This window comes from Simochromis diagramma, unplaced genomic scaffold (assembly GCF_900408965.1).
Source record: "Simochromis diagramma unplaced genomic scaffold, fSimDia1.1 OVJJ01000421.1, whole genome shotgun sequence".
In the NCBI taxonomy this organism is placed as follows: Eukaryota; Metazoa; Chordata; class Actinopteri; order Cichliformes; family Cichlidae; genus Simochromis; species Simochromis diagramma.
In genome coordinates this window covers 7,592,130-7,872,356 of record NW_024387250.1, presented here as the reverse complement: position 1 = coordinate 7,872,356, position 280,227 = coordinate 7,592,130, and the positions used below count along the sequence as shown (strand labels likewise).

At 39.3% G+C, this 280,227-nt stretch overlaps 12 protein-coding genes across 24 annotated transcripts; 7 read left to right on the top strand and 5 right to left on the bottom strand.

Annotated features, from left to right (window-relative positions):
- The first annotated feature begins 68,477 nt into the window (after positions 1 to 68,477).
- On the top strand, positions 68,478 to 103,208 carry neurl1ab (neuralized E3 ubiquitin protein ligase 1Ab). The gene is made up of 6 exons (XM_040001458.1): positions 68,478 to 68,805; positions 74,595 to 74,836; positions 77,126 to 77,447; positions 92,774 to 93,493; positions 99,212 to 99,391; positions 99,901 to 103,208. The coding sequence occupies exons 1-6, from the start codon at positions 68,772 to 68,774 to the stop codon at positions 100,143 to 100,145; spliced, it is 1,743 nt and encodes a 580-aa protein (XP_039857392.1). The 5' UTR covers positions 68,478 to 68,771; the 3' UTR covers positions 100,146 to 103,208.
- Positions 103,209 to 106,870: 3,662 nt separating this feature from the next.
- Positions 106,871 to 166,189, bottom strand: sh3pxd2ab (SH3 and PX domains 2Ab). Of its 2 annotated transcripts, XM_040001425.1 has the most exons (14): positions 165,811 to 166,189; positions 155,309 to 155,389; positions 147,247 to 147,322; positions 146,496 to 146,572; positions 145,643 to 145,734; positions 138,522 to 138,553; positions 130,145 to 130,273; positions 116,385 to 116,498; positions 113,913 to 113,996; positions 111,171 to 111,288; positions 110,751 to 111,079; positions 110,552 to 110,601; positions 109,968 to 110,087; positions 106,871 to 109,811 (listed from the first exon to the last, which is right to left on the bottom strand). In XM_040001425.1, the coding sequence occupies exons 1-14, from the start codon at positions 165,880 to 165,882 to the stop codon at positions 107,883 to 107,885; spliced, it is 3,303 nt and encodes a 1,100-aa protein (XP_039857359.1). In that variant the 5' UTR covers positions 165,883 to 166,189; the 3' UTR covers positions 106,871 to 107,882. The 2 variants fall into 2 exon arrangements, with proteins under 2 accessions (XP_039857359.1, XP_039857360.1); XM_040001426.1 differs by lacking the exon at positions 113,913 to 113,996.
- On the top strand, positions 160,534 to 164,311 carry LOC120714868 (N-acetyllactosaminide beta-1,3-N-acetylglucosaminyltransferase 3-like). Its single transcript, XM_040001430.1, has 2 exons — positions 160,534 to 160,624; positions 162,819 to 164,311. The coding sequence occupies exons 1-2, from the start codon at positions 160,617 to 160,619 to the stop codon at positions 163,933 to 163,935; spliced, it is 1,125 nt and encodes a 374-aa protein (XP_039857364.1). The 5' UTR covers positions 160,534 to 160,616; the 3' UTR covers positions 163,936 to 164,311.
- Positions 166,190 to 168,764: 2,575 nt separating the features above from the next.
- On the top strand, positions 168,765 to 190,490 carry slka (STE20-like kinase a). Of its 5 annotated transcripts, XM_040001421.1 has the most exons (21): positions 168,765 to 168,901; positions 169,006 to 169,393; positions 172,322 to 172,486; positions 174,976 to 175,024; positions 175,516 to 175,665; positions 176,652 to 176,724; positions 177,054 to 177,248; positions 177,465 to 177,546; positions 177,683 to 177,814; positions 177,975 to 179,189; positions 179,286 to 179,416; positions 179,905 to 180,028; positions 180,343 to 180,522; positions 181,948 to 182,040; positions 183,628 to 183,699; positions 184,699 to 184,828; positions 185,477 to 185,601; positions 185,691 to 185,885; positions 186,419 to 186,544; positions 187,797 to 187,910; positions 188,063 to 190,490. In XM_040001421.1, the coding sequence occupies exons 2-21, from the start codon at positions 169,244 to 169,246 to the stop codon at positions 188,207 to 188,209; spliced, it is 3,648 nt and encodes a 1,215-aa protein (XP_039857355.1). In that variant the 5' UTR covers positions 168,765 to 168,901; positions 169,006 to 169,243; the 3' UTR covers positions 188,210 to 190,490. The 5 variants fall into 5 exon arrangements, with proteins under 5 accessions (XP_039857355.1, XP_039857354.1, XP_039857357.1 ...); XM_040001420.1 differs by having other exon boundaries at positions 168,766 to 169,393; XM_040001423.1 differs by lacking the exon at positions 181,948 to 182,040 and having other exon boundaries at positions 168,767 to 169,393.
- Positions 189,942 to 213,481, bottom strand: col17a1b (collagen, type XVII, alpha 1b). 4 transcript variants are annotated; one of them, XM_040001414.1, is made up of 55 exons: positions 213,075 to 213,481; positions 211,817 to 211,870; positions 209,709 to 209,759; positions 209,453 to 209,563; positions 208,042 to 208,341; positions 207,881 to 207,937; positions 207,761 to 207,796; positions 207,579 to 207,629; positions 206,383 to 206,529; positions 205,244 to 205,855; positions 204,667 to 204,750; positions 204,516 to 204,578; positions 204,269 to 204,424; positions 203,933 to 204,025; positions 203,791 to 203,835; positions 203,559 to 203,702; positions 201,610 to 202,116; positions 201,419 to 201,469; positions 201,146 to 201,172; positions 200,607 to 200,669; positions 200,407 to 200,511; positions 200,251 to 200,313; positions 199,626 to 199,661; positions 199,438 to 199,491; positions 199,307 to 199,342; positions 199,190 to 199,225; positions 199,021 to 199,083; positions 198,719 to 198,754; positions 198,471 to 198,542; positions 198,359 to 198,385; positions 198,215 to 198,250; positions 198,089 to 198,124; positions 197,922 to 198,005; positions 197,780 to 197,815; positions 197,640 to 197,696; positions 197,258 to 197,338; positions 196,953 to 197,003; positions 196,806 to 196,868; positions 196,643 to 196,702; positions 196,536 to 196,562; positions 196,342 to 196,401; positions 196,082 to 196,159; positions 195,946 to 195,978; positions 195,674 to 195,790; positions 195,486 to 195,605; positions 195,279 to 195,389; positions 194,990 to 195,124; positions 194,788 to 194,907; positions 194,456 to 194,635; positions 193,374 to 193,514; positions 193,057 to 193,281; positions 192,296 to 192,460; positions 192,108 to 192,188; positions 191,939 to 192,022; positions 189,942 to 190,913 (listed from the first exon to the last, which is right to left on the bottom strand). In XM_040001414.1, exons 2-55 carry the CDS (start codon positions 211,857 to 211,859, stop codon positions 190,858 to 190,860), a joined length of 5,406 nt encoding a protein of 1,801 aa, XP_039857348.1. In that variant the 5' UTR covers positions 211,860 to 211,870; positions 213,075 to 213,481; the 3' UTR covers positions 189,942 to 190,857. The 4 variants fall into 4 exon arrangements, with proteins under 4 accessions (XP_039857348.1, XP_039857347.1, XP_039857346.1 ...); XM_040001413.1 differs by having other exon boundaries at positions 197,604 to 197,696; positions 197,922 to 198,002; XM_040001412.1 differs by having other exon boundaries at positions 197,604 to 197,696; positions 213,075 to 213,480.
- A 3,785-nt stretch (positions 213,482 to 217,266) lies between these two features.
- On the top strand, positions 217,267 to 218,567 carry sfr1 (SWI5-dependent homologous recombination repair protein 1). The gene is made up of 3 exons (XM_040001434.1): positions 217,267 to 217,640; positions 217,785 to 218,129; positions 218,232 to 218,567. The coding sequence occupies exons 1-3, from the start codon at positions 217,548 to 217,550 to the stop codon at positions 218,418 to 218,420; spliced, it is 627 nt and encodes a 208-aa protein (XP_039857368.1). The 5' UTR covers positions 217,267 to 217,547; the 3' UTR covers positions 218,421 to 218,567.
- On the bottom strand, positions 218,442 to 235,874 carry cfap43 (cilia and flagella associated protein 43). 3 transcript variants are annotated; one of them, XM_040001416.1, is made up of 38 exons: positions 235,743 to 235,873; positions 234,801 to 235,054; positions 234,609 to 234,705; positions 234,338 to 234,505; positions 234,121 to 234,199; positions 233,867 to 234,017; positions 233,686 to 233,768; positions 233,474 to 233,602; positions 233,249 to 233,365; positions 233,076 to 233,153; positions 232,827 to 232,975; positions 232,542 to 232,645; positions 232,232 to 232,381; positions 230,155 to 230,315; positions 229,830 to 229,994; positions 229,607 to 229,737; positions 227,824 to 227,980; positions 226,946 to 227,053; positions 225,492 to 225,569; positions 225,037 to 225,141; positions 224,768 to 224,872; positions 224,557 to 224,673; positions 223,877 to 224,062; positions 223,485 to 223,691; positions 223,228 to 223,314; positions 223,000 to 223,080; positions 222,026 to 222,154; positions 221,816 to 221,935; positions 221,628 to 221,735; positions 221,305 to 221,391; positions 221,127 to 221,215; positions 220,816 to 221,032; positions 220,533 to 220,645; positions 220,228 to 220,393; positions 219,943 to 220,113; positions 219,107 to 219,187; positions 218,841 to 218,994; positions 218,442 to 218,750 (listed from the first exon to the last, which is right to left on the bottom strand). In XM_040001416.1, exons 1-38 carry the CDS (start codon positions 235,784 to 235,786, stop codon positions 218,578 to 218,580), a joined length of 4,899 nt encoding a protein of 1,632 aa, XP_039857350.1. In that variant the 5' UTR covers positions 235,787 to 235,873; the 3' UTR covers positions 218,442 to 218,577. The 3 variants fall into 3 exon arrangements, with proteins under 3 accessions (XP_039857350.1, XP_039857351.1, XP_039857353.1); XM_040001417.1 differs by lacking the exon at positions 235,743 to 235,873 and adding an exon at positions 235,122 to 235,264; XM_040001419.1 differs by having other exon boundaries at positions 218,632 to 218,773; positions 235,743 to 235,874.
- On the top strand, positions 235,298 to 239,639 carry LOC120714870 (glutathione S-transferase omega-1-like). The gene is made up of 6 exons (XM_040001432.1): positions 235,298 to 235,427; positions 237,438 to 237,546; positions 237,628 to 237,850; positions 237,945 to 238,046; positions 238,138 to 238,244; positions 239,330 to 239,639. Exons 1-6 carry the CDS (start codon positions 235,400 to 235,402, stop codon positions 239,478 to 239,480), a joined length of 720 nt encoding a protein of 239 aa, XP_039857366.1. The 5' UTR covers positions 235,298 to 235,399; the 3' UTR covers positions 239,481 to 239,639.
- Positions 239,640 to 242,499: 2,860 nt separating this feature from the next.
- Positions 242,500 to 245,336, top strand: LOC120714869 (glutathione S-transferase omega-1-like). The gene is made up of 6 exons (XM_040001431.1): positions 242,500 to 242,628; positions 243,384 to 243,492; positions 243,627 to 243,849; positions 244,036 to 244,137; positions 244,249 to 244,355; positions 245,063 to 245,336. Exons 1-6 carry the CDS (start codon positions 242,601 to 242,603, stop codon positions 245,211 to 245,213), a joined length of 720 nt encoding a protein of 239 aa, XP_039857365.1. The 5' UTR covers positions 242,500 to 242,600; the 3' UTR covers positions 245,214 to 245,336.
- An 8,267-nt stretch (positions 245,337 to 253,603) lies between these two features.
- LOC120714872 (glutathione S-transferase omega-1-like) lies at positions 253,604 to 257,681 on the top strand. The gene is given in 6 exon segments (XM_040001433.1): positions 253,604 to 253,737; positions 254,402 to 254,510; positions 254,614 to 254,836; positions 254,931 to 255,032; positions 255,237 to 255,343; positions 257,416 to 257,681. Coding segments are annotated over 6 exon segments (720 nt in total). The 5' UTR covers positions 253,604 to 253,709; the 3' UTR covers positions 257,567 to 257,681.
- Positions 257,682 to 258,048: 367 nt separating this feature from the next.
- On the bottom strand, positions 258,049 to 263,694 carry LOC120714867 (inositol 1,4,5-trisphosphate receptor interacting protein). Of its 2 annotated transcripts, none has more exons than XM_040001427.1 (2): positions 263,341 to 263,694; positions 258,049 to 260,256 (listed from the first exon to the last, which is right to left on the bottom strand). In XM_040001427.1, the coding sequence occupies exons 1-2, from the start codon at positions 263,358 to 263,360 to the stop codon at positions 258,606 to 258,608; spliced, it is 1,671 nt and encodes a 556-aa protein (XP_039857361.1). In that variant the 5' UTR covers positions 263,361 to 263,694; the 3' UTR covers positions 258,049 to 258,605. The 2 variants fall into 2 exon arrangements, with proteins under 2 accessions (XP_039857361.1, XP_039857363.1); XM_040001429.1 differs by having other exon boundaries at positions 263,527 to 263,694.
- A 1,740-nt stretch (positions 263,695 to 265,434) lies between these two features.
- fas (Fas cell surface death receptor) lies at positions 265,435 to 271,574 on the bottom strand. Of its 2 annotated transcripts, none has more exons than XM_040001679.1 (9): positions 271,441 to 271,574; positions 270,721 to 270,848; positions 269,247 to 269,384; positions 268,676 to 268,787; positions 268,190 to 268,260; positions 268,028 to 268,096; positions 267,839 to 267,876; positions 267,573 to 267,594; positions 265,435 to 267,258 (listed from the first exon to the last, which is right to left on the bottom strand). In XM_040001679.1, the coding sequence occupies exons 1-9, from the start codon at positions 271,494 to 271,496 to the stop codon at positions 266,951 to 266,953; spliced, it is 942 nt and encodes a 313-aa protein (XP_039857613.1). In that variant the 5' UTR covers positions 271,497 to 271,574; the 3' UTR covers positions 265,435 to 266,950. The 2 variants fall into 2 exon arrangements, with proteins under 2 accessions (XP_039857613.1, XP_039857614.1); XM_040001680.1 differs by having other exon boundaries at positions 271,447 to 271,572.
- Between the last annotated feature and the right edge of the window lie 8,653 nt (positions 271,575 to 280,227).

Sequence of the window (280,227 nt, the reverse complement as noted above, 5' to 3'; positions counted from 1 at the left end):
CACACCCCCCCCCAACAGCCCTTTTCAATGTCTCCCTAATTCTGAGGTCTCAAGGTTGGCAAGTATGGTTGGCTCCATGTTGGTTTTAAAAAGCATTAGCTACTCTTAAATAGCATTAGCTAACTTCATGGCTAATGCTAACTGAACTGCTAACTGAACTGGTTAATCCTGGACCATCATTGTTATAGTGATGCAAGAGTCACACCAACAAAGGGATATCACATTGTAAAAATGCTGGATTTAAAATCTGAAGTACCGTGTTTATGTATGTCCAAACTATTTTGTGTGTTTTTTTAACAGACTTTTATATATGCCTTTTATTTCTGTAAATTTGGCCACTTTAACATGGAAGTCTATGGGGAGCGAGCTTCAAACAAGCACCCAGAGAAATGCAGTTTTCAGCACTTGACTAGATTTTCCAGCTCCAGGGGTTGTCCCTTGGCCTACACATGCAGCACATCAGTTCTGATAACAGTCATGCTGAACATGGAACTGATCTCTTCTTCCTTTCAGTGGTTGCAATTTTGGAAATTGTAGGGTCTTGACCTTTCAGCATAACGCATTGTTCAGGTGAATGTTGTTGGCACTTTATAAGTAGACCTGGATTGAATTGAATTGAAACAAAACAGAAAGAAAGGGCTGACCAACCAAATGTCAGCCAGTAGCAAAGGAGATCGTCAGTGCTATCTAGGCAATTAATGGTGGCATTTCTCATCAGCTATTAATGTTACATGTCTTAATAGCTGTCTTTGGTGTAGAAGAATTTAGTACTACATTTTTGATGAGAGGATCAAAAATATGACAGCTGTGGTGATAATCACAGTCTGATTCTCCTGTCTTCATTTTTGATAAGTGAACAGTTTGCATCATTCAATTTGAAATAACACCATCTTGTTGGAATTTGCGCACTATGTTAATAAATATGCATATACACAGTGCACTACATGGAAGCGTAGTCCACAGATGTATTCAAATGGAGACACAGTGATAGGCCTATGTTTACATCTGCTGCCAGACAGCTGCCCAAAGGACAACAATAAAGAGAAGTATTTTCATCTTTTCCAAGGACGACAAGCACAGCACAAAAGCAGTAACCAGATATGTTTTTGTATGTTACTTACATTTTGAGATAAAGTGAGAGCAATAATACCCGTCAAGGTTAAAAAAAATCCATGAGATGCTTAAAAATGGATCCCACGGTTGCATGAACATGAAAAATAGAGAAAAAAAGCCAACTGTCCCATCTTATTCTTCATTTGATAGTGAACAAAGTACTTCAGAACAAGTAAAACCAAATCATAACGATTTTCAGATTTCATATTCAGGAATGCAGCCTTTTACTCTACTGTTACAACTCTCAGCAGCAAAATCATGCATCTGCTCAGCTGTAAAACATAGTGGAATTGGGGGTTGAGAAAATTTACAGCCCTTGAAAACTGTGCAGCAAGAACAACCGCAAAACAATTCGCTAGAAGGACTGACGTTGACATAAGTTCAGTGCTGAGAACAGCACCTTCGGATCATGCACACATTCACAGACAGTGCAGTGAAAACAGCAATCAGAAGGTAAGCCGGCAGTCCCATCCGCCTCAGAGGGCTCAATTCTTGGTCATCAGTTTTTGGCACGGCTGTACAAACAAATTGAGATTCATACAAGTGAGTACTCAGGGCAGCAGGTGCTACTGTTGCATCTCCACAGCACGCCAGACAGCTAACTCTCTCTACAGGCCATTCCCGCCAGAACGCCCCTGCAATGAGGGGGTAATTGGACTGATCACACTCTGTTTACCCATTATGCTGCTAAAATGAAGTGGGTTGTTCCCAAACACACTGTGACAGGCCAGGGAGGGAGGAGGAGCCTCTTCTATCAATGACACATCTTTTAATCTATACTAACCTTGGGCAGGGAGCATTGTGCGAATTCGCTGTTTGCCTCATTGTGCACGTTCATGTGTGCGTCTGTGTAAGACAGAGAGGAAGAAAGAGGAAGAGGCGAGCATTTGTACTTTTATGAAGAAGTATCAGGGGGAGAGTTTTTAATGTGTCTGTGCCCTACATCCTGTGTGTGCTTTCACTATGACAAGGAATATTGCATATCTTCCTGGGTGGAGAACATCTCAAATTCTGCATAAAACTTAGCTACAGTGAAAGAGAATAGGCAAAAAGAGAGATGAGAGGACAAGACTGAAAACTGTGTACATCGGTAGAGCTCATTTAATTTTATATGCTCCCCTCCCCAGTGTAGATCATTAGCAAGATTATCAGATGTAATCATCTCATTTCTCTTGGCACATAACTCTGACAATCCTTGCAAACGGTACCATCCTCTCTCCTGTTTCAACCGAAGACAGGGAGCAAACTCTAAAGCTTTCAGGACAAAATCCCATTTGTGCATCCGCTGTCTGCATCCCAAGCTTGTTAGTTCCAACACTTCAGTGATCCCGGCGGAGCAGACGCACAAGCAGTAGCAGGAACCATAATGGCCATCACCCAGACAGCTCACACTCGCATGCAAGAGATGAACAGCAAGGTGCACTCCCCACACTGCTATACCCATGCCATTAAAAAGGGAAACTTTCTTTTATTGCAGATGGCAAAACACTTATTTTGTACCTCCTTCATCGTCTAGATGAAATAAAAGGGATTTTAAAATCACAGTGGGAGGAGTAGTTTAGGACAGTTTGCCACTGCTATAAACTGGCCCTGTCACTGAAAACGGGCCTCAATGGTGAATCACTGTATTACTATTATCGCTTTGACATATTTGTTCTTGGGCCTCTTTCCTGTACATGATGAACACAGGGAGCAGCTTGGCAGGATATCAATACAATTTACTTGATCTCTTAAAGCTGTAGTTCATCTGTCACGCACAGCGGTGATGTTTTACTTTCAGCAGAAATGTGTTGGGTCAGTTATTGGCGTTACTCCTTTAGCTAGATACATTTACATAATGCATCATCATTGCAGTTCATTTCCAATTAATCACAACTTAGATTGACATCAGTTTGGCTATTGTGCCTCCCTGTCTTGATCAAATTGTATCTCGGAACACTGGGATAAAAAGATGTCTGATTATTTATCAGTCAGGTTTTAAACCAGTAGCTCTTATGATCCGCACAATACTGCCCAAAAGTCCTGAGCTACCCCTTCATTTCTTTATAGTTTGTTAGGAAAATGGGACATAGGTGCAACAATTTTTGAAACATTTTTGAACTCATGTGGAAATACAGTATTTAAGGCAAGAAGAGTTATATATTTATAAGAAAGTTGAAAACCAATATTTGGTATGACCATCTTTGCTCTTCAACACAATGTGACAAACATGTTTGCAACAGGCTGCTTGTATAAAAATGATAAAGGTTTTGCTGCACAATGTTTTTAAAAAGCAAAATCAATTGCACTACACAGTAGTCCTGAAATATAGGAAACGTGTTTAAATTCATACTTTTGGAAAACTTTTTTCTTTCATTTTTTCTTGTATTAGCAAATTACCATGATAAATATAAGACGATTCAATTAGGAAAGACTGCATTCTCAATTATACATTTTAAAAAACTAAAGATTATTTAAAATCTGAGCACCTGACTTCTTTTTAGATCGTTGTAAAAATGTTGAAAAAAAATACCACGCCTTTGTTTCTTAAAAGAACTAAGTTTGAATGTTGCATCAATATTGGTAAATTCATGCTAGAAATTAACATATTTAACTGGGAAGGCATGTGACTTTCTGCCAACCATGTGTCAGATTAACAACTTTCAAGATGTAAGAGAAAATACATGAATAAATTATTGAATCAGCTTAATCACTTTGGGGAGAATCTGTGTATGAACAGAGGCTCTCAGTAATGTTTCTGGATACTTCTTTTTGCCTAATTATGTCACCACACTCTTCAAGGCCTTTATAAAATATGACCAAAAATATAATTAGATAATTATAAAGTTGGTCTGTTCATTCTTATTAAACAGAAGTGTCTCCACTGGAGAGTGAACACCATCTGTTATCAAAGAGAAATTCTTTGACCCACACTGTAAATACCTGATCCTTCTCCTACAGAAAAGCCAGCTATTTTCTGCAGATACTGTTCTACTTGATCAAATTAACGTGAATTCTTTTAAATCGTAGCACACTTGTTACCAGTTTAGTTTGAAGTTGATAACAACTGGCATAGGGAGTGACCTCATATTACGTAGTCACTTTATTGGGTACACCTGCTCAATCACATGGCAGCAAGTCAATGCTTTCAAGCATGTGAACAATGTGGACGAAAACAGCTGCTCAAATAACCTCTGGTTGCAACCAAGGTATGCAAAAGGGTCTCTCGAAGCCACAACCCATCAAACCTTAAGCTACAGCTGCAGAAGACCACACCAGGTGTGAACCCTGTCAGCTAAGAACAGGAAACATGGGCTCAGCAAAAAATTGGAAAATAGAAAAAAAACATTGCCTGGTCTGGTAAAATCATGGATCCATCCTGCCTGTAACAACGTCAGTATCAACAGTGGTGGTGTAACTGCACGGGGGGAATTTTTTGGCAGACTTTGGAGCATATAGTTAAAAAAACAAGAACAAAAGGGGAAAAAAAAGCTCTAAAAAGCAGCCAGGAGATTTACATCAGCCTGCAACTATGTGATGCTATCATGTCAATATGTACCAAAATCTTAGGAACGCTTCCAGCGCGTTGTGAAATTGATGCCATGAAGGATTAAGGCAGTTCTGAAGGCAAAAGGGTGTGAAATCCAGTATTAGTGAAGTGGCCTTAACACAGTGACTGTATTAGGCATAATTGCAGTACAGTATGCTGAATAAATCAGATGAATCTGTGATCATTATGCTCATCCACTACTATTAGTTTTTGTGTACTTGGCACATTACAGTCAATGTGCAGCTCATTTCATTTTCATATGTAATTTTCATCTGGACTCAAATTTAATTCTATGCTCTTGAGCTTTAGGTCATCTTTATGTAGGTAAATAAACTGCTTATGAAATCAGACCATATTTATATGCATATATATATTTAGATGTATAAATACCGAAATCATTTCGTATTCTTATTTAGGTGAGTTCAAATATGATTAAATACCAACAGGATAACATAAGATTAGATTAGACTATAGAAGCGAGAAAACCTACTTGACACTGAGTTCATCCAAATCCATTCCCCACCTTGCTAGTATCATGATGATGTTAAGACAGATTTATCACAGTAGTACACCATAGCAAATTAAAATGAACCAGTACGTGTTGTGACTGACAACTGATTAAAATAAATAAATATCTAAGTAGCTATCCCATCTCCCCTGCTCCAGCATCATAAACAAGTAATGGTTGTATCAGTTTACTGTCGTGTCATATTTTACGCTGACAAGAAAGAGGCCAAGGGGAAGAAATGTCTTCCCCATTATGGATTTCGTCCTACATTTACACATCAGCTATGTGGGCTAACTTGGACTTTTAGTGGGTTTCCTTTAGGCTTTCCTCACAGGCTGAAAGGAAAGTCAATACTGCTTAAACCCCTCTGCAACTTTTGTGAGATTTTTTTTTTAAATGAGCACTTTAGAACTCGGTCAAAGGTGATGCGTTCTCTGCTCCCGTACTTTTTTTGGGGGGTCTATTGGCAGGCAATTGCTTACCACCAACCACACTTTTTCTCCCACCACACATACACAAGCGCACACACATTTCTCCTTTTTGTCTCCCTGTGTTTCTTGGTCTCTCTGTCTTCCTTTCAAGTACATTCCCACCCCCCTACCCCAACCCATCCGCTCTCGGTCTATGTGTCTCCACTTGCACTTCCTCACTTCTTTCCCATCTCACTCCTTTTGAAGTCTGAGACAGCTCGAAATCCTACGCGGTTCTTTTTTGGACAGCCAAGGGGAAATGGCTCAGAAAGAGGGGCTCAAGTTCGATTACAGCTGTTAATCAAAAATCTACACTGCCCAGCATGGCGTGATGTGAGAAATGATTTTGGTTTTCATCTGTAGAGGCCATTGTATGTTACATGCACAGAGCCATATGAAAATATCTTGTGCATCACTGCACATACAAAAATGTGCAAAAAAAATGTACTAGGATAACACAAAATATAAACACTTTTGAAGATATGCAAGGGAGGACACAGGAAAAAAGAAATCTATGATCAAGCAGCTGAGGATCAGTACAGCTCATTCTGCTCACATGCAAAATACAGTTCAGCAGGTCTGAGAGTATGTGCTGTTTGTTTTATTGAAATGAAGGACTCTCTGTATGTGCGTATCTTCATCCTGTCCACTTCACCCTGGAAGTTATTATTATATTCTGGGTCTTTATATTTTGGCTAAAATCTATTTTTTTATGTTTTCCGACAGATGCACCTTGTGAGCATTCTAGATAGACATATGCATTATACCCCATGGCATCAGGGATGATAAACGTTATGACAGAATCTAAATTTTGTCACTCTGAATCTAGCAGGAGACTGCCAAAAGTTGACCATCAGCATGCTCCATCAGAGAGACTTCAGGACAGACTTTCCTTTGCCTTATGTGGAGAAATAACCGTCATAGAATCAATATTTGAACTGGCCAGTATAGACTCTGGAACAGGGATGATGGTAGCATGAAAACAGAGACAGCTTAACTATGAATGGACAAGGTATCAGATGACCAAAGACCAGGAGCAGATTCAGCAACAGGGAATACAGAATTGATTAAATAGTGGTTGATCTTTGGCTGGCTGAACTGAACAGATTTAAAAAAGGACACATCGTGACCTCTACAGTACTAACCAGCAGAATCTCTAGAGAGGCTGGGGGGCTGATGAGCTGGGCAGTTGTAAGAGGGAGGAGCTGAGTGATAATAAAGGCAAGGAGCTTTGTGGCTACAAGGTACAGCTGTGATGTGACCTACAATTTCATCTCCAGGTATTGCCAGCAGATGGTTACCGGAGAACCTAAGGGCAGGATTAGGCTGGAAACAGACAGGTTTAGTGCCAGACTGGACAGTTACTGATAATTCAGCCAAGACCCAAGGCTTGTAAAATGTGAAAAACAGCTTCTTTTGTTAAAAAATCATTTAAAAAAAAGTCCATCTTACACGTTATGCAACCTACAAGAAATGTGCAGTATTGTGTGATTCATAAAATAGTACTCAAAAGAGAAGTTTCAGTTGACGTGGACCATGTGTTCATTGTACCAGTTAAATTTAACTTAAATCCAAAAGGTGATAAAACAACAAAAGGAAAAAAAATTTATTTTCTGTAATGCTTTACAAAGTAATCACATTACATTTTTCGGTAATGTTGTAATGTAACACATTACTGTACTAAATTCAATAATTACATTACAGTTACAATTATGTTGTTACTTGGTAGTGGTGTGTCGGCTGTAGCCATGAAGTTTATACAGTTAACTGGTTATTATGAGACGGTGTGTTTCAGGTGATTTTATCGAGTAACAACAAAACAATGTAACAAGTAGTGTAACAAATTACTTTTCCCAGCGAGTAATTAAGTAATGTACTGCATTACATTTACGAAAAAAAAATGAGTAATGTGTAATACATTACTTTTCTTTGGTAACACTACCACTGCACAGAATGCAGGGGAAAACTATGGGATACAAAAATAGTGTGAGGCGGACTGACACGTGAGACACGGGAAAATCTGTTTGTTAAGTCTGAAGTCACTGGGAGTTTCTGGGTGCAAACACTCTTCCAAACTCAGAGGCACTACTGAGTGTTAAAAATCATCCAAATTCTTTCAGCTTCACAACAATGATCAGTGTTGCTGTTGCAGAATCCATGAAAGTCTAGTTTCCACTAAAAGATATTATACCATATATATATACCATAAAACTGGAAACCATAGCTGTAGTTTGAAAGTGAAAAGTTGGGCTAGCTGATGATGCTGTGATTCCTGGTGGCTAGCTATGAAGCTATGGTTAAGTTCATAGAAACACATTAGCATGATGCAGAATCAGGGTTATGGAAACGAGGGTTCAGGCATTGTAGATAATATTTTGTAAGACACACTTCATAGGTGATGTTGAAAACTGGATTGTAGTTCATGCTAACAATTAGCCGATTCCTCATTCGGTAATGACATGCCTGCATGTTTAAATCCACATTTATATATTACTAATTCACACTCAACAAATGGTAAAGCCACAGTGTTAACTTAAAATATATATAATTAGCTTATTTTTGAGTAAATATATAAATCACTCATATGTTTTTGTTTTTTGATGAATGACAAAATCTTTCTACATCCAATCTTTCACATCCACACCTACAGCCAATTTAACATCAGTGATTAGCTTTATATGGATGTGACGTGGGCGGAAACCAATAAAGACATTCCCCAGACGATCAGCAGGTTCCAGCCACTTCGCTACTGTGCCACCCGTGAACTTTTCAATGTTCTTATTTTGCAGCTGTGTCTATCAATGCAATCACTAGTGATTCTAAGGGTTATTTGAAAAATTTCTCATTTGGAAAAGTAATTACGTGGCATTACTTAACATCAAAAGTATTTAGTTTTATCACTTTCTTTCTTCCCTCAGTACAACTCAGTCAAAGAATCTTCAAACAGCATTTTAAAACTGCTGAAATAGGAAAAAAGTGCAACAAAAAGCAACAAATCTACAATAGGCATTGTAGGAGGTATTTACTGATTCCAGGCAGCCTTTATAGTCCCACAGACACACCCACCAACTCTGAACAAAATTTACTTTTATCTTTCAAATAGAGGAGACCGGGGATAGTTGTAACATTTTTTACATTTCTGTCTGTAAATTGGAGCTCTTTTAAGGTAGTGGATTAAAAATGTAATGCAAAGTATTTACATGTCTCTGCTATTAAATAGTGCAGCTATTTTCTCTGCAGCACAATTACTCATTGCATGGTATGGTCTCAAACACAAAGAGTAAAATGTTACAACTAACCCCATAGCCTGGGTTAGTTGTAACATATCCTGGGGTGAAATGTAACACAATGAAATAAGGGTACTGACAAAATATTAACATGTAATCTTTTTTTATTCAGCATATGAATGAATGAATGCCATTTATGTAGCTATGTGTGTGTGTGACAGAATGCAGAAATCTAGCTTTTGAACATATTCCAACCCCCCAAAAAAGACAAATTATGGAATTTTCTGCAACTGAATATTTCATTAATTTTGGTTGGTCTTCCTTGAGTTTGGCCTCAGTGGTTCAGTGGGCATTGTAACCTACAACTCTTGCACCAACTTTTGAACATAACAATGAAGCACCAGCATTGCAATTCCATTACTTTTTTTCATGGCTTACCTTGGTGTGGTTTGCAAAGTGCTTCAGAAAGATGAGGAAATCTGTTTCTTGCACCCATCCTGATTTATTTCCACTACCAGTACTTCCTACTGGTCCATCTCTGACAAAGTGGTCTGCATAATGTATGTGTGAGAACACAAACAGTAGAGGAATTGTGTTGCCAATGGCATTAACCGCATATACAAAGGTGACCAGTGAACCTCTCTCTGCTGATGTTGTTGCCCCAACTTGTTTAATATAAGTTAAAGTAATAGTGTGGCAAGTTGTAACATTTGCAATATTGTTACAACTAACCCAGACTGTTGCTGTTACAACTGACCCAGACTCCTATAGCCATGAACTAGCTAAGATTGCAGCCAACGGCTAAAACATTAGCACTAAAGACCTACACAGTATATATCCCCACAGACATACAAATAACATAATTTAAGTTTGATGAGTTTAACTGCAAAGCAGATAATGCTATTACAAATTGAAATAAAGTAAAAAACTTACTTTTTGGCATACAAATTACTTTTTTTCTTATTAAATTGTCTGTGTTTGACAAAATGTGCTGATTTTTCACATGTGATAGAAGAACTGAATTGGGCATGTACAGGATGAATCACATCATTTGAAACTTAGCCCCAGGGCTGGACTGGCTATCGGGCATACCGGGCATTTGCCCGGTGGGCCGCCTGTGATTTTTCGTTTTTATTTCTTTCTTTTTTTTAACGATATAAATGAATGGTGGTGGATTGGCCAGTTGGTCATGATCGACTCTGGGCTTGACCAGTTACAGCAGAGGAGGTCGAATTTTAAAGTTGAGGTGAAAAGGAACGCGATTTCATAACTATTTCAGCTAGAAAGTTGCTAATTCAATCATGAAACTGATTAATGATCAGCTGATCGGCTTTTCTCTCTGCGCCAGAAAGAGGGAACCAGCAGATGTCGCGCTAAACAACAGCAGCACGTTTAAGCTTGATCAGCTGTCGGTAGAATTTATTTAATGTTAATCTCTAGTATCAGCTGATGTTTGTTGGAGCCACAGCTGTAAAGCTGTAAAGGTCATGATATTGGTTTGGATATGTGGTAAGGGGGAAACATGAAGATGAAACCAGGAGATGTCCTTACTGAATCATCAGAGCTGAACAGGTGATGGAGAAACAGGTTTACATTTTAGGTGACATGAATGAGTTGAAGGGAAGTTGAAGGGAAGAAATGAACTGTTTCTGAGAGCCAAATAACACCAGGATCTATACTTTTGTTTCTTATTCTCATTTAAAATGTCTAGCTTTTAATAAATATTTATCTGAATCTTACAACCAAAGTTTTCATCTGATGTAAAATGTATAGAAATACATTATTGTATTCAGTAAATATTAAGTCTAGTAAATATTCCAAACATTTTACATTTGACCTGCAGAATTTGGTACAGCGTCTACACTGCAGAAAGTTTACAAAACGTCCAATTAAAAATAAAGACATCATTTGAAGTCATCACTAGAAGGAGTATTGAAACTCTAAAAGCAGCATCAGACAGCAAATTCAACTAGAACGTGCATTTCCTGGAGTAAACACACTGGGATTATTACAAGCTGCTGTTTGCTAGAAGCAGTAGTGGGTTTCCAGCCTTTAACCATACTGAAGTAGGAGAACATGAAAGTTTTGCAGAATGAAAACAAATGCAACTGTTTATCAAGAACAGAAAAATTGACAAAATTTTAAATTCACGTTTTCTCCTAAAACATTATGAAATATTGTTGGGTCACTGAAGGTCTCAAATGCACTGGACACCTGACCTTGGTTTAAAATAGATAATGCATTCAAGAGTTATTGCAATTCGGATGAAATTGGCTCACCTGCAAAACTGTGTTATTCAGTTATATAAAAACAGTAACTTATATTGTTTATAAATGTAAGAATCGAGATAATCACACTTATCTAAATATGGTATATGCCAAGAATACATTGTATACACTGTAGAATAGGAAATAAAGTTTTGTGAATATTTTCATATTTAAAAGTGGACATGGACTATCATTGTCTGCAGAATTGAACAAATCCTTTGACCAAACAGATGGCTAATGTTAGCTGACTAACTCCAGGAAGACAGGGTGTCGTTGTGTTTTTTGGTTTGTCCATTTGTTTGTGTCTTTTTTCTCTTTAAATCAATGTGTTCCCACAATGTGTAATTTATGTCGTCACATCATAGTTAATGCAAAATATACCAATAAACCAGTTCTTAAATAAAAACTAAAATAAGACTAGTGCTTTTTTGACAGGTGAGTGGGTTCTGCACCATGATATATTTATTTTTGTTTGTTTATTTGTTCTTTCTTTTTTCTGTAGGTGAATCTGGCAACACTGAATATACAATAAATAATATGGTAAACATTTAATTTAGCAAATATATGAAAGATCTGTAATAATCAGTGTATCAAGAAAAAAAATAAAGTACTAGTATTTGACGAGTATATAATAAAAGGCCTAACTATCACTGTCAGTGAAAACTACCTGGAACTCCAGTAGTGGTTGCTACTAGCAACAGGATTTTTCACTTATACTGATTTTCTGAATGAATGATTACTAGTAACATTACAGGTGCACCAACTTTAATTTTCCTTTGAGCCTTGAAAATGTGTCTTAGCCATTCTCAGTATATGTCACTGTGCGACCTGTTTTCGACCCTATTGCAGCAGCAGTGTTGTCATGTTGATGAACTATTTCAGCACATAGCAAACATGCTCAAGATGAATAATTTATCAGGATGTGAACATGATTACTGCCAATACTAAAGCACAGTTACAAATACGTACATTCAAAGAAAAACAAAGCAAAACAAAAAAACAGTTTTTGAGCATCCCATCTTATTGGACTGTCATGGGAAACAATGGAACAATACAGATATTAAAAGACGTCTGTGTTCATTGACTAGCATCTGCTTTTACTTCTTGTGTCATTATACCAACTGACATTCTTAATAGTGACTTTTTACTTTTTCTTTACTCTTCTTGCAATTGGAATACTGAGCTGTCATATTTATAGGCTCTGCTGCAAGTCCCATAATAAAAACATGCAGATAAAGAGAGTGAGAATAAACTGTCTCACTTCTCACAGTACAAATGCAAACTGTACCTAGAGAGCTAGTCTAGAGTAGAGCAGACAACCAATTATAAAGCTAGCCTCAATAAAGGCTGAAATGTTGAAACAAATGAAATAGACATTAGATATGCTCAGAAAAAAAGTTATTTTGTTTTATTGCAAAGTATAATATTAAACAACATGCATTAAAACATGTCCTTGCTAAAATGTTAGAAATGCTGTTTAAACGATCTGAAAAGTACTGGACCAACATTATATGACTAATAGTAGCCTGTGAATTTCCTTAAATATATAGTTTGTGTGTGTATTTCTGTTTTGTGGGGCTGTTTAAATGTTTTGCAGGCTCCTGAGTTCACAACGAGGGAAATCTCAGTGCTACAGTGTGAAGCTGAAAAACACATTTAGGTCCATAAGCTTATAGATAGCATTAAATAGCATTGCCTGTTTAGTGGTTCTATAGAGTTGTTGTCTGCACATTTGACCAACAAGCAAAAGCTCCCTCGTTTGATGCTAGGAGATGACACAAATCCCTTTGGACTTGTGTGAGGAAGGCTATGTGTATAAGAAAAATAGAAACCTGTCATATCAATCGTGCAGAGCTGAGATGAAGCATTTTAGGAATTATACATCTAATTTAATCGATCTAATTTTTATACATAGTCCGGCATTCTATGTTAGTTTGTCCAAAAGTAATTCGACAAATGAAAATAATTGAAAAAATATCAATTATTATTTTTAATTTTGGGGTGAAAATCCTTTGCAGTCAATGACTGTCTGAAGTCTATAATCCATGGATATCACCAAATGCTACACTTATTCCCTTGAGAAGCTCTATACGGCCTTTTCTGCAGCCATCTTCACTTGCTGCTTGTTTGTGGGTCTTTCTGCCTTCGGGTTTATATTTAATAACAAAAAAAGCATGCTCTATCAGGCTGCAATCAGGTGACTGACTTGGTGACTGAACAATATCCCATTTCTGCCTTTAGAAACTCTGTGTTTTTGCAGCATGCTTTCCATCATTATCCATTTGCTAATGTGAAGCCCCGACCGATCAGTTTTTTGCTGCATTTGCCTGAATCTGAGAAGAGTATAGCCCTGTACACTTAAGCATTCATCCTGCTACTTCTATCAGCAGTCACATCATCAATAAGCATTAGGGGTCTGACTTCACTGGCAGCCTTACATGCCCATGCAATAATATTACTTCCACCATATTTGACAAATGATGTGGTATGTTTTGGATCATGAGCTTTTTCTTTCCATCTCCATACTTTTCTCTTCCTATCATTTTGATAAAAGTTTCTCTTGGTTTCATCTGTGCAAAGATTTATTTCAGAACTGTACATGCTCTTTAAGATTTTGTTCTTGAATGTAACCAATGATTTCCACCTTGTTAATACACCTCTCCTCTTCTGCAGGTTCTTGATTTGGACAGATATTTTCACAGCCAAGGAATGAATTCTGTGATTGTCCACTTTGTTGTCTTCAATGATCTTCCTGGCCTTTTGGTGTATCTGACTGGCTGGTGCAATACTTCTTTTTAACAATGTGCCAGATTGTTGATTTTGCTGCTTCTAAAGGTTTTTTCTCTTCAATAGGTTTGTTATGTTCTTTCAGTCTAATGATGGCCCCTGCCACTTCATCACCAGCAGCATCAACTGCTGCAAGTTCAGCAGTTGGAATCAACTCCAGATCTTTTATCTGCTTAATATGTCAAAGAATAATGAGGGAACTAGACTCACCAGGCCGGTTTAACTGCTTGTCCAATTACTTTTGAGTCTCTAAAAATTGGTGCCTGTGCATAAGAATGTCTATAATTCCCAAAATTGTTAATGTTGTTTATTGAACCCCTTAAATTAAAGCTGAAAGTCTGCACTTCAATGACATATTGATCGTTTTAATTAAAATCTACTATGGTAGTGTACAGAGGCAAAAATTGTGTCATTTTTTAAAATTATTTAAGGACCTAATTGCACTTTATTTCTCATGTATTTTGGAGCTGAAATAACAATAATAACAGCCACATAGGATCATTTTAGACAAAAGCATGCTTGGCAGCATTTTAAGACAAATACCTTTTTCTTTTTCTTTTTTCTTTTTAGAATGAAACTGCTTCCATGCACAACGCAAGTTCTTAAAGGAATTAGTGGAAGTCCTTGACAGGCTGATATTGCACCTTGATTTTTAAACATCCACCACCTTTGGGATGAGATGGACTGTAGACTGGTACCAAATATCACCAACCTCACTCATGCTCTTATGGATTAAATATGAACAAATCCTCACAGCCTGAGTTTAAAATCTTGTGGAAAGCCTTCTCAGAGAGAATGTGAGGCTGTTTTGAGAGCATGTTAATTGTTTCTAGAATGAAAAGCAGTCACATACATATATACAGCATATACAAACACAGGTGTGTGTGGGGGTGCGTATGCGTTTGTCCGTGTGCGTGATGTTCTTGGGTTAATTTGTTTTTCCATTTGTGTCTCAGGAAATGTAATTGCTGCCTGGATTATGCTCAAAGCAATGTTTTACCACTGAAAGAATTGCTATGCTGTCGCACAAAGCACAGGACTTTCACAGCATATACAAGGTCTGAGTTATAAAAATAACTTCTTTTTTCTGTCCACTGTTTTTTTTCCCAATGTTTAGTCAAGACTGAAACCACAGCATAAGAAAATAAATAAATAATTTAACTTCATAACTTCATTTAGCAGATTCACTCAGTGTAAGTATTTTGTACCTTGGCAGATGCATTCGTTGATTGCAGTGGTATTATATTCATATATATATAATTATATACACATGTAAAAAAAAAAATACACTGACTAGCGTGGTGTTTTTTTAAATTGTACAATATTTTGTAATTTATTTTAAAATAACATCACTATTAGAATTTTAAAAATACTTTGCGTTTGTAAATGTAGTTTAAGGTAAAGGCCATGTCTTGTTCTAGGTTATTCCATTGTAAGAGAGCTTGTACACTCTTGAGATTCCTTCCCAGGGGTTTCAGCCCTGCCCCCCACCCCCACCCCTCATGCCTTGCCTTAGGTGACCTCAACAGTTGACATGATGGTAAGGTGGGGCAATGTCATCACCAGGGACAAGGTGTGAGCAGTATATACTGCTCAACAGGACGCATGTACTGTAGCTTATTAGTCTCAGTCTTTTCTAAGATAAGATAAGATAAGATAAGATAAGATAAGATAAGATAAGATAAAACTTTATTAATCCCTCGGGTGGGTTCCTCTGGGAAATTCAGTTTCCAAAAAAAGCACAGCACCGACAGAAGTTACAGAGTTACAGAATATTATATATATATATATATATATATACACATATATAAATACAAAGACATATATAGATAAAATATACAAAGGGGATAAATAGAATAAATATGAATAAAATAAAAATAAAAATACAAGTGAATTGCACATTTCAAGTATGAAGTCTATTGCACCGTTGACTATGATATATGATTCTATGATATATTTCCAGCATAATGACTTAAGTAATCTATTTGACTTAAGTTGATTTACCTATAATTTATAAAGCTGACAAGTGGTTCTAATGGATGAAATCTTTCAGAGTCCATTTAATTAATATTTGATTCCAGTGCATTTTATTCATTTAAGTGACAAATGTAATGATGTATCGCTATTTGAAGTCGATGCAAAAAATATATATTTGGATAGTATATATTTTATTTATTTAGTATTTTTTTATTCATCAAAATGCCATAGTTACTTGAATATTTATGAAACTGAACGACTCTTAATATCTTAGAATGAAAAGCTGGATAACCATGTATCACCCTCCACCTCTACTGGCTAATATGAGTAAAAGGTGGTCCTACAATTACATTTATAATCCTGTCTGTGTGTAATGATACTGCTTATAATGAAACAGAAAATTTTCAGCAGACTCATTTCAAATAACTTGACTTATTTCAGCTTAACGTGTCAGTTTTGCCACTATTTCTTTTGGCTCTGTCTCAGTGCCTCGTAACATATGATGTTGTATGATATGATGGATGACTTTAGCTTTGTAGCCCTTGCCATTTTTTAAATGGCTAACCAGCTAGTTTGGTTATCAAGGTGAATTCATAGACAGTGAGCAGCATTTCTCTGGCTGAAAATAATTTGTTGATGTCAGACGACCAGTTCTCAAGGTAAAAGAGAGTTCAGCCTGGCACTAGCAAAGAAAACCTAAGATTATAATGAAATAACACTGAAGGATATCACTCACTAAAACCTGTCTTCTCAAACAAATCTTAGTACATCCATCCATTCGCTTCCGCTTATCCTTTTCAGGGTCGCGGGGGGCGCTGGAGCCTATCCTAGCTGTCATAGGGCGAGAGGCGGGGTACACCCTGGACAGGTTGCCAGTCTGTCGCAGGGCTAACACACAGGGACAGACAACCATTCGCACTCACATTCACACCTAGTGACAATTTAGATTATCCAATTAACCTATCCCCACTAGCTGCATGTCTTTGGACGGTGGGAGGAAGCCAGAGTACCCGGAGGGAACCCACACAAACACGGGGAGAACATGCAAACTCCACACAGAAAGACCCCGGCCTGATGTTGGAATTGAACTCAGGACCTTCTTGCTCTGCGGCAACAGTGCTAACCACCGTGCCACCGTGCTGCCATCTTAGTACATTAACAAATTAAATATTCCAGGAAGGAACCAACATTATAGTTCAAACATTATGCCCTAACAATTTTAAACTGGTGAATTAAAAACAAAGAAAAGTTTCTGTGCAGTTGCTAAAAAGGAGAAAATAAGCAAAAGCCTTTTTTTTAACCAAGATTTTATCACATTTAATTAATTAAACAGGTCAAACATCTTGGATTTTAGAATAGAAGTCTATCAAAAAGGAATGGTGATGGGCAAAGCAGACCTGAGAAGAAGACCTACAGATGTACACAAATATGATGTCAAGTGAGTAACACTGTTATTCCAACGCAAGAACATTTTTCTCATTTATTTAGTTGCATTCTATTACTGTGTTTCAAGTTTCCCTGTTCGGATCAGCTTTTTTGTAATCAACTTTTTACATCTTCACTGTGTACTGTATGAATCTAAAACACTTTATACTGTAACACGCTTTGCCTGCAGTTTGCTTGCCTGAAGCATTAAAGACAACTCCATTAGAGACCTATTTGGATGCAAGTCTTTGCATTGCTTGTGTTGAATTTAGAACTCAACTATAGTACTCGTATGAAAAAAACTCATGAATAAATGGAGGATCACATTTAATTTGGTGTTTTACAAAAGTGCCAACACTGTCATTGCAAATTACTGGAGCAAAAAGAATTGGTTGTGCAGAGTTGTTCGGGCTGAGAGTGCAAACATGGTATAAGAGTCTGGTGGGCATTCATAATTTCCAAAGTTTAAACTGTCTCCTGTAGGGCCAGAGGCTGAGTCTTATCGGGGATGACACGACTTTTACTCTCTGGATCCCCCGACTGCTCACTGTTATTAACTCTAATGCTTAACATTTTTTTTACTCGCTGTTGAGAGGAAAACCCACCAGTTATGCCACATAGTGGTTACAAAGCATGGATATTGGCAACAAGGGTATATGTTCATACCCATTACACGATCACTCGTCATCACAGCAGATCTGATGGAAGTGCTGTGATAGAAGTGAGCATTGTGAGGGGGCAACTTATGGCTGCAGTGTTTCACGCTGCTTTCTCCCTCCCTTGTGGGACAGAAGCTTAAAGCTTGAATTAAAGGATCTTCCCTCTGCGTCCCGGCTCTTCTGTGCTGCTCTCCCTCTCTGTTGGGTGGCTTTCACCACAATGAGATGGAAATGTGACACAGTTAGGTGGGACTCCTGCCTGGGCCTGTACTGAGGAGTAGAGGTGTGTGTGACATATTTCCAGCGACTCCTAGCTGCTCCCAGAACAGCTGCTGAGGACTGTTATGACAGCTTTCCACTGAGAGCACAGGAATCCATCTTCTCTCCACGACACTTCTATTCCAGTTCAGTCACTCTCATTTTTCCTTTTTCCACAGTTTTTGCAATGCTGTCATTCAAGCAACCTAGATTGGGTTTGGGGTGAGCTGAAAAAGTGGTGGAAAACATTACTTTTCTTTTCTTTCCTGTTTTTTTCTTTTTTTTTTGAATAACACTTGGCAGGTGTAATTACTCAGTTCTGCAAAACGCATTTCCTGAATGCTCACGCTACCTAATGACAGATATTAGAAAAGCATCCTTTGATCTTGCATTGTCTCTAACCATCCTTTCATGAGACTTTTGACAGCGTTATCAAATCAGAGATAATGCCTTTGGACAAATCAGGGATCAGATGGAGACATAAAAGGCAAAACAAAACTCTGTTTCCTTGTTTCTTTTTAGTTCATGCCATCGTACAGTATTTAATTTAATATACTGGGTTAAAAATACATATTTTGTACTTTCTATGAACTCTAGAAAGGTAGAGAGGCATGCAGATGAGTTCCAAATGGTTCACCTACGCTGAATAATTTCAAAAAAGGCACCTGTTTATCCTGGCTTTGCTCTGCAATACCAGCAGGAAACCAGAAGGAGACATGTTTTCTGAACAGCAGCTTATGCATAAAGCTCTGCTGCAAGACACAAAATGTAAAAGTAAAAATTAAAATCCTCAAAAAGAAGTCTAGAAAACAAAGAGAATAGGATTTTGCCTGTGTTGCCTGTGAGTCATTCAGAGGCGGCAAAGCAAATTTTTAGTTCTTTTAATAATCTCTCTGAAACAGATGCCATTCATGTTCCGCTGATATTGTCTAGCTGTGGGTTAAAGGCTGTAATATTCATGGGATGTTGCTTATATATGAGTGCAGATGAGTGAAGAAGTAGGCAGCAAAGCAGTGAACCGCAGGGCAGTGAGGCAGGCTCACAGCCAGAGAGTGAACAGAGTGAAGATTTGTTTTCAATCAGGGAAAGAAACTTGACTCAAAAGTTTGACATGGCAACCAGTGGCATACACACACAAACCATATTAATGTACTGCAGTTTTATATGAGTCCATTTTAGAACCATAGCAATGAGGAGCAACGTCGGAGGGGTAATGAAAAAAAAAGTTGTGACCATTATAAGTAAGTCAAAAGCAATTACACTAATCACGCAAAAGGTTTCCACTTGCCTAATATTGTGTTGGCTCCCCTTTTGCTGCCAAAGCAGCCCTGACCACTCGAGACATGGACTCCACCAGACCTCTGATGGTGTGCTGTGGTATCTGGCACCAAAATGTTGGTAAAAGAGCCTTTAAGTGTTATAAGTTGCGAGGTGTGGCCTCCAAGGATCAGACTAGTTTGTCCAGCACATCCCACAGATGTGCCACTGGATTGAAATCTGGAGAAATTTCAGGATGGAGAACACCGGAAACTTGCTGTACCCCTCAAACCATTCCTGAATCTTTTTTGCTTTGTGCAGGACACAGTTATCCCATTGAAAAAGGGCATGGGGATATCTTTCCATGAACATGGTCTGGTTCACCATCACACCTTCCTTGGACCATGTTTGATAGATACTAACCACTGCAAACTGGGAATACCCCACAAGAACAGAGATGCTCTAGCCTCTAGCCATCATAATTTTCCCTCGACTCCCTTAAATCCTTGCCCTTGCCCATTTTTCCTGCTTATATCTCGACAACTTTGAGAACTACATGTTCACTTGCTCCCTAATAAATCCCACCCACTGATAAATGCCTCGATGAAAAGATAATTAGTATTATTTACAGTGCATTTTGGTCCCATCCTGCAACAGATTGGACAAAAAAAAAGCAATATTGTGTTTTAAAAGTCAACTTAAAACTATCAACAGTAAATAAGAGCAAGGTTGAGCAATAAAACAACTGCACAGCTTCCTAGGAGCGTGTTATTGTTTAATACTGGAATGTTAATATATTTAGCCTGCTAATATCTTGATATTTATCTTGCTAACAAATTTTATGGCACTCCTCAGAACCTCTTCCCAACCTTTTCTTGTTCCTTATATAAATTAGACAGCACCCAATTCAATTTCATTGCTTGGCGGAAACTAATTCCCCATAACTCTGCAAATAAAACAGAACAAGTCTTGTTCAGTCGTCTTGTATTATTAAATATACAGTAATATAAAAAAACGTTTTTACTGTTAGAGCTGGAGTGAGAAGACTTTTGTTTTATCCTCAGGGGATAGTGAACAACAATAAAATAGAAATAATGTTAATGTGTTATAATGCTCTAAAACCTTCTTGTAAAAGCTTTACATAAATGCATTATAAGCTAAAGTTTCATTTGTCGACTTGTCGATTTGGTTACTTGTTGTCACCGTAATGGATTGTATAAGGGGGGAGAAACTTCAGTGAAGGCACATATGTGTCCCAGATTTACGTGCTACACTGCTAGTTACGTTTATTGAATGTAATCTATAAATCCTGCTTAAATACAGATGGCAAGAGCTGTGACTGCTGATTGTAGCACATATTTTCATGTGACACATAGTAGCATGCATATAAATGATTGTAGCTTGTGCAGTGGAAAGAATCCGGTGAGTATGCATGGAAATGTTGCTTGTGGTGAATTCTGCTGGACAGAAAGCACTCTCTCGCTGCTGGATAAAGAAAGATAAAGGTTACACTGGAGAGCAATTTGTGCTGTGCAGAGAACCAAATTAAAATGTGGTTTTGGGTGACCTTGCGGTCAGGTGAGCATGAGGCAATACTTAGGCAGCTGATTCTAAATACTGCTCGAGCAGGCGCAGATCAGACTCTGTCTAAAGCCTTTCTAAGCTCCAAACTCTCAAATCACCACTTCTCAACCAGCAGACCACAGTGCGTGGCCTCTCTGGCTCTTTTTGGCTTATGTGTATGTATTTCTGCCACTTTGTTCTGAGCTTTTATGCCTCACACCATTAGCAAGCCACCTCATTCTCCCCCTTTCTTTCTCACCCTCTCCCACTGTTTCCTGCACACGCCAGCAGGATTTAGATACCCTATGTATTATGGATGGGAAAAATAAACAGAATGCGCCAGCCATTTATATGACACACTTGTGAGATCACAGGACAGGAGCGATTAGAGTGGTCAAATAAAGCTTCAGTGGGGGATGGAAGAAAGAGGGAAAAAATACTGAGATAGAGCCTGTCTTATAAATCTTCTTCATTTTTTCTGACGCTTCCCTCCGCATGTCGTCTAGTAACCAATTACATTAAGCCACCACTCCCATTCGTACTGGAGGTCTATTAAAGTGGGCCTTAATGTAATAGAGGACTTATGTATGTGTTGTTGAGATAATTATTCCTCTCATTGAGGGCGATTGCACCTTCATCAAGCACAGCCAGGCTCAAAGGACCTCCCTATGCACAAGTATATTAAAACAGCAGCACATATGACGCTGTCATGCTCTACACCTATTATGCTTAAGAGAATAATCCTATCCAGAATTAGAAGGGGTAACTTTACTATTGAGTGGTCTCCAATCTAATGAGTCTACTAGTCTGTAATATTTAAAAATCATTTAGGCTGTCGATCATGTTGGCTTGGCTTCTCTCCTTGAGGCAGTGTAAGACAGGTGTAAAAATAATGTAGACGCTCATACTCCATCAGCAGAAATGACTCTAATTAGAGCTGCAAGCAGAGATGATAAAGCTCTTGCACATGGCATAGCACAATGTGATATAAAAGGGTTTAAATCAGGACATTTAAATATTACACCAGAACTTGTTTAAGACTTGTATACACTTAAAAACAACTTAAATTGGGCCCTTTTTTAATTTTTTTTTTTTTTTTTACATTTTGTTGGTTATACCACTTGCAGAGAACAAAACGCAAACTTTTTGTTGTCCATAGTACATTCACATTACAACAATGTTTACAATGCTAAACAATAACATTTTGCTTAGGTGCAATTCAGGATTTTAGCATCGATCTGCATGCTGCCGTTTGGGGGTGTTATGCAAATCTTTTTTTTTTTCTGTGCTCAAAGTTTCCGGTTTGGTTATGTTGTATAAATCACATTTGTAGATTCTAGAGGCCTCACTCTCTCTTTTTCTGTTGGGCAATGAGAGACATTTGGAAACAAGCTGTTACATATTCTGTGCATAGATTATGATTTCAATTTTTTTTTTCACATTTTTCATTTTATTAAAATGAAGCTACAAAAAATAATAGACACTCTTAATTTCTTTGTAAGTGAGAAAACACACACACACACACACACACACACACATATATATATATATATATATATATATATATATATAAATAATCTATGATATATCAAAAAAAAAAACCCAGCAAAATAATATGTTTGTGTGGGAAAACACAACAATCACAAATGCCTCACTTCAGCTAAAGTCTGTTTTTAACATTACTTACACTAACCAGCCACTTTATTAGGTTCAGGTTCTTGTTAATGCAAATAATTAACCAATCAAATGGCAGCAACTCAATGGATTTAGGCATGTAGACCTGCTGAAGTTCAAACCGAGTATCAGAATGTAGAAGAAAGGTGACTTGGAACATGAAAGGATTGTTGATTCCAGTTTAGCATCATGTATTTCGGTAGTTTGTTGAACATGGCAGTCACTTCACTTTACTCAAATAGCCTCCACAGTCACCAGATCTCAATCTAACACAACACTTTTGGGATTTGATGGAACAGGAGATTCACATCATGGATGTGCAGTGGACAAATCTCTAACAACTTACTGAAGCTATCATGGGAATACAGACCAAAAGCTCTGAACACTGTTTCCAATAACATGTTAAATTTATGCCATGAAGAATTAAGGCAGTTTTAAAAGCAAAAGGGCATCCAACCGGGTGAGGTGTAACAAAAAAAAGTTGCTGGCGAGTAAATATTGAAATATTGTTCGCAATCTCACTACATATTGAATATTTAGTGAGATTCTGGATTACACACTGGTCATAAATACTGTGAAAGCAGAGCATTTATGACCAGTGTCATTATTACAATTTGTTTAGCTTCCAATTCTCTGTATTTTTTATCAGTATTGTTTTTAGCAAACAAAACACTTGTTGTATTGTATCATGTTCTATGAAGAAATGTAGCTTATGCTGGACTTTCTCTTTCCTTATGTTTATGGATTATGAGAGCTCGGGTTGTCTCATTACATGAATGCACGTAAACATGAAGCTGAACAAGGCTGTAGTTGCAGGAAAATCTGTCATAGCTTTATATCCAGCATATAGTTGGCTTGTAGTAAAAAAAACACAGATCATGGAAATTTGGGAAGAAAAAAAAATAAAAAAAGTTTGTCAGATTTGTACTTTTTCACCCTGTTGCTAAAGCGTAGTTGGAAAGTTTGCCAGGTCAGCCTACTGCTGCCTAAGGTAATCTATTATGAGCAGCAGATGTGATATAATTATAGAAGTCTCAGCACTTCATTTGTTAGCCTTGATACTGTACACAGTTCAGCCAGCAATATTTTTTTTTTAATAATTTGTAGTGACACACCATCAAAAACAGCAAAGAGCCTGACAAATTAAACAGAGCACCTCTACAAGAGGCACACAAAAACACCTTTCATATCATGTTCAAAAGTTCATAATATCAAAGGGCATTGGCTGATGATAAGATACCCAGGAAATGTGAAGGCCTGCAGAGAAAATTACACCTATCCCAACAGCAATATCTTGGCCAAAATGAAAGTGATAAGTGTGTAACCTAGGTGGAAATAAAGCTATGAATATATCAGTGTGTTGGGGTGCAATTTTTCTGATTGTCCAAGTGAATCTAAAGCTTGTGCTTTCACCATTATTGATATATATAGAAAAAGACACGTATGACCTCGATTTGCTAGATATGGGTACAGTGTGATGGATCAGACAAGACAAAACAACAATCAGTAAGATGCCACTGCTGCTGCTGCAAAGTCTATACTCTTTGTGAAAGTCTGCAGCTCCTCTGTATCTCAGTAGACACTTCATCTGGTATCACAGACTCTGTTGTCACTTTACTGGTTTGCCGAAAAGGAAATTCGACTGCTGTTCCATCCTAGAGTATCAGACAGGAATCACACTGTGTTTAAAAAAATACAAAATGTTCTAGTTTGTGCGTTTGAGTGTGTGTGCCCTTCATACAGTAAATATGAACAAAACCTGGAAATAGCCAGGTAATTTGCCATCATCATGTTGAAAATTTAAAACACTTGTTCCACAACCCCACTGCTTTCACCAGTTTAATTTCACATCACTCTCGTAAAGGGACCAAAGGAAGTACAAGTGGATAAATTTTCTTCTGTATCTCACCTACTTATGCCCTCCAATTATACGAAGGATCAAGATTATCCTGCACACAAATGTTCATTTTGACTGAGACACGGAACCATTTTTATAAGTACCAAGTGCAGTGTTTCCTGTCAGCGGTATGACAAATAGCACTCAGGGGTCTTCAGATGCACCAACTTTCCAAAGTTGGATAAAGATGAATTCAAGTTCTCATTTATGCATAATTCATTATCATTATTCTTTCTATCCTGTCAGTCGGCAATGTGTTTGAGTTCAAGGGCAAAGATGAAATGATAGTACAAAGGGGTTGGATAACTCACAGTGGTAAAATGGCATTATATCTCTTCCTTAATGTTTAATCAACGCTGTCACTGAGCCCACACAAGGCTCAGTCAGACTACTCAATTTCAATGACTCTGCCGTGTGTGTGTGTGTGTTTGTGTCAGCGCACAGAATTGTGTATGTGACCAGCTTAGAAGCTAACATTCTTTCTGAAATGTCCTAGAAACTTTTCCTGCCGTCACTGTGTTTCCAGTGCAGAATGAGAGCTGAAAATCACCAATTAAAATGTCAATGCTAAAACCAGCAGTCAGGACAATGACAGACTTTCATCACACTGATGCAGTGTGCTCCACATACATATTTTATAATTGCTTTACCAGTTAAATTAATGAATTTCCTCCTTTCATCTAAAGCAAATTCGACCAAACCTGGTCATCACATTAATGTGACTGTGAAACTGGACCAGTGAAAATTTTCATTATTACAATTGGCTGAAAACACTGCATCCTTCTATTAAGAACTGCTTGCCACTTTCAGAGGCTTTTAATTGTGTGCAGCAGAGGCTAACAAAATCTTGTGAAATAAGAAGATGAACAAGATCTCAGAGCTTTTCAAGCAAAACCTTTTAAAAATGTTGTTTACACCCATTTATCATAGTAAACACCACAGCTCACTGACAGCTTTGTTTTTATCCTTCTTCTAGTTTTGGCTTAAACTTCAATAATTTTCAAAAATAACAAGCCTGCAACAGGAAATTCACTCTTTATTTTGAAACTGGAACAGGAATGGTTAACTATGCTCTGGAAAAAAGTCAGGACTTTGATTTTTTTTTTTCACAGATGTAGATGGAACAATAATAACGATGACGTGATTAGATTTAGATTTTAGATTATTGCGGTACAATACTCCATACACCAGGAGTTGACAGCAAATTTGATGCCATCGCATTTGATTTTGCGCTATTTTGCATTAGTAGTTAAGTTGCAACTGTTGGCAACAGTGCAAAGTATAAAGCTGCATAGTGGTAGAGATTGGGTTGGAAGGGATTTTTTTCCCACTGCTTCTTAGTCGCATTGCATGGATGCTTCCATCCAGAATCCCTGGGATCAAGACTGAATGAGAGTTGCAATGGTTGGCTGGTTGGTTTGCAGAGCACTGAACAAAAGGCGTTCATAAGGTGGTTGAGAAAACTGACACCGCGCCTCATCTGGAAGACTTCAGTCTTGTTCATGTCATCCTTCAGCATGATCGAGAACTCAGAACAATGCAAAAACATAGTAATAAAAAAGATGTACTCACATTTGTGTTTGTGGTGGGATGTTACGACTGAGGAGGAACATGAAGGGAGTGACGTAAGCTAACTACGCTCTGAGATGAAGACAGATGTGAGAAGACAGTCGGGACAGACGAGGGGAGGAAGGAGAGAGGTTAGATTTAAAGGGAAGGACTGCTCAGTGATGCTTGATAAACTTCAAATTTAAAGCTTACATGTGATGTTAGAATTTTAATTATATATTGGACAGATTATGTGTTTTGATAAATTCTGTATTCTGTAATTCCTGATCACAGTCTGAACACAAAGGAAATCTACTGAAGCTCACATTAGAAATTACTGCTTGAGTTGTTAGTATTTTTCCAATACTGAGCCACAACAGCAGATCTTATATTCTTTCACTGCTTGTATCCTATATAACATATTCAAACTAAGTACATTCCTTGGAGTTAGAATTTAGATTCGAATAATATTTGTATTCTTATGTACTAAAATGCTATTATTATGATAATATAGCAGAAGATTCAGTTATTTTTGCACAAAAAGTATTAGTAGAATTGGCCTCCAAGGAGCTACTTTTACTTTCTTACTCTGAGTACATTTCAGAGCCTGTACTTTTTCACTTTTACTTGAGTGAAAAAGCTGCTTCAGCACTTCAGCTTTTAGCGGAGTATTTTTTTTTTTTAAACCCAGGTATCTGTACTTCTACTCAATACAGAAAGTCTGTACTGGTACTTTTGCCACCTCTGATCACCCACATAGTGTAAATCTTCTATATGCATAGTTTCTTTACTCAGAAAGGACTTGTTCAGGGGATTCCACCTCTGAAACTGGCTGCCCCTCCACATAGGCCAACCCAGGCAATAGTCATTGGTAATGACTGCACCAGTCAAGACTGCTGGTCCCTTGGACCTGGAACTTTAGGCAAGACACAAAAAAATGATGTATGAATCAAACCCGGTTACCAAAGGCCACAATTTATTCAATTTATTTGTTGTGTACTGCTGGAGAAGCTTTTTTATTGGTTTAAAACTACATTTGGGGTGGTGACCTAGCATTGAAATCACAATGGAACCACAGAAAATGCTAAACTTGTCACATGACAATGCATCCACCATTATCAAAGTGTTTCATCCTTTATGTTTGAACTTATTGTCTTATACACGATAGTTTTTACCAACCAAAGATGTTCTGGATTTTGGCTCTTGAATTTTGTTTACTCTTGTATATGAAGACAATCAAGATGTAGTATGCTGTGAGCTCAATTCTTTCAATATAGAGGTTGTTGCTGTCTCCAAAATCAGACTGTGCCAGTGGTGATTTGGCCATCTCCTTACCCAATTTAGCTTTAATACTCAGATCAATAATAATAATAAAAATAATAAGAAGAAGACTGGTAAACTGCAAATATCAGGAAATTTTACATTAGAATCTAGTAGTGTGCAATATTGCAAATTTTAGTATCGATCCTGGAATGTAAATGTGCCTGTTTATAAAGCACTATAAAACACAATTAAAGTTCAGGATGGGCCACCTGCGGAACTTAGAGGATAGAAACAAAGTATCCATCCTGTCACAATAGTATCAGTCCAATAACAATACCAGCATTGGTATCGATACTATCAATTACTGGATCAATCTGCCAGCCTCTAGAATCCATCCCCACATCTTTCATTTAGTTTGGAAGCTTGTTAAGAAGTTTTGTAAGGCTAGTTGGTGAACTCATTGCTGGCAAATCCCATTCAGATACAATACCACTCTCTTCTCTCTGTGTTTACTTCAACTTGGAGAACTATTTTATTTTTTTATAAAAAGTTGTTGAAATGGTAAAAGCTTGCTAGCGGAACATATCACATATGCAAATGCACCATCAGCTTCTTTCTTATAAATGATGAATGATCTTCACTTATTTAGTACTTTTTAAGTTCTTCACAGCTCTTTACAGTGTAACTCTCATTACACACTAACAGCAGCAGAGTGGCCATGCCTGTAGTTAGAAGTAACTTGAGGTTAAGTGCCTTGTCCTCACAACAAACCCACTCTACCACCTGAACCACATTACATAATAACTGTCTGCAAACCACTGTCTATCGAATAGTTTTTATTCCAGCAGACGAAGGTCAAACAAAAGTGAATGGTTAGATTGGCAATAATTTTAAAAGCTTCCTCCATTTTCACCCACCGTCCCCTTAAAGGTCAACATTTTTTTAAATGAGTGCCACAGCAGAAACTTACCTTGCTTATCCAAATTTACCAATGTAGAACCTGATGCAAAATAATTTGCATTAGTTTAAATCTTCCCCATTGAGCATATCCAATGTCTGAGTGGACTTCATTAGAATTAACTGAAATTCTAGTTCCCTGTTTGATCACGCCCCAAGCCAATCACCTTAAAGCTAAAAAAAAGACCTAACATCAGGAACATCAAGAACACATTGTCTCTCCCAAATTATTACAAATTGTTACATAATGATGCTTGGACTCCTTCCTGTCACATTTAAACTCACCTTTAGCTCATTTCTGACACGCAGGATAACAGATGAGAAAGAATAAAAACTGATACAAATCTGCATTTAGAGAGAGGTGTAACTCCTATTTGGGACCAATATTCTTACACTATATACATACATATGATATACCTGTGTACCACTGACAGAAGTGTAAACTTTCATCATATTCGACAAAATATTATTCCAATTCAAGAAAAACACCATTACGCCTGTCTTCAATCATATACACAGTCCAGAAACTGATAAACACTTTGAAATAAAAAGGGCTGGGCCAGCCTTGAAAAACATGAGTTATTTATTCTGCTTCCTTTGTGCTTTGGAGTCTGTTGCAGTGCTGTAGCAGCAAGGAAGACAGTCTAGCTTTGGTCAGAATAAAAGCTGTTATGGTAAACTGGTGAAATGTCAGCAATGCCAGCTCTTCTTGAAAGACAGAACTTCACAGCCACAACAAAAGGCTCCGCGGCGTTTGCTGACTGACTGTGTGCTATATACTGACTCTGCAGGTACTCTAGACCCATGTGACACCACACAAGCAACACCACTATACAACACCCTATAAATTTTACATTGAATTTACATTTCAGGAGACACTGAAATTCATCTATCTGCATTATGCACAATAGCAATCTCTCCCAGTGTGCTACAAAATAAACAATAAAGTGTCTTTACATTGTTTGTTAAATTTACCTGTATTTGTGTTAACTCAGTAATAACATGATTTATGTTAGTTTGTGATTTCCATTTACTGTTTGATGTACACAGTAATATATCTAATATATAATTTTGGCTATGTACAGTGCATGATTAATAAGAGCACCAAATAATAATCTCATTTACTCAGCTAAAAATAATATTTAGATCTCTGGAGATCTGCCAGGGATGCAAAACTGCTGCTTCTGCTGTTTGATTATGTTGTGTTTTTACATTTTATTAGCTGTCCTAATCAATATTTTTATATTAACAAATTGTTCATTAAAAAATGAAATATCTAGCTTGAACTCTGTCTTTGGAGGTTGAGTAACAGTCTTTCGGTTCATCACCACGCTCTCTCTCATCAAACCCATTCCTAGCTCAGCAGCTGCAGGTAGCTCTTTTCAGAAAGAAACCCAGTGTGCGCTACTTGTACATCCCTGAACAGCAGAGAATGTTTGCTTCTCATTGGGGGAGCTTTTAGCAGCTAAAGAGGTGGATATTTCCCTGAGGAGTTGTTGGTGAGCAAACCAGAAGTATAAGCAGAATAAATATTGGGCTTAGAGCCATCAGGTGTCAACTGATCTGAACAAACTCAAATGTGCTGCTCAGCAATGGGGTCAGTTCAGCTATGAAATGGGTCCCATTCCAAAAAGAATTGTAATGTCACGTTTGTCGAAGAGAAAATGATATTTTCACTGTTTGTGACATGCATATTTGATTACTTATAACAGTTAAATACTTGATTTCTCAAAACTGAACCCTTGTTGAATTTGTGGTATCACTAGAAACATTTTAAAACGTCTGCAAACACAAGTGTAAACGAGTAAGACAAGCTAAAAATAAAAAAAAATCACATTCTCTCTTTTCACAGTTGACTAATTCTTTTCATTTTCAACCTGAGAAAACAAAGTTTATTGAAAATATAATATTTTCAGTCAGCCAGTATCATTACGTTGTTGGGGCAGATTCAATTTTCTTTATCTTTGATGTTGAAGTCGATTTATACTTCGCATCGTCTTGTAATCATGAGCACTTCAGTGTATCTCTCAAGTGAATAAAGCCAGTACTGGCCCAAAGCTTATTTGAATGCGCGGTGTCCCTCTGTTGCAGACTTTTAAGATTTCCAAATAGGAAGTCATTACCTTTGACGAGAAAATATCACTATCATTTTCTTTTCAAAGCAGTCCCCTGAATGCAAAACAAACAAGCCACAGCGTCACGATACACACGGCGTCATGGGAAGAGAAGATTATGTTCTCTTGACAAGTCTTATTTAGACGTGTGCACTAGAACACATTAGGCTCTTTATTTACTCCCTCTCAAGACATTACAAACACTTTGTGGCCCAGAGTGCCTGCTGGATCTATGCAGTGTTGATGCACGGTTTGAAATTCTGTGCTGGAAGTGTGTCCAATTTTCATTTCAAATTACATAATTGCCGATTTGAGGATACACGTGTAAACAACATTATCTTTGTTTTTTTTTTAAGTGCATGTGACCATTAATTCCACATCACAGCCTCTTAAAATGATCAAAAAAAATATCACTGATTATAAGATGTTAGATTTGCCAGATTAATCGTGCATGAAAATCTCCCACGCTCTTCAAAAGGGTGGGAGGAAGGAGAGACGGGAGGGGTTTAAACCAGGCAGATCCCATATTGCTTCTGTTTAATGTCATGTAAAGTACATCCATCTGAGTGGAAGCAAATAATCTACTACTACAAGAAGCGCCTCTGGCAGCAGACCACTCTCCTGGTAACAGATAGCACTGGAGTGTTCAATCAGCAGTCAGGAGTGTAGCAGGAGTAAAATCCTTTCCTGTGGTGTCTAATAGCATAAGTCCTACCAACACCAACATGGGAGGGAGTCGGGGGCAAAGGTGATTCCGCCTCCCGTGTTATCAGAACCGCAGTGACAGATCTCCAGCAGATGCGTGCCCGGAATATAAAAATAGACTGGATTTAATGATTGTGGCACACTTCCAAAATTGTGTCCCTCTCTGTGTCTATGAACTGTGAAAGTTATCAGACTGAGCGAGAGGTGTTCTCTCCTGCACCCCAAGTCAATTTATGTCTCAAGTCAGGGCCTTTACAGATCAAGCTGTTTGATCCGGCTCGGCTGGCTCTGGCGTCTGCTCCTGAGCAGCTCTGGCCTATTGACCAAGGCAGCTGTATCGCCCCCACCGGCCCGCTTTAACCTCCTAAGACCCGAACTCTTCCACGGCATGCATTTTTAATTTCTCTTTGATATTTGGTCACATTGGGGCCCGATGAATGTAAAAACAAAGGATTGCCAGATTTTTCTTTAACCTTATTTTTGTTTTTAAGAAAAATATGAGGATATTGCTTTAAAATCTTGATAGAACAGTTGCAGTATAATGTCCTCGTAAATGGATATCAGGCCCTTGTAGAGCAAAATTGAGTATTTTGGTCTAAATAACCCAAAATGTGATGTCCACATATGTGGACGCCAGGTCCTAGGAGGTTAAAATTTCCAGTTTGGGAAAAAGCTTCATCTCTGGAAATAAGAACATGTCAACAGTGATTCATGTCAAAAAAGCCATTGTCCCCGTGTACCTGATGAGCTTGTGTGTTTGTGAGACTGCAAGTTGAAACTGAAAGTTTTTTCTGTGTGTGTGACTTAAATTCTGCCTCATGTTGTTACCGAAACACTGATATATACTAAGTTTTGTATTGTTTTTGTATTGTTGTGTTTACCAAAGCTTTAGCTCACTTAAATATCCAAGAAACTATATTGTCTCTAATGATTAAAAAAATATAATCACATGCTACCTCAGGTTAACTTAACTTACCAGCAAGAAAAAAAAAAAGTCAACTCAATTAGTTTCAGTTTGTATTTATGCAGCACCAAATCACAACAACAGTCTCCTCAAGACGCTTTATGTTGTAAGGTAAAGACGATATGATGATAAAGGAGTAAAATCCCAACAATGATACAACCCCTATGAGTAAGCACTTGGCAACAGTGGGAAGGAAAAACTCCCTTTTAACAGGAAGGAATCTCCAGCAAAACCATGCTCAGTTCAGGACAGACATCTACTACACCTGATTTGGGGTGAGGGGAGGGAGACAGGACAATAGACAGCCTGTGGAAGATATAAAGTGCAATGCAATGATTTTTGAGGATGTACGTCAAGCTGTTGTTAATCTGTACAAATACTTATTAGAGTCATTTTAAACTTGATTATGCTGATGGAATAACAAAAAAATATAGTGTACTAGTTGCAAAGTGAAATTATAATTATCAAAATTGCAGGGAATGTAACAAAAACAGAGGACAGTTTAGATGCTTATATGGGAATGACATGAGTTTTAGATGCTAAAGAAACAGAATTTTTAGAAATTGTGCTTTTTTCAAATTGATGTATTGTAGCAGAAAGCCAATAATATGCTGACAGCAGACTAGAAGTCTTTGAAAGTTTGAGAATGGATAACAAGAGATTTCAGCGTAATTTGTTTGGATCGATATGAATGACACAATTCAAACAGTCAAACAAGGAATCTGAGATGAGAAACATGCCTTTATCCATTTGATATAATTGCCTTCCAAGATTAAAAGTAGTGTACTTTGTCTTGTATTTTCATCTATTTGTTCATTCCCTTGCCTTCCCCAGCTGCACTTAGGCCTACAAACTGTACTCCCTCATTTTTTGTACAGAAGCCAAGATTGCTGATCCCACTGCAGTTTTTTTAGGCAGACCTTTTGGCTTTGTGACAGAAGGGAAAGCACTGGTGGAATTAACAACGGCTCAGATAAATTAGGCTATGACGGTAAACCAGCCTCCACAATAGCAGGACCTCCCCTAAGCCATCATTAATACACATGTCAAAATCTGGCGTGAAACAAGTCTGAAGTAGCAGCTCAGGAGCAGCCTTTGAAGAAGCAAAGCATTCTGGTTATTGTAGGATTTCTCTCCCTCTGCTGATAGTGACCACCCCAATTCTTTTTGGCCCTATTCTTGCCTTTTTTTCCCCAGTTACTTTTTTTAAAACTTTCTATACTCATAGTCTAGTTTTATGACATGCACAAACAGTGACATTACTCTGTAAGGAAGAAACACCTTCCACAGAAACCTTCAGTGCGGCTCAGATTAGATGGGAATTTGGATTGAAGATAATGAGTTACGCCAATCATGATTCTCTGTGATGGACAAAACAACAACAACAAAATAACAGTTATAATATGATTGCTGTAGTTGTTATTATAGCATAATTATGGCAATTACATGTCATCTGCCTTGCATTACTTCAATTTAGCACTACGATGAATCTGCGTTGTTTTTAGCTTGCTAATTGCTTTTGTAACAATATATTGTTCCCGTGCGTGGGTACAGCAGTCACAATGTCAAGACAACAAGTGGTAACAAATCCAAGTAACTTGGTCTTTCAAAAGTGAAAGTAGTACTTCGAACACGGACATCAAGTGAAATTAGTTTCAGAAGGTTGAATCTGTTTTGCTGCTGTAGACAGAAGATGAGAGAAAATTTGTTTTTGTATGCATTTTCGTGCTTTAGTGATGCATCGCAGGAGGCCTTGGCATAGATTGAACTTAACATGAATTCCTGATGATCAAAGGGATGAAAGCTAAAGTGAAAGCTCCTGTGCTTTAATACACCGTTTGAACATTCACAACATTTCCAGTAAATTAGCATATTGTTTGGTCATTTGAATAATCAGACAATGACCTGGTAAATAGATCTTTTATTATGCTGTTACTTCAGTGCTTGGAACTAATGTGGAAACTTTTAGTGTCACTACTGTTTTGGGTGAGGACACTACACGGTTATCTTATGGATACTTTTGAAAGTCACTTTCTTGAATACCTAGTCCACATTTACACCAAATAGAGAGAAAAAAAATCTTAATGAGTCTCTAAATGTAACTAATGATGAAGGTCTCCTAACATCTGTTTATTAATGTACTGACCCGGATTACTCAACAAAATAGATTTTGTATCAAATCTTAACTTACAGGTGTAAGTTTGTCATTTTTGAGCACAGCATAAATACGGCATTGGCATTTTTTTCTTTAAATGGTCACATCTATAATAATAATATTAACAATAATATGCAGTTTCTCTGCTCTTCTCTTTGTATGATGCCAGTGGAGGGTTTGGCACACAGCACCTACCTGCTCTTCAAACCTCTTAGCTACAAGGGGGAGCCAGTGAGAATATTGATGAAGAAGAAGTTGGCTTTAACCTCCTAATACCCGAACTCTTCCACGGCATGCATTTTCATTTCTCTTTGATATTTGGTCACATTGGGCCCAATGAATGTAAAAACAAAGAATTACCAGATTTTTTTTAACCTTATTTTTGTTTTTGTTTGAACTGTGAAAGTTATCAGACTGAGCGAGAGGTGTTCTCTCCTGCACCCCAAGTCAATTTATGTCTCAAGTCAGGGCCTTTACAGATCAAGCTGTTTGATCCGGCTTGGCTGGCTCTGGCGTCTGCTCCTGAGCAGCTCTGGCCTATTGACCAAGGCAGCTGTATCGCCCCCACCGGCCCGCTTTAACCTCCTAAGACCCGAACACTTCCACGGCATGCATTTTTAATTTCTCTTTGATATTTGGTCACATTGGGGCCCGATGAATGTAAAAACAAAGGATTGCCAGATTTTTCTTTAACCTTATTTTTGTTTTTAAGAAAAATATGAGGATATTGCTTTAAAATCTTGATAGAACAGTAGCAGTATAATGTCCTCGTAAATGGATATCAGGCCCTTGTAGAGCAAAATTGAGTATTTTGGTCTAAATAACCCAAAATGTGATGTCCACATATGTGGACGCCAGGTCCTAGGAGGTTAAGGGAGAATAGGCTTAGTATAATTTTGAAATAATCATGCAAACCTACTCTAATTAATTATAAGAATGAATAAATCGTGAAGCTGGAAATAAGCAGAATAGGTAACCTCTAAAGCTGCAGTAAACTGGTAGCTGGCTAATGGTTCAATCACTCTGGAGTAAAAACAGGATGGCAAACTCCTTCATGGAAGAATGGAAAAATGGTGCTTGCCCAGTTATTACATTGTACTTTATTTATTTATTTATCTTAACTTTCAGTGGTTGCGCCGACCCCTTTTCATAGCGATTGCACAGATTTCTTTGAGGGAGGCAACCTGTCTCAAAACAACTGTGGTCCACCTTGGATCACTCTTAGACAAACTGGCAAAGGTTTTCAAAAAACATTTTTATATAAATGCGGAGAGATTGCCAACAAATTGCAATCCCTATTCTCTCTTTACAATAGGGAACTTGACTCAACAGACTGTTGCTATATATAAGTTTCTGGAGTGACTTTATACAGTTAAAATGATGTCCTGCAGCAATTACATCTCTACTTTTGGAGAAATTTGAAATTTCTGTTTCAAATTTATGGGATTCTGAATGTTATTGGGTAACATGGTTCTCTGTGTATGTAGATGGAAGCCGATTTGTGATTTTGACTGATTTGTCATAGTTAATCACCATAATATCACATATTATCAGGTTACTTTTTGCCCAATCCATGGTCATTGTCGCACTTTTCTATTGCACTGTTGCGTCTGCACTGTCTTGTGTCTGTATTGTTCTGTTCTGTCTGGTGTTGCACTGCCTTTGTTTTGGTATTTTTTTGCAATTTTTGCACCCTTTTTAAGTAGTGCTGTGTTGATTGTCTGTTATATGTATGTATATATGTAGCACCATGGTCACACACTGTGTACTGTACCACTGCATGTGCTTGAAATGACAATAAAGCCACTTGACTTGATAATTTTAACATAAAATGGCCTCATTCGATCATAAAGTGATTGTTGCTATTATATTCCCATTTTAAGCACCAAAGTTGCTTTGAAGACAGTAATGCGGGTGGTTGCAGACCTGATCACTGTTTTCAAAGCAACAATTTCAAAGGCAATGAGAGTTCATAGTAACCAGTCACAATATTTTTTGGCTGTGTCACAGTCTCGAGCCACTGTTTTCCCTAGTGTGACTGCAGATTGATAGGATTCACTGCTTCTGAAGTGAGTCACTGAACTGAACCATTTTAACTGGAACATTTTTGATAGAGTAACCTGACAAATTATATGGGTCTCTGTGCTGTTAAACTTACTATTACATCATCTAAAAAGTGCTCCCGTGTCGGCAAATGAAATTCTAGTATATTATTTGTATCTTACTTATCACTAATTAGCAGGTATCTGTGTCCATGGAAGCAGCTCGATACCCACGGTTGCTGGCATTAGCTGATAACTTAACACTTCACCCTCACGTCTAAATAATGTTCGCTGTGGTTGTAGAAAAAAGACAACACAAGCCTTCAAATGAGAGGCTGCACAAACACCAGAAGAGGTGAAGTGGAAAAGTAAGATTTTAGTTGAACAGCACAAATATAAATTAACCATGCATCCCAGGTAATGAAGCCGTCATTATTCATAATATCTCCAGGTATATAGAGGTAGGAGACTATGTTAAATAATTCTTTAGGGAAAAAAAACTTTTCCAAGTATCTCACCTCTCCATATTTAACACAGTTAGATCATGCTGGAGGAAAGCCTACAGTAGGCTACGTTTGGAGTATATATGAGGAGAATGAAATTGTATAAGAAATAGAGGCAATACTCATCTGCCTAGTGATTGCAGGGCAGACTGACATTTTGATTTCTTTCCTGCAAGTTTGATGTTAATGATTTTGCTTTGGATGGGGGACCTTCATAGTGTCTGAGCCATATGAGTGCAATTTCCGTCCTGGGGATGAAAGCACATCGATTGCCCTCTGATGGTTTTTATGGGGGGCTGCTTTCATCCAGACTGAGACATTATTGAACTGCGCTCACCATTAATGCAGGGCTGATTCTGTGTAACTATATCAACAGGAGTCCGGCAAACATTCATTATGCTATACTTGTATGATGTAGCTACTATACTTTTGCACAAGTGTTTTTGAGCCCCTATGCAAATATCAAAGTGAAGTGGGATAATTTCATTTTCCCACAATGGAACACAGACCTCATATGATCCAGTGAATAAAGACTACAGGAAGTCGGGCAGCCACCCACCCATGATAGGCATAAAAATGAGCTTTTTATTCTCTGTAATTGATTAATATTGCAATTAGACTTTGCAGCCAGCAAACCCTTCTGCATTCACATTAGGGAATTTTATCCCTGCTGGTGTGCAATAGGGAGGATGCTGCTGGAAGCCTTTCTGCCTTTATGAATCCCTCTCTCAGTGTCTGCTTGGATTAAGGAATCATCCACAGCTGCTTCTACTGCACTGATGGGGTTTATGCTCGGGTTAAACGCTGAAATGTGCTCAAGTGATTCACTTATAGTCCAAACCTTACTGAACTGACCCACAAAGACACAGAGGAATGCAGCTGTCTAAATGAATACGTCTAGACAAAAGCTACTTGTGAATATATCACACACATGCCATAAATCTGCCTCTGTTTGGTTAGTATTGCTACAGCGGCTCCCAAATAGATTCAGGGGTTATTTTCATTTAAGATTATGTTTAGATGAAGCACAAAGGCACATTTTTCCCTTATTTTAGATCTACTATCTATATCAGTTATAGTTCAAGGTACCTCATTAAAAGCATCAAATCACTATTCTAAAACAGTAAAATACAACTAGCTAGCTAACTAGAATTATGGATTCAGTGTACTAGTTACTGTTTGACCATCGCCTTCATTAAGTTGTGTTTATCTGAGATAACATGAGGTGGTATAAAATATATAAATTTTTTAATTTAACTCTTAAGTGTGTAATGTGTGTTTGTTGCTTTGAAATCACAATCTAGCCATTTTTTAACCACCTTGCTACTATTATAAACAGTTTTACTAAATTTTGCACCTTCAAGATGAGAAATCCCAATGTTCCTACTATCTAAACCAGTGAAAGGTGATATTAAGTACCCAACACCAGACTGCACTGTCTGCATATTTACCTGCAGGGAAGGTATTGACCTCTGCTCTTTTTACTTAATTTACTGACAAATTATGGAGCATAGAGGCCTCACCTTTGCACTCTAAATTAGCACAGCAGGAGGTGAGCTAAAGGGCATAACTGTGCTATAAACATAAACCCATATGCATGTCAAAGAGGTCCAATTAGGTCCTTCCTCAGTGTGTGGCTGTATGCAAAATGGGCCCAGCTGTTGCAGAAAGTATACAACCCTTTCCTAAATAATGACCAGGAATCAGATGTCAACACTGCCACAAAAACAATGCAGCACATTATCCCCAGTGCTGTTTCCTCTTGTTGATCTGAGACCTGCTTATCCCCTCGCTCCTTCACCTAATGGTCTTGAGTTAAGGAAGCAAAACTCATTGTTGGTCCAACCTGCACAAGTAACACAAAAGCCATGTTACACACACCCACCCACAGGACACTTGCATCTCATCCAATTTGCAGTTTTGTTATTTAGCCTGCTCACTCCTCTCTTTTTCTTTCTCTTTTTCTTCCTCAACTAAGACTCACAATCCCTTCAGATCTCAAGAGGCTTAATCAGTGTCTGTGTCAGACTACTTCACGGCAGCCTTTGGCCGCAACGGATATTATCCATCTTTCCCTTCTAACAAATCTGTCAGTCCACTCAACGGGAAATGAAACTTCTCCTTTCTACAGGCATGCAAACTGTTTGTCTGAGGCAACGCCCAAAAAAAAAAAAAAAAGATTTAAAAGGAGCAAAACATGAATTCAACATGAAATACTCAACGGTGAGAGCTCAGAGGTGATGTGACAGTGCCAAAGCTTTCACAAGAAGGAATATCAGGAATAAAATATTGGTTTCAAATTCACAATATATGCAAAGGGGTAACCAACCAGGGGAAAGCTTGCTTTGATTTGACTCAATTTGCATAAACCCTCCCAACTATGCTTTTAATAAGTGATCTTCACCCAGGGAGTTGCCGGTGCATAACAGATTAGCATATTCCAGACAACATAACCACCGGTTGGTTTAGGGGAAAAAAGAAGAAGAAAGAAAACAAAAAAGAGAAAGAGAGAAGGAAAAAGAAAAGGAAAAGGAAAAAACTGGTACGAGGGCAAATCGGAGGAATAGCAAGAGGGAATGAGGGGGGGGCAATGTACCAAACAGACTTGTTTGCTTTGGATTTCATTTTTCAGTAATACAGCAATAAACAGCTACTGCTAGAGAAATAACCACCTCTTATGACTCCCCTGCTAATTTGCTAATGGCTGGGTTGATTCATAGTGCCCCCTAGTGGTTCAAAAGAAGTTGGCTTCTGTTATGCTGAGGGAGATGGTTGATTAGGAAACTAAATGTATGCAACAGTAGAGATTAATAGTTGCTGAGGGGAGAAATTGACTGGGGAGGAGGAGGAATATTAGAAAACATACAGCCAAGATTCAACCTGATATTAAAATAAGACTTTATTCCTTTTAGGAGCAATTATCTATAGATTTTAAAATATGTTTTAAATGCTGCAATATGTGAATAATACACTGAAATGGTCTGTTGCATATATGATGAATGAGGGACGTTTCTGAAGAGGACCTCTGAGGGAACAGACTGGTACGTGATCATTTCTTTACACACTAGAGGGGGCTAGATCATTGGGAGCAAGTCGCATTAAATATGAGCTGATTGTGATTACAGAAAGTGTTCTGGTTATGTTTTTCAGCCACATTTTTACACAGCCTCTCGCTCTGTGACCTGCAGAGAGACAAATTTGCAATTATTCCTGGTCATACAGAATAGATCAACAGCTACATCAGTGTGAACTGAATCTGATAAAACTGGGGTCAGGTTAATCCTCCTCCCATCATATTACCCTTGAGAATGAGCTGACATTGACTGTTGGCTGAAATAATGACAAAATAAAAGATGTAGCGCAGTGGGTCCACACTTCAGTGGCTGGGATAAGCTGGAAAGCCAGTTAATTTGCTGCAACTTTAATTTGCATGTATTTGAAAAGACAGAAACTAATTGGTATTAGATAGTTGTGTGTTGATAGAGGAGGACTGTCAGAATATTGGCAGGAATGGGAACACAGGGTCCATTGTTTAATTGCCTTCCAGAGGGAACAAAATCTCATTAAGTGACACAACAAAAATTGAGTTAATGATAAATTCCAGTCTAAAAAGACAACAGCGGGACATCATTTTCAGATTTTGAATACATATTTTGTAAGAGATCCAAAGGAAAAACAGTTCCAGCATGAGATGCTGATATCATTCCTGTTGTGATGAGTTTACTAAGCTCGCATGATTGTGTTGCAGTTTCTTTCACAGATGTGTTTCGTTCAAGACGCTTGTCATGCACACACCAATCATGAATTACTTCGTATCAAAACAGAATATTTAATGCATGCAGAATACCCACCATAGTTCTTGTATAAAGACACGGGAACCAATGCATTTATGTTGAAGCCATAGCTGGACGGTGAAATGCATCTCTGCAGTGTGAAATGCACTTTGTGCTGCTTCCCAATTTTCCAGTGACAGAATTGACAAAGCTAAGCAACAGAGAGTAAGATGGGTGAGAATTTGTTTTGCAATATTTTACAATTACCAATTTGCTGAACTTGATATATCCCAAAACTAACCCTTTTAAGCAAGCTTTGAGAAAGAGAGATACAGATAGGTATACCTGATCAAATGTTCGTTGGTGCAAATATCATGCATGTCATATCAGCAATACAGTGCATTTAGCCATGTAGACAAGGTCAAAAGAATCTACTGAAGTTCAAACTGACCATCAGATTGGGAAAGAAAGGTAATTTAAGTGACTCTTAGCATGGTATGTTTGTTGGGATAAGACAGGCTGAGCTGAGTACTTAAGAAACTACAACTGATCTACAGGGATTTTCTATGGTTTACAGACAAATCCAAAATAGAGAAAATATCCATGGAGTGGTAGTTTTCTGGGTGCTGAATATTGTTGCTGCCCATCTTTCGATGGGCAAACTGCTTCTATCAGGGGAACACACCATGTCTCAGAGTTCAAATCATATCACTGTACTCAAATGGCCTCCAGAGTCACTGGATCTCAATTCAATAGAGAATATAATAGAACGAGAGATTCACATCATTAATGAGCAGCCAACAAATCTGCAGCAACTGTGTGATGCTATCATGTCAGTATGCACTGAAATCTCTGAGGAATGTTTCCAAAACCTGGTTGAATCTATACCACAAAGATTTAAAGCAGTTTTGAAGGCAAAGCAGTTCAACTTGATACTAAGAAGGCGTACGTAATGAAGTGACCAGTGTATGAGCACTGATACGCCAAAGCTAGCTCGAGTTATTTGGTAGTCGTCAGTGGAGAAGAATTGAATCAATTTTGACAAGCACAACAGGCTTGCACAACGTTCATGCAACAAGTATTTGTGAAGTCTTTGCAATCTGCAACATGTAAAACAACTGCTATCTTTATATATTTACTTGTTTTGCAATGTTTTGAAATATACGAGCCTAAAAGAAATAGATAAATGAAATAAAACTGCAGTGGAAGATTTTGCCACTCGAGGTTTCCATGTACTGCATGTATGTGATGGTCAGCAGTTTATTCAGATCTTTCAAGGATACTGACCAGTTTCCTTGACAACAGAGTGCAACATCTCAGCCATTTTCTTGTCTGTGTCCTTGGTGATCAAGCCTAACACTAATTAGGGTGATTTATGGGTTAAAAAAACATTGGATCCATTTTCCTGAAAGACAGAGGCAATACCTCGCTTCCTTTTTTTCCACTGACCTTCACCGTGCCTGCTTTGGGGCTGTATTCTGGATACTGTCAGTTGTTTTAAACAGATGCCTGTTGTTGATTTTGATTTATTTACCCCTCCCCATCCTCATACTCTTGAAGAGTCTACAGGCCCTGTGCTGGGGGGAGGCTGGATGTGTATGCAAGGCTTTGCATGTGTGGAGATGATGTCAGCTTTATACAGTATGAGTAAAGACAGATGTGTTGAAGACAGACTGTGTCATGAGTACAGGCACAGTCAAGGGAAACGTGCTGTGCTGCACAAAAGACTGCTTGCTTTACATCTACACACTAAGCATTGTGCAAATGATGGTTTTGGCTCAAAATCTGAAGGATTTTATACATTTCATGTCATAGCGGCATCATTAAATTAAAATAAAATTGCAGTGTCCTGATTTCACTCTCAGAAAATGATACTTGTTTGCAGCTTTAGTTCATAAGTTAAGAAGAACTAAAAGGAAATATACCATACTCTTGCTCAATTCAATAAACTCACCTCATTTTGCCTCTCTACGTCCATTTTTGCTCTGCTATGTTTGCCAGTGTCAGCAAAATGTCAGATATTGCTATGAGAGTGTCTTTCTTTAAATTTCTCCATAACATAAAATCAAAACAAAGTAAATATGGCAGCAGAAACAATTCTTTTCAACTTCAGGGAGTGTTCATTTTCAGCGCTTTACACTCCCTTGGTGTGGGTGATGAGATTTGACAACAGAAACAGCCCCACATGTGCCCACAAGAGTGTAAAGACCATGATATCAAGTTTTTCCAGTTACATCCCGCCCCCTCAAGGCTAGTGAGAAGAGCCTGGGAAAATGTTATTTCGTCATCTTAAGTGAATGTACACTCACCAACCATTTCATCAGTTATATGTTGCTAGCACTGGGTTTGACCTACTTTTGCTTTCAGAAGTGCCTTAATTGTTTTTGATAATGATTCAACAAGGTGCTGGAAACATTGCTCAGAGATTTTGGTCCATATTGCCATGAAGCGCAACACAGTTGCATTGCACAACCATAATGGAAATCTCCTGGTCCATTACATCCCAAAATGTTCTACTGGATTTAGATCTGGAGTGCCAAATGAGTAAAATGAATCTATTGCCATGTCCTGATGCATGCTCAGTCATCCAGATGAACAAAAACAAGTTTTGGGGAATCCATTGTCATGTCCAGGAAACCAGTTTAAACTGATTTGATTTTTAAAATGTGGTCATAATAATGAACATGGTCTGCAACAATACTCAGGAAGGCTGGAAGGAAGGCATTTACACAATCCTCAGTTGATAATAAGGGGACCAAAAACACCAAGAAAATATCCCCCACACCCACTGCACCAGTACCAGCCTAAATCGTTGATGAAAGGTAGGATGGATCCGTGCGTTCATGTTCGTGTGCTAAATTCTGACCCCACCATCCAAATGTTGGAGCAGAAATCAAGACTCAGCAGACCAGGCAACATTATTCCAATCTTCAGTTGCCCAGTTTTGGTGATCCCATGCAAACACTAGCCTCAGTTTTCTGTTTTTAGCTGACACTTAGTCTCAAGTTACTGTAGCCCACCTGCTTTTAGATTTAACGTGTTGTGCGTTCATGGATACTGCTCCTGTTGAGACCCACAACAGTAAAAATTGAATACATTTTTAAAATTTCTAATGCAGATTCCCAAGTTCTCAAAGTCACTAAATCAGATTGAAAGTCTGTGAAATGTATTTAAAATGTTGCACCAGATGCATTTCCATATGAGTCCATGCTCAGCGAAAGCGTGCAAAGCAGACACCATGTGGGATCCTGATGGAGAAAGCAGGGCTCAGGTGCAAAACTATAAGTCATTTATGAAAGGAGCAAAGGGTAGCCGTCCACAAGAAGCTTGTGTTTGAATATATCTCTCAGTGTAATTATATATTTACTGAAAGGCTGGAACAAGCTGATGCTGTCAGCCAAGAAAGTAAAAAAAAGATGATTTTAATAAACTCCAGAAAAAAAAATGTTAAGGGTCAATCCCCTTCAGCAAAAAATTACATAATATCTCTGTGATCCACATAAGCATTATAAATATGTGTTGCTTCCTACTACATGTAATATATATATAGCATGTTATTTATTATGAGTCAAGTGGAAGTTTGCCTCTCTGAGAGATCTAAGATACAGCAATACTGTGTGGGGTTAAAAATATGCAGCTACTCTTAAAACTACAAGAAGTCTTATTGTAAACAGGCTCGGGCTCTGATCTGCCTTTGGTATCTGCTGGAGATTCCTTTGATATTTTTATGATTCCTCTGAGTACAGATAATGTTATTGTGGTTTCTCATGACAGTCAGATGCTCCATAATATAGAAGAGTCTTATTAGTTGAAGCCTAACAACCCACATCAACCCAATCTCCTAAAGAGATGGGCACTGATAAGCAAAGTCCGCCCTGATAGCAAGATCCTAAAGGCTGGCTGAAAGACAACTCAATGAGAGGAAGTTTTGACAAATATAGGCGCGGTCACAAGAGACTTCATATGAGGTTAATGTTTTGAAGTACTGTCATTTTTGGATAAAGACCAGATGGGAATAAACACACACGCATACTGGCAGGCTGAATTTGCAACAAACTTTCAAATAACTGCAAGTACATATGCTTTAAAAAAAGAAAGAAAGAAAAAAGAGCTGGCATATGTTCATGAACAGGCAGGCACATACACGTTGCACATACTCGTGAAAGCCATCACGGTGAATGACAGCTTATACATTGGGTGCCGTTGAATGGAGGCCACAAAGTGACAGTGCGTAACTCCCATTGCTCAGCCAAGTATAAAGAGATTTGATGGAGCATCTGTTTGGAGAGTGCTGAAACAACAGGCGGAACAAGAGTGGAAAGCTGGACCAGACAGTCTGCACATTGTCACGCGGCTTCAAATTATAACCCATAATAGACACAACAATGGAAAATCACGTTTACATAAACAGAAGACTTACAAAATTTAAATCAACACATCATGCAATATGAATGGGTTTCCTTAATACATCTTATATTATTAACTAACGTTGAAAAGATCTGCAACAGCTGTTACAGATGTGAAGGTCGGGTTGTGTGTGTGTGCGAGAGTGTGTGGGGAAGGGAGGGGAAGAAGGTAAAGAAATGAAAGGTAATTTGTATCTGGAGGAGCAGAACTGTCATTCAGTTGTAACGTGGCCTTCACCTTGTTGTCAGCTTAATATGATTGTGTGTCACCGCAAATGACAGAGCATCTGTTTGTGGCACACAAGAATCAATACTCGGGAGCGAAGTGTCATTTATCTTGTTACGCACTGACTTTGAAAATAAAAAGCCCCATTTCATCCTGAATGTGAAGAAAAGGGTAATTACACAAAGGAGCACTCATAATTATTAGCTCAATCTTAAATTATTCTTAAAGATATTCACCTCCATGAAGAAACACCATTTTATTAAAGTTGGAGGAAAAGCATTAATTATCTAGAATGTGTTTTAATTCTAAGCATATGTTTTTATATGGTAGTTTTCAAAAAGCTGTTATTGATCTCTAATGTGTTTTTAATTAAGCTGCTAAATAGAAAATAAACACAGTAAAACAGCAAAAAGTGAAATCATTTATTTTAAAATATCGAGAAGTAGAAGCATAACCACTGCTTGAGCCAAGAAGCTTGTGAGGTGCACAGAAACATCATCAAAAACTCAAACTTCACATGTCAAGAAAGACAAAAGGAGCTCCACAAAAAGTGAAGAATTTTGAGTTGAGAAATAAATTGCTTTTGACACATTCTTCTTTTTCTTACACCCAAAATTTTTATTTGCAATGATTCAGGACACTTAACATTTCTACAAAGCACTTTCTATTACAGCTCAATGTAGTAACAGTGGGCCATCAAGGTAGTAACGTGGAAATGGCACTATTACTATTACTTAATTACACAAGTAAATGTCAGGTAATATTGATTTAGTTATCTTGAATCACCAGTGCCTAATGTGTAATATTGCACTGAAATGTATGTATTTCAGTAGCAACTGAGGGTAAATAATGTGGAAATAAACATATCCCCTTCAAGGCAAAATCAACTAATGAAGTAATATATTGTCAACAATATGATAATCAGCAATATAATGATGGTAGCTCTGCATGTAGGTAAAAATGTCAATATTACAGTTAATTCAGTGGCTTTTTACCCAGAACACTATGATAGTCAGTGGCTGCAAAATGCAAACCTGTGTATTTCTAATTCTTTCTTACCTGGAAATATTTGATATTTTCTGTGTAATAACCAGCAATGAAGGCTACAAAATGTAAAACTCCCTTTTCCTATTAATTTTATGTTAATATTAAATTAACTTATTACCCTAATATCACCACATTATTATTATTGAGCTGTAAAAGAAAATGTTACAGATTCCTAAACGTATAACAAAAGTGAAAGACTGATGTTAAAGAAGAAAATCAACCTTGTGACATTTTCCAAAGCTCTGTGGGTATGTGAAAATCTTACTTCTCTAATGAGAGGAAAGAGGGTAGCTTCTGGACATCTGCCAATACATTTTCATTGTATAACGTATGCTAATCCTAGTTGTCTTGGTATGTATGCCAATAAGTTCCAGAAAGTGGGTGGAAAGAAGTTTAAACTTTGTATACTAGTTGCTTTATAAACCTGTCTGAAAGATGACATGGTTGTGCTCCTTGCTCCATTAGCCTCTCCGTCATTGCTCTCCCTCCTCACTCTGTCTTGCAGTGATTTATGTAGGAGTGGAAAGACTGCAGTGTTGCAATTTGTGTCCTCTCTGTATGTCACCCGAGCGGTCCAACTATTTAAACGGTCTGTAAAATAAGACATCAGTGCGGCAATGAAACCTGCGCAGCATATTTTAAGATTGCTGCACCTACTCACATATGAATATTGATTTTATTCATATGAGGAATAAAACGTTCAAATCTTGATGATCCCCAAAAATTCCTGCCAAACAGAAAAGACGTTCAATTTTAGTTTAAGTTGTTGCACAATGTGTTGCACAACATTCAAGTGCTGCACATTGCAGAGTACTTGAAGATGATGGCATACAAATTCCTAAAGTTTTGTTTCTGCAATACTTATCTAACCCTCGATTAGATTTTTATTTTATTTGATCAATTTTTTTGCTAGGAGATTATTTTACGATGTCATATCCAATATTCAGGACAAAAGAAAATCACGCTCAGCATCTCGGTGTGAAACGCTCCTCTGCTCCACACTGAACATTAAAACAAGGGAGAAGCAAACCAGCATAGACTCTCAGGCTGGAGCTGAAATGGAACAGGTGCACATAAATTAGTTAAATAACAATTTACCTTATTAGTTTTTGGAGAAAATTGGAAAGAACTTTGCAATCTGCCATTTAGCCTTTAATTGTAGTTTCACTCTCTTCATCTATTTATAAATGTGGGGATGGAAGTAACATGCACATCACAAAAACATTACATTTTTATTACGGATATTTTACATACAGTCTTCACTTACTGCGCCTGCAGTCATAACTTCCAGTTAATTGTAACTCTACAGCTGTACATGATTTGAAAAGTGTACCAAATTCACTGGTTGCGTCTGCATAAAATGAAAATTATGCTGATTGTGTCTTTATTCCGTCTACATCATGCTGTTGAAATACAGATACAAGTGCTTTCCACTTCGTGTGTGTGTATACTTGGGAAGACTAATAATTCAAATCATCTCTAATAATTTTTTATATGCTGATGATTTGTTGGTATTTATTAAAGTATAAACTGCTGACGCAAGTCTAGTGAGTCTGCGATGAGAAGTCTGAGGCTATGGTTTATTTCTCCACTGCAATTTAAGGCCCTTAAATAAAAGTCAAATTTTTATATAACACCAACGTCAGTTCAACTGCTTTTTATAAAGGTGTACTTGCTGCCACAAACCAGACACACTTTGAAGTTGTTTTCCTTTAAGGTATCACAACTGCTTTACTGTTTCAAAAAACAGTGAATAAATCTCTACATCAAGTTTGAGTGTTTGTCTGGCTAACTCAGCAAGCATTCATTTAAACTTGGTGGGTATAACACTGAGCAGTGTAAACCTTCATTTCTGGCTGATCTGATTTTAAAAAAGATCCAGTCTGGTCATTACTTGCCTCCGTCTGCAAGGCACGTACATATGACAGGATCACTAAACATTATGAGATCCCGGGCCTGATGAAACAGGCTTTTCAGGTCTCCACAAGACGTTCAGGTTGTCACACCCTTCATTTCTCTCTCTGTTCCCATCTTGCTTGCAGCTTCTCTCGCTGTGTCTCTGTAACACACTCTGTGCCTTTCTCTCATTCATACACATATTTTTTGTGTCTTGGAGAAAGTTCGATTGCAGGAGTGGAGACAGGTGCCTCGAAACCTGAGCAGAGCTTCACCAGCTGTAACCACTTCTCCAATCAAACCTCCATCATGTTCTCAGCTGTGTTCTCGCCAGAGCGTAGACTTTTCTCATGCACAGCTTTAGTATAAGCAGATTCTCGCAACTCTTCCCTCAGTATACTGCTCAGTTTAATTCATGTTTTCTGTGTCCTCACTTCTCACAGATGAGTCAGCTCATTTGCAGACCTCCTGCCCCATCCGCCCCCTTTTGACTTCCTGGATTTCTTTCTCCCTGGCTCCCCTCGGTATTTCCCCCTGCCAGGTTCATCCCAGCATCGGGTCCACAGCAACCACCAGCTTTTTTCCACCCCAGCCTGAGTTTTTCTGTTAGTTGTTTTATTTTTTTTTAAACTGTATGTAAAACTGTTCCTGCCTCTGCTTCTGTGCCAGCCTTTAGTTTTTACTTCCCTAGCTTTGGACACATTTGGCACTCCATAGTCGCCTTCTATGATGGTTTCAAGTATAAAGCAAATCAGATATTCTAACGACCAGCTTCCCAGAAGGAATTTGCGTAAATGTAGTGAGCTACATCATTATGAATTTATGGTGTAGTCTAACACCACCCTTGGGATTGTTTTGCACTCAGTAAATCAGTGTACAATGGCTAATTTACTGAGAGTATTCATCATCTCCAGAGGATTGATCCTAATATTATAACAGTGTTTCTTCTGAACCCATCACAAAATCCATCACACACAACAAGTAATAAAATCTAATGGGACAATTTCCATGAAATTTACAGAGTAAATTAGTGCCAAACTCGAATGATGAAACTTATTCTATTTGTTGACTCCATGTCTCTGAAAGGCTGTCTTTTCATGAGTGGAATGAACAAACCTGAGTTCTGTTTTAGTTTATTATTCTACAGAAAATTCCACAGTGAATTTCAGCTGTAAGTTGTCCAAGACTTGCACATATGCTTGTGCTTCAATAAAACAAGCCCAGAGCAGCAGTATAAAATCAATATCTTACACCTCATAAGCAAAGAGAGACAGACAGTATTTGTGTTGGGCCTTGTTTTGTCATTACATCATTATGAATTCATGTAAAGTGCTTTAATTATGCACAAGGCCAAAGCTTGAAGGACCACCTTAAATATTTATCGATTATAAATGCCGTAATTCATTATAAACCTTCTTTGTTCATGACTGGTTTACACTTTTGCTTCAGTTAACATTCCAACATGTTTGCAGTCACCCTCTGCTCCAGTAATACTTTACAGGCTCTATATTAGTAAAGTTTAAACAGTTTATAATACAGTGCTAACAACTGTAAAACAACTGTAAACATCTGCACTGCACTACAGGGGTTTCAAGTGAAAAATGTGCTCTTTACAATATAGGTTTTGCCGTCATGTGAATTTGGCTTTCCCACAGGTTATATGACACTTTATTGTTATTACATAACCAAGCAATAATAGCAAGTAACTGAAAAAATGGTCCGTGAGAGTTTGCGCTACACTGAATTCCTCTGACTTGCTTCGTTACATTAAATGAAGCACAAAGTGAGCATATAGGAACATCTGAAGACTGGATGGTTCTTATTCTAACCACAGCTACAGCAGTGATCCCAGGATGTGGAAAAAAAATAGGTCTAATTAATTAATGATCTGACGCTGAGCTCCTCTATTATCTGTTACTGCAGAATTAGTTTCCATTTTAAAATGCATATTTTCTAGGTCAGTATATATTGTTTTGAGCAAAACCATTTTTTCTTGCATTCTTTCTGATTTGTATGAAAAACTGTACTGAGCTGCATAATGGAAATATGATGAAAATCAGACCAGCCATAGTTTGAGCCATAGTGATCCTGGTTCTGTAATTATGAGGATTTTTTTTTCTCTCCCTGCGGCTTGGATTTTATCCTCACTGGAGGAAGATCAATTGTAATCATCTGAACTCTCCATAGCAATGAAAGTGATGGAAAGCCTGCTTTCAGATGCTGTTTTCACAAGCTCCAATAAATGCTCCATGACGATCATATCTGGTTATTGATAATCACATGATAGCAAACATTCACGATCAGCAAAAAAAAAAAAAAAAAGCGTAAAAATAACTCTGCAGCTCATCTATCTATATATATGTGTATCTGTGTATCTGTGTGTGTGTATACATATATATATATAACATCCACAATGACAGCGAAACAACTAGTAGCTCAGTGTTCCAACATTCGAAAGAAGGGACTGCTCTCACAGCTAGAGATTGACGAGGTACAACACAAATGCTACGGCAAGGAGGAGTCAGGACGCCAGGTCAGGGGGGAGATATCATCACCCCCACCCGAGATTGGGTACATAGCCCCAAGTGCGATAGGAGAAGGATCATTGAGTGCGAGAGGAACTGACCTGAAAAATAGGATCATGGCCAAGCTTGAAACCTGGATCCCCCGTAGCCGGTTACCAAGATTACGTGAAGTACCCTCAGAAGGTCTGCTAGATGATGTTAATGCAACACTACGGACAATACCTACAACCACGATTACCGACACTAACAAGCTGATCTACAATACGGCAGCAGTGATCAGTGAGATGCTTGGCTACAAGTTGAACAGCCACAAGGGGCAGTACCCTCTACCCTCCATGGAGAAGGAGGCTAGAGGGCAAGATCAAAGTAGCACGGAGGGAGGTTAGCCAACTAACGGAGTTGCAGAAAGGTGCGACAAAGAAGGTGCATAAGAAATACAGCAAGCTGTCCATACCTGAGGCCTTGGAAACTGCCAAGCAAAGACTCACAGCCTTGGCCAGCCGCTTGAGGAGGTACACCAGAGAGATAGAAGGCAGGAGAATGAACCAGCTGTTCTCCACAGAACCAGCAAAGGTGTACTCTCAGTGGCAAGGGAACAATAAGAGAACAGCACCAAGGCTGGAGACGGAGCAATACTGGAAGAGCATATGGGAGAAGGACGCAACCCATAACGGCAATGCTCAGTGGCTAGTGGATCTGAGGGCAGACCACAGCGACCTCCCTGAACAGGGTCCAGTAACCATCACAGTGGCAGATATCCAAGAAAGGGTCTCCAGTATGAAGAGTTGGACAGCACCAGGGCCCAACATGGTTCACGCCTACTGGCTAAAGAAGCTGACTGCACTCCACGAGCGTCTGGCAGCACAAATGAACCAGCTGCTAGTTAACGAGAGACACCCGGAATGGCTAACCGAAGGTCAGACGGTCCTGATCCCCAAGGACCTCAAGAAGGGACCGGTCCCCTCCAACTACCGACCAATAACCTGCCTCAGTACTACATGGAAGCTCCTGTCAGGCATCATATCGGCTAAGATGAACAGGCACATGGGTCAATACATGAGCGGGACACAGAAAGGAATTGGCAAGAATACCAGAGGCGCAAAACACCAGCTACTGGTAGACAGAACAGTCAGCCGAGACTGCAAGACCAGACTGACCAACCTGTGCACTGCCTGGATTGATTACAAGAAGGCCTATGACTCAATGCCCCACAGCTGGATACTGGAATGCCTAGAATTGTACAAGATCAATGGGACCCTAAGAGACTTCATCAGGAACTCAATTGGGGATGTGGCGTACAACACTAGAGGCCAACTCCAAGCCCATAGCACAAGTCACCATCAAGTGCGGGATCTACCAAGGAGATGCTCTGTCCCCACTGCTGTTCTGCATAGGCCTGAACCCCCTCAGTGAGATCATTAACAAGACTGGCTACGGATACCGACTACAGAACGGAGCAGTTGTCAGCCACCTCCTGTACATGGATGACATCAAGCTGTATGCCAAGAGTGAACGAGACATCGATTCACTGATCCACACTACCAGGCTATACAGCAATGACATTGGAATGTCGTTCGGACTGGAGAAGTGTAGTCGGATGGTAACAAAGAGAGGGAAGGTAGTCAGAACTGAGGGGATTGAACTACCAGAAGGCAACATTGCAGACATAGAGGACAGTTACAAGTACCTGGGGATCCCGCAGGAGAATGGGAACAATGAAGAGGCCGCTAGAAAAGCTGCAACCACCAAGTACCTGCAGAGGGTCAGGCAAGTCCTGAGGAGTCAGCTGAATGGTAAGAACAAGATCCGGGCCATCAATACGTACGCCCTGCCCGTGATCAGGTACCCTGCTGGGGTAATAGGCTGGCCAAAGGAGGAGATAGAAGCCACTGACATAAAGACAAGAAAGCTCCTTACCATGCATGGAGGGTTTCACCCCAAGTCCAGCATCCTGAGGCTGTACGCTAAGCGGAAGGAAGGGGGCCGGGGACTGGTGAGTGTCAGCACCACAGTCCAGGATGAGACAACGAACATCCAAGAATACATTGGGAAGATGGCCCCAACTGACCGAGTGCTCAGTGAATACCTCAGGCAGCAGAAACCCAAGAAAGAGGAGGGAGATGAGGAACCATCATGGAAGGACAGGCCCCTGCACGGTATGTACCACCGGCAGATAGAGGAGGTGGCTGATATCCAGAAATCCTACCAGTGGCTGGACAAAGCTGGACTGAAAGACAGCACAGAGGCACTAATCATGGCAGCACAAGAACAAGCTCTGAGTACAAGATCCATAGAGGCTGGGGTCTATCACACCAGGCAAGACCCCAGGTGCAGGCTGTGTAAAGATGCCCCAGAGACAATCCAGCACATAACAGCAGGGTGCAAGATGCTAGCAGGCAAGGCATACATGGAACGCCATAACCAAGTGGCCGGCATAGTGTACAGGAACATCTGTGCCGAGTATAACCTGGAAGTCCCGAGGTCAAAATGGGAGATGCCCCCAAGGGTGGTGGAGAATGACCGAGCTAAGATCCTGTGGGACTTCCAGATACAGACGGACAAAATGGTGGTGGCTAACCAACTGGACATAGTGGTGGTAGACAAACAGAAGAAGACGGTCGTAGTGATCGATGTAGCGGTTCCGAATGACAGCAATATCAGGAAGAAGGAACACGAGAAGCTGGAGAAATACCAAGGTCTCAGAGAAGAGCTCGAGAGGATGTGGAGGGTGACGGTAACGGTGGTCCCCGTGGTAATCGGAGCACTAGGTGCGGTGACTCCCAAGCTAGGCGAGTGGCTCCAGCAGATCCCGGGAATAACATCGGAGATCTCTGTCCAGAAGAGCGCAGTCCTGGGAACAGCTAAGATACTGCGCAGGACCCTCAAGCTCCCAGGCCTCTGGTAGAGGACTTGAAGGCTTGAAGGATAAACCGCCCGCAGGGGCGTGCTGGGTGTTTTTTTTTTTTTATAGGTCATGGGTCATGAACAGAAGGAGGCCTCTGCCAAAACAGAATCCTTTTTTGTTTTTTTTTATCACCTTCTTACGACCATTGCATATAAACATGATTTTGATCTGATTAAATTATCCAGATGCTTTCTGTTGCCTTACTTCTGTTCCGGCTGCAAACGTCCCCAGCTATAAAATATATTACAAAAACCAATCCCAAAAAGGAGGAGGTAGAGACTCCTCCTTGTGGCTCAACTTCGCCTTCTTCCAAGTTGCATGAAGAATAACAGGGGTGTAACGAGGTCGCTTGAGCAAAACATGTAGTATAAATTTCAGCTTTATTATTTGACTGGCACATTTCAGGCTATGTCCTTTGATGACCCTGATGAAGGCCGCAGGCCAAAACACATTGGTCAAAGTAATAAAGCTGTTCATCATACTACAAGTGTTGCTGGAGCGCCAACCTTGTTTTTGACTCAGGCCAAGAATTCCCTCATAAGTGTTTAGAAAAAATGTTGAACTACTGATTAATTTAGAATGTGTAAATAGCCTATCTGACATTTATAAATGGATGATTAATTATTAAGTGGTGTTTCAGAGAGCAGGAGCATGTATTTTGGAGAAACAGAAAAATAAATTTTTGGAGAAAAACATGTACTCTCACGCAATAACATGTCCTGTTATACTTAAGACATTAAAGCATAAAAAGCAGACTGATTTAATTATATTTCATTAAATGTGAAGATGGCAGGAAAATTGTGGGACTGTTAGGATTTATTATATAACCATTCATCCATTAAACAACCATTAAACACTTCCTCACTTCTCTAGAATAAAAACCTCATAAGTACCATTTTTAATTATCAGTATGATTTTAATATTAATCAACACAAAACCTGCTCATTGCAGACTCATCTGTGCATTCACATGTGGTATTTGCATTTGTTTCCACATTCAGTGAAATGGCAGCTCAGGTGCCTTTATAATGTTACCTGTATGATCTCCCCAGCCCGTGTTTTCATCTCTGTTTTAATCTCACTTAGAATCAGGGGATTCTAATTTGTTTGTGGTATTATTAGATTATTTTCTTACATTGTCGGTACTTCCCTCAGTATATTGGTGCTTGCAAATCACAGGCACCAGCATATACGCTTGTAATGTGCTATATTGCCCTTTTCTTGTCTTATTTTTAACTAGAACTCACACTTTGATCACACATTCTTACAGCACTTTACCAGCCACGCATACATGGCCAAGTTAGACTCACCCATTAAAATGACATGCATATTTTTGGACTGTGGAAGGAAGTAGTTGGAGAAACCTCACTCCAGGTACTCCACACAGAAAGATCCCAGGAACCTTCTTGCTGTGAGTAAACAGTGCTAACCACTTGATCACCATGTCGCCCTATTTCAGATCAAAAGCAGACAAAAGCAGTATACTTTCTTATATATTTTGTGTGTTTGCAATCACTTCAGAAAAAGTGTCAAATTTCAGGTTAAAAGAATTACATTTGTGGTATTTTTCTGTGGTGGTCAAATGTCAAAATGGATCAAATTCGACCTGGTACAGTGGGGCAAAAAAGTATTTAGTCAGCCACCGATTGTGCAAGTTCCCCCACCTAAAATGATGACAGAGGTCAGTAATTTGCACCAGAGGTACACTTCAACTGTGAGAGACAGAATGTGAAAAAGAAATCCATGAATCCATATGGTAGGATTTGTAAAGAATTTATTCGTAAATCAGGGTGGAAAATAAGTATTTGGTCAATAACAAAAATACAACTCAATACTTTGTAACATAACCTTTGTTGGCAATAACAGAGGTCAAACGTTTACTATAGGTCTTTACCAGGTTTGCACACACAGTAGCTGGTATTTTGGCCCATTCCTCCATGCAGATCTTCTCGAGAGCAGTGATGTTTTGGGGCTGTCGCCGAGCAACACGGACTTTCAACTCCCGCCACAGATTTTCTATGGGGTTGAGGTCTGGAGACTGGCTAGGCCACTCCAGGACTTTCAAATGCTTCTTACGGAGCCACTCCTTTGTTGCCCGGGCGGTGTGTTTTGGATCATTGTCATGTTGGAAGACCCAGCCTCGTTTCATCTTCAAAGTTCTCACTGATGGAAGGAGGTTTTGGCTCAAAATCTCACGATACATGGCCCCATTCATTCTGTCCTTAACACGGATCAGTCGTCCTGTCCCCTTGGCAGAAAAACAGCCCCATAGCATGATGTTTCCACCCCCATGCTTCACAGTAGGTATGGTGTTCTTGGGATGCAACTCAGTATTCTTCTTCCTCCAAACACGACGAGTTGAGTTTATACCAAAAAGTTCTACTTTGGTTTCATCTGACCACATGACATTCTCCCAATCCTCTGCTGTATCATCCATGTGCTCTCTGGCAAACTTCAGACGGGCCTGGACATGCACTGGCTTCAGCAGCGGAACACGTCTAGCACTGCGGGATTTGATTCCCTGCTGTTGTAGTGTGTTACTGATGGTGACCTTTGTTACTTTGGTCCCAGCTCTCTGCAGGTCATTCACCAGGTCCCCCCGTGTGGTTCTGGGATCTTTGCTCACCGTTCTCATGATCATTTTGACCCCACGGGATGAGATCTTGCGTGGAGCCCCAGATCGAGGGAGATTATCAGTGGTCTTGTATGTCTTCCATTTTCTGATGATTGCTCCCACAGTTGATTTTTTCACACCAAGCTGCTTGCCTATTGTAGATTCACTCTTCCCAGTCTGGTGCAGGTCTACAATACTTTTCCTGGTGTCCTTCGAAAGCTCTTTGGTCTTGGCCATGGCGGAGTTTGGAGTCTGACTATTTGAGGCTGTGGACAGGTGTCTTTTATACAGATGATGAGTTCAAACAGGTGCCATTCATACAGGTAACGAGTGGGGGACAGAAAAGCTTCTTACAGAAGACATTGCAGGTCTGTGAGAGCCAGAGATTTTCCTTGTTTGAGGTGACCAAATACTTATTTTCCATCCTAATTTACGAATAAATTCTTTACAAATCCTACCATGTGAATTCATGGATTTTTTTTTCACATTCTGTCTCTCACAGTTGAAGTGTACCTCTGGTGCAAATTACTGACCTCTGTCATCATTTTAAGTGGGGGAACTTGCACAATCGGTGGCTGACTAAATACTTTTTTGCCCCACTGTATATCAAGTATCAGTTTGTGAGAGCTAAAACTGTGGAAAGCGATGTTGTTTTCTTAGTGTATTAATGCAATAATTACAGTGAAAAACACCAAAAAACAAAATGCAGTAACTTTACATTTATGCTTATTTTCTTCTATATAAGCGAAACAATGCACAACAGTTGAGTTGCAGCTTGTAATTATGCCAGATTTGTATTTGTAGTCACTAGCAGGTTGATGCTGTTTATAGACAGTAAAAGAAAACCAAGAAAAAGTTGTAATGCCATCTAAGCAAACGAGAAACGCATATGAAAGGTTAAATAAAAACATACATTTTAACAGATTAAACGCCAAACATTAAAACTAGCAATCAAAAAGTCCTGAGCAAAGATAATACCAACTGCTAAGACACAGACAATTGCTGGAGTATGAAAAGATGTTTGATTATCCAGTGTTTCACAGACTTGACAAAAAAGGTAAGTTATGTTCTGTAGTTCTACAGGTATAGTATACCAGGTGTGTGCTGCTTTTCGAGAAAAGAGTGAAAAAAAACCACTGTTTTTAGGAGAGGCTCTGAATGCGCTTTGATGAATTTAACGCACAAAGAAAGTCTGTTTAAAACTGAATGAAGATCATTGTCGCAAACTGGCTCAAAGGACTACAAAAGAGATTTACTTAAATAAAAGAGTATTTATTAACATTAATCATCCGAGACATGAACACCAAAGTGGGTTCGTGGAAGAGAGACAGTGAGCAGTTCATCTGAGTTTTTATAGCCTGGGAGCCCAGGTGGCTGTTATAGACCCTCCCATCTTAGCTTATTATTAGTAAGAGTAGGCCAATATTTCCATGAGATAGGTTGAGTCATGGCACAAGATTTTAAACAATAGCAGACCAGTCTATAATTTTTGGTAACTGAGGTCTAAAGGAAACCAAATATATACAAACATGTTTTGAGTTATTTCACACTTTTTTGTTTACTACATAATTCCATGTGTGTTCATTCATAGTTCTGATGCCTTCAGTGAGAATCTACAATGTAAATGGTCATGATAATACAGAAAAACCATTAAATGAGAAAGTGCCACGAAACTGTTGACTACATTCACTATATAACCCACTTTTATATGGAAAATTGCTGTTTTTTGTTGTCAATAATGTCTACTTTTTTAAGACAGATGGGTTTCTGGAACAATCCAGGACATGCATCTGCAATTACTGTTTTTCTTTTTTTGTCAACACGGTCTTGTCAGAATATGTCAGCAGGTGTTTAGCATTATGTGCTTTTAAAAATATGGTAATGTGGTCAGAATAAAAGGACAGTTCCTCAGCTCTGCCTTAAAAGTAGCCATCCGTCAAGTATTATAAATCAACTTATTTTTAAAGCTAGAATGAGCATAAATTTGTTCAGCATTGGAGAAAAATTTCATAGAACCTTTCAGCATGTTGTAATTCAATTGGTTTGAAATTAAACTAGATTTCTGCACTTCATCTGGGCTTTGTTTTCAGGCTTTAGAAAATCTAGTCCGTGACGGGGGACTTTGGCTGATCACAAAGAGATTCTTTTCAAAGAAACAGTTCCTATTAACTTGTCTCCAAAATTCATATGCATATGCACATCTCTTTGGATGATGGAAAGACTGATTCAGTGGTGAAATATTCTTCAGAAAGAGTTCCTATTCCAGCATTGCCAACTGCAAAGTTATCAGAAAGAAAATCTAAATGAGAGGCTGACAACAAATGTAATAAATTATGTGCTGTAGAGCGTTTCAGAGATTGTGCAATCATCATTGCTCTGCTGTTCCAGTATGTACCTGTGGCCCTCTTTACTTCTGTGCTGTGGCTGCTCAGCTTGGTAAGTGAGGATCTGCTGTTAGTGACGTTAAGGTTGTGGAGACTATTTTGCAGAGCTGTGTTTTGCAATATTGCTCCACCTTGCAGTGTCTGTGAAGAACATTCAACTTACAGCCAGATAAAAGTTTAATTTTGCAGCTATAAGTGAATGTCTTGACATTTAAACAGCCATGATTTAATGTCTGAATTTTGTTGTGCATTTCCTTATATATCTAAATTTGTTGTTGTTGCTCTTCGTTAGGTAGTATGCATATGTGGTCAGAAGTAAATACACTCATGGGCATGAATGCCATAGTAATTTGGGGCTTTTAATAATTTCTTTAACATCTTCTTTCTTCATAGTGGAATGATTGTACAGCATACATCTTTTTGGTATGTGAACAAATCTGAATATGTTATGGATTTTCTCAGATCCACACAGGGTCAAAATTATACACACAGGCTAAAATATATACATATACACTAACTTAAATCTTTTAGGAAGTGGTGCTGAAGGTTCTACAGTGTCTTTTTACTGGGCAAGACCAAGGCATAAAAAATGATTTGTTTGACAGGACTCTTTGGACAGACTACCACTCAGAACAACGGGAAAGTCCAAGGGACTCAGTGAAGAGCCAAGAAGAATTGTAGTTAGTGTTTATACAAATTTTGACAATCTCTTTGAACTATTTCTAAACCTGCAGATTCCAAGTTCAACAGTTCAAACAGTTTGCCATGTCACTACTTTGCTAAGGTCCAGAAGAAGACCCAAACTGTCACCTTCAAATGAGAGGAAATTAATAAAGATGTTCTGGAGCAACCCAGAAACCGCTAAGGCTCCAGCCTGCCTTGTAGTGGAAACTGTTAGCACACCAGCATCAATTTCCACAGCGAACCAAGTTCATATGATAAAGACCCTGTTCCAAAACTGACACCTTCAAGCTCAGCTGTCCACATAGACAAGTCAAATACTTTTTTGGAGGAACTTTTTATGGTCAGCCAAAAAAAAGATTGAAGAAATTGGTTAGGATCTTCAGGAACTACACAGAAAGCAGTATGACAAGAGTTATGTGTGAAGGAGTGAAACTGAAGCTTTCAAACCTAAGAACACTGTACCAACTGTCAAGCATGGTGGTGGTAGCATCGTGCTCCAGGACAGTTTTGCTGCCAGGTACATGGCATACTGGACAGTGGATTGAATAATCAAGAACAAGTACTGTGCATAAAGCTGAATCTGAACTGGGAAACCAATTTAAATTTAAATCAACCAGTTCTGCCCAAAAAATTGTCATTAGCTCGTTGATGGCTACCAAAAGCATCTGATCAAGGTGCAACTTGTTAAAGAACATTCAAGTAAATATTAGTGGGGTATGTGTTTGAGCTTGTATTTATGGTTTTGACTCTGTATGGAAAATCCTGCCAAAAATTTAAACTTCACCCAATTCTTGTTTTCTTAAAGTCATTAAAAGTGTGCTGTATAATCATTCTACTCTGGAAAAAGAACAGTTCAAAGAAATCATTAAAAGCCCCAAATTGCTCTAACAGTTGTGTCCATGATAAGTACATGTACACCTCTAACTGCAACTGTAGGTTAGATGAGATCTGCTGCAGTTGTCTTGGTGTATAACACCACAGGGAAAATCCAGAGGTTTTGCAAAGAAGTCCATCCCTCGGCTTGTCAGGGCTATTTTGGCAGCACAGTGTTAGGCAGGTGGTTCTAATGTTGTGGCTGACTGATGGAGAATAAAACTTTTTTGACGCAGCTCCCTTCTAAACCTTGTCAAATACTTACATAGCTGACTTGCATCCATTTATTCTGTCTGACATTGTTTGTAGTTTTATTTATTGAGCTTAGAGGAATTAAGGCTTTTTGGATTTGGGTTTGTTTGTTACTTCAGGGTTAGCTTAGGTGAAGTCTGTACACAGTTGGGACACACAGTTGTGCAGGTGTTGTGAAAATAACATATTTCTTCCACAATGAAGAGGCTCATTTGGTTAGTTTTACTGTTACACGCACAGAGCAGCTTTCATTTGGTATCAGCTTATCGATGCGTATCAAGTGAATCCATATTGTCTTTTCACGGGGCAACCGTGGCTCAAGAGTTGGCAGTTCGTCTTGTAATCGGAAGGTTGCCGGTTCGAGCCCCGGCTCTGACAGTCTCGGTTGTTGTGTCCTTGGGCAAGACACTTCACCCGTTGCCTACTGGTGGTGGTCAGAGGGCCCGGTGGCGCTAGTGTCTGGCAGCCTCGCCTCTGTCAGTGTGCTCCAGGGCAGCTGTGGCTACAATGTAGCTTGCCATCACCAGTGTGTGAATGGGTGGATGACTGAATGTAGTGTAAAGCACTTTGGGGTCCTTAGGGACTAAGTAAAGCGCTATACAAATAAAGGCCATTTGCCAAAAAACGGTATGTACACAGTAAAAGTGACAAGATCTTACTTACTTCATCTATGATTTCGGTAAAAGCTTTCCTTACGAGTCCATGGTCTTAGCTGCTTGTGGCTTATTTTGAAAATTTTCCCAGTGGAGACATCAGGAAGGATAAAGCAGGGTATGCTTTAGGATGGGCCAACTTACCTACTGTGTACAGCGTCCCTTGGTTTCTGAGTCAGATCCATCCTTCGCTTTTCACATCGGGTTTCAAAATACCAACACCAACACCATAGCAACTGCTGAAATGCTCTGCTTAAGACTTCAAAATGGGACTTCACTGAGAAAATATCCCTCTTGGTGCATGAGGTCAGCAGCAGGGCCTTTCTCTCATTAGAAATGGGATATTCACACATGCAGTACTTGTTCAGTGTTCAGTGTAGATTTTACGAAGAGTATAGTTCAAAGTCAACCACAGAAAACAGCATTAACTGTCATTATCCAATCACCTGTCAGAATCCAAGTGAAGCTATGACTAATACTGTGCAGTTTACTCCCTGCCAATTCTCAAACTGCAAGGAGAGAGAAAAAATCTGATTTAAATTATTCCCCGAATACCTAATTATTTTCTGCAGCACCCTGGTGACATTGTCTGGTGTGACTGGGGGTCCCTTTAACGACAAAGCACATTCACTGAGAACAGCTGAAGGGATAATGACTGGACCTGCAGCGCAATTGTTTGACTACAAATACATATTATGGTGCACGAGCTGGTTTGAGAAATGCGTTGGCCATTTTGTTCTGCTTTGTGGCTGTAAATGACAGCTCCATTAGTAACCTCAGCAGTCTCAGATAAAAATGACATGTAACTAAATCACTATTTGATGGTTATTCAAATGTCACCGGAGTTTTGCGTCAGATGTGTGTGAATGCAGGAATACAATGAGGAGTGTGGAGGAGAATGAGGAGGGTGAGGAGTGTTTAGTCAAGTCAAAATAAAAGCAGTTCTCAGGTCAGAGCTCAGGTCATGGTCTAGTTAATATTTTCCATAATCAATATAACAATGGATAGTATTATTGTGAAATGTGCAAGGTTGAGCCACTGATTTTTTTGGAGCAGACAGAGAAACTGACAATATTTAGAACAGCTAAGAAGCTCTAGCTGTTTTTTTTTCTTTTTCTTTTTGTTAGTTTGTTTTTTGTGGTGAAATTTAGAACAAACAAGAGCTTTAAAGTGATTTTAAAAAAAAAACAACCCAAAACAACCCAGTATTTTCCACTTTCCATGTATGATATGTTTTCTTCCCATTTTTTTTACATTTTGCATGGAAAATGGTACATAAGTGCAACAAATTATGGAAGCATGTGCAAATATATCTGCAAATACAGTACAGAAACACAGAGTTTGTACAACTCTAAAAACCCTCGAAGGTCAATCTTTATTCTTCAACACAGCCTGAATTCTCTTAGGCAAGCTTTCTTGTATTTTCTTCAAGGAACTTTCAAAAGGACATTCCAAGCTCTTCTTTAGATGTTGGATCCCTTTTGTTCTGTTCTCTGTCAAGATGATCCCACACTGCTTGAATAATGTTGAGGTACAGGCAATCCATGACTGATAGTGTTCCATTGTGTGTTTGTTAGCTCCAGGTATGTTTTTACATTGGCAGCATGTTTGGGATCATTGTCAATCTGAAAAATGAAGACATTGCCAATCAGATGATTTCCAGATGGAATTGCATGGTGGATTAAAATCTGACAGTAATTTACCATGTTCATAATTTTTCTCCATTTTGACTACTGGCTGAAATGCAGCCATGACAGCGCCTCTATCATGTTTTACAGATGGTAGACACTCACAGTCATACCTCTCTCCTGGCCTCCTCTGTGCATACTGAAGATGATTTGAACCAAAAAAAATTCCAATTTGGATTCATCACCTCCTCAAGACTGGCTGCCACTGATTTTCAGTCCAGTTCTCGTGTGATACTTCAGCCTTTTCTTATTTCCTTAAGAATGGTATTTCACAGCCACCCTTCTACTGAGCCCATTGTCTTTTTGTGAACAGTAGACAGAGCAACTGAAGGTCTAGATGCATCTCTCAGGTCACGTGTGAGAGCTTTCCTGGATTTTTTCTCCTGATACTGCTCATTCACTATTATGTATATAGACACAACACAGGCTCATCCTTTGAATTTGGTGAAATTAGGTGAAAATGGTCATGAAAAAAGGAAAAAGAAAGTCTCGCTCCCTGGAAGCAAAATATGAAGAAATGAGGGTTGGCTCAAGACTTTTGCACTGTACTGTATAGCGTTTGAATGATGTGCTTTTACGTCGCTTTAACTTGCAGTTTATGCAACATCCTAAATTTTTGTACAGGTTTGTACATATGGTAATCCGACTGAGTGCTTCTACTCTCCAAACTTGCTGTTGCTGCTCATTTCCACATTCGTAATGTGAAGAGCTGTCACTGTGGACTGCTGTATTTGCTCACTCGAGGCAGCCCAATTTTACCGGTGTGTCTAGAGGAACCCTTACGCAGTCATGTCAAGATTATTGCTTGAGATCATGTTCGTGACCAGGCACCTTCCTGACTCAATAACACACTCATGAAGCTTAAAACACCTCATTTGACAACCTAGCAGGTGTTTTATGTCAAGTTTGTTCCCGGTGACTGCAGCTGCTCCTTTCTTTAAAAGAAATAATAACTTGTGCAGACAGCAAGCAAATGACTCCTGCTAAATGTTTTATGACACCACAGATGATCTCTAGAGTTGAGTACAATTAAAAATTTCATCCAACTACTGACTTTTTTCAGCTGTTTTTTTCCAAATGACCTATTGTTACTTCTGTTGCATTGGCTGAACTCAAGCCACTGAGTTAAAAATTGTCTTCCTGAAAAAGAGAAAAAAAAAAACTGAGAGAAGAAACAATAACACCCTGTCCGTTTGATTTAAGTGTATAATGCAGGCTTACATGAGCAAATATTGATGTGGAAATTCTGTATTTATATGTTGCCATGCAGAGCACCACACGTGAGAGCAGTTCCCTTATAATCAGTAGGAGTAATACAGCCACATGGTATTTATTTCCAAATATAATATATTTAATAATCTCATCTGACCAGTTATGCAAAGCATTAAGATATTATTTAACATCTGAACCAGTAAATCCAGCAAAATTCACTCTAATTGATTTGAGGCAACTCCTTGCATCTATCCTCATCCTGCCTATTAGTGACATGGAAAGAATTTAACCCAGGACTTGCGTTCTTTTCAAGCTCTTAAGACTACCATGACCTGCAGGACCGAGAACCTACACAGACATTTGACCCAGAAGTTTGATTAAAGATGTGCTATTGGACACTTATATTATTATCCATAGACTGGTCACATGTAAACAGCAATTACACTTTGAAAGCCTATGATTCTGTGTAAAACGGGCTAAAGATGCTCTTGAGCTGCTGTTTAGAGTAGCTTTTAGATGATTAGTGTGGATTGTTATCCACACTTCTCAGTGATCTCATATATTGAGACACTTGCTTCTCAGTGAGTTGATCCGTAGTCTCACAGGTCATAATCTCATAGATGATCCTTCAGTTCCTCCGTCTTTGGATGACTTAACACCACTGAATGCCAGGCTAAAAAAAAAAACATTTAAAATAAAGAACACATAATGCTGTGATATAATGATAACAAAAAAAAAAGTGTGTTGGAAAAGTAAAAAAGGACCACATGATATGATAAATATCACTGAAACACAGTTGAGTAATGCCGTAAAGTGAGGCAATGAACTATGGAAGAGAAACTAGGATCTTTTGTGTACGTATTTTCTTTGCAGAACAGCTGAATCTCTGTTTATCTGCACATTTTGGCAGTGCCTGTAGGTACACTGACAACTTCTTACAAACTGTGATTGTAATTCTAATAAATCTTTCTGCAGAACTTCTTTGCCAACAGAGAAAGGGATTCTGGTGCGATTAAATGAATGCTGTGATTGCCTTCTAGCTACACTTTAGTTTTAAAAAAGTCAGCTGGTATCTTTCCTATGTCAGTGTCACTTTGCAATGTTATGTGACAACCTATATTTCACCTCTGATACGTGCCTGCCGGGTGGGGTTCCTTTTCTGCCGACACCCCCCTGTTGAGGATCATATGATGCTCTTGTGTTGCTTTGTAATGTTTTGCATATGGCTCCCGGGCGAGGATCCAAACTCTGAGTTGAATGGTGTTTTTGTTCAACATGGATCATCCCAGAAGAGAGCAAGAGTGCACACGGCTCCCTCAAACAAGCCTGTCAAGATGTCCGTGGAGGCCCAACGCCAGCACACCCCACCAGGCAGCTGCTGCCTGCCAGGCGCCCATCTACAAATAATCTACTGTGGGAGGAGGTGTCAGTCTGTTCTGTCAGGGTATACAGTGTGTATCCAATTCTGAGTGAATGGTTCAAAGCTATTGCACAAAGAACTAGGTAATAATAAAAATCTCAATAGTGTTTGTATTTAAGCAAACTGAGCCAGTTCTGAAATGTAAGCCACGTTCTGTGACTTCCATGTAAGGATTACTGAACCTTGCAGGGACTTGCTCCGGGGTCCAAGAAAGAGAAGCAAAACAGTGTTCTTTTTTTTTCTTTTGAAAATGACTACAAAGAGACATAGAGCAAACCACAGCAGTTACACAACTACAAATGTAACAAACAGCTATAAATAAACACACAACTACCAGAATGGGTGCAAAGTAATTGCAAAAAAGAGACATGAAACCACAAAGAGACACAAGATAACTAAGAAAATGGATGCAATGTGCATTTCTACAGATGTGAAATGTTGTAACACAACCACAAAGAGATACAAAAGGGCTACAAGAGTTGAGGTACAAAGAACCATATTATGGAGATATACAAAATTACACTTAAAACATCTAGAATAACTAATAAAAGACGCGAAACAACTACAAAAATATGCAAAATGTCTGCAAAAATAATGAACACTGATGCAAAAAAACAACAACCCTGCACATTGTGACTGCAAAGAAATATAAAACAACTACACCATGATCCAAAACAACTACAAAGAGTTGCAAGAAGAAATGACTGCAAGGGATGCAAGCGTCTACAAAATAGTTAGAAAAATGAATACAAAGAGCCAAAAAAAAAAAACTATTGCAGAATGACTTTAAAATCATGCATGATGGCTTATTAAAGATGCAAAACAACTACCAAATTATAAAAGTGGACAACAGAATTACAAAGACTTGGAGAAGAAAAGAATACAATAGAAGAGAAAGGCAACTTTACTGACATTTGGGAATGGAGCGTAAAGTGCTTTGGCGTCCATAGGGACTAAGTAAAGCGCTATACAAATATAGGCCATACAACAGTTAGTGCACATCAAAATAAAATTTCAGAGCATCTAAATCTAAAGGTGTGAATATATATGTATTTTTAAAACTAGAATATAGACACATAAGAATATAAGGGCAATATGTCTCTATACACTATTATTAGAAAGGAAAAGTGTACTAGTGGCATAAACAGGTGCAAAACTATTACAAAGAGATGCAAAGACTACAAATAGAAATACCCAACAACAACAAATATAGGTATGTAAAACAAAGGTGTATTCTAGCTGCAACAAAGACATCTGCAAAAATATCATAGCTATATGTCAGTCTGTTTATTTATATAAGGTTGTGCCATTACATTTATATGAGATGACTCACACATCACGGCACCGTAACAGGTTAGGTATGGGGTGCTACTTAGAGCTTACACAAATAACACACATTTCGGGGGGTTTTGTATTTTCTAAGTGATCTTTTGCAATTGCTAGGTATTTTGGCAACTTTCCATGGTGCATGATTAGCAGCATGCAGTTTTGAACTATTACCGTAGGACACAAACTATCACGTTTTATCATTTCACAGTGAACTGCACTTCTTCTTGTATTACAGAACAGCCAGTCAGTTTTTTGACAGCCCAGTGATCAGGTGGCATGTCATACACCATTAAGCATGACTGCGATCGCTACGGGGTCCATGCTATAAATTCCTAAGTGTTCTGTTCACACATTTTGTTTTGATACTTTTAGTTTATCTCTGCTTTCTTTGACAAATAAAATTGTTTTGACCACTTTTCATAGAAAATAACGATGTAAAATGCTGCATGAAAAACCCCAAGTCATATGGCTTTACCCCCGTTGGAAATTGCTTACAGACAGTCAAGTAAACCGCAATCAGTTTGTATAAACAACACAAGAATATAGCCCATGCTACTGAGCCAATACAGTGTCTCACAGGCCTGGCTGCTGATACAAGTTATATAAATGCTAAAGCGACAATAAGGCAGATCCTGAGAGGTGCCCGCTGGGAAACATGGCCAGCATGCCAACTCTGAATGTCTAGAGCCAGACACTTTGGAGATGTGTGTGCAACAAGCTCTTCCTTTACTTTAATTTGACAAAGGTCAGTTATATTAACATTTTCAATGTGAGATCACCCCCTTTGATTTAACTGGTGGAAAGTCCAGTCATGATCTGGAAATTTGAAAATGTTGCACTGAATGAAAGTTGTTCTGAGATCTGCTTGCATGCATAAAAAAACTTTTCCAGCTCAAAGATCAATCAAAGCTCTCAAATAAGCCTAATATACTACATGGCCTCCCTGTTTCACAGCACCAGTATCTCATTGAGCCTCAAGCCAGGAGTGTCTTGCTCTGGTCATCATGGCAACTCCTCTGCCAAGACCCATCAGAAAGTGTCTGTATTTATCCTCATACACACTGCCAAGTAAATCTTGAAACGCTGCTCTGAGTACAGATGTTGGCATTAGAGGAACTTAAACTCCTTAACCTGTTGTTGGAAGGAACTTCTTCCAGCTGTGTGACATATCTTTATAGCTGATCAAGTGGATTAATCCTTCAGAGGGATGCTTGAGGTCACAACTGGATTTTTATGCCAAAACAACTACAAAAATCAGACACTGTCAGAAAATATTCTTCCTTGCATTTTTTATTTTACCATCTATTGAATTCAGTGAGTTTCTCCATGGGAATGTAAATTGCCTACTTGGGGGGGGGGGGGGAGATGAAAGGATAGTAGGGACAGCACACATGGTGGGCAACAAGTGGGGTGGAAAACCGAGCGCCACGTGCTTGATATACTGTGGTGCACCAGCAACAGCCACTACACGAACTGTGGAACACGAGGACACAGCATGGTTATGAAAATGATAAGAAATTTTACAGTTTAATAAAAAGTATTAAAAAACAAAAACAAAACAAGCTCTTTGTTGGATGAGTGATTCCTCGCAGTGGTACAATGTGAACAGAACACTGTACTGGAGATAACTGTGCTTTAAGTGTCTATATAATCTGGGAATATAATAACTATTTCTTGCTAGTTAACGCTCTTGAAGTCTGCTCTGGTGACTACAGCGTCAATAGTCCTGTGAAGCTCCACCTCCACTACCACCTTTTATGTTAATTTCCGCGCGGACTGAAGTGAGCCACTGCGTGCTGGATCTGTTAGTTGCTGTGAGCTGCTGCTTGATGTCGATGAATCTTTGGATAGACACAACCTGACGCTGAATCACTGTCGGGACTCTTTTTTTTCCCCCCCCCTGTGCGTGTGTGAACAGTGTCGTGTCCATATAATGTCGCTGCTGAGGACGCGAGGCTGAATGTGAATACTGTGGATCCAGGTCGCAGTTAGAGGGAGAGGTGAACGCACCTTGCATCCAGCCATGGGAGGTCAGATCACCAGGAATACCTTTTACGGTAAGGGCATCTGGCGTCACCGGACAGGAGAGCGTGTGCCGATTGTTTATTATGCGCCACAACTGTAATATTATAAGAGGAGACGATATAAACGAGTTGTAGGCTTGGCTTGTGCAGCTTCAAGCCAGTGTGCATGAAAACTGTAGGCGTCCTGGGAGCCTAAAATAAAGGAGAAGTGAAATTACAGCCGCTTTGGCCAAGTTTAAGCACCATTTGTAAGTCACGACTGGTTTAGGATTAAAGACACTGGTGTTTTTTAAGTGTGAAAATCCTCTGCGACATATTAACCGACTTCCAGCAAAAGAAACCAAACAGGACAAACTGAACTGAGCTGGTTAGAGGATTAAATAGCCTTCAACTTTTTTCTTTTTTTTTTTTACTCACCTGCTTGTTATTTTTATTTATTTATTTATCTCTGCCTTTAGTTGATGCCTAACACTTTTAGAGTCTCCTGCCTCTTTTTAATGAACCTGCGTGTCTGAAATTATAATAGTGAGCAGGTACAGGGTATCTTGTTTCCTCTGCTTTTTGCTTGTATTCTGTTTCACTTTTTAGGTGTACGTTCAGTGGTAAAAGTCATATAGAACCCCGTTTAGTTTTGAATGATTATTGGGAGTCTGACACTGATATAAGTACACACAACATGCATTTAATAAAATTTCTTAAACCTGTTATTAAACTATGCTGAGCACTAAATGAATTTAAGATGACTGTGGTCTTTTTGTTTTTTTAAGCGTTTAACTCGTTAGTGCTGTTTTATTAAGATTAAGCATTTAAATTTAAAGTTGGCACAGTAAAAGTTCATGTATCAGGCATTAGGGTAGAGCTGAAGCAATACTTTGAATCGATTATTCAGTCTCCAGAAACATAATGCTTTTGGATATGTGATTGTTTCAGTTAATTCCCAAGTAAACCAAGTAGAAAGTTCTCTGGCTCTGGCCTCTCACATGTGATGGTTTGCAGATTTTCTGTGGCTTACTCATTTTAAATTTAATAACCTTGAGTATGAACTGATGGTTGACGGGCAGGGAATTTTGATGAGTTTATGCTCTTTTCTGTCATTTTATGGAAGAACATGAAGTGACTAATAAAGAAATATAACCATCAGGTAAATTGAATTATAAGAATCCCATTAATAGCGTCTTGTTGGGGGCCTAACTGATGCAGTTCTAGTGTTACACTATGTCTTTTGTGGGATGTAGTGTTTTGATTAGCTTTCAGTTGCTTTACATCAGCAAAGATTTGCCAGATGATTGAATGCTCTGTGGTTTTTGGTTCCTAGTTATGGTAAACAGTCCACATACAGTAAATGCCACAAGTCTGTGTGGCCTTATTTGATAGAAACCTGGCATTCTCTTGTATTTCTGATAATTTGTGACCATTATATTTCAGTGAACTCAAGTCAGATTAACTAAATTGGATAGAAATAATTTTATACCAGCACAAATGATTTTCCACTGTCTCTGGCTATAAATGTTTTAGGACAGCAACAGTTTTTGGGTTCATTTTTCTGTTCAGGTGGTACAATGAAGGTGATAACTTATATAGAGTTTACAGTCTTCCTTTTCACTTTTTATTCAGGTCTCCAACGCTGTCTATCAGCACCAACCTGCCCATCCTATTTTTCTAACTTTTACGTTCCATATCCATATTATAATTTTTTTTGGTTTAATCTCTCTTCCATATTGGTATTATCTTGCTTTAGTTTACAATTGCAGTTTGGTACTTTTTGATATACCAAGTGCTTTCTAGCACACCCAGATGAACCAGTTCATGTGATCCCTTTTCCAGTTTCAGTTGTAGGGTCCACTGGTGTGACACAATACAGGTGCAGACAGGGGCACAGCTACAAGTTCTTGGCTGTCAGCCATGTGTTCAGTCGGGGCCCTAAAAATGTAAACCTTAATAATCCCTGTCGCGTTGCAGGGCCCACCTCCAGCTTAAGGGCTCATGAATCATTCAACCTTCACTCCTCCCCGTTTAGTAAACCTTCATGACGACTCTGGCATGCATTGTTCTTACTTAAAAATTCTTTAGTTCGATGTTTTCAAATATGAACACTGCATTTTTGGACGGTTTTGGACTGTTGCTGAGAAAATAAAAACAAGACATTTCAAGGTATCACCTTGAGCTGTGAAATTGTTTGACATGTTTTCATAATTTTCTAGAGCAAACAACTAATCCAGCCCAAAGTTTACATCATGTTACAGTCCAGTATACATCTTTAACACTGTGCATGTATACCTGTTAGCTCATGACAAATAAAATAGGCTTTCCTTTAGGTTTTTTAAATAAAGCAGTTTAAAAACAATGAATTGATCTAACATTGGAAACAAAACCCACTTAAACAGATTCAAGTGATGGTCCTGTCAAACCTGAACTAGGCGCAGCCCTTTTACAGAGGCCTCATACAAAGCATCTTCTCTGGTAAGACGTTTAAAAACTTTTAAATCACAAATGTTTATCTCTTATTGAAACAACGCCAGCTATGACATGTGTGGAAAAAGCTAAATGTGCCCTGGAGCTCTTTAGAATGCATTTGAGGGGCCACCATGCCTTGATACTAACGTCACACCACATTAGGGCCTCTGCTGAGGCGTCTTAGTAAGACCAAGCCTCAGGATAAAACACAGAGGAGCGTAGGAGGCCAGGTGACACTGGCCAGGGCCACTCATTGTCTCTGCACTGTTTGTCTTTTCCAATTAATGACAGCAGAGGCAGTCACATTGTGTGCGGTGGTGCATTAAGTAACATTATCCTTAAGTTGCTCATCTGACGTTTGTCATGGCACCTCTCTTTTATCGTGGCAGGGCTCTGGTCGGTGGTTACCCTGACGTCACCGTCGGGTTGCATGACTTTTTAAACACACTTCAGCAACCATTGTATCATCAGCACTTTTGGCTCTAATCAGTTGTCATCTACAGTAAATCAAATGTGGTATTTTTATTTATCCTTTTATTTACTTTTTTGACTTTCATAGTTTATATAGTCCTTTGAAAGCTGTAAACCCCTGACAGGATGTCTGGGTTGTGGAAATAAACCTTCAGCTGATTAAAAAAAAAAAAAAAGAAAGTCTGTAGAATTCAATTTCACAGCAGCAGAAATGGTAGTAATATAGCAAAAATGAAAGAATATATTGGATTCTCTGGTTAGATGGTGGAGGATAAGAGACGCCACGGTCTGCAGGGCCAGTGAGGTGAGGTGTTGCTTCTGTTTTCAACCCTAACAGGAAATATTCTATTCTATTCTCAAGCCTGGTCTTTGATGGAGTACAATGCAGTGCTGTTTTGTTTTCCCCAAGACATCACGTCTGACACGACGTCATGGATGCAATATGGTTGAAGGGTTTGTTATGACTTCATTTAAGACCACTGTTGTGCACACAGCACAATTAAGCATTGTTCAGCATTGACAAGAGCATGCAAAAAGCTTACTAAATACACTGTGCTGAGTACAGAACACTTGGCAGAGGCTCTCTGATTGTGATTTCAAGGGCAGGACTGGACAGAAATATGTGACAACGATTCCCATTTGACAGCATTTGTAATTATTTTTCAGGGTTGACTATGACAAGTTTTTTAGATTTTTTTTTTTTTAATATAAATCATGTCTTCATCTACTGCTCAAATCTCTGTCTCTGCCCTAAAATTAGAACGCTGTGATGTTCTATTAAACCTGGCCTCAGAAGTCACATGACGACTCGTTTCCAATCCTGGCAGTCCTAACTGATTTGTCTCTGTGGTGCATTATATACCTCTTGACCTTCCAAGGTCAATTAAAGGAGAGCAAAAATAGCTGTCTTTCAGCAGTGGCTCACATTCTCCTCTTGCAGACAAACACAAGCTGCTCATACACAGTCTTCCAAGTTTAGGTGCGAAAATGCAACCAGTTCCCGAGGATGAAGAAGCGTTAATGAGGCTTAAATTATTTATTTTGTTCACACTTCGTGCTCGATGGTATTTTAAAACCCTGAAATGCTGCTGTAGACGAGGTCAGCGTTTTATGGAATAAAATCTGTATCAAACCGCGTCGTGAGATAAAAGTTATTTGTGTTATCAGTAGAATAAAAAGTTGGGTTTTGAGTGAGCCAAAGTTTGTGAGAAAACACCTCCTCCATTAAAACCGCAATGACCTTGGTGTGGTCCTTTTGAAGAGGAATGTAGGAAATGAGAATGGGGAGAGTGGATCCAAATGAGAGGGAGTCCGTGTGAATCATGATTATGAAGGCTTTGAGATTGGACGTTTGGGGGAAAAAAAAAAAAAGCTGGTTCTCTTTTATGAGTTACTGTAAGTGGGACAAGTTGTTCACATTTTCACATGGGAAAAAATCTAGAAACCCGGGTGCATGGTGTGACTCACTGTGTACCTGTGGAGTTTTTTTTGTTTGTTTTTTTGTTTTTTTTACCACTTCCTCTGACTTACAAATCACAATAAATGCCTCACATTTTGCACCACTGATTTTGTAGCGTCGCATGTACGTGACTTTCAGACATAAAGACTTATGATAAGATTGATATATGCTCATTAAAACACGAGCCGTAACTGGAAATAACATGTTAACAGCCATTCCTCACTATTATTGGTGTAGCTTTGAATATACTGTATTCGCCAGCTGAACATACACGCATCAAGAACTCCCGTAAGATCCCAAAGGTCATTTTCTGCTTGGCTAATTGTGGTCTTATTTGTGTGTAAGTTGATCTTTTTTTTTTTTCTTTGTCCTCCGCCTCCTTCTGCTTCCTTTACCGCTTTCTGCTGATTATCAAACAAAAAGTTTTCCACAGAAAGGAAAAAAAAAAAACCAAATGCAACACAAAGCAGATGATTATCTTGAAAGATGTAGAATAACAAAAGTGAGATTTCGGTGTTAGCGGAAATGACCATTTACTGAAATGAGAGTGTTTTGCACAGACTTCTCGCAGCTGCATTGTTCTCCTAAATTACGGTGCCAGGAGAGCAGGTCTGTCTTTGTGCTGTTGGGTTTGTGTTTTTTTTTTTGTTGTTTTTTTTTGTTTGTTTGTTTGTTTGTTTGTTTTTAAATCCAAGGACATTTAGCTTGTAATTTACAATACAGGTGTTATTACTGTGCTACCGTGAGAAGATGGAAACAGACTTATGCTTTAAATTGCTTAAATAAATGCAATTGCTTCTGTTTGTCTATCTGTCTGTCTCTTTGTTAGCAGTCTAGCATCCAAAGTTTTTAAGATTTCATTTTCAAATTTTTCGTGACGGTAGTTACCAACAAGAGCTCAAGCTGATTTAGTTTTTGCGAAAATCGGGTCAAGGTCACACCAAATGTGAAAATCAGTCCAAACGTTATGTTACCCATGATTTTTTTTTTTTTTATGGATCCATCATCTTTATGGATCATCTACAACAATATACTAGGCCTTGGAGTACCAAAATTGGATAAGCATTTGACTTGAACGTCATTGTTGCAAGGTGACCTTGCAAAATATCATATATCATATATATGGGCATGGAAAAAGGGCATGGAGAGAGTTATACAACACGCTTTTTATTTTCTCAATACAACACTATACAACTATAGCCCTTGCCCTTTGGGGAAAGTTGGGTTCTCTGAGTGCTTTTGTTACCAAATTGGATAATTCAGGAGAATGAACCAGCCAGTGTGGTCCTGCAGTGGTACAGACAGCCTGATTCAATACTGCAGTCAAATGTAATCTAATATTTGGGTATTTTACTGTAAATTGCACCCCAAGAAAATTAACTCCCCCTCAACCCTTGACCAAAATAACCAACTCTTACGCTTCTCATTCTTCACATAGATTCCCTAAATGGACCGTTTCCAGCAGGACCTCACCGATATCACCACAAGCCCAAGCGCTGCCTTCCCATCCAGCCATGTGGAAATTTGTCCTCCTTCCCTCTGCTCTTCCACCCAAGCACCAAGGGCTCGCAGATCGTCATGGACATGTCTCAGAGAACTGTCAAGAGACAGGCCAGCTTCTGCAATGCCATCACCTTCAGCAACAGACCTATCGCTGTATATGAGCAGGTTCGACTGAAGGTAAACGATGCACTATTCGAATGCCATTTGTATTCACAGGGATAATTACTATTGGAGCCCCGATATGCTACACACAGAAAATGACTGGGTTAAAAATTGACCTATTGCACAATGAGTCCAAAGTCCGACACCAGAACTAGAGCACAACTGGTTGCCATTTTCATAATTTCCTGTAACAAAAAAGTTACTTTACAAAACCATAGATTAGCACATCTTGTACTTTCTGATATTATTACACACAGTCAATTACTGAGAAGATCCAAATTGTGAGTGTGATGAAAAGTAGTCCTCTTTTATCTCTGTCCCTCTAATTCTGTTAGCATGTTTTCATTTTCTTCTCCCTGCCTGTCTGCCTCCCTTTCTTCATCCCGGCTCTTCACTCTCCTGTTTTCATTTTCTCTCTTTCTTCTCTGTGCTCTTGTGTGGGCCAAAGCGGCAGCAGCTTAGAACGAGTTTCCACTTCACCTATCAGGCCATCTATGTCTCGAATGTGAGAGAGTAGGGCAAGCACTGCCATGTGAGGAACACTGTTATCTGGCACAGTAAATGCAAAGTAAATAGTGCTTCGAAATAAGACAAAAATCGTTTGCAGGTGATAAACATACCGAGGTAACCAATCTTGAAAGTGATAAGTTGTTTTTTTAGCCCTGCTAGTGGTTTGGCACTATGATGGGAATGTTGTGCTGTCTGTTTGTTCAGACTGAAATATCTCAACTATTGGATAAATTGGCATGAAACTTACAGACATAGAAGCCCATCCGTCCATCTATTTTCTTAAGCACTCATCCAGCTAAACCAAATTAAATTCCTCAAGATAAGTAAAAATAACTTCAGTAACTCTATGTAAATGATTGATGTAGCCACATTTCAAAGCCTCGATGTTAGCTTTGCTTAGACAGGCTTCGCCATGCAGCGGGGCCATATTATTTCGCAGATAGTTTCTTTCAAAATGCTCCAAGAGGCACAAACAGCACAAACATGGTTGAGAGGTCCACTTCAGTGAATTGAATTAGTGCAGGAGATTTCAAGCAGACAACCATCGGCTACAGCTCCCTCTATGTCAGCATTGTGGACCACATGTGAGCGATAACGTTAATAAGGTTTATTTGCCCGCACAGGGAAATTCTTTTGCGATCACATTTCCATACACCAACATGGAGCAAACACATCTTTTTCAATACGTAGGGACACTTTCATTGCACCTTGAGGTTGTTTTGGATAAACCACCTGGGCAGGCCATGTGTTGCCCATGTTTAGAAATTTGATGGCTTGAGGAATAGACAAGACATGGATGTTGCTTCTTGTTGTTCTGAAAAGTGAAGCCAAGGTGGAAGTGCCTCTGGTAGTACAAATTATTCCTGTAGTAAACAGCCTCCACTTTCCGGATGATTGTATTGGAACAAGTGCTAGTTTCAGAACAAACAGAATAAAACCTGAAGTAAATTTTGTAAATTATGAGTACACTCATGGGCCAATGACTTGCCAGTCACATGTGAGTATTGAGTAGCATGGTATCACTCACTTTCTCTGTAATGTCTTCCACGTGCTGCTGAGGCTTCACCATGAGACTTCACTAAACAATGGGTGATGTCACCGTTGTTATATCCATCTTTCAAACACATTAACAGCCATAGTGGTTAATTTAAGCCTTACCAGTTTTCATTGGTATACTGGCTTGCAATTGGTACAGTGGTGTAATCATCAGCTGTTGGCATGCTAGAAGATAAGCTGTTGGACATGATTATCATCAGTTAGACATTTTTACCATGGTGACATTCTTAAACTCAAAGCGACACTGCACAACAAGTGCATATGTGTCTGTAGACTCTAGATATTTTTGGACAATATTTTAATCTTAATGCTCTTATAGTATATGCCTTTAATGCCCAGTACATGTTTCTGCCATTCTAATGGTTCCCATAGGCCATTTGTCATGGTGCTAACATGCTCCGATCTATCAGGCAAAACCTTTTGGATTGTATCCATTTTCATAAAGAAGTCACATTTCACAATAATCTAGGACTTGCTGCTCTTGGCACTGACAAAACACAGTCATATCACTTTAAAGGTAATTGCAGCTATAATTATGACTGGGTGGAGGTAAAAAATTACCCAAATGCAAGCTTTGGATGGGATGAATTAATCACAGTGCAGTGCAGGTAGTATCAGTGCAACTCAGCAGAAACTATGCCGGCCCAAATTTGGCTTTATTCTTTTTAGCTCATATTGTATCTTGCATATTTATCTTAATTAAATTATCTTCATTGATTTAAAATATGTTCTCTCCAGATCACTAAAAAGCAGTGCTGCTGGAGTGGTGCTCTACGTCTTGGTTTTACATCCAAAGACCCATCAAGGATCAATCCAGAAACCCTGCCCAAGTATGCCTGCCCTGACCTGGTCTCCCAAAGTGGCTTCTGGGCAAAAGCACTTCCGGAGGAGCTCTCCAGTGAGGGAAACGTCATCTCGTTTTGGGTGGATAAGAAGGGCCGGGTGTTCTATAGAATCAACGACTCCAGCCCCGTACTGTTCTTCAGTGGGGTACATGTCTCAGAACCCCTCTGGGCTCTCATAGACGTCTATGGCCTCACTAGGGGGGTCCAACTGCTAGGTGAGTCATGCATTCAGAGGCAGGTCTACGTTTTATTATCTCCAATATTTTATTTATTCCCAAAAACTACTCATATTCCTGCCAGTTCTAAGTTTGATTTGTGCTCTATTTACAGCTGTTGTAATGATATTGCATTAGCTCATGAGACCCATTAAGGAGGCTAAGCTGAAATGGTAAACATTATACTGTTAAACATCAGCTAGAAGTTATCTCACAGCACCTCTCTGCCTGGGTAGAGCCTTACAGAGTTGATAGCATTGCTGCAGACTCTGTGTTCTTGGTGTAATGCTTTGCCACTGGAAAAACACTCTGCATCTGCTGCTTTTTCATCAAGTGATTAAAAGGTGATGTTACATACAGCTGCACTGCTTTTCCCACACCGGCCAAATGTCTCAGTGGAAAAAGATGGTGGGAGATTAGGCAGATTGTATAGTTAGCATGGCTGTTAGTATCAAAGAAATTTCCCTAAAGGGAGAATTTCAAAATGTCTGAAATCTTTTCTTACAATTCCGCCGTGCTGTTTAAAGGGTCATTACATCAAAGAAATGTGAAGCAAACCGGTCCGTCCCAATTATTAACAGCAGTGTTTCATCAATCTAAACCATCTCAAGTGTGTTTGGATTGTTGATTGTGTTGTATTTATGAAACACATCATAACCAAGCCAGCTTTTGAAAACAATGCAAACGGACAAATAGGAATCCTTGTGGTTGCCTCAGTACTTATTTATAACCATTTCCAAGAACTGCACTGCCTCTCCCTCTAAACAAAAGAGGCTGTCAGCACCAGTAATAAAAATAGAAGAGGCTCCCATATTGTGTAGATAGTGCCATTTAACCTTATTTCTTGTGGTGTGGTTGACAGCGAGAAGCGTGCTATCTCGTGATGGGCTGTTTGGTATCCAGCGCCAGAGTGTAGCTATCTGGGGTTCACTGGCCTCATGGTGCTGACCAGCACATTGCTCTTGTTCTTTCACAAGAGCAATGTGGTGTGGTGTTCATCCCAACAGGATAGACGACAGTAAGGATGATGTCAGGTAATGAGATGTTTGGGGTGTTTTTCCAAGACAATCAAATCAGTGGAATGTCTCACTCTGTGGATCCAAGTCTGAGTTTGACTTCGTTTGACATGCAGTCAACTTGCCTTCAACCCAAACTCGGATTCATATGTTTAAATGAAAGTCCCATTGGTATAATAAGAGAATTTTTCCGTTTTACAATTACAATTAAATCTGGGGTTTTCTGGAATGTGAGATCATACTTTACGCAATCTATGCCTGTGTATAATGTGAATGAGGCCAGCAGCCATAAATCCCACAGTTTCTACTCTAGTTTTTCCATATTGATCACTTTTATCCTCACATTGATGGCTTAAACCGAAAAGCCTCAGCCCTCAGTCAGCTAAAGGATCACTTGGCTATCAGCTTTCCTCTATAGCCTGAGAACGTCACTGCTCAAGAGCATGGTATATCTCAAAAGGCCAGTATTGTCTCAGGGGTTGGCTGCAGTTCAGCAAACACTTAGCCTGAAATATGGGCAGACACATCAAAGTCTGGTGTTGCAAACTGGCATGCAATTTCCTTTAACAGAAGGCTGCTTTTTGATTCTTAATGATGCTTAAAAGCTGAGCCAAATTTCACCTGTTGTGGGCTTACACAATCTGCCCAGGTGGGAATTATAGATCGCCAGCAGTTTTTTGTTGTTTTTTTTTTGTTTTTTAAACAGAAGACAAATTGTACGAGGAGCTGTGAATAGACTCCACGGAGTGTGGAGAATGGCTTGGTTGGGTGACCTTGATTTGGCTTTTGAGATAAAGGTGCAGGACAGTTAAAAAAAAGAAAAAAAAGGCAGAATAAGGTGTGATCAATTGTTTACTCATGATGATGATGATGATAATAATAATAATAATAATAATAATAATAATAATAATAATAATAATAATAATGTGCATCACTGATTAGATAATGTGCTTCAGGAGTGTTAAAGGGCTTCACCACTAAGTTTACATAGGACTACTTTAGTACAGAGGGAGTACTCCACTCAAATTTAGGACCGTTGCAAAATTATTTCTACTCAGCCAAACAACTCACTCCAAGACATTTCAGTCAGAGGTTTCGCTGCAGGTGCCTGATGTGGCCTCAAGATGCTAATCTCCAGCACTGATGACGGCTGTTATGTTCACTTCTTCCCGAACATGAGATTTAATTTACATTATAAGCTGAGAGTCTCCATATCCAACCAATTCCTGATTCAAGTGACATCTTTGGAAGCAATTTATCAGATTTCATGCACCTCCCTCAGAGCCGCAGATGATTTCATCACGATTTTCTCCCAAATGCATTTCCTAAGCACTGTAAACAGACTTTTATGTTTAAAAACCGAAGGCCGCATCAGAGACCGGAGCTTGATTCGTTTGGAAAAATGTCAGCTTTTGGTATTCAGTTGGTATTTATTTACATTAATAGATATATGAGATTCAGCATATCAGAAGTCTGTTTTAGTCCATTTTTAAACATGTCTTCTTTGTTTCACTTTCAGCTTAAGAAAATCTATGGTATGATAACAGATTTCACTTCTCGTAACATTTTATTTCTATTCCTGTAAGCCGAACCAGTCTTGTCTTATTACCTCATTCCTCAGCTGACACAGTAGACACTGCCCTGCATTCACTTTGAGACACACATAGTGAGCTCGCTGTGATCTGATTTCATCCTTTATGTAAAAAGAATCCATGTCTTTAATATTTAATGGATTAATCATAATAATGTTCCTGCACACATCAGCATCACAACTGTTACTTCTGCAAAGTGCCACCTGAGTATTACTACCCTGTTAAAAGGTGATGGTTTGATTTGTCTTTTCCTGCACAAATACTTTCTGTGATCCCTCCCAGGGTGAATATTTCTTAAAAATCTGAATTTATTCTGAACGCATGATGAAGTTTTATAATTATCCGAGTCATTTTTCAGTAGATGTTTTTCATTCAGTGGCTGCAACCTCCCCTGAGGAGACGCAGTCAAAACTTTGTTGTTTTCTTTAGCCAGTGGCTTATCCGCATCAAACGCATGCTCTGCATCGTTCTCATACCTTTGTGTCCATTTGATCTTTTACAACCAAAACATGCTATATTAAGGGATTCAACCAAGCTGCTATCCATCATCACCATTTCACTTGCGCTGCCTCTTAATGCGGTCTGCTGTCAAACAGCTTAACTGCTCTCAGGTCTTATTCTGATGTTCAAGGATCTTTTCCAGTGCAGTGTTGTTTCCACTCTTATCATGGGAGTGCAGTTCAGTAGCTAGCCACCCATGCAAGAAGCCAAAGGTGATCCTGAGATCAGTGAGACTGCTTGAAAGCTGAGATGGCGTTACGTAAGAGAGGAACCTAAATTAATCTGCTGAAATCAAACTGAGCCTCAGGGGTTGTCCAGACCAACAATGCTGCCCATGCAATTTAAGAAAAATCTGTTACATCACCACACTTGTCCTACTCACACAGCTATCAATAAAGACTAAAGTGCATTGCTTGGGCTTTGTACAGAACGGACTGTGCTGTTGAGGATGCACGACACTACCACTTTAGCCCTTAGTAGGACTGACAAAAGATTTCCTCAAGTGTGTAATATGTCCCAAGCAGTATAACTGGTTTTAAAGCTTAGTTTTCTCAGCTGTGTTTTCATAAAAATGTCTCTGTTTACTATGTTTCCCCTAGCAGTATAACCAAAAGCCTGGCTTTACGTAAACCTTTAATACCCCACCTCGCCGCCTAATATGAAATCAAAAAGTGTTAGTTTTCTTTTCTTACTTGCTAACTTATAGGCAACTTGTCAAGCTACAGAAACCAGGTCATAAATATCTGAAAAGAAACACACAGGGAAATGGTATGCCGTTTTGTGGTAAAAAATGTAATGGGGGATCCGAATGCTCCCTTTACACCTCTATAGCTGCAGTCTTAGCAGAATCTGTTTGTTTATGGGACGTATCCCAAGAGACCACACAGCATCCTCGGTTTTGTACAGGTATGATGGATTTTTTCCAAGTTAGATAAGCCGACAGAGTCAAAGGCATCTTTTGATAGATGCAAGATGCTTTACTGGGGGTTTGTTTACTAGAGGTAGATGAGTCACTTAATCACTGACAGAATGGTAGTGATCCGTGAGGCCGGCATCAGCTAACATCATCTGCAACCTGTCCTCTAGTCATTAGAGAAGAATCCAAAATGACTGCCAGACTGTCAAGAGGCTGCGTACATCTCAGGTGATTAAGAGGGAACTGTTGACATCAATCATTTCCATACATGGCATTGCGACGCATTAGACTGTAGACCTTCATGGTGGGGAAAACTCCTGCTATTTGCTTTTCATGCTTACTAGCGTCTTCAGGGACATCCCTAACATTTACACCTGATGAAACACAGGAAAGGTTCCTTTTTTTTAAAATGCGTGCTGCATGGAATATCCGTAGTAGTTGCAAGTATCCATGCATGGCTTTGGCAGCTTCACTTAACAGTGGAGAGAATGTTTTTTAAGATTGTCCACGATAAGGATAAATCTGTATTGCTTTAGTCATTTCTTGTGTTTTCACCTGGTAGATCATTAGACTGTGCATTATACAGAGATCTGAACTATTTTATTGTGGACTGGGAATTGTGATCACTTAAAATTAGCACAAGTCACTCTCCTACTCCATAATTAAAAGATACCCAGTTTGCACTCTCTTTTTCCTGCCAGTCCAGATTAGTTTGCAGTTGTTGTCAGATTTGCACTCCAATCTTCATTTACCTTATGGCTGCTGCTACTGCTTGAGTCGAAATGTTGGTTATCTTTATTATGATTCGTCCTTCAACTATTTTAATTCCTAATTGTTTCAGTCTATAAAATGAGAAATTAGACATCACTATCCTTTAAATCAGCGCCATCAAACCAGCTATTTGCCAAAAGAGCTAATATTAATAAACATAAGGAACACAAAAAAGTTAGCATTGGCTGTATGTTTAAACAATTTTTAAGCTAGTTATTTTATTATAAAGTGACTCGGAGCTGACAAGCATGCACCTCCCTGTAATCATATAATTTATCCCTACTCGAGAAATATTGAAGATTAACACTGACGGGCCTCAAGTCCAAAGCAATAAACTCCACAGCTCTCATCATCATATTTTTCCATTTTAATGATGGAAGAGGTTTCACATCCAGCTTGTCTGGGTGCAGCTGCTGCTGTTGGCTGCCGCTGGAGCTGGTGAAGCTGTGGCTGAATTGGACCACACATACTGAAATATGCCAAGTCAAATATGGAAACATCAAGCACTAAACAGTTGTCAGAACAGTCTAACTTAGACAAGTTAGCTTACAGGGTTTAGATGATAGATGACTGCTAAATTCTTAGTCACACACACCTAATTAATGGAGGGTGACCCTACCATGGTCCATGAAAAAATGTGTATTCCTCAAATCATTGGCAAGTGGTTGCCTCTAGTCACGCAGGCCTAGAGACCAGTTAGCAACCCCCTAGCACACTGGTCACTAAGGAACAATGTGTATTCTCCAACTGGTTAACAAGTGGTTGCTGGATGTTGCTGACAGTTGCTGACAGTTGCTGACAGTTGCTAGCTGAAAGTGGTTCCAAAAAGTGTGGCATTAAAAACCCTGTTGCAATTGTTTTTGTTTCCTAGCAGAATGCCACAGTTGCCTTTAGTTTGCATGGAAGATGCCAGCTTATCTGCACCTTAGTAGAAAATGTATCATGTTGCTGAATCCTACACTTTTCCAAATAAGCAACTTTTACTGTAGTTACTTTAGTTGGCAAGTGTTTGCAGACAAGTTTCATGCAAACTGCAAGCGACCAGTTCGCTAGTGACAAAAGCGATCACCAAGATGTCTTAGTGCAGCACCATCTTTGCCACCAAATTTAAATAGTGACAGCCAGCAGGCTGGAACAACGACTCTTCAGTCTGAGAATACACATTTTTGTTGCAAGGGAGTCACAGACTAGTCTCTACATCTGTGTAATTGAGGCCTAAGCTTAAAGTTTACAACAGCGTCACTGTGTCAGTTAGTTTGGAGAAGATAAACATTCAGTAAATGTAAACATTAAGGACACTAAACATAGTAGTGTCTGTTATTTTTGGCAGTGCTGTGAAAACATGGAGTGTTATCAAAACATCTCCATGTTTTCCACGGATCAACCCTGGAAGGCTATCGAGGTAGCTCTCTTCTTCTTATTAAAACGGTGGACAGATTACTGAGAATTTGATTATATGAAACAATATCGACAAAATAATTGAGCAATTGCCTGTGAGACTGCAACCCAGATTCTTTAAATGATCACTTTATCAAATTTTCCCCAAGGGCTGCAGAGACTCTTAGTCACATTTCAAATTTGTCGCTGAACAGATTTACAGTATTTCATCATGTGTCCATAGCAATTCTTTACTCTTGTTATTGTGTTACTTTCATGTTACTCAAATAAAAGCGAAACAGTTTGCAGTTGCCTTTTGACTCATACCTGTTTTATCAAGAGAGATAAACTGCACACGATGAAAAGCTCAGTGCTGCACAAACATGTTTGACGAAACCTGATTGTGCTGTACTTTCCTTTCTTTGTGTCTATTTTTGTCTGTGCTCGCTCCGTATGCCACATGCTTATGTTCACTTGCTACAGATCTCACCTATTGTTTCTCTTGTCAACACAGATTATGTGGCCTTTCACAAGGTTTGATTTGTGGATTAATATGTTATAAATATAGAGGCAGATCTGATAAGTGCAGTCGGAAACAAGTGCACGCAGGATTGGGTCAGTGGGGCTGATTAAAAAAAGATTCAGTATCATAAAATAATGCCCAAAGTGGTTGCTGTAATAGCATACAAGTAAAACTTTTAATTAAGTTTTTATACTGTATCCAGTCATGATGTGGTCCTACCTTTTTCAAAGGGGCTTCATAAGGGAGCAGAACTAAACTCTTTGTTAATTTTGATTGATGAAGACACGCGATAGGCCTGAGGGTTCTTATTACCCTGAAGTACTGCAAATGGATGTTGTGCTAATACATTGGGTTTCTGGTCTGCTGCTTACAGCCAAATCCTCCAAAAACAATAAACTTGAAATTCAGCATGATAATAACAATATGCAAAGTCATCTGTCAAAAGTCAGTTTGCAGCCAAAGGCAAAAGGCAGACAGTGAGAGAGGAAAGCAAAAAGAAATGCTAAATGTCTCCATATTATAAACATTCGGTAAGTTCCTTGAGGTGAATTCTTTTGGCAGAATTAGACTGAAATCATGAATCATACTTCAGCTTGTCGCGCTTTTCTTTCTGTTTTCTTCAGCAGTTGCTGTCTGTGTGATGAAAACCTGAACAAATCGCACGAAAAGTGATCCTTTTTTCAAGGGACTGGACATTTAAACCTGATTACAGTCGCATTATGATTTCGCAAGGTTGTGGACGCCGTCCCAAGTTTTCCTGTTATGGAAATTGCTGAAGCTTGAAACTTACGTTCCGGTCAAGAGGACATTTAGGCCCATGTTAATACCTTTTTGGGTAAAACGATGCAAGGCTAGAGAGGCCTGTGCAAGATCTGAGGTAACCTTACTCATTCCTAACTAGGTACATTGTCTTTGCTTCTATGTCATAACCAGTTTGATACTGAGGCTGCTAGCTCTCGGGCAAGTGATAAATCTATCCATAACCCATCCGTCCTTTAAGTTTAAAAAGGGAAAAAAAGAAAAAAAAAAGAATAAATAAATCAAATTTGTGGTCATAAAGGTCATAAAAATAGCAGAAATTGCTATATTTAAATTATTTATCTGTACTGCTGTATTTGAAATACAAATTATTAAACTGCTAAACATAACAGTCTCAGAGTATAGCTGTAGTGTAACTTGATAGTACAGATCTTTGTACTTGAGTCACCCTTTTATTTCATAGCTGCCAAACAATTCCCATTTGCATGCATGTTTGCAGCCAACCTTGCAAAACTATTTATTAACTTAAAAAGCATTTTTGAGATACAGTGTGGAGATATAACGTCAGTTTGGAGAAAACAAGACTCTTGGACACAGTCGTGTCAAAAGGACAACCTTTACTCCTTCTATCTAAATTAAGAGGTCAAGTAGCAGCCAGTTCAAATACACTTGATTCACTGAATGCAAGTGTGACAAACTCCGTAAAAGCAAACGTTTTGACAGGTTGCCAGTCTGGAGCATTCAAGTGTGTGTTCGCTCTTTAGAGGATTGTTGCAGTGTGTTAAAGTCAAAGCAAATTCACCAAAGGTCAGCATGTGAGGAATTGCAAAACATCTAAAACCTTCAGCCCAGACTCTACAGGCCTCAGTTAGCATGTTAAATATTAAAGTTCATGCAAGTACAACCAGAAAAAGACTAATATATGAATAAGTATGGCTGAGACAGGAGGAAGCCTCTTCTCTTTAAAAAAACAACAACATAGAAACATGACCTCCTCTAGATGCTGTAGTTAGATGAAATGCTGTAGTGGGACCTTAAGAGCGCTGTGTATAAAGTAATGGCCACAAATCCAGTAAACTGAAGCAACGTTGCGAAGAAGAGTTGGCCATAATTCCTCTATAATGATGTGACAGAATGATAGTCCTTAAGGAAACCGTTACTTCAGTTTATTGCAGCTAAATGTTGTTCTATGGCTTATTGAGTCATGAGGTGTATGTACTTGTGAAAACTTTCTCTTTCATATGACTGCATGTTTTGGATGCTATGTAAATAAAGAGTTTATAGTACAGTGGCTTCAATCAGCACAAGGAAAGACCTGATAAATGACTAGCAAACAGAATCTGCAAATTCAAAGGAAGAATTGCCTTACTGTTCGTTTATTTTAGCATGCTGACTGAAAAAAAAAAAAAAAATCTAAAGCTACCACTGAAAGCGTTTGAACAGTTGCTGGTATTTGGTATAATTATAGTGAAGTGATTGGGTGCTTGCCGAGGGGCCTTGAAGAGCCTTTCAGCTTCTATAGCTGCATTCAGGAGTCAGAACAGAGACACAAGCTGGTTTCACCGTCCCCAAGACACACAGTGCATGCGTGTTACGCAACATTATGGCCCATTAGCGCTTCCCATTTCTCATGACAGTTTTTGGTCGCTTATATTTCCACTCTTTTAAAGCCACTGTTAAGTGATTGCATAAATGTGTCCATTCATCTCCAAGTAGTTATTTTGTTAATGCTGCACATACACCCAGGAATGGCATGTTCAGCTTTTTGTTTTGTATTTTAATCACACATCCTCTCCTACAGGCCGGTGAGGTGTGAGTGGAGGACAGAAGTGTACAGCTCCCTATAGCACTGTATTCTCTAAGTCACTTTTGAGTGTTTTTACTTGGATTATAACTAAGTAAATTAAATCTGCCAGACAGTCAGCTACAATTAAATAAGGGGCTTGATATAAACTAAAGGGCTGTCCTTTGACCTAACATCTGCCAGAGTGTACACACTGGGATTAGAGTCCACTTATTTATGAGAGCTCTGTTTCTGGTGATCTCAGGGCTTGGAATTCATTTGATTTGTTGAACCAAAATAAATGCCGCTGGCCAGGCTATTATGCTTCAGCTGGGATTTAATCGGTGCAGATGGAATCGAACAGATTTTCAGGAAATCAAAATAGAAATCGTAATGGAGCCTGTCAGGTTTGGATCCAGGAAGCTGGACTGTACCGGGGGAAGCCTTTGGAGAGGAGGCTAATCACTTTCAGATGACCCGGTGAAGACGTGAAAGCGTGCTCTCTTTCCTGTGTGTCGATGTGTGCACAGATGTTCGCTTGATATTACTTTCACCAAAAACAATGAGATGAATCAATAATTGGAGAAATGTGTTTCAGATTGAGACACCTCATCAAGCACTGGACGGTTGTCCAATGTGGAATTACCTAAGATGAGTAAGGCTGTGTAGAAGCACTGCATTACAGGCAGTTTCAGAAGGCTGACCTAGAGGAAACTGTGCCCTTGAAGTGCTCAGCAGCGTCTTCATCTGCTTCCATTTCTCCCTTCAGTGTGTGCCCTTTACTTTTCACTATCACAATCATAAATTCTAAAAAACAATTGCTTAACTTGGTTTCTCAACATATGTTGCTTTTGTTGCACATGGGGTCCTACCATGTATCACTGTTATAGCTTTTAGACCCTCTTGCTTCACGTACACTTTCCTTAGTGAGCTCAGTCTGGGTTTTTTTTTTTTTTTTTTTTTTTTTTTTTCTTTGATAAGCGGAAGCCCATCCCTTTCCTTTTTGGGACAGGCGCATAACCCTCGCCAAACACCTCTCTTATGACGGATGACTTCACTCAGTCATTGCAGACAGAGCCCTGGATAGCTCTGCAATGCATGCATACTTACGGCAAATCCCCAAACGCACACACATACATGCACACGCACACAGTCGGTGCTGCTGACCTTGTATAGAGGTTGCAGCTTCATAAAAAGACCAAAATGCCTCTTAATCTTGTTCTACCAGCGCAAGGAAGAGGAAGAAATCTCCCTCGTCTATATAGTGCCACGCCACTGTCTGACTGAGAGGTGTCCATGACTAAAAGAGGCACAGCATTCCCCAAAAAAGAGAATGTACATAAAAAAACAGCTCTATTGCAATATGTGCATTTCTTGTGAGTTACACAAGATGCAGTTAGCTCTTAATATAAAGCATACTGTTTGTTTAGACTGTGTGTGTGTTTGTCTATCTGCAGTTTGTTGTTAACCTGGCTTGTGTTTACAGTAAAACAGGATTTCTGTTTCGGTTACATCCTTACATCCATCCTTGCACATGAAATATTGTCTCCAGAAACAGGTTTTTCCAGGCGGTGTGAAGACATTTATGCCTGTGAATGTTGGGACTTGTTTGAATGTGTAACAACGCAAGAGGCAGAGGGATGTTTATCTATCTGTCGACTACTTTTTTTTTTTTCCTACAGGTGTATATTTTGGCATGGATGTGTTCTTGCTTTCTCAAAGCCAAGAAATGTCCCCATAATGTGTAGCAGGAGTTGAGCTACACTGATTACTGATGTTTTCTCACAGCTACAATGATGGTATAAAGAGCCAGAGTCAAAGCGGTCAGCCGCTGACCCTGCAGTATCAGTCTGGTATGTGTTCCTCTTTTCAAATAGTGTTTTTTTCCTTCTCCTGGGACCAAGAAGCTGGAGCTGTTAAAAGGCCTCTTAATGCTACTGGGCCAATTGTAGCCATGCACTTAATCATTTCAGTATTGTTTTTTTGTCCCAGATCCAAGAAGAAAAAATCAGAATTCAGACTATTCAAAAGCTTTAAGGACATGAACTTCGAAGTAGAACATAATTACCATTATGTTTAGGACATGTTATTAAAGAAACCACTGGAGCACTGCCAGCTGTTACGACTCAAAAAATTGTTACTCTAAGCTGCAATGAATTTCTGTTGGTACCGTGCTTAATTTTCTCACATAATTCAGAAGACTGTGTGTGTGTATGTGTGCGACATTTTAATGAGAGTGCAGATTGTAAGGAAGAGTTGGTTCTTCATCAACCAAAGGGCTTATAGTTACAAAAAGGTGTGTGTGCGGAAACTCACTGGTTTATGAATTTGCTTTGTTAGAAGAGTTTTCATTTGTATTCAATACTTCTAGCTAACACTTTTAACATATGTTCCTTGCTAGTACTGAGTTGAAACCCTTTTGCTGCCCTAAATGTTTGTGACGTAGATTTACAAAGTGCCGGAAACAGTTTTTTCAGAGATTTTGCTCTATGCTGACATGATAGCATCACACAGTTGCTGCACATCCGTGGTCTGAATCGCCGCAGTCGCAAAGCTGCTTTATTTGGTGGCTTGGAGACTATGAAGGCCATTTGAGTTGAGTGAACTCATTGTCATGTTCAAGAAATCAGTTTGAGATCATTTAAGCTTTGTTATCCTTCGTTATCCTGCTGGAAGAAGACTTCAGAAAATGGGTACACTCAGGCCATAAAGGGATGGAGATGGTCAGCACTAATACTTGAAATGATGCTCATTTGGTATTAAGGGATCCAAAGCATGCCAAGAATCACCCACACATTCAAGGAAGGATAGTCCATGCCAAATTCTTACCCTCAGAGCAGAAACTGAGACACATCAGTCCAGGCAACATTTTCTCAATCTTCCTTCCCATCTTCCTAGCAGCTTCAAGCATTCTGGCCATTCTCTTCTGACCTCTGGCATCAACAAGGCATTTTCTCCATCAGGACTGAGCTCACTGGGTATTTTCTCTTTTTTGGAACAGTCTCTGCAAACCCTGGAGATGGTTTTATGAGAAGATCCCAGTAGATCTGCAGTTTCTGAAATACTCAGACCAGCTCGTCTGGCACCAACAACCATGCTGCATTCACAGACAGTTAAATCACCTTGCTTCCCCATTTTGATACTTGGTAAAAAGACATTGTTTTGCACATTTTATCAGACAGAAGATAAATGTGGTGTATTAGGCGTTTCAAGCTTCATCATGTATTACCCAAAGATTTTCATAGTTTGTCAAAAGTTTCATGAGTAAAATTCTTTCCCAGACTCTTTTCAGGCTAAACCCAGGAAGAGCTCATACATATTTAGTTGCCTCACGTCTTTGTCTTTCTTTGTTTGGTCTTCTTTTATCTTTTGTATATCTTTTTTATCACAATCCCTTGAAATTTCTTTGAATGTTACTATTCCCCTCACAGCTTGGCTTGAGTGCTGCGCCAATCTCAGAAACCAAAACTGTGAACCGCAGGAAGCTTTAATAGCAAGAATAGAAATTATCTCCTGTAAGTCGGCTAACTTTGCCTTGAAGATGATAAGGCGGCTAATAATAAGACTCTCGTGCCTGATCGTGCACGCTCTTGGCTGAGGTAGTAATGAATGTCAAGCACTTTATCAGAGGCTAGCCGGAGATGTGCCATCTTTGTTTGATAAAGGAGAGATGTTGAGGTCTGCCCTTTCATTCAAGTGCCTACCCTATTTTTTTTTTTTTTGTCAGGTCGTCCCCTGCTGCGCTCTCCTTCTTCATCCACTTCTCAAAGGGAAAGCCCAAAGCAGATCGAGGCTGGGAGCCGTCATGTCACTCATCTCTCAGCCTGCCCTCTGCTTGCTCTCCTCAGATGTCCAATCAGCCTAATTTTAGCTTGTTTTAGATGGCCATGTTAAATATGTCTCTGTGTCCCCAAGCGTGCCATGATGCAGATGATCTGTTTGCAGTGACTGTGTGCATGGAAAGCACACTCACGTTGTGTTTTCTTTTTTTTTTTTTTTTTTAATGATGCTCCTGTGTGGTTTCTATTTTACAGTGAGCAGATTTAGCACAGGAAGGCCTATTTGTGAGGTGGGGTGGAGAGCATGGAGAGACATGTAATGCCGTTTTTAGGAGTCCCTTTACCTTTCAACGATTGGAAAAAAGCTGATTTTAGCATCCAGACACATAGCTGAAAATGTCACCAGTAGACAGAGGTATATTAAGTTGCTGGTGCTGAGGCAGTTTGTTTTGTAAACACTTGTGGTAGCTATTTGGATGTATACATATGGTTTTACTCTCTGACAAAGACTATATATAAACTGGCTTCAGTAAATTTTTGGAAATATAATCTTTGCATTTAAAGGCTCGGAGGACTGGAGCTGTGGTAAGTCTCACTTGCACACTTGGAGTTATGGTAGAAAAAAAAAATAGTGCACCCTTTATCAGTTCTAGGCTTTAACATATCAGGACATAGTTTAAGAAAATCATCTTTCTTTAGCAGCTATTAAAATTATTTAAATCTAGCCTTAGGTGTAAAATGACACCCAGCAGTTTCCACTGTTCCATCATTTATTTAACAAAAACTAAACCTAAATGCAGAAGCAGTGTGTGAAATATTAAATACACCCCGTGATTCAGTAGCTTGTACAACTTTTAGCAGTAACAGCTTGAAGTAATTGTTTTCTGAATGACCTTATTAGTCTCTCACATCATTGCGGAGAAATTTTGGCCCGGTCTTCTTTACGTTGCTTCAGTTCATTGAGGTTTGCAGGTATTTGTTTTATGCGCAGTTCTCTTAAGGTCCACCTACAGTTTCATTCTGGTTGAATTCAAGACTTTGACTGGGAAATCGCTTTTCTTTTTCAACCATTCTGTTGCAGATTTGCTGCTGTCCTTGAGATCATTGTTCTGTTGCATGGCCTAATTTGGCAAGCTTTAGCTGTTGGACAGGTCATGAACTTCAACATGTAACTTGCTAACTAAGGCCTTTAGGGTCTAAGACGTAGCTTTTAGGTTTGTTGCACTGTACAATCTGACCTTTAGCAGAATTAGCTGGGATGTCCTAGGACGATTGATGGGCAGCAGTAATTGACTTTCTAAGATAAGTTTTCATCCTTGGCATTGTGTTAACATATACCTGAATATACTAGAGCAGCCAACTGCTAAATCTTCTGCTTTTATAGAGGTGCTCACACTTGCTGATGATCAGTTAATCAAGTGCATTTAATGAGCAGCACCTGGCTCCTACTTCCCCTCCTAATTCCTACTTGAAGCAGTAAAAATGTCCATAGTTTTTCACACGCTGTGTCTGCATGTTGGCTCAGTGTCTGTTGAATAAGTAATGGCACAAATCTCATGTCATGTGGTTCAGCAGAGGTTGCATTTACTTAATTTTAAGACGCGCGAGAGACCAGTGTATTTTCATCATGTTGTGATACATAAAACCTCAGAACTGAAAGAGGGTGTACTTTCTTTTTACCATGACTGTAAGAAACAAGCAAAAGAAACCACAGGACCCTGAGCTAGAGACAGCGAGACAGGGCCTCAAACACAGGACCTCTTTTTCCTTCAGTGTTACATAAAGCTGTTATGTCCTACTGTGATGGAGCCACTGGGCCTGCAGCTATAGCTTTCCCCCACTTAAAGTGCTGATATGTTTCGGGAACATAAACATTGAAAAATTTTGTTCATACTTTTGAAGCCTTAGTGCAGAGAGAGCTTTAGAATGAATATGTTATAAAACAGAGAAGCCGGAAGCCACCATTTGTTTAGAGTGGCAGGTGTGATGAATAAACAGTGTATAGACTGAGGATGTAAAACAAAATAGTGTTATACAAGGAAATATGCAGATTACTAAGTGGCTACATTAATTTCATTTAGTCCTCCTGACTCTGTTTTCTACTTGCAAAGACTGTAAATTGATTCATTTTTTGCAGCTGTAAAGCCACAGTGCTAATAAAAATTATTAGAGAACAAATAAAGGCAGTGTGCATGAATTTAGATTTGAATGTGCTCTGTAAAAAAAAAAAAAAAAACCACCACAAACAAGTGATTACATAACATCGCTGTGTGTGTGTGTTCTTTTTTTTCTTTTTCTTTTTTCCACAGACAGCGAGATGGTCCCACTGGATTGCCTGCGTCCTCGTTCTCTCGCTTCCGCCCACCGGACCGCCATTCAGCGAAGCAGTGGTGACCCTCGCCTCTCCGTCAGCCTGTGTGACCTGAGCCTGCAGCAGCAAGAGATGCATCTGGAGGAAGATGATGAGGATGAGGAGCAGCTACAGCCCCTGAGCTCCTCCTCCTCCTGCCATGTGCCCCAAAACTCACAGAACTCACAGCAGTGCTCGCTTCTGCCCAGCCATTTGGACAATGATCTGCACTTTCACTCGGTGCACGGCATCCACGTAACCGTGCTGGATAAGCACACGGTGGCTCGGCTGGATCACCGCGGTGATGAAAGGACATTGGTGTTCACCAGCCGACCAATGCGCTGCTCAGAGACTGTATTTGTGAAGGTGAAAGCAGGTGTCTCGCGGCCCGGGTCGCTTTCTTATGGCGTGACATCCTGCGACCCCGCCACCCTGAGGCCCATTGATCTGCCGTCTAACCCAGAGTCCCTGGTTGACCGCAAGGAATTCTGGGCTGTGCGTCGCGTAGCGATGCCACTCCACAGCGGCGATATCTTGGGCTTTGTGGTGAACGCAGAGGGGGAGGTTATGATGAGCCATAATGGCGTCAGTGCAGGGATGCAGCTGTGCGTCGATAACTCCAGGCCTCTCTGGATGTTCTTCGGTCTGCACGGCACCATCACACAACTCAGGATTTTAGGTAGATTCATTTGATCTTTTCATGTTTTTAATCTTTTCAGTGTGTGTGTGTGTGTGTGTGTGTGTGTGTGTGTGTGTGTGTGTGTGTGTGTGTGTGTGTGTGATACCTAAAAATCTATTTTTATGTTCTTAAATCAAATTTGGATTAGAACAAATTCAGGAAAAACCTAAGCTATCACAAGAATGGACTCCATCACTGTTATTACTCCCTCAGAAAACACTAAGATTTTTTTACCTAAGAGCTGCTTGCATTGAAGCCATGTTTAACTGTCGAGCCACAGCCCTTTTAGAAAATGAGTTTTTGGTAATTAGATTTCAGTCTTTTATTAGATTTCAGTTTTTCAAGATTTTTGTTCCTTTTTCCTCCTTCTGAATAATTAAATCTTCGTTCAAGGAAATCAGATGTGCTCACAGATCTTTGCAGGGTGTCAGTTGTAACTTTCCGTTCTTAACTGAGTGTGTGATCGTGGAATGACCTTTGGAAGCTGAATTCCCACTCAGTCAAGTCATGAAATAGTTTCTCCCTCCTCTGTTGTCTGGGGCTGCTCTCTGCCTTTTTATCAACTCATATATCGCTTTTGGAATTTACATCCAACCCCCACGATTTGCCCGTGAATGTTAACTTTGTACCGTCGGATGAACAGACCTCGTATCAGCTGGGTTTGATTCCAGCAGATTTCACACAGTGGTAACGTGACGTTACCTCAAGGTACTCTGAACTAAAAGTGTGGGTGTGCGTACACAGTTCAGGACTCAGAATGAAAAAAGTAGGAACACATAATTGCGCTCTCCAAAATAATTTCTTCGTTGGAAATGAAATGATATGGGTTATATGTAAATGCTGTAGTGATTATGACTGAGTAAAAACAGATTTTTTTTTTCAGGGAGCTTTGAGGAAATTGATTTGCCTTTAGGCTCTGTCCAAGAGCTACAGATCACTTGATTGTTCAACTCTTCAGAACATGTAATCATTCTACTCTGTACATATTTGAATCTCTTTGGGAGAGTTTCAAAACAGGGTTTACTGTAGGTGGAAAATTGAAGGCCCTGTCAGTAAAAGGTTATTTTTCTAGGTCATTTGACATTCAGCATCTGCCCTCATTTTGTGCAGAACGAGGTTAAGATTGAAATATTTATTTTGATTTCCTCAGTGGTAAGTCTCCTGCACTTTAAGGATTTTATAAGCTGGAGCTTGGACATAGTTTATTTGCCTGTATCGGTAAAATATCACAGCAGGCAGGAATCATAAGTGAGTGCTTGCGATCTGTTTATCTTCATCACAGATTAAGTCTTGATAGAGAACAGTTTTCTTACAGCTCAGAATTACACGATAGACATCTTTTCATAGAAAATCTAACATTTGAGATGAAAAAGAGGGTCAAAATACTCTGGTTGGTTGGTTTTGTTTTTTTTCTCTATAATAATTCATCTGTGGATTCTCTGCTCTCTCTCCTTTCATGTAGTCAGTCAGACCAGGAACTGAAGAGGTTATTTCTGTCTTGCGTGGGCTCCCAGCAGTCAGCATTATGTATCAGGAGGGTGCCTGTGATCGCTCCTCATGATGCCCTCCATATGCATTATTAAAATGTAATTGCATGGAGAATTGCAATGCTGGGTTTTCCACCCACAGCCAGTTCCTGTCACACTGGTCCTCGAGTCGTCTCTGTACTTCCTCTTTTCCTTCTGCCTTTTTCTTCCTCTTTCTCCCCCCCATCCTGATTCTTTGGGGGTATGAGCATTCTTCGAGTCATTACCCACTCCAGCTGTGGGGAGTGCATTTGTGACGTCTCTGCTCACCCACTCGCAGCATCCCGCACGCCATGAGTTGCCATGGAAACATCTAGCCAGTGAGGCAAGTGACAGTTTGTCGTGGCTGGGTGTTGTCAAGCCCGTGAAGCGGAACAGATGGGAGACTGTTGCTCTCACGTGGTCATTTTGTCCATGTTATCTCAGAAACAGCGATTTGATCTTTTCATGGGTCGTTCTAAGGGTCTACTCGTGTAATTACATGCTAATTTCAGTTGTAAATGTGATTAATACATATATGAGCTGTAATTTATTAATGTTTTCAAGAAAGATTCGGCAGAGAATTATCACCTAACTCTGACCACAGAGCTTCCAGCTTCTTTCAGTTCATTTTTGTGGTTGTGCTCCCCACAGCAAGTAACCTCTTCTTAAATTAGGGTTTAAATGAACCATTTGTTATAAAGTTGTGATCTATAGTAATAGTATTAGTATTAAAAAATGTATTCTAATGCTACTTATTTTTTAGCACTCTGTTTTAGATGCCTGGCAGTTACTCAGAATTAGCTGCTGAACTGGCATCTTTTAAAATTTGTGCCTTACATATTTATGTTAATTTTGATCAATGAAAATATCAAAAAATGTAGTTGATGCAAGAAAACTCTGCAGGTATTCTTGCAGACAGCTCCAAAATCCTTCACCAGTAGGACAGGACAGCTTGTATCATGCCACTTGGTGTTGCTTGTGGAGCTTAATGCGTTGGCTATGAATAGACTGTACAGTCACCGGCCACTTTGTTAAGTACACCTGTTCAGCTGCTTGTGTATCAGCCAATCGCACATCAGCAACCAAACGCATTCAGACATATAGACACGGTCGAGATAACCTGCTGAAATTCAAACTGAGCGTCAGAATTGAGAGAAAAGGTGATTTAAGTGACTTAATGTTATATAGATGTTTGTCCCAGATGGACTCTAGTGTTCACAAAAAAACTGTCCAGTCAGGAGCACTGTCTCTGGGCAAAACACACCAGAAGTTCACCAACACATTAACTCAGAGCTGCCGCATAAGCGCTTAATGGAGTGCCGTTTAAATGCTACTGTATGCATACGTCCTCTCACTTTAAAATCTATAATAACTTTAGGAATAAATAAATAAACAGATGACTCTGAGAAGAGTGTGTCTCAGCAAAGTGCTGCGATCATCAGTCCCAGCGCTGGCCTTAAATGCAAGCAAATTAGGGAACGTTTAAGCACGGATAACCAGAAGCAGTGTGTTCATGCAGGCTTTGCTCCATCTACTGATTTTTTTTTTCTTTCTTTCTTTCACACAAACACACTGGTGGTTGCATGATTAAAAAGCTACTATGACTTGTTTACATAGGCTGAAACTGAACTGCAAGCGGTTCAAGTGGTCAAAGGAAAAGGCATCAGAGTTCAGTGCAGCAAATCGGGTCACGTAGCTACAGTTACGCAACAAACTGTATACATTTTACAAACCCTATTAACGTTTTCTTGGTTAGAAAAAAAAAATCTCACAAAACACAGACGCTAACGTGATAGAACAGCTGCAGAAGTGAAAGAAACCAAAGCAAGTGAAGGACTGCATTGAGACACGCTTAAAGGAAGCGAACGGTTCATCAGTGTTATGATGGAGAAGTAGATGCAAGTGCATTATTCATATAATCCTGTAGATATATGTTGCTATTAGCCGTTTACTGCTAGTTCGTCACTTCTGCAGCTGTTGCTTCACGTTATTGTCACCCCAAAAGAATTCCCATTTTGTTTTGTGAGTTATGTTCCACTTCTATTGTTTGTTTGTTTTTGTTTTTTTGTGTGCTTTTGCAGCATTTTTCTATTTGCTGTCAAAACAGAATATCAAAATCTAACAATCTTTCAGATGGCCAGCAGAAGGTCGCTTCTTTGGTTCCCAAATGAAATCTGATAGTACGAGAAAATGACCCTACTACTAATTTCATGATCTCATCAAATACTTTTCCAGTGAGTCTGTGGTCTCAATCACTAGATTCAGGTCTTCTTTAATACTACATGATGTTCATTTTCTAAATTATGGTCCCATTTAGAGTAAAATAGAAGACAAAGCAGGGTATGTTTTATGATCTGGCTGCCTTTCCTCCTCCACCTCCTTATGTCTTGCTTGTTTGTTTCTTTTAAATGCTGGTATGACATCCATCATTAATATAAAACCCATGGCTGCACTGCAGTAACTAGAGCCGACTCATAATTGTTTGGATTTTGGAGTATGGTGGTAAAAAAGAATAATATTTAGTCAACCTTTAGCAAAATTTATGGGGACAAAAACACAGTTAAAAAAGGAGTTTCCCTCACACCTGACACCAGGAAAACACGTTTAGCATGACAGTGAGTTCACTGTACTAGCACATAAGCTAGTTGCTAAAATAAAATATGCAGTACTGGATGAATGGAGGAGTTAAGTGGGGGGTAAAACAGGGCTAAAAGGAGAGCGAATATCAAACTTGGGTTTGGTGGAGGAATGCTAATGTTCATCCATAATTGCTTGATGTGTAAATAAATAAGTGTTGAAAGCCACTATACACATGCTCAACCACAAATAAGTCTCCTGCACTGCCAGCACAACCAAAGACACACATACTCACGATCTCACAGCCAGCCATGAATGCATAATACAAGAGAAGACAGAAGGGTACATGAATAGACAAGAAGGTTATCCATTTGGCCTTATTGGAGTTCACCAACACATTAACTCAGAGCTGCCGCATAAGCGCTTAATGGAGTGCCGTTTAAATGCTACTGTATGCATACGTCCTCTCACTTTAAAATATATAATAACTTTAGGAATAAATAAACAGATGACTCTGAGAAGAGTGTGTCTCAGCAAAGTGCTGCGATCATCAGTCCCAGCGCTGACCTTAAATGCAAGCAAATTAGGGAACGTTTAAGCACGGATAACCAGAAGCAGTGTGTTCATGCAGGCTTTGCTCCATCTACTGATTTTTTTTTTTTTTCTTTCTTTCACACAAACACACTGGTGGTTGCATGATTAAAAAGCTACTATGACTTGTTTACATAGGCTGAAACTGAATTGCAGCGGTTCAAGTGGTCCAAGGAAAAGGCATCAGAGTTCAGTGCAGCGAATCGGGTCACGTAGCTACAGTTACGCAACAAACTGTATACATTTTACAAACCCTATTAATGTTTTCCCTTCCTTTTTTTTTGTGAATTTACAGCGTTTTGCTTTTTTCCTGCATTTTCCCACCATCTGTGGTTCTTCTTTTTTTTTTCTTGTTCTCCACTCCACATTGTATTGTAAGAAAATTTGGATAAGCAAATAGTGGAATTGAATGAAAACCACTGACATTAGATAATTTGACACATGGAAGCATGGTGGCGCCAAGTAAGTGACCGAACCAACTGTGTAGCAGTATTTCAATGTGCAAACAACAATGCTACATGACTGCCAGGCAGACTTGATCAGATTTTGTCTTTCTATGAAATCGGGGTTGGTACACTCTTCTGTGAGGAGAGCTGAAGTGCCAGTATGACGCCAGAGCCTGTAGTTATCTGGTGCGGATGGGGACACATCACACGGGACGCACAAGAGAGCGTCTGTAGAGAGGGGTTTTTTTGTACCCTACCCGGAGGTATTGTGGGCTCGTGAAGGAAGAAGGAAAAGTAGGGTGAGATTACATCAATTCATAGGCTCCTGACTCACTCACACGCCCACACACACACTGTAGACTCATAAGTCATCTGCTTGGTGATAGAGAATATTTGACGTACGTGTAAGGGAGAGAATGACAGGCTGAGATAGCGACAGAGATGTAACAAGACATCAAACCTCCTACATTAGCTAATTATCAGCCCTGACTCTCAAAGATGCGGACGATTGAAAAGTGAAATGTTTAATCTTTGCATGTGAAACTTTGGCACTTTTGAATACTTCTATAAAGGTATCGTTTCCTCTCTATCCCCAGGCTCATCTCAGCACCCAGACCTGCGAGGCCCATCGGTGCCCAGCTCTCCATCATTTACACCAAACACACCCACAATGCTTTGCAGTGGCAACTCTGAGTCCAACCTCAACACTCCTTTGAATATCAACCTCAATTCAAGTCTCAACTCCAACTACCACACGCTTTTTTCCTCCTCAACAGGTTTGTCCAAGCGTTTTGGGGTTTTTTTTTTCTTTCCTTTCTTTGCGTATCTTTTCGGAGATGTTTATGAAATTTTACATTTATTAAAATGCAGAGGTGCAACAGAGCAGTGAAACAGCCGGCAGCACGCAAACGCTGACTGAACAGCACCAAGACGTCAAGTCATGATGAGCACGTCAGTGCATGAAGCAAATATTTACCTTGGTGATGTGAAGCAGCGATCCTTGACATCACTACCGTCTCAAGCTGCCGGCAGTATGACAGCAAAACAGGAGTGATGATTGGAGTGCGCACTCAGTTATTCTTGCATAAAGTTGTCCTGAAGCTTCATTAGCAGGAAAAATAGGGGAATAGTGCTGACAGGTAAAATAAAAGATGCGTTGGATGTAGGGTACGTCGGATTGAGCAGAGCTGAATCTGTCTGGGTGAACTACCTGGAAGGTTTCTTCCGTTTTTCTGCCTCACCTTCAGACTCACATATCTCTAATGGCTTTCTTTTGTCACCCCAGGTACAACCCCAAGCTCTCCATTCTCTAACCATCCAGAGTCCCCCACCTTCCCATCCTGTTCCAGCTCATGGAGTGATGAATGCACCATCTGCTATGAGAATGCAGTGGACACGGTCCTCTACGCCTGTGGGCACATGTGTCTCTGCTACGCCTGCGGTCTCAAACTCAAGAAGATGGCCAACGCGTGCTGCCCCATTTGCAGGAGGACAATCAAAGATATCATCAAGACCTACCGGAGCACGTAGGCTCGATAGGCGATGTCAGGTTCAGCTCGGCACATTGTCAAAGCCATGTGAGACTTTGTAAAGACACGGCACAAGCCTTGATCGTTTGCGTGTGCAGTCTGGCTCAGGTACTTTAAACTCCACCATTAAAGCTTTTTAATTATATCATGTCTAATGCACATCCTTGGCAAGCTAACAGTTGGTCCACTGAGGTTCATCAGAGATCAATCCAAACGTACAGTGTGATCAACGGAGACACATTTTTGTGTAGTAACAGCACAACAACAACACACCTTGACCTACTTCCACTGAAGAGAAGAAGTAATCTGAAGAGGCATCTGTCCTACTTTGCCACAGTAGCTCATCAGTCTGCTGGTGATAGCATCACTGCTGGCTAGTTTTATGAGAATTAAAATTGTCCAGAGGAGTGGAGAAATAAATCTGTGGTTTCACCAGCTGCTCCATTGCAGTTTTTCAGGCCGCCTCGGTTAAAGTGTTTTTTTGGGGGGTTTTTAAGTAGAAGCTCATGGCAAGATCAGGTCGCGGTGAGGAATGAGTAGAAAGACAGAGAAAGAATGTGGCGAGTGTGGTGTGTTTGTGGTGAAAGTGCTTCTCTAGCAATAAAACACAAAGAAATGTCTGACCCTACAGGCTGAAGAAAAGCCTGAAAGGGAGCTCTGTTGGGTTATAAATGAAGTGTTCTGCTGAATATCTCAGCACCTGCTGTGCTTCTGTGAATGTCAAGCAAAGCAAGATTGCGCAAAGGGTAAAAAAGTGTGAATGTTGTCACTGCAGAAGGTCACGCTGGCGGTGAATGAGCATGTAAATCAGTGAGGAGGAGGAAGGAGGCGAGAGGATGTTGTACGTTTGGGATGGAGACAGGGAAGAAAGAAGCGTCTTTGCTGCATGTCAGGGTAAAGAAAATGTTCACGCAGACGTACCAGATACAACTTTAGAAAGCCTGTAAAATGAGGGACTTGCGTGGATTGCATGTCCTGCTTCTTGGCAGCCGTTCACACCATCTCTGGCTGGTTGCTAAAGCCTGCTGGATGCTATAATTGCACAAACGTCATCCAAATAAACAGTGGTGGGCAGGGAAGCATTTTAAAATGCTGAAAGAGCACATGAAGATGATGAATCAACCTCTTCATCCCTGAAAGAATCAGGGAATACGAAATCCCACATAAGTTACAGATGGCTCCTCTTACTTCAGGTTACGCCCCTCTCTTTCATGCATCGAATCTGAACGTGAATAATTGCTTTCAGTTATGACATATTTATGTATCCTTGAGCGGATTGGAAATTTAAAACAAATCGCAAGTTTGTCATCAGCGGCAAGGATGTAGCTTGTTATTGTGGGACATTTGCGTAAAAAATGTCATTTGCATATCAGTTTCTGAGTGCTGCTCTCCATCGGTAAAAGCAAACTCCAAGGACACTTTCACTTGACTAATCTCTTGCATTATGTACTGCTTTGAAATGTTAAGAAACACAAGATATGTTCAGGTGTTACTCTGGTCTCGCTGAAACATTGCTCATCTTTAAAGTAGTAAGTGCTGATTTCTTTTCGAGCTTGTCGTCTTGTGGGGAAAAATTGGCAGTTACTGTGTGGATCATTTGAAGGACAGCTAAGTTTTCTAGTGTGCCTTTTAATAAAGAGAAGCTTGGACAAAGTTAGGCTCCTCACTGTGAAAACCTAGAGGGATGCCAAGGTCCTTTTTTATCTTGGAGCCACAGGTGGAAGCACGAAAAGATTGGAAGCAAACGCATCAATGTGCTTAATATCAGCGTGTGCTTTTTATTCACTGCTACTAATGAAATGTTTGTGTCTCTACAGTGTACAATACTGGAAATTAGTTGTGAGCGTTGAGAGATGCTCACCGTGTACATTTCTACCTGGGTTTGTTTTCCTTCCTGACCAAATATTATCTAGCAGAAATCCAGCATTGCTGAACATTTGAAATGGATGAAACGGTATTGATGAGTGTAATATTAACTGTACATTATGAGGTTTATTTATTTTTCAGTGCTACAATAAGAAATTATCACTGTTTCTTTCGTATGTGTGGGTGTAGTGTCCAAAAAGTAAGAACATTGTTTATTTTATGGTTAGCAGACAAAGACAAAAGGAAACTTTTATTTCCCTGAAAGGCCCCTGTGGTTGTGTCAGCTGATTTTCACTGAAAGAAATAGTTTGACATTTTGGGAAATGCTTATTCATTTTGCGGTGAAGATTCAGATGAGATGATCCGTTCCGCTCTCCAGTGGTTGCATGGTACGTACATTAAGTCAAGCACTCTATTTAACTACATTTTTGTATTTCGCTTGAGCATTTCCAGGATTTCAGAGAGAAACATTCGACTTTTGGGGATGTCATCTCAGTCTGTTGCTCTTCATGGAGCTATAAAATCAAATATTACTTTCTCTAAAAATTAGAGAAACTGAGAACCAGATGATAATGCTACTTCACGACTGATGGATATTTAAAAAAGCAACTGTTTGCTTACAAGTTTGCCACACCACGTCAAACCGTGGCCTACCTGAACAAACACCCCGAAGGCTTCGCTGTTTGCCTGCCAACTCGTCCCTGCCAAATAATAGTGCAGCCAAATCTGTCACACATCCTCTGGAAAAGTGGTGAATGGTGTAATTTGTACACTTTGATTGCAGCCGTGTGATATTTTTGGAGGTACTTGTTGCCTTTCTACAGAGTCGGGTGAGCTGCATCTCCAGACAAATAAGAGAGTGGTATCACTCTATTCATCAGTTTCCCAAAAGGCCAAATAAGAGAAAATCAAATGTAAAGTTGGAATTGTTTAGTTTTACCTTTTGGTAATTTATATTTCTCCTAATTGAGCGTATTTAAACCGTGTTGTGGCCTGTGAGTAGTTCTGTTGATTCCGAGAGCTTCTTTTTTCCCCCCAAACGTGACCAAACTAATCCGAATGAGGCAGTACGTGAAGATGGGCATTGTGTATTTTTGGACAAGAAAATTGGCTCTTTATTTTGGTTTTCTGGGCTACTTTGTGGTTTCTGAATTCGCTAATTATGTTCTGTTTGTTAAATAAAATTTAAATCACTGGCTTTCCTCTTTGTCTGTTATTTCCGATGACTGTATAACATGACAAAAAAAAAAGAAAAGAAAAGAAAAGAAAAGAGCACACAGAGCAATTCTTTCGATACAATAGAGAGTGAAAACTGACCATTTCCATTTAACTGCCGGGGTGCTTTCTCTGTTTTATGCACAGCAGGAAAAAAGAAGTCAATCTTGCACAGACGGGGAATGAAAGTGCATTAGCGCCATTACCTTTTCCCAAAATATACATTATACAAATGTTTCATTTGTGGGAGATTTACCTCTTGTACATGAAAATTCAAATTAGGCAATAGCTCGAGAACTAAAAGGCGCCCAACACAAACATTCTCTGCAGTAGTATACTTGACTAACATCCCACCATATACTATATGAATAACAAAGGCAATGGCTTTTAGTAAACGGCTATAACTCACAGGGAAACTGTTTAGAGTTGTGGTATGTAGACCTGGACAGAGTGAACATCATCTGTTATTTACTACCCTGCAGGCCTGGCTCTAATGCAGCAAGGTTTTAAGCTGCACTCCAATAGGCACAAATACAGCCTGCGACGTTCGGACATGAAACAGGCAGCAGTGTGTTCAGAGCTGAGAGGGAAATACACAACCAGGGACTGTGAAAGTGACATAAATATAGTACATCTCGCTGGTGTCTGTGTACACACAGACTTTCCACTCAGACCTCTCAGTGAACCTGGCTGTGGGCCTTGTGAAGGCTTAAGGGCTTGCCAGACGTGTTTGAGCAGTGTTATGGTATCTCTTCTAGACAGCTGTTTGGTCAAACGCACAAACTATCAACTTGTATTAATGTATTAAATTTGTATTCCAAGAAGGCAAGGCACTATCGATTTTGAATTTTAACTACACATCAGACAGTCTGAGTTTGTGTTTGTTCTTCTGCTGTAGCCGAGGCACTAAGCAGCTTTTGGTATTCAGTGTGATGTAAAAGTCTTTTCCTCAGTCAGATTGGTGGCATCGAGGGACAGACTTTAAAAAGTGTTATTTAAAAACTGCAATTTTTTGTTTTTAAAGTCCCTGATATCAAATGAGTCCTTTCAGCCTTACAGTAATTATTGAGCTGATGAAGGCACAGGTGAAGGTCACAGTGATGCAGTGCTTTGTCTGCACCAAGATGCTGAGTGCTGCTGCCATCCAGTGGCCAGAAACATGTCCAGCATCTTATGCACTGGGCAGAAAACACAGGCGGTATGATTTAAAAAGCTTTCAGTGCATTTTGAAAAAAACAAATATTTCATTCAAAAACTCAGTCAATACATGGCAAGTCCATTTTTTTATAAATAGTAATGGCAGTAGGTTGACAGGAATCTCATTTTATAGAATCAATTTTGACCATTGGCCATAAATATAGATTCTAGTACCATTCTTTAATCATAACATATATATATATATACATATATATATATATATATATATATATAGTTAATCAAATATTTTCTTTCCAGGTGCTATAAATCACATTTTCCATATTTCATCATCATAAACTATCAGCTAGTTTTCAGATACTTGTGGTGACACAATGAGGGACACATCGCTTTTAAATTTGAAGTCCCCGATGGTGTAATGCATTCCCTTCTTCTCTCTGTCTTACCCATGTGATTCATCATTTGCATTCACAAGTAAATGGCCTGTATTTGTATATTTACTAGTCCCTAAGGACCCCAAAGCGCTTTACACATCCAGTCATCCACCCATTCACGCACACATTCACACACTGGTGATGGCAAGCTACATTGTAGCCACAGACACCCTGGGGCGCACTGACAGAGGCGAGGTTGCCGGACACTGGCGCCACCGGGCCCTCTGACCACCACCAGTAGGCAACAGGTGAAGTGTCTTGCCCAAGGACACAACGACCGAGACTGTCCAAGCCGGGGCTCGAACCGGCAACCTTCCGATTACAAGGCGACCTCCCAACTCTTGAGCCACGATTGCATGCATGTAAATAAACATGCATGCAATTGTGCACATTTAACTTGTTATAAAGATGATGAATGGACATCCACAATTAGTTCCAAGCCAATGACTGCACGAGTCTCAACAGTGGGATGGACATATTCCACATTAAATTCCTGTAGGCAGTAAATCTTATTACAATTCCGGAATCAAATCCGATATATATGAAATATGCAGTGTCTGACACTGGAAAACCACTCCAGTGTTTTGATTTGGTGTTTCTCTGATTGCAGCTGAAGGCGATCATATTATACGTCTCCAGACTGGTAACTTAAACTTTTGCTTTGCGAGTTGATGCTAAATTAAGTTGCTCAGCAACCGCAGAATGAAAGCCAATGTCAAACGTGCAGGTTCTCCTAAAGCAGTCCTGCTGTCAATTAGAAATGAATGGAATCCTAAGCAGCCCAGGATGATCTAATTTATTTGAATGAAATCATCTGGCTGGTAAAACACTTGAGCTGTATTAGAGCTATAGATATATGCAGATGTGGAATGAAACTAGATATAAACACATCCAATACTGAGATCTTTTACAAAGTTAAAGGTGGAAAGAGAACTGAGGGGTATCCTATTGCCAGTGATTATGGCTGGTAATGAATTTCATCATACTTTCTGTCAACTGTTAACAGGATTATACAAAAAAAAACTACCCACCAGAATTTCATGAAACTTGGTGGAGAGCTGTATTAAGAGAAAAAAACTTTTGTGGGTGGGTGCCGAATCAAAATGCTTTTGTGAAACAAGGTATTGGCCTTGGGAGAGGATGTCCTCTCAGTGTGCCCTTCTAGCTCTCAGTCTGCTCAGATGATAATGATCACATTCACTCACAATAAAGAAGTGCCCCTAAACACACCTGCAACGCAGACAGGAATAATCTCATTTTGGTTTATCACTTTTACAACAATATCAGTTTTTTAAATGTGTGAAAGATGACTCGTTATTTTTTTCTTCCTTGATAGGAAGAAAAAATAAAATGAGACAGAAAATATTAAAAATGAAGCATTTTAGAAGCATTTAAGGAGTATCAGAATTCTATATGTACATCCCATTTTACATAATTAATGCTGTTCAATAATGCAGTTATGTGAAAAAGACCGTTTTCAAAGAATTTTAGAACAGTTTTTAGCAGCAATAACTTGAAGGGATCCTTTTTATGTATGAGTTTAGCAATCTTTCAAAGTGCTGATGAACAAATTTGGCCCACCCCTCTTTAGTTCTTTGAAACATTTATATATGTCCTAGCATATAATTTTATTTAAATTCTGGTCTGGACTTTGACAGGTCCACTGCAACATCTTGATTCTTTTCTTTTCTTTCCATTCTACAACAGAATGGCTGAAAAAAGTAAACTGTCCTGTTTATGACTCGATTTTGGCCAAGCTTGGCATCACATTTGACTCTAGAATACTTTGGTATTCAGAGGAGTTCACAATAGACTCAGGGATCAGGTGCCCGGGTCCTATGGCAGCAAAATAAACCAACTCATTTCCCCTCCACCACCATAATTGGCAATTGGTATGAGGTGTTTGCGTTGATATGTTTAGGTTCATCCGTCCAAAGAAAATAGTTCCATGCTGCCATGTTCTTTTTATATGTATGTTGGGAACCATGGAAGTAGGAAAACAGCAAGTACAGGTAAAATTTTAAAATTAAATTAAAAAAACAGATGAAAGAACAAATGAATGTTCAAAAGTGCATTTATTAAAGTAATTCTTTTGGCACTTTAGTTATCATCACTGATAAACAGTTAACATCAAACAAAAGTGAGAAGGTGAGCGTCCCCCCAAAAAAAGAATACTGTCAAATTTACTGCCCAGCAGAAATTCAAAATGTTATTATAATTAATAGAGCAGTTCATTTTTAGAAAGGTTTAAATGACTTTTGCCTTTGTAATAATTAAACATGTATTAACATAATTATTAAGTAATGAATTTACAACATTTTCACTGAGCTTTTGCCTCTGAAATAAAAAAAAAAAAGTTAAGGGAGCTCTGCTGTAACTGTTTTGAACTTTAAGGGAGAGAAAATGCTTGCAAATTATTTCATGAGGACAAAATTACATAATTAAATGGATAAAATATTTCACATGAAGGTGACATACAGTATAAAGAGATATAAAAAAAACATGCAGCACCAAAATTTTACTAACACAAAGCAGCTTTGGCAACAACAGAGATTTTCTTTAGGAAATACTGTAAAAAATAACAATTAAAAAAAGGTTTAATTTCAACAGCTCAAGGCATCGTCAGTATAATGAATCATTTCAAACATGCAGTAAGCTTTAAGTTCTTAAAATGTGTTTAATAAAATTATGTTAAAAACTAACAGAAAGGGGTTCGAGGAGCAGACACAAAATGACGTCTTATTTCAAGTTAAAGGTAACCACTGGAGAATATCGTTAACTCACTCTTCCACTCTCTGGTGTTGTCTTTGGTTGTTGTTAAGTCCCGATATATTGTTCCTGATGCAAAGTCTTAGGCACTCTATCATGTAGATTCATATTACCAGATGCATTGTTGCATTACAAAGTTAAAATTTGATGGGGGTGCTCGCTTTGGCAAAGGTACCGGAATTCAATCCTGATTTAATGTCCGGGAGTTAGCTTTTTTTTTTTTTTTTTTTTACAAAATAAGTCTGTTAGAGTAGTCTTTACACGCATGTCCAGAGTTCTGCCAGCTCCATACACGAGCGCTAGTGCTTTTTCTCGAGGTAATTTGAGGGCACCCATCCTTTCCTTGGTCTGCCATTGTCCAGAACTTTGCAGTACCACCACCCATTGGGGTTTTTTTCAAGAACCTCCAGACTCGTCCCCTCAGGAAATCCCATCGTCTCCTCATCACCGGGGTAGTCTGCTATGGAGATGTAAACCTCTCTGAGGTTGTTATGGATGATGTGGGGCTTGGGTTTCACTGTAGATACAGGAAGGGCATTCTTCTGAGAGCTGACACCAAGGGATTCAGAGCTGCCAGTACCAGATCTGTTCCTGCTTGGCAGTGCTATGTTATTTGGTGCCAAACTGCGTGGCACAGTGCCAAAGGAGGCATTGCGCCGCACTGTGGGGCTGGCGCGTGGGTGATCTGTTGAGTTGAGAGACTCATTTCTCCTGAGAGAGCCAACAGGGCTGGGACCGTCTCTGATGGGGGCTGAGATGAAGACAGATTGCGGTCTGACAACCTGCTGCTGCTTGGTGCTGTTCTGCTTGAACGCGCCAAACAAACCCGTAGGTTTGGAGAGACCACCTGGAGGCTTGGAGGGGATGGGTGGAGTGACCTTCTTTAGGTTTTGGTTAATATTATTCAATGCACGCACCCTTTGTTCATTCTTCTCCAGACTGTTGGACTTGCTAAGGCTTCCAGGTTTAGTCGGAGTGCCATCGGATTCGGATCCTGCCGTGTCATCTTGTGGCCTGACAGGTTCCAGGTAATAAGTTGGAGCCCAACCCTCTGCATCTCCCCAACGAATATACCACCAGCCACTTTCCTGCTTCTCCAGCACCTCCACCTCCACTCCACCAGGAAAGCTAAGCTCAGACTCTTGGACTTTCTCGTAAGGGTCTGTGGTGCGGTACAGGCTACAACCTTCCAGGTCAGAGTCTCCTCGGCTGCCTTTAGAATAGATGGAGGAGAGATCTGATGTGCTCTGAGATGAGAAGGAGTCCTCAGAGGAGATAACTGAAGCGGTCTCCAAGTCCTCACCTTTAGCTTTGGTACCATTCTTCAGCTGTCCCGTTGGCCGTAATTGCCTTCTTAATGTGCTGATGTCCATCTTCTCTGCACTGGAACTCTTTGCTAGCTGTGGTTTGGGCCTCACCACTGGCCTTAGCTTAGAGGAAGATTTGGTGGATGAGGATGGCTTGCTTTCCTCCTGGTCTTTCTTAGGTCTAGATAGATCTGGAGTGGACTCAGTGGAGGCAGATTTTGGACTGGATGCCTCATCAGTTTTAGTTGAAAATGAGCTCCCATTCAAGTCAATCTTGAGCTTATTACCTGCAGGTTTCCGTCCACCAGATGTTGGGTGTGCAGTCTTGTCAGTTTGTGACAAGACATTTGTCTTGGAGGAATTGGAGTCCCTGCTGCACTGCCTCTCTGGGGTCTCCCTGAATGGTCGAAAGCCATCATTCTCATAGATACATTCTTCCTCACCTTCTGCCTCTCCCTCTGCCTCGTGGCCATCTTCAAATGACTCACCCATCTTGAAGGAGGCACTGTGGAGTGATGAGGCTGGTGAAGGCTTTGAGGACATGTGAGAGCCCTTCTCTGAGGAAGTGTCCTCATTCTTTCCATCAACCAAGGAACTTTCTCCTCTCAGAAACTCAAACTCAGACTCCAGGTCCAGATCGCCAATGGCAGGGACATCATATTCTGGCTCTTCATAGACAGGCTTACCAGGAGACACAGGAGACTCTGGGGCCTCAGACCCAGGGCTGCTGGGGGGTGCAGTCTCCACCGAGTCCTGTTTCTTGACAGGTGGAGCTGGAGGTGGAATTTTTGGGCGGCACAAAGTGCTTGTTCTACGATTCAGGTTGGGTTTTTTACGTTTGTCAATGTAGGAGCAGGGAGCCCACCCCTCCTTTTCTCCTATCTGGACATACCACCAGCCACCAGAGTTTTTCTCAATGACCTAAAACACATTTCCAAAGAAAAAAAAAGTATATTTTTGTCTTTATTTGAAGCCATTTTACACATTTTAATTTCAGAGGTGTTATTGCGCTATTGAGCAAGAGAAATGTGACTGATGTTTGTGGTAATCTTGTGCCTTAAAATAAAGAGCGCTTACCTCAGCTTTTTGTCCTCCGTTGAAACTGATGCCATCAGATATACAGGACTGGAAATCTGCAATGGTGTAATACTCTGCTTCAACTGTAGGGGGCTCTGGAGGAGAGGGCAACTGAAATCCCTACATGAATACAAAATGGGCTCTATTAGATTTATTGTCAGTGATTAAAAAATTTCATTTCTAGTTTATACCTTCAGTACTTTTATTTTAAATTTAATTTTAAAAATTGAAATATGCTGGTAGATGAACAGGACATTAAATTAAACAATGTGAATACTTCTTCAATTACACATTGTTGTATGTTGGTAAATGTCTATATGAAGGAAAAGTCACGAGTAACAAAGTCCCGTGCACACTCATTACCTTGAGATGAATGCAGTAACATTTTCCCTGTGATGTGTCTTTTTAAGTAAAGATTTACCGGTTTGTTCTTCAACAATGATCAAAATCATTCATAATTGCTTACAAGTTGTATACATTTATTATTAACACCATTTTTTCACGCTTTCTGACCTTTATCAACCAAAAATAATAATTACATGTATAGAGGGATAGATGGATGACTGAAATATCATCACTCTTACCAGGGTTGCATCTCTCCGAGGAGGAGGTTTTTGCCTGAGAATGGGAGAACCTGTGAGAAAATAACAGAAAAATCACACATGGTTTGGTTACATTTAATGAATTTGCTTTACGTCAATATATCATAGATTCAAAAGATATCTGCCCACATTTGATAATATTCAAGTCACTATGACAAAAAATGTCAGGGGCATGACTAACCAATTTCTACCCGATGTGGGGCAATTCTGGCTATAGCGGGTGAAGCAGGCTCTGCTTTGCTGTTTCCGTCCTGTGGGGCATTAACTGGGCTGGAGTCAGCGCAGGGGATTGGCAAGCTTATCTCCCTCCTGGCGACCTGTGGACTCTCTGGGACACCTTCAGTCTGCACATCCTTCTCACTTAAAGCTTTCTTGTTAAGGAGGTTGCTGATCTCCATGATGTTTCCTATGATCTCCACTGGGCCTGTCACAGTCTTCTTACGGGGAGAGAAGTCATCCTTCATCTTTTTGAGGTAAGACGCTGGAGCCCAGCCCTCCTTATCTTGGTACCTGTGAAGTAAGTTGGAGGAGAAAATGATAAAATTGTGTAGAATGAAAAAAAAAAAAATGTCAGAAGCAAGTAAGGAGAGCTGTACTATACCTGATAAACCACCAGCCTTCCAGATTCTTCTGAATCACCTCCACAGTGACACCTTTCTCAAAAGCAATTTCATCTTTCCCTTGGCTCGAGTAGGGCTGCACTGTTATGTACTTCTCTTCTGCAAAAGAGAATGAGTTCAGATTTTGACAGCAACGAGATCTCCGAAAACAAAATATTTAATGGAAACAAAAAAACAAGACAGAAAACTGTATAATCTATAAATCTTTTTATAGACTTGTATTTTTATGACCACACTTCAGTAATGAGATGACACATTAAATTATGAAGCAATATATAATGATAGATTACCCTGAGATACACCAGACCTGTGAGATGAAACAGACTGGATGTGCTTTCAGGCAGATGTGTGAGTATGGCTTAAATGGCACGTGAGATTTGTCTATAAATTTTTCTTTATCAACCTAAGAAATAACTACAGGACATAATTAATTCATGTCGTTAACGTACACAGATGTGCTGCAGTGTTAGCAACTGTTTAGCAATGTCTCACACAGCAATAAAACCCATTGTAACTTGGAATGTTTGCATCATTATCACTGGTAATGGATTATGAGTTCCAGTCTGATTCCCAGCACAAATAAGGAGCAGTGGGGCACCCTGGTGGTGCAGAATAGGTTCGCATTGCTTAAAATAGCACTAAATATACACAGTGATTATGCACACGTGATAGCAGTGCTTTCATGTAAGTGAAGGAATATATCTCTGTAAGAAGAATAATGCCCAAGTTCAGATAAAACAAATCCTAATAGCAATGCAGAGAAACAGTTTGTGGAAAGAGAAAATCAGGCACACAGAAAGGCCAACTTAAAAAAAAACAAAAAAAAAAACAACTGACCTGCTTGATTTAACCCCTCAGATTGCATGAAGCTCCTATTAGCTCCAGCTAAATCTAAGAATATTGTTTTTATTTTTTTATTGCAAAGCCCTTGAAGAAATATTCTGCTTGCAGCCAGTGTTGGCAAAATAATATTCTAAAATGCTTTATTGGCATGTGAAAGTATATTTTAGTCTTGGTTCTGTATGAAAATAAGTGAAAGCAGATACACTAAGCGGGGCCATCTCAGCACAGAAGCCTCCTCTTTCAAACCTTCTGTTTTAGAGGGACAGCCAATCAGAAGAAAGTTTTTGCCCAAAGTGAGACGAAATGTTTCAGGCAGTGAAAAAGTGCAGTATAAAACACATAAGCATAATTATGAACTGTGAATCATGCAGCGCCACTCAAATAGAGCCAAGAATAAAAACCTTGTGGTCATTTTCAGCTCCACTGACAGAACGTAATTAGTTCTATAACATGACCATGGGAAACTACAGCACATGGGTCAAACTAGTGTCTTAAAAGTGTCCTTGTCCTTTCGACAGGGAGTATCTCCTAACTCAGCACATAACAGAAAGCAGAGGCACCACGCTGATTTATGCATTCCCATGAGGCCGAGGGCCAGAGCCAAGTCATCATTTCCTGTCATTATGGCAATTCCTGTCTAAACACAGGGAACACAAGGAGAAGAGGTGTGCTCATAAAAAAAGAGAGGAGCACATAAAAAAAGTGCTGTTCTGTATGCCGTCTTCCCAGCTGGTTCACAGGAATCAACACTGTGGTAACAAATTATTCTGTTTTCCTTTTCTCCACCCATTTCCAAGGTTGTGTAGGCAGCTTAAATGGCTGTGGGATAGTAAGTCCTTTCAAACTCGTTGGGTACAGGATATTTTCTGAATGCTTTATTTTCCTTTTCCCTGGTTCTTCCGGCCACTTTGTGTTGGGGCTGCTAAATCGTTTGCCTCTTACCAACTTCTTTCAAACAATCTTCAACAATATCCAATGAAGGGAAATTCTGAATCAGATGTTATAGTAACCACAACATGCATCGGTGTTATAAAGTGTTCATGTGGAGTCAGCAAAAAAACAAAACAAAACACAAAGCTGAATTTCAGTCATGGGGTGGAAACTACTCTCTCTCCACTCTAGAGAGCAGCATGCACTGCCAAGTGCAAAGTTTGGGCTGAACTCAATAGCCTATCCTTGCTCCTCTGTCAGCCATCCAAATGCATCTCTTGTGAAGAAAACCCCTGGCTGCGGTAAGAAAAACATGTGCAAGTTTGCTCGCAAACTAAGTGGAATATTAATAAGACTCTTTGTTTATCAGTCAGTACTGGTTGCTATCTGCACCAAACCAGGAGAGAAATGTCTGTTTGTACCACACTTTGACAGAACACACACTTATTACAGATCTACATACACGCTTCATTTGCTCATAAAACGTAAAATATGGCTCTAAACTGCAGCATAAGGCATTCCTAAGTCTATTACGCAACTACTTTCAGATGAGTGGGTAGTTTTTTGCTTTTTTTTCCTCTGTGATTTGGAGACGATTGGCTTTGGCACGCGGAGTATAATTTTAATAAAAACGCTTACGCGAAGAAATTTTGTAGCATAATTTGAGCTTAGCATCAATAATTAGTGTATATAAAGTTGCTGATTTCACCTTTGCTTTCCAGGCCCGTTTCATATTAATGTCAGTTAGTGGTTAGTTGTGGATTGTGGCTCGTGATAAATGCATTCGCTGGAGGACAATGCAGAATGCAAGCCTGAACAAATATGTGCATGTGATAAAAGCTGAGTCATGTGATAAGAGACAATAAATGAGATGGGGTGAGCACAACAGTAACAAAAAGAGAAGGGAGGGAAGGAAGGAGGGAGGCGATGCAGCATGTTTCTCAGTTCACCTCGGCTCTGCTGCCTGCTGATGACACCCCCCAATGTCCATCTCCGGTCCAGCCTCTTCAGATGAGCCTTGTGTCGCTTAGTAACTGACACACACACACACACACACGGCGACCAGATGACAAGGAAGAATCAAACAAACATGGAGACATGAAGAGCAAGCACAAATGTTACACAAACACACAACACACAAATGACATGGATCCATTATTAGCTACATGGAGGACACTAAAACACGACCACAACGCAAAACATGGTGGACAGTTAGCATGAGTGGATGGAGGTTACAAAAGAAATGTTAAAAACCAAGACATCTTCTCTGTGGCTTCTAATTAGCATGTTGTTATCACAGAGGCTCCCCCCCCTGTTAGGTTTGAGCATGTGGGACGCATATTGCCTTAAAGGAGCTGGTTAGAGATGTGCACCTAGAAGGGTCCATATTTCCTTGTATTTTAAATATAAAATGGCTAAAATGGAAATGATTCCAACAGTTCAGACATTAAACAAGATCCTTTTTATATAGAAATTTTAAAGAGACAGTAATAACATTTGGTTATAAAAGATTTCAAGTCTGAATCATACACACAAAGCAGCTAAACTTTACACAAAGACTCAGCATGTAACCAGTTAATACATTTTATTTTGCTTCTTTAATGTTCACAAAAACCAAAGTATAAGTACATCAGTTTGCCATTTTACTGGTGGCTATATGCCAGTCTATTTTCCCCAACAGTTTCCTCAGAGGAAAGAAATAATTCAGCACAAAACGCCTTCGTAAAGTCACACATTATTGTTCCACACCTTACTGTTTGCACATACTAAACAAAGAAAAAATAATGTGTTTAGTGATACTGGTAGGCAGATATATTGGACTAAGGTAAATAGCTGCACTCCCAGAAATACATGACTATCATTTGTGTCAGTGCTGGCAGTATCATTATTTTCCTCCTATTTTCTACTACCAAAACAAGGAGGATGAGGGTTTGTTTACGCTTCCATCAGTGGGTAAACTCAAATCAGAAGATGTCTGAGCTTTCAACAACTATCATTATCAGAATCAGAAAACCAATTTTTGAAAAATATGTTGTTGTTTTCTTGGGGAGGGGTCAAAGTGACTATGCACAGTCGGCTGAAGACCACAGAACTGATAAAGAGTTGTTTTAAGAGGTTCATGCCATTTCCAAGACTCATGAGACACATAAACATTAATTAATTAATAATTAACTGACAGACTGTCCTTCCTAAACCCCCCTACTGGTTAACTCAGTAAAGAGATAACTCCAAAAAAGGAGATAGGAGTGCATGGTTTGCATACAGCTATGCGCCTGTGTGTTATCCATTTGTTGTATTCTGAGAGGAGAAAAGGGCATTTTAACTTATTTAACATAATGCAAAACATTAATACTGACTAGCCTTGTGTGTTCACTCTCTTCTTCCACCACTGAGTCATAAGATATACAACACCGCAGGGATTCCGAGTCCCATTGTTACACCAGTTGTGCAGCAAAAAGATGTTTGGCCAGAGTGCTGGAAAATCTTGATGTTTGTTTGGAAGTGTAATATGCAACTTAATTATTTCCGTACCTCCGGTTTTTTGGGTTTTCTCTAACACAATGTTGCATATATCTTAAAAAATATCCTGCAGTTGCTGCAATACCTGCCAAAATGATCAAAGTTTGTGCATCTGACACTAATTGAGCTCTTCTGGCCTACGATTAAAGTGCTCTCTCCACTAATGTTGAAAATGCTTGGGGAATGAGACAGCATTAGTCGCTCGTAGATGGCTTGATAACTGTATCTGAAAGGGCTATCAAGGCAGTTGGATGCTGTCTGCAGCTTCACATGTCAGTTTCGCATTTCTGGCAAACCAAACTCTTCATAGGTGTGTATGTTACGACTGTTTTGGATCCCTCTCTGGCTCCAGTAAGCTCACGAAACTTAACATCCATCATCTTCAATGGTAAGCGGACATGAAATAGCGTAAGTCATGTCAGAGCTTTCTTTCTTTAACGATAACCATGATTTAAAGAGCATGACTCCAGAAATATTCATTTTTATTCAATGAAAACACACGCCTCTTTCATGAGCCACACTACACGGCGGGCGTATCACTTAATACTGCACTGTATCTTTCTTGTACAGTGCAGCACTGCACAGCACATCCTTTGAAACATTGAGGTCTGGTCTCTCTTGGCCCTCCTCCTTGATGTTTACCCAGGTCTGAATCTACACTCTGTTCTGATGTGCTTATGATGGCAAGCAGACAGAGTAACATGCTCACCCGGCCCAGCCTCAGTTGTTAGCGTAGACCAGCAGCGGTGAGGTTTTTTTTTTTTATTTTGTCACGGATCAAAGACTGAGGATTGAGGGCAAAAGTGGTTTCTGTGTGTGGGTACAGTGGAGTGGGTGAGGTTGTGTTTACATGTGCAAACGTGTGTGGGTGGGCAAAGACTGAAGCGTTTGCAGTTACTTACCTTCCCCAACTTTAGAGGCACCCAGCTCCAAGTCATCCCGTGTGCCACTGTGAGAGTTGAGATAGGTAGCAGGGACCCAGCCCTGCTCCTCTGCAGTGCTGACAAACCACCAACCTATGGAAACATACAGAGGCTGTAAATTGCATTTCAAACAATGAATTGGATAACAAGAAATCAGCGTAGCCTAAAGTTAACTTTAAGGAATTCAACAGTTTTCAGAGGTCTGCAATTGCTCTTGAACTTTCCTCATGAAGTTGAGCCTTTGATAAGACTTGCACCAGAAAAAGTAGACAGAATAAGCCTCCAGAAAGCGAGATGAAAGAAGAAGACAGATGCCATTTGTACATTCCCGTTAATCACTTCCTCTTTGTTTTTCTCATTAAACCTCAGTTGGATAAAATATCTCCAATCACAGCTACAAATGAACACGAATATGATGCATTTTATTGTGTTGCCAACAGAAATCTATCACTAAGGGCAGGACCAAGAACATCAGAGGACACACTGCTTGGCTGTGGCTCAACCCATGACGAGGTCTTGTTTGACCTGCGTTCCATCGGGATCAGTCATGAAATCAGTGGGCAGGAAACTGCTGAAGTGATCCTACAAGCCAAGATATCCATTTGCAGGGTTGCAGCTGATTTGACTTCATTCTCCTGGGTATGACAGCATTGCTATTACATCTTTATGACAGATGCCTCAGTTGGAGAGAAGCAAGTAAAAAATAATGCTCATTTTAAAAATGGATCCTAAAACTAGCAGTGGCATGCTATAAACTCCAGGTTTGCATCATATCTCCTAGCCAAAGCTGTGCTTTGAAAGTCAGTGATTACAGTCAGGGTGGCGCAATGGGAGGTTGTTAATGATCAGCACTTCCAACTCACCTCACCGAACCTGATGATAATCTTGGTCATTTCCTTGGTCATTTTTATTTAATAGTTATTCCTGTGACAATGTGGGCTTTCTTTGTCTACTTTCAACAATGTTCCACAGTTCAAAGACATGCATGCTAGATTAGCTGTAGGTGCGAATGTGTGTGGTTGTCTGTTAGTCCTGTGATTGGCTGGTAAGGGTTTACCCTGCCACTCATCTAATGTAAGTTGGGAAAGGGTCTATCCCCTAGACAGATAAGCAGTTCAGAAAACAGATGCATTACAGTCCGAGATGCTGTAATCATAGGATTTCTATGCATGCAAGGTGTGTAGGATACATACATATATAATAGGGGTGCAACAATACTCGTATCGATATTGAACCGTTCGATACAGTGCTTTCGGTTCGGTACGCATATGTATCGAACAATACAATTTTTTTTTTTTTAATTTTATCAACTTTTCTTCTGATGATGCTGAGCTCAGTGGATCTGCATTCGACTACAGTACTAGGCTGTACTGTCGAGCGCAGATCCACTGAGCACAGCGCAAGCTAGCAAGACAGAAGCTAAGCTCATTGCAACTTGGCAACTGCTTCAACGCTACCCAAAATTGAACCTCCCCCACCCTCATTCAGATCTGGCGTTTGGAACTATTTTGGTTTTCATGTGAAGTATGACCCTGAAGGTAAGCGCGTCATGGACAAAAGTATAACAGTATGTCGGATGTGCCACGCAATGCTCAATTGGTGGGAACTAGTGCGTTAGCGCAGTTAGCTTGTTAACGTGTTGACGCCGTCCAGCCCCACGGCACGGGGCGATCCGTGGTAACTCGTTAACAGAGATTTGCCGCGTTATGACGTTAAAGTCATTTTTACGAGATTAACGCTGACAGCACTAGTGGGAACACAATGAACATGACTGCACATTTACCCCGACATCATCCTAGTGCAAAGACAAGTGGAAGCAGACAAAAGCAACAAGCACGCATGCTGCAAACTTTACCCGAGTCATTTAGACAGCCGTTAGCACATGATTCTCCTTATGGGGATCTGCTATGTTTCATATGCTGCTGAGAATATAGCCCAGAAGAAGCGTATAGTATAGCTTTTATTTTGGAAAGAGCCATTTCTCTGTAATAAACTCTCTGATCAAGAAATCGAGTGATTTCTCGATCAGATAGATTTATTTATTTATTTTTTATTATTTTGTTGTTTCAGCAACATTAAATTTAAAAACTGTACTTTTGAGTTAAAATATATATTTATGATTTTAATAAATGACAAATTAAAAAGGTATGAACATTTTGTTGTATCGAAAAAATATCGAACCATGACACCAAAGTATCGAACCGAACCGAACCGAACCGTGAATTTTGTATCCCTGTGTCATCCAAAGAGAAAACCTTGCATATCCAAAGCCAAAAGAGTTCAAAGTTGGTCCGGCTTGATTTTCTTTTCTTTCTTCTTTTTTCTCTGTGCCTGTTTCGACTTGAAATTTCTCCCTTTTAAACTGAGGTTTTTTTGCCTGCAATTGTCGCAGAGATTGCTGGACTGTTGGGTTTATCTCAAGAATGTTGCAGGATTCTTAGATGGCTGTTGTTGGGAAATGGTGTCATGTAAAATTACATTCAGACAGAGCTGACCATCCAGTCCCAATCTTTGGGGACTGCGTATTTGATGTCACTTCAAGTGTTTGAATCCATCATTGTCCTTTTTGATGCAGGGCTCTTTTAAGGTGCTGCACCAGTGTTTCTTAGGTGGGTTATTTGTTCCACCTATTATTCTGCCTTTGTAAATTATTCCACGCCAGATTGACTGAAGTTAAGTTTGGTGTTGCTGCAATCACAGAAGAGACCTGTGAAGCACTCAAGAACTCCTCAAGAATGCAAAACACATTTTATTATGCTAGAAACTAAAATGAATGCCATGGCAAGTAATTGTGTTTTTTAAGGCTCAATTTCTGTTACACTGTTCAGCTATATCAAGTTTTATGCTTTTAAGAAAAAAGTAAACGTGATTTTTATTTATCATCTCCCCTCATACACTAAAGAGATCATTTGAAGTCTTTGCTAAATCAAACGTTTCCTCTCTGCATATTAAAACATTAAAAATACATATGTATATTTATATATCAGGACTCTGTCTCGCTTCTCAATGAGAGACTTGATTGACAAGGATGGAAAAAAAAACTGTCACACACACTTTGTTGTGGTAACAAGAACCCAATATGGCTGACAGCTGTCTGGACAACCCATAAAGACAATGGCAGTGTTCCATTTCACAGCTGGTTCAAACCTCTCCTATACATTTTTTTTTATACAGATGGATCCATGCTTTCGTGTTGTTTACATCAAATTCTGACCGTACGATCCAACTGGACTCATCACTCATGGCCCAGGCAATGTTGTTTCAGTCTTCTATTATTCAATTTTGGTGAGTCCATAGTGAGGCTGAAGTGAGTGGCAGCGGTGTGGTCATCTGCTGCTGTTGTAGTCGATCTGCTTCAAGATTCAACATGCTGGGCATCAGAGAAGCTCTTCTGCATAGCTTGGTTCTACCAAGTGATTATTTGAGTCACTGTTGTCTTCCTATCAGCTCAAAGCAATTTGGCCATTCTCCTCTGACTTCTGATTTTAGGTAAGATGTTTTTGACCAGATAACTGCTGCTCACTGGATATATTCTCTGTAAATCCTAGAAATAGTTGTGTGGGAAGATCCCAGTAGATCTGTAGTTTATGAAATACTCAGAACAGCCCATCTGGCACATTCAAAACCACTTATATCACCTTTCTTCTCCATTCTGATGCACAGTTTGAACTTAATCTTAATCATGTCTACATACCAAAGTGCACTAAGCTGCTGCCATTTGACTGAACGGGGTGAACAGGTGTACATAATGAAGTAGCAGTGAGTACTAACGCTGATACTAATACTTTTGTTTGTTTTGTTGTTTGTTCTTAATTCTATGTCATGAAAACTTAAAGAAAGTGTTTCACTCTTCATCCAATGCCATTTAAACATTGATATGACACATAAATAAATAAATATGGGCCTCTGACATTGATCACCTATGTTGGTGCATCCCTAGTTGTTATGATTACATAATCAATATCTGCTTGATGCTGGCAACTGCAAACTCTGATGACTTACATAAAGTGAATCGGATTGACTCCCTAGCCATATGACTTCGTCCACTAAATTAAACTGGAATTTAGAAAAACAACAGATGTCCTGCTGACAGACTAATACTTCCACTGGCTTTCTCTGCGGAAGCAATAACCGAGAAAATCTTTCCAAGCCTCTTGGTCACTTACACGTGCAATCTCTGTGATTCATATCAAGGGTGATTTATTTAATTGCTTAACTTGCCTAGCTATACAACAAAAACATGATGGGCTATGGGCCTGTTCTGCATAAAGTAAGGGTGGGTCTAGATAGGCGGATATTGGTTGGCTCTGAACACTGAGCTGGCCTGTGCTCAGGGATGTAACAATCCATGTAATGTGCTCACCAAAGCTTTGGCTTGAGCAAAACCCCATGTCAATAAATCAGGCTGAGAAAGAAAACCACAAAAAAGCACAAAGTGGCATCTACAACATTGAGATTGACTTAATATGTTGATCCTATTTTGTGGAGTTGAAAGCTTGTTAGAAGATCACAAATTTCTACCGTATTTTAAACATAACTGCGGATTTCACTGTAATTAGTGTCAAAATAATGACAGGAAAATGTTGCAATACTTCATTAAGTCACTGAAAGCATTTAAATAAGTCTGATGTGCCGAGTTTAATGAACAGGGAAGGGCAAGATCAATTACATGAATTGCACATTAAACTAAATCAACCATTATACAGAAAGGTCAGCTTGGCAGGAGAAAAATCTCTATAATCAACTCAAAGGACGAAAAAAATCTTTACATTTGCAAACTGCCATGTTCACACTTACTTTGCAGCTGGGGGGAAATATCAGGTTCACTTTAGGGAAGTGACAACTGACAGCAACAAAAGCACCCACAAGGATAAAGTGTGTGAATGTACTTTAAATGTGACCGTTGGGCTGCAAGTCTGAATCTAAATATGGTGCAAAGACACGGCGTCAGTTTAAACGACCTGAGTGAATACACATTGTTACTGATGGCTTGGGTGGCTTTGTCTGTATTTTTCAACCATCACTTTACATGGCAGGTGCTTAGGCTGAGTTCACTGAACCTCAAAGGCAGCAATAAAAGTAACCTTAAAATGAAAACACACATTACGTAAGTGCTGATTTCCTGGCCGTGGCAGGTTTATATCAGAGAGCTTGCAATTATACGAAATGTGGGGAAAGAAAAAACTGCTCCACGTCTTTCATCGCATGCACTCATTCACTGCTCCATAGCATTTGTGTATAGGCAACACGAAATTACACAAATACAGCTGTCAGGAACCATGTGGTGAAAAAACTCTATTAGATTTAAAAATGAAACCCACCTATAATTGATACATGTGTGTCATCTTATGATAATTCCTCTGGACTATTTTTTTCTATAGGGCTGGGAGGTGAACTTGATTCTTAGATTTTGGATAATATCAACATCATATTTGACAGGGTTATCATTTGTACACTCTTCCCAGTGACATAAACCTTTTACTGAGGTCATTACAAAAGAAGCAGCTGTTTTGTGAGTCTCCCGCTGCCAAGACAGCAATCTTGCAGAATTACATGGTGACTAAGATTTCGATGAAATCATACTGGTAAGTTTACGTGGTTTTCTGAATATGTTGACCTTCATTTTACCCCTGTATGACCTAGAACCCTCAGGAATTAAATTCTCAGACTACAGTGATTTTAATTACAGACGGTGAAGTTGAACAATGAGAAAGTTAAGGATAAGACTCAGTTGTTTAAAAGTGAAATTGCAGATAACAGAAATAAGATTCATAACAGAGTAACACGCAGTGTCTTCTTCACTTCTAATTATCTGTACAGATGTGGAAAAAATACATGAAAGAAGCATACCTCTTGTGTCTGGAAACTTCTATGTGAGGGTTTGGACAGGTACACTTGCATGTGCATGTGCATGTGTCAGATTCTGATCCACCCACTGTCTAGGCTGCCACGGCACAGAGCTCAGACTTACATTACAAAGCAACACCTTTGTTTTCATCTGTGCATCTTGTGTATCATTATCTCTTGGGGTTTTTTTGATCGGTCTGCATAACAACCTGCTTTCCTCCATGCTCTATGCCTTGCTATAAAAAGCTAAAATCCCTGGAAAGCTACTGCAAAGTTTCAACCACAAATGAAAAAAACAAATATGTCCAAATGCTGACTTGCAATACACTTTGCTAAACATTATTCAATAATACGATTATAGCAATTTAGTCAATATCCAGAGTAAATCAAAAAGGTTTTAAAGCGTTTGAGCAGATTTGAGTTCTGTAACCCCCCCCCCCACCATTTTAGGGTCAGCGTTTGCATAAGACAATAGCTAAAACCACAAGACTCTAGTGGGAATCTCATATAACATCATCGCACCATAGGATCGTGACCACAGACATCAACCTCAAATGTCACAGCCTCGGAAAGATGGAAACTGAACGGTTTGTCTTAACTACAGTGTTGTATTTTACTACAAGGACCAAGAAAAACTGAATGTTACGGAGAGAACAAGTTGTAATAATGTTTTTTTCCCGCAGCAGCCTGCTGAGGTATAAATAAGACTGCTCATATCAAGTTAAATGTCTGCTTGGTGCCAATAATGGCCTTGTTTGAACAAAAACAATGATCTAATTTAGACAGTCTAAAATACCCAAATTCTGTCTTTCACATATAAAGCTAAAGACAGCAGTTGGTTTGTGCTGGTTGACAAATCCTGACAAGCTGCACCGAAACCTACCTACAGTTAGCTTAATATTTTTTTTTGGACAAAGAGAGTTTTTGTAGTTTTGCCTTTTTTCACTATCATACTAGGACCGCTGTCCCCCCAAGCAGGCAAGCCCTACTCCATTGCTATTTCATAACAAATGAGTCCCAAAGAGATGTGTGTGCAAGTGAGGGAGACCATCATTAGGCTAAAAAAAAGTCTACAAGAAAAATGGCAAAAATGTAGTGGTGGTTAAATCAACAATCTGATACATTCCTTAAAAAACTCAGCAACACTGGCCAACAAAGTGCATGATCACATTTTCATGGTTAATAAAAGCAACGTCACAACATCAAACCAAGTCAAGAATACTCAATCAAGAGACATTTCATGAATGTAACTGCAAAGTGTTTACAACAAGGTGCAAACCACAGTTACCCTCAAGAACAATTCGGCCAGATCAGACATTGCCAGAAAACATCTCTGGACTGATGGAACCATGATTAACGTAATAGGATGATTGGAAGAGAAATGTAAGCTGAAGGCTTGAAACAGCTCACGATCCAAAGCATGACGCATCCCCTATTAAACATGGTGGAGGCAAGGTTACGGCATGGGCACTTTGCAGCCCCCAGTGGAACCGCGTTACTATTATTGACTGAAGATCTGATATACTACAGTGGCTACACATGCTACTCAAATGGTTAATGACCCAAAACTATACTGCAAAAGCAACCAAAGAGTTTCACAAGGCAAAGAAACTTGATATTTTTCAATGTCCATCAGTCATCTGATCTCAACCCAGCACGGCAGTTACTGAAGACAAAACTGAAAGACCCCAAAACAACTAGCAACTAAAAGCGGTAGCAGTAAAGACCTAGCAAAAAATCTTTTTATTTCCTGGAATCTGCATTTCTATGCATTTGTTACTTTTTTATGTTTACATTTTAGTTTTGGTAAGGATTGAACACAGTAGGACTAACGTTAAATATACAGGTGCTGGTAGTTGGACTTTTTTCTTACAGCTGGACAAAACCAGCTATCTGTTTTTCCATTTCCAGTCACTGTGCTAACATAAGCTAACCTGGTACTCATTGTAGATTAATACTGAACAGACATGGAAAAATAAACAATTTTTAAAGGGGGCACATTCTTTTAACTTTAAACAATATATTAAAAAATGTAAGATAAAGATGATGTCTCATTAATTTAGGTTAGATTATTTTATATAAATACAGAAATTCAAGATGAAAATAGCTAGAGAGAGACACATTTCTATATTATTTATGTAAACAGATGCTCCTTCCAGGCTGTCTTCATAGTCTCACTTAACCTACAGTATATATTATACCCCTTCAAGAGCAGATGCACAATGTAGACATACAATAAGCACAGACAGTATTTCTAAGCTCTTTCTCTCTCATACAGTATGTACCATCTGGAAACTCTATCAGTTTTAAGAGCCATGCTTCATTTTTACTGTAATCAACAACAGATTCGCAGCTGCAACAAAGTAACTAGATTTATGGAACTCTGCTCTTTTCCTAAGGTACAGGAAAAACCCATAAAACAACGCTACAATCTATGAATGCGATCAATCAAGTTTGATTCCTTAGCATTGGCATGTTTAATACAGTGTGACTGACACACTTGTTAATGACCAGATATCCGCAAAAATGTATCATTAACTTAAGCAGGCTCGACTTGATTAAAGTTGAAATCCACACTGTTTTGTGCAGTGGAATAACTCCTCACAAAAGAGTTCGACCACATCTTCCATGAACATGTGAAACACAGACTCAGCAGCATGAGTCGTTTTTTTTTTTTTTTCATGGCCCGAAATGATGAGGAATGCAGGAGCTCAGCAGTCCTGCAGATACTCGACACCACTGTTGAGTAAAGCAGGAGAAAACCCCATTCATTTCCAGCTTCTGTATTTATTAACAGTAGATCATGTATCAAAGCACAAGGGAAAGGCATCCAGCCCAATACACACACTTCCAGTTTTCATAAAACACTGGATTTCAATTACCTTGGTGGCTCTGGTACAAGGAGGGGTGAGGGGCAAGAAATGGCACAAAACGACTTTTAAGAGCTAATGCTGACCTAGGGAACAACTTTCACTCCCTCCTAGTCTCTGAAAGGATCCCCTCATGGTCTGAACGAAGCTGTAACCCACAGCTTGTGTGCTCTCTATTCTCCACTGAGTTGGGAGACACAGCAGTCCTTGAGTGCCTGAACCCACCCCTTAAAATGCTGGTTTAACTCAATGGTCAATTCTTAAGTGAGAGGGAGACATACCTTTTTGGCTCCAGACATAGATTTCTGTACACTATTATTAGAGCCATTACTGTAACTTAAATACCATCACCATGCCTGTTTTTTTATCCCCATATGCCTCTGTGACAAGATGCAAGGAAATAATGCTATCTGAAAATATAGGCTAAGGTTAATTTCTAAAGATGGTCATTTTTACTTCCTACACTGGGCTGAAAGAATGTGAAGGATGAGGATTGCTCTGAGTGCATAATGTGTCTTCCATCTGCTGCTGCAACTTCGGCTTAAAAAAGACATTTAACAGTTGGCGAGTTTTCTGTATAATGTCTTTGGTGGTTCATTGACATGAATTATAGTGTTTTTCCTCTCTTGCACAAGGAAACATGTTCCTGCTGAAACTGCACATACCAAATTGGGAAACTTGGAGTTTGAGGATTAGCAGCAGGTCAACACTGACCTTCCAAGAAAGTTGGGATAGGGGAAATAAACGTCTGAAGATATTGTGTAATACTAAACTAAACTGGTGTTAGCTTTCACATCTAATTCAGTTAAGTGGAAAAATCATGAATTGGTGTATTACTCTATGTTAAATTACAACAAATTAACAGATTTAATCACAGGCATAAAATGTCATTTAAAGCAGGTAAGGAGATAAGGCTGAAAACTAGCTCTGAGGGTTTTAGGCGACAGCAGATTGACATAGTTGTGGAAACAAATGCTGCTCACCAGATTTCTTTTTTTTTTCTTTTGGTGTTTTTTTTATGGAAGAACTTGCTTATTTAAGCAAAAAGGAAACACAAAACACATTTGCTATTTATAGTATTAAAACTGGAAAACTCCAAAGACAGAGAGAAAGCACAGGAGATAGTTTTCAGTGAAAGAATTTACAGCATTACGAAACAAAGAAAAGTGGCCCTGAACTGTAGACTAGATGATGTCCTATATTAACTAATAATGACTTTCAGAACTGATCAGCTCAGTGACAAATGCTAAGAGAATTAGTTAAACAAAAAGTGATGAAAAGAAAAAAGTCTAAATGTGGAGATTACAGTTGTTTTTCTGAAGACAAATGGCCATGGTTGCTATACTCTGGGTTAGTAAAATCATACTTCAGAATCTGTTTTAGTAACGAGGAAGGATATGATTTCTCTTTTAGCACATAAACACAGTGTAGTGAAATTGTACAGTGACATTGTAAAGATGGTACAGAAAGCTGCATCTGGTCAGACAGAAAAACACACAAACTTGGAAAAGTGAATTTGTAGAAAATGAAATGGCTAGTAATGGACAGATGTAAGGTGAATTATTAATGTGAACCTGGAGGGTTGGCCTTGTATAATTTTGCAGATTGCTCTCTGTTTCTTGAGTCAACTCCAGATAAAGGAGATTTAGCTGATCTGAACACTGAGTCCCTGCTGAGGTTTACCCTGAGATCAGCTTACTTCCAGCCTAAAGACAGGAAGGACAGACAGTATTGTATTAATACATTTTTTCCATGTGAAGGTTGAGCAGACATCCTGCCCATCTATCATGCCACGCTGAGGGCCAGACCTGTTTAATCTGTGTGTTCAGCCTTTGTGGGCTTTCAGTGAAGCCATCAAACATCACCTGCAGGAATACCCCTGTCACCTTCCAGTCTCTCTGTGAAGCTTTGTCAAACTTTGAATCATTCTTGCCAACAAGTGACTTTCGGAAAAAAATGTCTTGTCTTGTAAGTGAAAGTTAAGGTTTTGTCTGAAATTCCTCTAACCCCGCCCTGCCTATATAAGCCCGGTGAAGCAGCAGAGACACAAGACATACTGTACATAGGTGGTGCCAAGGGGTCTTTGGGGAGATGGAGGGATGTTGTAAGTCGATCTTTTCACAGCAGATAGACATTCCTGGAGTTCATGTGGCAAACCGTAATTCACAAATGCTAATCTACCCTTAGAAGAGAGACGTTAAAAGCTGATGGTATCCACATAGACAAATTGTCAACACAGAACTGAGGGCAACACGCTTAGCACAATAATTATGATATTTCCAGAAGCGTCTGCAAATTATTTTTCCTTTCCTACGTCGCCCTTTAAAAGGCAAAGTTTAAACCGCTGAATACAGAGCAACTGAACTGACCAACAAGCCTGCTAGCTTAGCTTTGGTTAACATCTCTCCAATATAGTGTAAACTGAGGAGGCATCCTGGAGGATCCATTAAGCCATTATAATGAACCAACCTCTCTGAACCACTAACTTTGGCAGGAAATTGCTTTTTCCATTTTCTCTCCGAGTTTCTCCCTGCACTATTCTCTTCTCCTGAGCCAGCATCTCCCCCTGGCAAACTCTCATAAAAAAGACAAATAAAATAGCTGCACAAAGAGTGAGGACAAAAAATTATTAAACTTTAACAATCATTTTCTAAGAAAGCTTTTGTTTTCCTGCATCTGTGTTAGTAAATAGTATTATTCAAGAGAACTGAATCAGTGGGCCACCTTGCTGATTTACCACACACTGCACCCACTTCAAACACCCCAAAAAACAGCCGACAGTATACACTACTGTACCAACTGAAACAACGACCACAACACAAACTATATCATCAATCCAGGGCGACGGAAAATACTTGCTCGGCTTGGGATAGCAGGCTGGAAAAGTGGAGAAAGCGGAGCTCACTTATAGGGCTGACCTAGATTCAGTGCCCCGTCAGAGGCATACATTATCTAATCCAAGGTAAGGGAAAGTCGATAACTGCACTGGGCAGGAGTCACAGCCAATGTCTATGGTGCAGTAGCTTTAACAGCAGGACTTTGGTTGACGTTACTGGATGAATGGCAGAAACAATACAAAGCTGCACTTTTCCATTTCTAGATCTGGCTCTATTATAAGCTCATGCTGTTGCACCTTTAGATGCTGATATAAAATTAGATGGCAAAGTTTTCTACTCACTGCATCCAAGACTCTACAGGGGGACTCATGCGGCCTTAAATCTGCCCAGATTGAAAATCCATACAGCCCTTTTATCATAACAAATACACCAGACACTTTTAGTACCTCTAACTCAGCAAATTCACTACATAGAGCTGTAATACACAGATCAATCTGTCAGAAGCTATTAAAGGGTTTGTACTTATACTGCGAGGGAATGGATGCTAAATCAAATGAACTCTGAAATCTTCTTAGCACACACCTGGTCTTGTTAGTGCTGGCAGAGGGACACGGAGTGATGTCACCCAGCCAAATGGAGCAGAGTTAGCCAGCTTCCACTGGAAAGGTGTTGATATTTCAGCTTAAACGTTAGCAGTGCTGCTGGAAACAGTCTCCACAGCAAATTGTAAGGAACGCGGGTTATACTTACTTCTGTGATCTCTGTGGAAGTGTCAGTGTATAATAAAACTGTCAAATAGCCTTCAGATGTGTTTTCAAAAGCCTGCCGTCTACTATTTTGCTTTCTAGAAACTCATAAGAAATCCATCTAACCAGAGATGAATGAATGAGCTGAAGTGAAAGTGGCAGCAAAATATAGCCTGCTTCAGAGATGAGAGGCAAGCAAAGCAATAATAACATGAAACAAAGTTAGAGCAATAACACGGAAACCTGGAAATCATAAATCTGCAATGAGATGTGCATGAGTTTCACATGGATCAACAGTGCACAGTGGTCAGCTGAAAGACAAAAGTGAAGGGGCCCATAATAAAAACAGGACCATGCACTTGAAATTCATGGAGGAAAGCACTCGTATAAGGCCCCCAATAAAAGGACTTCAAGGTGTTGGAATATCCGCCTCACTGTGGCTCCCCATTGGGTTGAAATCCTACCGGAGCAGAGAGTGAAAACAAATACATGAACCCAAAGGCAGGACACATGACACTTCAAAGTGATCCTACTCTGTGGACCTTTTTCCTTAAGGCCACTGTGGCAATCACACCCACAGTGGAACCTAAATCCAGTTGCCTTCCCTTCACTGTTTCCTCCTCCATCTCTCTTTTGCCATCCTCCCGCTGAAGAACACATGAGTCTGATTACTGTTTTACTGTCTCAGCACACCATTAAAGCTGGACGTCAGAACCTGTTACCAGGTTTATTTCTCTCCAGTCCCTCCTCTGCTTCATGTGGCAAATTCAGACACGTGCTTAGACCTGGTGTCGTTGATATTTTAGCATATTTAGGACACATGTTTAAATTTGTGATATTATTTTTAATCCATTTCATATGTATAAATTATATACTTCATTAGGTCCTACTGTCTTCTTCCACCTACAATAAAACAGTCCTGGGAGTACTACAGAATAATCACTGACTAACGTGAGACTGTGCTTTATGTTGGCATTAAAGATTCAGTATTGTCAAACTAAATTACATATACCCTAAATTTGTAATCTTGGCCCTGTCTGCTAGCTCTTCCAAGAGGTTAAACAGCTGACTAAGGACTCTCTGCAGCTGGCATTTGTAAATCCAGCATGTCTTGCTGGCTTTCCATTAAAGTGAGGTGGAATAATTAATATGAGTCTGGAAGACATTCCTCTTGCTAGAGGCAACATTCTGGCCCTCAGCCTAAACCAACAGTGGGAAAAAACAGGGCTGACTGCAGGCCAAAGCGAGCCTCCAGATGGGGGCTGAGCAACAGCTAGCAGGCTTCGGACAAAGAAGGTGAAAGAGTTGAGATACAGAAAAGGGCAGAGTGTTCGAGGAACTATATGACTGAATACTGAATGTTTGTGTTTTACATACACATAGCATGCGTGCTGTTTTTTCTTGCTCAATACTGTTGTGCATCTGTTTTGATTACTCACCGCTCTCACTCTTTTCAATGACGTCGACCACCTCGCCTGCTTGAAGACTGATTTCTGCAGGCTCTTGTTTTTCGTAATTGGCCACCACCACATACTGTTCCAGAAGCATGGGGTCCGAAGCATCCAGACCTGGGGTTGATGGAAAAAAACATGCTGTCAGCCAGCTGCCAGCCATAGGTCCACGAGAACGACTGTTGGGCACTCGTTGTGCCATAGGCCACTTTGTTTGTAGAGCTTAGCCAATCACAATATTCACGAGGTTCAGTGCATCTTCCCCAAAGTCTAGCCATAGAGCTGCATGTCCCTCCAGCCCAACATCAGGGGCAAAGGAGACAGTCTAGAAAAAAAGAACCTCCCACCAAGAAGTAAAGGATCAGACATTCAAGTGCAGAAAATCCATTCTGTTTTACTAAAGGGACTTTATCCGTTTTCTCCAACAAAGCTGACTCCCAGTCAGTAGATACACATAGACACATGAACACAGTGGAAAGGCTCGCAGCAACGGGAAAGCAAAAGGAGGTGTAGAAGTGACAGAAAAGTGAGCTAAAGCCAGCTGAGGACAGGACAGTAGAGTGGGAGAAAGAAATGGTTTCCCTTGGAAAATAAACCATCTGCTAAAAAGCCTCCTTCTCTTCAGTTGGGGCTGGAACTGGGGGAAGAGTAGGGGGGTTGTGTACGCCAATCATAAGAGTCGGCATAAGGGGCCTTAAATAGAACCAGATGAAGGGGCTGGAGCTGTGCTCAGAGGGATGGCCCTCTGTCTCCTTGAAACACTAGAGCTCTGACTACAGCGTGCAACCCAGCCAATGGAAATCTTCCTCTGTGTACTTAACTGAGTTAACCATATAAGCGCCAGCAGTGACTTAGATTTGTTGATTTGGTTTGCACTCGTTTCCTAACTGGGTCAACATCTCACCAGATTTTGGTTCATTAACTAACACCAGCACAGCTTTCTCAAGTAGCAAACATGTGTTTTCATTTGTGAAGGTATTTAAAGAAGGCATCGTACATAACCGACAACCCGCAACATTTTTTGGTTCCCGCTTTACATAACTGAGTCCGGCTGAAGCCTTAATCGGGAAAAATCTCTGAAACAAGCATCCCTGAATGGACTAAAGCAGATCTAACAAGTGTCAGCTGGAATCTAGTCACAAGCCAGCGACACTGAGCTCAAACATTAACAAGACCTTCTGTTGATCACCGAGTTCAAAGCTGTGTGGACACAGGAGGAGCTTCTGTGTGCACACTAGATTATATCTGTTTACTCTATTACTGCAGTTGCAACAGATGTTTACTTTAATGGTGGTTTAATATCAGCAAAATACCAACAAACTTCCTGGAGATCCTCATCTCTTCGTGGGCACACTGGTCCAACTTCTAACTAACTGCCATCAGTAGGGTTAGTTTAACAGAAACAGCCAAGCACATACATATAAAAGCCTTTTTATGGGGTAATCACAGTTCCTGGAAAGAGCAACTCGGTTTGTATCCTGATGATGGAAAATAAGAAAAGTTCAGTGTGATAAATGGAAGATTTGAGCCTTAGATAAGGAATGATTGAGAAGGTTTGGATTAAGCTGCCATTTCTCTAAAGAGCTCACCTGGCTACAGTCCCGCAGACTAGAGATTAACATTTCTCTAAATCTGGATAATATTTCACATTCAATTCAGGGACTGCACTTGAAATGTCAAGGAGCTAATAACTCACATAGATGAACTCAGCACCATTAGCATCTCACATGATGAAACTGCCAAAGAGTCTGACACTGGATTACTGTGGTCGGGCTGCGGTTTATGAAGCTTCACGTTATTTATGCAAGATGTTTTGTCAGACCACAAAATTGGGTGCAGAAACAATGGAAGGAATATTATATAAATATTGCCTTTTTAGTCTTCACTGTATAATATGACAGTAGTTACTTTGGTACAGCAGGCAGAGTTATTTATTTTGACACTATTAATAGAAATGTGTTGTTAAATGGTTTGTTTTAACTCACAGGTCAATTAACTCTCAATGAGGATATGTGAGCAATTACTGCGTACTGGGTAACTGAGTAATTTCAAGTCTATAATTTCGCCTGTATTTATGGAATATCTCCAACTATATATGTTTTCTATCATGTTTCATATCTGTCAAATATCACAAATTTTGTAGACTGGAGAAAATGTTAAAACATGAGGACAATTTAAATGTTTCCAGGCATCATCCCTGTGCTCGGTCTGTCCAGATTTTAAAATGTATTAGCATGCATAACTTTTACCAAGTGTAATTTAAAATAGCTTTAATAAACAGCAATGCCATAGACTCATTCTGTTGATTTAGCTACTCAATGCTGGTTGTGAAATAAAACACTGACCTCTGTGGAACCCGCCTCCAAATATCTTCAAACTTGGACATTGTTTTATCAAAGAAAAAGAAAACAGAGGGCTCATTTGTCAACAATGCATTTTCAAGACAGATGAAAATAATACTCAGGTCATGAGCTCATAAAACTCTGTGTCAAAAGACGTAAATGTAACCTTCTTTAGCACACAATTAGCAGCTGCTGCGAGAAAACCGTAAATCTGTGACCTGAGTGACTAAAGACTCTGTCAGTAAAGTCAACAGGCCTGAAAAACAAAAGCTAATATTTCATCCTCTTTCAGGAAATGAAATGTTTTGCAACAGCAGGAAGACAGAGCAAGAAGAACATGTGTGTGGGGAAAAAAAGCAGACTTGAACAGGATAAGCCTAATTTCGAAACAGTGTACGAAATGTGAATCATACAAACTGTGTACAAAACAGTGTTTCAGACAACACAGTGAAACATAGTGATCATAACAACTAAAATATATACATAGTATATGCAAAAGAAAGGCAGCTGCAGAGTGTATGAACACTACTCACAACAAACACTGCTGAAAAAGAAAATATATTTAAATGTTTTAATCAATAGCTAAAAGTAATCCTGCCCCTGTAGTATCTGTAATATCCTGAGAGCTCACCTGATCAGGTTTATATCTTTGTGAATGTGTATGTATAAGTGGAGGAAACCAGAAAGAACAAACTTGTTCCCCTAAACAAAAAGCATAACCAACCCCAGAACCAACATACACTGCAGCATAACTAACTATTTTTCATTAGGCTGAACTATTTTGCACAATAAATAGGCTACATTTAAAAAGTATCATTTCACTGTATTTATTTTAGTCTTTTTAAAATGTGTGTCTACGTGCAGAAACATTATCTAACACGTTATGCATGTTATGCCATATTAACTTGTTAATGATTGTCACATTACTGTTAAGTTGCCCAGAATGTGCTTTATTTTCTGTTGTGTTAAATTAGAAGTGACACTGTGAGTGAACTTAATTGATTGGTTAGTGCGTCAGAAGAGCTACAAGTGTGAAAACTGTCTTGTTACCATAGACAGTACAAAACATGGACGTAGCATCCAGATCAGAAAAATGAAGCTACCATGAAGTTTGTTAAATCCACCTTCTATCTGAAAGCCACCAGATGGCGATAGTTGTAGTTGAAAAAAAGGATTTCTGGTATTATATACGTTTATGAAAAAAAACAGTTGGCTCGACCTCTGTACACGTTTTATTTTTATGGGCGAGCCATCATTTACAAAATAAGTCTATTTTGTAAACTTGGTTCATATAGTGTTTTAAAACTGAGGATTGTGTCTGGTACAGTGTGCACACTGTGCGATTTCCCTGTCAGACCTACTGCTGCTCGTCACAACCGGAAACGTCAATCTTGAGGCATCTTTTATGCTGTAAATGCTTTTTACATTAGGTCAAGTTTGACATAAAATCATTCTTTTACTGAATATTTTTAAGTTACATCAGTTCAATTCCAAGGAAAGGGAGGCAAATGAATGCCAATTTATATAAACTAAGAGGAATTAAACTGGAAATTTATTTAATTTTTATTGACATTTATTTGTTTAAATAAAGTAAGCTAACTCCCAGTCCTATAGTTTTAGTTTAGTTAACTCATTCAGGTGTTACAGTTGGGAGGTGTGTGTATATGTATTTTCTTGTGTACCCTGCATGACCAGTGACGACCAAAAGCATTTATGAGCTTTGAAAAGTATTTCTTCTCGGCTTCCATCAGATATTAACCACTCGGTGTTTATCTCTCCTCTCTCCTATTTATACACGTGCTTCCTGCTCCCACCCTTCCACTCCCAAATGTCCCAACTCCATTCAACCCCCAACTCCACCCCCATTCTTCCGTCATCAGCTCCATCCAGGAATGATGACAGTTTGGAACTTTGCAATAATTCATCACCAACAGGAGGAAGCCAGAGAGTCTAGTCTACTCATTCTTTTTTTCCCCTAAAAAACGGCTTTCAGGCTTTTCAAGCTTTTTGCTTGGTAACATGGTTGGCACAGGTCGTTATATTTTAGTGCCACATTTCTAACCCTGGGGTATCTTTGTAAGAGCAGAACCGTGTTGAGAAGATTTGGCAAAGTGCAGTGCCTTTGTTTGGCTCATCAGCAGCAGATGTGCAGCTGGATTAGAAAGGGACACAGAACTGCTGTTCAATGTAGTACAGATGTACTCATGTCATTGAATCAGTATGTGGCCCTAAGGGAAAAGAGGCAGACCACAAATAAATAGTACAGAAACATTCACCCAAATCATCTCAGTTAGACAGCCTTCACATTTCAGTTAGAAACTGCTGAATAGCTTCATCATCCTCACTTTTGTCTGCTGATTCTCGCAGTAAAGCCTAGCTCTGCAGTATAAAACTATTGGAGTTCCAAATATCTCATGATCCACTTGGTAAACACTGAAAGTCACGGTATGTTTATATTTACTACACGGGTTTCTGCTTTTTAAAAAAATTGAATGAAAACTACAGACCTGATGATCCGGAGGAATCAAACATTTTTTTTTTTTTTTTTTGGGGGGGGGGGGTTACTTCACTCTGTGTTGTTGCCTTTTTAGGCACAAAGATAGATTTCTTGAAAAACAAGTGCACAAAAACAAGTGCTGATCATTGGAAAATATGAAATCACTGCCAGGCTGTGTATCATGTGAGCCGCATCTTTGTCCACATACGCATGATAACAACAGAATAGGGACCCACTCATAAAAACACTGCTCTACAGCACTACTAGAGGCAGTGTAAAACAACCCACAGTGCACCTTTAACTTCACTGGATGTTGCTGATATGAAAAAAAAGAGACTGGAATCAGATTCAAACCGCTAATTTAATGAGCGAGACTCCTCCACTTCATCAGGTTTTCCAGTAGAAAATCTGACGCCTGCACCACCGAACAACCAGAACGTAAGGAAAAAGAAACATAATGGATCCTCGGTTTTACTTACACAAAATCCTAATAAAAAATATGCATTTTGCAATTTTTTTCCTCAACAGTATAGTCTTTGAAGAACTGTCACTAGTGATCTCTTATCAGAAACCATGCATCCTGTACTGTATCTGTTCTGTGCTGCAGGGGCCAGAGTTCAGGAGAAATGGAAAAAAAATTCTACACCAAACCTAGAAATCTGTGCATGAAATGAGCTGTTATATGACAACAACTAAGAAAAAAAAACATCTGTTTGATCGACATTTGATTTAAACCTTAACACATTTCATGTACTGCTTGACTCATAATTATGTACGACTGAACAAAAATGCCCAGTATTCAATAGCTTGTCATTGACAGGGAAGCTTGCTGAAGCAGCGTACGGCTGTTAAAGTGGTTTGGAAGTCCTCATTTGCCTTAATGATTTCCTATGCCAGTTTAAAAATCACATCCATCTGCAAACACAAACAAACACACAGCCCTCTTGACCCACCCACCATCTGACTTGTTACCAGATTCCTTCCAACACGCGCACGCGTACACCCATGCATACTAAATGTAGTATGTAAACTCCCTCACAGACACAACCTCATCCACACATATGCACCCCCGTAGGTCCTGAGAGACCTGCAGCTCAAATAAAGACAGCAAGTCTGCACACATAAACACACTCACTGGGCCTTTGCGCAGCACTGACATGGTTTCCACTTGCCACGTAAACCTCCTCTCCTCTCCAGCTGCTTTTCACATGCACTACACCCTCAAGCGCTCCATTTCTTTCTTTCCTACTCAATTTCTATCTGTCTTCTGGTCAGCCAGCTCTCTTTCTGAACGCACATAAATACTAAATCTTTTAAGCTCCTGAACTTCGGCATCCTATGAGCACAGTAAGCAGCAGTTGATCCTGTTTCCTTTAGAGGTTCGCTTCTGACAGTGTGTCTCTTCACCTAACAGTGATTCATGCTGACCAGCTGAGTATCGGCAGTCAGCCCTGACAAATCCATTATATGCTAAAAAAAAATATGGCATGGCTTTCTTTGAATCTCGTGTAGATTGTTGCAGGGCTATGATGCAGAATCAATCACTGCTTCGATCTTGCAGGGCTCCAGAAGCGTGAGTCACAAACAAGAAATGAGATGTGGGTCTGAATTTTACTGAAAACACATGACAGATGAGATCCCCAGTTTATATAACACAATATCCTTTCACTACACTTCTTTTCACTACCCTCCATCTAGTATCAGCTCTACCAAAAAACACAAAAAGAGAAGAGGAACATTTTTTAAATCCCAACACAGCAAATGATGACAGAACTGTCACGAAGCCAAAGATGATAACAAAACAAAAGTGAATGATCATCTGTGAGTGTGCTGTTCCTGTTTTCTTCTCTTCCCAGGTAAACAGCGTTCCAAATCAAACCTCTAATCGCTCAAAGTTTTGTGGTGAGGGGTTACATTCTCTGTTTTAGGCAGGGGATCAGTAAACTCTTAAGGGAAACCTGCAACATGTAATTATGGAATACATAAGCTGCAGCTACAGCAGAAATTCACCACAGACTCACTGCACTTATCTGCTGTCCTGCTTTGAAAGAGAAATATCCATCTTTAACCACTAATGTCCAGCATGGGGACTATACTGGGGGGCTTCAAGATCAAGTATGGGGAGCTTAAAACAGTATGAATAACAAACCAGCATACGTACCAGATATAAAGTGTATTATTGTGCTTTGATTAATAAGACTTGAACCAAAAAAATGTTTAAAATAAGAACAAATACATGCATATAATAAAGTCTGCAAAACAGATCAATTTTAGATCTAACTAAATTATTCAAAATAAAAAGGACAGCTACTACATGATAAAACTTTCCAGGCAACTGATATGAATATAACTGGAAGCCAATCTAATATCTTGCACAGACTGAATGCAGGCAACACGCACAGACACACACACACACAGCTGAAATAAGACAATTTTTTCCATTCCAGTATGTAGCTGGAATTCACTGTTACATAAAGCCTCAATACCGTGGAACGCATAATGAAATTAGGCTGGGGTCTTATTTCGTTTGGTGACAATTCCAGTGCAGCTTTTCCTCAGAGTGGATCACCCACAGAAAATTAACTTCCTAGGAGCTTTTATAGCCCAGCTATGCCGTACGTAACTGCGGCAGACTGCAGGAAGGGATTGCCAAAGCAACTTTACATTTGATTGCAGGACGAACGTGTAATTTGTAACGCGTGCGGGTATTCTGAGACTTCGAGCACGCAAGTGGATGCATGCACAAGAACTGGACAGCTGTTCACTAAAACTCCTCTCATGCTTTTCCTGCCACCTCCTACGCTCGTATCCCCATGCTCAGCTGAGTCACTCAGCACGCTAACACACAAAATATTAATGCAACGGCCTATTCTGGCAATGCAAATGCAGAGGCACAGACAGGTGGTCTCGCCCACATTACACTGTTTTCCTGACCATTTAATAATACCACAGGATTGTTTATGGCACCAGAGTCACACTCATGGCGGACAGTTTGGAAAAAAGAAAACAACACATAATTCACAGCAGCACAACCAGAAATGTACATGTTATTTATTTAATAGTTTTATTTCTAAACTGCCCCAAACAGTTATCTTCATAACCAGCTAATCTGCAACTTATTTTCTTGATTAATTGAGAGATTCAGATTGTTTAGTCTCCAGAGAGGCCTAAAACCAAATATAATCAATTTACTGTCACATGGGGCAATGAAAGGAAGCAAATTCTGCAATTAAAGAAGCAGAAAAAATCATTTAGCATTGCTATCGAAGCTGAAAATATTAATATCATATATTTACTGATATATTAAAATCTTTATCGTCTTACTGAGGTCATCTATCTTCTTAAGCCCCCACAAGAGATATCAATTTTTTTCCATTATCAACAAACACTGATCTCATTTTCAGTTCTGCCTAAGACTCCTTAAGTCTTTGACAGGTAGAATTGCAGGAGTTGCCTTTTCTTTTAAATTTAAAGCGGTACAACTTTTTTAAAACCCATGAAAATTAACATAAGGATATTTTCTTACCCGATTTACGTTTGCCAGAGCCTCCACAGTCTCTGCAAAAGAAACAACACCAGAGCAACATGGTCAGAATGAGTGTGTAAGCAAGAAAGGCCAGAGCATTTATATGACTGGTTACAGCTGAATCTTTGCCCGGGACCATCCAAGTACAGTTGGCACACAAGTACCAGCCAAACCCTCGCTGAGAATGCACGAAGAACTTGACCCACTACCAGTGGGAGGGAGACAGGGTGGGATACGTATGAGTGAGTCGCACAATAAGTGTGTCAAGGACAGCAACAAAGGAACCCATCGACCCTTTTAGCCAATGTGTGTATATTTCTGTTAAAAAGCCAGATATGTTGTACATGAGGGGGATGCAGCTGCCTCTATTTAACAGAACAGCGTTTATTGACTTTACAACAGTATCATATCCCCCTTTAAGTCCCATTCATCTTAAGATGTGAAAGCATCTTTCTGTTCCGAACTATGAACTGCAGATAAAAACACTGAAAGGAAGCGAGTTAGTGTCAATGAACCTGCTCTGTGCTTTGACACTCATGAAGGTCACAGAGCAGCGACTATCCCTTCACTGCACCCACGCTTACTGCGCTGCTCAAAACGCTGAGCTTAATCAGCAGAGATGGGATATTTATGTTTACTTTGTCAAAATACTATATGCACTTTTCCCACTCAGTGTACTGCAACTTGTGAAAACACATGCAAAGTCTACCAAACAGAGTACCAAGCTGCAGGTAACAGCAATAGAAAATTTATGTGTTTCATTTACTCAAGTGAAGCGTTTTTTTCTCTATTTTTTTAAATGCAGTGCATGCGCTGTTGAATTCGTTAAAATGCTTTTCTGAACTGTTTGTGGTTTCTTTATTTGTACGCGTTCTCTCAAAAAAATGAGGGTTGATTTGTGACGGCCACCTCGTATTACAACAGAACATGTCATTAGGCTAATTTCCAATTGTCACCGTTGTTCGATTCAGCCTCTTTCACATTGACGGAAATTTGTCATTTAGAGACAGGCAATAAATAAATGATGAATAGTTTTTAATTAATTCATTATAGGTTTGTTGATTCAATTGGAGCACTCACGCTTCATTAATTGCATGCAGGCACACAAGTGATGGTACTTCACATAATTACTCCATTCAGTTTGATGGGAATTTGTTTATAAAGTGGAAATGCGTAAACATTTCAGGCCAGACCATTTTAGGAAGTTTGGGCTGAGTGTTATGTCCTGGTTTAGTTAACTTGCAGAGAGAAAACACCGAGGAGAAGTTGAGTTTTGACACAGATGGGAGCAGACACCTGGCTCTATGAAGGGCCAGCAGCAGGACTGGAGCCACAGCCAGTTATGGATATGAGCACATGTTTGGATAAACCCTGTCCAACGTTTGCCAGGTTACAGTCTGTTCATCAATACTCAGTGTTTGATTTAACCAAGTTACCAAAAAAAACCTGCAATTTTCAAAGTAGATTATTTGACACTGCTGTACAAATAAGCTATTTCGCATTTGTTTTACATCTATATAATGAAATAATGTAAAATATATATATATATATTCATGATAAAATAATATCGGCACAATTTCTCTTTTTCCCCGATGAATGAGCAAAGTAAACACAGATAATTTATGAGACAATTATAATAATGAATTGCTTATAGATTGATTAAAAGATTAAATAATAGACTGACTAAACTGACACGGAAACAAAAAGGCCATGAACTGAATTTCGACGGCGTAAGAAAAATCATTAATCGTTCACGATGAGCAGCAATATAAATGTCATATCTTTCGATAAGATTGATGAACAGAACAAAAAACAAAGTTAAACTTTTGCGCCAAGCCACATAAACAAAGCTGTGGATTAATTAAAAATGCATAGTCCAACTAACAATGGAAAACTTTAAAACCCCAACTTTATAAGGAAAACACATCTAGGGTTTAACAAGGGTCAGAGGTCAGAGGAGAATGGGCAGGCTGCTTTGAGCTCATAGGAAGACAACAGTCACTCAAGTAATCACTCGTCGCCACCAGTCTATGCAGAAGAGCATCTGTAAATGCAAAACCTTGAAGAAGAACAGGAGCAGAAAACTACACAGTGTGCAACTACTGTCTGCTAAGAACTCTAGACGGAGGCTACAATTCTCACAAAAATTGTACAATAGAAATGAGAAACATGTCGCCTGGTCTGATAAGTCTCAATTTCTGCTGCAACATTCAGATAGTAGGGTCAGAATTTAATGTAAATAGCATGTAAAAAGCATGTATCAGCGATTCACACTGCTCATAGTGATGTAGGTCCGTTTTCTTTGCACACTTTGGGTGCCTTAGTTGCAGTTGAGAATCCTTTAAATGCTCTATCTCAGCATGCTGACCACGTTCATCTATACAATCTACCGATCTTCTGATGGCTGCTTCAAGCAGAATAACACAAAGCTCAAATTATCCCAAACTGACTCTTGAACCTGACAATGAGTTCACTGCACTCAAACTCCAGATCTCAATCCAGCAGAACACCTTTGGGATGTGGTGGAATAGGAGGCTCACAACTTGGATGTGTAGCCAACAAATCTGCAGCAACTGTGTGATGCTATCATTTCAAGGATGGCCCAAATCTAAGGAATATTTCCATCGCCTTGTTGATCCTGTGCCACAAAGAACTGAGGCAATTCTGAAGGCAAAAAGGGCTCCAACCCAGTACTAGGGAGATGTGGAAAGTGTGTGTTATTCCATTGGTTTCAGATTTTCCTATGTGTAAAATTGTTATAGATGTTAAATATTTCTTAATTATTTTAAAGATGTCTTCATTTGTTTTTATTTTGCCAAAATCTGCTTGGGCAGAGATGAAACTGAAGTAAGGCGGGGAAGAAAAGTGGAGATAAAGGAGACTCTTGACATGCCCTGCTTGCTTGTGACCTGTAGCACAGAGGTGGAGTAATATCTCTCCCAAGAGGAGACTGAACACACAGTCCTGGCTTTGTGTACTTTCCTCTTATCACCAGTAAAATCTAATAGGTGAGAGGAAGGCAAGGGGAGTGAAAATATGTCCAAACACTATTAAATGTTTAAGACTGTGCTTGTGTATTTAGAGGTAAATTTCAACCTCTAAATACACAAGAAGCTGAAAAATAGTTTTTTCAAGCCATAAAGCTTTAGTTTCATCATTCAGACCAGGACGCACATACAGTGCAGGACACACGCACTAGCACTGAACACATCATTAAAAATTCAAACCCGTGAGAATCCATCTGAAGCTTGAGTTGGGAGTGACCATCTGTTTGCACATAACTGCAAACTCTTTGTTGGTGGGCCTATTACAAAAAAGGAATGTGTAAGATATTAGTGCTTTTTTCTCGCATTTTTCATCCAAGCCAGAGGACTGAGGTATCTGCCTTTCTTCAGCACACAGACACTTCTGCACGACCTCAGATTAACCTCTGCAGGAGTAACCTCGAGCTCCAGAGTCAATGGGTCGACATCATTGAGCAGCAATCCATTACGATAGGGTTGTGATTTGCACATAATCTCTTACTACACCGTTTCTGTGCATATCCTGTAACAAAAAAAAAAAAAAAAAGGTGGTGAGGTTGACTCAAATCCTCACAAAGGCACACACACTGCTGCAGTCAACCTCATGCGTACTGGCCCCAATCTCCAGCAAAGCTTGGCTATGATCACACACTGATGTCAGGTTAAAAGAATGTTAGTTTGACTGTGTATCAACCACTAATAACTCTCCTTGGGGTGAAACAATGATGTCGAATTAAGACTTAAGCTGTAAAGAACAACTGCGTTTCATATCTTTTTAAAATCCTTTGCCTTTTGTTGTATTAATCATGTTCTGTATATGCAATCCCAATGTGAGGGCTCACCCTCCAGTTAAGTACAAAAAGCAAGCTGTCACGTGTGTTTTGGCTGAGATTAAGGTTAGGGTTTGGCATGTAACAACTATAATTAAGGTAAAGGAGGTTAGTCAGGACATTTTCTTCCCAAATTGCTTGTGTTTACATCCACATACATATATCAGGAAGAAAAGGGCCACCGATTTTCTACAAAAACATTATATGTTTTGAGCTGATGCTGCAAAAGTGATAAGAATTTAAACAAAATTCAACTATTTCACTGTTGAAAATGATTAACCTCCTTCATCTGTCATATGCATAGAAGTGACTAAATGAAGTTAAAGTTAAGATGGAGGACTGACCTTCAAAGTCACACCTTATGGAGGCAATTTTGTTTCTTGCATCGCTGTTAGATTTTCTTTTCCTTTGCCAACAGAGCTTTTGCTCTGAATCATTGTGGATCATTAGTGTCATGTTGATTTTAATGATTTTGTAACTTCTGATACTAATTTCTCTTGGATATGATCGAAATTTGCAAATGTTCCAAAATTCTCGTACGAGTAATACTTGGATTATCTGACTGATCTGAATCATAACATCTTAATCCGAATTTGTTTAGAGCTTATGCATAATATAAGCTAAAATATAGTGTGTGTGTGTAACATCACTACTGCAGGCTGCTATTGTATTGCATCCCATACATTAACACTGTGATTGTGTCCTCTTGGTGACTTCTTATATTAGAATAGGACCACTTGGTTCAAAAAGAGAAATTTAAAATCAAATATCACTCTCTCTTTATTTTTTATTAACATTTGTTTTGTTAATATTTTAAATGTATGTGATTCTTTTATACAAATGAAAGAACAAATACAACAGAACAGGTGGTGTATCTCGTCTCCTTTTTGTTTTTTTCCCTCTTGATTGACTCAGGATAGTTTCCAAGCTCTTTGGTTAACAAAAAGAAAAAAGAAAAGAAAAATGAGATGGTGTGGTGTAAACTTAATTTGTCTGTATGAAAGGTAAAATGTTATTTTAAATTGACATTATGGACATATGTGCCTGTTAACTAGATTTAATTATACTTCACAACACTCCCGTAGATGCTGGCCTCAGAGGTGGGAGTCCTGAAAACATTTCCCCTCGGAGGTTAATAAACTGGAACTTACTGCAGTCACACTGCAGATACAGCCCATGGATAGTTTTCACTAAACAACAATAATACAGAGGCTGGCGGAGAATGTATTATCTCCAGCAAAACACCTTAAAGCTAACTGATGTCAAAATGAGTTAAATTGCTGTGTTTCAAACAGCAGAAACATCCACTTTCAACTCTGCATCACTGTAAAACACTGAAGTGTTCAAAGACCGAGGACTAAAACTTTGAATTTGAATTTTATATTTAGCCACTGGCTTTCATTCTCAAAAAGGAACTCTAACTTCAAAAGGTCTTCCGCATGTTTCTTATCACAACCTAATTTGGACTCCAGGATGTAAGATGATTTGTAAGACTACTAAAAAAAAAAACAACATGTTTTTATTATACAAATTTATAACATCTGTCTCTCCAAATTTGTCTCAAAGCTTCTCTGAAAGTTCCCCTTTCTTGTGAAATATACAGTGGCTCTCGGCCATTAACCGTCTGGAAATATTTTAAAAGAGGATATCATAATTTGAACGAATTGGGCGAAAGCACTGTAAGAATCCCTTTTGTTTAATTGCATTTCAACCACTCACTGAAAAATCATTTTTAGTGATTTCCTAACAATAAGAAATATTCAGATGTCTAAGAAGTATCAACATATTAGTTAATCCTTTTCGATGGCATTGTTAAAAAACCCAAGGCATAAACACAGGTGAGTTTTTTTCTCATTAAATCTGCCTTTTTTCTAACTTTCCATATAGCCAAACACAGCTTTATAGATAGATCGATAGAGCGATAGATAGAGATATGTAGTGTCTTTTAGTGTCTTTACTCAAAAGATTGCAAGGCTTACTTCACCAATATACTACACATTTAATTATCAATATAAATCTAATAACCCAATCAAAAGCTGAACGCAGACTGAGGCATGCATTTATGATGGATGAGGCACCATCTTTCATTCACCCAAATTCTATAGAAACGTCTTGTAATTTTTAGCCAATCATGTGGCTCCCTCTTGTGACAAACAAAACAGTACCTGTTTTTTTTTTCCTGTGCAGTGACCACTGTTGAACGTTAGATGGCAGTAGCATCAACAGGCTTGGACATGAGCAACAGTGCATCTCTATCGAAGCTGTTTGCAGGGCATGTTTGAACCGTGTGGAAGGAAATGTCATGACAGGACCAATTTTCTAGGTTGATTGGACGCATTTTTAATTGCTTTCATGACCTCTTTCATCTATTTCATTGTGTTTCAGTGAGTGTGAGTGAAGCTCTATTAAATCTACAGGCAAGGTTTTTCGTTTCACAAATAAACACTTCCATAACCATTATTTGTAATTAAATAAATTAGCCGAACAGGACAGCAGAATGGTTCTTTTACATTTTTAACATATTAAATATTTAGAAAAACTATTTGTTTCACAGCTGGGTGTTAAATATCATAATTTTAGAGCATAAAAAGAACATATTTTCTGTGAATTGCCCAGACCACCCCAGGAGTAAAAAAACAACTTGGGCAGCAGGTATTATACTTTAAGATATCAATTTAAGCTACGCTGGACTGTCTCTGAGATTAAGGGAGCCTCTCACTTTGAAGTGAGATTAACATGCAGGGGTATTAGAGGTTAGAGGTGATGGGCCCACATTGCTGATAAAAATATAATATCCCAGACATATGACTGAACATAAATCTAACGGAAAGAACAAAATGTAGACAATGAGTGATATTGCAGCCAGGCCGGATTTACTCCCACTCTGACTTTGAACTGAGTATGATAAATGGCTCGCCCGAGAGCCTTATCTGCCCTGAGACTTGAACTCCGACGCGCTGTCGTTACACTGCTGATCCTTCCCCATTTGTTCTGGCATCAGGTGTCACCTCCAAGAAATCATTATTAATAAAAAGCAGGGCTTCTCGGAGCCAGATCAATCAATCATCCCTGACAAAGCAAAGCCTCTGGATCAGGATGGGTCAGCACGAATTAAAGGCAGCTGCTGAGCCACACACATTCAGTTTGCTTCCATATCCAATGTTCACATCCCACCAGAGGGCAATGTTTGGCGTCTAACAGTTCATGCATACAATGCCAATGCTCAATAACAGCTTGTGATTTCTAGCACATAGTTATAGTTACTCACTCTGTGGGAGGGTTGAGGTCTTCTGACTTAGTCTCAAAGAACTGAAGGACCTCCTCACTTTGGGAAATGTGGGTGGGAAGTTTCATCAGAGCCTAGGAGAGAGAAGGGTGGGAGAAAGCTACTGATTCCAATAAAAACAATAAAAGGTCACACTAATGTGTGTCAGTTTGGACTGAGTAACTGGTTTATAACACTTAGTCACTACCCAGTCAGATGAGAAAACCAGGCAGAGATGTGGAGGGTGTGCAGGGGAAGGAAGAAGGCTCTGAGCACAGAGAGAGGGTTAAAACAAAGAGAAAAACACAGACCTCAGTTTGATTGAAATTAAAAAGACACCCTCATGTAATCTGTATTTTCAAGAAATCTTTGTGCCTTTATTCATTCATTTCAGGTCCAATAAATGAGAAACTGCTGCCACACTTGGCAACACACCTGCCCCACATTCCCATCTGTGGGCTAATAAGCATAAGAGGATCAGGTAGCTATCTGCACTCATTGCTACAATTAAAGTCTGCTGATTCATTCTTAGTCTCTCTTTTGTTTTTACCCCTGCGTGCCCCCATTTCCCTCGTTTCCTTCATATGCTGCCTATTTACATTGGTGACAGGAAATGACAAGCACAGAGAGCAGTTGCTTTCCTGTTGAGGCTGGTGGAGGGGAGATAAATGTTGAGGCCTTGAAAAAAACTGTGGTAAATGTTCAGAGGGTAGAGCACTGACAGAGATAAAGCACTCTTCCAAACAACATATAAATTAAAAATGAGTAGTCTCTTCAATAAGAGATGCATTGTGCTGCGCACAAGTTGAGAAAAATCCAGCTCTGGAAACAGTGAGGCATGCAGCTTTTGTCTTACTTTGCAGTAATTATCCAGGTGCTTCAGCCTTCTGACGGCTACATCTCTTATGTGACTGCGGCGAAATAAGACTTTACCTGAGGAAAAGCAGAGCACTGTCAGGTGTATATAACAAAAAACACAAAAATATTATGATTAAATGCTTAACAATCATGCTATGATTTAGGCTTAGACATTTATAAAATCCCAGCACGATCCCTTTCCAGCTCAGCTGGTACTGACACTGAGATATAAAATTCCAACCAACATATGGAGAACTTCTCTGGAGCTGATTGCTCTCAACTAGTGGGACTAATGTGAGGCAATTGAATCCACTTTTCCGCTTTTTCCCATTTCCTAATTTCTAACTCTTATGAGACTGAGATTGCTAAGAGCATGAAGCCTACTAAATAGAAAAATAATGCAAACCATTTGGGGGTTTAAAGGAATACAGTTCACACCATGGTGGGCTTACAGAGAGATCAGAACGGCACTGGGCAGACTTGAGCAGCACAGCTTGTCTAACAAAGGATCTCTTCACTGCTCTCCTCCGCTCTGGCCCACAATGAGTTTATCAGATTAGACAAATCCCTTTCTGCTAGCCTCCTACTGAGATGGCCGACCACAAAATGATTTGGCCCGGATGGAGAATGGAAGCCAATAAAACAAAGCAATGTGGTAGGCGATGCTATGAAGTGTGTAGGAGGAACAACAAAATGTCTAATAAGACAACACTGACAGTGCCGAGTGTGTGCACACTGAGTTTAATCACCTGGCAAAAAAGGAATTATTCTCTTTTTGGGGTCTTTTTGTCCTCCATCAATTGGAAATTTGTCAAGGATTCGCATCTGCAAAAAAGAAAAAAAATTAAGAAATAAAAATGAAAATGTAACACGAACATTAATTGTGGAGCAAAACTTTTTTAAAAATCCCCCTTTCTAATACAATAAAGACATGAAAGGCAAGCAATTATAATCATGTAAATGCTTGATGGCAAAAAAAAAAAAAAAATCAAACAAACTGTCAATTATCTATCGCGAGTTTAAAGTGGAGTAATCTGTGATGAGATACAGGAAAAGGGGGTCTGAAAATTCTCCAGCAACAACTGACCATTTTGTAACAGTACATGAGTTCAACACAGAGTATAATTATATATCATCTGAAAAACCATTTAAAGTGCAAACCATTTCACTTTGATAGCTGGGGCAGCAGTCAAGGTTACATCACCCTCTTATTTGAAAAAAAAAACCCTCACAAGGAAGCCACTTAAGCAGCTTAAAAAGCCATCAGGGTGCATAACAGGCACTTTGATGTTGACACTTGATACATATGTCTATTTACAGCATCAATCTCTCGAGAGATTAAGCAGGGAGCGAAACAGAGCTAAACAATGAAAAACAACTGTTTTACAATGAAGATTTCCTTCTGAGGGTAGCTGTCCCTATCAGTTTCAACATGTTTCTCCTTGGATACGCATATTTTGTATTTGGTGAAGTTTTGATGAGTGCTAAAAAAAAAAAAACATGCATTGCATGTGTGTTACATACTACAAACAAGAGTAGGTATGTATTTTGCTGCAGAAGGACATGGTTTTTGTTATTTTGCCTGTTTACACTACCACAGTGAATTTTAAATTAACCAGTAAGTATGTGATTGAAGTGTAGGCATTTGGCTTTAATTCAAAGGGTTTCAATAAGAAGTTTACGTTAAATATTTAAAAAACTGCAACGCTTTTTAAACCCAGTCCCAAATCTCCAGAGGCACAAAAGAAGGATTGTCTTTAAAACCTGGATGAAAATCTCCTGCCTGAAGTCTACCCCAGTCTACCCCAGTGAATGTGGGTTCTTCTTTATACTCTGCCAGGCTTTTTCTCCAGCCACCTGGAGTTCCTGTTTGTGGATATTTCCCTTTGGTTTTGCATTTACTGAAAAACATGTTCATCTGGGTTGAGATCGTATTACTGGCTGAATCTGGCCACTTTTGGGCTGCTTTTGCTTTTGCACCATATGGCTGAAACTGAGCAGAGAGTATATCCCTGTACACTTCAGAATTCACCCTGCTGCTTCTATTGGCAGTCACATCATCAGTGAACGCAGTGGGAACCATATATGGCAATGTCTTATTTCTCCACCATTTTTGACAGATGATATCGTATGCTTCACATCATGAGCTGTTTCTTTCCTTCTCCATACTTTTGTCTTGCCATCATTTACTTTGGTACAAGTTAACCTTGGTTTCATGGGTCTAAAGCAGTGCAGGCTCTTTTATGTTTATTTTCTGGCAACGTCTAATCTGGCTCTCTTGTTCTTGAGCGTAACCAGTTGTTTACACCTTATTGTAAACATTCATGAAGGCGTCTCTCGATTGCAGACTTTTCAGACAATGACACACCTACCATCTTGCTTTCTTGACTTGGTTACATGTTCTAAAGTTGTTTTTCTAAACCATGGAAATAATTCTGTCAACATGCACTTTAGCTGTCCTCTATGGTCTTTCAGGCCTTTTGGTGCTGCTGAGTTGGCAGCTTTATTCATTCTTTAAATAATGCACCAGACTGTTGACTTGGCCACTCAAAGTTTTTGCCATCTTTCTGAAAGGTTTATTTTTGTTTTTCAGCCAAACGATGGGCTCCTTCACTTGCACGGACCTCATATTTTAAATTACAGTGGAAAGCCATAAATACAAAGCCCATAAATTCCTTTGCCTCCAAATAACAATGGAACAGGCCTCACTTGGCCAGGAAACTACTGGTCAGTCAACTGTCCAATTGCGTTTGAGCCTCTGGGTATAAAATGGGTGTACTAACCTTAACAGTTCTAAACAGTTAATGCAAAATGTATTTAAAAACCCTTGAATAAAAGCTGACTGTCTGAACTTTCATCACATGCTGACTGCCTGATTTAAAAAATCCATTGTGATGTGGTACTTTCAAAAGGAAAATATATCTTTGTCAAACAAATGATGGACCCAAACTGTAGTATCGTCTTTGTATTCACATGAGAGCATCTTACAGTAACAGGTTTAAGATGTAGATGTAACCACGCCTTAATTTTTCCTCCCTTGCCTTGTTCCAGATGTGCTTTACCAGCAAATTCTGTGAGTATCAAGCTGAATCACACTCAACTGGGAGGAGAAGGAAAGGTCTCAGTTTAAACTGAGCCAAAAAGAAACCAGGTGGACAAACAGAATCAGGCTTGGAGGTTAAAGTTGGATCCAGTCTGTCTGGGTCTGTGGGAGTTGTTTGTAGGACTTGTGCAGCAAGAGGTGGTTTGGTTTGATGTTGTGGTTTTTTCGTTTCCACTTTAATCTGCTGGCTTTGCTGAATCTAAAAATTTCTCCCAGGGCATAGCATGTTCCCCCCTCTCCCCCAAACTACAGACTGCTAACAAGAAATGTTTTCCTTTGAAATGGACAGTCATCATTATTGTGTTTTAAGGGCAAAGCAAAGTGCAGAGTATAAAGAATCGTCCTGGTTAACCACACCTGCACATAGCCATGGTAAAATTCCTAATCTTACGGTGATTACAGTCTAATGCCGAGAAGGCACGACATTAAATATGTATGTAAACCAGATTGTGTAGTTTAGGATGCTATGGCAATAACATAACTTTACAGGCTAGGCTGTAATTCCTCCAAATCCCAGTAGTTATAACAACCATATTGTTTATTTGATACACAAAGCTACACGCTCATCATGTTATCAGGCTTACAGCTGGATGTAGCTGTGTACTCCCTCTAATACAGGAGTGTTCACTCAACACTTGTAAGAAACTGCCTCAGCTTTTCATTTGGGAGTGAGGATGACATCACTACTGGAGATCTACGTGGCTACACTCACAGCTCCATGGGACAGTTTGGAACAAAAATCTGATTGAAAACACTCCTCATATTTTGTTTACCTTTAATTCAGAGGCTTTGGGGAGCAGAGATGGTGTAATTAATCTATATTTCTATCCCACGCTCTGCCCAGGAAACTGCAGTGTATTTAAGTTGTAGCGTTAACACTGGGGAATGTCTATCAGGCAACAGGTGCTATGATGTAATGACATGTCCTGTCTCTTTCCACACTGTTTGGTAATCAGTGTTGTGAATAAATACCAGAGGAAGGAACTGCAATAAAAAGTCAATCATCAAACATATCTTTATTTTGTCACAATGATGTGAATTATGGTGACTGGAAAAAAACAGAAATAGCTTCTGTAAACTGTAATGATAATCTCTTGAGCCATTTAAAAATAACTGAGCTCACAGGAGAAAGGAAGAAGAAACCGACACAGACACTGAGCTGTAACAGAAGACAAAGAAACTGTTCTGAGATAGGAATGTCTGAGTGGGAAAACAATCAGATTTCATTGCTGGGGTGTGTTTTGACATCTTCTTTGCAGTTGTCTACTGCAGCGAGATCGTGGTGCAACACCCTTTTGGATAGAGTAATAATAACAATTTACTACAGTCATATTAAATATTTCAAAGAAATCTAGAAATTCCTATGAAACACCCCATGATTAAGCAGCAATGACTTAAAGAAATCATTTTCTATGTGACAGTCTCTCACAAGATTCTGGAGGAATGGCCCGCACTTCTTTACAACGTTGCTTCAGTTCATGCATAGTTCTCTTAAGGTCCTGCCACAACATTTTAAGGTTGAGGTCTGGACTTTTTCTGAACCACTGCAACACCTTGATTCTTTCCTTTTCCAACCATTCTCTTGCTGCTTGGCATCATTGTGCTATTGTGGGACCCAGTTTCAATAAAGCTTTGGCTATTGGACAGATCGTCTCACATTGTGGCTTCAAAACAAGCCCAAATAATCACCCTTCCCCCACCATGCTTGACAGTCGTTTAAGGTGCTGATATGCTTTGTTTTGTTATCACGATCTCATCTGTCCCCAGGACAGTGTTCAACAAGACTTACTGTTTGTTCAGATGCACATTTCCAAGACAAAACCAAAGCGCCCACATTCTCTAAAGCAAAAGAGTCTTTCTCCTGACAGTTCTTTGGAACAAGCCAAACTTGTTCATATGCGTTCCTGTTTTAACTGCACTGTTGTAAACTTTAACATTTAAAATGCACCTGATGCCTATAGAGTCTCAGATGTAGCTCTTGGGTTTGCAGTTTCTCTGAGAATTGCACCGGCTGATCATGGGGTGAACTTGCTGCAACATCAAGTCCTGCTCCAGAAGAAGCAACATGAAATGACTACAAGCTTGCAGATGAAAAATTGGGTGGTGTGGAACAAGATTTTTATAGTTTAACCAAAACTATACTACAAAACTAAAAAAATACATGTGAAAAAACATTTCAGTTAACTCAAAATAAAAACGAGACTTTTTTTTTTAAACTTAACTGAAACAATTTTTTGTGAACTTTGGAAAATAACTAAAGTAAATAAAATTTGCCTGATGAGGTTTTGAAAGACATGCTTATTCAGACTCCGGATTTCTACAATACTATGACACACTATCAGTTAACTGCTTAAAAAAAGTTATGTGTTTTTATTGTAATACCCTTACTAATTTCCTAAAAGAAACTAAACATTCTCAAACAATAAAAAATAGGCTCATGCCAAAAGGCAGTCGGTTTCCAAGGACTCGGTAATGTACATTGCCGAAAAAGTTTTGGTTTCTTCCTGATTCCTTTAGTAATCCGCCATTCATGACAACCATTTGAACAAAGTTGTTTTTATTGTATTATGGCCTATCATTAAATACAAAACTACTAAAGGTGTGGTTGCTTTGAGTGCCAGCAATAGTAACAGTAGCCTGTAGCTGTCTGAAGGTTTTAGTTCACCAGAAGTGAAGCCTTCAGACAGCTACAGTCACTGAATAGAACCATCGGACTGTTTTATGGTGTTGGTGTCTTTTGGAGCATTTTTAAAGAAATTATCTAACAAATATCAAAGCTTGCTGTGTAGTCAATCATAACAACAGCCCATCAAAGAGCTATTCACCGAGGTAAAATAAAGTATCTTATTTGCAATTTGCTATTAATTAGAAGGTCTATATCTGTGTGACTTATAAATCCAGTTTATAAATGCATGTCATTAATCAGGCTTGCTAATATAGCTCTAAAATACCAAATGGTGCATCCTTAATAATGCTTTATACCATATTATGGTGCCTTTGCCAATTCCACATCTTAGTTTTGGTTCTCATTAACGTAGTTAATCTGGGTAATGTAGTTTGATCACATTTAGTTTATTTGTGTCTTAGGTGTCTCCTTGTCGTTTCCTACCAGGTGTTTCTCAGTTCTTGTCACTTCCTGTTTTTAGTATTACAACAAACAGGATAGGACTACATTAACAACTGCTACACTTCCAAGTCTCATTTCAAGGAGAAATCTTGGTTATGTAGGTTAAAGAGAGAGAGAGGGGGGGGGGGGGGGTTAAAACCAAGGTAAAAAAAATCTAACTCTTGTCATTATGCTACACTATTACAATGCTAAATTGTTGCTGCATCATTTTAAATAACCTTATAAAAGCCATTCTGAACGTGTGATACCAATGTTGGAGAAAAATAACCCTTCAAAGCTTTTAAAGTCCTGATTCATGTCAGGAATGTAGGACAGAGAAATTATAATGCAGACAGGGTAGAGCTCACTGCTGGCCTAGTCACTCAATCCCAAAATAATGACAACTAAGGGATTTTGGAGAGGTTTCTGTCCAAAAGGAAACCAGGCCAGCTTGCACACGCCACAATCCCCCCTGTGGAATGCTGTGACCCATGCGACCTATACGCTGTGGTTTAAGGGTGTGTGTGGAGGGGGAGACCACACTCGCTTGACACACTGACCAAATCTGCTCACGTCAAACATGTGCAGGTCAATAACATTTCCCTTTGACAACAGAAACAGTGCTTGATGAAATTCAGGCTCAGCAATCTTCTAGCATAGAAACAAATGTCTCTAAACCAAGAAATCAATGTGCTTAACTCTGCACATGCATTACAAAGAGTGCACTTCACTTTACGTCAGCAGAAAAGACAAAGGGGGGAGGAATCAGATAAAAAAGGAGACGGGATCCTGGTAATTTATGATAACTGCTTCCCAAAGGAGCAGTTATGAACTATCTTAAGTGTGCTGGAGAGGTTTGAAACTTCAGCAGTGAGTGCATTTTTGGATGTCAAATTGGCAGTAAAAGAGAATACTTCATCTTTAAAAGACAATCAGCCAAACAGCTTGTTGATGACAATGATTTGTATATAGCCAGCTTTAAATTACTAAAACGATTTTAGACACGGTATGAAAAATTGATTAAAAAGGCGTTTCTTGTTCTGTGACCTTATTTAGCTTTTCAACTTGAATTCATGGTTATCTGATGAGATCATGGTCACATTTGGCCCCCCTCTTTTCAGCTTCTTGCGAACACAAAACACGCAATTGTGCTACGAAAAGAGAGCAACTGTGAAGAGTTTGGAAAAGACTGTAGGTGTCAGTTGGCAGACACACAAACAAGCTCAAACTCATTTGAGAATTGAGTATTTGAAAATTCAGACGACAACGAAACCTTTATTGTTGCAAATTATTGCTTCTGAGGCATCCAATAGCTGTCTTATCTTATTATCTTATATCTTTAAAGTCAGGGTGACAAAATTGCTCTTTACCACAACCCCCAACCTACAAGAGCCTCCCTTTTGAATCGAATGCATTTTGGGACTGGCCTTACTGCATTACTTAAGCTGCATAGTCCTTTAGTATTCTTACTGACTTCAATTCTAAAAATGTATTAAGCAATCCATACTATATGCAACATATATACAGACAAATGCCCTAAACCTAACCATTCTGTATTGACAGCTGCAGAGTGTTGTTCTTCATGATTACCACAACCAGACAAACATACCCTGGCAGCAGAGATCCATGCACAAGACTAATGTTTACAAAGACAGGAGAGGAGGTCTGTTTCAGTCAAACAGACCAGGGCAGACTTTTCCTGGCTATTAGCAAGAGACAAGAGAACAAAGGGTTTCCTACAGCCAGCCCACCAGAGCCAAAGTGCTTTACTGCACTTTGAGAGGGCCATTGGAGAAGGTCCACAGACAGCCTTTTACAAGAAAAGGACTTAATGCACTCATTTAGGGTTTAACTCTAACTTTCTTTCTACCAAACAAACTATAGTATACAAAAAGGCAGATACAACACCCATTTCCAAAACAAAACGTTGATGCTGTGTAGAATCTAAATGAAAACAGAGTGCAATGATTTCACAAAACTCATAAACCCTTATTTTATTTACAACAGGGCATAGAAAACATATAAACATTTTAAACTAAGACATTTTACGATTTCATTAAAAGAATGTTTTGGGGGTGCATTAATGCCTAAGAAAATGGGACCTTGCATAATTGGAAAGACACACCGGTTCTCAGTCCCCAAACATTTACAGACTTTAAGAAAAATACCAGTTTATAAGATTTGTAAATCACTGGATTTTTTTTAATTTTATTTACATTTTACACAGCCTCCCAACATTTTTGGAATTGGGTTTGTATTTTACTGCTACAGGATCCTGTAGAAGAGCCTCAGAAGTTTGCCCCCATACTGCATTCTGCATTCTGAGGTCATGTTTTTTCCTGCATCTGGTGACTGGATTTCCCCTATTTTCCTATTTCCATGCAGTCGCCTTAAATAAGACCTTTCACTAAACAGGAGCTGAACAGAAAGACGTTGACTGAAAGGTCAAACTGGCCTTGCGGAGTTTAATGTTGCAATACAACAACACATAAGACATATTAGAACCATTCTTAATACAAAACATTGAGCTTTTGGGCAACTGCCTGTGCAACTATGAATTAAATCTGTAAAATTATTTTGTAGTCGTTGCAGTGTAACGTACCTGTAGGTCAAAGAATTTGCTGTACCTTCTGTAGATGACATGGGAAGTGGAGTCTGAGTAAGTAACATTGATAAGGTACACCTGCAGAGAAAAGAACAAACAAAAGAAGCCCATTAGGAACAATATCACTTTGTCAGAGACATCATGGCACCGCTTTACCCCTTTCTGACTTTACTTCAAAGGATCATCAAAGGTCAAATAAATTCATTATGTTTCTCTTTGTCAGTCACACATTGGAAAGCCATCAGGGGGTCAATGAGAGGGCCAATAGATTTGAAGCATTGTGTCTCATTAAAAACATGCATATTGAATTACTCTTGTGTATTTAAGTGCAGCCGATTGAATGCAGCTGATTCAAATATTTCACAAGTACAAATATTGAATGCGGCGGTTTAATAAACGCTGTAAGCCTGTTATTTTCTTTGCTGTACATGAATATGAGACTCTCATTAGTTTTCATTTTTGAGTTTTACATTACCAGTGTCACATGAGTCCACTGTTTGAAGGGGAAAAGTTGCTTCCGTTGTGTCAAGTTCTGCCAGTTCTACCACCACAAAAGATAACAAGGAAAGGAAGTGCTGACTCATACTAAAGCGCAAACAGGAGTATCCTTTCCTTGGCACAAATCGGTCACTTACAAAATACTCCCAAAATAAATGTTTTATTTACCTCAACAATAAAAAGCCCCAAAACAACTGCGCTCACCCTGAGGTTCGGAAACAGATGGCTACACCTAATACATTTTCATCCAAACCCATGGCGCAGAGTGTTTATAAAAGCATCATTTACACATATGGTGGCAAGCTGCAAGGACATCAGTTACTAGTTTGAAATGAAGTCTTCTGCTTATTACAAAAGAGTTTTCCAGCAGCTCGCTAATTAGACACAGACAGCCCAAACTCTCTCATATTAGGCAAAAGCACGGTTCACTTCAGAAGCGGAGGGGTTGCAGAATATTATCAGAATATTAATTTGCCATCTGGAGAAGCTGGGACGGAATTAAACCACTAACCTTGCAATTAACAGATGGGTAGCCACAGCTGCCAAGCTAATATTTGATGTCACTTTTGGTAATTTAAGGTGATCTCTACGCAGTAGTGATATAATGTGTGACACTTTAAATGTCATGTTTCAGTTGTATTTATATTTATATTTATGTTTATTGTTATGTTATTCTGATTTTTAAAAAATAATAATAATAATAACAATAATAATATTTTTCTTCTGTTTCATGTATAATTGCTTACACACATGATTTCAGGAGAAATGTATAGCACCTGTGTAGTTTAGGAAAGGGAGCTTACACAAGAAACCACACATGACACTCACTAACTGAATGCACCATGCTATTTACTGAGGTATTCACACTTTGGCACAATCAGATGGCACACAGACTTGACTCTAGCTAGTTTTGTAATTTTCCATCAGTTTTCAATTGTTTCCAGAGTGGGTTTGTTCATTTCAGCTTAGCTTTGTTTTAATCAGTTTCAGTGTTTTAGTCTTTTTAATCATTATAATAGGGTGTTCTTTGTCAGGAGCTGACAAAGTAATTTGTAATACCAAATTACAACACAATCACATTTTGTAAAGGCTGTTGACTCACAGTCATGCAGACCTCCCAAGCCTTACTAAACAGATGCATCAAAGCCTCCTCAGGCTTGGTTGACTAATTTGACCAAAGACTAAAACTAAAGACATTTCATGTTTCTTCTTTTTCAACATGGAGGTTGAGTTAACTAGAAAAAACACTGCTTAAACCAGACCACATGCATTGGATATTTGCATTCTTCTTTATGTGTTTAGCTGAGCTCAGAGCAATTGTGTAACTCTGTTGTTCACACACATTCACGAAGCTGTGAGAGTTTAAATACCTCGATTGGTAGTCACAGCTGATAAGCATGTAGTTAATGTAAATGTGTAAGTATCTAGTTACCAGGAGTGTTAATATAGTAAACAGAGGATTTGACATCTCCTCTACCATAAGCACCCTTTGGAAGTATATGTAAACAAGGCTTAGTTGCTATGTACTCTTTGGCATCACTGCTACAACTGCCTGGAAGGAAGTCACACTTGGACAGTTGAGACAAAAGACAAAGGGCTGCTTCTTTCCTCTCTCAATACCGGATAAGCATTCCAGTTGCTTAGCTCATATATAATGAGATTCCCTCTGGGGGACTTCCCAGTCAAACCTCACCTCCGGCTTTAATCCCAAGAGAAAAGGTCTGTGCCCTGTCTTTAGCTGCCTTGGGGACCCTCCCTCAGCAGGAAATGGATGATTCAATTGATCCCAACTCTCAGGTTAATTAATCCAATTGGACCTGATGGGCTAATTGATTTTTTGCTGTCCCACTGAGACATGGTTCAACTGTTATGGCTCAACAGTTTGAGTGAGATAACATTAAGGCCAGAAAGTCCACAGCTTAAAAGCAGCTCTTAGAGGCTATAGTAAAGAATCCTAACAGGCACAGAAGGAGTTTAACATCCTGACACATCCTGACACAATTACAGTAGCATGTAAGCATACTAATATTATTTAAAGGAGCACTTGTATGCAGTTAGTTTTAATGTCAAGTATTTAACTATAAATAAAAGCACAGGAAAAAATGCACATTTTGAGTTTGTGAATGAAAAATCAAGGTCTAGGATTCATCGCTTTTCACAGCCATACTGTCAATACCTAAAATTTCTGGTTATTCAATGCAATTGTATTTATATAGCACAAAATCATACCAACGGTGATGTGAGGTAAAGACCCTGCAGTAATACAAGGAAAATCTGCAAATTATCCATTTCCAAAAAACATTGTTCTTAACATTATTAAGCATTATGCACTTTTAATTACACCCATATTAATTTTTTGCCAAATATGGTCAGTGGACTGGTACTTATATAGTGGCTTTCTACTCAATTTTGGCAAGAGTCACACAATCACACACACATACATTCACACACCTGTGAAGTACTTTAACTAATATTCAAACAGACATTCACACAGTGGACATTCACGGAGTAGTATTTGGGGTTCGGTGTTATTTGTGTGAACTTGGTATTTAAAATATATATAAACAAAGATGTCCTGTAAAGATCACCTTTCAGTGACAAAACAAACATGCTGCACTTGCTGATGATAAGACTGTAATTACATTGTCATCCTAAAATGCAAACATAAAGATGAGTAAGACCTGTCCAGGGTGTACCCCGCCTCTCGCCCTATGACAGCTGGGATAGGCTCCAGAACCCCCCGCGACCCTGAAAAGGATAAGCGGAAGCGAATGGATGGATGGAAAGATGAGTAAGCACTTGGCAACTGTTAAAAAGAGACATGGCAGGCTCGGGGAGGGGCCAATTTTGGGCAAAGGTTTCTTCCTGTTAAAAGGAATTTATTCAAATAATCATAATAACTCATAATAATAATAATAATAATTTCACACAACACTTTTATGTACGCCTAACTGCTTTGCGTAACATATCCATACCACAGACTTTCACATGCAGACACTGAGTGAAAGTATCAGGAGCTACTTCGGGTTTAGTATGTTTCCCAGGGATACTTGAACATGCGTACTTGGAGGAGCCAGGGATCCTTTCCAATTGGTAGGCGACCCACGCTACTACTCAAGTCCAAACCAACAGCACCTGGTATTCTCAGGGAGTCTCCCATCGAAATCCTAACTAGGCCCAAACTTTCTTTTCTCCTGAGATCGGATGAGATCAGGTGTACTCAGAAAGGTATGGCTCTAAGCCATGTCTTAATGACTTTATCATATGAAGAGATATTTTGGACAGTTGAGACATTTCTTGCCTGATTATACTTCTATTCTCAGAGTTTCTCTCTTATCATGTTATGCTATCAAGAATATAAGCATGCGAGCATGTTCAACATGGACGGTCAACATATTATACCTGCCACGTATATCACGAGAGGCCAGGCTCCAAGCAGACTAGTATAACACGAATGACAACTCAGCTGTCACAGACGGTCTCAAACCATCCATGTTAACAATAAGATGTAATGTGGGCTTAAGATTGTGATCTTGTAATTTACGTAACCTTTTTTCTGAGAAAGTGAAACTCATAGACTATTTCTACTACTAGTGAATCAAGAATATTCATGTATTCAAGTGATGTAATTTTAAACTATGCTTCGGTTCTGCCAAAGATTTCTTCCTGTTAAAAGGGATTTTAAACAAGGGTTTTAAGGGATTTTTTTAACTGATCCACCCATAATAGCAGTTCCAGTGTTATCAAAAAGGAAAGGTTTAAGCCTGGTCTTAACAGTAGAGAAAGTATCTGTCTCCTGAATCTAAACTGGGGAGCTGGTTCCACATAAGAAAAGCCTGGAACCTAAAAGCTCTCCCTCCCAGTCTACTTTTAAATAATGTTGTCAGGAGAAGGATTTTACATTTGATTCTGCATTTAATGGGGAGCCAATAAAGAGAAGCTAATATGGGAGAAATATGGTCTCTTGTTCTAGTCCCTTTCAGTACTCACACCTCAGCACTCTGGATCAGCTGAAGGCTTTTTAGGAAGCTTTTAAAACAGCCTGTAACGAATTACAATAGTACAGCATAGAAGTAATACATGCTTTAACTACGTTTCCTTAGTCACACTGAGACGGGATGTTTTTCGAATTTAGAGATATTGCACAAGCATACTCTGGTAACAATGGCATCAAGATTTCTTACAGCAAGTACCTGGTTAAGCACCATGTTTCTAAGAGGCCCAAGTAAAATAGCCTCAGTTTTGTTTGATTTTAGAGCCAGCAAATTAGAGGACATCCCATCTAAAGCAGAATATACCTCAGCTTTTCTGCGGGTAGTAAAGGGTATGGTTAATAGTCCTTTATAACAGCAATGAATCGGAAAAATGTCAGTGAAGGTTCTAAGTCATCCAGGTCATCGTAGTCTAAGGAGCTTGGAGCTTATTCTGCATAAAATAGAACAGTTTGTTATATAACCCCCAATCAGTCATTTAAAGCCCCAGTCACATGGACCCAGGCTAGCCAGGACCCTCTAGCAAATCCCAAACTACCAGGAACTGCAGTAATAAAATGGAAATTCAAATTTTAATTTGATGGACCAACCCCACATTTTTCCCTAGTCACCACTTGTTGACAAGAGACCACAGCCAGTTTCTAAGCCTGTTTGACTGGGGTTTTGCATAGCTTAGTCGCTAGAGCGTTAAGTCTCAGCGATGACGAGCAACACAACCTGAGAAGTTAAACAAGTTTGTGTGCCACAGTGACTCGTATTTCACACAGCTAACTCAGCTATCAGAGGAGACTTGGCCCTCACTTCGGTCAGACAAAATGATCAGGTAATCATTGACTTTTCTGTCATATGCCGTTTGTATAAAGACAATAATGTGCTTTAACCTCCTAGGACCTGGCGTTCACATATGTGGACATCACATTTTGGGTTATTTAGACCAAAATACTGAATTTTGCTTTGCTTTAGGAGGTTAATTTTGTTACAACTTGTATTGGTTTAGACAAGATAAGCTGAGATGATGTTTGAATGAGAACTTTTCTGTCATTCTAAGAAGTCCTGAAAAAGATTCTTAGCTTTCAAATACACTATCACTGAGAGACTCTATTCCTTTACAAGTTAACTATAAGAGGAAATAAAGATAAGTTATAAGTCAAACAATTCTAGCATTAAAGCTAGAATGATATAATACTAACGTTATGTGTGTGTGTGTGTGTGGGGGGGGGGGGTTCTGTAGCATTATGATTTATTATTCATTGAATTTGAATTTTATCATAGTTAATAGTTCGCTAGAAAACTTACTGTTTCGCAGACATTTAGGAAATAACAGTAAAGAAAACAGGATGATCTACTTCTTCTAACGTTTCAGTGAAATGGAAGATTGTTTCTAGTGACAATATCCATTTCAGTCTTTGTCACACCTGTTCAAGGTGAAGAGTTCAGGTTATGTTCAAAATGCTGACTTTAAGTAATTTGATTATATGGACATTTTGCATGCAATTTTGTTACATAAGTATAATGTCAAAAGTAAATTTATTAGAATATGATCAAATTAAATGTACTTGATTGGTATATATTCAGTTTATTCCGAACTAATTTTAATGATATATTATTTTAGTAAACACTGAAGTCAGCAGCAGAATTAGCACGTTGTTTTTATTAACTGATTTGGTCAGCTTTTAGGACTTTTAAGCACTTTTACTTTTTAATATACTTCTGTCATTTATGGTGTAACCTAAGAATGGTTACATTTAGTTAGACACAGTTTTAAATGTTTTATTATATAATTACAGAATATCCGGAGCTTTTTGAAAAATGTCAAATAAAATAAAAAATGTTTAATCCGATATAAACCATGACTCCAAAATCTGAATTCCTCCAAAGAAGTTTCAATAAGAGATCAATCCTAAAATGTAACACAACAAAATGTACTGTTCCTATATCAGTTATATTAAGCTATTATTTTTTATTAACCTCCTTATCAAAGAGGACTGCAGGTAGTTGGGGAAATCAAAGATTGAGTCACTCTGATTGACTCCAAGCCCTCTAGGACAAATTTTTGTCATTTTTGCAAATAACAGCTGTGTAATTTAAAGGCAGAAATATTATCAACAAGCTGCAATCAATCCAAGTCAGTCTGTGCCAGTGAGTGCAACTCCTCTGCAATACATCTCTTTGTAATAGTGGACTCGAGTCAGCTGGGCAGTAGCTGGTTAATTCTGGCTATACTCCTGTATAAAAGCAAGGTTGCCTGGTAGTTTGATAGTATGTCATCACTGGTAACATCAGTGATGTGCTTTTCAGAGGCCTACCTTCAAAGCGTCAAATCACAACAAAAGTTCCCTCAAGGTGCTTTACATTGTAAGGTAAAGACCTTACAATGTTACACAGAAAACAGAAAACCTCAAAATGAATATGACTCCCTACCAGTAGAGATTAATAATAGCACATAATTAAATGCAGAGAGGTATATACACACATAGTGAGTGAAAAAGGTGACTGAAGAAGAAACATTTAATGCTTCATGGGATGTTCATCTCCCAGCAGCCTAGACCTAGTGCAGCGTAACTAAGGGAGGATTCAGGGTCACCTGATCCAATCCTAACTATATGCGTCATCAAAAAGGAAAGTTTTAAGCCTAAACTTAAAAGCAGAGAGGGTGTCTGTCTTCCAAATCCAAACGAGAAACTGGTTCCACAGAACCAGCCTGAGAGCAAAAAGCCCTAATGGGGTGATACGGTACTATAAGGTCATTAAGTTAAGATGGGCCCTGATTATTCAAGAGCTTGTATGTGAGGAGCAGGATTTTCAATTCATTTCTGGTTCAACAGGGAGCCAAGTCAGAGAGACCACACTTCATTTTTAGTTAGTCATGCATTAGACACGGCCTATAGAAACTATGCTATGTATGTATGATATGATATGTTTGTAGTACCTGAATGTCTTAAGGCGTTATTTATTGATACATGCCTAATTGAAATTTCTGTTTAGTGACTATTTATTTATTTTTTCACTGTTTCCAGGGCCGGCCACATCGAAATTGTTATGCTCTTAGGATCACTTCTCTCTATTGTTTTTTTTCTTCAATATTATAGCGACACTGAAATGTTCCGCTCACCAAAACTTGTAAAAATGTATAACAATTCCTATAAATACTCATTCCCAAAATGTGAACAAAACGTGGCTGCTGCCAGAATCTCAGGCTTCGATGGTTTCCCTGATATACTTAAAGACTTTCTTTACTATCGTCACTGTCGCTATTTTCCCATGATTCTGGACCTTCCTGACAAATGCGGAGGCATCGAAGAACCTGAAGACATCTTCCTTCTGGTTGTAATTAAAAGCTCCCCCATGCATTATGAACGACGTGAAGTGCTGCGAAAAACCTGGGCTCAAGAGAGGTCATACAAAGGTTTGCGGATTCGAAGGATTTTCATCCTTGGAACAATGGGTAATAACTTTGAGAAAGAGCGATTGAACAAACTCCTCAAAACAGAGCACCAGGAACACAATGACATCCTCCAATGGGACTTTCAAGATACATTTTTTAATCTCACTTTAAAGCAGGTTCTATTCCTCAAATGGATGAAAAGGAACTGTCAACAAGTTAATTTTTTGCTAAATGGTGATGATGACGTTTTTGCCAATACGGACAATATTGTGGACTACCTCCATGGTCGCCGTGACAATAATGGAAGCCAGCATCTGTTTACCGGTTTTCTGATAAAGAATGGATTTCCTGTAAGATGGGACAGGAGCAAGTATTTTGTTCCATCTCAAGTATATGAAAAAAATGTTTACCCCAACTATTGTGGTGGTGGGGGCTTTCTTTTGTCCAGCTTTACAGCTTTAATGATACATAGCTATTCCAATGCCATTCCACTTTTTCCTATTGATGACGTTTACATGGGAATGTGCCTGGAAAAAGCAAAACTGGCACCAGCACCTCATATCGGTATAAAGACATTCGGATGGTACATTCCCTCCAAAACAATAGATCAATATGATCCTTGCTATTTTAAAGATTACCTCTTGGTACACCAATTCTTTCCTAATAATATGTACCTTATGTGGCATCAAATAAATGACCCTAATCTGAAATGTGGTGTCACAAATTCGTCTAGGACGATCCAAACTTAAACTTACGGTTAGTGATATTGCATTTTATGACTTTAAGTCACAGCAATCATTGAATCATGTAAAAGTTTTAAACTGATATATCACGTTTGCCCATATAGACAGTCAGCCAGACAGCCACTGTTACATGAGTGACATAATCACAAACAGTACATAAAAGATTCAGTACTGATTTTATTTCTGATTTGTTTTTTTGTTTTTTTTAACATGTGCGTTGTAAATAAATGTGAATTGAGTTGAGGTAAGTCTTCAGATTGGGAGGTAATGTCCAGCTTTTGAATATAGTCTAAGGGTCGAAAGTGTTTGTCATGTTTTCATATGTTGCAGGTAATCCACAAACACAGTTATGTTCACTGCGAGTAGGCGAAATTCAAGAAAGTGGGTTGGTGCTCGGGGGCACTAGTATTTGAAGTATTCATCTGAAGTATTAATTAATTACTTTTCCTGCTTTAACTGTGACTAGGGATGCACTATTATTTAACCAGTAATGACATTTGATGTCAGAGTGAAAAAATGCATTTATTGAAGGCAACTTGTGATTTTTATCTGTTTGTAACGTTAATGCAGTGTAGAATTGAAATACTTTTTAGTTATTTGTTTGTAGTTGTTTTGTTTAAAGTAGGGGTTTGTTTGTTTCAATGGGGCAAAATGTTTGTTAATGAATAACAAACACAAAATAAAAAGGAGACTACTTGTCAACCAAAACGTGATTGTAAAGAGTGATCTGTTCATCCATTAATATGATATATTTAAGTGAATTTGGGTAGTTGTTGTGTAGATATGTATGCTAAGTTTGGTGTTGTGTTAGTTCAAATCCATATTAACCCATTCTAGCCTCAACAAGAAGTAAGGCTCAAAGCTTAAATTACAGGTTTGACATCTACAGCATACGCATTTGCTTTGTAAATGAGCTCTCCTTTGAGGAAAAAAAACATATCAGTTACCAATGGTCCCAGCTTAACAGAGTTTAAATAAAGTTAATCCCTGGGTTAGCTCGTTCTCATCTAACATTCAAACATGAACACATCACTTTTTCTGCACTTTAGATTGTTAGGTGAACAATGAAAAGCAAAAAATCACTGGGGAAACAGGGCACCACAGTTAGTCTGCATGCCATATACACAATTAAAACATTAAATATATATGTGTGTAAAAATATAGCTGCAAATCCCTGACTACCACTTTTGCTACGTCTATTTAGACGATGGTGCTGCTTAGGGTGCAGCCCAAGTCTTAGGATCCTCATCCAGCTGGCTGTCACGTATATGTGATTTCAGTTTGTTTGTGTTTTTAAGCCTCTGTGCATGCTGTCGGCTCTGTCAGACGTCAGACACGGTGACACTGTATTTTACAGGCAAAAATAAAATACTGATGTTTTTCAGACTCGACAGTACAGCACTAAGCAAAAGCTTGCAAGAAGACTATTACTTTAAACATTTTTAAAACACAATTACTTTAGTTTATTAAAATACCCAAATAAATCAAAGCATCTGATATTTTTTAAATGACCTGATAATCAATCACTGTTGTCAAGTATATAAAAAATCAAATGTAATAGGTTGTATCTACATTTCAATCAAAGCCATGTGGTGACAAAAAATACAACGCCTCAGATCACCACAGTCATAAAGAGACATCTTCTGGGTACCATGAATGTCTCTATTTAAAAAATTTAATTAAATTAAAAAAAAAAAAAAAAAAAGCACCAGGTCCGTTCAACAGCTGTTTGGTGAAAGTAATGGACCCTCAGAGCAACACTGGCGTCCACAGAGCTGCATAGCATGGGTTAAATTTCCACAGAGACAATACACAATAACTGCACTGGTGATCTACTTGAACAAGAACAGAACGAAAACAGAGAGAGAGTACACAACTTACATAGTGCTTCGAAGGATTCCTTCTTTTCTGCACGTCCACAACATTTACGTCAAGGAAGGTGCGGAACTGCATCTTGACAAGCGAACAAGATTTGCACCAAACACAATACTACAGTTTGCACCAACGATGTTCACCCATGAAAACTTGGTTGCTTGTAGTAGAAGCGCAAGAAGAAGAAGAAAGAGTTGAGAGGAATGAAAAGAAATAACTTTCCTCTTTCAGGCTTTGGGTGCATCCATGAAATTACAGTGTCAGGCGGCCTCGGAGCATCTGGACTCCTTGTGAAACATGACAACGCAATAAAACTGGCGTCTAATCAGACTTCTCCTCCTTCAGGAGGGGCTGCGCCGCTGCTGTTGCCAAAAAACGGGGGGCAGTCTGAGCAGTACAGCGATTTAATATGTAGGCTATGGGGCGGTCCTGCTTCAGCTGGCTGGACACACCACACGGGACCAGGGAGGTCACACTGTTTTCAAACAGGTTCTTGGATTTGTTGGTCATCCCTAAAGTGACTGATAGTTTGGGTGAAATGTGAATAGTGAAAAGACACATTTCCTCTCCATAAATGGGCGATGGGCTGAACTGCTGTATAAGATGAAACATCTGTAGTTTTTTTTAATGATTTTGAAACGCTTTTTTGCAACAATAAACGTCCCCGACATGTGCTGTCTCTTAACTTCAAGAAAACAGTCCGTGTGTCTGAGCAGGCACGGACATTGACCGTGTTCGCTACTTGCAAACAAACAGGCAATTTGACTAGTTGGCTGACGCGTATATACTTGTCTAATTTGGCTATCGCTTCCAAGTTATACATTAGATTTCCGACAGCACCTAAAGCAGCCAGCATACCGTTGCTCCCTCCTTGTGGAGACACGAGGTAAAGCGCGAGGAGGAGGTAAAGAGAACAATTCATTATTATTCCCACATTGTGGCGCTGCAGAACATAAGTGGTCTGTTTGCGTTGTCCTCCTGTCTAGATAAATTTCCTTCCTGTTTGTGCTTTATCCTATAATAAATCTTTCCTTATAATTTATGACAGGTATACTGTTTATAACATCTAGTAACATAGTAACATACACATATTAAAAAAAAAACACAGACATATATATTTTTGCACCACTTTTTAAAACTGAGTCATGCTGGAACATTTCTCAGTCTGCTCCACAGCTTCATTCCACATACAGTAATTCAAAACCTTTTTTGTGTCGTCCTAATATGCTGCTTTAAAAACAACAACAACAACAATAATAATAATGACCGTTTTAAAACTACGTATTTTTACTTTGCACATTTCTGAAGTGACCATATTTAGTAACGCCTTTACATTCCCTCTAGAACGAAAAGGTTTTGTGTCATATGCGAATATTGCTAATGTTGACATATCAGATGTGTGTAACGTAATTTCTATAAATAATGACATTTGTATTCTTAATAGGCTCCTAACATAGACTGAAGTATATTATTTGAATGTTTTGCTCACTGTAGGCAAGTGAAATGTTATAATTTTTTGGCTGTTATCAAATTCAGATTAGAGATGAATACTCTGCTATATATTTTAGGCTGTACCACAGCATTATTTCTAATGTAAGTATCAACCAGTTAAAATGCTTTTTTCGGGTTAACTGGTAACTCTATAAAAGTAGTCCACTTTTAATTTTACTGTAGTTTTTACTGTTTAGCTGTTAAAACCAGTGAGAAGTAAAAAAGTGAAAGACAATTTTATTTTACAGTAATTTAAAACAGTGAAATCCAAAGATGAGCTGTGATGCACTGAGTTTTGTTGCTAAATGTGAAAACTAATAACTAATAAACTAATTAAACTAATATTACCAGGTATTCACAAAATGAAAAAAAAAAAAAATATTTTTTAAAGAAAAAAAGGGGGGGGGGGAGAGAATTCTACCATTTTCTCCTCTTTATGCCAACAGGAGGACCACAACTGGCATGCGTGGTAGAGGCGAGGGGGCTGAGCCCGGCTGAGCGGAGCACGTCCTGCTGGGGAGGAAATAGCCGCTACCCAGCTGCGTCAAGCTAACTAGAAATAGACCTGCTGACAGCGGAAATCTATTTTTATCCTCCGACGTAAAAGCGTCCACTCTGTTGTTTTGCTCAAGTCGGACAATAAAACCAGTCTGTTTCTCGTACTCCAAAGTGAACCAGTGAAGCGGACCGGTTCGGTAAAATAACGTTGATACTGCGTTTACGCCACCTATCGTACATTGAAACGCCTAACCATCGAGGTTTAAATTCGGTCTTGTCACGCAGTACCGTCACACAATGTATTACTATAAAATGTGATTATAATCATATATATTCTATCGTAATATACTTACATTTGATCTAACTTGAATAATTTCTGTAAATTATAATTGGTTGTTTATTTAGATGCGGAATATATAGTGTACAAAGCCACAGCAAAAATACATCTTAGCTCAGAAAGGCAGATGTAATATATGACATCCATGACCACCTAACTCCAAACGCTATAGACCCTTGTATAGTTATGACGTAGGCAGTAGAAGGTCTATTATAGATTTTCTTTTTGTCTCATAAGTTTAATATGTGAGGGTTTTTTAAAACCCTTTATTGTATTAGTCAACTAAGCTTTTCTTTGTCACCTGGCAGCCATTTTGGTCATTCCTACCGGAAGTTATTCTGGCAATTATTTTGAAGCATCATCTAAATCAAATGGTATTTTTATTTTAGTAGTCAGTGGGACAGAAAAACTTTGAATGTGTAGTAGTTTTTTGTCATTTAAAAGCTATGCTAACTGTATCACAAAGCAAGTTTAGAAGTTTGTAGTTTTTTAACTTTTTTCTGACATCAATAATTAAAACAAAATATCGCTACCATTTTTTTTGACGAAATTGAAAAAATAAAGCGAAACAATGTAAATAAAAAGGTCTGCGTAACAGTTGCGTTTTATTTTGAAAGACTTTAGCGGAAATATCAAGAGCTGCGATAGCAGCTTGATGCTAGTCCACTAACTTGTGTGTGGTCAGTCAACCTAAGCATGAGGTCCGTTGACTGCGTTTTCGTGTTGGTAACGTTATACGATTAAAGAAAATATTCTGTCGAAAGTGATGATATGGTAAATATTTTTTTCGCTTCGTTTAATTTTGTTCGCTCAAAACGGAAACACGAGCCTCTGCGGAACAGCTAACTCTTCTCTGTATCCCTCATCTCCTCCGACAGCGTCCTGTGAAGGCTGCTAGCTATGATGTGACTGTGATATCCGCCGTCGAGGGAAGTTATAATTGACATTATCATAGCTGAATGGCTAAAGCACCGGTCTGTCTGGCTTCATTTAACGCTTGAATGCTCTCATTTCGATAGCCTTTTGAGCTCCGCGTCGGAGGGAACCGCTATAGTTTCTTGGCGGAAATAACCGAAGAGAGCGTACTCGCGGTGCTGTAGTTCACACCTAAAAAAGATGTCCTTCTTCAATTTTCGCAAGATCTTCAAACTAGGGCCGGATAAGAAAAAGAAGCAGTATGAGCATGTACACAGAGACGTCAATCCTGAGGAAATATGGGAAATTATTGGGGAACTGGGAGATGGAGCCTTTGGGAAAGTGTACAAGGTAAGTTGACGTGTTACGTTACATCCGCCTTTGGTTTTCTACATTTCTTTATAGACTAGCTTCAGTTGTTTCGCGTGTTGCTGTCTCGAGGTCATAAGCTGTAAAGCTGACAGCGATGGTTACAGCTCTTGTTTGGGTAACATATTCCAACCTTGGCCACCTAACCCTCAGCAAATAACATATTTGTTTCATATAAATCATGCAGGAATTGACTAACTGCTAATATCATCCTGTAAAGAAATGTGACCAGCAGCTGGGATCTTAAACTCAATTAGTTTTTGGATATTTTCTATTTAGCAGGTTTAGCACAGGCTTTGTGTCACTGCCGGAGTATAGACATGACTTTACCAGTGAGTTGCACTTGGGGTTGGTTAAAAACTGATAAAGGTGTGGTCCACACACAGAATCAATATGGCCTCACATGTGACATGTTGGATTATTTGGGCCTGTGACATGTCAGGACAACCACAATAAATAGTTTAAACTAATAAAATGACAGAGCAGGTGCAGCCAGACTTTTAAAAAACACACACACTTTATGCTAATTACTGTGACAGGTGCACAGCTGGGTTTAAATTAGGGCAGTGGTTTGTCACTTCTGGTTTGTTTTCACGAACCCATATATATAGGAACTGTTACAACAATTTGATGACATAGAAGAGTACCTGTTTATTATTTTGTTTAGGTTTGTTTTCCTGCTGAGAAAGTCAGGTATGCTTTCCAATGTTGTAGTTTGTTGGTGTATAGTTATGCTACATGGAAAAATATTCAATGCTGTGTCCTCCAGCTGTAATCTCTGCTACTTTACTTACCTTTCCAGGTTATCTCTCCAGGAGTTTGCTCTAGGCAGAGAACACCCTTTAGAAAAAGTTAGTGTTTGTGTACTTGTAGCACAAGTAGATTAACTTGGTTAACTTGTATTTTTTTTTAAACATAGTTTCTTTTAAATATTTTTCAATGTATATAACTGTTTTAGTAGATTAGTGAAAAATAGTTTCCACAACCTTCCATGCCTTCATGCCTCCTTTTGTTTTGGCACTAATCCCTGTTAAAGAGCTTTCTTTCTCTCTCTCTCTCTCTCATTGTGAGCTACTTAACACTGTTCCTTCCTGGTGCTCTTGTGTTCAAATAATGCAGCAAATGGCCCATAAATCTTAATTTGTCTTCACTTATTTCCTAGTCTTGTTAGCTGATTGGCTACACGAGATGAGAGCCAAGAAATACTTGAGTGCCTTCTCACACCAAAGTATACAAAATATACACCTGACTCCCAGTTATCACTTATGTGAGCTCAGGTGAAGATATCTTTAATCAGGCCACATTAGTATGAAAGCGCACTGTGCTTTCATTTGCTACTTCACAGGCTTCTGGCAGCTAGCTCCTTTGGGTGGGGTCGCAGAGTTTGCAAGCAACATGTGAATCAGCTGTTCAAGTGAGGTCAACAGGAAGAGAGAGAATTCTTAACTAGTAGATGAATGTATTACATGTTAAGTGTTTCATAGACACTTTTAGTACTGCAAACAAACTGCTTATATAATTCTTTCCATGCAATGAGTCATTTTTTAAAAATCTGATCTACCTATTCAAAGATAGACCTCTACAGGTGGTGCGATATGGGAGTTTTCATTTATCAGCTATTTATTCACATTCGAGGTTGGGTTTTTTCTGGCTCAGAATGGGCCTTTAGGGTGTTACTATACACGTAAGCATGATGGTCTGCAAATAAAAAGTATGTTACCTTATTTAACAGAGGTACATACATTTTTACTGTTATTTTTACTGTTACTGTTTTTGGCTGTTTTACAAACATAAATATATTTAAGCTTGACTCCAGAGTTCTGACAGACGGAAATGTATTTATTTAATGAAGTAAAAACTCTGCGTTCATGGATGTACATTTGAATAACCAGTGCTGAACTGTCAATGATTATTATTTACAAAGAACCACAAAGTTCGCTCCCTCCCTCTTAAACATGATTATAGCACTCCTGCGCTCTCATTTAATTCCTCAAAACAGATCAACATTAAGCATTTAGCACATTAAAATGTCATGTTCATGATGAGCAAAGGCCACAGGCTCTTCTTTAATGAGTCAAGTGACAGACAAATTATGGCGTCTCTCTTCACTGTAAAGCTAATATTGAATCTGCATGTAAGCGATGGCCTGCGCCTGACAGGCATCAGCCACTACAAAGGGGAAAAAGAGGCAGGGAGTGTGTCAGGTCAGAAGAGTGTAAATATAGGGTCTGACACACTCTGCTGCAGTTGGTCTTTACACTCCCTCCCTTTTCTTTTTCCCTAACTCCCTAAGATTGTGTCTGTATCCATAAACATTAGGCCCTAGGCTGGACTTAAAATAACTTCCCAGTGCTTTATTTCACAAGTTCAGTGATCATTTTTATTGGTCTCCTCAGTGCAGCTCTATCAGGAATGAGAATTTAGGGTTTGAGTTGTGCAATAAATGGCACAAACCTGTTAAATCATATACATATTTGGTATAATAATCACTGCAATGAGTGTGACAGAGTGAGATGAAAGAAAGGAAAGAGGGGAGGAAAAGGAGTGGAGGAAGTGAGCATGCGTTGCAAGATCGGCCTGTGTTAGAGTAGCTCAGAATGACAGGATGTGTTGTAATTTTTTTTTCTTTTTTTATCAATGTTTGACAAAGAGCTGTCTTAAGTCTCTGAAATGAGTTTCTTGAGATACAATCTTCTGTAAGCTGCGTAATTTATATTGCTCCAAATGACTTTTTTCTTAATGTTGATATTCTTCCGTAATTCCTGTTGTGTACAAGTTACAAGTTGTTGCTCTGTAAAATTATGCTGAGCAACATTTGGCTTATAATTAGCATGATCCTTTCCCATTTTATACACTGTGTGCTGTAAGGATATACTCTACAATTGATCATTTTGTCAATGTTGCTTGCAGGCACAGAACAAGCAGAATGGGACCCTGGCTGCTGCTAAGGTTATCGACACAAAGACTGAGGATGAACTGGAGGATTACATGGTTGAGATTGACATTCTGGCCTCCTGCAACCATCATCACATTGTCAAACTGCTGGACGCTTTCTACTTTGAAAGCAAACTTTGGGTAAGTTCTTCAGTTTCGTGCTGGGAGGAGTGTCTTTCTCCTCATGTAATGCTGTTTGATCTGAAGCCACCAAGACAAAGAAGCAGTGAAGCATGGAGAGACAGAAATTCATTATAAGGCACCATTTGTTATGCTGTTTCACACAGGACTTTCAGATCATTCAACTGATGGCTCATGACACTAAACTTTTCTTATTTCTTAAAGAGTTAGAATGAGTCATATGACAAGCAACAGAGGCTAATACACGACTAGGACTGCATGCTTCACTGGAGTACCTGACTGCTTAGAAGTAATAGGCCACTACTGAGAAATGCATTATCATACTTTATACATCTTCCTATTTATAATGAGGGATTTATGTATTTAGTGGAATACTCCTCAATTTGGCCTTATTCCTATCTCCCTCAAATCATAACCAGTGTGCACAGTGTATTTTACAATGAGAAAGAACGTATAAATCTCTGAACACAGCCCCTCATCCTCATCCTGGTGTTTTACTGTGAGCACAGAGGTGCAGCTTTAATACATGGTCAGTAGATCTCATTGTGTGCAGTAAGAGGCCCCAGAGCAATTAGGTCCTAGCAGGGGGTGTCATGTGACTGTCCCTTGTGGACTGGCCACAACCATGGGAAGATAATGGAGCAGTTTTGGTGGCTGGAGAAAGTGCCTGTGAATAATTCAGAGCCGCACGCAGGTTGTCCCTCTGGCCTTTGAGTTCAAATAGCATGATGAATGTGTAACTGCCTACATTTAGCTTGTGCCGGGTGTTGAGTTAATGTATAATATGTTCATTAATTTTCTACAAAGGAAATCTGTTGCTAGAAAACAGATGTTTACTTTGACTTGTGTCTACAATCAGTGTACGTTTAGTTTAATACACACCTGTAAACTACAAAAGAGATGGCATGAGAAAGTGTACTGCCAAATGGGAAGAACCACTTTGTTTCTTCCTTTTGTTTGAATCACTGAATAGAGGGTGGTGCTCTGTTTGTAGCTTCGATTGATTTTTGTATCATCTGATACCATGAGCTGCCAAGCAACGTGCAGGCTAAGCCAATAATGATGAAGTACTGGTCGGGTACATTACATCAGCTCTTACAACTGAGGTCAGAACCTGTGCAGTTTTACATCCTAGCATAGGGGAATGAATGTTCCCATGGTAATGTCATGTGCATTAGTTTTATTTCATTATCTCTCTGGAACCCAAAGAATCACTGCACTTTATGAAAATTATTGCATATTTGATGAGGTCACTGATATTTCATCTTAAAATATCAGCTTGAAACTTGTAATTAAGTAGTTAACTGGCACCATTTTATGTTAATATTTGTTGTTAAAATATCCCCTCTAAAATTACACAGTTTTATATTTAAAAGCATCTCCCCTCTTTGTTTTTTCTTCCCTTGGGGAAATTTCTTCCAAGATAGAAACATCCAATTAAAGCACACTTGCACCCAACGTTTTATTTTCATTCAAAGTGTATTCCCAAGCTTTTAACATGCGCATATGTGCATACTGTTTTGAAAATGAGTTTTATCCCTACAAAGATGGCAGTAATGGATGTCTTCCTCTTACTGTTGACAGAAGCACAATACTGTGAAGAAATGCTTTAGGCTTAAAGGGATCATCACAGAAAACGTTTTTCAATATTGTTGTTTCTATAAAGTATAAGTGTATAAATTAGTACATATTTAGACTAATGACAAACCCTCATTTACATATTAAAACCTATAAACCTTTATATATAAACATATAAGCAAATGTTAAACATTTTAGAAATATTGTATTAAAAAATAATATTCATAATGCAAGTTAAGTATTTTAAATAACATGTCTTCTTAACTGGCATAGTATGGAGAGACTCATGTTCACTTCCTTTAAGTATTGCCCCTTGTACATAAAAATGTGCAAAGGGATTTTCTTGTGTAGTTCTTCAGTATTAATGCAGCGGTTTAGTTTAAAGCGTGCGTGCTCATCCTAAACATACATGTTCAAACTCTTCTGCAGTGTTTACCAAAATGAGGAAATCGTTTTTCACTAGGATCTGTGATGAAACATACATAGTATGTGTAAAATATTTACATGCATTTTGCACTAAACATTTTTCTATACTTTTAAGAAACAATTTGTATTTTGTAGAAATTCCTATAATAGACTCATTCATCACAATCTCCTCTGTATAGTGGAAAAGGATCCCAGTCACTATCAAGTTCAAAGCTTGAACTTCTACAGATATTTCAGTTCAAGAAGGACTAAAAGACAGACGCATGTAGAATGGAAACCAAAAGACGTATAGCTCAGTATGGCTGATTGGCATCCTGATCTCTACAGTATAATCAATCTTTTCAATAAACATCATGTTGTTCCAGCTTTTGAAAGTCACAAATTCCTTATTTAATCAAGTCGTGTGCTGCAAGGGTAGGTTAAACTGGGACTTTATTGTATTATATAAGTGTATTACTTAATGTTCTTTTGTTCTACCATTACAGATTCTGATAGAGTTCTGTGCAGGCGGTGCTGTCGATGCCATCATGCTGGGTAAGTCCCTCATTCACTAAAGCAAAAAAAGAGTAACACTATGAAGTTCTGCAGCTTTTCCTTTTCTCCATCCTCTAGTGCCAACTCTTTTATTCCATCCAGAAGCCTGTACTGAAGGGTTTTTTTTCCCCCCTCTACCAAGTTGGCAAAGCAATTCCAACTGTAATTATTGTAGCTCAGGTTTCAAGAAGCAGTTAAAGTACTTCTTGTTCATGCACTTCCTCTGTCTTGTTTTGAAGCCTAAAGAAACACAAAACCACTCATTTTAAAATGCAAATTGCATTGCAAAGAAGATGATAATGAATTCACTTCACTATTCAATGTTGATTCATTATGACTCGCCTAGATTTGTCTAGTCATATGTGCTTGCTGATGTAAAGGTGGAGATGACCCATTTTGTGCTTGTATTTGTGTATATCAAAGCCTACAGCAAAATATTCACTGGGAAAAATTGGGACTTTGGAATTTTCTCTGTGCATGTTTGTCCTTAGAGTTGGAGAGACCCCTGACTGAGCCCCAGATTCGTGTGGTGTGTAAGCAGACTTTGGAGGCCTTGGCTTACCTTCATGAGAGCAAGATCATCCACAGAGACTTGAAAGCTGGGAATATTCTCCTGTCCCTGGATGGAGATGTAAAACTGGGTAATTGTGTTTTTGTTTTTTTTAACCATTTCTAACCATTTACTAACAAAAGGAGATATGAGAGGTTATTCCATTAAAAAATACTAAAATCAACTAAATGTTCTCGCAGAATCAGTTTTTTGTTTTGTATTTTTTACAATAAGCATGTTTAATAAAGTACATAGGTTTGGTTTGAATCTTTAAGTTCTGAAACCACATAATCTCTTAAGTACACGACTTACTTACTTGGGATGAATTTGTAACAAAACGGGGGGGGTTGTCTACTAAACTCACTTTAGTATTATATTCATTCTTTGATTTGTCCTTGGCTCTGTATTAAAACAGCCGTTGTAGATCTCTTTGTAGCTTGACTTTGGGGTTGGTGGTGACAGTGCAGCACTGTGGTTTGTTTACACATAAAAATGTAGTGAGTCATCATTTGGCATCAGGTTCAAAAACTTGGAGAACAAAGTGATGTGCTTGCTGTGTGTTGTTTTTTTTTTTTTTTTTTATTAAAAATTTTTTATTTTAAATATTCTACCTATGTATGTGTTTTGGTGATGCATAATGTTTCAGAAGTAAGAGTATTCATGTTCATGTTGTTGCTGCAGCATCCATAGCTCCTGGCTGCCTGATGATTCATGTTCTGTAGGCAGAGGGTCATGACGGAGCCTGGCAAACAATAATTATCAAGCCAGTCACCAGGGACTTAATGATAGATCTCTTTTTCCCTCTAATGTGTGCATACTGTAAGTGTTGCAAGAAAAGAGAGCAGGCTGAAATAACTGCACAGGTAACACAACAATGATGGACCCTAAGAGCATTATGAAAGGGAATGTGAGGCTTTTCTGCTCACTCTGGGGATAAATATTATAAGTGTAAAGCACTCTCTACTGTGTTTTGTTTTGGTAGAAAATGCTATTTTATATTCTAGTCTCACAGGGTGTCATTTTACAGTTTAGCTTAATTCATTGATGAAAAGAATCATGATTTATTTCTACTTTCAGCTGACTTTGGTGTGTCTGCTAAAAATACCAAGACATTACAGAGAAGAGATTCTTTCATCGGCACTCCATATTGGTGAGTCACACTGCCTGCTTACAAGAGGGCATTCACCTCTTAGTATTTGATAATTGTCTCAGACTCTACCACAGCTAAGATGACAGTGGGGGGTTTTTTTGTTGTTGTTGTTCTTGTTCTTGTTTTAAATCATCAAAAAATGTGGGATAACAACTCATTTGAAAAAATCTATGTATTAAACAAACTTCCTATTTTATATTCCTTTCCTCCTGGAAAATAAGAGCATTGACCCTTAAGCATTAGAAGATATGCTGAATGACCTCATTTACCTGCATTCCAAAATGTGGGTTATTGATTGGTGGCTCTTACTGACTGATTGAATTTCGCAGGATGGCTCCAGAGGTGGTAATGTGCGAAACTTCCAAAGACCGTCCATACGACTACAAGGCTGACATCTGGTCCCTTGGCGTAACGCTCATAGAACTGGCACAGATTGAACCGCCCAACCATGAGATGAATCCCATGAGAGTGCTACTGAAAATAGCCAAGTCCGAGCCGCCCACACTCATGAATCCCTCTCGCTGGTGAGATACTGTGCTGGTGATAACTGGGAAGGTGGTGCTGGATTGTTTCCAAATGGGAGATGAGGAAATGTTGAGGGTTTGCATGTGTGAAAGCATGATAAAATATTAATGTTAAAAGGATAACTACTACTGAATTACTACATTATATAAAGAAAAAACCAGGGGTACTTACTCTGTTCTGGGACCAACAAATTCGGTCTTCTTTACCATTTAAAGGTCACCAGAATTCAGCGACTTTCTGCGCAAAGCACTTGACAAGAATGTGGACAATAGGTGGAGTACAGTACAGCTTCTGCAGGTGAGCTGCAGTTGCAAACTACTATAAAACTAAGTGATGCATAAATGTCCGTCAGATGTTAATGTGTCACACTTTAAATGATTTTGCAGGATAAAATTTTTTATCTAATGTTGATATCTTTTGTCTATATATGTAGCATCCTTTTGTCACCAGTGTAACTGACAGCAGACCTCTCAGAGAACTCATAGCTGAAGCCAAAGCCGAAGTCACAGAAGAGCTTGAGGACAGCAAAGAGGAGGAGGAAGAGGACGAACCTGATACACCTCTGGTATGTAGTTTTTTGGGGGTATGTGTATAACAAGCATTATAGTATTTTAATTTTTTTTTATCATTTAGATGAACACTTGATGTTGATAGCTTCATTAAACTCATTGCTGTAAGCTTTATTATTGCTCACTGTGGACATATTGCAATTTCTGTTGGTTTAGGCTGGTCCCGGGCACAAGCGAGCACCTTCTGATGTCAGTGTGGCCAGCTCAGAAGATGACAAAGTTCCATCAACTCCCTCCACTCTTGAGGCTGTTAAAGAAAAGATGGAAGTTGAGCCTGCTGAGGACCAGACTAGTGATAAGTTATCTGATGAAGGACTTGGAACAAGTGAGGTAGACAAGACTGAGGAGGAGAAATTAAATGAGGTGTCTGATGCCAGTAATGAAGACCTGGCATCTGGACTAGTAGAGCCCAGCAAAGATGTCATCTCACATGACTCCACAGAGCCTAAACCAGAAGAGAGTCAAGGTGAAGAGACTTCTGCTGAGCAAGTAGTTTCACAGCCAGAAGAACCTGTAAATACAACAGACAACCAAGAACTTGTCACAGAAACAGAGGAGGAACAGAAGGAGACAGAAGAAAGGATAATGGGTGATGAAACTACCCAGGTAATGGAGGAAGAAAAAGAGCCAGAGCAGGGGAAGCAAGAGAAAGAAAAAGAAGCTGGTAAAGAAGAATCCAGAGAATCACAAGCAGAACCTGAAGATGCAGAAAAAACAGAATCCATTCCAAGAGATGAGCCAGAGGTAGAAAAAGAAAGCAAAGAATCCGAAGAGGAAACGACTGAACCCAAACTAACAGAGAACACAATGGAAGCCATGGCTAATGGCACAGATGAAAATGTAAACATTGAGAATATGGAATCAGATGGAAGACACACGTTTATAAATGAAGACACAAAATTAAGTGTGGATGAGTCATCTGCTGAGCCTGTAGAAACAAAACCAGAAGAGAAGCCTATGGATGAGGCCCATGAGGAGTCACAGCAGCCTGAACAAGAGAGCCAGATCACAGAGGAAGCTGAGCTAAAGGAACAAGTACCAACTGAGTCTACAAATGGCATCTGTGATGAAGTTAAAGACACCCCTGAGGATTCAGTGGTCCCACCTAAAGATTCCTGTGTGAACGAAGAAGAAGAGAAAGCAACCCACGCAGATGAGAGCACTTCCCAAGATGCTGTCTCTGTCCAAGAGAGCGAAACGGATTCAGAAGCCAAGATGGAGCAAGGAAGCCCTGCTGTGATCAGGCCAGATGTGGAGAAGGATTCTGACTCTGGGAGCAGCTCTGCTGCTGATAGCAACAGCCTCGACCTCAATCTGTCTATCTCCAGCTTCCTGTCTAAGAGCAAAGAAGGGGGCTCTGTGTCCTTGCAGGTAATACAGTCTGTGCCACAATTACACCATCAGTTATTACATTATCAACACTACCCTGATTACTCGATCCTCTAAAGCAACCCTGCTTTTTGGTAGGAGTCAAAACGACAGAAGAAGACTCTTAAAAAGACACGCAAGTTCATGGTGGATGGTGTGGAGGTTAGTGTGACAACATCTAAGATAGTGACTGATAACGACACCAGGAATGAGGAGATGAGGTTCCTGAGGTACGTCTGTATCTAATCTGCTTGACATACAGTTGTTCTAAATATGTGACATGACCCATTTAACTCGCCTGCCTTAAATAGTGCTCGCTCTTTTTACAACTCCCACAGCTTTTTACAAATGCCAGATGGGTTATCTCCCGTGATGAATGCCGCATTATATTACTGTCATTTCTCATGTTGCCTTGTAAAGACATGAGGCATGTTGCTGTTACTGTGTGTACAAGTGCTGTCTGACTACTGCACAACCCTCCTGTTAGTAATATATGACACAAATGTGTATCAAAAATTTTAAAAAGATTCATCAAAGCACGAAAAGCCATAGAGTATGAATGAGTCACTAAAGTTGAAATAAACATTTAGATATATTTTTTTAAAAAGTCACTGATGTGCAACCATAAAATTCCATCCATGTTTTTGTGAAAAAAGTATTCGATTTTTTTTTTTTAATAAGTAAATATTATGCCCTTATATTGATATGTTCACTGCAGGCGGCAGGAGTTGAGAGAGCTTCGCCTCCTCCAGAAAGAGGAGCAAAGGGCCCAGCAGCAGCTGAGCGACAAGCTGCAGCAGCAGCGAGAGCAGATCTACAGGCGTTTTGAACAGGAAACTACTGTGAGTCACTCTGGTTGTACTGCACTAGTGTGATGGGGTTTTTTTTCTTTCTTCTTTTTTTGGCATTTGGCTAGCTCCTTGAAAAACAAGCACCTTAATGTCAAATCTGGGCTAAATTTAATGCAAGTGTTTACATCAAATGTGCTGCCAGATTTTCCTTAACTGCTTAATTTTCACAATATTGGAAACTTTAATTTGCATTAAAAGCAAAATGAAAAAACGTACAAAAAAACAAAGAGATTATGTAAAATCTAATATAAATAAATATTGTTTTGGAATAGTCAGGGTGACCCTAGTGCGTATCAATTCTGCAGGCTAAAAAGCGTCAATACGACCAAGAAGTGGAGAATCTTGAGAAGAAGCAGAAACAGACCATTGAGCGACTGGAACAGGATCACACCAGCCGGCTCCGAGACGAAGCCAAACGGATCAAAGCAGATCAAGACAAGGAGCTCTCAAAGTTCCAAAACATGCTGAAGAACCGCAAGAAAGAGGTATGACCCTGCATGTGTGTTTCTCTGTGGAAGTGGGCTGAGTAGTACTTAAATTTGGGAGCTTGTGATCCAGAGCAGCTGCATGTGATGTGTACTGCATGTGTTTACAACTTAGCCGGTGGCTAACCTGGCTGTCTCATACTAATCCTATGGGAGTGGTGCGCCCTGCTGTATGTGTGCAAATGTTACCCAGACAGGCTGTGCTATCCTTCTCCTAGATGCTGCTCATTCATGTTGTTGTATCCATTATTCATCTGCCCAGAGGCTTCTGGTTGCAGCTTAAGAAATACTTTGCTCCTGGGGTGTGTTTGTTATTTTTAGAAAACTGTTTACAAAAAGTCAGGATAGTATCTTGACATGTTGATGTCCTAAGCTTTTGCTTGATGGTGCAGATATTCTCACGCTTGGTCTTTATAAGTCTTTCCTGGCTCTTTCTGTGCTCTTTAGTAGCCTTTAAATGCTTCTCTGGGTGTGCCTTTTTATGTCCTTAAGGGCAGTAGTGCTTATTGCCATCTGTTGTGTACGATGATGCCTTGGTGGTTGCCATGCTCCTCCCAGTTTGATGCTTAGGCTACTTACTTGTTATTGCCATTGTACTTAATGCTGTTTTACAGGTTGGCTTGCGTTTGCTTTCTTGGTGTTTAGATGTAAAAATCCAAGAATTAGGCTATGGATAAGATGTGTTTTTTGCATTTTGTCATGTTGTATTCTTTATTGAAATGTACTGTTACTGTGCATTTAACTAACCATGTTTCTTGTATGAGTGTGTGAGGTTGCTTTGGTCATGGGATGGCCAGATTTGAAAGGTTTTCCAAGTGGTGTTGGGCTTATTTGGGTCAAATAATAAATGCCTTTGGTCTGACTAACTGACATGGAATTGTCTTCAATAGTGCTGCAGTATTCTTTTGGAAATCTTAAGGTCAAGATGGATAAATAATCAACAGATTCATTATTAACAAAATTATAAGTCCTCTATAAATGGCAAATTGGAAGAAAACCATGTTGAACCTGCTTTATTACACTGTTAAATCTAATTTGTAATTACAAAACAATTCCAACTCAGTTATTCTATTTTTATCTTTTTCTTTGTTTTCCCCCACGAATCATCATGTTCATGGCTGCGAGACTTAATCGAATGCAAAGTAATGTAGGGCGAGCTGTTTTTGAGGCTAACATCTTCTGCCGTGCACATGTCAAATTCTTTCTTTTAACATGACTCTAACTCATGGGGGTCAAGTCGACAGTTCAAAGAAACGTTAAATGCAGGAGGTGGAAATTAAGCATGTTGACTTTAAATCAGTTGGTGGCTGGATCCAGTATCTCTCCTCTCAGACTGGGCAGTGCATGACTCTTACTGTTGTTGGCCAGCTTTGTTAGATTTTCTGACTATAGAGATCAAACCGATTCTGCACATACACACTTTAGGCCATACAGGAAGTTGGACATTCACCCAAACACAAGAAAAAAGAGCTCATGAAACGCTTAAAGGAGGACCTCACACTCCTCAACACTGCAGAGGTAAAGCATCACCTTCTGTGTCTGGAGTATTATCTGTGTATATAATTGCTCCCTATCTGCTATCTATCTACTACCTACTGAGCTGTATTGACTTTTGAATATATTCTCCTTCTTTATAAAAAATTTTCTCTAAGATTTTAATAATACCATGTACACGCTACAGTTAAATGGTTAGCTCTCACTGAATTTTGGCAAAACCAAATTTGTGCTTCAGGTAGAAGCTTTAAAAAAAATAGCAATTCCCTTTATGCTACACATATATATGAAGATTTGTTCAGGAGAAATAAATTATAACATACAGTCACCAGTGAAGTTACAAGGTTTCTGACAAATTTTTTGCTTTCATGATTTCTATCCTATGATAAAGATTTAATTTTCCTACTTTGTCACACATAGCAGTGGAAGTGTTGTATTGGACTATATTAAAAAGATTTTTACAATATTCAGCCTTTTATTAAATAAAGGTAGGAGGAACAAAAAATTAAATTGCCTCAAAGGAAGCAACATCCACCTTTTACTGTTTTCCTCAGTAATGAAAAATATAATTGAACTTTGAGATTTCCAGCTGTAACCAAAAAATGAATATTAGAATCTTTATGGAAGTAAAATTTGTGGTGCGGCCACTGAACACATGTCAGTGTTAAAAATCAAATCGGGTTCTGAATATTTTTTATTTTTCCTCAGAAAATGAATCAACAAAACAAAAGAAACACAAATTTAATGTTTTAGATTTGCTTTCAAATCTGAATACTTGTTTATCTCCATCTTCACTGATATGGAAAAATCATTTATTTTAACTGATGACTGCTCAAAACAAAAAATAATCATTATTAGATGCACTGTAAGGTTTTCTCCTTTGAAAAGTGTCCAAAATGTAATAACCATAACATGTAGTCTGCTACTCAATACTGCACATCCCACACCCGTCCATCAAGTACAAAACATCCCACAATGCAATTCTTCATCTTTGTTCCTGACACTACATATGTGGAATTTAATTATGTAATGCTACACTTGTCAGTGGTGATCATACAGTCTGTGGTGGTGATGATGATTCAGAAGTGTCAGATCTCAATTTACCAGCTACCTCAGGCACCATTCAGGCTCTCTTAACAAAGGAGCGACTGCAGACATAGCTTTTGTCTCCACAGTAAAGATCGTTACTGAAAGACCTTTTCAAACTTGGTTTTCCTGCGCTCAGTCTGAGACACACAAACAAATGTCTTCTTTTCTTTGAAAGGTAAACCTTAATTTATTTTGTTTTAAATATTCTGTAAGTCAGTAGCATGGAAAGTAACAAAACTGCTTTTTTTACCAGCTGGATTTAACAAAAATGCTAAAATTCTGAGCTGCTTTGAAGCATGGCAAGACAAAGAGTTTTGACAACTAATTGATTGACTTCCTAACATTCATCCAGACCTCGCCGCGAGCCTTAAACTCACCAACAATCCCAAAGTGGAAAACCCATTTTTAATGTAGGAAGGATCTGTGTGAGTGCTGAGTGAGTGTTGACGTGAGAGATCCTCAGGCTGCTGTGTGCTGTCTGTCCCTGATCAGGGCAAGTGCGCTGTGTGCTCTCCTCCACAGGCAGTGGCCCAGGTTATGATACAGTCTTTTCAGTTGTCCTCATGCGCACTCTTCAACGCTCAGATGCAGGATGTAAGTGCCCCCCCCATCCCGCCCCGTATCTCTTCATCTCTGGCCCATACTTAGATGTGTGTGAAGTTACATGACAGGATAGTTTGTGATGGTTCAACACATGTAAGCATGGGCAACGTTGGGATTTTTTTTTTTTTTTTTCCCTTTTTGAGTGTTGTCATCACTGTGTTTGTGCAGTGGTTCTTTCTTCCTCTCTTGCTCAGTATTTTTCCTCCACCAGTTCACAAATGTTATACATCAAGTCTGTGTATTTTATATGGTATTTATCTTGTATTACACCGTTTGCTTAAGACTAGATTAAATCTGGGTTGCACCGCTGTGTGGCAGCTCTTGATGAATTCTGTCTGGATCCATGTTTGTCTTTGTCAGCCAATATAGACAGCCTGCCTTTCAGGGCAGATGAGTCACTCATTGTGTATAAGTGGATTATGAGATCACACTTGAACCATCTTAATTTGGATTCAACTGTATAATAACAGCGTTACCTTAGTTTTCTTATAATCAAGTGAGTTATATGATCAGTTTTACCTAATAATAGTTTTATAATCGCAATACAACTTACAGTTAACACTAGCTAGATAAAGTTAAATAAAATAAATAGAAAATTTGGCTTCTTATGCAATTAGTCATGCATAATGTAGGCTGGTTTCTGGACGATGTGAATGTCACTGTAGATGTTGTCTTACATAAAACTTTGCCACAGTATCTCTACTAAACTGTTAACTTTTCTTTCTTCACTTCCATTGTGGATCGTTGCCATCCATGAACTCTGAGTGTCTCTTTTGCTGAGTCCAGTTGATGATGTGACATCTTAGTGCTCTGTGTTGTACTGAATTTTGAAGTGAATGGCTAGATTACATTATTTTGCTTCAGGCAGATTCGATCATTAAGATGCAGTCTAACTGTGACACTGCTGTGCTTCCCCTCTCTACTTTTTGCTGTCTCTGAGTGATCTCCATGTCTTCCCCAGGCAGTTTCTCACTGCTCTTCTCTCCTCAGGAGCAAGAGTTCCTACAGAAGCAGCAGCAAGACTTGGATGGAGCTCTAAAGAAAATCATCCAGCAGCATAAAGTGGAGATTGCCACGATTGAGAGAGACTGCCTTAACCACAAACAGCAGTTAATGAGAGGTAGAAGACTCGACTCTGTTACTGCTCTGTTTTGGAGTTATCTTTTTTTAAGGGTAATTGTGTAATGTATGCCATAGGAATTAGATTATTGAGCTACACAAATGATCACAGGGTATTTTAGGTTTACAGGGTCCTCGTGTTTACCAGTTGACTTGTAATTGTGTTGTAAATCTGGTGATCACTGATTCGAATTACGCTGCAGTGTTATATTCACACGAACACTGAGAACATAGTCAGAGATACCACATTTTGTGCCACTCTGTCTTAAGACTGCTGGTGCTGCTGTTTTAAACATGACAAAAAGGCAAACAACTTACCTCACGTATCCTGTGCAAGAGTCAAGTGTCTCAAACCTCATTTTCATGCCAGACACAGACATGAAAGAAACCACAGCCTGAGATGTACTTTTATTTTTGAGTCAGCGTGTAGAGGAAGTTGATGTCAGTGATGCCTCTTTTGCTTGCCAAGTGTGTAAATTCTGACTGTGACATCCAGACGACTGAGACACTGTGTTTAAGGGGATGTGCTGCTGCCTATCCAATTTTGCCTTTTTGTTTGGTTTTCAGACCCCTGTTGGTAACCAGCAAACATGCATGCACATGTTTTTTGTTCTGTTTAGCCTTGTTTGTGCTCACATGTGTTTTGTAGCTCGAGAGGCAGCCATGTGGGAGCTGGAGGAGCGCCATCTGCAGGAAAAGCACCAACTGCTGAAGCAGCAGCTGAAAGACCAGTACTTCATGCAGAGACACCAGCTGTTGAAAAGGCATGAAAAGGTACAAGCACAGAGTGGAACTGTAAATGTAACTGTAAAATTTAAATAACCCCACTAAAACAAAACTGTGGGCATACGTGTGTTTTATAGGAGATGGAGCAAATGCAGGGCTACAACCAGCGTCTGATAGAGGAGCTGAAGAACAAACAGACTCAAGAGAGGGTGCGTCTGCCCAAGATCCAACGGAGCGAGGCCAAGACCCGCATGGCTATGTTCAAGAAGAGTCTCCGCATCACCGCCACAGCATCCATCACCGCAGAGCAGGAGAGAGAGCGGATAAAACAGGTAGAGGCGCTGCGAGCTCGGGCTAGTGATGTTTGACCATTTTAAAAGAAGAGACTGGACATCAGTTTTTGTTGGGGGTTTTTTTCCTCCTCTTTCTCTCAGCAGTAATGTTTCACACTGGCTTAGACTCACACCTGGGCGCTGACCAATACAAACACAGTACCCTTTATTATTCCAGCCTGTTTGGATCTCAGACCAGAAACTTTCCAACTCACCATTTCACAATCCATACTGACGCCATCATTCTCAAGTTGCACTTTCAGTTTAGTTTTGTGGATGAAAGCTCAGTGAACGATCTTGGAGGAAATCTTAAATTTTAGTTTGTGCAAATGGTTTATTCGCTGACATTCTGAATGTTAATACGCAACATGCTTGTGTTGTTTTGTAGTCACAGTCAGTTTATTTGAAATAGACACTATGACCAAAGGCATAGAGGAAAAAAAATGCATCATTTTTAGCAGTTCCTATGCCTTGTGTGAAAACCGCAAATCATGCTCACATCTGTCTGTTGTGTTTTTGTCTCCATGGTCCAGTTTGCTTTGCAGGAAGAAAAGAGACAAAAGGGCGAGAGACTGCACCAACACCAGAAACATGAGAACCAGATGAGAGATTTGCAGCTACAGTGTGACTCAAACATCAGGGAGCTGCAGCAGCTGCAGGTGGAGCTCAACGCGCTCACATTCACACTCTATCTTATGTTTATGTTTTAAACTACATTTCTATGGAGCTCCAGAGTATTGAGCAAAACACACACAACCACGTCATCCATCCATCCATCCTTCCATCCATCTTCTTAACAACTCATCTAACTTTAGGTCACAGGAAGCTTATTCCAGCTGTGATAGGGTGAAAGACTGGGTACTTCCTGTGTAGGCTGCAGTATAACCACATCAAGAATATATACAGTTTAAAAAATAATAATTTGTGACATTCAAATTCAACAGGATTCAGTAGTTTTTCTTTCTTTTAATGCTAATGAAAAGTAAACATTAACAAGGCTACATTTGTAGCAGAGGCTATTTAAAACATGCAATCATAATTGTACTTGGTACTATTGTTTGAAATATTCTCACTAAATGCCATTAATATTTATGGCTTCCTCGTATATCTATCCTCTGTTTTTATTGCTTCGGTTAATCCATGCTCATGTTGCAAATGTTTATGTGCATCCTGTAGAAAGAGTTTCTGGAGGCCGGCGCTATCGATTTCTATTAGGTGTTGCCGGTCACTTCACACTCTTACTATTGATCTTATTCTGATCACAGAGCTGAATTAAATGCTTTCTGGCAACAGTTAAATAATTAATATACTAATTATGACAAAAATGTCATTCTGGAAAAAAAAGAAGTTGAATCTAATTCATTTTTATCCAAAAGGTTAAAGGTCAGTTTCACTTTGAAACTGCAAATGCGCTGCAAAAACACTTTGCGACCCTTAATTCAGCACCATAACTCTGGAGCAGGTAGATACTAATCTTTCTGCTATAGCAGATTGATTCTAATCTACTAAATACTTTCAGTCTTAACTACATTTGTTATGAGTCTGAACTCGAATGGAATCTGCAGCCTGTTTGCTATGAAGTAAAACTGCAGTGCAGTAATTCTAGTTTAACATGATTATTAATTTATAAGGTTTTTTATCATTTATTTAATACTGCATATTTAATGTGCATTTTAAGTTTTTAATCTTTAATCCTTTAAGTTTTTTCTCTGCTGACTGAAAGTGACTGCAACAGATTCATAAATGAACAGTGACTTATGAAGATTATCAGAAAATAAGTAGAGGACAAATTAAAGATGTCAGACAGCATCTATTTTTAAAGGAATAAAAAGCAAGATATGTCGCAGTGTAGGGACGTATACAGGATTCATTAATCATGACAGCACCGTGTTAACACACATTTTCTTTCAGAATGAGAAATGCCACCTTCTGATTGAACATGAGACCCAAAAGCTGAAGGAGCTGGATGAGGAACACAGCCAAGAGATCAAGGAGTGGAGAGAGAAGCTAAGACCAAGGAAGAAGGTATGCTCGTTATCCATGTTTGTGACTTTATTTCTTCCATTTTCTTTCTAGTGACGCCATGTTCAGGATCCACCTGTGCAGGCTGTCTCAACAGAATTTTTCATATTATCTTCAAACTGGTTGACTCTGTTTGTATGTGCTGCCCCCTGCAGGCGTTAGAGGAGGAGTTCACACGGAAGCTCCAGGAGCAGGAGGTCTTCTTCAAGATGAGTGGTGAATCTGAATGCCTTAATCCAACCACTCAGAGTCGAGTATCCAAATTTTATCCCATCCCAAACCTGAATAACTCTGGTTTGTAGCCTAATGTGCGTCCGTGCTGCAAAGCAGACTGCTGTCAAACTCTGCTCTCAAACTCGACTCCTCCAGAGTTTAAAAAGGAGTGGAGTTTGAAGGACGAGCCGAGGCGTCATTTGTCTGACCGCTAACTGAAAACGTGAACACGTTTCACTACTTAAGTTCCACCATTCGCGAGCATGACGTGCCTACACACCGTTCCATTACTTAATTGGGTTTCCTCAGCTTGCTGGGAAGACTCTAAATGAATGATATGCACTTGTTTTGAGCATGTTCAGATTTTTAAAAGTCTGCGGTTGGTAGCTGAGGTCAGTCATGCTTTTCAGATTATTATCGTTAAACTCAGCTCTGCTACAATATGAATAATCTCCAGTGCCTCGTGTTCTTCTTTTTTTTTCTTTTTTTTTTCTGCGTTTAGGCCCTTCCCTGCATTTTCTGCAGCTTGCAGTAAATAAATTCCCACCTGAATGTTTTGCACTTAAAAAACTGGTTATCAATTCTGCTCATAATCACAAGATGTCATGAGATCAGTGTAATCGATTCACACAAGCTGGTTATCAAAGACTGCTCTGAGATTTAGTTTGGCTGCATGTAGTAGTAGACCTTGCTGAAGGGCGACGGAGTCAAAAGACAACCATGTATAGATGTAAGACTTTGTTATGTCTGTGTAGTCTTCTGTGCACAGTGTCTGATGTCTAACGGGAGTTAAAATGTTGGGATCGGGAGGCTGTGAGTTCAGATGAAAAATAATGTACTGTGTTGTAGGTGTGTACCTAGATATGAGGTTTAAATAAATACTGTGCTTGCCAGAAGCATTTCAACATCTTAAGAGATGAATGAACAAAAAATATATCTGTTGATTTAGCACATAATTTGATTTCAGTGCCGGTCAGCAAAACACAGAGGTGGCCTGTTGGGGTTTTTTGGGTTGTTTTTTTTTTGTTTTGTTTGTTTTTGTTTTTTGACGTTAACTAAATCAGTTCTCCCTTTGACTGTAAGCAGCAATCTCACAAACTAATGACGTCTTGTAAAGAATAATTACCGAAGGAATGTAAAGCTTTTGATTTGCACTGTATTGCCACATGAGCTAAAGAAAAAAATATGCAGTAGAAAATTTTGTCTCACCAAAGCCTAATCAAACTCCAAGCTGAATTGTTTCAACATGTTGTTTTCCTTTTATTAAAATTACTTTTAGCTTCTTTTTTTTTTCCTTTTCCTTTTTTTCAAATATGCCCTTAGTATTTTACAGCCATGCCTAATCTTCTAAGCCTGTGTTCATGGTATGCTGTAATCGCTCTTCATGGTGAACTTTTGCACTTGTTGAGAGCAGTCCTTTAACTGTACGAGTTTCAGTGTGTGAGGAGATGCCCTCTGCTGTGTTTTACGATAAAGTATTGATGGTTCACAACAAGAAATTACTGTAGTTTCATTTGCCACCGTATAGCATCGATGCATGTTATAATTTCTGTATGCTTATATATAAACATTGATTTGATTTTTGTCATAAATGCTGGATTTTTATTGGAGTTTCTGGAGGCTGTCATGTGAATTACACCATTCGACCAATAGATTTCAAATATTTTTTTATTTTGTTATGTTACAGCATTTTAATGTTTCATTCTATCACAATGAATATTCTTTAGTATATGCATTTTTTTTATGTCAGATGAAATGTATTTAATGTGTCTTTATATATGGACATTTTTTTTTTCTTGTAAATAAAATATTGACTGTTTATTTGGCAACTCGAGTGAATTTTATTTTTAGACAAATTTAGTAGTACAAATATCAAAACTCACAAGTCCAAAAATAGGTTTATTTTTCTTTTGTTTTTCCTTCTTTTTTCTTTTTTTATATTGACAAAATGTCAATAGGTATAATCATGTAAAAACATAATCTGGGAACATTTTATAACTTAATCTCTGCAACACTTAAAGGTATAAAGAAAAATATATCAAATTCAGTGCCCTTTCACACAAAAAATATACAATCCAATCCACTTCTTAGTGATCATCCGAGTCACTCTTTCAACCACGCCAACAATGTGTCTCTAACCCACAATTATCAGTTGTGCCTGCAGCAACATTAACTGTAACCCTCCCTCTGTCTGAGACTGTCAGGTTTACATAGTAATATATATATATATGCATTTAAAGAGTAAGCTGTTGTAATTTGTATGCAACGAATGCTTATGGATACACTTATATAGCCCTCAATACAATATAATCCTCAAATGACAACAATTTAAAAAAAAAAAAAAAAAAAAAAGGTACACCAGGCACTCAGTGTGGAAAAAGATGCAAAAAATATCAGCGACTGCTACTTGTTGCTTAAAAATATATTCTCGTAAACAAAGCTGCCCCAGGAAAAAGTCTGATTGCAAGCTTCTAATTAAACAGAGTAAACATTATACACCCACATGATTAAAACAAAATGAAGTATATGCCTGAAAAACCCTTAATGTCTACTGAAGCTGTTTTAAAGACACTGATGCATTTTTCTGGCTGCTTTTATTTTCTCAAACTGACTTTTCTACAGTTGGAAACAGTGAAAAGCATTTTAGCTACTTAAATTGGTACAGTTAAAGACCTAAAAAAAAAAACTGAGTGAAAATGAAATGAAATCTGTTAGGATCCAGTAGTATGTTAGCCCTTTAACCGCTGCCAGCCTGACGGCGACGCTTCTGACGACGACCAACAAGTTTATTGCCTGCAGGGGATGAAAAAGAGTTGTAGGAATGCACTGGTTCATATGTACGGTACTGTGCAAAACCGGCACCCCTCATTTCTTTATATTTTGCTAGGAAAATTGAAAATATGTGCAAACACATGGAAATACAGTATAGAACGCAAAAAAAGCATTTGGAAAATTCTAACATGTTCGGAAGTCAATATTTAGTACAACAACCTTTACTCTTTACCACAGCCTAAACACTAGGGAAAGCTTTCTTGTTTTTTCTTTTAGTCTTCAGGAATAGTTCTCCAGGGTTCCTGAAGGACATTCAAAGACCTTTGGACACTGGCTTCCTTTTGTTCCAGTCTGTCAGGATGATTCCATAGCCTCAAAACCATTGTGTTTTCTAGATAGCTTATAGACACACTGTTGTACCTGTCCCCTAAACTCCCCTGCACATATTGATAATAAGACCAGTCGCCACTGATTTTCAGTCCCGTTCTTGTGTCGTGTGGCACAAAGTTTCCCTTCAGATTCACTTTCAGATACTGTTCATCTACTGTACATAGTTTTTAGACCTGCCACTTATCCAGTTTCCTCAAATTTTGTAAAGGTCACACTGCACACCATGCTGAGATAGTCTGTATTTTTGGCTAAGATCTATTTGGGAATCACCTTGTTGGTTTAAAAACTAACTGCTGATAACTAAGAGCCTAAAAATATAAGTTGTCTGCTATGTGTAAACATGACAGTTGATCATTTTTTATGCCTGACTGATTCATAGGTCAGTGTTAAGTGGCTTATCACATAAAATAAATATTCCTCTAAAGATGGTCAGGAACAATGAGTGAACTGAAAAGAAGTGAAAAAGCAGCCAATGCTGAAAGAAAACCTTTGAAAAACCTACAGAAATCCTAGAGAACTGTTCCTCAACAAAAATTACAAGAAAGTCTGGCTCCTTAGAAGCAAAATGTCAAGAAATGAGCGTTGATTCAAGACTTTTGCACAGTATTGCATGTAATTGGTTGTTTTTCCTGTAGTTTGACATAATAATAGCTTACCTGCTTCCCTCTTCTGCACTCTGTGTGGAATTTGGACAGTATATGTCCCTGGTATTCCAGGTAAACCTGGAGGTCCAGGATCACCTGTAACCATACAAAACACTCTTGTTGTTTCTGCACTAAAATGTTACTCTACCTGTACGCACTGAATAAAATCTGTTTTGTGTACCTTTGTCTCCTTTGGGTCCTGGGTACCCTCTTTCCCCTTTTGGCCCAGGGCTTCCTGAAGGGCCGGGAATGGTGCCATAGACTGTGAAAGGACAGAAAACAGATTTGTTAGAGGTAAAACTGCACTGTTTAGCAACACTTCAGAAGTTGAGACAGTTCAAGTGGGTGGAAAATCATAAGTATATTTACCTCTGAAGAAGTCCATGAGATCAGCTGTGATATTGCCGTAAGCTGCAAAAACACGACTGTGACCAGGTGGTCCAGGAGGGCCAGGCGGGCCTGGCGGGCCTTGAATAGCTCGAACATTTGTGGTCAAAGAAGCCCCACCTGAATACCCTTGCAGCAGGCCCTGGCCTGCAGAAAAGTTATTTGAAAAAAAGAAGGCACTGTAGTCATATAAGTTAATTTGCATGTCTTTCATCGGCCTAAGTGAGAAGTACTCAAATCCTCAAGGTCCCCGTACTGGGATCGGGCTCTGTGTATCTGTTATTAACATGCAACACGCTACCATTTTTCAGTGGTTTGCCAAGCATAGAGCATTCACAGAAGAGGCTGCTCATAATGGATGCAGCACTGTTGTGCTTAATTTGGAGACAGAGACTTAATTCAAATTCTTCTAACTGAATCTGAATTCAGAGTTGTGATAATACCCTTCCTGATGCAACCCTGTGAGGGTTTTTTGTCTCCTCTCTGACTTGAACCAGGAATCTTACACTTGTTAGATGAATGCATTAACCAATGCACTATTGCTAATATCATAATATAATTGTTATGGTGCCATTTTTTTGCCAAAAAATGCAAAAAACCGTACTGGCTAAGAAACAGGCCTTAAGAAACATTGAACGTCAGGTCTAGCATGTAGAATTCCCAGCAATATAGGAACTGTAATTCTAACAGCACATCTGCCACAAAGGTACAAAAACTGGTAGAGTAACTGGTAATCTACTTACTCTTGATGTAGTCTGTAACTTTTGTGGCGACATTAGAGTAGTCCAGTGTCTCAGCAAGCTTGCTGACATCAATCTGTCTGATCTGTGGGTTGTTGTGAGAGTCACCCTGAGCATAGGTCTGGCTCTGTGCGTAGGTCTGGTAGCCTGGCTCTCCACGCTCTCCTTTCAGACCCCTTGGACCGGGAGGCCCTGGAGGTCCCGTGATGGTACGGCGAACACTGTCACCTGGAGAGAGAAAATGTGTCATATCTGCTCTCATCTGTGCTGCTGGGAATGTTTTTTCATATTTGTATCTGTGTGGGATGTTAAAAGCTTACTGGTTAGATACTGCTGAATTTCAGTGCGGATGCTCTCCCTGGGGAAGTTCCCACTGTAAGAAACTGATCCAGTGTAAGTGCCTGGTGGACCCTGTGGACCTGGAGGACCAGGAGGGCCAGGAAGACCTCTAAACCCAGAACCTGGCAGAGAACAGAGACCAAGATGAACAAAGCTGGCACAAACTGATTTTGGATTAAATAAGAAGATCCATCCATCCATCCATCCATTCACTTCCGCTTATCCTTTCCAGGGTCGCGTGGGGCGCTGGAGCCTATCCAGCTGTCACAGGGCGAGAGGCGGGGTACACCCTGGACAGGTCGCCAGTCTGTCGCAGGGCTAACACATAGAGACACAGACAACCATTCGCACTCACGTTCACTCACAGATTGACCAATTAACCTATCCCCACTAACTGCATGTTTAAATAAGAAGATGAATAGAAAAAAGCAAAACCCGTCCAAATTAAATTTTACAAATTAAAAATTAATCTTGTATTAAACTCAAGATTAAAAGATATGATTGATATGTATTTCATAATAAGCCAGAACTTCATGACTCATCCCACAAAAGACCGCTTCTTCTTCTTCTTCATTTGCATCTCTAAACCTGTCCTAATTTTCAGTAATATATAATATGAATGTATTATAGAATTTGGATGTTCTAAATAATATGGTCAGCATACATAAAATAAACAGTGGTGAGCCAAATACTTGGTTTTAAATTATTTCTTTCTACTACTGTGCCAAGATGACATTACTCTGGCTTTATCTTGGCCTCAGATAAAGCGGTGGAGCACTGAATTCTGTTTGCGGAAGCCTGGTGAGGGGCAACCAATCGGGCGAAAATGGTCTTAAAGAGACAGGAGCTCAAACTTCTAATTTTTGTTCACAAATAAAATTTCTTTGAGTACTAATTGAAATTTAATTCGTGGATGGATAACATTTCTGATACTTTTAAAATTATTTCCACTGCTGTAAAATTATTTAGTCGACCCTTAAACAGTTAGTATCCAAGTGATTTTTCATGATTAGACGTCGCTTCGTAAACACAAGACTATTGTCACTCTCTCTGTTAGACATACCCTGCAAGTAACGCTGGATTTCTTCCAAGCTGTAGCCACGACCTCCTGCCCCATACACAGTAGCAGTGGAGACTCCTGGCGGGCCCTGAGGGCCAGTAGGGCCAGGTAGCCCTGGAACACCCGGAGGACCAGGAGGGCCTTGTTGCACAGCAGATGCGATCCATGAACGGAAATCTGAATCTAAAAAAGTTGAAGATATGAGGAAGAAGATGAGTGACTTTATAGAAACTTTGAATCCAGATCATTCTGTATGCAGGTTATTTTGGTTATCCAGATAAAACATGTTGGTGTCTGTTAATAAAAAGAGACAGACACTAATTAAATGCTCTTACTCTTTATTAGTGCAGAATAGTCAATAGTAGCGGTAGTGAAGCCAGACCCTGCTGGACCAGGAGGCCCTGGAACCCCAGGAAGACCACGTGGCCCAGGTGGACCTCTTGCAATCCCTCTCTCTATAAATAACATAAAACCCATTAGTTTAAGCCCAGTTGCTGTATCCATGTTTAGTGTTTTTAGGTAAGAATCTTTGCTAACCGTTCATGAAATTGAAGACATATGTAGCTATCTCCTCTACTCTATAACTGCCTGAAAGTCCTACTGATGTCCCTGGTGGTCCTGGTGGCCCTTGTGGCCCTGGTGGTCCTGTCAAATATCTCCTCACGTCATCTCCTGGACAGATCAGAGCAAAGACACAGTTTAGCTTGGTGCATCCAAGCTTAAAAAACAAAAAATGATGCATGATAGATGATGATGAAGAGACTGTAGAGGTGCTGTGCTGAATGCAAGCTGGGAATGATACAGCTAAAATATATATTGTACTCACTCTGAAGCATAGCTATGAGACCGCTGACTGTCAGGGATCCAGAGGCAGGTCCAGGAGGACCAGGTGGTCCTGGAGGACCCTGAACACCCAAGCTGAATCCTGAGTCTGAACCTGAAATTACACAAAACATTTAGAGGTGGTTCTAGTTTACTGACTGTGTCTCTGAAATAAGTATTCATCTCTCTCACATAATTAAAAAATGCTTACGTCGTAGGTATGCTATGACACGAAGAGAGATGTCATCTATAGAGCCTGAGTAGGTTCCAGGGGGTCCTGGTGGTCCAGGTGGACCTGGAGGTCCAGGAATGGCAGATTGCCTGGCTCTACCTGAAATGGAACAAGTCAATACCATGTTCTGCCCTCTGAAAGTGATCTCCCTTTAGAAAGACTCTTACTTAAATAGTCACTGATGTACTGCCGCATCTCAGTAGAAGAAGCAAAGGAGCCCGGCAAGCCTGGAGGGCCAGCAGGACCTGGAGGACCAGGAGGACCTGACGTGACTGAGATTGAGCCTGGGGAAGAAAAAAAACCTGACAGTTAAAATCCTGTGGAGTACAAGTGGACTTTAAAGCCACTGTGAACTATTTCTGTTTTTAAGAAGAAGACACTCGTGACTTTGTCTATAATTGTAAACAGAAATGAGGACACGGTTCATGATTTTATCTACCTCTTGAAGGAATCCCAGGAGCTCCAGTGTCCCCTGGAAGATAAACAACAAATGTATTGTTGCGTGACAAACTCACAGTTCATACAGCTAATATAACGCATCTCATCCACTGATTTAAGAGTGCTGTTAGCTTTACCTTTGAGTCCTTGAGGCCCTGGAGGCCCTGGTGGACCCGGTGGTCCTGGGAGCCCACGTCCTCCACCATATGTTGACACTGTAAGTCAGAATTGATACAAAAACATCTGAAGTAACATGATACAGCATACTGTATTTTTTAATGTGCCAGCTCTCTAATTCAGACGTTGTGTTGTGTCAGCTTGTGCAATTGCCCCCTCTGAAGTTCATGTGTAAACATGGCTTAATTTAATTGTAATGTGATTATTTAGAAGTCCTGACCTCTCTCGTTGGTTCCTGGTGTTCCCGGGGTGCCGGGCACACCTGGCTGACCGGTTTCACCTGAGACACAAATGTCAATTATTTAAGAGTTATATAAGTTATATAAGCATATAAGCAGAGAGGCTTGGTATAAATGGATGCATGATTTTAAAAAAAGCCAAAATATAGACAAAAATTAAAGATAAAAATCATACCTTGGTATCCCCTGGGCCCTTGAAGACCTAAAACAAAGATAAAAAAATTGTATGATAAAGAGCTAATAGAGAGGCAGAGATCAGACCACTTCACAAAGACTAATCACCTGTTGATCCTTTAGCCCCGGGAGGCCCAGGAGGTCCTGGTGGTCCTGGATATAAGGCTGCTGTAAGAAGAACAGTGCTGAAGTCAGTGGCATTGCTCTGTTGCTACTAATTACATGTAAAACCCAAATCTAGATATAACAGAATTATGACTGTGGATCATACCACCAGCGCTGGATACAAAGCTGGAGTCCCCTTTGTCTCCTTTAGGTCCTGGTCTTCCATAACCTAGAAAGAACAAAATAAGAGTTTTTACATGAAGAATGGATCAGATTCACACGCAGTGACAACAGCGCTGAGACAGAAACTTGCCTGGCTGGCCTGGGGGCCCAGGTGGTCCTGGAGGTCCTTGTCTGGAATCTCCTAATAAAAAACATTTTCAAATGACTCAGTAGGTATTTTTCATTGTGTCAAACAAATCCCACACAACTTTTAAAGATGTTACCTGTTATTATGTCTATAATGTTATAGAACAACTGTATTGATTGACTAGTCTAGACTACAGTAAGTGTTCCTGGGGCTTTGGGCTCTTTAGACTTTATCCTCTCCTCTGTGCGCCTTAGAACAATGTGAAGATGTGCTGGAAACTTCTACTAAATATAAAATGTGTTATCTACCTGGACGTCCTGGAGGCCCAGGTGGACCCGGTGGGCCGGGTGGGCCAGACTGTGCCAAACCTCCATTGTCACGAAACAGCCCTGAAGCACAAACAAAAACAAGTTTATTAAAGAGAAGTGGCAAATACTGAATAATGGCTACTATCAAAGTAATGCTAACTCAAGTGGGGGACAGGTTAAAGTAAAAAATGTGATTCTTCAGTGGTAGTAAAACAGTGGAACCTATTGTATGTAAAGTTAGCATTGGCCACCAAACTCTGATACTAGATAGATAGATAGATAGATAGATAGAAGTCCAGGCCCTTGAATACAGCACGCCTCAAAAAATTCATTCAAAAGTACTCACTATCTGTTCTGCTTGAAGAAACCGTCTCACTCTTACTCGAGGATAGTCCTGATTCTCCCACGTCTCCCTTTTCTCCTCTGTCACCTTTAGGACCTGAAAAGGCAAACATTTAGGGTTTTAATCTGAGTCTGAAAGGAAAATTCAAGTTGAGAACAAGAAAAACCACAATGACGTACCAGGTTGGCCAGGCAGACCAGCAGGGCCGATGGGACCTGAGGAGGTAAATTAAAGATAAAAAAACAAAACATTAATGCTGGTACTATAATTCAGCGATGAAATGGATGTCCAACTATTTTTTTGGGCTATCAAGCGTCAGACCTGATAATCCTGGAGCCCCAGGGGGACCAGGAGGACCGGCAGGCCCAGGTGCTCCTGGGATGCCAACAGCAGTGGAGCCAGCTGCTAAATGTATGTGATTATCAGATGTCAAATTCCAGTCTTTATCAGGAGTCTGTTAAAATATACATTTCATGATGTTCTGTTACCTGCATTGATGATGCGTCCTGGTGCACCAGTGTCACCTTAAACAGACATGCACATCTCAAGTTAAGGTGTTAAAGTCATAATCAACAGCACAAAAAAAACTTGCAGGCAGACATACGCAGCTGTACCTTTGGTGCCGGGTTGTCCTGGATTTCCTGGTATCCCTAAAATACAATTTAAGTACATCATCAGTGTGGTCAGCATTCAAAGTGTCACCCCCAGAGAATTAATAATATGCTACAACAGGAGAGGTATTAATGGCACAGTCGTACCTGGTGGTCCTTGAAGTCCAGGTGTTCCTACAGAAGGGAAATATTATGAATATATTTCTGAATATATGTAGCAGATTTATTATCTGCTAATGTGTTAGAGCAGCAACCTTACCTGGAAGTCCATTATCGCCAGGAGGCCCAGCAGGACCTCTGAGTCCAGGAGGCCCAGCTGGTCCTTGGTCACCTGGGCCCAAGGAATAGCAATAGGATTTATTTATTTTGATGTATTTTTATTTTAATTATTCTATTTTACACTTGTGTGAAATAAATGTATTAATTTTACCTATATCTGTTCTATATTCTTATTTAAATAATATGTAAATTAGTGCAAATGCAGTGCTTATATGATGAGTTATTCACCTCTTGATCCCTTTGCGCCATCTTGTCCAGAAAGTCCTGATGGGCAAAAATCAGAAAATATTTTATATTTAATTTATCTAAAACATAAACGCATATGCTGCTGACTTAATAACAAGTCTTAGCTATAGACAGAGGAAGCCTTATGAGCAGACTCCTCTTTGACAGAGAATGTTGTTTCATGCTCCTGCAGGTTCTAAACAACCACATGAAACACCAGGAGGCAGTCGAGCACAGTACCACAGTCCGAGTGTCTGAGAATCTATTAGAATCTACTATCCGAGGTTAGACGTCCTCTGACTCACCCACTGATCCTTTGGAGCCTTTTTCTCCAGCTGGCCCGGGCGGACCTGGTAAACCGGATTCACCTGAGAAGTCAGACAACTCGATCAGAAAATTAAGAGACTGAACGGAGTTTAAAACATGCTAATTTTGCATCTACAAATCCAGTTTCAATTACAAAGCTGTGCTGACCTTGTGCACCTCTGGGACCTTTGTCACCAGTGTCACCTGAAATAAACAATGAATTAAACTCTGATCAACAAGCCCAACACAGGGTCCTTTAAAATCCTGACAGGATGTACAACAAACCTTTAAGTCCCTGGATTCCAGCAAGCCCTCTATCACCTGCAGAGTAAGAAAAAGACGTTATAATATATCAAAAATAAATAATTTAACTATGAATTTCACACTATTTAGCAGGTGAGTAGTGTGAAACCCACCTTTAGCCCCAGGAGGCCCTGATTCGCCACGGAAACCTTGAAGACCTGGTTGACCTATCACAAAGCAGTTCATGTTAAAGGCCAGGAATGAAGTTAAAACACTAATGATGCTATTTTCAGCTGGTGCTAAATGCATTTTGTAGTAAATTCTGCTAAGCAAGTAGATGAATTCGATTTAATGCACTAACCTGGTGGCCCAGAAAGTCCAGACAGCCCCTGTGCACCTGAAAGAATAATTAGCAATTAATAATTATAACAGCATTTGGACAAAGATAAGAATTTAAAAACTGTTTTGATTCACATTGGCACTTTAGGAAAGCTTGAGCTTTCTTTCTTTCATTACACTGAGAAATCAAAATTGCTCTAAAGTGACACAGATGTAAAATAAATGAATAAGTAAATAAATAACTGTAGTGAAAAAAACAACAACTTTTTTCCAGTGTTTTCTAAACCAAAGCTTTCTAAGTGTTTTGGTAACACTATTTGGAAAAACAGGAAAGACGTATGAGTTTAATTACGCATGAAGTCTCAAATAAAACATATTTCTGGAGAGTATGAATACAAATAAAGCAATGATAGGCCATTCTTTGTTTGTTTTGTTTTTGTTTTGATAAGTAATGTCAGCTGCAAATTGCATCTTGAGGCTGTATTCATAAACTGACTCTATACTGCCACCTGCTGCTGCAAACGGTACAGACACCACGAGGGATTAAATGCTTGTCATCTCATAAATGGCTCAATAAGGAGTCATTCATAGATGTTTTTGTTTGTTTGTTTACTTGAACTTGAAAGCTCCATCTTTACTGATCTCACCTTTTGGTCCAGGGGGGCCGATAGGTCCTACAGGCCCAGGAACCCCAGGATCTCCATGAGCACCTGCACAAGCCAAACATAAAAGATCTTGTAGTGACAAACTGTTTGCGAGTCAAGCTAGACGAGGTCTTTGATTGCTCTGAGTATGAACCATACCTCTGTCGCCTTTAATTCCAAAGCCTGGAGGTCCTGGCTCACCTCTCGGGCCAACTGGGCCCTCACGACCTCTAAGACCCGGTGGCCCCTCAGCTCCATGTTCACCTGATCACACATATAGCACAGAGATGATCAGTGGCTCTAACTCAGCTGAGCAGCTACATCATGAATTCAATTTTAACTTGAAATGTTTTGTGTACCTTGAGTTCCTTTTTGTCCTTTGGGACCTTCGGGGCCTGAATGTCCCATCGCACCTGGAGGACCTGAAGTCACAGTCACAGTGAGTAAAAATGGCGTCACAATAACACACAGTAATTCTAAGAAAAATATAAAATAATGTGATGACTAGCACCCGATACCAATGCGGATACTGACACTGACATTTGGAGGTATTTTAAATCCACTTTTCCAGTGTTTCGGCTGAAATGTTTTTGTTTCAGACACACGACACACAAACAGATCTCTGTAACACTTGTCGAGCCATTTTCACCCTGCCCAAATCTACTCAGATCAGCTTGTGTTGTGTGCCAAACACGCTGACAACAGGAAAATTGTAACCTGCCCTCTGGTGGACAAACTATTGTATCTAACGTTAACGGTCCTAACATGGTTCAAGTGTGTTTTAACTGCTGTTATAAATGCTGATACTGATAGATCAGCACACAGATAATATCAGCCTGAAAATAAATTAGGTGGGCTGTAGTGATTAATAAATGAAATGTAAGTCATCGTTACTCACCTGGGATGCCAGGGAAACCGGGATCTCCTATAAAAAATAAAACACAAGAGAAATAAGAGCAGAAAAATGGAGCAGGACTTCACCCTAAATACTCCAAAAAGAAAATATTTTGGTCAGTAAGAGATACTGCTGTCAAACCTTTAGTTCCAGGGTCGCATAAAAAGAGTAGGAAAATAAACATTCTTAAAATTAAAAATGACATGCAGCTGATTTTGATTACCTCAAGAACATTATAGTTTTAGATGTAATTATATAAACTTTTTTATATTTTACCTTTAGGCCCAGGCAATCCTCTCTCTCCCTGTACTGAGGACGCCAAAGTAGCTGAAAAAGGAAAACAATTACATGAATGTAGTGCATGATATGTAAATATGTATGTGTGTGTGTGTGTGTGTGTGTGTGTGTGTGTGTGTGTGTGTGTGTGTGTGTGTGTGTGTGTGTGTGTGTGTGTGTGTGTGTAGTACCTTTGAATCCCTGCGACTGCATTTCAGCCCTTAACATGTGCTGGATGGCCAGCTGAAGAGCAGCAGAATCTATGTGTCCTCCACTCACGCTGATCCTGAGGTCAGTGCCAGTACCGGCACCACTAGCAGAACCGGTAACCCCAACTCGTTGACTGGTACCAGCAGCATCAACTCTACCACTTTGACTTGTACCAGCACCGCTGCTGCTTCCACTACTGCTGGAGCTCCCACTGGAACTGGTACCAGCTCCAACACCAGAAGTACCAGTAGACCCTCCAATGCCATTACCACCTGCGCTGACATCACTTGTGGAAATCTGAACTTGTGTCCTGGATCCTGAACTTCCACCTCCTCCACCCACGCCTATGGTGTTGTCAGTGCCCATACCTCCACCATCCACATAAGTGTTGATATCATTGGAAGACAGCCGACTGGTGTGGGCGCCAGTGACCGATGACGCAGCTTCCAGGGTCGCCACTCGACTCTTCAGCTTTCTCACATCCTCAGCTGAGAAAAAGACAGGCAGATGTTTCCACCGTAAGTAAAAAATTCTTATTTACAGCTTCTCAAATGTAAAGTGTTATCTTTCTTTTTCTCTTCTGTAGACTAAACACGTAACATCAGATGACTCCGTGATGAAAGTACTATGATGTTTTAGCTGTGGTCTAAAAATCTAAAATGTAACATATTTACTTGCTCATATTTGTAGTAAATGTGAGCACAAGTATAGAACGGGATTCTTGCAGCTTCCCTTTGTGGGAGCCTCCAAGCCCGAGGGAAAAAAAATCCAGTGGATAAGAGCCCAAAACTGCAGTTCCCCTAGAGGCCACTTGAGGCTGCCTCCAAAAGCATGTAAGTGCTCTTTGACTTCCATGTTAAGATGCTGTTGAACTATACAACATTTAAAGTATGTTTACAGCCTGATAGAAGAAGCATTTTTGGTTACTGTTGGCGGTTTCCCGTTCCATACTACCTGTACTGGGGTCTTAGACAGTGTTTGTGGTGTTGGTGCTATTTGAAGTGTTTTAGTGGAGCTGTATGATCTACAACATGGCTTTCTGGGTGGTACAGACCATCCCAGAAGTTTGTGCTTCAGTTATGATGACTTGTACAATTTAACCGATTATTTAGCCCTCCAACTTCATACCAGGATGAAGGAGGAAATGCAGATTTTTAGAAAGAAATGAATGAACTTTAATATGGCACTTAAGCCTCAGTTTCTAAACTATATATGGAATACTGGAACAATTAAAAGCAATAAAAAGGCTATTATTTATCCAGACATACAGAGTCAAATTTTTATTTTTCCTTTGTTTTCAAGGGACATAAAAATGAAGTGTATATCCTCTCAAACTCTGCTGTTGCTTCACAGTCTAAGACTGAGAGTGAAGACTCGTAAATTCATTTGTGTTCCCCTCGGAACATATTTAACTTAACATATAACTAAACTATAAGTTATAACATATGTATTGAACTGAATGATGAAAAACAGACGTTTATCAGTTCACAGACTCTGAGCAGGCTGTGGATGCTTCAGTGTAAGTTGCAAATGTATTTTCAGGTTCTTGACATCACATTTTTATCAGGGTAAATCCACAACAACAACTCTCGTGCTACAGGCAAAGCAAACTCGAGTCTCTGATGTCATCCAGCAACGATTTCCAGAGCTGGTCTGTAGACAATGAATGAATGCCAGACTTTATGGGGGTGGGACGGCACTAAGAGATCATATTTCCAGGGAACAGAATTACATTTATTGTTTCTCAGCTCAATAGTGGAGACTAGTCTATAAAGGCTGAAACACTTTTTATTGGTTAAAAAACAGTCACTCTCTGATCCTTCACAGCACAGCAGCTTTAGAAACTGGCCCTTCAGACTCCTGAGGTTTTATCTTATCTGTGGCCTTTGGGGTGGGGGGACTCTCATAAGGCTGCACAGTTCAATCTTACCCAGAGCAATGAGGCCAAACAGGAGTCCCAGCAAGAGCAGGGAGAGAAGGAGAAGGCCCAGCAGCCACTTCCACCAGGAGCAACAGGAGTCCGAACAACAGCATAGTCCTCCGCCTCCGAAGATGCCGCTGTCCCTGTGAATCTCTGCAGAAAGAGTGACGAGTTCAATCCAACATTAAATTTTCAGTACACTGTCAATTAGCTCCTCAATATTTATGTCGATGAAACTTACCTGCATAGGTGGCTTTGTCTTTCATTACAACTCCAGATGAACCATCTGTGCAAGAAATAAACCAACATCACCAATTTTTTGTTATTGTTGTTGTTTTTTTTGTAAATCAGTCACATTGGAGATGCTTTTAAGATGCTCTCACAGTAAGAGTTGCCAGTCTCTGCCTTCAGTTGGGCCGTTTCACCGTAGCTCGAAATAAGCTTCTCCTTCTTTATCGAGTCTCCTGACAGTGACCCTGTGAAAACAGAAAAAAACACCCATTTTATGTATTTATTTATTTTTTCTTAAGGAACTAAACTGAAAACATACAATGACAAACTGTAACAGACAATCAGCTTCTAAAGGAGTTTAAATTATAACCAAAAAACGAATAAAAAACAGTGCAATTAAATACATGTCAGGCCAATTCCCGATTAAAACTCTAAGGAAAGTTGAGGAACTTGTATGCCCAGTAGGTGGCGCTGAGTGTGAGGCTCACCTCCTCCTACATGAATGCCGCTGCTGGTAAACTGCTTGCCGGTGTCTTTTGCCAAAATGAGCATATCTGTCTCCCTTTTGGCTGGAACGTTTTCTTTTTCAGAAACCACGAACTTATAGTCTTTCTTATAGGCGTCATCAGTTTGGGATCTAGTGGCTGATAAAAGACAAACCACCAGGAATTAATCTTGTTCAGCCTTTGATTATTTTTATCAGATTCAGGGGGATTTAAACTGTTGCACACTTACTCGTAGAGACTCCAGTGCTGATGCCGCCGCCACCGTTGGTCACGTTCTTCTGAACACCATATCCTGTAAATACAAACGCATAGATGAATATGTAAGAAAGACACAATTTTGAAATGAGGGCAAAAAGAGGATAGAAAAAAGGTTTTCTTACCTCCCAGGTTAGCATTTACGTTGGCTCCACTGGTGGTGAGCACACTGGCCGAGGTGGGTGCCAGGTTATTCTGAAAGCCGTAAACTAGAAAATATAGATGCAGAGATTTGATTAAGTAACTACCAATTATTTCACACTGGAGGAAAGTCACAGTGGAGAAGGGAAGCATCCTTCATTTCCATTTATGGCCCCAGAGTAGTTTTACAACTTGACTATGCTAACCAGCCAGAATAGGGAAGAAAGACTTAACTGGAGTTTGTGCAATTTATTTTGTTTTTTCAGGGAAAAGAATTACACTGACTATGGAAAAGTATCAAAAACTCACAAAAACACATGCATCAAATATGGAAAATACTTCCAAGGTTTTTCTGAGAATATATAATATTCAAATTCAACACTATGGACCATCAGGATGGGCATGATGACATCTGCTGATTTCTAATATAAGACTTATCATAGTGTACCTGTTTCCTTGTTCAGATGTTTGTTTATATGTAAGCATGTGTAGATATGGAGCATAATAAATGCATGTGTAGTGACAACATATCCATGTATATCCAGGAACATTTGGTCTCACCTGACAGGGATGATGGAGAGGTGGGGATGACTGGTGCCAAGCCTGCAGCCATGTTGTTGGCGCTGACCTGCCCACTTTGGTATGTGTAGCTGCTGGTGTTGCCAGCAATGACTGTAGTGGAGGAGGATGGCAGAGTGGAGGTGGACCAGGAGAAAGTGGGGAACACCGTGGAGTCCAGAGTGTCATATTGACCTGATCTTACAGTGGTGTCATACTGCACTGATCTCACACCAGTATCATACTGTCCTGATCTCACACCAGTATCATATTGCCCCGATTTCAGACTACCATCATACTGAGTCGATTTGATACCAGTATCATACTGTCCTGATCTCACACCAGTATCATACTGTCCTGATCTCACACCAGTATCATACTGTCCTGATTTCAGACTACCATCATACTGTACTGATCTCACACCAGTATCATACTGTCCTGATTTCAGACTACCATCATACTGAATTGATTTGACACCAGTATCATACTTGTCTGTGATATCATACTGGCTTGATTTATCAAGCTTTCCATTTGTCAGGCCGGTATCATACAGTCCTGATAAATCAATGGTGTTGAACCCAGGTGATCTCACACCAGAGCCAAAAGAACTTGAAGCTGCAGGAGAGAAAAGACACAAAGACAAACATTTTAAATGTGTCTCTAGTTTTCACTTTTCTCCACTTTGTGTCTGTGATGTGCGGCTCAGGCGGCAGTGCGTTGTCCTGTAGTTTGTAGGTCGGTAGCCCCCCACTGTCTGTGTTATACCGAACCATAATTGGCCTCTGATGCATCCATCAGAGTGTGAGTGTGCGTGTGACAGTTAAAAAGAGCTTAAAGCCATAGTATGAATGTGTGTGAGAAAAGGTAAAACCAATATATAAGAGTCTATTAAACAGTTTAACCCCTTATAACCTGTTTCCACAGTCAGACTAAATCTATATATTGGACACAACTTGACAACTAACTTTATTGCACATTAATATACATTTTTATTAATGTTATTTTTCCCTCTTTATTCCATATTAAGATTTCCTGTGACACCTCTCTAATATATAATGACTTTTTAATAAACCCTGACTATTTTGACAAGATGTTCTTCTATGTGAATCTCCAACGCTAAAGGGTTTAGCACTGTAGTATACCTGACTGAGAGGCCACTGAGATGGTCTTGGTCTCCACGCTGGCCTTTTTAGGGACAGGCAGGGTGATGGAGGCACTGGAGGAGCGAGTGGGGCTGACGCTGCTAGAGCGTCCCTTCAGCAGCTTCTTCACGTCATCCAACTCTGTCCCTGCAGAACCACAAACGCACAAACAAATGCAACAATGCAGCACATCTCAGATACTGTTTCATCTTGAATTTGAACTAGAAACTCAACAGCAGAAACTGTTAGAAGTTTATGGCTAAAAGGAATCCTAAAAACAGAAGACTGTAATTTTGCAAGAGGCAAACACAAAAAACACTTTTTAAAGAAAATTAAACATTTTGTCTTAATATTTATTCTTCATTTAGTTTGGTTAGTTGGGGGTATGTGTCCTCTGAAAATATTAGTTAATCTCCGTTTGTCATAAAACAGGTATAATCAATCATATAAATATCTAACATGTACTCATGCAATAATCTCACAGTGTAAAAGTGGCCATGATTTATTGTTTTGAAAGTATTTTTATTTGTAATATTTCTGCGAGTGATAATAGCTGCAAAACCTACAAAAGAAGAGACTTACACTCCACTTCTGAGAGTTACGGTGTTGTTTTTGTTTTATTATATTTAGTAAAAGTGCTTTTTCCACCACTACACACGATGTACCGTGGCAGGCTGAGGGGGCCAAAGGTGGCACAGAGTGACTAACTCTTAAAAAATGTGGATTAAATAACAGCACTTATGGACTTCAATCAGCAGGGGGAGCGATGATCATCTGTTCAGCTCCAACTCTGCACCGTTTTGGTCTAAAATGGGACTTACTGCAAACAGTGAGTCATGTGTGCCGTTGCTACCACCAAAACTCTGCCCCATAACCTTTTCTCCACATGGCTACAGTGCAAACAAAGGCACGGTCCCCACTGTTTAAACCTCCCCTCGTCTCTTTTTGCTGATGTATATGTTCTGTTTTGGGGAACTAACTGCAACACGTGTTACAAATTAGAATTTTATAGACTCGCATGTGAGAAGTGGAACGTAATATAAATCTGATCCACATGATTCAAAAGAGACACCCCACAGTAAAAAATCTTTCACTATGCAAGTGGTTCTTTGAATGAATGTACTCAGGAACAGGACAAAATGAGAAAAAGTTCTGAGAACTTGCATAACAGCAGCAAATGGATTGAGAGGTCTTACATCTGCAGGGAGTGGGGGAGGCACTTTGCAATCTGACTCTGATCTCGCTTTCTGGAAAAAAAAATCACAACACACAATGGACAATGGAATCCTCATTTAATAAAATAAATAAATAAATAACCCGGGACAATTCAGAGTCAGATGGTGCAGAAATAATGAGGGGAGGAGCTATTATTAAATACCTCTGCTTTCGCTTCTCCCTCTTGTGGCACCAGAGCCTGAAAGAAAAACAGAGACACATGTTTAGGGTAAAACAGGAGAGATATTGTGCAATGAGAACATTGATAAGCCTTTTCACTTACAATAGTTTCCATAATCTTTGCGAGTAAATTCTGGAGAGGAATTAGCACTGGAACTCCCTAGAAGAAAGCACAATGGTTGAGCAGAAGTATAAACAGCACCCTTGAGTTGTGCCAGTTTCCTTCACTCTCTGATGCCAACTGTTTTATTAACAGGATCTCACCATCATAGCCCCCTGAGCGGCTGGATATGTGCTTCCTCTCCCGGAAAGCTGGCGACAGGCCTCCTGATGAGCCAGCAGTCTGCGTCCTCCTGGCACCGCCCGACGAGCTGGACCGGACCTTGGACGCGGAGCTCACGAGATAACTGCCTCCGCTGCCTCCACCTCCTCCTCCTCCTGTGGCAATTCCAAAGCTTTCTCCATCTATGTAGGTCCCACCTCCCTCACCCCCTCCTGAGGAGTCTCCGCCGAGGTAGATTCCCGAGGAGGAGCTGTAGCTCCCGGTGTTCACACCTACAGAAGCTGGAAGGATGATTTCCAAAATTATTTATGATTTCACAGAACTCTTCAGTCATGATTGGACTAATATGACCAGGAAGTAGTAACTAAGTCCCTTTTCTCAGCTGTAAATTTAAGATAGTGCCATTTTACATGAGTATTTCCAGCTTCTGCTCCGCCACATCTCAGAAAAACTGAACATACTGGAAATACTACATAGCACACAGAAAATATATAGTGATGATCCATTTTAAAGTCCCACTTACTGGAAAATATTCCTGAGAAACCTCCACAGAAGATGCTACATAAGATAATCGTTTTTATTTAATAAAAACTGCTGTTTCTAAAAAGAAAAGTAAATGATTTCCTGTGGCAAGTGTACATTAGCAGCTAAAACAGATCCACTGAAACTCCTGAACGTGTTTACCTGCAGAATATGATTAATGTTATACAGATTCTGCAGATAACACTCGCATTGCCACACGTTCAGCTGACCAGTTGTGCAAAACTTGAAACACTTGAAACAGGCTCAGTTATTTAATTTGGTTTTTCTGTACAGTCCACAAACTGTACAGAAACTAAATTAGAGTACTGATAGTTACTTTACAACAAGAGGAAATCCTGTTTTAGTGTGTGAAAACATCCAGATCTGTCATTTTTACATTAAACCCTGGTTTAACTTATTCATTCAATTCAATAAAAAAGTTCCCCATAAATATTGCACAAAAATAGTCATTTCTAATTAAAAACCTGCTAAATAACTAAAAGAAGTAAAGTATTTCCCTATGCCATGCTGTGGAGCAGAAGTATATAGTAGCATGAAACCATAACACCTAACTAAGTATCTTTACTGAGATTGGAGCTAAAAGTTAAATACCGTAACCGTTTCCTTATGGCACCCGTAAAATAACGTTTCAGTAAACCAGCTCCACCTCAGCCTCCTTTAATAGTAATGCTCTCCGCTGTATCTTAGTGCATCAATAATGACGTCAGAGCTACTTTCAAGAAATAAAATATTCCTGCCTGGATGCAAAAAACTAGAATCTGTCTTTTGTAATTCGGGTTAAAAATGTGACATTCAGCATCTCAAAACAAAACTGCAGCTTCCTCATTTTAAGTGGAAAGTTGCTCTCACATGAAGAAAAGTAAGTTCCACTGCTGCTGTTCTGGGTTAAGACATTCTTCTCCAAGCCCAGCCCTCCAGCACTGCTGGACATATTCCTGTGATTTGATCCGCTGGTTCCCTCTAGCAACGAAGACACACAGCAAAACACAAGAAGCAGTTACTCATCGGGAACTTCCTTTAGAACTATAATTACTCTTATTTCTTTTTTTGCTTTTAGTTTGCTGACAACAATTAAGGCAAACATGGCTAGACCAAAGAGACTCACTTGGTGGGAGAGATGTCAGTCTGGTTGTGGAGGTTATGGTTTCTGTGACAACTGATGAAAAGGAAACAATAATTACTACTGTGCGCACGGTATTTGTGTCCATATAGGTATAACACTGAGCGTTATTACAGCAAACTACACTTTTTTTATTGTTAAAAAACTGAAAATGTACTTTTTTTGCCAGTATATTATCTGTTTTTTATGTAATAGACAGGGTGACATAATGGAATAACAGAAAATAGATCACATAACAACAAAAAAATAACAGAAATGATCAGAATGAAAATAAATATGAAAAGAATGAACAAATAAACAGAAATAACATGTTATTGTGTGTAGACTCATCTTGACACTTATTGTTAAAGGAGTTTTTATACTATAACTAAAGACTAATGGGTGGGAGGGGATTACAAAACTGTTATAGCACATTAATAACAATTTTTGGAGAGCAAGGTTGGTCGATGTCCTCCTACAACTGTTTTTTAAATTTAATGAAATGAAATGAAATGAAATGAACAATTTCTAACCATAGTGAATTTTATGTGATTGCTTACGAACATTAACAGGCACACAAATGAAAACTTCACTCTGACTATTAATGATTTCGACAACCATCTAAAAATGCAAAATGCTAGTCGTAATAGTGCCTCATAGTTTTTTAATAGAGTATTAACTGATCTATTAAACACTATTAAAGTTCTAGTTGCAACCTTGAAGCCTTTAATAACAGGTGACTTGCAATTACCTGGTTCTAAAACAACCAAGTGCCAGGTTAAGGTCATCGGGTTGGGTGGTTTCCCGTAAAATCAAATCAAACTCAAGTCTTACTTTTAAATAAAGCTAAAGTATCAAATGAGGACATCTGACATGTCAAGTTTTTTTTTTCTCAGGGTGTTTTGATTCTTACTGACAAAAACGCTCCTACCAAAAATTTCACAAGCATCTTGAGGTCTTAATTTGCAGATTGCTGACCCTGTGATTGCTATCACAACGCGAAACAGGAGAATAACAACTAAATCACCTCCAGGAACGAGCCGGACCCTACGCCCTGTGACCGCGTTTTCTTTATGAATTTTCAGTCCCGACTTGGATTTACACTTTCTGACAAGTTCTGACTGTAAAAAAAAAAGACTTTGTCCTCGGGTCAGCCCGAGCCTTAATGCTCATCATATATGTAGGCATGAATTACAAGAACATTAAATAAAGATTGCATAAATTATGGGTACAGATAAATTTGATGTTAATAACACCCCTGTTCCAGCAGGAGGCAAGTTGTTCTCCTGCAGCAGCCTGTTGAGTTTTTCTGGCATCAGCTATAGATTATAAAAATTCCTTTAATTTCATGCTGGCTTCTCGTTCGTGTCTTCCTCCTTTCATCTCCTCCTCTTCACTCCTGCTTTCCTTCCCTTTTAGGGGTTTATGTCTGTTTTAGGCCTGTTATGCTCCTGCTGCCGATGCTCCTCGACTCTGGCAAAGCCTCGAACACATTCTAACCACTGGTTATGAAATGTGTTAAATAAATAAAGTTCAGCAGATTTGCTTTAAAAGTGATCAATAAAACAAGAGGACAGCGTGTCTGATTCTCTCGGCAATGGTCAAACTTATGATCCGGGCCTGCTTGACCTCTCCGCCCCGTGTCAGAAGCTGTTAGGCCGCGATGAGCTCTGCTTTAACATTTAGCTATGACTGCTGAAGGGAAACCCAGAGGATGACTTACACTGTGATGAGCAATGGAAAGTGAGACCAGTGAAGGCATGCAGTGATGTTAGTGATAATAAGACCCCCCCAGAGAGAGAGAGACAAAACCACCACCAAGGAAAGGAGGACGCTATTTAAAACCGTGTAGCAACAAAGTATTTTTGAGCCTCTACACCAATCTGTCTTTAAACCCTCAAATAAGAAATCACTTTATGAGGTCTGTGAAAATGGGACGCTGAGATTCTGAATGAAATCCAATTCAAATAGAACAAAAACTGTCTGTGGCAGTTAGTTTTTGTTTAATGTGTGTCTATTTTGGGTGAATCAAGCCTTTATTTTGGGATTTAATGGTGGCTGTGTCTATCTGTACTGCCATTCCAAAAACTTCGGAGGAAATCCAGAAATCTCACCCTTTTCTTCTGAGAAGTCCATCTGCCTTGTTAACTCGTCCATCCCATTTTAATCTGGTGAGATGATGATAAAATGTTGACCACAGTCATGTATATTCAGAGCCGTCTGCTTATTTCTTAACTGTGGTTAGATGGTATTTTAGCTAACATCTAATGAAAAAAAAGACAAAATTGTTCTCCCAGGAATGATCTGGGTTAAAGATCAGGCTGCTTGTTTACTGCATGTATTTGATACTTCATCCCAGCTGAAACACAAAATGTCATCACACCAGTCTTCCTGATTGTATTTTTTAAAACCACCATATGGTTTCCCCTTCCACTAACAGCAGACAGGCAGAACATATGCAACAAGAGCACACATTTACCTCTTATGTGAACAGAGGACACCACAGAAAAGCATCATCTATAGATTTCAGCAGACTTTCTATTTACTTTTGTTTCTTTGACGAGCAAATTCACAAAGGAACAAAGGAGTCTGGTGGATCACCGCTCAGCTCTGAAAGACCATCCTCTCACCACACCCTGCCAGCCAACTAAGGGCATTTAACTGCATGTGCTTCATCTACACTCAGGTTATTTAGAAACAGCAATGCAGAGAAACTTCATAAGATGCCCTTTTTGTTACTTTTCTCCTGTACCACGTGGTGCTGAAACCACAGCTTCTACCTGTGCCCAGTAACACATTTATGCTGTTTTTACTGCTGTGAGAAAAGTTAATAGTGAAGATATTTCTCCCAATAAATCCACTCCTTGTTATCCTTTTAGCTTGAAGCTTGTAAAAAAGAAAAAAAAAAAGACAGTTACTTATCATAGGCTGAAACTGATCTGAGCAGCAAATATAGGCTCATGTCAGTTAAAGCGTGATGCTCCAGAAAGGCCGGAGCCTCTGGTATATTTAGACGGATCTAAATAGCACAGCAAAAGGAGAATGTGTAAAACTATCCTGAGATCACTATAACCGAAAAATGATCCCCAAAAAACCCCCCCCAATGGATTGTACATACAAGCCAAGAAGTATGTGCGGAGAACTTTGAAGACTATAACAATTCCAACCTATAAACACCCAAAAAAAGATTGACAGCCCATCAGCAAACTCCCAGAGCGCAGTTAGTGCAGAGATGCAGCAGCCAGGTGGGAAGAAACATCCGCAACATCCACCTTAAACAACTTTCCCCTTCTCCCCCCACCCCCCTTTAAAGTCTCCAAGTTATTTCAGAGCACTGCATTGTAACAAAACAAAACAAAAAGAAATCCATACCTTCAGCCACTTCCAACAAGTACCGATCAAATACGGATTCCTCGCAGGATGGAGCGACTGATCCACCACCGGAGGAACAATGTGTTTATGTGAAGCTGACGCGTCGTGCGGGGATGTTCTTAAAGTCCTCGATCCTATTGTGTCTTTTCGCTCAACTTTCCCAGGCAAGTAAAAACAGAGATTTTGGCACCGGTCCCAGCCGCGCCCATCAGCTTGGCAGGCAGGTGTGGCAGACGGCACGAAAAGCTGAATTTGAAGAAGAAGAAGAAGAAGAAGAAGAAGAAGAAAAGAGCGCCCGAGGGAACCAATTAAGTTGTCAGACTCAGCCTAACAGGCACAGATACTCGACAGTGAAAAGGAAAAGTGATGAACTCCTCCTGCTGCTGCTACTGCTCAGCGCTTTAGCCTTACTTTTCGAAACTGGTAAAGTTTTGAGAGGAGGTGGGAAGGGGTTGATATGGGAGGTAGGATTTTTTTTCCCCCACCACCACCTTCTCTTTCCTGCTGTTGGATAGCAGTGCAGCCATTTCGGGGTCTGCTGATCTAGTGTGGGCTACAAATCAATCCTGCTGCATCTGGAACGCATCTGGTGCGCATTTTTTGAAAGAAGAAACAGAGCATTTAATCTATATCCTATGGCTTCAGCAACTGTTATTACATAACCAAGCAGTATTTTTACAACGTTTTAAAATTAAAAGCACAAGGCTGGAGTCGGTGTGACTTTAACTGACTGCAATGTTTGCGTAAAAGGCTCCTCAGCTTTTTTTTTTTAAATCCAGCTGTTTCAGCATTAGTTTGTGCCTTTCCTGTTTACTGCTCAGATTAGGAGTTCTGATAGTTTTCACGTGACACTGCTGATAGACTTCAGAAAAAATCAACAGCTTCCACCACGTGCAGTCACCAAATGAGAGGACACACGAGCTGTTTTTAACTGCATGATAATAATAAAAGTTCTCCATCTATTCATTTACATTTATGCAATTTTGCAGCTAAATTATAGATGTTTTATTTCTACACTGGCAGCCGCAAGCGCCAGTAGGTTCCCTCACCCACCACACCCTGTGCAGACATCCACCCACCCTGCATGACTCACAGCGAGTATGACTCTAATCTGCTCAAAGGATGGAAAAGAAATGGCCCCAAGGACAGTGTAACGGAGGAGGAGCTGCTGCTCCGCTCACATCTATGTGCAAGTTTGAATAATGCCAAATCTTAAGGGAAAGCAACAGATTCCAGGATGGTGGGGGGGAGCTGCAGCAGACTGGCCTGTGCAGCCTTTTTTGTATGAAACACACTCCTGTTTGTGTTGAGGATAACAGCTGTTCCAGATAAGCTCTCATTATTCTTTCGAAGAGAGGGGGAAACAGCTTCAAAAGATTTGACAGGGAGTTCAAAAATGCTTACACAGCAGAAAAATTAAAAGAAAAAATCTTGTTCAGGGTTTATTAGGATAACCGGGCATGTACACATAAATGATTAAATGTTCTTGACAGCAAAATAGTACAAATGAGGTTTTCTGAAGGAGTATTATTGGTTCTCTTTGTAAAGGAGTCAGCACTTACAGAGCTGAAAGATGGACTTTTTTTTCTTGCTGGCATAATTTGTATTTAACTATAGAAGATGATTTAAGGGAAACCTCAACAGACTGGCTTGGCATTTTGAGGTGTTTGAAGAGATAAAGCTGAGGTTCAACTTTGCACAGACATCAGGCTTTGCTCTAAGTTGAGCTAGTAAACCTCGCCGGTATAATAAATAAATACCAAGAGGGAACTTCTGACGATACTTGGCTCAGAGAAAGTGCATGCAAATTTAAAAGAGAGAGACAGAGCATGTAATAGTTTATTTATAAACCTCCTGATTTTTATTGGTTTTCTTCTCACTTGTAAAACTCCTGAGCCGTAAACATTTTGATTCTGCGGACTTACAGAAAAATAACCGCCATTTATTTTTATAATTAATACTTCAAGCACCAAATATTCTACAGCTACAGCTAGTGCCATCTCTGATTATAGCCTGCACCGTTCTTTGGTTTTGGGAGAGTTTGCTGAACTAAATAAGTGATTTGATATTTGCTTGTAGGAAACTTTGATTAGTTCTTTTCCAAGACCTAATAATTTAGCAGTTAAATGAGAATATAATCCGTAGATGACTTGAAAGTACTGCAGGATCCAGTCCTCCTGAACCGGATAAGTGGTTGAGAAAATGGATGGATGGGTATTTGAACATTAAATGAAGGCTATAATCATATGCACCATTAGAAAAACAGAACAATAAACTCATTGTATAAAAGAAGCAACACAAAGAGCATGACCTTAACACAGGGAGACACACTTGGGACTATTTTGTTTTCCAAAATGAAAAGACTATTATTTCTGAAAAGGAATGTGGGTTTTGATCTATGTGGTCAACATAATTGCTTCAGTCTTTGACAGTGAAAGATGACACGTTGCTATTTCAAGGGGGATCATCAGGAAGGATTCGTAACAACCACAGTCATCCAACTCGTACAGCCATCACTGAGCTACTGCAGGTTAAAGGTCAAATTGACTTTGATTTTGAAACCACATTATTTTTGCATCCTTTTTCACAAGCAGACACTTTACCGTCTCGCAGGAGAAAAGAACAAGTGTAAATCAAAGTTACTGATGGCTATGGTCCAGATAGGTCTTGGGTTTCAGGGCACTGATACTGTTCAGTTTGACAGTGAGAGTGTTGCAGACACTGTGACTCTGACTGGGACACTTAAACAGAAAGGAGCTGCCATTAATAACACCTGTCCTTTTCCTTCTTTGGATAAATATGGAAAGTGAGTGGAAAATGTGACACCAAATGTCAGGAGGCCTCAAGTTCACTGCTAGCCAGGTGATTTTTATCACCTGTGTGTCCCCATATTGTGGCCCCTGTGTCAGACTGTAGTTTACTGGTCTTTATGTGCTGTTTATGTAAACCTTGGAGGGGAGATAAGGAAGTGTTTTACAGATGAGGCTCACTGGCAACGCATTAAAGGGAAACCAGCACACAGCGGATTGTGAAATCAAAATAACCCGCTAACCCAAAATACAAAACACCCTTTCAGCCAAAGTCAAGTGACAGTCTGTGCACAGCCCAGTAGCGTCTAATCCACTGGAAAAGGGGAAGCAAAAGGCTGACCATATCTTATAATTTAAGTAAGGGGGACAATAGCATGCAAAAACATGGCTAGAGTCTATATTTAAGAGTGCCCAGCCTGCACACCTGTATTTGATGAAAGACATGGCACCTGCGTTCGCTGTCTCACATTGGCTCTGTTGCTACCCATATTGCTGGGGACTGAGCACAGAGTTTTTGTCAAGTTTTCAAAAGTTAAAAAAAAAAAAAAACACTGAAAACTGTCTCCTGACTCACACATAGTAATTAACTGAAGCTTTCAGCCCTGCAACATTCATCCATATAATATGACAAAAATCCCCAGATCCCTAGGGTGTGTAATATCAGACTGCCAAGTGCTGAAGTTCAAGTCCAGGCAGCCTCACGTTTTAATTCCCACTTTTTATCCTCAAGGCAGCAGAAAAAAAAGCAGGTGATCGCAAACATCTGAACGCCATCCCAAACAAACCATGAATGGATTGGTCTGGGGGAGTTAAAAATAAGCCCATTAAAGGAAATGAATCAACTGATGAGAAGAGCTGAATCACAATGTGACTCGACCCTAGCAACAAGGGTGACAAGCAGCACTAAACCTGTCAACAGTCCACACAAATCAGTTTTACTTTGTGTTTCCTGTAACACTTTATTTTGTAAAGCAGCATAGTTGAGTTTAATTTCACTGGAAGTCCTTACTTCTTGAATGTTACGCTTTATCCTTTAAAATCTAATGAGAAATATAATTTACTCTAATATTCTTCTTATAATTTTCTTCTTATAATTACCTGACTTTATTTAGTTTTACTGTAAGTAACCTGTATTTCCAGCAGGTTTTTTCAAGTTCAAAAAAATTATTTTTAGGAACACTTGACTAATTTTGCATGTATAATTTTCTCAAAGCAGAAGAGCGAGTCAATATAATCATACGGATTTATTGTAAGTTTGAGAAATATCATGAAAACACCGGATTTAAGGCACAAAGAACATTTTGTGCCTTACATGTTATACTAACTACAGCTCCCAAGATGCGTTTCTGTAATACGTCATTACGTTCTATCCAATCACAGACTGCGAAGGTTTCGAGCAGCAAAATACGGAAAAAGTCTCGCGTCGGTCCTAGCTTTCTGATTCAGTCTGCGTTTAGTGAAAGTTGTTGGCTGCTCAGTGGTTATTGTAGCAGCATTTAACAACCCTTCATTTACTGTAAGTGCTGAAAGTAGGTTTGTTTTTTCAGCGGCGTCTGTTAAAATGTGATAAATGGATAAGTGCCTAGCTAACGATATCCACTTGGCTAACTTAAACTACCCTTCAAAACTATGAAGTTTACATGATTCAAAGCAAGTTTCAGCGATGGAGATCACACCTAAAGCAGCTAAATTACAGAGGGACTGTTGTTCACCATGTAGTTCAGTAGAGTCAAGCCCGTGTGACTACAAAGAGAAGGTAAGGTGTTAGAAGGGCTTAAGCACCATTTGTCTTACATAATATAACCTGGCATGATGGTTGACTTTATAGGAACTTTTGTAATTAACTATCAAAACTTGCCCATGCACTTTCCCTGTGAGTCATTTTCTGTCACCCCCACAGCATCAACCGAAGCTGAGTGCCTCACTGAGGGAGAGGCTGAAGAGATCCAGGCGCTCCTTCATCTCTCCCCTCTCTGTGGCCAAACGCCTTTGTGTTGATGATGAGGAGAATGGCCAACAAGTTTCAGCAGATTCCCAGCAGCCCGTTAATAATCCTCCAGTGGTTTTAAGCAGTGTTGATGTAAACAGAAATGGGGAGAGAGAAGGGAGTAAAACGTTGTCTGGGCCTGCTCCCAAATCAACACAATATCCTTCAGGAGACTTTGCACAACGTCTCAGGAAGGAGGTGAAAGACAAAACAGAGACTCTACGTAGACTCAAGATGGTTAAAATGTACAGAAGCAAGGTATTGGCGACATTTAAATGGAACATAATGGGATATGTTTTTGGTTACTTAAACCAAAGCTGGCAATTTCTCACGACAGGTTCTCCCATCTTTCTCCCACAGAATGATTTGACTCATCTCCAAATATTGATTGATAAGTGGCGGCATTGTGCTCAAGCTGCGCTGTATGAACTGCAATCAGAAGTCCCTATTGATGGACGAAAAGCCAGCTTGTCTGAGCTGATTGACCTGTTCAATTTGGATGAGAGCATTCTGCACTTTGACCGCACAGAGGACGACTTCACTACCTAATAAAATGTTACAGGGGAACAATCACATTTCAGATGTCCTGTTTATTGTTTAATTTGTTGCTGCTACAGTTCAAGTTGTACACTTTATGTTCAATTTATCTGCTGAGAGAAGCTTAAATAAAACCGTAAAAATCTATTGAAGAAGAAAGCTTTGCTCATTAGTGTTTCAGTTGATCAAGCGAAGGAAAGTTCTTCATGGTGAGATGCTCAACTTCTGCCCCAAGGAAAGCCAGGTTCTCTGCCTGAGCTCTGGCGAGTTCCTTCAACTTGCTCCTCTTAACGATTTCCTGGTAGCGCTCTTCTCGTGCAGCAGCCTCATTTTCTGCCATAGCTAAATACCAAACAAGACACATGCTAGAAGATGAAGAAAACTCCCATTTGCATTGTGTTTAATTAGAGCTGAAATGGCTGTTTTCGTTACCTGCTGCTTCGCAGATGTGTCTCAACTCTGACACGGTGACCTGCATTTCAGGGAGCTGCTGTTCTAAATCGGCGCTCTTTTTAGTTTTTGCTGCTGCCCGCTTATTTAATTGTTCAATCTTTCTTAAGCGTTGCTGCACACTCTTCTTATGAGTCTGAAATTGAAAATAATTGCATTTGCATAATTGCATAAAATTGAAAAAAAAAAACATTTTATCTGAACAGTCAGCTGCACAAATTACACACATGTAGCTACTGTTTTATTACCATTTCCATCAAGGCAATACTTTTCTCCAAACTGGAAATCTGCTTGGATGTGTGACTTTCTTGATCTGACTTGCTGCGATGCTGAAAAGAAAAGAGTGTGCAGTGAAAGAACAGAAAATCAGCATCCAACAACAGTTGAAGTAAAACACCGTCATCATAAAACTTTGGATTTAGTTGGTTGGTTTCATGGGCTTGAACAATAGCAGGAAATGGCCACCCAAGATCTACCTGAAGTTTTTTTTTCCAACGGAAGCTGGCATTCAGGCCTGGAAACACATGCGATGTTCATTGACTTGTTAAAAATAAGATGACGGATGACTCATTTGATCTGTATTTTTTATTTCTCAACTGCAGCGCTCTAACTTGTGATATTACTCGTGTTCAATGCGAATTAGGTTGTAAACAAAGTAAAATGTATTTTAAAAAAAAAGAACGGAAGGACAGGATAATCTTCCAACCAGTCTCCGCCTATTGAGTAAGAGTTTTAAGAGCTGAAAAAGGGAAAAAAACAGGGTGGGGAGCTGGCGTGAATAGGGTGTGTGTCTTCAATAAAAGATCATCCATCTGTGCTGGAGGATGGTAACAATTTGCTGCCCGCAAAACATGTGATGCTGCCAAATACCTGCCTTCATATCACCGCCTGAGGTTTGGCCAGAAATGCAAATGGGATTAATGTTTAACCCTAAACGCAGACATTTTGTTATTATTTTAAGCAGATGTTGAACGTTTTCATAAGTTGGAATTATACAGCGTAATGCCTATTCACTGTCTCAGTTTAGTTTAGAATAAAACATTTAAAAAGAGGCAGTGTTAGCATATTTTAGAATCTACATTACTGTCATTTTCTGCTGCTCCTCTGAGAGTCGTAGCATCTTGATATTCTTCTCCTTGTCGTAGAGGTCTTCTATTTGCTTCCTCATCACCTTGTTCTCCCATTCCAGCTGGATCATGCCCTTATGCACGTCTTTGCACGCCACCATGGATGTTATTTTCTGCTCTGCAAGTGTCTGAGCATAGCGATAATAATCAGTAGCAGGCAACGACACCATAACCACCTGAATTTGACCAATTTGGTTTGAATCAAATCAAATTCTTTGTGATGAGAGTAGGAAAAGGCTGACCCTGATGACATTTCTCAGGTTGTCCACGACGCTCCTGTGGTAAAGAATGAAGTCGGTGTCTGCGTTGTCAGCAGTTGGGTCTGTGGTAGTCACCTCCACCTGTCCCTGTTTAAGTATGATCTGGACCATGGTGTCCATCAGGATATCAGTCCTCTTCCGGTGCAGACTACAGCAGAAGGGGGGGGAAAAAGCACTCACGGGTCATTCTTCCATTAAAAAATAGATTTAATGTACTTACACTAGTCATTAAGTTTAAGGCTTGTTTTACAACTGCTTGGAATCAGAGTGAAAAATCTGATTTATACCTTTCAAGTGCTTTAGAAAGATTTTTAATTTCCTCTTGAGCAGCTTTATCCTCATTTCTCTTCTTCTGCAGGAACGCCTGCATCTCAGCGAGAGTCAAAGCTTTTGTTTTTACCTGAAAAAGACGTGTCCAGCAGTGAGTGCATAACTGCAAGCACAGAATGGAAATAGTTGTTTTTTACATCTATTCATAAGTTGAGCCGGAGTAAGATATTGTGCACATTTATGCATATCTTAATGGAACAGCAACTCTCTTCCATATTTAACCTCTCCTCGTCGTCATACCTTTTGCTCGCTCTCTACTTTAGCTCTGCGAACGTGACAGAATTTCTCCCAGGCTACTGTGCTCAAGCCCTCTGGTATGTTCGCTGGAGCGTCCAGTTCGTCCATGGCTCTGAGCATTTGGCTGAATGCATCAGGGGCCTGAGAACCACACAGACGATGCTCTTTAAACGGGTCAGAATTGTTGCTGTTGTCCATCTGGGCCCTCATCTTCTGAGCCCTGTGGGGTGAAAATTTGCCCAAAAAACGATAAACAGTTTACAACTCAAATTATGTAATTTTCTTCATGCGTAGCCATCAATCAGGAAACAAACCTGGGTCTGCGTTTGAACATCTTATAGAGGCAATCGACCATATGGCTCGGGAGGTCTGAAAATGCCCTCCTGAAGTCTTTATCCAGCGACTTCAGAGACACAGACGTTAGGTTACTATATTGTGTTATGTTTGCCATCTCTCTCAGCCATGATTTTAGTATTTAATCAGCTGGCTTACTTTGTCTTCAAGGACAACATTGTCATACGTCTCCTGTAACAACTCTACTTCGTCTTCCAGCTTCTTCAACCTCTCCCCAGTTTCATCCTGTCAGAGGAACCAATTTTAGAGGAGATGAGCATGTATGGAAATTAGCGATAAGCAGTCTTGAAGCCTACAAAATGAGTGTGCCACACAGGTTAGCTCTTAAAAAACATGCCTGAACGAAGGGAAGGTTTTGTTCTACAGTTTTGGATGATGTTGCTGCCATTTCTCACAAAGAACAGAGTGTGAAGCTGGCACTCATAAATTCCTACAGCATTACTGTGCACCAGTTTTCTGACCTTGTATGCCAACATTTTTTCAAGTTGGAGCTTGAGCTCCTGCTCCTGGTTTCTCATCTCTTCTTCTCTGAGGACTGACTCAACGAGATATGTGATCTTGAGCTCTTCCTGTAAGATACACCGAAACCAATTTTAAGCAGGATGTTATAAAAGACATCGCAAGGGGCAAATGAGAAGAGAGGGCTTACCTGGTATATAGCTACTGTGCAGTTCACTTTCTTCTCTAACAGCTTTGCCAGATTTTCATCAAACCTTTCGGTCGCTTCCTTGGTGGACTGGTGAAGCTTTTTTATTTCAATTTCCAGTAGCTGCAACAACACAGGCCACAGACGGTTACCATTCACATCAGGAGTGAATTATAATTCAGATCAGTGCAAAAAGAGCGTCTTATGTAATACCTTTTTGTACTTCTCCTTCTCCTCGCTGAGCTCCTTGGCTTTCTTTTCATACTCTTTGAAAACTTTTTTCTCCTCCTCACTCCACTGAATGTCAGGTTTGGTCAAAACAAACTCAGGCAGAGGTATTTCCTGTGGAGTAAATTCAATAGAAACTATGTGCCCTTCTTGCTCATTTGTCTAATTTAACTGAGGCTGCTTAGAAAAGAATTCAAGTTAAAAAAAAAAGAAAGAAATCCTGCGACATCATTAACACACACACACACGTGGTTCATCTGGCTAGAGTGTATGTAATATGAAACAAAGACATGAGATGTGGAACAGCTTTCTAATATGTTATATTATCTAATTACAGAATACATTATTATCTATAACTACCAGTAATTAAAAAACAGTATAGTTTTAAATAGCTAAGTACATCATGCTGTATTTATTTATATTATCTTCTCACTTAAAAGACTGGTTTGGTTTGGTTTTCTGTTTTTTAAATTGAATTACATTCTACAACAGCATTCAAATGTCTTATTCAACCATATACCCCCGAACCCCCGTCTTCCCACTTGAGAGCAGATCATCTAACAATTAAAAAGTCAGTGTTTCAATTCCTGGCTCCTCTAGTCTGCATGTCAAAGCGGCAATAGTCAAGGTGCTGAAGCATGATTTTCAAAGGCACAGAATAAAGTGCTATATGAATGTGTGTGTGTTTATAACTATACTGTTCTATTTATAACTACACTGTTTTTTTTTTCTCCCCTTAAGCCCGGTTGAATCGGGCTTAAGAGGAGAAGGGCACTTCATAAGTACCAGTTCATTTAACATAAAAGTCTATTTTATATTTAATTGTATTCTGCATTTGGAGACAATCTCAAAATTAACAGATTGATCAAAGAAGTGAGTAGATAATATTTCATACTGTGTTCTGCTGTCTACTGGTCTACTTCAGCATTAATGTCTTAAAAAAATGTTTTGATGGTCACCATTTTCAAGATGTCCTCTTTTTTCACTTCAAGTACTCCATCCATCATGTCATCAAGAGCCCTTTCTCTAGAATCATCAGCCTGCAATTGAACAATAGAACAACAAACCCATTAACATGGCAGAACTGAGCTATCCTCACCATCAAAGCAATCATCCTTTATGGAAGTATTTTAACATGTAAAAACCGAAAAACAAAAACATATTTTTTTTGTTTTGTGGCAGCATACTTGGGCGGCCAAACGACGTTCCTCCTCCAGCTTTCTCCTCTCCTCCTCTTCTTTCTGCTCCGCTGTGAGGTACCGTTCAGCTCTTATCTGGAGTTGGACAAAGTTGACATCTTATAAGACAAAAACCACACACCATTTCACACTTTGGTAAAAGAACAAACAAACAAACGAGCAGTTCAACTTGTACAGATGCTTTGTCCCCTGAACTTTCTCTGAACCCTCTGTGAACTGATTAGATGTTTCAAGAGGACAGTAACCTCAGAGACTTCCACTGTGAGCAGCCTCTCTGGCCACTCGCTGTTGGTCAGGCTGGGCTCCCACAGCTCCTCGTGCATGTCCAGCTGCAGCATGATTTCTCTGATGTGCTTGTTCCTGTCTCTCACACGTTTGAGCTCCTTCATCTTCTGCTTGTGTAATGCCTCAAAGTCAGCGTTGAAAGCCGTCTTGACGCGATAAATCACATCCTGCAATGTGCAGATTAGTGAAATTGGGCAAAGAAAACCTGCTATTAATGATCAGCATGACAATATGATGAAGTTGCTCTTTATTTCCATAATTATTATTTTTAAGAAAGTGTTTTAATTACAGTTCTGGATATTCCCTGAATATAAAGACATAATTATTGCACCTTTTTGAAACAGGTTCCCACCTGTAACAAAACAATCTGGTTGATCCTCTGCTCTATGGTTTTCAGGCTGAACTGATCGTAGACATAAGGATTTGAATATCCTAACTGAGCCGAGATACTCCCCGTCACAGTGGCAGTCTCAGCGTCCTGGACTTTCTTCTCCTCCTCTTCTTCTTGTGCACTGAGATCTTTCTTTAGGTTGCCTAGCTGAGGGTTAAAGGTGGACACAAGGGCTGAGATAAACAGTGAGGACTGAATCTGTGGCCATGTGATTATAAACTTCATCCACAGGACATTGCACTAAGATAAAACTATCGAAACAACTCACTTTTAGCCACACAGCTATAAATCTAAAAAAGTTTCAACACTGGTGGACTGGCATGCGTTCAAGCATTTCAAAATGCTGCTGCAGTGAAAGGTCAGATGAAGGACTGAGATTCATGGCATCCAATCATTTTGTAGCTGTAAACTTGTTTTGACTTGAACGCTTCAGCCATAAAATGTATTTCCAGAGAGGAAAACCCAAAACACAGAGGAGGCTGCGTTGTCGCAGCTTCCACTCAGCGCTGCATTACTGCATTTCTGTGTCACATTTCAAAACAGCAACACGATTTAACTGGTTCAAATTCATCACATGTGCCTTTCTTTGCAGTGCTACTCAGAATCTAAACTGTTTGAGCTTCTGGATCTGTTTTTCTTACGCTGCAGGCAGCTTTTTCTAACTTCCTCATATTTTGAACCCTGCAAAGGTCCTCAAGTTCTTTTGCTGTTTGCTCTTTCAGAGGGTAGTTCAGCACTTCAAGGTCAGAGTGAAAGGCCTGCGGCAGACAAGAGAAAAAGAAACTGCGATGATTAAAAAATGTTAAAAGTCATCAGTGTGATGTTTCGCTGTTTTTTTCTGACCCTTCTCACCTTTATGGTTCTGCTGATGACCTTCATGGTATCCCAGCATTCTCTCTTTAGGACATCACGGAGGTAACATTTTTCTACAATGTCCCATTCAATTTCCGTCCTCACCTACAACAGGGAAACAAATTCACAATCACCTGAATTCAGAATTAAAGTGTCATCCCATTTATGTGTGTGTGTGTGTGTGTGTGTGTGTGTGTGTGTGTGTGTGTGTGTGTGTGTGTGTGTGTGTGTGTGTGTGTGTGTGTGTGTGTGTGTGTGTGCAGCAGTACCCTTGTGACCTCCTGCTCCACCATGGCCTCGAGTCTCCTCTCCTCCTCAACATCCAGGTTAAAGTGTTCAGGCTGGTTCTCACTGTCACGTATCATCTCCTGGATCTAACATCACAGGAAATACAGTGCAGGGATCACACTCTTTGTGGAGCTGTTATCATTTTTTCAAATATCATGTTATGCTTTATCTGCTGTATAGTATTTACCATAAAGTTTTTAGCTTTTAGATGTGGAGTATTTTGGCTACATGAAATCTGTTTTTAGATCAGTCTAATTACGTGTATGTAGGTTTTGTTCAGGTATTAAGTATAGTTGTAAGTACGGAGAATTCTCAGTGGATTGAAAAACGTTTATTGACACAGTAATTGTGTTAAATTCTTTCAGGTTTTATGCATGGGCATTATAATTTTCTCCTAATCTTTTTAATACCAGCATTTGTAATAAACTTCACTTACACTGTCGCGTAACTCTTTGATGGTTTCCATCAGGTTCTTCTTCATCTCAGAATATTTCTCTTGATCTTCTTTTAGAAGCTGTTGACAACATGTAGACTGTCAGATTCACAAGAATCGAGAATCTCTCGTAAAAATTCAAATTAGAAATAGTAATTACTGACAAGAAAAGAAAATGTTAGCCAACACTTCAGCCTGTAGCACAGAGTCAGTGCCAGGATCCCGATTGTGGACAAAGTAATTATAGAAGTTGATTTTAATCCTGACGCTTATATTTATTACAAGTGGGTGCATGCGCATACCCACAAGCATGTGTAAATGAAAAAAACAATACTCGATCTATCATTAATATTCTTGCTGTGGATTGTGAAGACCAATATGTTCATCCTCTTAAACACAGAGATCCAAAGTGTAATCAAAGAAACAAATAAATCCTCTTATGGATGAGAGGGTGAGCTACACTGACTTATAACAACAGTGAGAAAACAGCACTGCCCTGTATATTCATCAACCCAATAGAAACTGCCTCTACATTGAAAGAGAATATAAAACAGACAGGCCACCTATTTTTTAACAGTTCTCAGGACAAATTTTATTTTGTCCCCGCTGAGACTCGTCTAATATTTTGAAACAAAGAAGCAGTGAAGGTTCAGTATGACCAAAATCCCAGAATCAAACTGAGTAAAACCTCATGATCGTATCAGAAAAATTCAGAGAAGTTTCTTCATCCTCTGCTGAACAACCTCTGAACTGTGATGTGCTCCCTCAGATTTATCAGGTAATGGTTCATGTGAAAAGGGTTGTTGTGATTGGTCAGAATTTGCCTTTGATAACTTCATAAATATCACCTTTTACTTATATATAAAGGAAAACACATTTAGTTTTTATTTATTTAAATATTTCCTTTGTATTAACTGAAAATAAATACTAAGACACTTACTCCACTTATCACGGTGGGCCCGTTAGTGGAGTGGGTGGGTTCAGGCCCCTTAGGCCCACCCACAACGCCGTGGTAGATGTAGCATAAATCAGACTAGAAAGTGCCTCTTTCCGATGTGTGATAAGATAATCAGTGAGGTTTGCTAAACCTAAAATTTAAAAACCTGCCACACCTTCAACATCAATTTATTGTTAACAAAATTCTTTGTCAGGTGACAAAGTACCTAACATGCTCTTACACATGTTTATGTTCTTTACTGCGCTATACCTCTAGCTAATTGGTTTTCTTACTCCATAAAAAAAATAAATCAAGCTGTTGCACAGAGTGACTGCATGCCAAAAACCACACAGCTGTTTTTCCAGCTAGATACCACACACTGGTGCAAAGGGGACTTTTGTAACCTTCCAATCTGCAAGCGCGTAGAAAACCCCCCCAGCAGAATAAGTATCTAAAAATAGTAGACAACATCCAGATGTCATTCCACCACCACAAATATCACAGCATATTAGTCACTGACCCCCTCTCGCCTGCTTTCCAGCCAGGTGGGCTGTGAAGGTGGAGCACGTAGGAGGTTGTTATCGTCCCTATCTCGCTCTGTCACATTGATAGATGGTCCACCACTGACCTATGACACATAAAAATAACTCAAAGATTTAGATAAGTAAACAGTAAATGGCACACAAGCAATAAATAGCAGTTTATATCTATTACAACTGATAAGATATACTTTATTTAGCATAAGAGCTGGAAAATTCCCATGTTACAACAGCCAAAACTTTAACTACAGCCTCTAACAAACCAGCTTAAAAAGCTGAATAGTTTAGTAATAAAGTACAATATGGCCAAAAAAAGATTTAAAAAAAATTAAAGACATATATGACAATTAACAAAAGAAATGAGCTAAAAACAAAAAACCTACATGAAAAATCCAGTAACAAACATATTTTTAAAAAAAAATATAAGAAAATTAAAACAGTGTATTAAATGGAGTAACGAAAAAACATCAGGCCCTTTCTTAAGAAGAAAAAGTTAGGTTTAATTGGTGCTTAAAATAAGTTTGTCACGTGCATAACAAAACATTATAACTTAAATCTGTTTATGTTAAAGCTCTGTCGGGGAGGCGTTCCTTCAGATTTGGAGGCTGTAGTTTGGGAACTGAGTTGTGAGGCATTGAAAAACATTTACTTTTTTCCTACCACATTAAAATCATTAACAGCTGAAGTTAAGAAACAGCACTGAGCTACTAGAGGCCATGGAAGCAGGGAAGTCTGCACAAAGGAAACTTTTACAGCACTAGACTGCAGTTAGTTAATAGCTTTAGCCCATTGTCCTGAGCAAATAGAGCATGTTTTTACAGTAAAACAGAACGCAATGGATCAATTTAACCTTACTTACCTCTGGAGTTTCCGTGCCAACCGGAGACACTTGACCCCACACAGGAAAGTTAATCAGGATGGGATTTTCAGTATCAAAGATATTCTTCAAGAAATAAGCCGTAGACTTGCTGTACTGAGTAGCTTCATTCATCTTACTGACATCCCCACCTTTAACTCTGTGTGAACCCAAGCAGAAATACACAAAAATATGCAAAGGTATTTATCAGCTGTCATTTTAAGAGAAGACCGCAGTCAACGGTGAATTGATCATAATGAAGGCACAAGTAACAGCGCACACAAATCCATTTAAGAGTTTCTAGACAAAAGAATCTCCGAGAACAGACTACACAGATTGGTTGCACAGATAATATTTGATCTTTTCATGGAATTTGTTGCTATTAATAAAAATATATGTTATCATCAAGCATGTCCTTTAACCCCCTCAGGTTTAACAGTGCAATGAATCTTTGTAGAGCCTAAGCATGTAACTTTAACCCTAGGCGATCGGACTGTGCAATTAAACTGTTCTATAAAGTTTTGTCAATCAGGGAACAAAAATAATAATAATTTTACTTGAAGCACAAAAGAAAAAAGTATTTTAAAAAAAATCTGTTCTTTTCCTTCTCTAAAATACAGGGTTAGAATAGGGTTATCACCTCAGAGGTCTGTTTATGGCCCAGGCTGTATATTTATATGGATCATAATGAAAAGGTTTTCTAGTGTGGATCTGAATTTGAAACAATTAAACTTTTCATTGTTTCTCACAGAAAGTATCCTACTGAAAATATGATGGATTGTTATGTGGCATCATCTGTGATCCCAGAAACATGCATGCACACCCGTTTTTAACATTACTGGCTTTGATTTTATTGTAAATTTCCAACTTCTAAATCAGTGATGAGAAGATGGAAATTTATGAGTAGGTCTGCTTGCAGCGAACCACGGCTAACAGACTTACAGTAGTGACATTTTTCCGCTACAACACCCTGAGGCAGATTCCAAAGTGACAATGAAAACAGCTCAACGTCAGAAAACATTTAAAACACAACAGAATCGAGAGGAAAGATGTTTTCTTAGCTTTTGCTTTAAACAAAAGCATTGACATGTGTTTGCCAATAAAATGATACTGCCATGTTTTAATAAAGTCAATCCTTAATTCAGTCAGTCTTAAGTTTTAAAATACTATTTTTTTTTAGCAGTACTGAAACAAAGATAAAAGTCACACAAGGATTGCCTAAAATATGTAATTTTGTTTGTACATTTTGTGTTTTTGACAAAAAAAACGATTGAAACTATAATTAATAACATAGGAACATTTTAGAGTATCTGTCACAGATAAATTAAACATTATATATATAGCTTGGTCAATTGGGGTTACATTTACAGATTATTCGCAATATTATTATTATATAAATAATATAGGCAGTGGGTTATACACACCATGATCTCGCAAATGGTGCATGCAAAACAAAATATTTCTGAAGTACTAAAACCTTTAAGATAAAAACGACTTGAAAACAGAAGCATGCAGGAACAATCGCTGTAGTCAGATGTGGAATGTGAGTGGGATGTTATTCTGAGGAAAGATTGTGCTGTGAATTTTATTAGATCTTTGTCTTCCTGCTGATATTCCCCTGGACACTAAGTTATATTTACTTACTTTTGTCCTTCATTGCCAGTTATAATAGAGAAAAAGCCCTGCCTTACGTAACCCTCATCAGCCTATTGGTGACTGTGAGCAACGGTTCCCTCTGCTGTTCACATCTGTGCATTATGTAAGCGTGACGTGCAACTCGTTTTACCTGATGTTAGTGCACACAAGAGAGCCATCTTTTAGGCCTACAGTGAGGAGTGTGCAACCGTCTGTGGAAAAGGACACGTTCCGGACTCCACCGAGACGGCACGAGTGACACTGCAGTTCAATGTACCGCTCCTAGAGGTGTGGCAGCGCCACAGGGAATGAAAAGCAGGATTCAAAAACATTCACAGTAAAAATGAAAAACAGGAAATTAAACGAGATCTAACCATGGACGCAGTTTGTCTAATCCGTAGTAAGCCATCTCGGCCCACAGAAGCCAACCATAAGCGGTGAGGGGAGAGAGCAAGAGAGGCAGGGCCCAGTGGATGACCCCTTACTTCCTGCACTGGTTTCAGCTCGACTCCCTGTTGATCGGAGAGATCCCCTTTGTCCTGAGAGAACAGATCAGAGAGTAGAATAATAAGATTCAAAATGCACACCTGAGACCATTACGTATGTAAAACTACAAAAACAAATGAGAGTGATGCTATGCTGTGACTTAGTTATACAGATGATTTGAGAAGAAAAAAGCCAAAAAAGACAGCAGCAAACCTCAGGAAGTACAAATCGCTGAAGTGTTTTACTCCTGTGGCAGTAAGCAAAGATCTCACTTAATCCCAGAACACAGCTTGTAAGTGGACGAGGCACGGTGAATGTGAACACTTTGAGGACGTGAGAAGACAGGCAACCATGTCGGTCTATACTATCTGGACCTGCAGAACAGCAGACACGTTGTAATATGCAATGAAAAACAGATAAATTGAGAATTACAAACTGCCAAGCCTGTTTTTTTCTGGCGCTTTAATCTCAAAGATGGCCCCTTAAAGCAAACTAGCATCTCAGCGTTAGTATTAGAACTCTCAATTTGGTGTTTGCTTCTTCTTTGTGTCTTTGTGTGTGTTGTCCAACATAGTTTTCCAGTCTGCTGTATAAATAAAGGGTGTGATTTTGTAAACTGTTCACTCGCTGTATTCATTTTAACTGTGTCAGTAACAACATGTCTAAACATTTCTGTGTGATACATCACGTTAAGTACTATTAATCCATTATGGGAATGTGGTCTAGTGTCAGTTCCTTGTTTCGAACACTGCCAAGATATTTCCTTGGATAAATAAAACATAATGGATAAATAATGCATTTTTTCAGGCTTAAAACAATAAGAACAGAAGACAAGAAGAAGCCTATCATTCATCGTTTATTAAACCTGTGTAAAGTACTGTTTAAAATCTCAGGCTGTCTCCCAGTTCTTTATATTTTGCTCCTACAATGGGAGATAGGTGCAGTGAAACGTGCAAACATAAATGGAAATATAGTACATGAGGCAAGAACAGTTTCCACAGTTCTATCAAATCTTTAAAGTCAATATTTGGTATGCCCACCTTCATTCTTCAATATAGCATGAACTCTTTTAGGCAGCCTTCTTGTCATTTCATTAAGTAATCTTCAGGAGTAATTTTCCAGGTTTTTTGAAGGAAATTTAAAGCTCTTCTCTGGATGATGGCTGCTTTTTTTTGTTTTTGTCAAGAAGATTCCACATGGTTTCCATAATGTTTAGGTGTGGGTTCTGGGGAGGATGATCTATGGCTCATAGTGTCCCAGTGTGTGTTTTTTTAGTCCTCCCACTTCTTTTGTCTTCATTTTTCAAGTTTCCTCAATTTTTTTTAAGGACACACTGTACACCATGTCAAGATATCCAAAGTTTTTAGCTAAAAGGAATCACCTTTGGGAATCATCTTGTTGAAGAAAAAATAAAATTGTATGCCTTTCAAAATGCATTTTTTGGGACTTTTTAAAATCTGACTAAAGAAATGGAAGCAAAATTCATGCCTTTGCAACAAGCTGCTAATAACAAAGTCCTAAAGATACAATTTAAAACCGATTCTTTCAGATGCAGAAAGACTTTATTTATCCCCAAGGGGCAATTAAGATACAACAGAGCAGCATGATGTTGAAGATAAGGGCAGGGCATAAACAAGCAATAAGAGTGAGAAGTTCCAAAGTTTTTTGTTATATGTCAACATAATACTCAAAAGACCTTCAGAAAGCCAGGAGAACTACTGCTAAAGACCACTTTAAGAAAAGACAAGAAAGCCTTGCTCCCTGGAAACAAATGATAAAGAATGGATAGGTGACTCAAGACTTTTCACAGTACTGTAAGTGGAATATAAAGGAAACCACGGGAACCAGGACATGATCCTTAAGTTTCGCTTGTACTTTATTTCCATTAATCACCTTCCAAACCTCTCCTCGCCCACAGGAGATGATTCAACTTTTGGTTTCAAAATGAATTTTTACTTTTTGCAGATTCTCAAACCTCACTCCTCTCATGTATGCAGTGCCCCTCCTTGGCTAAATGTTTACTTTTTTTTTTAACTGCCTTAGTTTACTACCCCATGATTTAATGATTCATTTATTAGACTTGAGATTCTCACATTGCCTCTGAGACACTGCCAAAAAATCCTACTATTTTTCAAGAGGGATTCATGCTCTTAAAAAGGTACCACAGTAATTTATGTTCTACAGATTCTTTTTTTTAAAGAACAACTCTGTCCTATCATAAAACTGTTTTAAAATGATTTAAACATCTAGAGACTAAGTAGAGAATTCATCAACACTTTTAGTTTTGTACCTCCAAGGTTCTGGGTAGGCAGAGAGAGCAATGTAAGCAAGCTACCGTCCTTTTTTCTGTCCTCTTCACCAGCACACAGTGCAAGAACTTTCACCTCGTTCATGTCCCTGTTGCACTGAGTGGAAAGAGACAAAATGCATCCAGAAAGAACTGGAAAAGAAACCCACACATTGCATTGGTTACAGTAGTAGGACTACACATTTCTGCAACGCTACAGTGTGTGACAGTTCTTATCTAGTTACACTGATGTGTGCTGTAATTTAATGTTGATTTATAATATTTTGAAAGGAGTAAGAATAAAAGCATTTACCTGTGTACCCTATGACTGAAAACATCTTGGACGGCCTAGCTTCTAAGACATAGATATGTGAATCTGAGCCACCGGTGAAAAGATAGTGCCCGTCATGATCAAAACTGTAAAAGTAAACACATTTTTATTTGCTTTTCTGAGCAGAAGGGGAGAAGAAGTCACCCTCTAATTCATGCTTCCATGTCACAAATATAATAATATATAATAATATAATATAATATAATTTTGTGTGCAGTTTTTAACTGAAATGCCCGTGAAAGCATCACAAAAATGGAAGATACTTGCACTAAATGATCAACAGCACTGTGGTAAAGGAGAACCTCGTGCACCAGGCGAGGCCTCTGCTCCTGGTTTAGGTCAATAAAAAGCACTTTTCCTGTAGTTGTTCCTACAGCTGCATAGTGTGCAACAGGACAGCAGGCCAGACATGTCACCTAAAGACAAAGAGACTTGTGTTTTTTCTTAAAAATGTCAATTTTACACATTTTATATTAAAGTGCTCTGTCCTGTAAGTTCTCCTGGTGGCAATCTGACCTCCACTTGGAGTGAGAGAGAACTGATGCAGATGCCATCTGAGGACCACAGTTGCAATTCTCCAGACTCCTTCAAGGACTGCAACCAATGTAAACACAAACATCACTGCTCATTAAGAGACACAGGCCCAAATTACAAGACGCTGCAGTTCTTGAGCAACACAGATGCTTTACCACACAAATGTTCTTGTCATTGTGCAAGAGAGTTGCTGTCACAAAGTTGCCACTGAGAACATCGAAGATCTTCACAATCCTGTCTGACTGGGCTGGGTTCAACACATATATCTGCCCCTGAAAAGCAGGAGGTGTCAGAGTTTGTTCTTTTCTGTCATGTAACATATTATTATTTGGATATTTTAGGCTATATCATGTTATGCTCCTGCGCACTTAAGTACTTACGGTATTAGAGGAAAAAAGTAATGTTTTATAGTCAGGAGAGTACATCACAGTTGTGACAGGTCTTTCTAACTTCCACGTTTGTGCAATGTTTATCTGACTCCCTTTGATTTGCAGGTGTACCACGCTCTCCTGCAACACAGAACAATATTAAATTGCCTGATGTTTGATGTGCTTGTATACATTAATACAGTAACCATTGAGTGGGCTTGTACCTTTCCTACAGCAATCAAACCATTGTTGTTAGGAGTTAAACGCTGAAAGCTGTTTCTTCTGAGTTCAGGGATAGATTCAGCACCTGAACAAAAATGAAGAACAAATAATATGTCCAATGTGTTTTCTAGTCTCTGAATTGGGTAAAAAATATGTTCCACATCCAAGTGTGGGTTTGTTTACTTGTAGGATTGAAAAGGACAGAGACAGAGTGGCTCTCTGGGTCAACAAGAATCAGGAATCCTTCAGCACAGCCCACATAGAGCTTTGAAGTGGCTGTCCAGCAGATGGCAGAAGGAGTCAGCCTGGCTCTGGTGCTCTGGTGGAGTTTGGCCTGTGCAAACACATGTAGAGCTGGGTCATGGAAAACATAATTGTTTTATGGATAAATTAAAGATCTAAAAACTGCAGTTACATCACACAAACTAGAAAGTTACCATAATGTTGCTGACATTTTGAGAGGATGGTGCCTGGCTCTCACTAAAGGTCCCACCAGGTGCTGGAAGCTTAATTGTACTGCAATATGACAAATATGACATGCACATATATGTTCTTATTTGACTCTTTAGTTGCCCCACTTTCTTTCAACCTTCCATGCATTTGCAGCAAGGCTGAAAGAAACTTAAACACATGCATTTGCTGTATTGCGTTTACCTCGGTTGCAGGACATGAAGGCTGTCACTCTTTGCAATATTCCAGACAGTGAGTGAAGCAGTGCCCAAGGAACAAAGCTGAAGCCAATTCATGGGGTTGAATGCCAAGGAAACGACATCCTGTCCAGCTTGTGGTTGAGAACAAAGTGGCTCAGCATTTTCCCAGTTCCTGCATCAGAAGGTTATGATTACTATTACGCTGCCGCTCAGCCCGAGTAACTGAAAACACATGGTACACAGTATAGGGCAGTGTTCTGTTTTGAGTGGCTTACCACACAGTAATGATGTGGTCAGGAAGAGAGGAGCAGGAGCCCAAATATGGACCACTGTGGCTTAATGCCAGAGATGTGTAGTCCAGTTGTGCTCCTCCTAAAGAAAGAGATGAATGAGCAAAAGTCCACATCTTTGGCAGGATTACAGTAAAAAATGTGGCAGTTTAACAAATTAAAGTACGTCTGCCTTACCCTTAAGTTCATTCTTCAACTGAAGCTCAGGGAAACTGTACACATATATCGACGGGGATAGCTTTTCCTCGGAAAAAGCAAAAATCCCACTGTTTCCGTTGGCTGTCAATGCACCAATGCCTCTGCCAGGACTCGGAAACGCGTTTTGCGTCCTTGTCTCCAAATTCAGGAAACATATATGATTCCCACATGTGTAGCATACTGTTTTATTTTCAACAAACTCGGTATTTTTGTTTGCGAAACCTTGTATCCACCTGTAACAATCCAATATCAGTTAATTGTTAACAAATAACCAGTGTCGTAATTGCAGCGACAACATACCTGAGCTCTAAACTTCCAAACTCGTTCATTTTACGATTAAAAAGGGGGGGGAAAGCCAAAATACGCAATGTTTATAAGTACTTTCAACCGGGAGAGCGTTGTGTAACCATAGTAACCCGCCTTTCACACTATTGGCTGAGGTGCTGTTTGACACGCCCACCACGGAAATAGTGTATAAAATTAATAATCAGCCATACTGCTTGCTCTCTGACTTTCTTCCTCGGTCAGGTGTAGTCGGTCACCGTTTCGGCTCTTCGTCTACCACTTCAAGTGCCAACATGTCCACTGAAAAATGTTTCGCTAATGGTAAGACCTACGCTGTTACTCGGCTAAAACTGGAGGCTTTCTATTGATGAATTTTCCTCTGCCCTGAACTGATTAGTGGGGAGAATTTAGGAAGTAACGAGATACAACACTAAAGCTAAACGCAGATACACTGTAGTTGCAAATAGCCCATTTAATGGACTCATTTTTAGTATGTGTCATCAAACGCAGTAGCAGTTTTTGATATGGGCGACACGGGCGGTTGCCCGGGGCGGCATCGTGGTGGGGGGCGGCATCACGGGCATCGGTAAAAAAAAAAAAAATAATAATAATAATAATAATAAAAATTGCTCGTACTCATGCTGCCCCGACGTCATGCCAGTGCATATTGGGAACGGCATAGGCACCGATCGGTTTTCTATCGCCCATTTGCTTGGAATAAGGGCGCCCTCCGTTTGCGAGGTGCTCCTGCTGCTTCCGGCACAGGGAGGAGAGGGCGGGGCGGCGGGGGATTCACTGGCTGGCTGGAGCAGCATCTAATAACCAACTCGCAAAATAAAACAAAATAAAAACAAAACAACAAACACGAAAACACCAGACATTATGATACAGACTTATAATTTTCACCAATGTTTTTTTCGAAATTCTATACGCGAAAAGTGAGCGCGAGAGCCCTCGGTGCGCCTGCTTGCTGCTGAAGTCAAAGTAAAACTTTATTGTCATCTCCGCTACATACAGTCCAGTATATAGAGAGACGAGACGACGAGGCTCCACAGCAGTGCAAGTAAACAAACAATATATATATATATATAAGAAGAGTAAGAAAATAAATATGCACTTTAGGACCAGGGGTAAAGGGATCAATAACAATTTAAAATTTATATTTTACAGTTTGATGATTTAAAGTCTCACACACACAACCCGCCGAAAGGGGAGCGGCCCTGCTGCTTCCAAATAGAGCACATTTCATTCATAATGATGTAAATCCAAGCCCATTATGTATTCATGATTTGAATCCTGGGTTGTGTGAAATCCCAGAAATACACCCTAGACAAAGTGAATCTGTGAACTAAGGTGTAGGTCTGTTAGGTTATGTTGTGGTGCTCCTCGATATGGGGGATTTGTGTTCATACTGGAGTGCAAAATTAAAACCAATGGAAGATGGACAAGAAAAGTTCAAAGCCATCAGGTGCTCAGTTTAGAAAAAATAGAAAAGAAGAGGAGGAGAAACGAGCAAAAGATACAGGTAAGGAGACGTGTCATTGGATAATGGCAGGTCACCCTGAAACAATCAGAATCAGAATACTTTATTAATCCCTAAGGAAATTATGTGGGTTACAGTTGCTCCAAGAAGAAATGGTAAAAATAGCAACAGTAACAGACTAAACTCCAAACAATACATTATGTTACAGGTTTTAATATTAATTAGACATTGTCAATTGTTGATTTGTCCTGTTCTCATTGTATGACAAATTATAATGGCTGTTTGGTAGCCGTTTGCATACTATGCATACTCTCTCTCTTCATATGTGTGTGTGTGTGTTTCTCTGGTGAAATTCAGTATGGGTCCGACAACAGTTTTATGTCAATGGACAATCCTTAATGTGTGTGTGTGTGTGTGTGTGTGTGTGTGTGTGTGTGTGTGTGTGTGTGTGTGTGTGTGTGTGGTGGGGGCGGGAGGGGGGGGCAGAGGGTGTGTTCGCCCAGGGCGCCAAACAGGCTAGGACCGCCACTGATCAAATGTGTTGTGAAATAAAGACTAAATTAAGAGCATACAGCTGCCAGTCTACAACTGCATCACATTTTCTGTCTCAGCTATGACGAAATGCTAAAACATAAATTTGCTGTGTCCTAGGTCTAACCCTAGTGACAAATAACTGTGCAGAAATAACGGAAAAATAGCCCAAACAAAAAAATTAAAGCAGTAATACTTGACAGTTTCTTCTTGGAGTGGTTAATGAAATCAAAAAATAACTTGATGAATGACCCTCAGAAGTCTTTCCACCTCAGTATTCTTTATTCTAGTTTTTAAGCTTTTCTTGTTTCCCTCAGGTAGTGCCGCACCTGGTCCAGTGCCCAAAGGCCACATTAGACTGTACAGCATGAGGTTCTGCCCTTTTGCCCAGAGGACCAGATTAGTGTTGAATGCCAAAGGAATCACGTAAACATGCATTTTATTACAATTGATTTTACAAATCTCATCCCACTCACTGAACATAACGTAGGTACTTTTGTGTTTCAGATATGACACCGTCAACATCCACCTGAAAGACAAACCAGACTGGTTTCTTGAGAAGAATCCTCTTGGTCTTGTCCCAGCGCTTGAGACACCTGCTGGTGAGGTGATATACGAGTCACCCATCACCTGTGAATACCTGGATGAAGTTTACCCTGAAAAGAAGCTGCTTCCCTCCTCTCCCTTTGCTAAAGCTCAGCAAAAGATGATGCTGGAGCACTTTTCCAAAGTATGTTGCATGAAAACTTTAATAAAAATGTTAAGGGTTTGGTTTTTGTTTTTCAACCATCACCAAATAATTGTAATGTCACTATTTTCTACAGGTGACACCATACTTCTACAAGATCCCAATGGGTAGAAGGAATGGAGAGGATGTCTCTGGACTGGAAGCTGAACTGAAAGAAAAATTAGCCAAATTAAGTAAGGTAGGTAATGTATTTGAATCCCGTAGTTTCTTTGTCCATTAACTCGAAATGTAATATTACAGCTTGTAAAGGCAAAAATGTTCAATCATAGGACCTTGCTAACAAGAAGACCAAGTTCTTTGGCGGTGATTCCATAACAATGATTGACTACATGATGTGGCCTTGGTTTGAGAGGCTGGAGACCTTTGAGTTGCAACAGTAAGTAGCAGTCTTTAAGTTTAAAGGGTGTTTAAAATGAATGTTTAACTCATACAATAATTTAAAGAAACTTGAGGTCATCTGAGTGGAACCTAACTATACAAAGGTTTAGACAAGAGAAAGAAGAGGGATTCCCACAGTGACGGAGCACATTGATCAGTGCTATTTGTCATTGTTCCTTTTGTGAGACCAGAAGGGTATGCTATGAAGCAAGTGGTATACTTCCAGGCTTTCTTTGTGTTTGTTGGCTTGTCAAAACTTGAGAACCCAGTGAGACACTACACGCCTCACAGTGTTGGATTAAAGACAGATTTTCTGCATTGCGCTCAATGCACAAAGGGGGACACATGACATAATTTCGCTCTTTCACCACACAATGTGGATCAATCGAATGCGGCCTCCTTTCAGTCATAGACATTATCAGAGGAACTGCTGATAGGGACCCATAAAGAATCACTATAAAATCCATATAATGGCAAAAGGAGCTCCAAGTAAAGCAATAAAGCAATGCTGCAGGGAAGATCTTAAGAACTCCTAAGTTATATTTATTTTGCCTCTTTAAAATTGAAAGTGCAAAGTGAATTTTACAGATGTTGATGGTGTTAAGCATAATTTGCAAACATTGATCAAATAAGGTAAAAGAAGAGTGGGCTCCTTGACGGTGAAAACTCTAACTTTGTGCTTAGCACACTTTACTGATGCATTAATCTCACTTGATAATAGTTACGAGTTGACGAGTGTGCTTACATTGAATGCTGCCTTGTTCACATAGCATGTTTGCAACAGCATTTGAGTCACTGAGTTTGAGTCCAACAGCTTCAGCCTGTGTTTTTTAAGTAAGAGTGGTGTTGGTTAAAATTAAATCTTAGTTCATCTTTATTAATGGAACCTGCTCTTATTGTTTTATTGTATTATTGTAGGGTCTTTACTTTACAATATAAAGCGCCTTGATGCAATTGCTGTTGTGATTTGGTGCTATTTAAATCAAACTGAATATTTATATTACTGAAACAGAACGTCTCATTTATCTGTGTATTCATGTTCTGTCATTCAGTTTTCTTTAAATTACTTCCTTTGTCTTCTAGCTGTCTGGATGGTACACCTGAGCTGAAGAAGTGGACAGAGCGCATGTGGGAGGATCCAGCTGTTAAAGCCACCATGTACAGCACAGACACCTACAAGGCCTTCTACAAGACCTATGTTGATGGGAAACCTGACTATGACTATGGCCTGTAGAAAATTAGCAGTGAGACCACTGAACAAAACCCTCAGCCGTCCTTTTATATGTCCGATGAGTCAGGTCTGTATCAAAATACTGATGTGGCACGTGTAAAGGGAAACATCTGAAGAACAAATGTGAATAACTGTTTCAATTAAATATCCATGAAATGATCATCCTTGTTTGTTTGGTTTTTTTTTTTGTTTTTTGTTTTTTGGTTTTTTTTGGGGGGGGGGGGTTGGTTTGTGCTTTAAAAAAAAACAAAACAATTTCATGCTTTTCTCCAGGCCACAGAGTGTGGTCATTTGATAAACTGGAGCTCCACCAAAACAATACAAGAAAAATATCAGATAAAGTGTAGAGATCAGTCCCATCTGAAATGTGTGACCACTCTTCAGTAATTACTCTATGAACAGTGTAGTTTTGGTGATTTAAATCTGCCACCACTAGGTGGAGCACTTAGGTAGTCAGCCTGGTGTTATGTAACTGACATGGGTGTTGCTCAGGCTTTTAACAGTGCTGATTCATGTTGGTCTGTATTATTTTTGTTTATATATTTGCAAGGAAAAAAAGACATTGTTTGAACTTTTAATTTCTCAAGAAAAATGCAATGAAAACTATGTATAGTGAAAACTGTGCTTATTTATGACCAGGATTCCTGGATTGCAATGGAGCTGCAGGTGCTGCGGGTTAACAAAGGAGGACAGAGTTAGTCAGTACATGTGTGCACAGGTGTGGCTGTTGTTGTTGAAGGTGCACACAAAGCTTTGCACTTAAAATCCAATGCGCTGTGTAGGAGTAACTATTCAAACATTACAGTTTGAATAACAGTCTATGAATTAATCATATTTCAAAAAGGGACGGCATTTAGTCGAAAACCACAAAAGGAACCAGCAGAAATGGTCCCTCTGGGCTGACACTCGGTCAGTAGTGGCGAGAGTAAAGGAAACAGACTCACATGAGATTTAAAATGGGAAACATCCGGTGAAACAAAAGGACAAAAGTCAGATTCAGATCCCGATGGTCAAAAACTTGCACCTGTATAATCAGCAAAGAGAGATTCCTGTTTTTGATGAAGATCCTCCGCAATTCTCCATTTATTAGAGCTTTTTTGCTCTGTGTCTGAAAGCTAAAGCAGTCTACTTAACCAAAGGCTCCAGACAAAAATATACATTGGGTGAAATAATGATTTGATCCCCTGATAAATTTGTACGTTTGCTCATTTACAACAAAAAGAGCAGTCTTAAATTTTTATGGTAGTTTCATTTTATTGGTGAGAGACGGAATATCAACCAAAAATACAAAAACAAAAAAACAGACATTACATAAAAGTTATAAATTGATTTCCCTTTCACTGAGTGAAGATTACAGACAGATGTTTCTGCTGGGTCCTTCTTTGTGTGCTATTTTTCCAACTTATAAATTTCAACTTACAAATTCTGCAGGGAGTCAAATAACAATTTCCTCCACTGTGGTAAAAGATGTTAACCACCTGGAATCTTTGAAAAAGTATTTATATACAAATGAGCCAATCAGTTTTTGGATAATGACACTTTTTTGTAGTCTTGCCTCTTTACACAACAGTAGATTCTAAATTCTAAAAAGTCAAGATGTGATTGAAACGGAAGACTTTCAGCTTTAATTAAAGGGGTTTAACAAACATGTTGCTTTAACTAAAGAAATTACAACCATTTGTATCTACACACCTGTTTGGGGTGGGGTTTTTTTGGGGGTGTTAAGATTTGCTGAGAGGCAGTTTTGTGGCAGGTGAAACCTGTAACCTCTTCAATACATGACAAAATAAGCAGATCAAAAGATCTTGAGTTGATTCCAAATAGCTGTCTGAGAAAGCAAAAGATGCTGACATGTTAACCTGCAAGAGATCCATCATTTGTCATCACAGCCTTTATTCACTGTGACTCAGTAAAAGCCAGGATTTAGAAATGGCTTCCAGTATTGGCTTCTGAGAATAAAGAGCAACATTTCTGTGAAAACATGTCTAACAGCAACAATATCAGAAGGAGACAAAGGGGGCAGTAATCTCGCAAAGTCATAACTAGTCTTACTTTCTTCTGGGTTATGTAAAAACAAAACAAAAACGGGGAGTGGAGTATCTGCAAAGTCACTGTGAATATGCGATACACAAACGTCTATCCTGGCAGTTTTAAAGGTAAAAGTAGCCCAGCTAGTCAACTATTAACACAAGTCCAATTTATCATATAAATAGTGACGTTTATGTGCCTGAATCAGGCGGGTACCGCCTCTCACAGTGGATGCTCCGAAGATAGGAGACAGTTGATGCGGTTTGTCTTTACTGCAATTTAATAAGAGATACGATGAGAAATGCTTTTAAGAAAGTAGGCTACTGAGCAGCTTCACTTACCAATGGTTTTTTTTTATAAATCAAATGTGAAATAAATAAATAAAAATACTTTTTAAAGTCTTGTGTTCAAATAGATTACTCAAGGAATTCTTTCAAGATTGTTATCTTAGCCAGTACACACTTCATTTCCAAGTTCAGGAGGTTCAAGAGGCACGTTTTCCCCACATGTGTTACACAACATTGAGTTTTGCAAACATTTTGTACTGCAGGAAATGACCTAAAATATATTAAAAAAGGGGTATAAAAATTACACCGACAAAAACCAACATAGTAATGATAATAAGCTACATTCGAGTGAAAGAATTAAGCATCTACACCCTTACCACCTCCACAAGAATTAAGATATATGTAGGTAAGTAGCAGCCAGTGCTGCTAATCAAAAGCAATCGATTCACTAATCATCAACAACTGTGACCACGAGGAATTGTTGCAGCAAATTCACCTCAAGATTAAACCGTACAAGGCTCAGGCTACTGTCAATAATTCAAGAGCAACATCTCAGAGTCTAAGTTAACACAAAATATAAAGTTCGTGACAGTACAGTTAGGAAAAAAAACGAATAAGCATTGTTTGTTAGAACTGGTTATGACTGGTTTCCAGGAAAACGCCTCTTATCTCCAAGAATAACATGGCAGACTGATTGGACACGCCCACAAGGGTATAAATGAAAAGTTGAGCAGCGCTGTTCACTGACACCACTCTGAGCTCGGTCCGTTTCAAGCCCTTTGATTCACACATTACTTCAAGTGCCAACATGTCCGCTGAAAAGTGTCTCGCTAAAGGTAAGACTCTAAAATATTACTCGAGGAACTGAAGGCTGCTTATAAAGCTCAAATGCAAAAAGCTGTTTCCTTCTGCTCGCATGATGAAGAGTTATTATACCGAGAGCAACATTTTTACAAAGTCATTCTTTAGACCTAAGTAACCTATTCCTTCCAATTTTAAAGCAGGTAACTGCAAATGGTCCTTGTAATTATTGCTTCATTAACATCTAAATACTAAACTCTATGAACGTTAATAAACATTGACTTATGTGGCTTCTCTGAAAACAAACAGACGTCAGAAAAAAATATTCGCACTAAAGTACAGGCACAAATAAAACTGCAAAATTCACTGTATTCAAACAAAGATATTTGTGATGCTGGTTTAAGATTGGTTCCATAAAGTTTAGGATGTTAAGTAAAGTGTAAATAAGACAAACACAATCAAACCCTTGAATTGACAATACAACAACCTGATCCAAACTTGCAAGTATAAAATTACTTTAAATTCACTGTGCTTTACAGTAATAGTGGAGTATTTTCTGCCACGGTTGTTCTACTTGAAGGTTAATTGTTAAAAGTTTTTACACAATCTGCTACCAACCTGTGATTTATGTCAATTCTGCAAGTAATTTTAATGCATTGCTTTTCTGGTGGATTATTACAACCATATATGACTTTAATTTTCAGTGTGAAGCACAATGCATACATTTAAATACTGCCACCTGCTCTCCTTGTTACTTTTTTAATGGATGAATCTTTTTCGTGTCTCTCAGGTAGCGCTGCCCCTGGCCCAGTCCCTGAAGACTACATCAGGGTTTACAGCATGAGGTTCTGCCCTTTTGCCCAGAGGGCCAGACTTGTGCTCAAAGCCAAAGGAATCAAGTAAGGCTACTCTTTATTCTAGTTTACTGTACAGATGAAAAACCATGATAGTACTTCAATCTATCAGATGTCTACTTCAACATGCACACATAACCTTCTGTTTTTTGTTGTTGTTGTTTGTTTGTTTGTTTCAGGTACGAAACTATAAACATCCACCTGAAAGAAAAACCAGAGTGGTACCTTAAAAAGAATCCATTAGGTCTTGTCCCAACACTTGAGACACCTGCTGGTGAGGTGATATACGAGTCACCCATCACCTGTGAATACCTGGATGAAGTTTACCCTGAAAAGAAGCTGTTTCCCTCCTCTCCCTTTGCTAAGGCTCAGCAAAAAATGATGCTGGAGAACTTTTCCAAAGTAGGTCACACAAAGACTTGCATATAAATCTTGAGCTTTGGGGGGGGTTTATCAACCATCACCAAATAATAATATTGACATCTCCATCTACGCTACGTCCAGATGAACAGCATCAACTTTTGGAGATTTACTTACCTGAATGATTGAGCATGCATCAAGGAATATTAAATTTGCTGTTTTCTACAGGTGATACCGTACTTCTACAAGATCCCAACAGGTAGAAAAAATGGAGAGGATGTCTCTGGACTGGAAGCTGATCTGAAAGAAAAGTTTGCCAAGTTAAATGAGGTAGGCCACACCTTTGAGTATTCAGTATTAGGATGATTATCTTTCATTACTGTGCCTGGTTATTTCAGAGTGTTAAATACAACTCTAATGAATATAACATTTCATTTTTAGTGCCTCGTTAACAAGAAGACCAAGTTCTTTGGTGGTGATTCTATAACAATGATCGACTACATGATGTGGCCGTGGTTTGAGAGGGCGGAGGCGTATCAGTTCAAACAGTAAGTTAGAATAAATAATAGCTTTTCCAAATGTTGCTGTTTCTTACAGACAAACAGTGAAAGTTTAACTCTTTTGTGTGGACCTTAACTCAACTAGAGATGTGCCAGTAACCAATCTAGATCAGGATTTAACTATTTTCACCTCAGAAAACTGGTGCTTGTGGCAAAAAATAACTGTGCAACGTTGGGATCACTGTACTTACTGGCTTTAGCAGATGCTAATGCAAGACACAGCAATTCACAGAAGCAGCCTGAAGACTCTGTCTGCTGCTTTCTACATAATCTACATAAATGTTTGCTACATAAATTATATTTGGTTCTCAAGACTATGGAAATGTCGACTGATTTTCAAGGCAAAAAGGCAGAGCTGGTTCTACAGTAGTGGAAAACACGTGTGTTTTTACAGCCTCAGAAAGATTTTTCAGATTCCCAGTTTGGCTGTTTTTACTTAAATCAAAATAAAAAGTAATTTAAGGTCTAATGTATGAAGAAAATTCTAAGACTTTTAAGACTTCATTAACGTAAAGTAACAGTTTAACATCAAAATCATGTTTTTCCTCCCTTGTAACACTGACTATCTGTATATATCTATATTTATTACCTGTGTGCTGAAGTATTTACATTTCACTCCGTTACTGAAACTATTGCAAACAAATGGGTGTTCAAATTTACTTGTATTTAACTGGCTCTACCCTTTGTCTTATTAGGTTTTTGGATGGCACACCTGAGCTGAAGAAGTGGACAGAACTCATGTTGCAGGACTCGGCTGTCAAAGCCCTCATGTTCAGCCCAGACGCCCACAAGGCCTTCTTCAAGACCTTCCTTGATGGAAACCCAGACTTTGACTACGGCCTGTAGGAAGTTATTGATGAGAGTATCAAACAAAACCTTCAGCCTTCCTTTAATGTTACTGTGTTACTTTTATGTTATTGTGAAGAGCGATAGTGACTGAGTTTTCAATAAATTTGTTCATGAAATAACTGTCTTCATTCTGATTTTTCTAGTTGTGCTTTAAGACACATAAAAACAACACAGTTTCCCATTCATGGTCCCATTTAATAACCTAGATCTCCCTGTCCAAAACTTTGACATCAACACATTAAAAAACATCACAAGCAAAATGATGAAAGCAAGCTCAAACAAGCAGTCAAAGATACATACAGTAATACAATCTTTAATAGCTGCCATCAGATCTGCAACAGAAACAATGATACATAAAACACAGTTATACAAAGCAGACAGTGCACTGTCTTCTTAAAGATTCCTGTGTGGCTCCGTATAATATAAGAGGTTTTTATGTTAACATTTCCTGCTAAAATGTATCATCCTACATGCAGATTACTTGTTTCTGCTTCTTTGAGGAGCTGAGGGACACCTGTGTCAAAGTGTCTCTATTACTGTCATGTCCACTGAGATGTTGAGGATTTTCCCTCAGTGCCTGATCAGCTGTATTCTCCAGAAAATGATAAAAGAAAGCAGCTACAAAAAAACAATTACAAGTTTACATATCAGCCACAGCTGAAATAACTATTGTACATGGGAGATCTATGGGAGATTACTGTACTCTAGTTGATAACATTGTGACCACTAGGTGGAGCAGGGTTGCTACTAAGCAGACTGAGGCTGTGTCCCAATTCGGGGTCTGCACGCTTGAAGTACGCGCACTACGCGTACTACGTACGGTGCGTACTATAAGTACGAGAAGTGCGGAAGTGAGAGGCTCGTGAAATGGGACAGTATACGCTTCGTCGCGCTGTTCAGGTTGCCTAGCAACCATGATACTAACCGCGAGACACGTTACATACAGCATTGTTTGACAGAAATGAAGGAGAAAAATGTTTTGTTGGTCATTCATTTTTGTCATGACATCACTTTGATTAGTTGAGTATCTGAGGCTGAGACCACGGGACTGTAAAACATGATTGTTGGGCTTCATTTCTGTACTGAACAGTCATTTAAGATTAGTTAGTAAATGACAATTAGTTAATGTTGGTCATGAGACTAAAGTCATCTCACTGTGGTAATGTAAATATAATATGGCCAATATTATAGTATTGTCAGATCATTATGACTATATATACATATATATATATATATATATATATATATATATATATATATATATATACATATATATACATATACATATATATACACTAGGGGTGCAACAATACGCAAAATTCACGGTTCGGTTCGATACTTTGGTGTCACGGTTAGATATTTTTTTGATACAAAAAAAAAATGTTCATGCCTTTTTAATTTGTCATTTATTAAATTTTCACGGCACATTCCGCACCACATCTCTGTGCATTCATCATTTGTTTGAAGCCAGCTCACCTCCTGCAACTACTTTTCCGAGAATACGTGCTTCTTTTGTGGTTCGGACTCCTGACATTTCTTTGGAGGTGGAGGAACATCACAGTAATTGTTTAAAGGAGCTTGCTTCTTCGACATCTTTAAGAGTTCTAAACAAATGTCTGTCCTCCTCCTGAAAATCTTATGTATGCAAACACGCGTTGCAACTTCTTATCTTGTGCCCGTTTTTTATTTTGACAGCGAATGCGCACCTGCGGACCACTTATGTGCAGCCCTGGTTATTTCGCTTGTCATATTGCAGCCACAGAAATTCTTTTGTCCATGAAACCATAAAGCTGCACTTTCTTTTTGCCTTATAGTCTGATTTGTCATAACTTTTCCGTTTTGTGGTAAGCTTGTCTTTGGCTGTCACTTCTTCACCCTGACCTGTCTTATTTGGCTCAGCAGAACTAAAATATTGTGGCGAGCTCTGACAAGGAGGAGACGGAGGTATCGTTTGGTCTTGCTTCCCGTGAGCTAGCCAGGGAGCACAGCCGTTTATGGACATCTGCAGAAGAACACTGCCGCTAGCTAACTGCTCAGCGCGGCAACAGGACAGCAACAACAACAACACACAGGGCGCCCTCTGACCCCGGAAGGACAAACCGTCGCAGCGAGAGGGCGTCACCGTCACTATGGCAACATAAACAAAACATAACTGTATAAACAGAACCCCGAACAGCCCTGACCCGCTACATAGCCCCCACCTAAGGGGTCAGTCGTCCCCGACGACCCCATTACCCCACACAAAGTCCTGCAAATGTCCAGGTGCCTTCTTTTGGCGCACCGGCCGGTCACGACCGGCGGGGGAAAAGTCACTCGGGTCAGAACATGGGGTGCCACCATCATCCCACTTCTGACACCAATGTGGCGAGCTCAGACAAGGAGGAGACGGAGGTATCGTTTGGTCTTGCTTCCCGTGAGCTAGCCAGGGAGCACAGCCGTTTATTGACATCTGCAGAAGAACACTGCCGCTAGCTAACTGCTCAGCGCAGCAACAGCACAGCAACAACAACAACACACAGGGCGCCCTCTGACCCCGGAAGGACAAACCGTCGCAGCGAGAGGGCGTCACCCGTCACTATGGCAACATAAACAAAACATAACTGTACAAACAAAACCCGAACAGCCCTGACCCGCTACAATATATATCCTGCTGCTTTTACACACGCACTCACATAACGCTCAGCGATTCTCTGCGCGATCAACCTCTCACATGTTTAAGCTTGCTGCGGGAGATTTCACTTGTCATGTTTGCATAGTAAGCTAACGATTGATAAGACGATGTCAGAGGAATTGGTGCGCAAATTATCATCACTCACCAATCAGTGCTGTCGCTCTCTATACACAGTTCGCGCGATTGCAAAGTGAAAGCAAAAAACAAGCGCAAATTCAAACGCGATTTGAATATGTCACATATTGAAAGTGGCTCACCGATGCCAATGACATAATTACCCAGCTACATTTCCGAAATCTTATGTATGCAAACACGCGTTGCAACTTCTTATCTTGTGCCCGTTTTTTATTTTGACAGCGAATGCGCACCTGCGGACCACTTATGTGCAGCCCTGGTTATTTCGCTTGTCATATTGCAGCCACAGAAATTCTTTTGTCCATGAAACCATAAAGCTGCACTTTCTTTTTGCCTTATAGTCTGATTTGTCATAACTTTTCCGTTTTGTGGTAAGCTTGTCTTTGGCTGTCACTTCTTCACCCTGACCTGTCTTATTTGGCTCAGCAGAACTAAAATATTGTGGCGAGCTCAGACAAGGAGGAGACGGAGGTATCGTTTGGTCTTGCTTCCCGTGAGCTAGCCAGGGAGCACAGCCGTTTATTGACATCTGCAGAAGAACACTGCCGCTAGCTAACTGCTCAGCGCAGCAACAGGACAGCAACAACAACAACAACAACACACAGGGCGCCCTCTGACCCCGGAAGGACAAACCGTCGCAGCGAGAGGGCGTCACCCGTCACTATGGCAACATAAACAAAACATAACTGTACAAACGGAACCCCGAACAGCCCTGACCCGCTACAATACATATCCTGCTGCTTTTACACACGCACTCACATAACGCTCAGCGATTCTCTGCGCGATCAACCTCTCACATGTTTAAGCTTGCTGCGGGAGATTTCACTTGTCATGTTTGCATAGTAAGCTAACGATTGATAAGACGATGTCAGAGGAATTGGTGCGCAAATTATCATCACTCACCAATCAGTGCTGTCGCTCTCTATACACAGTTTGCACGTGATTGCAAAGTGAAAGCAAAAAACAAGCGCAAATTCAAACGCGATTTGAATATGTCACATATTGACAGTGGCTCACCGATGCCAATGACATAATTACCCAGCTACATTTCCGAAATCTTATGTATGCAAACACGCGTTGCAACTTCTTATCTTGTGCAAGTTTTTTATTTTGACAGCGAATGCGCACATATATATATATATACATATATATATACATGTGTATACACACACATATATATACACACATATACATATATCACTGACTTTCAGCTTGTTGTGTTTGTGGATATATGACTGACTTTAATTATTAAACATTCGCACATAAATAAGTGACATCATATTCAGTACTTTTGACAGTTCACTCTTCCGCCGCTCCATCTTATTAGGGAAATTTCATATACATAAATGTAAATTGCAAAACTAAACCCCATCATTTAATTTGTTTTTGATTGAACTTGAATATTACTTAAACTCTCTTAAATTAACTTCCAATAAAAAAGAATTATCATTGATTGAAATTCATTCAGAAATGTTTAACGAATGAGCTGTCACAACTTTCAAGTACAAAGTTTTTATGAAGTCTGTCACATTCCCCCCCCCCCCTTTTTTTTTCTTTTTTCCCCTTTATTTATTTATCCTTTTTATTTCATTGTACTGTATATTGTTACTCTTATTTGCCTTGCATGCCTACTGTACAAACTGAACTGGAATGACTGACTGTTCGCTTTATAATTTCAATAAAGTTTGGGAAAAAAAAAAAAAACCTCTTCTGCCGTATTTTGCGGCAAAATTATCCACACTCACCGCCGCGCTATGAATTGTGGGATATATGGGGCCACGAAGCGTGCACCGGACCACGCTTGGTATTTGGGGAAATCGACGGCGCATTTGGAGTATGCATTTGAAGTACACTTCGAATTGGGACAGCCGTCGTAGCGTGGCGGTGACGGAAATAAATATTGAAATATCTTTTGAATTAGTTAAATGTCAGAATAAAGAGAGAGCTGTCTATTTTTTTATCACTTTCATCAAATTTAGGAGTACATGTACACTAAGTTTATTGTTAATTAATAAGAAAACTGCAGACGATTCCATTCTGAGCTGAAGAAGCTTCTGATGGGTTAGTAGAGTCCATGTGAGTAAATTGGTGGCACACCTGTGGATGCATATAAGGCAAAACACAGAGCCTGTTTCTTTGACATGGGAAAATCAAGAGATGTCAACCAAAACACCAGGAAAAGAATTGTGGAGCTCCATAAGTGTGGCTCAATTTTGAATACAATTTGAGTCCATTTGCAATTAAGAAATACAGATAGTTTCTCTCTTTACTCTTAAAGTTAACAAATGTGTTTTTTATATATTTATCAACCTAAAAAAAATAAACATTTAGTCTGATTTGATGTTACAATTAAAAAAGTGTTTTTGTTTTGATCTGAAGAGTGTGTAAATATCTGGTTTCGACTGTATATTTGATGATGTTGGTGTTTGGCTTGATTGTCAGCACAAAGAGGGAGAGAGAGGAGCAGAGAGAGAGAAAGAGGAACAGAGAGGGAGAGAGAGAGGAGAATGAGGACAGAACAGAGATGAACAAGAGCAGGTGAGACACACATGTTAGTCAAATGGTTGTTTACCAAAAACATCACCGTATCATAGGTACTCATGTATCTCGTACCTAGTGTTTCTTTTTAGGTTTGTTATTTTTCAAATTTCAAATTCATATTTATTAAGTTATGCAGGCTTGTTTGCACAACGAGGCTAAATAATTATATAAACTTTTCTCAATCTAAATAGTGTACTTTGGTAGAATTAAAAAATAAGTGTAGTGCAGGTCTATGATGATTTTTAGTGCTACTATCATCTAGTTCTGATTCTGGTTCTGTCTTGGTTAAATCCTAAGTACTCCTGATTTTGAACTGTTGTAGTCCTGTTTTAATTCCAGATCAGTTCTTGGTCTGGTTGAATTGGGGTTTAGTCCTCGTGTCTTGATACAGCCCCGACTTTGTTCTGCCTTGCTGCTTAATTAAAAAACTAGTTTAAGGTGTCCTGCATATGTGATATATATTTTTCCCTATATGAAGTCATTCTTTTTTGAACAAAACTCAAAACAGAGCCTATTAATCTTTCAGTCATTGCCCTAAAGGCATATTACCCTTTAGGGCTAAGCCCCGGGTGTATCAAATGTCTGCCTCCGCCTCTGCTTCATACTTGACTGTGCTGGTTATTGTTTATATTTTTGTGAGTTAAAAACAATCAAGAAGATCGCAGAAATGCAGCAATATTATTTACAAATGATTTAAGGAAAGCAGCCACAGTAAAACACTGCAAGTCTAGATATCAGCCACAGCTGAAATACCTGTGAAATTAACACGATGTATAACAAAACAAAAATATGCGTAGAGCATCTAAACCCAATAGAACAAAATCCTGAAGTTTCAAGATGGTTATTATAACACAGGAAGTCATAATAAAAAGGCATATGATATATGAAGGTAAAAGTAACAGCAGTCATTAACAGAATATATTGTATATTCAAACTTTGAACCATAACATTTTTTAGTGCAAATCAGAGGTGGAGGAACAGACAATTTTCTAAAAGTTTGATCATTTGGGATGGAGTGACCCAGGTCTCGAAAATGAAGAATATGCACATATTTAACTACATCATTTTTAGAACTATAATTAGAGTATCATCTGCAAACTCTCATATTTTGTTCTATTTCAGATTTGTTTAAATCCAGTATGAAAACTGAATGAAATCTGGATTTTTTTTTTTCATTTTTGTAACTAAGGCAGTATGCTTGCACGTCACTAACAGTATCAACGCTCTTTCACTCCAAGCTGTTTCCTATTATTCTCTCTTAGCAGCATAAAAATAGGCGATGTTCTCTGCAACTCTGTACAAAGCTTCCTGTTCTGCACAGTTTCAGTCTGGCTAAGCAATCTAATGACCTATGACACAGTTTATAACTTAAAAGGTGGCCTCTAATATACTGGCCTGTTATTAAATGCATAAAACAAAATACACAGCAAATAAGCACTAGAAAATATATTTTCCTATTAGTATTCTACATGTTTCCTTCTGAATAAAGTTATATTCAACTATACCTTTGAAAAAACATCAGTAGTTGTCTTTTACGGTTCAAAGTTGTGGTCACATATGAGACTTAGGAGGGTTTTTTTGTCTTCATATTTTAACTAGCCAATATTTAGACATTCTTTTAATACATTTGTCCCAAATGACAGATTCTGGTTCATTTTGATAATGAAAATTCAGTTTTATTTGTATTTTATTTAATTGTATATTGCCAAATCACAACAAGAGTTGCCTCATGGCATAACAATATTTAAAGACGGTATCCCAAAGTATTTCTACTGTAGAAAAGAAACATGAGAAGTTTCAGGCTTTTATCTTTAGTAGTCTTTAAGTTATTTATGTTTAAACACTGCCTCAGTTTCAATGTGCAAAACAAAAGGCCTGAAAATGGGTCAACTGACCATTTTCCAAAAAGATATATCTTAAAGTATTTCAGATATGAAGATATAAAGCAAATTTTACACTATAAAAATTTTATGCAAATTGGAGATGGCCAAGCAGAAAGCTTAGGCTGATTTGAGAGGCAATGACCCTCATGAGAAAATAAGCAAAGAAAAAATCTGGAGTTGATTCAAACAGGCGGCGAAAGGAAGGAAAAGATGGTGACATGTTAACCTGCAGGGGATCCATCATTCATCATGACAACTTTCTTTGCTGTTCCTCAGTAAAAGCCAGACTTCACAAAGGGTTTACAGTTCTGGCTTCTGAAAAATAAAGGGAGCAAAATGTCTGTAAAGTCATGATTTACAGTGAAGATGTCAGAAGGAAACAAAGGGCAAAGTATTTGCAATGTCATTATGAGTATTCATTACATAATCACTTCTGACAGTGTTGAAGGTAAAAGAGAAGCAGCTAATTCACTGTTAACTATTGATCATAAAAACAATTATCTTTATGTGACTGATCTAGGAGGGCGCACCCTCTCACAGGGGGTACTCTGTGATTTCTCTTTACTGCAAGCTGAAAATGGTGGTTGAGGGGGTGATGATTAGGGCTTGTTTTGTTTTGCAGAGGAGCATGAACACCTCTGCATAGCAAAGTATTCTAGAGTCAAATTTGAGGACATCTGTTTGACAGCTAACATTTGGTCCAAAGTGCAACAGGACAATAAACCTAAGCACAGGAGCAAATCTACAACAGAATGGCTGTAAAATAAAAGACTCAAGGTGCTTCAAGGGCTGAGGTCCAGACACCAAACTGCCTGAAGTGCTGTACTCCTTCAGAGAGCTGTACATAAACAAATGCCCCAATTAACGGAAACAAAGCTGGAGAGACGAGTTGGAGAAAATTCCTCTACATGTGAGACACTAATAAAGTCATCAGAAAACCATTGCTTTAAATTACTGCTGCCAAAGTTGGTTCTGCAAGCTGCTGAATCATGGGGTGTGCTTCATTTTCACTAAAGTGCACAAAATCCGTGTTGTGGGAACTTTATCTGTCATATGACTGTCTGTATGAGCAACATAGTTTAAACTTCCACGGCGGCTCCTTTGAAGAGAAGAAAAGAAACACGTCTTTACCAGCCTTCTGAGACAACGGTGGGCGTGTCGACTCAGTTTGACACGCCCACCGCGGAACTAGAGCGTAAAATATAAACTTTAGCTCCGTCCTTTACAGTCTGTTTCTAATCATTCGTTACTTCAAGCGCCAACATGTCTGCTGAAAAGTGTCTCGCTAAAGGTAAGAAATAAAGTATTACTCTGTTAACTGAAAGCTGCTTATCGATGTGAAATGCAATAGTTTTCTCCCTCCGATTCGATCTGTGGTAAGGATTTAGCTTCGTTTTTTATAAAATCATGCTTTAGTCCTATGAAACCTCTTCGTGCCGATTTGAAAGCAGCGCCAAACGGTCCAGGTGATTATTGATTTATAAACGTTTATAAACGAAACTCTTTATGCCTGAACCAATTTGTCTGAACAAACAGCGACTCACTGTGGCGTCTCTGAAAACAAGCAGACGTCAGAAAAAAAAAATCCAGTTGAAGTACAAGTACAAATGTATAAATGTGCATAATCCACAGTCACCTGTAATCAAATAAAAATGCTAAATTCACTGTAAGTTTGAAAATAAAGGTGTTTGTAAAGTCAGTTAATGCTGTTTCCAAAAAGCTTGGGATGTTGTGTAAAAATACTATGAAGACAAAATACTGATGTGGAAGCACAACATAACCCAAACTGTCAGCTATAAAATTACTCTGAAAATTATAGTACTGTACAAAATAGATTTTTTCTTTTTTTTTACTTTAGTAAAAGTTAAACAGGAGAAAAAGTCTTTATGTAATCCCTCTTCAGGTTTCCCTACTGACCAGTCTTTTAATGGAAGAAACATTTTTGTATCCCTCAGGTAGCGCTGCCCCTGGCCCAGTCCCTGAAGACTACATCAGGGTTTACAGCATGAGGTTCTGCCCTTTTGCCCAAAGGACCAGACTAGTGCTCAAAGCCAAAGGAATCAAGTAAGGCTACTCTTTATTCTAGTTTGCTGTAGAAATGAAAAATCATCACAGTCATTCAACCTGTGCTTAAACATGCACACATAACCTGCTTTTTTGTTTTCAGATACGAAACCATAAATGTCCACTTGAAAGAAAAACCCGATTGGTATCTTAAGAAGAATCCTCTTGGTCTTGTCCCAACGCTTGAGACACCTGCTGGTGAGGTGATATACGAGTCACCCATCACCTGTGAATACCTGGATGAAGTTTACCCTGAAAAGAAGCTGCTTCCCTCCTCTCCCTTTGCTAAAGCTCAGCAAAAGATGATGCTGGAGCACTTTTCGAAAGTAGGTCACACAAAGACTTGCATATAAACCTTAATGTTTTGTTTTTTTGTTGACCACCACCAAATAATAATATTAATGTCACTGTTTCCTACAGGTGATACCGTACTTCTACAAGATCCCAATGGATAAAAAGAAGGGAGAGGATGTCTCCGGACTGGAAGCTGAACTGAAAGAAAAGTTTGCCAAGTTAAACGAGGTAGGCCACTTTGAGGCCTCTGATTCCTTTATCCATTAACCCAACATATGAGGTGATACACTGTGTGTGAATGAGTGTGTGCCTGTGAATCACAGTCATTGATCAAAGGCTGTTTTTATTAAAATGAATAAGTTTATCTTTCCTGTCAGTGCCTCGTTATTCCAGTTAATTACAACTCTAATAAATGTAACATTCAATTTCTAGGACCTCGTTAACAAGTAGACCAAGTTCTTTGGTGGCGATTCTATAACAATGATCGACTACATGATGTGGCCGTGGTTTGAGAGGGTAGAAGCGTATCAGGTCAAACAGTAAGTAATAATCTTTACAGATATTTAACCTATAGAAAATTGTAAATATTAAAAAAAAAAAAAAAAAAAAAAAAAAAAAAGGTCAACTGTGGGGAGCCTAAGTATATTATTTACTAGAAATGTTACAAAAGTTAGAAATGAACAATCGAGAGAAGCATCCTTTTCTAAAATCGACATGTTTTACACTTTAGTTAGTGGAGTCTGTTCTTCCTGTGCCACTAGTTGCACTATTGTGGTCAACAGAGATCAATTTGACCTTAATCTTTTTACTCCAGCTTTTCCAAATGTTGCTGTTTTTGTTTTTTGTAGAGATGGCACGATACCACTTTTTTTTTATGTCCGATACCGATATCATAAATTTGGATATCTGCCGATACCGATATGAATCCGATATAGTGTGTTTTTTAATCAATAAAAATGTTTTTAATATCTTGCTGCTTTTTGTATAAGTTCATACTCAAGTTACAAAACAAACAAACACTAAAGCTATTCTGTTATACCTGTATGCAAAAAATACACTGCACCCAAAATATTTCATAGTTCAGCAATACTGATCAATCTAATAAACTTAAACCTACTCCATCCTCCCTATTCTGGTATTTTAAAGAGTAAGCAACCTAACTAATAGGGTTGCAAACTCCCAGCAAAAAAAAAAAAAAAAAAAAAAAAAAAAAAAAAAAAAATAGGGAACCCCCCCACCATCCACCCCATGATGCTTAATCGACGTAATCAACTTTAATTTGATGCAATGTGGGGGGAAAAAAAATGCACAGAACTCAATTATTTTTCAAGAATAATTAAATAGATTCAACATCTTTCTTCAACAGAACTGCAGACTGCACAGATGGTACCTTCCCAAAGGAAAAAGTACTATAGCTTACTAGGGTATATTAGACTTAATAGTTACTATATATAGTAATGGACTTCTATACATTTTTCATCAGATTAAAACTTTGGGTGTAAAATTCGGATAATTATTTATTAAAAGCTAGACATTTTAAATGAGAATAAGAAAGAAAAGTATGTCTTTGTGCCCCCTTTTCCCTGCTCATGCCCTATCGGCCCCCCTGGCTAAACTTTGCTAGATCCGCCCCTGCACAGTTACCAGCCGTCAGCTACATAGAAAAAGATCCTGGTGTAGAAAGTAATAATAAATACATTCTAACAACAGCTTAAGCTTAAATGTGCTGCTGTTTTTCAGCCGCTGGTTTCCTCTTTCTGGCGCGAAGTGGGCGATGTGGGAATGTGTGGGAATGCTTTACAAACATTCAGAGATGGACTTACACACTTGCTTTACTTCTCTCGGGGATAACTTTGTTGGAGATGAAATGCCGGGTTGGTAGCGAGGCTCCAAATGCTCAACCAGACCACCGACAGGTCTCGCACACCACAGCCGCTCTATCACGTGACGCATACTGCTCCAACGTGCTAAGGTTATGAGGCGAGTTACGGCATGTCGCAAGTTTTGTGAGGTGCTTTTTTGATATTTAACGGATCGGATTACATTTTTTATTTCTCTCCGATATCCGATCCAGTAATTTAGGTCAGTATCGGACCAATACCGATACGTAATATCGGATCGGTCCATCTCTAGTTTTTTTTTTGTTTTGTTTTTTTTAAAAGACAAAGATAAAGGTGTAACTCTGCCAAATGGGCATTGCTTGCTGTGTTTTATTGCCACAGCAAGCACTGTGTCCATAGTTAGCAACACTGCTCATGTATTGCTCATGTCTCTTTGAAACCAAAAAGAGGTCATTCACCAGCTGTGCAACTAGTTTTAAAGCCTGAGCCAACTCAAAAATTAAAAAAAAGTAATGGAAATGTGTTGAGGATATTGTGCACTCTCAGTCAAATGTCCGATTTTGTGGCGAGTTCACTGATCCACTTCTGCACCTGGAAAAAATGCCTCTCGTTTGTCTCTTTAACGGAGTAACAAAGTGACTTTAGCGGAATATTTATTACCGTGTGCCGAAGCTAATGGATTTACTTTTCACTCAGTTGCTGAAACTATTACAAAAATTGAGTGTTCAAATTTACTTGTATTTAAATGGCTCTACCTTTTGTCTTATTAGGTTTTTGGATGGCACACCTGAGCTGAAGAAGTGGACAGAACTCATGTTGCAGGACTCGGCTGTCAAAGCCCTCATGTTCAGCCCAGACGCCCACAAGGCCTTCTTCAAGACCTTCCTTGATGGAAACCCAGACTTTGACTACGGCCTGTAGGAAGTTATTAGTTAGAGTACTGAACAAAACCTTCAGCCTTCATTTAATGTTACTGCATTAGTGACTATAACTGATTTTTCAATAAAAAATAAAAAATACTGTCAATGAAATGACAGCAAATTTGATTTTTCTATTTGTGCTTTAAGACACATAAAAACAATACATTGTTTCCCTTTTATGGTCTCATTTAATAACCTAGAGACACACACAGTAAAAATATAACAAGCAAAATTTAGAAAATAAGCTCTAACAAGCAATAAAAGATACATAAAGAATAACAATCCTTAATAGCTGCCATCAGATCTGCAACAGTAACAATGATACATAAAACACAGTTATACAAAGCAGACAGTGCACTGTTTTGTTAAAGATTCCTGTGTGGCTCCGTATAATACGAGAGGTATTTATGTTAAGATCTCCTGCTAAAATGTAGCATCCAGGAGCCGAGGTACACCAGTGTCACAGTGTGTGTATTGCTGGCATCTCCACTAAGATGTTGAGGTTTTTCCCTCAGCGTCTGATAGCAGTAAGCTGTATTCTCAAGAAAATGTTAAAAGAAAGCAGCTGCAATAAAACCATTACAAGTCTACATATCAGCCACAGCTGAAATGACAGCAGTGCACCTTCTATTTGTAACTACTTTACTTTGGTTGATACAATCTGCAACCACTAGGTGGAGCAGTGATGCTGCTGTTTTTAAATGGTACTGAGTCGTGTTGGCACGTGCTTCTTCACGACTGTGCTGTTTTTTTGTTTTTATTTCAATCTAAACATTTATTACAATAAGATTGTAAATAATATTTCTGGGTTTCTCCACTAAATTTTCCAGTTCCTCCTTTAGCATCGGTGTTAGCAGTAGACCATATTTTATTTAAAAAGGTTTTGAAAGTAGCAGCTACGGCAAAACCACTACAAATTTAGTTACCAGCAAGAGCTGAATCAGCTGATGCGCGTGCACCTTTTGTTAGTAACATTACTTATAGTATCACTGAACGATATGTCTGATATATGTGTCTAAAATAGTTCAGTTGCTGAGTGCCTATAAACTTTCATCCAGGCTGTGATGTAAACCTCCGTTTGATAAGTACGGTGTATACTCCTGTATGAGCACAGGTGCATTTCTCAGCATCTCCTGAAAATGCCTGACTGTTGCTGCATAAAGCTCCCTCTGCAGCACCAGTGTCCTGAACAGGTTGATGGGCTCTGCTCTGCGAATCATCTCAGGAACCTGGACCTCTTCTGGCACTTTAGTGTTGCCAAACATGACATGGTTAAGTCTTTTCTCCTGCAGGCTCCTCTGCACAAAGCTGAGCAAGTCCTGGACCCTGTGCTGCATACTCTCAATGCTCCACGTGATGGTCTTTTTACTCAGCAACAAGTGCAACAGAGCAGTCTTTAAGTGATAGTTTGTAAGGGCACTTTTTCCAGTTAGCCCTGATTGCTTTTTGTGTAAGAAAGTAACAATCTGGAGGCAGTGTAAATGACAGGAATGTTTTGGTAGGCGTTTAGAAAAATGTTTCAGCAAATTCCTCTCGTAGACAGCAACAGATAGGGGCCAGTATGGGTCTGGGAAGCTGTCAACATCCGATGGAAAGTGCGAGACAAAATAAGCATCTGTATCCTCAAGCTGGACCACCGGAATGATGTTCATTACGATGATTTTTCCTGACGGGAATCGGATCTTCAGAGCACCGGCAGCATCCAGGCTGCGAAAGGTAACATCAAAGTCATATTTGTGAGAGATGCGTCCCCACGCTTTGGTTACAGAGATCTGAAACCACTTCATGACTTGGTCTTTTGCCAAGCAGTTTGTGTCTCTGGAGCACAGCAGTTCATCAGGACTGAGACTGACTTTGGGTGTGTCATTTCTGCCATGCAGCAGACAAAGCATGTCCTCTCCGAGGTTAGCAGAGCCACAGAGACAGCCCCCACTATTCTCCCCAGGTGTGGTCACCTTTATCTTCCCACAGCCCTGCATATCAGGAGGTATGTCACTGGAGGAGCTGCACCACAGGTGGTACTGAAAGGAGTGCGGATCTGGAGCTGAGAAAGGCACGATGAGGTCACATGTGAGCGGTTTGCAAAACTTCCAGGACTCAAACATGCTTCCAATGCCAACAAAGTCCCCGACTTCCATGTCTGTGTCCCTGTTGCACACGCTCCTGAGTGACTCGAGCAAGTCATCTGCAAAACCCTCGACAAACTCCCTCACCCTCCAATTTTCACGTGCTGAAGTGTAGGTGCATTTATCACAGAAGTTACTCAGGATGTCCTTATCCAGTACCATCATCCTGGGGTTGATGGATCCACTCTCTGAAAAAACCTCTTCCTCCTCAACTTGCCGGACTTCTCCATCAGCCAGATCCACCCTGCACATCTCGATGGTGAAGAATATTATAAAAGACACCGTGCTCCAGAAGTACCAACTATAACCTTCCTGCAAGCTGGTCTCTTCCTGCTTTGAGTCCATCTGTGAAAGCTCTTTCTCCAACTTGGCCTTCTCCATTTCCAGTCTTGCCTCATGCTCCCGCATTCGAGCGATCAGCTCCTCATCCTGATCCGGGAGTGTGGTGTTTTCATGCGGAAAGAGCGAGGGATGGTTTAATATGGCAGCAGCCACCACCACGCACAGCCGTGCAATGGCCCCCTGCATCTTCAGCTCGTTTCTAATGTGCACATTCAAGCAGATCCTGAAATAGAAACATAAATACAGTCAGAGCAGATACAAATGGTTTAGGGCAGCGGTCCCCAACCCCCGGGCCTCGGACCGATACCGGTCCATGAATCGTTTGGTACCAGGCCGCGAGAGTTGAGTCTCGGGTGTGAAATTTGTGGTTTTCAGGGTTTTTATCGTTATTTTGTTATTGTTTTTATCATTAACTCGGTTTCCCTGGGTCTTTTCCCGTGTATTACGAATAAATGTTCTTTTTTTGGTACCTGTGCAGGTTTTATTTTGTTGTATTTATCCGTGACACCTTAAAGGCCGGACCGTGGCACAAAAAAGGTTGGGGACCACTGGTGTAGGGGTGATGTATAAAATCATGACATATTTGTATACAAAATCCAGTTATTTTTGATCAAGCTCTCCACCCACCAGGGGAAGCACAGACTGTACCTCTAAATATAGAAGAAGTGCGCTGAGTGACGCACTTGTCCAGTATCAGGCTTTGCAACACAGGAGGAAGGAAGACCGAGCCCATGAGAATAACTTTGCCCTCCTCCGATAAACATATTTAGTTACCACACATTGTGCCTGTTGACATTTATATCCTTTTATCGAAGATATAGCAAAACAATACTGCTTTCTTAAAAGAAAAAAAAATCCAAGTTTGTACACTGCGCAATTCAGCATCAGTGTAAAACAATACAGAAAACAGTTTCCATTGACTTCATATCTACTTTCCTAGATTTCAACAGATAACCAACATGCAATATACAAGGAGAAAGAGGATATTACATAAATGTCTTTCTTAAGCTTCAAGTTTAAACCAGAATTTACCCCTGTGTGATGCTTATACTCAGTATTTAGTATTGTGTTACAGATGTTTAAAGGGTAGGAGATTAAGAAGCATCTGTGCTCGGCTGGCCGGACTGAAAAACGGAAACTGTCAACTCTGACATGAATAAAATCTTGTCACATAAGGTGCCAAAAATGAGGTTTCCTCTAGCACACAAGTGAAACAAGAACAGGGAAGTATGCATCGTGATCTCACCGTAACATCATGAGATGATGAACTGTTCTCTGCAAGACTCAAGATTTTAAAAAGACAGCGGTAATGAAGTATGTGAGGCCAAAGAGCCGGGGGAAACTTCCCATGACTTACTCACTGGGAAGATTTCCAAGACTTACATTAATGAGACCACCCAAACAAACACTGCGACAGCCAAGAGCCTCGAGACGTAGCTCTTCTCAATCATTTTGGAGTAGCGATTGCTACATAACAGAAACATAACTGGAGACTGACTCTTTTCAAGTATTTGCAACTGAGGGTTTACAGAAAGTCAGAGAAGAACAGACTGTCAGAGGTGGATCAAGTACCCATACTCCTCAATGAAACACCATCATGTGAAAATATCAAAGCAGTGTTAAGTGTGTTTTTTTCATCTTAGGAAGGGTAAAAGAAAGATTTTAATTCCCTTTATTTCAGATTTCTAGTTCAAGTTCAAGTTGGCAAAAATGGCAAAGGGGCAGATTTCATAAACGATTAGATTTCACAAAGTACCTGCACTTAATATATAATTGCACTGATGATCAGTGCAGCTTCATAAAAATATTTCTCTGCCACGCATGCATTTAAGAAGAAATTCTACAGACATAGCTGAAGTTAAGCACCTTTATTAGTCATCCTGGCAACAGGAAGCTTGTCCCAGTTTATGTTTATGCTTAATTTATTTAAAAGGTCATGAGCAGTTATTTCCATCATGTAAAATCATGTGGAAGACAAATTCTTCATAGGACTCTATGCAGTCCTATAAAAACTAAGTACACCCTATGACTCAGTAGCTTGTAGAACCATCTTTAGCAGCACGTGATGTAATGACACTTGTGGGCATTTGTTTATGCATAGCTCTCTAAAGTTCCCACCATGGTGTTTTGATCAGGTTAAGGTTTTCTTTTTCAGCAATTCTGTTACAGATTTGCTCCTGTACTTGGGATCATTGTCCTATTGCACCTCCAAGTTTGGCCCGAGCTTGAGCTGTCAGACCGATGGCCTCAAATTTAATTTTAATACTTTGGTATACAGAGGAGTTCTGTGGCTGCCAAACAACCCAAATCATCACCACTTCACCACCGTGCTTGAAAGATTAGTATAAGGTTTTTGTGTTGATATGCTGTGTTTGGTTTTTTCACACTGTGGTGCTATACATTATATCCAAACAGCTCCACTTTGGTCTCATCTGTCCAAAGGATATTGTTCAAATGTAACTTTGCAAAGCCATGCCGCCATATTCTTTTAAGAGAGACAAGGCTTTCTCCTGGAAACCCAGCTATAATTTTTCCGTTTTTATTTTAAACATTTAACATGCTAACTGAGGCCTCAATTTGCTGGGACGTCCACTGCTGGGCAGATTGTGACATTTTGTTAACACACTCCAGACCAGCAAACTGCCAAACCTGTGCTTTTATAGAGGTGGTGACACTTGACAGACTATCCACTAATAATGCCTATTTGAATAGCAGTACCTGGCTGCTACTTACCCTCCTAATTCCTGTGGAGGAGTAAGGGTGTAGTTTTTCAAAGGCATGACTTTATGCAAGGTTTAACCACGCAGGCTTCATTTTTTTTTATCTGCAGTCTGTGGCAACTTAGAGGTTTTTATAAACAGCAGATGAAATGCCAAAGCATCTAAATATAAATACGAAACAGAAGCGTATAAATGATGAAGCAAAGACATAACCGTATATACATATGATTTGTTTTGTTTTTTGCAAATATTCTGATTTAGGCGCAACATGAAATATCCTGCGTTCAAACGAAACCTACTTTAAAATGATTCATACGCACAGGAATGAATGAAAGATGTTTCCACCACTGTTGCTGCACCACCCTACATCCAATTATCTCCTGGTGTTTTTTGGGGGAAAATACTAAACAGCGACTCTCCCACGCTGACGTAGCTGCGTGCTGACACAGTGACGTGGTTAATAGCCCTACGAGCGGTCACCTCCTCTGTTGTCTTAGCAACAAAATAGAGAGGGACTAAAAAAGGGAAACAGACTAAAAAAAACATTATTCCACACTCATCACTCACTTCACAGGCCGGTCGCTTACCACACGCTGCTCCGTTTCATCCTGCGTGGAGCTTCATAAAGCAACAAAGAGCATCTTAAACGTGCCTCGCGTAATCTGGTAAAATAACTGCACGCTTAGCAGCCTGGAGCTCCTGTCGTCCCATCAACAAGTTTGGAGACGTGCGCGTAAAAGACTAATGCTATTGTAAAAAGTTAGCAGACCTACCCATGTGGTGTTTCTGGGTGAGTTCATGGTGATAAAGTTCATCTTTCGGGTCATCCGGTGAGAGCAGCCTCATGCGAGTGGCGCGGGGACCGTTTCTCAGCTTCCTTCTGACATTTCCTCACTGCGCGCTCCACCCATGCATAGACAGAGGGACCGCCCTGCTTCCTCTCATCACCCAGAACAGCAGGGACTTTTATGAAATGTGAGGAGCATAAATTACGTGCAACAATTCTTAATGTCATCCAGAATTTTAAATACATCTTAAATAAATTTTATATTTATATAAAATATTGCAATTTAAATCAACTTCACAACATTTAATCGTAGCCATGTTACATTGCAAGATACTGCTATATTGTGAAATTCAGCTCTAGTGTAAAGGAATCTGATTATTTTTTCCTATTTAGTGATTCTTCTGCTTTTGCTACAAAGTGTTATACAGTTGCAAATACTAAGTCCGTTATATTTAGTCTTAAAATGTGAAAGCGTGTGTGTGCAGTCATTGAGCACACTAAAAAGATCTATATATTTATGTAATGGGCAATATAAAAAATAATAAATGAACTACGCTTCATGTTCGTGGATAAAAATCTCAGTCTACCTTGGAAACGGCACAAAAATACACAGTAATAAGCCTATTAGTAGTAATCCTGTGGTACAGACGTGACCAACCCGAATCTGATAGGCAGTTGTTCACCGAAGCTGTGAAGTTCCAGTTCCAGTGAATGCAACAGCTTTTTCCAAATGCAAGTGAAAGCAGCATTGCATTACGTAACAGCAGCGAGTTCCTGGATTGGGCCACTAGTGGAAGTTGTGACGTGCCTCTGTGTAAATGTATACTTAGTAGCATCAAATGACATTTATACATTTATGGAAACAGACAAAAACTATTATCACGCACAGGCGCACAAGATCAATTATTACATTTTAAAGCAGATTTACTTTAAGTACTGATTAGATACCAAAATTGTCTCTCTCAGTTCTGTTTTTTATTATTTAAGTTTTCTCCCAGTAAAACCATTATTCCTTACAATTAGCATAGATTAAAGCTGTATATGACTTTATTTTTTTAAAGGAAAGTGCACCGAGCTTGTTGAAAGTTGTGGTCAGATGTCTACCTACATCATGGGATGAATGTTATAGTGGGGAGGGAAAACTCTTTTAACAGGAGGAAATCTCCAGCAGATCGAGTCTCATGGAGGGGAAGCCATCTGCCACTCACTGATTGGGGGTGAGGTGCAGTTATTTGGAAATGGCTCCATGAGATCTTCCCCACTTGTGTAAATCTTCAGTTCTCCTTCTTAGATCTCCTCAGAGTTCCTTAGCCTTCACCATTGCTCTTAGTATTGCTCTGTTGAATGAGCGCGGTCAAAGTCTGGAAGCTGTTTGACATGAAAAAGCAGGAAATGCTTTGTTTGTCATGTAATGATTCATCATCATGCAATCTTTTCAGAAAACTCTCAGCGCAGTTACATTTTGCTTCGTCAGCGACAGCAAACTCGTAGAGAAACACAGAGAGGCAAGTTCTCCTGGTTCTGGGGGACTGACTAAGAGATCATAGAGTTAATTTTCGTCCCAGTTTTATTTTCTCTTCATGTTTACCTCAGCTGCTGAGTGCCTTACATTTGTCAAGCTTTTCTCTGATGCACAGTGGTCCTATGTGTTAAGATCCAACAGAGAAGTTACTGCAACTGGTTCTGACAGAAAGGCGTCAGAATACACAGCACATCACAGCTTGTTGCATATGGTGCTGCATAGCCTTCAGTGCTGCACTGAGGAACTCTTCATATAGGTCTTGTGCCCTCTGGTGGTAGTTCTCCAGATTGCAACATAACCCACTGGAGAGATGACGCCAATAACAACAACACCAACCACAACAATTTTTTTGCAATAACTGAAATACAAAGATACAACCATTCCATTTTATTATAAACAAAATACTGCTGTATAGTAATTGTTTCCAGTAAATACCCCTGATAGGATGCTACCTGTGCAACATGTCCAGTTGTGAAATTTCCTTACTTCTAAATATTCCACAGTCAGCTGTTGGTGGTATTTTTACTCAGTTTTTGTATTAGTTATAGTCTCTATTAATTATTATTTGTCACAGCTGGGAGTAATCAGGCTGGATGAGACAAGGGAAGCAAACTAGAAACACTGACATGAGACATGGACCTTCAAAGTAAAACAGGAAACACACTGACTGAACTCTAGACATGTAAACTTAACAGCAACTGTGGAGACAGAACATAGGAACCTGAAACATGGTACAGAAAGGCACAGTAGACACAACATGGAACACAGTGAAGCCGTATTACAAAACCTAAGAACTAAACCTATGATAACCATAACTGAAACCTAGGGAAATAACAAACATAGTACAACAAAGGACTCAAAACATAAACCATAATATAAAAACACAAGAACTCAAAAAGCTGGGTCAGAAAGACCCAGAACCGTGACATCATTGTATGAAGGGCAAGATTTAGGAAAATCAGTACAGGTATTACAGTGTTTTGAAAACAGTTGACTCCCTGTCTTGTTAACATCCCAACAAAGTCTCATAAGGATAAAAGTTTGGATTTTTTTTTTCCAATAAAACTAAAAAACATGTTAGTTAGTTTTCCATGTTCACAAAATTATGTTTAGTACATTTTTCAAAAGCCTAGTTTTTATTTTTATTAACTTTTTTTTCATTTCCAGTTTTAGATTTTAGTTTGTTTTTGGTAAACAGCAATAGCCTTGGTCGAGAAGTCACTGGAGAGATTATATATCTCATGTGGGAACACCCCAGTTCTTCTCAGGCAGGAAAAATTGGAAGTGCTGCACACCTGGAATTCCCTTCTTAGCCTGTTTACACCACAACCACACTGTTTATATTAACAGAAATTACTGGATGGATGGGTTTAATAATGTTAAAAAGCTAGGAAGTGGTGATAGTTTTTAATATATTTCCTTTAAACAAAGATCTTGTTGTGCAAAACCGAGCCAAAGGGCCAATGAAAGAGGACATTTTTATTAGTTGTTTTTTTTTCCAGGTGTTTTCTCTTTTGAAGTTTGAAAAATGTTTATTAGCATTAGATAACAGCTATGTAATAGACCTTAAAAATAAGCCATGAAAAGCAAGGAAGGAACCAAAACCAAAACAAAGCTTTTACAAACTCCAGGTTCATCAAATATTATCGCATAATATAGAAGCTGTAGCAAGACATTCATCTGTCCCTTATGACACGTGGATTTTTTTAAATGAGCATTATTATTATGATCATGAAATTAAAAACAACACTGAAAAATAAAAACAATCAAATTTAGATATATTGCAACTCGAAATCAGCTTTCACAACCTGAATTGAAAATCAAGAGGTAACTTTGCAAGATTGTTTCTTTAGAATTCAAAGTTCTTCAAGTTCATTGTGTATACATGTCAGCAGTTATTTGCAGGATTGTTTGATGGTGAACTATGTTTTAACAATATGTCTCTGATCTGTTTCGCTTTTTTCTTTTGTTTCATATCCACAAGGTTTTCGATAAGTTTCTTTGAGGCCTGTTTGCCTTCCTTCTCCACCCACTTAAACAGCAGCTGCAGCGTTCGCTCCTCAGCATCATTTCGATACTCCATTTCATAAGATTCAGTAGTAACCACACTTATCCCAGTGCGGAGAGCTACGGTTCTTGCATTTTTCCATTCAAGCTCCCTTGCAATATCAGGCAGGTGAGGAACAATGTCAACATCTGAAAATAATGTAAAAAGAAAAAATATTAAAAGATGGGTATTTAAGACCACAATGCACAATATTATAATTTACTGAGCATGCAATATGCAATGTTTTTTGATTAATGGATGAAAATGTTAAAGTCATGATCAGAAAGAAAAGAGGGTAATACACTTTTGTTCCAAAGAAATTAAAAGTTTACAGAAAATTAACCGCATGAAAAAATGCAAATGCACAATAACTTGTTCTAAAATCTGATTCTGACTGGTTAGTTCAAAAGACAGAGAATAATTAAAGCTCTTATATTGGCTTGAATAAAGTCATGTTTGTTACCTGAAAGACGACGGATGAGCTTCTGTGAAGCAGAAACAAAATAAAAGTTTTAATTCTTTTCAGTTTTGTTTGCGATGAAGTAACAAACTGCTCATGTGTATATATATGTGTGTGTGTGTGTGTGTGTGTGTGTGTGTGTGTGTGTGTGTGTGTGTGTGTGTGTGTGTGTGTGTGTGTGTGTGTGTGTGTGTGCAGAAAGGCAATTGGATGAACCAGAGATCAAAGAGTAAATATCACGTCACAGGTGTCCAAAGAAAATAACTTACCTCTTTGCTTTTTTCATCCTCTTTCTTTTGTTTTCTCTCTAATGAAACACGAATAGAAATTACACAGAAAAATTAATCAAGATACGACTAAATATTGAACTGAATATAAATAAAGCCTTCAGTGCTGAGCAAGGAAACACACAATGTCGTCTGGTGGTACTTTACTCATGTATTAGCAGAAATACTCACTCATTATCCAGATTATTCCTACAACGGCTCCAGGAAAAACAAGTAATACAATAATAATTCCAGCAATAGCTGAAATGAGAAGATATGACCATTAATATTTTGCAATGCAAAATGTGTCCAATATGATTTATTAAAATCCAATAATACTTAAGAACACCTTACCTCCACCATCTCCATTGCAGACTGCATCACTGTTGGCTGTACAGGCTTCTTTAACACCGCCAATTCCACATCTTGAACCAAAACAACAAACAACCACGAATGAATCAAAAATAACTACAAAGGGAGCGGACAGCCTTAAAGGACAAGTCAATAGACAACAGATTCTTTAAAGGAGCTACACACACATGTCACAAACTCTTTATTAGAAACATGTTTGCAATCTAATGAAAACCATTACAATAGCTCTGCCATCACTTCTGCTCTTACAAAATGAATGAGTTTCAGCAAACCATGCTGGAAATGTTCCAATTATTTAAGTGTATTACTAAGATGGCGGTGTATTGAGCTACATTACATTAATAGGTGTTCCTATTATTTTGTACAATGTATTAATATGAACACTGTGCTCAGGTCTAGTACATTAGCGCTAGGGAATATGCACAGATTTACATGCTGAATGTGATTTCAAAGTCAAATCAAACTTACTTTTTACATGGATGGCAGATTGTGCAACTTTCACTGCTGCAGAAGTGATCTTCCTTGCATCGACACTTGGTGTCCCTACCAGCAGTGCACTCTTCTTCTACTTCTAAATTAGCTGAAAAGTTGAGAAAAGTCACACAAGTTATTATTGAGGCTATAAAGTCTTTAAAAAAAAAAAGAAACTTGCATTGTTTTAATTGTGAAATAGACCAAGGATGGTTTTCCTTCACTTTTTCGTATAAAAAGATGGGATGTGAACTTTCATATATAAATTGAAATAATGCTTGGATAATTTTGGTACTGCATTTTAATTATCTGCTAACCTTATATATTTAAAAATAAAATATTAAAATATGACATCTAAGAAACTGCTAATCAATATAGCACATGTATAATCCAGTAGATAATGGTTAATGATAGCTGATTTGATTTCAGGGTCCTCATACTGGACTTAAGCATCGTTAGAGCTGTGACCAGTCAAACATTCTGCAGCAAAAGGTGAACTTTTCTCTAATATTTTGTCTTTAGTTTAACTGTGAATAAAAGGAACAGCCATGTCCTATCATAATTGTACCATTTGCCTGTGCGCAGGAGGTGCAGCGGTGACAGGTCTCCCGGTCACTAGGCTCACTGTTGTATGTGTCCCTCTCGCAGACTTCACATTTTCCATTCCTTTTATTGACATTAGTGCAATGCTCTATTACTCGCTGTCCTACAGAGTGGAGAGAGATGATGCAGAAGAAAGTCTGTTAATGGTATTACACTGTTTAAACATGAATAGAATATAATAACCAGGGGTGCAATTAAGTGGTCCGCAGGTGCGCATTCGTTGCAACTTCGTATCTGTGTTAACTTGTTGTTTTCTGTTATATCGCGAGAGTATTGTTGCTGTATCTATAGTACCAATTACATATGTAATTGGTACTATAGATACAGCAACAATTAAAAAGTGAAGTTTTAACTTTTTTCCCCCTTTAAAGCTTCATAGACCTTTCTATTGGGTCCTATCCTAAGAGTTGACTGCTCCACAGCACCACCAGAGATAAGCAAGGGGGTCATAAGTTAATGGGAGAAAAAAAAGAAGACAGGTTAGTGATGTTTTGTTGTTGTTATTTTTATTTTAATCTTCAATTAAGGCTTATTTTCCCAGTTATTTGGCTGTTCTGGCTCAACAGGTTGTGCTATCTCACTCTGTTACAGAAATTCAGGGAGAAGTTCAGTCATAAGATTGATGACTCATAGGTGTCAGAATAACTGGAAATATGAACGGAAATTTTCTAGCAAACATAATCTGGAAAGCCCTCGTAAAGCATACGACTTGCAGAGTTGCTGGCCTGCAGTCTGGCAAAAGTAAATGTTTTGATCAGGCATGTCCAGCAAGTCCAGGTCATTCTCCTTTGCAGGCCCCTCACTCCTACCTTAAATATATTATTTATGGCCACAAACAGAATTAATATAGTGTAATTTCTCTTTTCACAACATGGTGGCAGCACTGCGCTGTGCAACCAATGAATGTATAAAAGTTTTGTACACTCACAAAATGAACCTGAGACACTGATACTCAGCAGCTTCATTGAAGTTTCAGGTATTCCAGACAGCTTGATCTTTCTTATGTTCTCGCAACATGTGAATGATCAATTGCTTCATTTTGTTAACCTGATCACTGTGATGTGATTTCACAACATATCGTACTGTGTATGACTGTGTACGTGACAAATAAAATTTGAATTTGAATTTGATGATAACTTTTGTACTATTGAAAAAAAAAAAAATAAAATAAAAAAAAAAAATATATATATATATATATATATATATATATATATTTTTTTTTTTTTTTTTTTTTTTAAATAATATTTTTTATGCTTCACAAAAAGGCAAGAAGAATTGTTGGCCCCTGGGTGATTGTCAATTTATGACACTCTCGAAAAAAGTTTGGACATCCCGGGTTTTGATTAAATGGAGAACAAAAACCCTACAGATTACAAAGACTACAAATTACAAACTACATTGCTTGAGCTCTTTAAGTTCACATAACCACTGACACTTACCAACAGGGCAGTTACAACAGCTCCAGTTTGTAAAGTTGTAGGTGCCATCCAAACATTCCGGCTCTCTTCTGATGCGGGATGCCCCATTAACTGACCTGTGGCGCTGGGACGAGGCAAAGCAAACGCATCTGTATAAAAAAAAACAAAAACCCAGAAGCTCAAAACGAAAGTGAAAGTGCAGCAGCTTGGTTTCCTTTTAGAATAATAAGTTCGTTTAGGTTAAATAGCAGTTTATAGGTGGTGTTAAGACGCCAAATAGACGAATTAATTGCTTTATTAAAGATTACATTTACCGCACACCAGGGCCGGCCCGTGGCATAGGCCGTATAGGCAAATGCTAAGGGCGCCGTCCATCAGGGGGCGCCACGCCAGTGCCACAAATGTTGAAAAAAAAAAGTTGGTACTATTATTTCTAAATACAAAAAATAATCCCACGTTAATTAAAATGCAAAGTAAAGCTTATTTAATAGAAATATTATTTGTTACAACATTACACTACACTGCTGATGTAGGGGGGCGCCACCTAAAATCTTGCCTAGGGCGCCAGATTGGTTAGGGCCGTTTCTGCCGCACACTTCTGAACTCAGGTGTTACGGTAAGTTGTATCACCCTTCGTTCCCAACCGCCCCTGTGGTAACCACCTCACACCGAGCCGAGCAGTTAGTAAAGCTAGTAGAGACAGATAATAGAGGACTGTCTAGTCTACATCTGATTACTTACAGTGACACAGCGAGGCAAACACAGGAACTAAACCACAGTGAAAACTTCGTCGCCATCGCGCAGTGAGTCCAGAGCCTGAAATGTGTAGAGGCGCGCTTGCAACACGACGGGGCGGGGTTTCCTGTTTGTTTCTGTTGCGCTTTCTCTAATCCCCACGGAAAGTCCCAGAAACAGGGCCGTGCAGAGAGGTTTAAAGGGGCGGGTGCTCAAAGTTAAAAAGGGGCACATTGAACCAGGCTGAATAACAACAACACACATTCATCAAGAATCTAATATGGGAAGGGCAGGGCTGTGTTGATCTGAGACTGTAGACATTAAAAAGTCCATAGGAGAGATGGTAGCTGATTAAACAAGTGTCATGAGATAATAACAAAATGCAAAGAACATAACAAAATGCGCTTGGAACCATAAGGCAACAAAAAACTGTGAGAAATAATTTAGGCTCTGCCTGTGAATCACTCTTTGCTTCTCTTCTTCCTTCCATCCCATCATTTCATATATCACTCTCCACTTGCTATGTGAGAACAAGGCACAACTTGCTATTGCAATAAACTATAATCTAATTATCCACACCTAACAACTCTTGCACTTAATCTATAATAAAAATGATGACACAAAAATGTTATAGCACTGCCTTTAGTAGCCTCACACAGCTCCTACTGTTTCCTCCTCATGTCCTTACCAGCCATGTCTGGACAATGTTATATCATGAGTAATATTTTTTTTTAAATCCATCTAAATAAAACACACACATGCACGCACACACAGTGACATTTTAGACCTTCTTCAGAATACTGTATATACTATGGGCATCATGGTGCTGATCCAGAATCCTTACATTATTATTTATTACTAGAGCTACAATAATAAAGCAATGAGGAGGGGGAAGTAATAAATATGAAATAATGTATTTATGATGATTCCATTTGTTTCACTATCCACTCTGTGCAGGGGCAAAGCTTATTACATTTTTAAACTGTAGAGATACAATAATTTTACTGCTGTAAAATCCAAATTTTGTCTTATTTAAAATATAAATCTAATATAATCTGCTTCTTAATGTATGTTCTTTAAAATACAGCTTGTGTTTTTTAATATATTATAATTATAATTATTATTATGTGGACATGCATATTAGATCGTTTTTTAGTGAAATATAATCCCTCCAGAAAGGCAGGAAAAGCCCTGTAACTTGCTTTAAAACTAAATATGTTTCTAAGTACTTTAAAACTAAATATGTTCCCTAAAAATGCGCGTGCTCTTTGTGAGCTCGTTCCCGGCTCGTAACCAGCGCGTTCTGCCGTCAAGGGCGATCATTGGTTAAATGTGATCATGTGACTGATGCAAGCCAGATCCTTTTATTTAGCAAAACTGTGATTAATAGTTAAATATTATTGTTGAGGGGCACAGACAGGACTCCGCACGCACACACACATAAAAAAATAAAATAATTTTTTTAAAAAGTTGCCTCAACAAAAGGGCACTTTGGGCACCCATCAGGAAAGGGGCGGGTGCTCAAGCCCCTCTAGCCCCCCCCTCTGCACGTGCCTGCCCAGAAACCACCACTTAGTCAAGCAGTCAGCAATGACAGAAAATCACATATATCTCTAGAACTATGTTGCAAAAGCAAACACAATTATAACCAAAAACAAAATTACGTTAATAGTACAACAGGAAAGTTACACATACCAGATCATCATCATCTTTTATCGCTTTAGTCTGTGTTGTTGTTCTTTTTTTTTTTTTTTTTTTTTTTTTTTTTTGCCTGTCCCGTTTGGCTCTTTTGCCATCAGAATTGTTGTCTAAAGGCAAAGAAAGATGCCCAACGGATTTACTTTACCAAATTGACCATCCCAGCCTTGCCGTAATGGTCCATTTGATTCACCTTTTATTGTTTATTTTATTTTCACTTACTGAATACGGGACAGACTTGACTGGGGGAAAGAAGGGGAGAAAGAAAGAGGGAAAGAGAAACAGCTGAGAAGAGGGACGGGGGAGAAGGGCAAAAACCAAAAACCAACAGAATGAGCAGAAAAAAAGAGAAAAAAAATGCATATATCAATCACCTGGATCACCTGCTGAGAAAGAAAAAAGAAAACAAGCAGAAGAGAACAAGAGTAATAGAATAAACAACATCACAATGATATATGGGAATATGACAGTAAATACTAAATATTAAACATTATTGTGCAGCACATAAGATCAACAGAACACAGTGTGCTTTGAGGTAGGAGCCAAAAAGGGTGTAGTTTGTGGGTGTGATCACCCGTGTGTACACCTGTGAGCATGGACGCGCTTGTTTTTTTTTTTTTAAAGGTTCCTTCATGTAATGATCTGCTAGAGGGTGTGGGGGGGCCACAGCCCCGTCCTCCAGGGCATGAAGCAGGTATGGAGGAGATCAAAACTCCAGACATCCAGAGGCCCCCAGAACACAAGAGACCAAGGAAGACTAACAGAGGGGCAGCCACGCCACTGTCCCAGAAAGAGCTGAGGAGAGTCCCAGATGAGGGCTCACTCAGCAGCCGCGGAGCAGAAGCCAGGGGGAGTTGCAGTGACGCGCCCGTGAGCTCCGCCGGCAGCCAGCCGTGCCTGAGTGACCGAGCCCCAGGCCGAGAGGCCGGGGGCACCCCACCTCCGAAGTGGCCCGAGCGAGCCCCAGGCTCCAGGCCCCGATAAGCGGCCGCCAAGGAGTGAGCCGGTGTGTACCCGGACGCCCACCCCCAGACACAAAGAACCACCAACGCACCGATGTCTGAGGGAGTCCGCCACTGGCAGGGGAAGTGGTGGTAGGGGGAGATAGGCCTCCAAACCTTGGAGGGCCTAAGATGTCCCCAGAGAGGTGGCGCCTGACACCCAACCTGACATATAGACACAGAAATACAGGCACACACATATACAAACATCCATTCCCACCCTCATGCTCTCATATGCACTTACTCCACACTCAACCAACGTGGAGACAGACATAAAGAGACGCTGTACACACGATCACACTCCCCAAGCGTACTCTACAAACCGGGTCTAGGTACCCTTGCCCCTGGAGGGGGGAACTGCACCCAGACCCAGGTGGTGTTACCCTTTTCCCTGCGGTGGGGGGAGGCAGACCGCCCCGACTCCGCAGCAGCAGGGAGGCCCCACACTCCAGACCGCAGTCGGACGGCCAACTCCTCCTCCTAGCCCCCCCGCTCCAGCAGGTCGCAGAGAACGGGGGTGAGAGAAGACTCCAAACCTCCATCCACCCGCTCATTGTAGTGTTGATGCATGTGTGTTCTAAGGTGCATTTAAAACCCAGGAGGGCATGGAGCTACCTGCCAGAGAGCAGCAGGTAAGCGCATGGTCCCTCCTGCTAGCCCTCAATGTCTACGTGTATTTAACATTGAGAGGTGGGCAACGACGCCAGGGGTGGGGTGTACACCCTGATGGTACTTTGGACTCCGTGTATCGTGCCCACCCCCAAGATCCTATATGTATGTGTAATGAGAGTGTGAGTAATGTGAATGTCTAAGTTGTGGGATAAAATTGAGGCAGAGGCAGCCAGAAGTGGACAGGGTGGGGGTAGCCTCCTCTGCACCCTGGTGACATACCCCTACTCCAAGGTCCTGCATGTGTGGGTGGTTGTGGTGGAGCGGGAAGAGGGAGGCAGCTGGAGATGGGGAGGGAAGGAAGGGAGGGGCAAGTGACCCCTGTTCTTCTTCTTTTCAAAAACAAAAGATACACATTGAGCTACTATGACATTATTTTGTTTGTTATTATCTATTTCAGATAAAAATAAAAAGAAGAACATGACAAAAAAGAAAGTTTCGTATTTTAACTTCTGCCACTAGGTGGTGCTATTGCTCTTCTTCTTGCTCCCTCTGCACCCTTTTCTGAGGTGGAGCCTACCACATCCATTAGTTCGACTTAACAAAATGATTTTCTTTATAACATTTAACAAGATATGTTATCGATTCTGACTTGATTTATCAGAATGTTCTAAAAGATTGGCACAACTGATATTTTAACATGGGTGTTAAAATATGGAATGAGTTAAATATGTGAAACAATACGTTCACAACCAGTTACTGATTGATTTCTCTCCCTTTTGTTGTTGTTTCTTAAAAGAAAATTTGCCGCCTAAAAATAAAATTACACAGATGATCAAAGCTAAAAGAAAGCTCTGCAGGAAGTCAGATTTGTTCACGTCTATGTTATACTAAAGTTTTAAAGGAAGTAAAAAATAGTCTTTGATTTGAAGACGTCTCTTTTAGAGTGAACTTATTAAGCTCCCAGTGCCACTTCTGTAGCAGGAAATCCTTCCTGCCAGTGCCACTCATGTAGGAAATGAATGCTTCACCCCACATCCCCCCACATAAAATGCTGTTTGATCTCTTCCAACTGTAGTTAACAGCAAATGTATCTTTGAACAAAACTAGAAAAGGGGGTTTGACTAGGGAATAAAAGAAAAAAAAACTTAACTTGAAAGAGAACTCCTGTGGGATTTTTTTTTTTTCATCTATATCAAATTTCAGCTCTTTGTTGTCACACTCAGTCCCTGTGTCAGATTTGTACCAGTCTACTGCATGCTCACGTGGCCCACTTTGTAGATCAAAATGAACACACATACAAATAGGTGTCGCAGGACAGTCATGAATTAATATTTTTAAATGGTGTATAACACTTTTCTATTTTAAGCACTTTTTTCTACAAGCCTCAGTCAACCAAACACACACATATTCATAAAAGTGCTTTTTTCTATACCCCAACTCCTTGTCTAACACACACACACACACACACACACACACACACACACACACACACACACACACACACACACACACACACACACACACACGCACAAACACACACACACACACACACACTTGGATGTATTCATCTGAGGCAACTTGGGGTTCAGTATTTTGCCCAAGGACACCTGCATGCAGACTACAGTAGCTGGTCCTTCCAATGGGTAGATGATCCGCTCTAAATCCCGAACCACAGCCACACCTACTTTTAGCCACACTGATGCCCCAGATCTACATTAGGTGGTGTCTAGTGTACCGTTTTGCCCACAGATGACTGCAGTAATCTTCAGGAAGGCTCTGATGTGCTTCCTTCCCTGTTTCCCCTCTAATCACTAACCTGGCATAAATTTGAGTTTTTCCCATGTATCATTTCTGCAATATAGATACATGTATAAATAAAATGTCTGTAAAATTAATGATATCACCAATTAGTCTAAACTGTACTTTGTTTTTAATAAAAATATATAAGTCGTAGCTGGTGATTATTATCAATTGATTATTATACCTTCCACACACCAGTATCTTTAGAAATACAGTACTGTGCAAACGTCTTACACTACTTCATATCATTACATTCTGCTAGAAAAATGGTAAATATTATAAATATAAATTGTTTATTTATTTATTTTTTGATGTTCCCAGAGAGCAAACCAAACACTGGTCCAGAAAAGGACCATCTCTACTAGTGGTGCACAGATTCAGATATTACTAATTTCTTTCATCAATAAGTTCTCTAATTCTTTGTAAATGTGCTGCGTGCTGTTTTACTTTAAGTTGAATGTAGACTAATCAGACATAAATGATATAGCTATAAATATTTTTCATTGTTTTACATTTAGAATTTCCAATTTCCTAGTCAAATTCATGCTCTAATTCATGTAAGTTTTACTTTGAAATGGCCTGTTTTTGGCTGCAGAACTGTCTCTTTGTCTTTTGTTGGTTGTAATTTCTCTTTTTGTAGCAATGTAACACAAACCCTTTGAACTGTAAATCGGTGCACCCCTAGTCTCGTCAGCAGGACATGGACTCTACCTGGGTTTTAACAATGTCTCTGTTGATGAGATGAATGTGGGGCGACAGTGGCAAGAAAAAAAACTCCTTCGAGGAAGAAATCTTGGGAGGAATCAGGCTCTCTGGGAGGACCCTTCCTCCTAAGGGCAGTTATTACCAATATTTGTCCTCCAGTTGGCGATGGTGGGCTAGGACGATTGCTGTTCTTTCTCGGCATGATGATTCCCAACATCCAGTTTTAGACCTGAGGATGAAGAAAAAACTGATTAACAAAGTGATGGCACATTTAAAAATTCTCTCACTTCAGGGTGAGATGCTCTGTCTTCTTACGTTTTTCTTGTAAAACAGGATTTAGGCCAAGTACTGTTGTTTCAAACAAACTACAGACCCAGTTGTGTGGAACACCTGTTTGTAGGTGAGCCAGTGATCTGTTGTAGAGTTTGGACTCTCCTCAGGATGGACAGAATTACCATTGTAGTGCCCTGAAATCATAGTAGGACAAATGAATCCAACTTCTGAAGGTCAACTGATTTAAGCATACAATGATTTTGACAATGAAAAGTAACACGTTCTATTAAATCCTTCTCTGTCTTTTTTTTTTTTTTTTTTTTACCTGACTCTGTGCTTCCATAATTATGAATGAAGCTTACAAGACTGTAACAGCCTCCAACCTGAGAAGGTACAAAGCCAAAGAGTGTTAGTTTCATAAAGAATCACATCAGTGCGATAATTAGGCTGATTCTCTGAGATGTTCTGCAGTCTGTTTTTACCTGTTTGGATGACACAACCAAGTCTCTCTGCAGCCTGACGGGGTCATACAGCTTCTTAAGCCTGTAGGTTTGAGTGAGGCAAAACCTCCTCAGGTGCAAGATCAGAACTCTTGCAGAAAATAAAAAAACAAAAAGCTCTGTCTTAAAACTTGTCTTAAAAAACTCTGAGGTTCAGTGTGCCACAGTTTGGAAACCAGGTCAGTCGATCAATTTTGATGTGACCTCACTCACCTTGACAGTGTATCAAAAGATGACTGACAAACGAGCTGCAAATGAGATCGAGTCCAGAGGACTGTCCGAGGAATGTTCTCTGTGTTTATAATGAAGCCCAGGTTGGCCAGATGCTTCATGACAACAGAAGTTTGGTGGAAGCCTCCTCTTCTGACCATAGTGGAAGCAGGCAGTGATCTAAATATGTAGCCAGACGAATGCCCCACTGCCTCAGCGGTGCTATCGTATTTGTATTTTCTGCAAATCCCCATCCAGGATTTGCAGGCTCTGAACCCCGTAGCCCTGTGATATAGTTTTGACCACCCAGGCTGAAGTTGACAGCACTGCCCATCTCTCTGTCCTCCAGGATAGAGAAGAAGCAGCCTCTTGTGTCTCGCCTGCTCTGTGTGCCCCCAGCACTTGTGTTATGGCGACATCTAGTGGCAGAATGCGGCTGCAACATCTTTAAGAGAGATCAACTTCACCTCCAGAACTATGCATGACAGGATGATAAGATGCTGACTCTATACATCCACAATCTCAACAGGGTTCTCTGATAAGAACAGATGGCTTATCTAAAGAATCCACTTCCACTCATGTATTTATCGTTCACTCATTTATTGGACAGGCTAACCCTAACCCTCTAACATCCAGCAAACAAAGTGTACACCAAGGATTTAAACACGTGAGGATAATGTCTGCAGCAAAGAATAAACAGGATAAATAACAGAAAACATACAGTCTGATTGACGCACACCACTTCTTCAGCATAAGGAAGAAAGGAATGTAGTAAATATGATTTTATTTTTACTGTAGTCTACTATTAATGTTCATGAAGTTTTAAAAATTGTAGTATTTTGTAGCATAATTGAGAACTTATATTTTTTTTCATAGCTATGATGTGTTTATTTAATTGATAAAACTGTTTAAGTGTACTTTAATGCTGTAAGTACATCTCTAAATTAGATGAAAGCAGTGGAAATTAAAACAAAAAGAGGCACATTTTACATGTTGGTTAATCAACAGAGAATTTATAGAGCTTTTATAAGTGGAAACAGTTGCAACTACAGCACATTTCTTATTGTAATTCTGTATCTTTTGAAGTTATTGCCAAAAAGTGGTACAGTTACACAAAATATTCAGGCACACATTGTATAAAGACCATTATGCATCTTGTATAGTAACTAATATCTGAATGATTTAGACTGCACTATGCACTTTGTGTTACATTTAATTTAATTTAATTATAGATATTACATTGCAACTTCAATAACATTTAAGTGAAGGTATATTTAGGACTATAATATGTACATTTATGTGAGTAAAATTCATATTACAAGCAATATACTGAAAAAATTACAACAGCTTGTTTTAATTCATATTGAGATTACTAATACAAAATGTTTTGGGACATTTTTTAACTTAGAGCCAACACTGTAATTAGTGGCCATACTTTTTTACAGTAAGTGTGTGGCGGAGGTGTGGTCCCGGACGCAGCTGCAGGGGAGGAGTGGTGCAGTGAGCTCAACGGGGCGGTGCTGGAGAGGCAGGTGGGAACACAGCTGATGGAGTTTGGGGCTGATGACGTCTTTGCTTCCCCTTTTTAGTGAGACGGGAGAGGAGCGGAGGGGAGGCTGGGATCAGCTGAGACGGGAGCTGTCCAGATGGTGGACTGTCAAAACGAATAAACGTTACATCTGCAATAACGTACCGTGTGTGTCTGTGCATGTGTGTCCGTGGTTAAAGTGCATCCCACAAAGTGTTTGTTGCATATGTGCTATTTTGATGTGCATTTATCTATAAAGAAACATATTACACTTACTATAATCATAAATTAAAGGAAAATCTTAATTAAAAACGATATTTCTTTGTATTAAATAAAGTTCAATCTAATCATTTAAGATATCAGGTCAGTCGAGCAGAACAAATGTTTAGCCACTTGGCTATGATAGTAGCCAAGTGGCTAACAAAGGTAAACAGAAGTTTTCCCTACTAACAAATGTTATCTTGTT

Bases quoted from the DNA above. Each gene is read 5' to 3' on its own strand.
- col17a1b (XM_040001412.1), bottom strand. From the start codon at position 211,859: ATGGACGAGTTAACAAGGCAGATGGACTTCTCAGAAGAAAAGG. The intron at 195,791-195,945 runs GTAGATAAAATC...TTTCTTCCCCAG, and splicing joins TCCTGGGATTCCTTCAAGAG to GCTCAATCTCAGTCACGTCA. The intron at 190,914-191,938 runs GTAAGCTATTAT...CATCCCCTGCAG, and splicing joins AGTGCAGAAGAGGGAAGCAG to GCAATAAACTTGTTGGTCGT.
- fas (XM_040001679.1), bottom strand. From the start codon at position 271,496: ATGGCGACGAAGTTTTCACTGTGGTTTAGTTCCTGTGTTTGCCTCGCT. The intron at 268,788-269,246 runs GTACAATTATGA...TCAACTTTTCAG, and splicing joins CTCCTGCGCACAGGCAAATG to CTAATTTAGAAGTAGAAGAA. The intron at 268,097-268,189 runs GTAAGGTGTTCT...TTCTCATTTCAG, and splicing joins CTGCAATGGAGATGGTGGAG to CTATTGCTGGAATTATTATT.
- slka (XM_040001421.1), top strand. From the start codon at position 169,244: ATGTCCTTCTTCAATTTTCGCAAGATCTTCAAACTAGGGCCGGATAAG. The intron at 177,547-177,682 runs GTGAGCTGCAGT...CTATATATGTAG, and splicing joins GTACAGTACAGCTTCTGCAG to CATCCTTTTGTCACCAGTGT. The intron at 180,523-181,947 runs GTATGACCCTGC...TACACACTTTAG, and splicing joins TGAAGAACCGCAAGAAAGAG to GCCATACAGGAAGTTGGACA.
- LOC120714870 (XM_040001432.1), top strand. From the start codon at position 235,400: ATGTCCACTGAAAAATGTTTCGCTAATG. The intron at 237,547-237,627 runs GTAAACATGCAT...TTTGTGTTTCAG, and splicing joins TTGAATGCCAAAGGAATCAC to ATATGACACCGTCAACATCC. The intron at 238,245-239,329 runs GTAAGTAGCAGT...TTTGTCTTCTAG, and splicing joins GAGACCTTTGAGTTGCAACA to CTGTCTGGATGGTACACCTG.
- cfap43 (XM_040001416.1), bottom strand. From the start codon at position 235,786: ATGCCGTTCCCAATATGCACTGGCATGACGTCGGGGCAGCATGA. The intron at 227,054-227,823 runs GTAAGTAAGGTT...TATGTGTCATAG, and splicing joins TTGGCACGGAAACTCCAGAG to GTCAGTGGTGGACCATCTAT. The intron at 220,646-220,815 runs GTATGACGACGA...CGTCTTTTTCAG, and splicing joins AAGTAGAGAGCGAGCAAAAG to GTAAAAACAAAAGCTTTGAC.
- LOC120714867 (XM_040001427.1), bottom strand. From the start codon at position 263,360: ATGAAACGGAGCAGCGTGTG. The intron at 260,257-263,340 runs GTAAGCGACCGG...TTTCTATTTCAG, and splicing joins ATGAAACGGAGCAGCGTGTG to GATCTGCTTGAATGTGCACA.
- sh3pxd2ab (XM_040001425.1), bottom strand. From the start codon at position 165,882: ATGCAGTTCCGCACCTTCCTTGACGTAAATGTTGTGGACGTGCAGAAA. The intron at 111,080-111,170 runs GTATAGTACAGC...CTTACTTCACAG, and splicing joins GAAGGCTGGTGGTTTATCAG to GTACCAAGATAAGGAGGGCT. The intron at 110,602-110,750 runs GTTAGTCATGCC...ATTTTCTCACAG, and splicing joins CCCACATCGGGTAGAAATTG to GTTCTCCCATTCTCAGGCAA.
- LOC120714869 (XM_040001431.1), top strand. From the start codon at position 242,601: ATGTCCGCTGAAAAGTGTCTCGCTAAAG. The intron at 242,629-243,383 runs GTAAGACTCTAA...CGTGTCTCTCAG, and splicing joins TGAAAAGTGTCTCGCTAAAG to GTAGCGCTGCCCCTGGCCCA. The intron at 244,138-244,248 runs GTAGGCCACACC...TTTCATTTTTAG, and splicing joins AGTTTGCCAAGTTAAATGAG to TGCCTCGTTAACAAGAAGAC.
- sfr1 (XM_040001434.1), top strand. From the start codon at position 217,548: ATGGAGATCACACCTAAAGCAGCTAAATTACAGAGGGACTGTTGTTCA. The intron at 217,641-217,784 runs GTAAGGTGTTAG...TCACCCCCACAG, and splicing joins CGTGTGACTACAAAGAGAAG to CATCAACCGAAGCTGAGTGC. The intron at 218,130-218,231 runs GTATTGGCGACA...TTTCTCCCACAG, and splicing joins TTAAAATGTACAGAAGCAAG to AATGATTTGACTCATCTCCA.
- neurl1ab (XM_040001458.1), top strand. From the start codon at position 68,772: ATGGGAGGTCAGATCACCAGGAATACCTTTTACG. The intron at 68,806-74,594 runs GTAAGGGCATCT...TTCTTCACATAG, and splicing joins CACCAGGAATACCTTTTACG to ATTCCCTAAATGGACCGTTT. The intron at 77,448-92,773 runs GTGAGTCATGCA...TTTTTTCCACAG, and splicing joins TAGGGGGGTCCAACTGCTAG to ACAGCGAGATGGTCCCACTG.